Source organism: Aphelocoma coerulescens, chromosome 20, assembly GCF_041296385.1.
Source record: "Aphelocoma coerulescens isolate FSJ_1873_10779 chromosome 20, UR_Acoe_1.0, whole genome shotgun sequence".
NCBI lineage: Eukaryota > Metazoa > Chordata > Aves > Passeriformes > Corvidae > Aphelocoma > Aphelocoma coerulescens.
Window position 1 is genome coordinate 1,510,966 of NC_091033.1, and position 278,834 is coordinate 1,789,799.

Sequence of the window (278,834 nt, forward strand, 5' to 3'; positions counted from 1 at the left end):
CAAGCCCTGTGGCTCACTCAGATTGTGGCCTGCAGGCACCTGGGAGCTGCAAGGACTGAGCCGGCTGCTGACCCATAGCCCCAGGACATGGCTGGGAAATGCTTCTTCAGGTGCTCAGCAGTTACCTGGTAACCTCAGCATCACCAGGAGGAATGGCTGGGGCAGAGCTCCCTGGGCTTGGGGAAAGCTCATGTCAGAGATGCCAGGAGCAGCATCTGCTTGGGATGCAGCAAGGTCACCCTAGGGACCTGCAGGGAAACCAGAGCGGGCAGCTGGGGCTGGAGGAGTGCCCTGGGACCCCCTTCTCAGTCAATGCCAAACGCTGGAGACATGTTCTCGGAGGGCTTTGCAAAGATCCAAACATATGTTATTTCCTGATCTCTTATTTTTCTAGAAGTGTTGGGTAGCTGGACCAAGCATATTTTTTTTAATAAAGGACAGGTAAATGGGGTTTGGAACTAGATGATCTTTAAGGACCCTTACAACTCAAACCATTCTATAATGAGCACCCAGCCTGCTTTGCATGCCATTTGTTGGGTGAAATGAAGCACGTACATTGCGCACTTGTCCTGCACCTTGCCAGAGGCTCTCAGTGCTGCTTCCAAAACCTCCTGCATGTAGCCAGTGTGATCACCTTCCTATTTTCAGCCATCACCCAAATTCACTGAGTGCCTCCAGTTAGGTGCCTGAGCAGCAGAGCCCGAGGCACCTGCTGAGGTGGACTCATGCTGTGACACACCAAGGCCCCAGTTAACTCCCCATTACCTGCGGGCAGGTGAGCTGCAGTCAGCTGCTTGCTCGTCCTCTCCAGGCACAGCCACCTCGGGCCGTGCAGCTCAACTCAGCGTGACTTTCCCAGTGACCGGAGAGCCAGGGCCATCCAGGAGTCAAAGCCAGGTCATGCCCCGTGTCCCCCCCACCTCAGGATGCCACAGGGAAGGCACTGTGGTTTCCTTTCCCTTACTCAGTGTCAGCAGACACTGCTGTCCCTAGGGAATGAGGGGGGTCCCTCCAGGCTCTCCTTGCTATCCCCACACACGGACAGGAGTCACAGTGATGTGGACCCCAGCTCAGCACTGCAGGCTTGCAGGCACATGAGGGCTGGGCTACCACGGCTTCCTGCCCGCTGTGCCCTGTGCCAGCAAGATTAAAGTCATTTCCCGCTGTCACACAGCACAGCTGCCACCCACTGCCAGAGCCCCCGACCACAGCCCCCGGCCGGGCACAGCAGGGCCTGGCAGCCAGCGCTGATGGCCTCAGGCTGCTGAGAAGCTCCTTCCTCTGCTTCACCGTCTGTGCAGCAGCTTTCCCAGCAGTAAATCACTGGGGCAACACGCTGCCCTGGGAGGGGACTGCCACCCCTTTTGGCAGTAGAAGGCCAGGGCAGGGTGCAGCAGAGACTGAAGCATTTCCCATCCCTCTGGGAATGGAGAGAGGGTCATCCCATTTAAACGGCACGAATGGGGCAGTTTACCCTGGAACATGTTTCACATAACAAGATTCATTCTGCTGCTTTTATTTATATCTCCTCCTCTATGGCAGCAGGACTAAAGGTTAATTTCTGCATTCCTGCTGCAGCCAGCAGGAGCCATCTTGTAATCACTCCCTGTGGAACCAAGACTAGTAGAAGCAGCAAAATGAACCTGCTTAGGCAGCAGGAGCTCCTGGCTTCGGGCAGGGACCAGGTTGGGGGTCAAGTGTGGCTATGCTGTAACTCCTGGGTATCTTCTGCAGATTATCCCCCGCTATGCCCAGCAGTGCTGGGCACCTCCAGCTCCTTGGGCGTTAACTGAAACTGCCATGGCCAGCTCAAAATGCCCACTATGGACATCCCAAATAAGTGGATTTTCTTTTCAGGACTGTTCCAAGCTTCATAGGCTTCTGCTCCCCTCCTGGCCAAGTGGTGTGGGAGCTCTACAGGGTGGCAGCTCTCCTCCCGAAATGGTTTACACTCTTCTGCAAGATCCTTCAATTACAGAAGACTAAATGTTATTTAATTTGTGACCTCGTGTTGAATAAGACACAATTAAATTCTACCTCTTGTGAATTTGCAATGGGGAATTCTCACCTGTGATGCCAGATGAGTCCTAACTGTTCCATGCATGACTCAGACACCCAAACTGCTCCATTAATGACTGTTTTAATAAATGTTCTATCTTTATACAGACAATATCCTGCCCTGTGACAAGCCTGGCACGATGTTAAACCAAACCTGGGTCCCATGGTCAGCCCATGCTGAGGAAGGCAAACCTGGTGATGCCAAGGACCCTGAGGGACTGTGACACTCCTGGGATGTTCCTGGTGTCGGTCTGCAGGAGCCCCCTGAACCCCCTCTTGTCTCGCAGGTGGGTAACGGTTGGGTGGCACACCCAGGGGTTTCAGCCCCAGCCCCCTCACTCGTGTCCCACCAAAGTTTCTCTTCGGACGAGGCCTCTGCAGCGCAGCAGTGAGAAGGGAGTGTGTGTCTGGGCAGCCTCCAGCCTCTGTCCCTTCCCTTCGGCAGGGGCCAGCACATCCCCCGCACCCTTCCTGTCCCCCCCGCGTCCTCGGGGCGCTGCGGGCGGGACTCGGCTCTATCGCTTTTTTTCAATGGCTTCAGCTCTTTATTTTCCTCCATCTCGCTCCTCCCGCTCCCGCTGTATCTCTGTGCCGGGGCTCCTTGGCTCCTTTCTCCCCCCGCACCGCTGGGGTCTCAGCCCTTCCCCTCCACCCCAGCACTCCGGGGGTCTCCAGCCTTTCCCTTCTCGCCCCGCGGCCCCGGCGGTCCCCAGCCCCTCGGCGCTCCCTGCCCGGGGCTCTGCCGCCTCCTCGGCCCCGTGGCACGGAGGAACCCGAACCGAACCGAACCGAACCGAACCGAACCGAACCGAACCGAACCGAACCGAACCGAACCGAACCGAACCGAACCGAACCGAACCGGGCCGCCCCGGCCCCCGCGGCCCCCCGAGACCCCGCTCCCCGTCCCCACCCCGGGGCGGGCCCCGCCCTCCCTGCGCCCGCTCCCATTGGCTGCGGCGGCGGGGGGGCGGAGCCGCTTTGTGACGTCACGATCAGCTGTCGGAAGGTCCCGATTTGTGCGGGGGAGCGGCGCGCGCTCGGCAGAACCGCGGGGTCCGCACCGGCACCGCACCGGCACCGCACCGGCACCAGCGTCGCCTCAGCGCCGCCTCAGCGCCTTCCGGGACCCGCAGGGCCGGTGAGTCCCCTCGGGACGCGGTCGGGGCCGCGCCGGGGCCGCAGGCTTGGGGCTTGGGGCTTGGGGCTTGGGGCTTGGGGCTTGGGGCTTGGCGGGCTCGCACCGCCCGTGCGGGGAGGAGGCCCGGGGGGGTGGGCGCGTCCCGGGACCCCTCGGTTCGGCCCCCGCGCCTGTTGTTTGTTTCTTCATCACCGGATTAAGATTCGCGGTCGTTCCCCGCTCCCATTGGTCGCGCTGCGGTGACGTCGTGTCATTTGCATATGACATTGAGACGTCACGGCGCTTCCCCCCTGTCCCGCCGTGACCCCGGGGGCGATGGCGGGGCTGGCCCGGGGACGTGCCCGCGGCGGACACGCCTGGGCGACCCCCGTGTCCCTCCCGCGCCACTCGCTGCTGTGGCTTTTCTGAGCAAGAAACGTGCGTGTGTCTCCCCCCGTGATGTTTAGACGCTCTTCGAGTGCAAAACGTGGCTTATTGGAAAAGGAATGTGAATATATAAATATAAGTATATGTTAATCTATGAAATATGTCATAGAATCACAGAATGAGTCGGGTTGGGAGTGACCTTAAACATCATCTCGTTCCAGCCCTCTGCAGGGGCTGTCCTGGCAGGGACACCTTCCTATACTATATACTGTATACTATATAAAATACAGTATATATAGTATACTATATAAAATACATTTGTGTAAAGAATGTAAATAGATGTAAACCTCTAATGCAGAAAAGTATTACCTATTTAACTTAGTTCCAGCAGATCCTTGGTGCTTTGGAATCCTGCTGTCTTTAGATCTTAGTTGTCTTTGTAAATCCCACCAGTTTGAATGAGACTCAGGCGTATGCTTTGGTATTTTTATTGAGTTTAGTTGTGCTGCCCAGGAAGGGGCCATGCGTGGCAGGGGGAGGGTGCTGGCAGTGCCAGGCTGAGGTTTGTGCCGTGGGGCAACTCCACCACATCCCAGGGTGCTGCACCCAGGAGTCCCTCAGGTACCACACACAGCATCTCCTTCTGTTATTGCTGCTCTAAGGGCACCTCCTTTGGGACAGCTCAAAAAAGTCCTAAGTCCTAAAAGGGCAACTTTCCTCTGGATTTTGTGTCTCTCACCTCAGCTTGGGTGACCCAGGCAGGCCCTGGAAACTAATCCTGCTCCCATCTGGGAGGACTCATTGTGGAAAAACTTGGACTTTGTGGAGTGTAGAAATGGGTTTAAAAAGGACATTATTGCTCTTGTAATTCTTTTATGCACATACGTACACATTTTTGTGTAGGGGAGCTACAGCCCTGTCAGAGCACATGGGCAAAGAGACTGGCACCCTGGGATCCCAAAATAGTGGATGAAACTGTCTCCCTTGAGCCCAGCAATACCCAGTGCTGAAGTGGCACCAACGAGGGCTGAGCTGGGTGGCTGCCAAGTGCTATTGCTTGTTTGGCCAAGGTTTTGCTGGGGTAGGAAACCATCCCAGAAACCCTCCCAGAAACAGGTGTTGGGCTCTGGTACAGGACTGTGCTGGACCTCCTTTCCCACCAGGCCTAATCTATAGAGTGCCAAGAACTGTGCTGTTTTGCTCTAAAATAAATCAATAAATCTTTCCTCTCCTTTTATATTCCCCCCCCAAGAAAAAAACCCAAACAACAAGCCTACAACAAAAAAAGACAAAAGCTGTCTGCTGTAGCTCACTATCGCTGTTGGAACCTGTTGCATCAAACTGCTGCTTATCTGGCTGAACACAAAAGGAAAAATATAAAAGTGTCTCCCCAGATAATAAAATGGTAACAGCTGCTTGTAATAAGACTGGAAACCCTGTGATATAAACTTGTATCTAAGGGGTTTTTTGATGCTGACTGCAGAGTGAGTGGGGCACTGGGTGGGCTTGGGGGGAGCTGCTGGGCAGCTCGGGGTGCTTGTGGTGTCCAAGTCCAGTGTGCCAGGTACTTCTCAGCCTCTGATTTATGGAGGCTGTGAGGTTGGGCTGCTCCCCTCCTGGTGTGCAGCTCCTCGGGATGCTTCTCTCCTTGGGATGCTTCACCCAGCGCATCCCAGAGAAGAAGGTTCTAAAATTTCATAGCACAGCTCATGGCAAATCTAAAATTTCCTGGATCCTGCCAGCCACTGGCAGATTTTCCAGGACTGTGTGTGATGATATCAAACAGCACAAGGTCATATTTGTCCTTGGGGTAAGGAGCTTCCTGCAGCAGTGACACAAGAGCCGGTGTGGATGCAGAGACCAGCTCCGGGAAAAACATTTCCCCCTCATTCTGCAGGGTCCCTCTCCTTCAAGCAGGATCTGGAGGAGCATGTGGGAACTCCAGTCCCTGCTGAGACCCTGGACTGGCTGAGGAAAGCCCTTCCAGGTCCTGTCTTGGTCTGCCATTAATAAGAAGAGTCTCATGATGAAGAGTTCTGTAGTGATTTTTCAAACTGTTCTGTGCCTTCCCTCCCTCTGCTCCCCTGATCTGCCATGGAAGAGGCTCTGGCTGTGAATCAGCCTCTGTTTTGCTGGAATCAGCCTGTCTGTGCCAGCAGCACCTCGGGGTGCAGCTCTGCCCCTGTGCCCAGGGCTCCCCCAAGGGAATCCCATCAATGGGCCTGCTGGCAAAGCAACGGGATCAGCTGGACCTGCGGCACAGTTGTTGTGGGACCAAATGCATTAATTCAGCCCCGCCAAACTGTCCCAGGCAGGTCCCTGCCAGCTCTGGTCCTTCCCTTGATGGGCATGGAGAGAGGACCCCACAGGGATGATTCACTGGTCATTTCTGGGGTGATGAGCAGAGCTCCCCTGAGCTGCCCAGCTGCCGGACCCCCTTCTCCTGTGTTTTGTGTTTCTGTGCCAGGTTTAGGATTTTCGTACATCCAGCACAGCGAGCCTGTGAAATGCTTGTCTGATTTAGGTAAAACGAGTTGAAAATCCCGTTTCCCAAGTGGGTTGGAGGAAGGCACCTGATTTGTACCTCTGCCGCCTGCTGGGATGCCTGCGCGGGGTATTCTTAGCTGTGCCGAGGAAGGAGCGCTCCTGCGCCTGCCAGCAGCATCCCTCCCGCCGCCCAGTATTTATGGAAAGTTTCAGGGAGCCTGTTGCCATTTCCAAGGGGAGTTGCTGTTGTTCTTGCAGACTGTGACTTTTGAGAGCTGCCAGTCCCGCGGCGCTGCAGCTCCTGCCCCGGCGAGCTCCTGGCGCATCCCAGGGCTTTGCTGCCGATGCTGTTCCCTATTCTTAGCTCCTGGGGTTATTTGCAGCCACGGTGACTCAGAAAACTAATTATTGTGTCAAGGTTTCTGAAGGGGAAAAAATAACTTGATTCATTGTGGTTTCCTTACTTCCACTTTAACTTCTAATATTTTTAATACCTTCTGGCTTGTTGTAAAAGGCTGTTGGACTTTGTGGAAGGATTCTGATAAACATAATTCATTTAGAAACTCATCTGTCCCCAAGCGAGCGTCCCTGGTGGGCTGTCCCCTTGTGCTGGCAGTGCCTGGAATGGAGCTGACATGCCGATTAAGAGGTTTCTGGAGGCCTGGTAAGGATGGCAGCTGTCCTGTGGTGGTGGCCCCAGCTCTGGCAGGGGACAGGAGGTCAGTGTGTACTTTCTGGGGCAGCTCAGCCCCAAGGATGTGGTGCACAGGGAGTCCCCTTGAGTCCCAAGAGGGGACACCTGGGACACACCTCCCCCACAGATGTGGGGCACCTGCAGACACAGGACAGCTGGAAGAATGGACCTGAGAGGAAGAGAAGCCCCGTCCTAGTGCAAACTGGCTCCGTGGGCACCACCTCTGCCTGGTGACAAGGCACAGCACTGATTTCAGTCCCCTGTCAGGGACACAGTCAGGTCCCTCCTGCGCTGCAGTTCCCGTGGAGGCTGCCGGCCCTCCATCCCCTGCTGTAAATGGGGCAAATGTTTGCTGCAGGGAAAGCAGAGGCTTTCCAAATACCTGGATAAACTTCAGAGCTTGATCTGCTACTGGCTGTCCCAGCCAGAGAAATGCTTGCTGGAACCTGCAGGGACTGAGGTGGCGCGGGGCCATCTCACTGTCTGGGTAGGAGCCAGCCAAGGAGTCTTTTGCCTCGTGAAGGGCTGAGCAGGTCACCCCGAGCCCTCCATGGTGAGCTGATGGAGGAGCTTGGTGGCTGCCAGGGAGGGTCTGGAGCAGCTCAAGGCCAGGAGCTGCTTCCTTCTAGGGGAGATTGCAGACTCACAGACTGGTTGGGGTTGGAAGAGACCTTACAGAGCATCTTATCCCACCCCCTGCCATGGGCAGGGACACCTTCCACTAGACCAGGGTGCTCCAAGCCCCATCCAGCCTGGCCTTGGACTCTTCCAGGGATCCAGGGGCAGCCACAGCACAGGGCCTCCCCAGCCTCCCAGGGAACAATTCCTTCCCAATATCCCATCCATCCCTGCCCTCTGGCACTGGGAAGCCATTCCCTGTGTCCTGTCCCTCCATCCCTTGTCCCCAGTCCCTCTCCAGCTCTCCTAGAGCCCCTTTAGGCCCTGGAAGGGGCTCTGGAGTCTCCCTGCAGCCTCCTCGTCTCCAGATGACCATCCCCAGCTCTCCCAGCTCAGCTCCAGAGCAGAGGGGCTCCAGCCCTGGAGCATCTCCATGGCCACCTCTGGACTCACTCCAGAAGCTCCGCATCCTTCTGATGTTGTTCCCCAGGGCTGGAGGCAGCTCTGCAGGTGGAGTCTCACCTGAGTGGGGCAGAGGGGCAGAATCCCCCCTGACCCCTGCCCACGCTGTGGGGTCAGCCCAGCGCAGGTTTGGTTTCTGGGCTGCCAGTGCCCATGGCTGGGTCACATCCAATTTGTCACCACCAGCACCCCCAAGTCCTTCTTGAGGGCTGCTCTCCACCCAGCCTGTGCTGGTGTGGGGCTGCCCTGACCCAGGTGCAGGACCCCGCACTTGGCCTGGCTGAACTTCATGAGGTTCACATGAGCCCACTTCCCCAGCCTGCCCAGGACCCTCCAGATGCCCCATCCCTTCCCTCTGCTGAATTGACTGCTCCACGCAGCCCAGTGTCATCCACAAACCTGCTGAGAGTTTTGGAGATCAGAGCTTCATCCTGCTTCTTTAATCTGAAGTTTTCAGAGGAGACAGGATAAAGTGAGGGCAAGGATTAATGCTCACTTTGGCCCTTGCCTGCCTTTTGGCCTCGCTCCTGCTTTCACCCTGCAGGTTTGATCCTGAAGGCTTTGCCAGGAGCCCCCTGCAGCTCCCTGGGCATCACCGTGGGGCTGATCCTGACACTGTAGCCCACCCATGGCACAGATTCCCTTGCACCAGTAAAGGGGTCAGGGCCACCCCATGCTCCATGGCTCGGAGAGGGTGACAGCTGGTGACTTATTTGAATTCCTTCGGGGAATGAGCCTTTCAAATTACCCATTTCAAGTTTTTGTTCTTAGGGGAGCTTCTCTCCCACCTCCTCCAGAGCTATGGCAGCTGCCTGTGAGCCCCTGTGCCTTAACTTAAGAAGTTAAATTTGGGAGAGAGGACAATCGAAAATAATAATGTCTGTTGTGTCTTCAGAAAAGAGAAATACCTCTGGCTTGGGGGTGGTCACCTGGGGAGTCCAGACACCTTACTCCCATTGCCTGCATCCTGTGATTTTGTGGGGACCAGTCCCTAAGCAGAGGGGTGCTCTGAGCTGTTCCTGGGGGATCAGCTTTCCTGCTGTCCTGTGAAAGCTTTTGTCATGTTTTAACAAAAGAAAACTAAAAAGTTTTGGCTGGGTCATTGGGCACTTAACTTTGCGCTTGCTGGAGGACGAGCCCCTTGCAGGGGGCTCCCAAAGCCAAGCCTGCAGAGCATGGGAAGCACTCACTGCTGCAAGACTTTGCTTAGGCAACAGCAAAATCCCTGCCTGGCTCAGCCCCGGTCCTGTGGTAGCTGCTCGGGTGCTTTCTGGGTGACCCTCCCCTGGCAACCAGACTGGGGCCACTGACTTCCCCTGTCCCTGTGTGCTTGCTCTTGTCCCCAGCTCTGCTGTTGGGTGACACCCATGTCTAGCAGGGAAAAACACTGACAATTGCATGAGGTAGGTCAAGAGCATTGACAGTGTCCTCCCAGCATGGCGGGCTTGGGGCACAGCACCGGGGACCCTGCAGTCCCCAGCCCCAGTGTGTCATCCTGAGGACCTGCCTGGGGACACTAGGGTCAGCTTTGGCTCAGCACTTCTGCCAGCCTGGAAACGCAGCAGCTCAATAAGCACATGAGCCCACTCGTGGCCTTGCCCTGAGCCAGGGCCATGGTGGCCTTGGGGGACTGGAGCCTCCTGGGACCCCTGTGCCTGCCACGAGCTGCCCCAGTTCCTCCTGCCCGGGCACCTGGGGAGGAGCAAAGAGTGGGAGACTCTGGGACATCACCAACAGGGACCTGGGAGCTGTGGACTCTCTGTCACAATTAGATATCTAATAAACTTCTTAAATAAATAATATTAATGTCATATTAAAAGCTATTTACTGACTAGGTGAGTGCTCAGGCAGGTGCCCGGCTTCCAGGCAGAGCTGGCGTGGTGAAGCTGTGGCTGTGTGCCACAGCCCTCAGGGCTGGCCAGGGTGGCCTGTGCCAGCCTGGCCCGGTGGGGGATGGATGCACATGGGCATCCTGGGGGAGGGAAATCCCACTGTGCTCGGCGTGGAGCACACCAGAGTCCCTTCAAAGCCCAGCCGGGCATCAGCCCCTCCTCGTGTTTTTTCCCTAACTTATATTATTCTGCTTTACTGATCCAGGTAAAGGGGCTGATTTAACTGGGAGCACTGGAGGGTAACAGAATGGCCAAGGCCTTGCTGTGGTTGTGGGGTCAGAGAAACAACTCTGTCATGTCTCAGTGCCCAAACCCTCCCTGCTCAGTGGCTCCAGGGGAAGCCAGGGGCCCTCTTAGGACACAGAGAGTCTTTCCTGACCTCTGATTCTTCCTGGTGGGAGGCTCCATGAGCCTCAGCCGAGCCATCCCAGAGTGAGTGGGAAGCTGCGCTGGACCCCTGAGCACTGCAGTCTGCAGCGGGGCATGGCTGTGCCTCATGGTCTGCCTCCTGTCTCTGGGGCAACTGGAGTCACCAGGGGCTTGAGACCTGCTCTAGGGGACAGGTAGTGTCACACTGCTGCCCTGGCCGTGCCAGCGAGGGAGAGCTGGCTGTTGCAGGGCTGTTTCATGCTCATTGACTCTCTTCTGCATCTGGGAGTGGTGGAGATCAGAGCCCCTGAGGTCCAGGGGATCCCATCCAGGGGAAGGGCTCCTTTGATTTCTTGTTCTCTACCTTGTAGAGCAGATGTTGTTCCTCCTGAGGCACATGAGAGACTGCAAAAGGTGTTGCCATCCCACAGGGATGAATAAAAGAGTGCCTGAGCCCCAGAACTGCAGTGCCCATGCCAGCCACCTTCCCAGGGTGCTGGGACTGGGGAAGCCACTTCCCTGGGCAGCAGGGCTGAGCTAGAACTTGAGCTGCCGGAGGACTGGGGTGTGTATGCACACATGGTGCCTCCTGTACCCTTCCCATTCCACGCTGCCTGGAGCAGATGGAGTTTCCCCTGGCTGGAGGATCACTCACAAGCTCCATGGCCCCTTGGTCAACAGGGCCATGAACTGGGGCTTTGCCCTTTAAATGCACCCACATCAGTGTGCCAAGCACGGCAGCACCCAGCTGTCCCCTCTCACTGCACTGAGCTCCTGATGGCATTTTATGGCCTTTTAATGCCCTTTTAATGTCTCTGGACCAAAAGGCATACAAATAACACACAAGTAACACTCTGCACCTTTTGGCTGCCATTCCCGTGCCTTGCCAGGAGCTTGGCATTTGTTAATGAAATTAATGAATGCTCACTTCCCCCCACGCTGGGGGGAATCTGCTTCCCCAGGGGTAAAACAGTGATGAGCTGAGCAGACATGAAGCAGAGACCCACAAAGGGCTGGGGTGAGAGGCTGGATGTGAACAACACTGTGAGCCAACAGCATCCTGGGCTTGTCCCCCCAGTGTGGGCAGCATGGGAGGGGAGGTTTCTGCCCCTCTGCCCCACTCAGGTGAGACCCCACCTGCAGAGCTGCCTCCAGCCCTGGGGAACAACATCAGGAGCATGTGGAGCTGCTGGAGTGAGTCCAGAGGTGGCCATGGAGATGCTCCAAGGGCTGGAGTCCCTCTGCTCTGGAGCCAGGCTGGGAGAGCTGAGGATGTTCACCTGGGGAGGAGAAGGCTCCAGCAGAGCTCAGAGCCCCTTCCAGGGCCTAAAGGGGCTCTAGGAGAGCTGGAGAGGGACTGGGGACAAGGGATGGAGGGACAGGACACAGGGAATGGCTTCCCAGTGCCAGAGGGCAGGGATGGATGGGATATTGGGAAGGAATTGTTCCCTGGGAGGGTGGGGAGGCCCTGGCACAGGGTGTTCAGAGAAGCTGTGGCTGCCCCTCGATCCCTGGAAGTGTCCAAGGCCAGGTTGGATGGGGCTTGGAGCACCCTGGTCTAGTGGAAGGTGTCCCTGCCCATGGCAGGGGGTGGGATAAGATGCTCTGTAAGGTCCCTTCCAACCCCAACCAGTCTGGGATTCTTTGACAACACTGTCCTCGCCCTGCCTGCTGCCAGGAACTTTGCATGTTTGTCTGACTTAGGGACAGTGTCTGGCTCTGTCCCTGCCAGCTCCTGGGGATGGGTCTCCTGGGACGCCCCACCCAGGATGGGAACACACTGCGGGGCTTGATGCAGGTGGGGGCTGCAGGACACAGGCACCCAGCCCTTCACTGCTGCTTTCAGATATGACATCAGCTGGGACAGCCCATTGCACAGGTCAGTGGCAGAGCCACCATTTTGCTGTCCCCTTGAGCCCAGCTGAGCCCCTGGGATGCAGGAGGGCCACACTGCCGGCCTGCATTAATGTGCTGTTCCTTTTTCTCTCCCTTTTACAGGCCTTTGCACTGAAGACAAGTGAAGAACCTCACAATTGCACTACACACCACTTAGCTCTGATTTCTCTGGCAGCCAAACATCTCTGTCACCAAGACCTCGAGGGCTGTTTCTCCCCTCCCTGCCCATCTCTCCTGTGTCTGTGCCTGGAAGCTGGTGCCCAGCAGTAGCTCTATCTCCCCGTCCATCCTGCTGGACTGCTCCCCACCATGTTTCAGCGTCTCACCAGCCTCTTCTTCAGTGACAGCAACACACCAGAGGGCCTAGAGGAGCCCAAACCCTTTGTCGAGGAAGAGGAGGAGGAGGATGGCTGGCTCATAATTGATCTTGCAGGTGAGGAAAGCGACAGAACTGGCTTCCTACAGCCTCTGCTGCACCTTGTCTCTCCAGAGCTGGGCAAACCCTTGAGATGTCAGCAGATGAGCTTACACCACACGGGAGCAGCTCTGCCCTTCATTTTTCCTCCCCTGGTCCCCATGCTCTGCCCATGGTGCCCAGCCCTGTGGTCACTGCAGCAGCCCCTGACCTGCTCCTCCTCTTTCCCTTTTCTCTCCCAGTGATGGTTCTCAACTTTCTGCCAGTGTGGGAGCAGCATCAGCATCTCCAGCTGGGGTTGCTGCTGCCCTGAAGCCTCCAGGTGCCTCCATGCACCAGCCAGGGAGGTCCCCCAGAGTTTTGCTGTGATCCTGCCCGCCAGGGGTCAGTGGGGTGGGGGACCCAGCCCTGGCAGGCTCTGCCACCGGCTGTGGCACTGCCATGGCCCGGGCTGAGCTGTGCCCAGGACAGCACTTCTCCAGGAGGAGCCAAGCTCAGCTGCTCCCTGCCCTGCCCCTGCTGAAAGCAAACCAGGAGCCTGTTCCCCTGGGAGACCCCAGTCCTGGGGTGCTGGTGGGGGCATGGGGTTGTGCCCATGTGAGGGCAGGTGGCAGTGGTGCCTGCCTGTCCCAGCTGGGGATGTGCCACCAGTGATCTGGCCATGTTTGGGTCATTTGAGAGGACTAAATCTCAGCTCCATGGGGGTTATCTTCCCAAGTTATTACCACTGCCCATGCCAAGCACAAGGGATGTTTGGCACCAGGTCCCTGTACCTAGAGAGCCCACAGGGCTCCGCATTCCCAGAGCCATCCGGAGCCCTGTTTGACACTAACCAGGCAGATTGAATTCCTCCTGTGCAGATCTTCTCCAGCTGTGTTCAGACCTTGGAGTTTCTGTTGTAGGTTGATGACTCAGCCAATTGCAATGATGTTTTTATGACCTTTTCCTTGCAAATCCAGCAGCAGTCAGAGCTGTGCAGGAGCTCTTGATGGCCGTGCTCTGCTTTGGTAGCCCCTGGTTGGTTGTGACACCCCAGCCTAGGGGACCACAGATGTATCCTGCAGGTTTAGGAGGAGGGTTTTGTCCTCCCTCTTGCAGGCAGCAGGTCACTGAGCAGATGTTCTCTGCCTGTTCCCCATGCTTGTTTTTGTGATTCGAGTTGTTCATTAGGGTTTTTTTCCATATGCAGTGACCTGGAGAGGGGACCAGAGCAGGGACGAGCGTGGGATGGGGCGTGGTGTGGGCAGAGGCAGCTGTGGAGGATTCCCTGTCCTCTGGGCATTCAGGTGACTGTCCAGGGAGGGTCACGGCAGTGCCATGGCAGGGGGATGTTGCAGGGAGGTCCCTGGAGCAGCAGGCACACAGCCACCACGTGTTGGGGCCAGCTGGGAGCAGCTGCAGTGAGCCTAAAGCATGCCAGGAGGAGCCAGCAGCTTCCCCAGCCAGAGAAACAGTACTGTGAGCCCTGATCCCTGGGTCGAGATGTAGATGGCTCAGAGGGGACCAGGGCTTGACTCTGGCACAAAACACTCCCGTGTTTCTCCAGTGAAGTGCCTCAGCTCTCAGTGCAGCGCTGGCTTCTAGTGGTGTCTGCCAATGAGTGCCACCCCACTGCTAATTCAGCTGCAGTCTGTTCCCACAGCAGTCCCTGAGCAGTGGGGAACCCGATTCTTTCAGCCCTGTTTCTGGGGCTGGAGTTATACCAAGCACTCCAAGAACCAAACCCGGAGACTCCAGCCCCATCCTTCCCCTTGGAGCTGTGGTGGCCAGCAGCAGCTCCCAGCCTGGCTCGCTCTCAGCAGCAGTGGCAGCCTAGGGAGCCTCTGGATTTGGCCCCTGTCAGCCTGGTCATTGCCCCCTGTGTTGCAAAATGCACCCAAACTACTCTGACCTTCCTGGAATGTTTCTGATGCCATTCTCGCTCCCTTGCTTAGCCTGGCTCTGCTCAGCACCCAGGGAGAGAGCAAAGAGCATTTCCCAGGATGTGGCTGCATCACTGAGGTACTTGAGGAACCCAAAATATTGCTTGTGACATTAAAACCCACCTTGGCCAAGGATGGGGACAGGGTAGCCCTGTGCTCCTCGGGCCCACACACCACTGCTGTGGGAGTGCTGCTGGCCCAGGGATGCTCCGGCCTGGCTCGGTGGCTGTCTCGAGGCTGACAAACAATCTCCAGCCTGGCATGTCAGCAACTATTAATAGACTGATATCCTCTGACCTGGAGAAAAACATTCTCGTGTTTGCAAGGCCAGCTGTGGCCTGTCCTGAGCCCTGGGCTGGAGCATCAGCTGCAGGAGGAGCTGGGGATGCACCGAGCCAGGAACACCCAGCCCTGTGCTCTGCATTTCTCCATGCAAGAGCAGCTTCATCTGTGCTTCCTCCTGCTCCCTCACCCAGCTGCAGGGTCACTGTGTCCATATAGATACTGCACTGCCTCCCCCCTCACCAGTTCCTTGAAATCCCCCTGATGAGTCTGGGAATGGGTGTGGGCATCTCAGCATTAGGTGCAGGCTCCCCTCCCATTGCAGCGCCAGGAATTCCAAGCACAGGCAGCCTAGAAAAGCACCGGCCCAAGGCAGAGATGAGGAAGGGAAGGCATGGAAGGCTGCGGGGGGTGGGTCAGCTTCTGGATCAGCCGCTCAAAATTTGGCCTCTAACAGGCTGGAGTTGAAGGCACAGTGAAAACCTTTGCTGAAGAATTCATTCCCATGATTTCTTCCAGAGAAAAGGTGTGGACTGTTTTTCTGCTCTGTGTGTGCTTGGTTTCCATGTTTGCGGAGTGCTGGGTGGTGTTTGTGAGCAGGGGCGTGTCGGCGTTCCCCCGGCCCGGCCCGGCCCGGCCCGGCTCAGGTGCCATCAGAACGGGGAAAGCAGTGTTTCTCACAGGCTGAACTTCTGCTGTCATTTTGAGAAGGAAAAAAAAACCAAACAACCAAACCATTGCTGCAGTAAACCCTGCAGGTTTCCCAGCCTCGCGGTTCCCCTTTCCCCGTTTCCACGGGTCCCCGGAGCGGGGGGTTCTGGCCGGGGCGTGGCGCCGGGCCCGCGTGTGGCGGTGTGGTGGCGGTGGGTGTCTCTCGCACTAACGATGCCCCTTTCTCTCCCCCTCCCTCCCCACTGTACATGGTATGTGTGTGTGTCCCCGCTGTGCCCCGCATGGCTCTGCACCCCCGCCCCAGGCAGCCGTGCCCGCCCCGGCCCCGCCCGGCGCCCCGGTGCTGGCGGTACCGGGCGCTCGGCGCGACCCCGCCCGACACCCCCCGGTCCGCCACCGCCACCGGCCGCTTCCCCGGCTCCGGCCGGTCCCTGCTTGATGGACGAGAGTTGGTTTGTCACCCCTCCCCCCTGTTTTACTGCAGAGGAGCCCGGCCCCGACGGCGTGGGGAGCAGCCCCATGGAGGACCTGCTCATCGAGCACCCCAGCATGTCCGTCTACGTCACCAGCACCCTCGAGGTGGATGGGGAGGGCCCCGAGGACGATGCTGCAGCGTGAGTGCACTTTGAGGGTGTTTGTGGGGCCGGCAGCCCCAGCACCCACTGAGGGATCAGGGGTGGATAGTCAGTGCTGCCATCTCAAATCCCCACCTACACCCAGGAATGTTTCACCCATGGATGTAGTGGGGCAGTGGGGGACATCACTGTCCCCACGCCCACCTCAGGGAACACCCTGCATATCTGGCAGGGTGCCCCAGCTGGCACCATGCATGGCTGGCAGCCCCCGTGTCCCAAAATCTCTGCTAAGGGGTCTCAGTAGCATATTCGGCTGGCCATGGGTGCAGGACATGAGCTTGGCACTGGGCTGTGGTGGGAGACGGCTGTGTTCATCTCCCCTGCCCTTAGCAGGGTCTCCTGGCACAGCTGCCCGTGTCAGTGCCACTCCTGCCAATGCCACCCATGCCAATGCCACCTGCCCAGGGGGATTTGCCAGGCAGGGCTTGCACCAGAGTTTTGCATAGGTAGGACCCAAGCAAAGCAAACCCCATGGGACAGGGTGGCCTTTGGGCACAGTGGCCCCCTGAGGACCCCTAGGTCCCCCAGGCAGGAGGGTGCTTCAGCCCCCCTCAATCCCCTACCTGGCCCCAGACTGGCCCAGCACAGGGGTATCCCACAGCTGTGGGGAGTGGGACACCACCAGCTTCTCCTTGCCCCAAACCCCAGTTTAGCAGTGGGGAAATTGAACAGAAAACCCCCCAATGGCCCCTTTCCCCCCAGGCCTGTGGGCTGGAGCCCTCCACACCCATTCCTGGGGCCACATCCTAGAGCTCTGCCCTCCCCCCAGGGCTGCTCTCCACTGCCCAGCAGCCCAGGGAAAACCTGGAGCATGCACACACATGCTCAGCCCGACTGCTGCCGGACAAGCCCTGGCTGCCATGGGGTCGCTGCTGTCCCCTCAGTCCCAGCCCTCCAACACCTCCCCCTAGAGCCCCCCAGTGGGGCCGGGGAGGAGTAAGAATTTGGGGTGAGCTTTGCTCCAGGCCAGGAGACACTGTTCCTGGTTAGGGGACAGCATTCCCAGTAAGGGGTGCTATTGTGGGCTAGAGAACACCATTCCAGGCTAGGTAACACTGGTCCTGGTCTCTGGACAGCATTCCTGTCTAGCTGACACCTAACTGAGACACTTTCCAAAGTCTCCCTGAGGGCCGGAGCTTGATCTCCAGAGCTTCAGGAGCTCCTCGGTGCTGGAGGGGGCAGAGAAGGGCTAAAGGGAGCCCGAGACTAGCCAGGGCTCCAAAGGGGTCACAGTGGGATGGAGACAGACCAGGCTCAAGGGACTTAGACACAGTGGAGTTCCTGGTGGTGTCTGGATTTTTTCTGGTGTCGCAGAGCCTGCCTTGCTGGAGCATCCCTCCCCTCCGCAGGCTGCTGGGGCGGGGGTTGGTGAGCTCTGTCCCCCGCTGCCGGGGCGAGGGCAGCGCTGTCCCGCTGACCCCGCTGTCTCCGCAGGGACGGGCCGGAGCCGCGGCCGGAGCGGCCCGTGGCGCACCACGGCCGGGCGCTGGCGGTGAAGGCGGCGGCGCTGGACAAGGCGGGGCAGGCGCAGCGGCTGCAGCGGGCCAAGCAGCTGGCGGAGCGGCACCGCCTGGGCCAGAAGGCGCTGCAGCGGCAGAACCGGGCCCGGCAGCGCCCGCCCCGCCGCGCCAAGCAGCTCCCCGGGGCCTTCGTGCACCAGCCCTGCCAGCGCCACTGCAACTACTGACCTCGCTCCCCCGCCCAGGGGCTGCCCCCGGCCCCGGGAGTGCGGGCCCCACGGACACCGGGACACGGCGGCTTCGCTCCACTCCCCGCGCCCGCACGCCTCACCCGCACTCCTCATCTTCCTCCTGTCGACCGCACCGCGCCCCTTGCCCTCGATGCCGTCTGGGCCACAACCCCTGGAGCCGCCGGCATGGAGGGCCACGCCACCCCTCCCCAACAGCCTCGACAGCCTTCACGTGGGAAATCAGTATTCCCGGTGACATCACCTCTTCCCGAAATACACCTGTTCCCGGTGAAGCCTGTTTGTCCTGATAAGCCTGTGACATCAGTGCCTTTCCTCACATCATGACTCCATGTACAGCCTGGCTGGGATGTCACACAGACACCGAGCGGGAGTGACAAGAGCAATGAAGCCACAAGATTTGGGATTTTTAGGAAAATCTCATCAATGACACTAAATAATGCTTCCGCCCTGCAAAACCAGCAAGTGCTCCTGTCCCTCCTTGATTTCTTAGCTACATTTTACCATGATAAGATAACCCCCCACTGCCAGTCCCAAAGGGGCTTGTGGTTGAAAGCGCTGGTGGAATCTCTGTGGCCAGGCCAGCCAGGCGGCTCCTGGTGCCTCACGGTGGTCTTTTTAAAAATCAACCTTAAAAGGAATCTCAGGAATCAAAGCACCGTCCCAGCGCCGCGCCAGAGCCCTTGGCTACCATGCCAGGAGGGGTGGCCAGCCTGGGGTGGCATCACTGTGGCTGGTGGTCCCATCTGAGCGAGCCCTGTCCTTTTGGAGCCAGTCACCTGCCCCAGCCACACCTGTATCCCTGTGGGTACGCCTGTATATGTGCGTGTATATATTTCTCTCTGTACCTTCATACTCAGAAGAGGCCCTGTTAAGCCGAGGAGCGTTGTCTACCTGGTATCAGTCCCCGGGAGGGGAGAGGGGGCAGGGATCTGCACAGCTTCCCCAAGGTGGCCAAAGCATGTTGATGGTGGTGGTGAAACGATGCTGAAGAAGAGGCCAGAGGGAAGAGGCTGAAGTAAGGACAAAGATGGATCTGGGAGCCACTGAAATGGGTCAAGATGGGGCAGGCCTGAGTGAGAGGATTGCTGTAAGAGGAGCTGTAACAGGAGCATCTTCTTTCCCCACTAAAAATTGCATCCTTTCCCATGAAGGGCCAAATGCCACTGCTAGGCAATGCTGATTTTTAATGCAAATCCCTCCTCTCTCCATGATGGACTCCTTCTGCCTTTGGAAGAACGTGACTCCAGCACCAGCTGAGATAGCTCCAAATCCAGCAGAAATTTACTGAGCTGCCCCCCAGTTCTCTCCTTTTAGCAACTGGTTTTGCACCCTGTGCCCTGGGAAAGAGTCCTGCTCACGACCAGCTCACAGTCTGGATTCCCTCACTCTCTGAGACGAGAAATACCCCCACAACTCCAGAAAATTCCAATTTCACCAGAGGTTCTTCCACTCACCATGTTGCATCCCTTAATATCAGCCAGGCACCTCAGCTGAAGGAGTCGTGGTGAGCCCAGACTCAGACAGCTGATAGTTATTAATTCTTTTAATGAGATTGAAACCAAAATGAACCTTCTTAGGAGCAACAGCCCCCAGCTCCGGGCCAGGGAGCCTGGACCGCAGTAGCCAGCTGCTGCTGCTCACCTGCAGCATTTCCCCTTCACTCCGCTGCCTCGGCGTTCCCAAAAGCACAGAGCTGGGGAACTCCGTGCCCCCGGCATCGCCCCGCCCTCCTCGGGCCTCACTGCAACCTCTGTCCCTCGCCAAGCCTGAGACCACACTGCAGATCACCCTGTCCCACCCCTGCTGTCTTCTTGGCGAAGAGACTGACATCTCCTGGCTCCAGGGGAGCGTTTACATCCTTTGGCTTCCTGGGCTTCACACTCGATGCCTTTTTTTCACCCTGCAGTGATGCCTGGGATGGATGGTGAGCAGGGCATGTGCAGGGACACTGGCACAGGTGCATGTGACAACAGGCAGGGGCTGAGCCCGAACTCCCAGATGTCTGATGGGGTGCTGCCTTCCCATCCCGCTCTCCCCGTGTCGCTGGATGAGCCCCTGTGTGGCCACTGGGCAGCAGCATTAGAGGAAGCATTTTCTCTCCAGTCCCAACACACATCAAGAAGTGGAGAAGCCAAGCACTGTCCAGCCCCCAGCTTGGTCTCCACTACAAATTCTCCTCCTGTGCATCCAAGTTGCTGCCAGAACCCCTGGAACACTCCAGAAATCAGAGGCTGGCTGTGACCCCATTGCCCCCTTGGCAGCTCCCAGAGGAGCAGGCTGGGGGGAGCACTGGCCCTGAGGCAGATCCTGCTGTGTCTCCCCTGCCAGGCTCTCCTGTGCCTGCCTGACTGCTGGAAATGGTACCCCAGGAGAAATCCCTTCTGGAAACCCTCCCCTGCAGCCCACTCATCTGCTGTGAGCCAGAGGCCCTTGGCCATGTTCTGGGGGGACTTGTCTCAGTCTGGCACTGCCACCAGCACCCAGCCCCCAGTGCCCATTCCAAACAGGTGATCTTCCTCCGTCCTGGTTTTCAGAAGCAAATTCAAACAGTTTTCTTTTCCTTTCTTCTTTCCATGCCAGTCTGAGATGTCTTTCATCACACTGTGCCCAGCCAGCACAGGAGATGAAGCAGAACTGTTGTCACACTTTATAGCCAGAGTATGTTTTTAAAGGATTAATAAATTATTAATAATGTTTTCATGAAGAGGTTAATCCAGACCCTGAGCCTCTGGCAGCTCAGTGGAGTGCACAAACCACAGCAAATGAGCTCCTGCAAGCCCCCTCTGTTGTTTGCACTCTTGCCATGTATTAACACCCAACACTCACCTGCCAGCCCTTTGCCCCCAGTGTGACCCACCCTCCCTGTGCTGTGGCAAAGGTCTGTTCAGCCTGGGCTTTGCAGAAGACCTGCAGTGTTCTGCTCCTGCCTAGCAGCAAGCACAAGGCCTGGCCTGGTCACAGGCCTCCTGCCCAGTGCTGCCAGAGCAAGAAAATCCCTTTTCACTGAGGTTTTTTGTCTCCTTGAATCTTAAAACAAAATGAAAGGTGCTTAAAAACTGAGAACTTCCTGTGTGTGCACCCGTGTGCATGTGTAGATATTTCACAGCCCAGTGTGGGTGTTCAGTAGCTTGTTTTGGGGTGTGGGGTTGAATTTTTTAGGGGTTTGTTGGGAATTTTTTTTTTTTTTTGCACCCAGTATTTGTGATGTGCTGTGTGGAGCTTCCAGTGGGAAGGTTCTGGTTTGCAGGGAGCTCTTGGGCTGGTCCTGCTGGGACAGGTGGGGTGAATTTTGCTTTCTTTTCTGTACTTGTGTAGGGGGAAACTACAGCATGGTCTCAGGGACAAACCAATCTGCTGGGGTCTTTAAAAATGTCTTTTTCCCAGGCTTCTCTGTTAGAATGGGGGGTTTGGTTCTGGGATGCTTGCAGGGATGTGGCCTGTGGCAGCACATGGTGGTGACAGGAGCTGTGGGATGCTCTGACACTCCTGTGTGGAAAAGAATTTGTGGCCATTCATGGTGGGACCATTCCTGGGCTGCAGCCCCTCTTCATTTGTTCATTGCCCTGAAAATTCACCTTTACAGCTGCTAGAATGTGTCTGGTCCCTTTTTAGACTTGCTTGTGAGTAACCACATACGGATTTTCAGCACTGAGCCTCCTAGGGTTTGGGAAGTGCAGCAGAGCTGTGTGTTATGGCCTGACCCACCACATCACTGGAATCAGGAGACAGCCAGGATGGGGCAAGCCATTGGAATGATCACCTGGAGAAATGGTGATGCAGGCAACTGAAAGAAAGTTTTGCATTTCTTGCAGTGAAAGCATAAAAAAGGGGAAGAACTCCCAGTGGAGAGAACTGGGCAAATCCCTGTTCAGTACATGTCAGCTTTGCTGGGCAGTGTGGCAGTGCTGGGCTCAGACACCTGAGCTGGCTCCAGCCCCAGCAGCAGCTTCCCAGCCCCGTACTGGAATCGCAGGCTCGGGGGCAGCAGGGCACTGGGACGGGCTGGGGCAGTGCCCTCAGTGATGGCTGGAGCTTGTCAGACCCCTTATGGAGGGAAGGATCTTTCTACCACTGAAGCCCCCATGGTGCAGGGATCTTCTCCAAGCAGGATTTCCATCTGACTGCCCAGTTCCGCTCTGCCTGCCCGGCCCAGCGCGAGGGATGAACCCCCGAAGTGTGGGCCAGGAGGGACAGCCCTGCTGGAGAAGTGCCACCTCTTGGGATGCACCAGGGCCCCCCATGCCCCCAGGCCCCCAAGGCTGTGCTTGCTGCACTGGCAAGGCCAGGCTGTGGCACGCTCAGGACCCCTCACTGACAGCTGCAGCGAAGTTCTCGCACTGAATTCTGGCTCTTGCTTGGCACTGCGAGGCTGGAGGGCTGCAGAGGGAGTAGGGGCAAAAGTCCTCCTCACCTGTTGCTCTGAAACTTGCACTCACAAATGTGCTTTCTAAGAAGCTCTGCTGCAAAACCTTGGTCTGGAAGAAAAAGGATTCTCTCCATGGGAGGCTGTGTTTCCTTCTCATTGTGGATAACATAAATGCATGGCTCATCCCAAAGATCACTGCTGTGGGAATCTTCTCTCTTTAGGCGTGTTTCTAATCAATAGTTTTACATTTACATCATACTGATAATTCTTCGTCTTCTATCCAGCCCTGCTGTGGAGCAAAGTACCCACTTCGATGTCTTACCACACTAGAAAGGAAAAAAAAGATGAAAAATACTCCAGTGAGGTTCTAGGCTTGAGTCCCACAGCTTTGCAGTTGCCCCTCTGGATCAGTATCAATTCCATTGCCCTGTATAAAGCGGAAATTAAATTTCATGTGAATTTATTGAAAAACAAGTGAGCCCCCAAAGATGAAACATCTAATAATTAGGAAACAGTAAGAACACCTAAGTCACCTTAAGTCAAGAGAAATCGTTCTCAGCATCTCTCAGAAGGCAGCACCGAGCCCCACTGCCTTGGGAATGCTGGTGGCAGTCCTTGAGTCTTCCCTGAGTGTCTGGGTTAAAACAAGAGGCCATCCATGTCCAGCTGGTGCCAGGGGACTCTCGAGCCACCAGGGATTGTCAGCTGCCACTCCTCCCACGGGTGACTCTGATGTGCCTCCAGTTTGCTGCTCCTCCTTTGCTGCATGCACTCAGAAATAGCTGCTGGCAGCAGGAGGGATGCACCAGCATCCCCCCAGCTTCTCAGAGCTTCCCCCCAAGCCCTTCTCTACCACTGGACTGTGGTGGCCTCAGCACAGCTGCTGGCAGGGACTGGAGCTTGAGGAGGGACACCCACAGCACTGACAGCCCTTCCCTCCCAGGGGACTGCCACGGGCAGACCACCAGGGACAGGAATGGGCCTTAAAAGGGGCTGATCCCCTCAGGGCTTGTCTTCTACAAGCTGGAGCTTTCTGTCTCTCAGATCTGCTCCATACAAGTCAGTAACCTCCTGTCCTCACGGGCTTCGTCCTCGTCCCATTCCCATCACTGGAGTGGCTGCCACAGGTTGCCTGAATGTGGCTGTGGGAGCTGGATGCAGCAGTGGGAAAGGCTCAGCCTGCCTCAAGAATCCCTTCTTTGCTGAGAGGTGTCCTCAAACCTATCGGAGATGCCACCTTCTCCTCGCTTGTCTCCAGGATCCCAGAGCACTCCGCAGCCATGGGCTCTGGCCAGCCGGACATGGTTGGGCAGGAGGTCTCCCTGTTCCAGGCTGTCCATCGATGCATCTCCATCAGCTTTTCTTTTTGCTCCTTGAGAACGTTTGTCATTAACTAAACCTGTAACTCTCTCCTTAGAGGAATGAGGATGACAGGGATGAGCAGCTCCTTTTAATAGCAAAGGTGGTTCTTATGTGTGATCATCTTTCCAGTTCTTCTGTGCAGAGTGGTGACACCCAGGTGTGGCCCCTGTCACTCATTCTGAGCTGACACCTCCTGGGCTGGTAAGGGGGTTGCTTTTCCAACCCTATATTTTATACAGGGATGCTGCCCTATGCTTCAGAGCACAAAAAGAGCTGCAAAGCTTTCACTCTGTTGCAGCTTAACGTGAAAATCCTTCTGCCTTCCACTCTGACCCTATTTCATTACATGGTGGGGGGGGGGGGGGGGGAAGATTTTATTCCCTGCAAATGGAGGGGAAAACAGCACAGTAAATTCTAAGTGTAGCTTAAGGGGTTGCACAGGGGAGCCCAAAGTTCCTCTGCTCTTTCGCATTCACCTCATGTATCCTTGCTGGGGAAGCCATGAGCAGCTGTGCCCAAGTCTCACTGAGATCTTATCCTCAGCTTTATGCTTCAGGAAGTCTGGGGATGAGGGAGCAGCACAAGGCATAGCAGTAAAAAAAGTGAAATTTCCTCTTGTATCAGAGCTGTGCTTGTACAGAGCCACCGAGCACTGCAATATTCTATCTGTATGGATCCACCCCTGGTATCTGCTTGTAAAACTCATGCCCACACATTACCCTCCCTCATGCTGCACTGACTGTACATGTGCCTTCACCCGTTTTCATGGTTTGGCATCTTTTTTTAGCACAATTACAGCACTTGAATAATCACTGAACTGCAGTTATAAGTCCTATGCAAGAGGTGACCAGGGAGTCAGTTTTCAATATTTCTGTGTTTCTGTGTTGTTTTCAGAGTCACTGTGGGGTTTTTCAGAGAAGCCCAACAGAATGAATGCCCCAAAAAGCATTAAGATTACTTTTTTTTTTCTAAAAAGCATTTAGCATTTTGGATATACTTAATCTCTTAGGCAGCTTTGAAAAGCTCAGTCTAAACCCCAGTTGCTCACCGGGCCGCGTTTGGAGCAGGAGCAGGAGCAGCAGGATGGACGAGCGCCAGGACAGATGGCCTGTTCCTGGTTGGAAAAGGTTGCCTTAAGCCTTCCCCAAAATGCAGCGGAGAATGTTCCCGTGCCCTCCCGCCCTGCGCCCGCGGGCAGCTCGGGGCAGAGCAGCTCCTGCCCTGGGCTCTGCTGGACGCCTTACACGGGGCACAGCTGCCACTCGGGGATCTTGGAGAAGAGGGAAAACCAGCCCCACGTTTTCTACATCACCTATGCTGTAGGACTGAGACCTCGTCTGAAACTCGAAGCTAACAAAAACCCGTCCTTTTATGTGTTACGTGTTCAGTTGGTGTAAGCAGGGTTCGTAGGGAAAGGGCGTTTCCTCCTCTAGGACATTGTGTAAACATTTGCCGTGTGTCGACAGACTGAAGGACACGACTGCCTGGGATGCATTGTGTAGTGTGCCTGTGTGTGTGTAACCTGGTTTTGGTTGTTAGGTTGTAATGCTGTCTCTTGACTGAAAAAAAAAATCTAATATAAAGAAAAATCACAAGAAATAAAAAAATATATATATTTAAAATCTATTTATGTGTAGTCCTCTAAAGCCTTCAAGTAAATCTGTCTGCAAAATCCTTTGGTTTTTTAAAAAAGCTTCTAAAAGTTGATGGTGTGAGAGACAAGTAACAGAAAAAGTCCCCTTTGAAGACAAGCACACACAGGGAAGGGGATGGCACAGGCTGAGGAGCCAGAGGGGAATTTTTCCCCTCCCCATTACCAAACCCTACAACTCAGCAGATGATGACAGAGCTAAAGCGGATGTCGATTGCCCTGAGAAAATCCCAGAGCAGCCAGTCTCTGCAGCATCAGCTGTTTCTCCAAGCACAGTGTGAGATGTTCTCAGCACTCACAAGAGGCAGAGATGCCTCCAAGGTGATCGAGGGCTGGGAGATGAGGAGAGGCTGAGAGCTGGGACTGCCCAGCCTGAGGAGGTTCAGGGAGATCCCCCCCGTGTGTGTGGATTCCTGATGGGGGGAGTACAGAAAACAGAACTGGAACATTCTGCTTCAGAATGGAATTGCAGGGACAGGGTGAGAGGCACAAATTGAAGTAAAAAAAAGAAATTTCACTTACACATAAGAAAATTCTTTCTCACTGCAAGGGTGGTTTGCCACAGGAGCAGGTTGGGAGATTGAGGAGTCTTCATCCTTGGAGATACCCGAGATGAGAGGAGACACAGCCATGAGCAGCTTTGGGCAGGAGTGGGATGGGGCTTGCCCAGCCCAGTGGCTGTGCCAGCTCCTCTAGTAGAGTCAAGCCAAGGAGACACCCATGACCCCCCAGCTGCTGGGAAAAGCCCTTCAAAGAAATGTTAGATTAGATATTGGGAATGGAAAAAATAGCTGAGAGCTTTCATAGTTTTGATAAACCCTCTCATGGGAAAACCAAATCTGGCAGCTGGACACAAAGCCTAGGGTTGTTTGGGATGGATGGAGCTCAGGAGGTCCAGTCCAACACCCTGCCCACAGCAGGTTAAATACTGAATTCAGACCATGTTGTACAGGGCTTTGTTCAGCCAATGCTTAAAATTCTCCAAAGAGAGAGGTCCTGCCACTGCATCCCGGGGGGAATATTTTCTCCTGTTCAGTCAGAACCTCCTCTTTCTGTTTATTCCAGTGGTGTCCCTTTCTCTCAGCTCACATCTCTAGAAAAGCCTGGCTCCATCTTCTCCAGAGCATGAAAGGGTGAGGAAGCCCATCTCCCTCAGTATCTCCTTTTGGCCAGATGTTCCAGCCCCAGGCCATCCTGGTGGCCCTCTCTTGTGTCTCCTCTACATTATCAACATCTTGTGGGTGGGTGGGAGGTGGAAACCAGATGCCACAGGGAACAGTCACTTCCCTGCCCCACAGACTGCCCTCCCTGCCCACAGCCTGGCTCAGCTCTCCTCCAGGGCTCTGACTGCAGAGCTGCTCCCCAGTCCAGCACTGCTCAGGGGACCAGTACAGGGGCCCTTTGTTCCTTCCAAGGCTCCTCCCAGCTGCAGGATCTTGCAGGACCTCCTTTCCCAAGGTCCGTGTCCCTGTAAATGGTGACCCTGACCTCAAGCTTGTCTGCTTCCCACAGTGTGGTATTTCCCACAAACTGAAGCACATCCCCTCTCTTCCCCTGGTTTATTGGTGTGTGGACCTTTTCTGTGAAGACCTTCCAGTTTAGTGGACTTTGTCCTCATTCTCCAGAACTTCCCACCCAACCTGAGCAGGAGCAGTGAGGCCAAGCACAGAGCAGGGTGAGCCCCAAAGGAAAGCAAAGAGGGGCTGCTGGGGCAGCACTCCCATACCCACATCGACTGTGCCCGTGCAGGGACACGGAGCAGCCACACTCTGGCAGGGAGGATGGAGACACTGAAGAGTGCCTGGAAAGCTGCCTGGTGGGAAAGGTCTCAGGAGTGTTGGTGACAGCAGCTGAACAAGAGCCTGGTGTGGCCAGGTGGGCAAGAGGCCAGTGGCACCTGGCCTGTACCAGCCGTGGTGTGGCAGCAGGACCAGGGCAGTGACTGTCCCCTGTGCCAGGCACTGGTGAGGCACCTCCAGTCCTGGGGTCAGTTTTGGGCCCCTCACGGCAAGAAAGACCTTGAGGGGCTGGAGCATGTCCAGAGAAGGGAACAGGGCTGGGGACGGGGCTGGAGCACCAGGAGCAGCTGAGGGAGCTGGGGAGACTCAGCCTGGAGAAAAGACTTGGGGGGGACATTCCATAGCTCCCTGACAGGACAGTGGAGCTGAGTGGGGTCGGGCTCTCTCCCAGGGAACAAGGATAGGATGACAGGAAATGGCCTCAAGCTGCACCAGGGGAGGTTCAGGTTGGATGTTGGGGAAAATTTCTTCAGGGAAGGGGTTGTCAATTCCTGGCACAGCTGCCCAGGGCAATGGTGGAGTCCCCATCCCTAGAGGGATTTTTTAAAAGTGTGGATGCTGTGCTTGGTGACATGGGTTGTTGGTGGCCTTGGCAGTGCTGGGGGAACAGATGGACTTGATGGTTTTAAAGGGCTTTTCCAACCCCAATGATTCTGTGACATCAGCCTTGCTCAGTGCCTGTTATCTTGTGCACAAATAGGTAATTTCTGTGATTATAAAAGCTGACAACTAATATTTAATAACAATTTATATTTAATCAGCACTTTGAGATACATATTTTCAAAATTCAGCGAGAAAGAGAAGAGGTGCAAGTGTGTGTGCACAGAGCTCAGGCTCCGGGCTCTCCCCAGCAGCTCCCGGGGACACCGAGCCTGACCCACTTTCCGTGGCAGCTCATCCCAGCCGCCACCGCCGACGGCAGCAGAGTTACCCGCATAAAGGACGCCAGGCTGCTGCCTGGCACAAGCCTTTACCCCACGGAACTGGGCCTTTTCCCTGCCTGTTCCCTGCTGAGCAGCCCTTTGTGGGGAGCCAGGCTGCTGGGGCTCCTCTGCTCCCTGCACAGCCCCGGGGGCAGCAGGGTGCCCTTCCCGTTTTCCCCTGCTGTGCAGGAACAGCTGCATCAGTTAATTTGTTTGTGGTTAAACAAATTCCTTGCTAAAGCTACATATAAGGAGCTTGCAGGCCTGGAGCTCTAAATAATCCCTCCAATCCTCCTGTTTGGAATGATGCTGCTGTTGTTGCTAATAATAATTCAACCCAATTTATAGGACAATAACATTTATTTAGAGCATGAGGGATTCCACATTATACAAACCCTTAAATTTATTTTTTGTCTCACTGGTCCATTTCTACAACAAATACATCAGATCTACTATATAATAAAATTATTTACATTTCCAAACAACATGGGGTTTGTTTATAAACCCTCTGACTGCTATTCACATACAGTACTTAAACAACAGCACATTACATTATTTTAATACCTAAAAATGACAACCCTGTATTCTAAATTGTTTATGAAAAGTGGAAACAAATAAATTTACAATTGTCTTCCCCTCCCCTTCCATTTCATACAAACACGTTACCCTAATGTGCTAACCCTGGACTTCACTTTGCGAATCCAGGGGGTTTTAGAAGAACCCAGTTTTTATATCTATTTATCTGTTTTTTAGAAAAAAAAAATCATTTATTGGGAACAGTATAATATTAAAATGACTTACTGTACAGAATTTTATTTAAAAAAGAAAAATCACAGCTCAAAATTGCTATTGGTAAATTCACACTCATTTACAAGTCTCATGTTTCCATGCAGTAATTTACTTGGATTTTCTTCTTTTTGACTGCATTGCACTGGCACTCGTTTCTGAAATCAAGAGAAGAAAAAGAGCATGGATACGGAGTCGGTAAGCCATTCCCCAGAGGGGCACAGATTGCCCTGTCATTTTTCCAAACTCACACCAGAGTGGAAACCTCTGGAGAGCAGGATTTCCCCAGCACCGGGACTGACTCTTCAGCAGCTGTGACACCCCTGGGCCATCAGCCTGACACACTCGGGGCCCCCGCGCCGCTCTCCGGGCACCAGCGGCGTCAGGTGGACATTTATGGAGCCCTAACAGCCTTTAAAAGAAGAGCCAAATATTTTTAACTGTCCCCTACGTCCAGTCCCCCACGTGCCACAGGGGAGCTGTATCCCGGGAGGAAGCACAGCCCCAGGTGCCACGGAGATGGAGCTACACAACACTCGGGGAGGTGTTTTGGAGCCTGCCATGCCAGTTAACAACCCAGCTGTCTGAGTTCTTAGAAAGTGATTAGAAAACAAGTCTGTGCAGTCTACAGAGTCACAGGAACACAGCTGATGCAGAAAGACACAAATATTAACACCTGCAGGGCCACGGCGACAGCAGATGACATGTCCAGTGCACTTACCAAGGCACTAAGTTTCCATTTCAAAACAAAAAAAAGAGTAAGGACCAAGGGCATTTGCATTTTAGATCTTCTAAAAATGTGATTTCAAACATTGGCAATGTCTCTTTGGCTCTTCATAATGTTTTCCAAAAACTATTGCAGCTGTGTGTATTTTAAGAGTCAAAAGGGAAAAAAATTTCCAAGCCCATCTAAAATTAGAACAGCAGCAGTACAACTCCATGGCTGTTACATGTGGAATTAGAAAAAACAATCAGCATTTCAAAATTTAACAAACTCAAAGCTACAGTAAACACTAAAAGCAGCCCTTGCTGGAAAAGTACTCCAAAAAGGGAAAACACCAACACAGCACCAATTTTCAGAAGTGAAACATCTCCACAGGCTCAGCTCCAGCCTCGAGCCCTTCCAAGCAGCAAGGCTGACTTTGAAGTAGCTTCAGCACCAGCTGTTGCCACCCTCATTGGTGCTCAAGGCTCTGTGTTTGGGAGGAGGAGTGGGCCAGCAGCACTCAGTCCCTGGCTCAGTCCCTTGGGAGCATCAGCAGCACCTCCCCAAACCCTGCACCCCGGAGTGTGCCGGACACACGTGGACAGGGCTGACCCTCCGCGTGTGCTCTTCTCTCCTCTCACAGTGACCCTTCTGCCTCCTCTTTCCTGAGGCTTAGCAACCGAGTTCCTACTCCAGCTGGTCCAAGTCTGCTTCTCTCTCCCTGCTGATTTTTTTCCTAATAATGACTTTAAACAGCCTCTATCTCACGAGATAACTCCTCCCAGCCCCACATTCCTTTTACCATGGGTTAGGGGGTTTCTCAGGACACAGATAACATAATGAGGTCAGGAGCAACCAAACCAGAATAATTAAGCTCTGATTCACTAATGAAAATGTACAACAGAGCAGGCACAAGTGGCAAACCAAGTGACACTCCTGCAGCCACCTCACTAACGTGCAGCCTTGTCCTCTGCCACACCTGGTTTGGCTCATTCTTCCACAGCTCGGGAGCAGCTGTGTGCCCACAGGTAAGGCAGCACAGCCAGGTGTCCCCTGGGAGCTGCACCCCAGTGTCCAGCAAAAGCCCTTGGACACGGCGGCAGCTTCAGATGCACGATTTAAAAACAAGGGTTTTATTTACAGAGGTAAGTGAATTACACAGTCAGCACAAACCCCTGTGAGAGTTTTGGTATTATTTAAATTTGATGCACTTTCCTGTTCCCACGTTTTCAGAACTTGACGTGTCACTGGTTGTCATCTTTAGGTTTACCCAGTACAGCGTGTGGGGCAGGTCACACGCTCCAGATCCCCTCAAATGCAGGCAGGGATTTTACACTGGCTTCACATTTTTCAAACTTTTTTTCACAATCATGAAAGAGAATTTATTTTTACAATACAGACTCAGATTCTTCTGCACAGTCCTGCCACAAGTAGTAAATGTAATTAAATTCAGCAGTCACAAAAGTGCAGAACATATAGGTCCCCTGTGTAATCTTTGGGAGTCATTGCAGAATGACGTAAAGCTGGAATGCTTCTCTGAAACTCTGAAAACACAATATTCTTACCATCACACTTTAGTACCTCCAGTATGGAAATGGTGGCTGAATTCAACTTGACTTCCTTTTATAATCATTTTATATTTATACCTCTTTGTTCTGTATATTATCTTTAAAATAGTGGTCGAATGTTGCCTCTTGACGGTCTCTCTCTACTCTCTTGCATAACTTTGGTCCGTCAGCATTTTTCTGACCCTTAAACACAAGAAGCTGATAGAATTAGCTTCAGCCTGGCACTGGGCCGTGCATATCACACAATTGTTAAAGGCTGTAACCTGGGTAGGAGTAAGGTACATCAGCACCTGCTAATGCCATGGCTTAATAACTTCAGGAGTTCAGATGTTGTTGGGAAGCAGAGCTGAGGCTCTGTGCTAGCACACAGCACTCCCTGATACTCCTGGCTGCCACCCCAGCAGCCTCTGGAACATGCCTGAACCATGGCATTTGACTTGGCAAGAGCTGACCATGCACTTGGGAAGACTTAAGTCTTGTGTCTTTCGGGCTTCAGGAAAAGGAAAATGTCACTTTTTGATCTGAGTACAGTCCTTCCAACAGCAACACATTTCTGCCAAGAGAATTCAACTAGGCAAGGTGCTGAACACCACGGTGGTGAGTGCTGCAGAAAACAAGTTCCACAGATGTACCAAAGAGGAATTCATACAGGGTTTACTGCCAGTGCAGATGTCGGGAAACGTTCAACACCAACCTGTGGCTAAATCCTTGAAACTAGAGATAAAGCACCCAAGGTGTACGAGCTGCAAACCAGCGTTACAAGGCAGCTACTGCCAGGGCAAATAGCTGGGGAAGCAGGCTAGGAGCTGCCCTGTCCCCAGGAAGGGTGGCTGTGCATGTTACCTTTTGCCGTGCCGGACGCAGACGCGGGTCGCGAGGATCTCTTGCGCTGCCCGTTCTCTACAGTTTCCTGTGAAGCGGCAGAATCCTCTGTTCTTGAATTTCTTCTACTTGGAGTTTTAGACTTTTCACAATTCTCTTTTGTCTCATTACTAATAAAGTGGGACAAAATATTTCTGATGAAGTGTGAGAAGAATTACGTTTTTCTATGCAAGTCAGACAAGCTGGAGGGAGGATGGCCCGACACAGGTGCCAGTTCCGGACTATTAGCACTGAAGATATGAAACGCTAGAGATACCAGAAGTTCTATCAGATGAAGAATGACCTGAGTAAGTCAGAGTATAGTCCATTTCTATCAAAAATTATCAGAGGGTACAGAATTGAGAAGTCCTCAAAGAGAATATTTTCAACATTAGAAGACCAAGAAATTAGATGCATTATAAATTGTCTGCTCTGTTTTCCACAGGTGCCACCATTACTGAAGTCTAGGAAAAGCAAACAGGTTACATTAGAGACTGCTGCAGTATGGGGGTACAGAGTTGAAATTGCAGATGAACATCAGGAGGAATTAAGAACTCTTCAGGGAGTATGCCAGCTTTTTGGGTTTGCTAAAAAGACTTACTCCATTGATCCAAGTTATTCCTTCACATATTTTAAAAAAAAAGGTTTCTTTAAAATTTTCTTCAAGTTTTAAAGCTTGAAGTCAAAATCCTTTTTTTTTTTTTTTGTGACAGAAAGCTTTTTCTGCTATAAAATACTAATTTTAGGTACTGTGGAAATCTGTTTCTTGCCAACGAGACAATAACGGGAGTGCTACATTTTGTAATTAAGTTCCTCCTTTATTTTATCTCTCAGAGCCCTGTAAAGTCATCCTGAGCTTTGGGTGTTTTCTCCTTAATGCATTATTGCCAGACAATTTCTAGTGACTAAGTCGTTCCAGAAGTTTAAACTAAACTTCTCTCCTGGGAATCCAAAGGTAAGCAATTAACTAAATAAATTATTCTGCTGATAATGGAAAAGAAGAAAGCTCATTTCAGGCCCTTTGGGTGACACTTGCAGGATTTCAAGGAAGGCTGCCTGAATCAGAGACTGGAGTGAACACACAGCGCAGGGTGACCTGTGTGTGACAGGTCTCACTGCAGTGTCACCCTCCAGATGAGTCCTGCTTTGAGGGGAAGGACTCAAACCACTCAAAATGTAAGGTTAAGTAACAGAAACCTGAAATAAAACAGTTTCTCAATGGAAGGAGAGACAAACATTCTCAAGGAAGGACACACAGCAGAGGAGACTATGGATTGTAGATTATCTCAGATACAAAATAAATACTGAAATCTATTTCCCCATAAGGGAGTACTATGGGTAATCTATAAACTGGATCCCCCAAAACAGGTCTCAAACTGGTCTTCTCCTATGGAACTGGGGCAGCTGAATCAGCAGTCACCTACCTCAGAGGATCCCTGGAGGGAAGCAAACAGGCATCAGCACCTGAAGTTCAGTTAGTACAGGTAATTTTTACAGATTCTAGTGACTAAATCCAGAGCTGGGATTGTCTCATAGGAACCAGCACATCACTTCCCTCCTTTTATAGGAGGAAATCAAGTTACTCTGAGTGAAAATATTTCTAGTGCTTTATGGGTTGCAAGGTTCCCCTAAGGTTTTAAAGGTTTTTAATGGCTTTAAACTGAGAGTAGGTTTAGATTAGATATTAGGGCACAGGGTGCCCAGAGAAGCTGTGGCTGCCCCATCCCTGGATGTGTCCAAGGCCAGACTGAACTGGGCTTGGAGCAACCTGGGATAGTGGAAGGTGTGGAATGAGGTAAGTTTTAAGGTCCCTTCCCACCCAAACCATCTGTGATTCTATCAAGATTTGTCCTGTGTGGTTCAACTCCAGGAGCCCAAAGCTGCCCACTGTATCAGCCATCACTAGACCTAGTTTGGCTGCAAACTTCCCTTCTTTTCCAGTCTTGCTGAGAAAAGCATCAACCAGAAAAACCCTGAGAATGCCCATGTGGTAATTTGATGTGCTGGGTGAGTTTGGAGATGGTCACACAAGGACACTTCATTTGGAGAATTGGCTCAGCTGCCAATGTCCCACCTTCAGCTCTTCAGAAAAATTCTACCCTGAAGAAAACTCACTGTGAAATTTCAGCTTGTCTTTGAAAGATGCCAATCCAAATGAAGGTAAATGTGGTTAAACATTCCATTCTGAGCCATTCCTGATCTGAGGAAATGTGCTGCATTCCCTCCCTTACGAAGGAAGGCACTGCCTCATCTCCTGAGGAACCCAATGAGGGGCTGCCCCTCCTGCCCTGGCCTAGGGGTCACTCCACCCATGAGGGCAGTGTCCAAAACCCGGCCGGCTGTGCCAGCACCAGTAGCAAAAACCTCCCTAAGGGCTCTCACTGCCAACTGAGTCAGAGCCTGGGGTGTTTAGAGTCTTCCAAGTAGATCTTGGAAACTGTATTTTCTTCTGACAGAACACAACCATTTGAAATATTATCTTTTAATTCCTGGATGTCTTAACCAGGACAACATGAAGTTTCTACCTGACTTTCCTATCACATTTTGGCAGTGTTAACAAGCAAATAGAGGAAAACTGTTGAGAACAATCCTCAAGGCAGAAGAACAAACTTCAGAGAGACTTCCTTTCAGAAAACAAAAATTCACATGACAGCTAAGCTGCAGGCTTTGGGGGGTTAGTTTTTATTTGTTGTGCAACCATCAAGACCCTTCCAGGACATGAAACACCCAGGCCTGAAAGGATGAGAGGAAACATTGCCCAAAGCACAGACTAAGGAAAAAGTTACCTTATATTCATTGCATTTCAGCAATGGCTTGGAACATTCAACTGGCCTGATTTCCTAGCAGGAAAGAAAGGGTATGGCCAAGAAAATGAAAAGCAGTAGCAGAGGCTGAGCAATTGAAGCAAAGAGAAAGGGACTTCCTCCCACGAAAGCTATATCTACTCTGAATCTACAAACTATCTCCTTACCTTTGACCAGCAACTACTGCAGCATTTGTCTCAAGTTCTACAAAAGAAAAAGATAATTTTAAAGTCTGCTGTAGAAGTAAGTACATACCTGCTGACAAGGCATGACTAGCTCACATTTTTCTATCACATATTAAATCTCAAGGACAAGCTTCTCTCAAAGCAAAGCAAGCCAAAATACCAAATACCACATTGGCCAAGTGCTTGGTCTGATTGCAGCTTTCAGGACACTGCAGTCAGCTAAGACAGGGGACAATTAAAGCCCTGCAGAAGAAAACTGTAGAGAAACTCCCTGACAAGGGCTACACTCTTCTTGCCCTATAAACTTCCATTTTAGACAGCTTATTTCTACTAAACCTTCTAGGTTTTATTAGTTTTTAAACCTTAAAAGTACCCATCTGGCTCTATTGTGCATGTAAAAATTTGCCTTAACCCAACTGCCTTTCACAGCAATATCTTCTAATGACAAATTTCTGAAGCCCAATTGCACCTGTACAGAATTGGAAAATATCTCAGGGGAGATGATGCAAAGAGAAGTCTGACCTGTTTTCTCTCTCTCTCTCAGTGATTTTATACATACAGGTCAGGTTTCCTTTGCAGTCTTCACCTCAGTAAACAGCTTTCCTTTTCAGCATATAAAATGTCAAGTCTTTTTACTGTCTGTCTTTTGATTCTCTCCACATCCACCGTATCCTTTGTTGAGAGGGAAGACCTATGCCTAAACACAGCCCCTCTCATGAGAAACTGCCAGAGATTCAGGGATTACCATTGCAATGTCATGGATGAACTCCCTGTGCTTTGTCTCACTGCCCACAGCGAGATCCAGCTCAATTCCCTCATCAAACCTGGGGCTTTGCCTTTGACAGCAATTTAGCACCCAAAGGTTGCTAGAGTGTGCACAGTGAATAGAGGCATGAAAAAGGTAAGAAAATGGGTAATGTCTGTCTTCCCAGGATGAATTTGCAGTGTTGGAACACCAGCCTCTTCAGTGTAAATGGATATAGCACTGTCTGAGAAAAACAGACGTCTTGGGAACAAAGGAAGAACAGACCAAGCAACGTAAGGAAAGAGTTACCTTTTTTCCCCACCCAAAATTTAAACAGGGAGATTATCCAACAGCAAAAAATGGATAGCACCAGTGCTTCCCCCAGCAGGAACTCCCCAGTATAGTCACAGCAGCACAGGGCAATGAGTCAGATGTGAAAAAACAAGGGTATATGACCACTTTGGCTTAGTGGAAATTCAAAGAAAACAATTTTGTACAATTTCTACTTTCCAAAAACTCTATTTCTAATCAGATGAGAGATGGCAAATGGATGGAGAGTGGCATTTCCCATAAGTAAGCCCACATCTATCAGTTTTCCCTACTCAGCTTGGGAATTACTTTTTTAAAACACCCCAAAACTGACAGTGAAACACCATGATAATAGATGGCAACACCACAAAGTCATCTGCCAGGGCTCCATCCTGAAACACTGCTGAGGGGGCATTAAAAGCTGAACAGAAAAAAAGGATGGCAACTCTAAAACACATTCCCAGCATGGCATGACCATATTTCTATATTCAGAAGTGTGCAATGAAAGAAAGACCCCTCTTACTAGTTCTGAATAGAACTTCAAAATTCAAACACACTGTATCGTTACAAATCCAGTCCCTCCAATTTCTCACTGAATACCTAAAACTTTCCTTCCTCGGTGATTTTTTCATTTTTTACTTCACCCCATCCTGAATCTCCCACAAGGCTTTGGAGACCTCCAAAGCACAATGTAAGTAGCAAAGAAAAACAATCCCAAAGGCACAAATAATAATAAAAAACCCCACCCAACCCCCAAAATACCCAGCGTGTTAGTGACCACTGAATATGCATTCAAACAAATGCATTTTCAGTTCCAAACATAAAGGGTTTAGTTCACCTCTATTCTGCTTTTCCAAAGGAAGATTTACCTGTTCTTTGAACAGTACTTTCTGATGTTGCAACTGAACTTTTTTTCTGTGTTAAATGTTGAGAGGATGCTAGAATAAAAGTGGAGGGAAAAAGCATTATTGTCAAAGGGAGTCAAAGGAGTTCCTGTGGTGTGATCAGGCTGGTACAAAATGCCCTCTCTCCCAGCTGGCTGCACTTCAGCATTTACAGATGCAGTATTTTTAATTTACCCTCCACTTCCCTCCCACCACGTGCCTCCCCCTTTTTAAAACAAACTTTGGCAAAACTATCCCAAGCAAGTTTTCTCAAACTAGAATGAGTGATGAAATAGAAGTATCATAAACCACATTTCAAAAAGTAACAGTTTTTCAGCAGACTGAGATATTAAAGGAGTCCTAAAATTTCAATAGTTTAGTCTCCATTATTTTAATGTTCATTTCAACAGAGGTTCTGGGGGAAAACAGTATATTCCTAACAAATCAGTGCCCTCACTCCTTCACTTAAAGTGCACAATATGCTCCAGAGTTGCCCTTGAAGGCCCTTGGCAATAAGATGACAACTTAACCTTTCTTAGGTTGACAAGTAAAAAAATCAGATGGAAAAATAATTTTTGTTGGGCTAATGCTTTCTAGCCTTCTATGTGATAGTGAACTCACAGAGAACAGGAAGACAAAAAGTTTAACATTCCTGCTTAAATAAAGACTATCACTTCCATTTTTCTCCTAGAAAGCCAGAACTCCTCTGTGAAGCTCAAAGGAAGCATTTCCATTTTCCAGTGGCATACAGCTACAACATCCAGCAGCTATGGGGAAAGTCACACTGAGGCTGAAGTTTTCATTTCCCCTGACTTCTGTGGATTTGATCATCCATGATTTTATTTTCTGTGTCTAATTCATGTCGTAAAGCACAACACTCAGCTCACTTCAAGAGTGATAGGTTTATGTCCACACCAGATTCAATAAATTAAAAATGACATCAAGAAATAGCATCAATGTAATATATTGAATGTAAGAGTCTGTCAGATGCTCAAATTAAAACAGCAAAGCTCAGGTGTAAAGGTATCTTATGTTTTCAAATTGAATGTAGTTAACCTTTTCCTTAATTTCTCTGAAATGAGCATTTAAGTTCTTCCCTAGACAAAAAGGCATGGTATGGGTTGTTTTTTCCTTCTGTTCTGGAGGTTATTCAGCAATTTCCCTAGAGGGTGAAGCTTATTCAAAGAGGGAAATAGTATTATTAGGATTAATTCAAAATATCATAATTAAGTCAATAAATTGAAATAATTTACAAAATCAGAAGTCTATGGCAAGACCAAAGCAGAATCCCAGTGTATCTACCAGTATAAAAGGCACCCTAAGCATTTGTCATTACTGATACATTTGCTTTTCCTCCTTGCTTCCAACAGTTACATGAAGTTACTGAATCATCTGTTCATGACAAATACCCCACTGAAGCAGTAAATGGAAAGCGAAATAAAACATCTGAACTCAAATCTTGGTGAATACAAGCCTGTGTATCACCCAGCTGTTAGAAACAAAAGAGCAGCTGGCAGCCTGGGCAGCAGAGCCTATATTTTCTGGTGTTCGCGGAGAGCAGCCCCCGGGATCTCCCGAAGCCAGCTCGCTCCCCCCGTGCCCCGCGCAGCCCCGCACTCACCTGCGCTCTGCAGCAGCTCCGGGGGTGCTGCGGGCTTCTCCTCGGCCCCGGCGCTCCCGCTCTGCTCCGGGCCCCCGCCGGGGCTGCCGCTGTTGGCGCTGGGGCCCGCGGGCTCCGGGGCTGCCGGGGGGGCTCCGGCCGGAGGGGCTGCGGCCGGGAGCGCGCCGGGGGCGGGAGTGCTCGGGGGCGCGCCCGGGGACGCGCAGGAGGGAGCGGCCGCCGCGGGGCTGAGGCTCGAGCTGCCGGGCGCAGAAGTGCTCTGTTTTGTAACACTGGGTGCTGGAGGTGTCCCGCTTTTGTTATCGAGTTCTGCTGGTGGTTGCTCTGTTCCCAAACTATTTGGGAGCGAGGTTTCTAGTCCCTGACCTTCTGTTTCTCCATCCAAAGCATACTGCTCTTCCCCTTTCTCCAGGGAGCCAGTGACCTTCTTGCATGCTTTAGTCAGCAGGAGTTGGCCAATCTTGTCTACTTTTCCCTTTCCCTTGCTGGATGAAACAGGACTGCGCCTGTTCCCAGATCCCGGGCTGCTTGTAAGCAGAGGGGAAACAACAGGTCCCGACTGGGCTGCTGGCACAGGGCACTGCTCACCCGACCCTGCACCTTGGGAAGTCTCCTCTGGGCTGAAGTCCTTGGCTTGCTGAGCAGGAAGGTGTGAAGGAACACTGGAAGGAGTTGGAGCAGAAGAAGGCAGTTGGACAGGAGATGCCAAGGGATTCAGAACAAGTGATCTGCTGGTGGGAATACTGGACACAGGACTGGTGGATGAAGTGCTGGGAGGAGCGGGCCCAGAGGAGAACTTGATATTCTGTGGGATATGCAAAGGACCAACAACCGCGACCGACTGAGGCATCAGGCTTGAGTTAGAAGTCATGGGGGCTGCTGGAATTGTGCTGGACTGAGAGCCCTTCATCACCTGGATGATTGAGGATGAGTTTATAAACACAGGTGTGATGAACTGCGGCCGGGCGTTGGACTGAACCGCGGACTGTCCTTCCGAAACCATCACTTTGCTCCCCACATTGGGCATGGTGACAACAGTGGACACTAACGCAGATTGCAAATGGGATGGCAACGGAGCTGATGTATTAGCAGCAGATGTAATAGGGTTGGAAGTCACAAAAACTGTTATCTGGTTGGGGGGTAAAGGACCTGAAATAGAAGAAGAGCTGACAGGCCTCTGCATTACTGGAGGAACACTCTGTGCCACGCTTGAGTTCACTTCTCCCAGTTCCTGGTGCCCTGGATTTGGACAGGGCTCATTATTTTGAGGCAGGCTAAGTGAATTAGATGGCTCCTTGCTCAAGGATGAATCCTGCAGTGGAGGAATGACAGCTATCTTCTTTAGCTCCTCACCAGTGGGGACTATCGGTGCCATTTCAAGACCTGTCAGCCCAGGGGGCTTAATGGTCACATTAGGAGCTCCAGAATTGTCAAGAAGTTGACTTAGAGAAGTTGGTGCCTCCCTCATAGCTGGAGATACCATGGTTTTACTTTCCTCCATGACTGGGAGCTTACTGCTGTCTAAGGCTTGCCCATCTTTTTTTGCCTGCTCTTCAGGAACCAGCACTTTCATTTCTGGAGTAGGGACACCTTTCAGTTCCATACTGGGCTGATCTTTGCTACCTTGGACACCTTGTGCACTTTGACTCTCAGTATCTTGAGGCACACTAAGGCTCTCCTTATTGTCTTCAGGAATGCCAGTCACAGCAGGTACAGAAACTGCAGTATTCTGGTTACTCAAAATGGAATTATTTTGAAAACTTGTAGTCACAGGTGTTGGCAAAGAAGAGGGACCAGCCATCATATTTCTTTGTAATTCCATGTTCTGCAAGAGAGATGGATTCTGCTGAGTTGTCAATGATAATTTAGCTGCTTTTGAATTCTGTCTGCCAGGGCTTGGCGTAGTTTTCCTACTGGATCCAGGACTGGACCTTCTACTATTGCTTGGACTTGCTCTCTTTGTTCCTCCAGTGTTGGTTTGTTTGCCCGAATTGATGACCACACCTTCCAATTTGTGTGACTGTGAGGCAGTAAAACTGGACTGATTGTTAATTGTGAGATTTGATGGGGCTTGTCCAATGGCCTTTAAAGTAGTGGGATTCAGACCCTGCTGATCAAATCCTCTGTTGAGGCTAGGCCTGGGAGGTAAAGGAATATTGATCTGGGGAGGGAACAGGCCAGCTATAGAAGCATTGAGCCTCTCTGGAGACAGGCTAATTTCTGAGGGTTCTGTGCTGGGTGGACGGTTATTAGGAGTCTGAGGGTAATATGGCCTTGGGCTTGCTCTGTTTGGGGTTTTAGGCCTTGAAGTTTGTGATGAGGCAGCAACATTGGGAAAATGGTGTGTAAGAGCACTAGGCAGAGAACTAGACTGCTGCTGGGGACTTGCACCTTGGGCAGCTGAAAGTGGGGATGGTCCAGGCTTGGGTCCTGTCATCATTAACTGGTTCTGTGAAACTACTAAATGAGATGTCAAATTATTCTGAGCTCCTGATGTCGGAGGGCCCTCAGCTCCACCTCCTTCTGGAAGAGAGGGTACTGATGACACCTCTCTGAGGGGTGAGCTGGAAGGATTCTGTACGTTATCTGGATAAACCATTTTCCTGGCATTGTTTCCCAGAGGAGGATTGCCCGGCAGGGCCAGTCTCTGTTTGTCAGGAGATGGAGGCACCGGCCCAGGCCCCTGGAGGTTCACCATCACCGGCATGTTCCCGCTCTGCTGCATCGGCATCCGCTGAGCATCTGGGTTCAGGGGCCCCCTGGGGGGGTGAACCCCCTGGGGCACAGGCAGCCTGACTGATTTGGGATCCTGCTGCATCATCAGCATCATCATCATCTGCTGCTGCTGTGGGGTCTGGGGGGGTGCCTGGCCTTGCTGTGGGGCTGTCTGGGGCTGCTGCTGCTGCTGGGGCTGGGGCTGCTGCGTGTGTGGCATGAGCTGAGGTGGCATCTGCTGAAGTGGCCTCTGCTCCACCGGCTGAGATGGATAACCTAAGGCAACAGGACGACACATGCATTAAAACCAACCAAAGATCAGAGGAAGCAGAATTTCTCTAACAAACAGGATTGGATAGAAAGTACAGCCTGGAGCCTGTTTATCTTGGATGGGAGCCACATTAACAAAACAGGCTTTACAAACAAAGCCGAAGATTTTACTTAATTCATAGAAATAGTTTTACTTCATGTATGACTTGCATGAGATTTAACTGGAGATCTCTTAGTGTATTGTATCAGCTACTAACCCAGGTTCACACCAACTGAGAAGTCTCTGCAACAGCCCACGGGCTTCCTTCACTGACAAACACGGAGCTGGACTTCCACTAATTATTACTCCTTAAAACAAACTTCAGTTTGACAGCCCTGCAGCACACCTGCTACAGACCTGACATTTTCTAGAGTACAAAGTAGCATTTGCCATGCATTACTCAGCCAAAAACATGCTAAGGACCCCCCGTGTGGTTTATAATATAAAGCCTATTGCAGACTTTAGATTTAATCCTCTCTACATGCAAAGGATCATTCCAACTACAACCCCTGTTTCTTCTCAAAAATCAGCTATTGGTCAATGCTAAATTTTTAAGACATCAGTCTGTGCTACAGCTAGAAACACAACATTTTTTATCAGTTATGTTACTGCTGAATAACTCTACAGTACTCAGTATGATACCTGCAGGATGATACCTGAGAATGGGGCCACCCCTTCATTTTGAGCTAACCCAAAGAAAACACTTAAACAATGGCACCAGTTACTTACTAGGAGGAAAAAACGTTTGAACTTGAATGTGTGATAGCATAAATAAAATAGAACTGTCACAAAGATCAGTTAAAAGCTCTCCTACAGTTATTACATTCAGATAATCACAGAAAAATCCTTCTACCTGGTGGCCTACTTGCAAAATCTGAGAGTTTAGGGCCTGACTTATCTAAATTCATTCCTTGGTCTCCAGACATCGATGACTGATCACTCTCCTCCAGGCCAGCTGGACGTGATTCTGAAGAACTGAAAGAAAAATAATTGCAATTAAGATCCAGCCCCTACATCAGTGTTTGATTTCTGCTTCTATAACCAAGTACTCCAGTAATTAACTCCTAGCACTCTCCACAGACCTGGAATAACCCACTGAAATGCCTCTGGTGTAACTTGCCAGACTGGAACACACACACCAGGTCTGTGTATAGTCACTGCCTTAAGGACTACTGAAAAGGAAACAAGTTGCCTGGTGCTCTGTTGATCTGAAACATTTATTTCTACTGTGAATCTGAGCTTTATAACTAAGAGATGTTGCAAATGATAGAACTACACATATTTCAACTAAACAGGCTTCCCTATGACATCTCTGTGGATAAGCATGTGCCATGGATAGATGCATTTTTAATTTGTTTTAATGGTAGCACCTTTTCTCCCAGTACTGCACCCAGAAGTGACTCACTCAGGGTATCCAAGACCTCTGATAACATCACAGCACAACTGCACTGACGTGTCAGGCACTGCAGTCACCCTCCAGAGCACAGACCTGTGTGGTACTGGGGCTCTGTAAGTGATCCCATGCTGGTCTGGGTTGGAATGGACCTTAAAGGCTCATCTCATTCCAGCCCCTGCCATGGGCAGGGACACCTTCCACTGTCCCAGGCTGCTCCAAGCTCCGTCCAACCTGGCCTTGGACACTTCCAGGGATCCAGGGGCAGCCACAGCTTCTCTGGGCAACTTGTGCCAGGGCCTCCCCACCCTCACAGGGAACAATTCCTTCCCAATATCCCATCTATCCCTGCCCTCTGGCAGTGGGAAGCCATTGCCCCTTGTTCTGTCCCTCCAGGCCTTGTCCCCAGTCCCTCTCCAGCTCTCCTGGAGCTCCTTTAGGCCCTGCAAGGGGCTCTAAGGTGCCCCCAGAGCCTTCTCTTCCCCAGGTGAGCACCCCCAGCTCTCCCAGCCTGGCTCCAGAGCAGAGAGGCTCCAGCCCTTGGAGCAGCTCCAGGGCCTCCTCTGGACTCTCTCCAGAAGAGTGTCCTTCTAGTCCCTCGGGGCTGGGGCAGCTCTGCAGGGGGGGGGTCTCACCTGAGCGGGGCAGAGGGGCAGAATCCCCCTGGACCTGCTGCTCACACTGTGGGGTCAGCCCAGGACTTGAGGCTGTGAGGGCACATTGCTGGGTCACATTCAGTTTGTCACCCACCAGCTCCCCCAAGTCCTTCTCCTGAGCAATCTGATGCTGCAGGAGACTCTCTAGGACAATTAAAAATTGTTCAGACTCAATGCCCAATACTTCCACTAAATCAAGACAGCTTTTGCAGACTCAGAAAAACCCCAAGTTTCTATAGCTATCAATATATATGGTCAGAGGATGTAAAACAGAGGGATCAAGAGTAGAAGAACTAAACTGCTTATCACCTTCATGAAGGTTATGGGAAGATCTGTGTAAGAAAAGCTCTAAGCTAAAATTAAAGACATCCAAAAAAGTACACTGCCAATAAAAAGAGGCAGAATCATGCAGAAATGCCATGGACAAAAGTAACATTTTTAGCAAAATAAGAATTTGAAATACATAAAGGTGGGGAGATCTGTCCTATTTCAATTTACTTGAGAATAAGTTTCTGGCATCTGTACAGTTGACCCAAAGCTGTAGACACCCATGGAGACACCCTGGCCTGTCCTAATGCTACCTAATCAACGTTCAAAAAGCAGCATGTGACTGGAAATCCCTGAATTTTTGTGGGTCAAAACGGGGGAGAACATACACCAAGAGAGAAGAAAGGTGAAAATAGGGCAAACACAAAACTTCCAGCCACTGCTGCTGAGGGCAAGTACTGCCAAGGAAAGCACCTGGAGTGCAATGCTGTGTCTAACCCAGCACACCACCAATTTTTGTGATGCAGGTGGGGTAGGCTTACCAATGAATGCCTCCACCAATGAATTTGATGAAAACTGGCAAAATGCAGAGATATGCCCCAGAGCATTATATTAACAGCCACAAATGGACAAAAAATTCTGGCAGCAAAATCACCCAGAGGAGCTGCAGCCTTTGGTGCAGGTGCCAGCCATGTGAACTGAAAGAATGCCTAAAACTGTGAATGTAATCTCAGATGTGTCAATTTGCTATTTATTTAAAATGGTGGGAGATTAAAAATGCTACAGTTAAAGTTCAGCTCAAAGCTGATACACAGCATCACTGCACAGACAGGTTTAACGCAGAGAACAAACAGTGGATCCTCAGCAAACATATCCTGCCAGATGGGTCTGTGCAAATCTGGCAGAACAGACCCGAACTTGGTTTGCCAGTGAAGAGCAGCTATGGCAGGAAAGGCTGCTTCCATCACTGCTGGGAAATTTAAACATCAACTGAATCTCAAACGCAGCTGAAATTCACTGGGCATGTTTAGCAACCACCACTGGTGAAAAATAACCAGAATATGAATAACAAGATGTTTGTGTGAGGGACAAAATATTCCATGTTTATTCTTCTTTTCTATTGCTCTAGAGGTAAAAAAATATATAAAAGCAACTGCACCCCAGGTACAGTCTGGATTGTCATCAGCAGGACCTCTGCTCCACCAGCTGTGCTCTGAAGTACAACCTTCAGATACAAATCTCTCATCAGAGCAGAGAGAGAACTCCAGGAAAACCCAAACCAACCAAACCAAAGAGGGTGACAGCTGTGCCATCAGGAGAGCAAACCTAAAATGCCAGGTGTGGCAGAGCCAGCCCGGCCCAGGAGCAGCAGCTCTGGTGGAACAGAGGCTCCTCCCCTGCTGCTGGGTGAGGGCATTTCCCAGCTCTGCCAGGGGACGGGCACCCCCAGACCTGCAGTGAAACCCTCCGAGTCTGTCTGGGAAAAGCCTCTTTGTCCTGCAGTGCTGTCACCACCTGCACTGGACACTGCAAACCTGAATGGCAGCACTGGGAATGACCTTCCACACTGGATTATTTCTGTTCTACCAGTGCACAGGGTGTTCATAGTCTGTGCACAGGGGAATATTAAACAACTGCTTGTTTGTGCATGGATTTAATAGAATTAACCAACCTGTTTTATCCACAATCCCATTTCAGCTAGCATCCTGCTCCTCAGTTTACATCCCATTACCCACAGTCTTCAGGTTCAGCACACAGATGCAAATACTTTTAAACAACCAAAATGACCTGGGTTTCATTCCGATGCAAAGTTGCTCAATTAAGCAAACCCTTGAAATTATTTTAGGCTCAGCTGAATAAACTCTTTCAATAGCTCACTTAGCCTATTTACATTCCAACATGACTCAGTCTGCAATCCATATTACTAATTGTACTTTTGTTACTGTTATTTCTCAGAAATTATTTCTTTTTAGTGTCTTTATCAAATTAGCTGCATTTCCACACAAGGCTTGCTGCTCTGAATTCTAACATTTCTGAGGAAGAATGACAGAGAGGAAGCTGAGATGAAAAGTATCATATTTGCTTCTGATGCAAGAGAAAGTGATCCAAATCAGATTTAATTCCTGCCAGTTCCAAGGCAGGAAAATGCTGAGCTTGCCCAACGATGTGAGGGAAGCTGAGAGTGAGGGAGGCAGGAAGGTGTTACAGCAGCTTGCACTGCACTCTCCCTCTTTTTGCTGGAGAATACTCAGGAACTTTTGTAAGAACAGCTCTCTTCTTAGTGCTTCTGCAAGGGTCAAGTATTGATATAGTCCCTGTAAAACCAAAATGCTCATCCATATCAGAACAACATTTTGGTTCCCTTGTTAATTACACCGAAATCTGATTCAAAGCCTTATTTAGGAGCTGGAATTGAGCTGTCATAGCTCATTAGAAAAGCTGTAATTGAGACTTCTTCTACTGTGAAAACTTTTTAATAAGCAAATAGTCTTGTGAGGCTTTGCAAGCTCAGAGAAAGAGCTTTATAGACTCATTTATAGATATTCCCAGGCCACACTGAGGCCGAGTGCTCATCAGTAAGACCAATGAAAACAAAATCCTAAGAAGAGTTTTCTTTAATGATTAATGGATTTTTTTTTTCAGAAGGTGGTACCAACTCAGCTTCTCCCTCTGAATCCTCTGTCACTTCCACAGCAAGGCACTTGCTACAGCAGTGGTTACCATTGTTTTATTGGAATCTATTTGCACTGGAGGAGCTGGTGTCTGTGTTAGGTTTCTAAGTCACCCCAAAGCTGCAGACTGGCCACACACTTGGTTCTGGCCAAGTTACTTTACCCAGGTTTCCACATCTGGCCACAGACTGGGTCCTCCTCCAGCTGTAATCTGAGATCACACAGCAGCAGTGAGGACCTGACAAACCATACCATGACTGTACACAACTATACAGGAGAGGCTTGAAAAGCTTTTCTCCAAGACCTACTAAATTAGCATGCTTTGCATTGCTACAGCATTTCTGCATTTTATTTTTGTACTAGTTAAGCCAATTAATGATTGTCACAAAAGATCACTTGCTATAGATGATGTGAGTTTTTCAGTCCACAATTAAAAGGTCCATGAGATTATTAATTCCACCTTCACGAAGGAATCTTGACACTGTGCAGAAAATGCAGGCTGGGGCTACACATTGAATAACCATGGGAAAATTAAAATATTGAACAGTTGCTTAGTACTTGATGCCATCTTCTCTTTGCACTGAACTGAACATGTGTCCCTAGGAAAGGCAGCATAAACTTCAGGTTAAAGATATAATGATTCAAAGGGGCCAGACTGGTGGAACCAGAGCCACACCAGGAGCTTAATGTGCTATTGCCACCTTTTTGTTTGGTTTTAAGAATTTAATTTTGATATTTGGATATTTCTGTGTTATAATTTTCTGTGCAAAGTTTTTTCATTTTCCCCATTTTTTTCTTGATTGAAAACTGTCTCCCAAAGTACCATCAGGTGGATTTCTGTTAATGCCCCATGTGCTCATCTGCAGCATCAGGATAATTAGATAAAGCATATCTGCCTTCTCAAATCTACCATTTGAGCTGAATAAAAGCACAGCAGCAGCAGCTACCACCCTGTGCTGGGTGACAGTGGGCTGTCAATGGCAAATGGTTACAGGACAGCTGGCCAAGAAAGAACATGCTGGCCAAAGAAGGAAGAAGAGATTCTGCAATCTTGTCTTTTCACTAAAAAGGCACACTCATTGATTATCTTTCAATCTTTTCCATTGGCCTCCTCCCTCTCAAGAGCTTTGGGGGTTTTTTCCCTTTCTAGTCTCTTCTAGGCCAGGAAGACCAACATTGCTTGGATTTGTTAATCTCATACCCAGAAAGTACCAGATTCCTCCCTCTAAATTCTAGCTGTAGCCTCAACTAAGAGAGAAGTCCAGCTCAATTCCAGGCAGAAATGTGTCAGAATATGCACATAATTCAGGAAACAAGCCCCCAAAATCTGTCCTGCACATGTTATATAGAGGCTTCTAGTTCTTCTGAACATACTTCCCACCCTTTGATCGTGGCTGTCAGGCTGCTTAAAAAAGGCAGCCTCCTCTTCCAAGGGCTGTGGCATCAGGGGCTGCATGCTAAACTTCCTTCACGCAGTGAAGGTAAGGAACAGTGCTGGTAAAATTTGGTTTATAACTGAGTTTGGATACTTGCATGTTATTTTTAATCTTGAACAACATTCCAATGACAGACTCTTGAGAGAAACTGCTACAACATGAATTAAATACAGGTCCTTTCTCACCCATTACTTGCTGATAAAATATTGACAAGGTGCCTGTGGAGTTTCTTCATGCCCCTTATAAAAAACACTGTAATATTAAACCTACGTTGTTTGTTCTAGCTGTTGATTATTTTTCTTCTTCCTTGGAGGCTTCTTCTTCTTTGGCTTGCTGGCATTCTGGTTATTCTGTTTGTTGTTCACACCAAAGTGCCCTGCTGAGATATCGCTCTGGAGAAGGTTAACCAAGAGTGGACTTGTGAGCGTCACATCTTTATTGACAGGAAACACAGGATTCTGCCCACAGGAAACCTGATTCCCATTGGGAGTTCCACTAAACCCTGTACTGAAAGGCAGCCCATGGCCAGAGAAATGACTCCCTGAAGCATTGTTGTTTCCTTGCATTCCTTGCATATGAGAAGGCACCATGTTTGGCTGCTGCACAGGGACCTCAGGTAACATCTGTGTCAAGTTCCCATCATTGTTTGCTGTGGTAGCAGTATCCCCAAGTTGCTGAGAGATGTGAGGACCAGGTCCAGTGGGTCTTAAAACTTGCCCTTGAATTCCCATCACCTGAGAAGGATTCCCATTCACGGGGCCTTGCTGTGCCATCATCTGCCCAGTGAACTGCACCATGTTTCCTTGCATGTTTGGGGTTGGTCCTCTCATCAGTTGAGCTGGCCCCGTCATAACATTGGACTGGTTTTGGGTATTAAAAGGCTGTTTATTTCCTTGCATCTGAGTGGTCATCATCTGTTCCATCATTGAGTTTTGCTGTAGCAAGACCTGGCCCTGAGGTCCCATCATCTGATTGTGTGTGGACATCATCTGCTGTCCCTGCTGGGGAATCATCTGTTTGGGTGGGGTCATCCTTTGGGGAGAGGGACCAAGATTTTGGTTTTGAGGTGTCACCATCATTTGGCCTTGTGGCATGAGCTGAGTTCGAGAAAGTATCATCTGGTTTTGAGGGTTCAGCGATCCCTGAGCCTGAATGTTCACCATCTGTCCTTGAGAGGACACGATTTGCTGATGCATCCCCATAAGTTGGGACTGTGGTCCTTGCTGAGGCTGTCCCTGCATGTTGCCCATGTTAACCTGTGGCACCCCACTAGCACCAGCCTGCTGGTTGTTCATATTTCCATGAAGTCCCATTAGATTGGTCTGCATCATATTTGCTGGGCCATGTGCTGCTTGCATCTGAGTTTGAGGAGGTCCAGATCCTTGGCCACCTTAAGAAAATAAAAAGAAAATACCAATAAGATACTGACTGGATTGGTGTAAGAGTTTTCACACCTTTAACTGTTGAGTAGTCCAAAAGTCCCTTTTCCAATAAACTGGTGTATCTCATATATTTGCAGTCCTGGGATGCAGAGTTTGATGCTATAGATATGTGTTAGTTGTCAAAACAGATCATACACCTCAAAATAAACACTTGGGCTGGTATTTCCCCTGTATCCCACTGCAGAAGACAGAACAAAAACTTAATTTCAGTTGTTATCTGCACCTAGGTTTGAAAACCTTCCATAACGTCACCTAACTCAGCAGAGTAATTCCTAACCAAAATGACCTTCAAACCCTGAGGTTACTTTATTAAAGAATAAATGCACACAGAGTACTGATGAAATGACATCATCAGGGTATCCATTATCCAGCCAAGAGACTAATAATTGAATTGTTAAATTGAGACATTTGTGAATTAAAGATTTCATTTTCACACTTTAAGCAGACTTCCAAAATTTTTGAAGGAAGTAACAAATAATCTTTTCAAAGCAGAACAAGATTATTTTGCTATTCTGCTTCTAAGATAATTACACTTTTTTTTTTTCTGGACAAGAAGTTCCTTTTGTGTTGTATTTTATTACCCCTTGCCTCCAAGTTTCAGTGTTCCTTCCATTCAATTTCTGAACAGCTACTTCTGAAGCCCAGACCCACAGTCCTCACCAATAATAGTTGGGTTTTGAGAAATATGAGCAGCCTTATGCTTTTCTTTTCCTTATCCAGCACTACACCCAGAGCACTGCTGCAGTCCCAGCCAGCAGCTCCCTGTTAATGGCAGGAGTTGAATGGCTTGGGACCCGTGTGACACAGGAAAAGGCACCATGTGCTACAAATGGAAAATGGAAAAGGCTGAGGAACGCCCCAGTGCAGTCAGACCTGTGTGCTGCACGTTCTGGCTGGTTGGCAGCTGCGGTGCTCCGCTGTTCCCTGGTGTTCCTGGAGCTGTGGAAGGCACCTGACCTTGCAGGAAGTTCTGGTTAGCCTGGCCTGCAGGGAACCCCGGGGGGAGCCGCTTGGGCATTCCTGAACACGAGAATTTTCTGATTAGTTAGTATGGAAAAGGGGAAGAAAAAAATCGACAAAATCTGTAATTGGAGAATACCTTTGAGTCTGTTGCCATCATGTGACACGTTTAGGCAGCAATTGTTTTTTGCCAATATACAAAATCCACTGAAGACATTCATAGTTCTTACCTGTGCAATAATTCTGTCTAACAAATTACCATGACTAATTTCAAACTATAATTTCAGTACAAAACTTACTGCCCAGAGAAGGTGAAAAGTCCATGTCTGACCTTTTAGAAACTAGAACTTTAAGTAACGTGGTTTGTTGCTTTCTGCTCTCCCGCATCTCTTAGCACGCCCTTATTTCATGTACACAAACACAAATAACTGGTATTTTTGCTAGTGATGTGCTCCTCTCACCAACTCTGACACACTCCTTATCAGTGCTGCTGTGTGCACACAAACTCAAAGGGTCTTTTCATCCCAGAGTGGGCTGAGGAACCCCATGGTTCAGTACATCCAGACCTGCTGCTCCTTCAAGTAACTCTGCTATTCCTGCTGCAAGAGCAAGGAATTCTGTCAGGCCCTTATGTGGCACAACACCCACACTTTGGCCCATCCAAACATCACTGCTGCTCTGGGACAGAGAGAAAAACCTCCCCTCTACCTGCCAACATGAGCAGCAGCGCAGATGGATTTTAGAGAACTCAGTTCTTTTTAACTCACTGTCCTCACAATGCCTCAGACTTTGAGGCAACCCTGCCCACCGCCCCCTTTATCGTCCTGACCCAGTGCCAGAATGTAACTTCAGTTCCTTCTGCAGTTACAGCTTTCTTGCACACCTAATTGTACTACTTGTGCTAATTATCTGGTCTTAGGTTGTAATTAATATTTCAAGGTAATCAGGTCTATAGGTCAAACACCAAATATATCTACAAATACAGAAACAGACTTCTTGAAACACCACATCACTCCAGTTTTAGTTCTGCGAAACTTTCAGGGAAGTTTTGCACATATGAATGCTTCAACTGAGAAAAAAAGAAAGTGTTAGCTTGGTCTCTTCCAAATCTGATATAAATTCTGATTTGCTAAATTGACTGTGTGAAATGCAAAGTGTTTGAATGCATTCATTTACACCAAACCTTTAAATGCAAGGTGGCTTAAAAATGGAAAGATCTATCATGAAAAATTAACATATAAACTGCAGCAAAGAATGAGCATGCACAGAAGTCAGGCAAAAATCTCAGCAGTGGGAGCAACACAGCTTTGCTGAAACCAAGGAATCCTGTCTTTTAAAATCAGCTGAGGATACAGCTCACAGCAGGATTGTTGATATTAGCAATAAGGTCTGCAATAAGACCAAGTAACATATTTTGATGGTTTATTTGTGGTGTCACATTTAACTTAAAAAAATTGAGGTTTGTTTGTAGTAGGCTTACTCAGGAAGCAGAACATGGGGATTATTCTGGCTAAAGGTCATGGCTAAGATTTCTGATGGGGACATAGGGCTGGTGAGGCAAAACTGTAGGGAAATGTGACTATAATGAATAATGAATAACTGCTTCCAGAGGGAGACAAAACAAGATACACTAAGTGTAGGACACTGGCAGATCCCAAGAGGAGAACACTGAAATAGAGAAAATCCATCTGAATTCAAACGAGACCCATGGTACAAACAGCGAAAACAAGAAGCTTGTCCACACCAGCAGACCAAGAAACAGGAATTCCTTACAGTGTTTTGACAGATTTGGGATGTACAACATGAGAATGCAAGAAACTAGAATGTATTTATGTGTGTAGGTGGACAAAGAATATGGCCCATATTTTATAAGTACATAAAGGAATTATTTCAAAGGCTTAAGCAAGAACTGGTGTATGGGACCTGAGAACAGCCATCCAAGAGGAAGATGAACAAATGAGTGAGCAAAGAGAAGCACGACAAATCTGCATGGAAATACAAAGGGCTCAAGGGGAAAAAAACCCACCAAAGACACAGAAGAGATCCTGGGACTGACAAAAGAAATTCCTTCATTATTAGAGAAGAACTCTAGGAGTAGTAAGGAAAAGAAGTGAGTGCATTGGTCCAAAGAGGAAACTAAAGACAACACAGCCAAATGGGAAATTAAAACATCCCTTAACCTCTTAATTTTAGGATAGGGAGTACAACAGCATGGCAACAATAGCTCTTTCCTCTTTATATGGGAAGAAATTGGTGACAAGGACAGGGTGAAGAAGAAATATCCACAGCTTAGAAATGAAGATGCAAAACAATGCCTTGGTTCTTTAGAAAATGTAAATGGTGACAGAGAAAGCTGAAGAGAGAAAGAAATTTTGTTTGTTTTCATGACATTCTCTTGCAAAAAAATTCTCCCCTTCCCCCCCAAAAAGAACAACTCCCAACCTAAAAAAATCCCCACACCATCTCTGAACATCCTAAGCTTGCCTAAAGGCAACAGAAGAGCTATCAACAGGACAACTGGCAGTAATAACAGTAATGCACACAGCAACTCCTCCCTGACCCTTCAGGCATCTCTGTGACACTGCAGGACAGAGAGAATAGAAACCAAGGGATGCTGATGCTCATTCACCAATACCCACCTCATACTCCATCTATTTGTTGATTCTGTCTCATAAGGGATCTTTTCAGAACTAACAGCAACATCAGTTCTTGCCACTTTATGTTTGGTTTTTTTTAAATAAAAGAAGATCTCAGTACTTCTTACCTCCTAAACCAGGGTGTAAACCTTGTGGACCTTGGTTTTGCTGCTGCATCACCATGAAGTTGGGGGGTACATTCCCCTGTTGCACCATAGGATTACGACTAGGAGAACTGACAGGCTGCTGGAATCCCTGGGGAAGTGTGCTACTCTGGGGAGGCCTTGGTCCCAGCTGCTGCTGTGTCTGGTTAACGGTTGGAGATGAGGCAGGAGAGCCCTGCTGGAAGGAGGAGGGAGAGGAAGCAGGAGACTTGTTGGTCAGGTGGGGTTGTTGTAGTGGTGTAGGAACCCGTGAGGGCCCTCCCTGAAGGCTTTTCATTTGAGGAGCAGTAAACTGGCCAGGATTGCTCATCTGGGGAAAGTTTGAGTGAGCCTGGGAAGCTTGCTGGCTTCCAAAAGGATATGGAGGTGGAGGATGAGTAGGAGTTTGTACTGTTGCTAGAGATGGTCTTGCTTGAAGCTGCTGCTGCATTTGTCCAGGCAACGGGGCCTTTTTCCAACCCTGGTTTACTGTCAGTGTACCCAGTGCTCCCTGGGTTGGAGGAGGCTGAAGTGCTCCAGAAGGAAGGTGGTTCCAGCCAGGGGGAACTGGAACCTGTGCTGGTGAAGTGAATGAAGGTCGAATACCCTGCTGTGGCTGCTGATGTGGCTGGGGAGGCCGATTCTGCAACTGCTGCTGCTGTAGCTGCTGAAAGTTGGCTGAGTTCATCTGCCTGTTTACAGGAACTGACTGCATTGAATGGAGCTGGGGAGCTAAAGATCCAGATGGATGATTTTGCTGCTGTATATTTAGCCCAGATAAGAGTGGGTCCATTGCATCTATTAAAATAGCAAAGAAAAATAATAAAAAAAAGTAACCTACTGTTGACAAAACCCATCACAAAACAAGAAAGGCTAAATTGCTTGCTTGCATTTCCTTATTCTGCATAAAATTTCATGTTCCAGAGAAGCCAGGTCTTATCAATTTATATCCTCTAAAATAAAGCACAACAGCCCCACAATGCTACAGACTGATGTGAGCCCTCTACACACTTAGAACTGCAGAATCACACAGTAGCTCAGCTGGAGGGACCATTGAGTCCAAATCCCTGCTCCTGGCAGGACCACCTAAAACTAAACCACAGGACTAAGAGCATCATCCAGACACTCCCTGAACTCTGTCAGGCTTGGTGCCATGACCACTTCCCTGGGGAGACTGTGAAGAATAAACCCTAAACATTCACACCTACCAGACCCCCGATCCTTAAACTACCAGTCTATCCACCCTTCCTGGAAAGAGGGGAAAAAAGAGCACCAGAAATATTCTTGCCTCGTTGAACTAATCCTTCTCTTACCTCTGGCTAAACATAAAGCTCAGTCACAACAGTTCAACTGCAAAAATACCACTGCCATTGCTCAACACATTTGAACAAAATACCAAGAAAGCTGGTGATTTATTAGGCACCCAAATTATTTGAAAAAATTTAACAGATTAAGGGGGAAGGCAAGTTTTCACAGGAAGAGTAGCTCCCAGAAAGGCAGGGAAAATGTTCCAGAACAATTCTGGAGTACTTTCAGGAATACACACTCAAGCCTGTGTGCTGAAGAATCAACATTTAAGAACATTTTCAGATCAGTACTATGACTAAATTTTACCACCTGGCTGTGAGGAAGGCCGAGGTGTTCGTGGCTGCAGCTCAGCACTAGCACCACTTGCCACCATAGAGGAGGGCACATTTCCACCCTGGGACATCATGACAGCTGCAGCATTGCTCATTCTTATTAAACCTTAAAAAATAAAAATAGAAATTATCACGTCTTGCAGTTACATAGAGAAGAATTTCAGAATTTTTTCCTTTAAAAAGAAAAAATTATATTTGTCAGTAAAACATTTCTTTAGACTTCAAGAATTGTTTGTCCAAAATAACCTGAGGACACACCTCTGTCTGAAAGCTCAGATTCCCTGGTATCAAACAAGTTCAGGTCATGCTGTAGCTCTTTCTTTAACACTAAATTTTTAAAAAGAGTATAAAAGGAAACACTACTGACTCATGAATTAATGTGAGCCTGACTTGCCACTGAAAGCACCAAGTGACAAGATTGTATCAAAGCTGTACATGGAATTCAGGCTTTTGCAAGATCTGAAACTAGAAAGTAACTGAGGTGTTGCAAGAGAGAAAAAAATTCAATGTTTTACTTCCACAGGCTGCTATTTTCTAAAATGATTGCTATTGTTGCCCTGTGGTTATACTGCTGTTATGTTGTTGACCTGCAGACAGGAAATAAAGGCACTGATCAGCACAGTGGAGAGCAGAGCCCTTCTTTAAATGCTTTAAAGGACAAAGATTTCACTAGTGTGTAATTAGGTTTTTACAAAGGTAAAATGTTCTTTCCATTCCTTCTCCTCAACATCCACAAATGCATCTTAGATAAACTGACCAAAAATGCCCCTGGTTTAATTGCTTTAAATCCTATTTACTAAAATATTAGTTATTTAATTTGCCTTATGAGTCAGCTATTTTAATAAATTACATGGTAGCTTTCTTTGTAAAAAGTCTTTGTAAAATCTGAATTTTGTAGTTGAAAATTCCTTATGCACATACAAAGCTCTAAAATATAGTTTAATCAACTACACCTCTCCACAAAAATTCCTTCTTTATGATCAGACCTCAGAAGTTTATCAGAAAATAAAATGAGAGGACAATGACAGTGTCCTGTACTTCCCATAATTCTTATGGATTTAATCAAAGTCAGTTTATTGTACACTGAATAAAGACTTATGCACATTTCCATAAAGGGAACCAAACAGAATACTGTGAAAATCTGTGCATATTTCAAAGTGAATTCACTATACTCAATTCATCTGCTTTAAAAGGCTTTATGTAAAAAAACCCCAAACCAACCAACTAACCAACAAAACCCCAAACCACCACACCCTCAAAATACCTGAAAACAAACAAACTGGCCCCACCAAAATCCCTCCAATGCTTGTGGGACACAATGCAGCCAACAATTTATTTACATAACACCGGACATGGTTTGACAGCACAGAACAAGAATAGACATTAATTTAAATGGCAATTACAATTCTGCAAACAATAGCTGCTGTAACCAGTAGTTTCATTAGTCCAGCAGCAGATTTCTGAGTGTCTGAAGGTGCACAAAGGCAGCTGAGGGATTTACCTTGCCCCCCCTGCATGGGGAACCCCGTGTCCATGCGCATGGCGTTGCTCGCTCCCAGGGGCCCGTTGATCCGCACATCCTGGCTCCTGCTCTGGGCTAAGGCCAAGTTGATAGCACCTTCCCCTAAAGTAATGCACAGGTTGGGTGAACAGAAGAGACAGAAAAGCAGAACACAGACATTTGCAAAAGGACATTTAAGAAATGCCGAGGAAGGAAGAAGAGGCTGCACCTCGACTGTGCACTTTAGAAGGACACTTACACATCACACCATCCTTCTGGATTCAGTTTTAAGAGGAACAAATGTCATGACAAGCATTATCTGCCCTTGGTTTCATCCTGAGGGTGCTCCTGGACAACTGTCCAGAATGGACAGTGTAACTGTGAAATCCACTGAAAACTTGTCTTAAAGACAGCCTCATATGAAACAACAGGGAAAGAAAATGAGCCAACCCTTTCCTAAGTCAACACACAGAAAACATTTTCCAGGAGGGTTCCTGATGCCCGGAGCATTTTCAGCTTTCATTTTTATTATTAGCAAATTTTATTCTTGAAAGAATAAAAGTCTTGGGCTATCTTTTTCACTAAAGCTAAAGTAGTCACTTAGAAGCTTTGCAACATTAACCAAGTACACAAAACTGCTTTTTGAGTCTACTTAAATCTGAGCTTTGGAAGCAGATTTGGTGTGAAATACCTTCAATCTGAACTGAGAGAATGCCCAGGTCTCGGAGCTGTTGGTTGTTGTTCTGAGCCAGGATTCGCAGCCGCTCGGCTGCTTCCCGGGGGATGTTGAAGGTGACACGGACACTGTTCCAAGGCTCTATCTTCTGCACTTTTAACTTGTTGGATTCTTAACAGAAAAACAATCAAAATCAGTGCAAAGGCAGTTTTTAAACATGTCTGATGAAACAACTTGGTTAAAAAGTTGAAAAAAATGAAACAGTTTTTGGCTTTGAAAATTGCCAGTGCTTAGTCTCAGGTACAGGAAATTTTTCCCCACACAGGTGTACAGTGACCAATGCTGCCAAACCACATCAGGGATTTTCCAAAAAATTAGCAGTAAAAAAACTACTCAATGATAACCAATGCAATAGACAACACACTCACTTGATAGTATTACTCAAAATTTGAAATATTCTGTGGACAAACTACTTTGGAAAGATAAGAAAATATCTAATAAAACAGATTTCATACAATTATAGGTATTAGGTTTGGGTTGGAAGGGACCTCAAAGCCCAATCCATTCCACTCCCTGCCATGGGCAGGGACACCTTCCACTGTCCCAGGCTGCTCCAGTCCCTGTCCAACCTGGCCTTGGGCAGTTCCAGGGATCCAGGGGCAGCCACAGCTGCTCTGGACACCCTGTGCCAGGGCCTCCCCAGCCTCCCAGGGGACAATTCCTTCCCAATATCCCATCCATCCCTGCCCTTTGGCACTGGGAAGCCATTCCCTGTGTCCTGTCCCTCCAGCCCTTGAGCCAAGTCCCTCTCCAGTTCTCCTGGAGCCCCTTCAGGCTCTGAGGTCTCCCTGCAGCCTTCTCTTCTTCAGGTGAGCAGCCCCAGCTCTCCCAGCCTGGCCCAGAGCAGAGGGGCCCCAGCCCTGTGATACAGTACATTTGTTTGTGAACCAGATGGATGTGGGAAAAAACTGACACTTGAAACACTTGAAATATTTGCTCTAAAAATGCTTGTGAAACCTTTTTTTTTTTTTTTTTTTACAAGGCCAGTGCCAACAGAGTCCTAGCAGTATTTCATTGATTTCTACCTTATTATTTAGTTTTCTGGGTAAGTATTTCATATCCACTGCCAAAAATGTCTCAAAGTCATGCAAAATATTTCCTTGCACGTTTTCTGAAAGCCTGTTCTACACATGAGTGTTTCTACATAGATCAGTGCTTTTCAAAGTAACAGCAAAAAGGTTGGGCAGTTATGTTGGATACATTATCCAAAGTGATACCTACCTAAATGATTGCTACAAAATGCAGTTAAGGATAGTTAAAAACACAGCTCCCAATATAGCTTTATAAGTTTCCAGTTTGTATCTTCCTGTAAAGAAAGTTCCTCTCAAAACAGAAAGTATTGACCCAAATTTTCATCAGCCAGCTCCTCCACTGTAACCTTAGATTTACTCAACATTTGCTACCTTTTGGAGTCTGAAAAATATGTTAGTTAAGAATGCAAACACTCATTCCTATTTAGGAATCTCTTGTTCACCACTAATTCACCAAGCCCCTTTTGCTGCTACAGTAACAGAATTATTAAATTCATCCTCATTCAACCTATAAACCTGTTTTTGGCTGGGAACATGTCAGGAGGAGTTTTAAAATCTCCTTTTGTGGAGGTTTGAACAGTCCCATTTCTTCTGTTATTAATGTTCCAATATTTAACATAGAAAAATTGTATTATCAGTTTTGGTATTTCTATGTATTTGTATGCAGGTTTCTCATTTTCCAAACACTGCATCTGCCAAGATAACCCCACATTATTTACTAACTCCACATTTGGGATATCCTATTTTGCTCTGAATCAGTTTAGATAACTTCTCACATGGATAATTTTCAAATTAGCTTGACATTGATTTTAAAAATTTGCTTTCTCAGCTGAGGTCTGAATCATGTTTATTAATTCTGGCATTAATATTTATAACAGACTCAGCATGCAGATGCCTCTGTATAACAAAGGTGACTACATGCAGCAACAGACTGAATAGATGTCAAAAACTACACAATTCATCTGTGGAATTACACACATCCCTTCACACCAGTAACCATCTGTTAGTTTACATCTACTGCCAACTGTTTGTAAGATACAGCTCAAAACTGTAGTATTTCTTCATAGTATTTTTGTCTTATCCCAGTTTTTTTATCTCCCTGAGCAAGAACAGCAAGAACCCAACAAACTGATGCCAGCTGACTACATGGACAAAATTGAAAGAAGGGAATAAAGTGACAAAGAAATTCAGTTTGGTTCTTGAAGAGTAATGTGTTATTTTTCTGAAAAGGTGTTTGACACTGTTGAAGAAAACAATCATGGCTACCTAACTGAGCAGCCATCAATAATCAGCCTAAGACCTTTTGCAAGGAAGTTCAGACAGGAGACAAATGTCTTTTTCCAGATCTAAATATGCTGGCAAAAGATGTTCCAAAAAGCCTGCTATCAGTGACGTGCCATGGAGCTGCTCCCAGAGCTGGGTGAGCATTCAGAGGTACATGAGGGCACTCCCCACCCCCAACACAAACCAATCAATCAATCAATCAGGTAGGGTAGGTCAGAAAAGGGCAGTAATATCACAGGTACTGGAGAGTGAACACATTCTCAGATGAACTGCAGTAGTTTAAAATGCATGGTTTGGGCAGTAAAACACATCTCCTGTGTGAACCAGCCTGGTTTCACTTTCATATAACACAGTCGCGTAATAGAGGGACATGAAAGAGAATAAAACCAGGCAAAATGTGGAAACAGAAGAGAAATGAAGGAACTTGCTAAATAAATCAGTTTCAAACAACAAACCAACTGCAGACACTTACTTGTAGTCTACATTTCTGAGAAGAACAGCTCACAAATTCACTAAGAAGAACCCCAACCAATATCATAACAAACTAAGTAGCTCAAACCCAATATAAACTACTTTTTGTGCAAGTACCCTGACTACCTAAATAAGCTTTTTAAGGACAGCTGAAAAGTGACAAGAAGGTGCATTACCCATGTGTAAAAGGCCAGGCACATTCTCCAGTATGGTATCCAGCTTCTGTTCAAAGTCTCTGTCACTTATATTTCCTTTAAAAGCTACAAAGATTGTGGAATCCCCAGGAGCAGCCTCCTGTTTCAGTTCATCTTCCTCCAGTCCTGAATCAAAATCCACCTCTAAGTCTTCCATAGCTGAGGAGTACAAGGAGGCATATGTATCTTTTAAGTTAGGTAGATCATCCAAAACCATTGTTTCCAACAATGGGAGCCTGTCAGACGTCAAGGTGATGCTTGGAAGGGAAAAAAAGAATTATAATACATATAATAATAATTGTGTAAGGACATTAACAGCTGCTTTCAGTGGAACATTTGGTCATTGCCAGAAAAACCTACCTGGTGACCCAATGTTGGGCTCTGTGAGACCAACTGTGTGAGGCTGCAAATGGTGGCCATGGCAGTGTCCAAGCTGTTCCTCCACTAGGACAAACAGAAGGGGCTTCCTGACAGAATCGTGCTGCACGTGACTTGAGAAGTATTCCAGTTGATCTAAAAGACAGACAGGTAGAAAGGAAGGTAGAGGATAAAAAATCAGAGGAAAATGAATTCTATTCATCTCCATATCATAGAGGGGACAAGCAGGTACCTGGTACCAATGCTGCAGTGCCTGATTGTTGGGAGACTGTAAAACTACTCACAGCAATAGCTGAATTATAGAATGATAGGAAGAACCACCAAATTCACTTTTAGAGACTGCAGATACAATAGGTGCAAAGCACTAAGAAAGCCACAGCACATTTTTACCAGGAGAAATGTAGCATTTGACAAATATTTTACTCCCACCCAGGGAAATCTCAGGCATAATGTGCCAACTTTCTTAAAGTTTGTAAAGATTTAGGTGTTTTCAGCTTCTTAGGCACATAACCTGAAATCTGCCCCCCCGTCACAGCCCACAACTCTCACCATGCCCCCACATCGTGCTCAGATAACAATGAATTCAGTAAGTCAAGTCCCACACCTGATGGATTTTGCTTAATAAAAAGTCTAAACTTTGCAATGAATTTTGCCATTATGACATTAATCTACACTGTTACAGAAGTACAATCTATGATAAAATTATCCCAAAACTTCCAGTGGTCACCACCAATGTTAAGATACACATTTTCCCACTCCATCACAAGGGCAATGGCACTACCCTTTCCAGGTGAGACATCTGCTCTAACACTCAGCACTTTGCAAGTATTGCTAAAATATTCAAACCATCTGTAGAAACAGCCAAAAAAGGGACCTGTTCCTGACCACCATTGTCAAAACCAAATCAATTCACCAGCCAGGACTGTCAAGACCTCATAACTCCAAAGCTCTGGGTATTTGGCACAACCCACCCAGAAGGTTTAGCTCAGGACAACAGACCCTTGAAGAGGATACAGATGGGGATTTTGGCAGAGGTTCAAGTTCCCAACACAAATTAAAAACACAACTGAGATTAAAGGTGAACTGCAGATACTGGCCACAAAACAGCCTTTTCTAATAAAACAATCTAACAGTGTTAGACAAGGGCAGATTCAACTCTGCACTGTTTGCACACTCACATAATGCTGCTGAAGGGACAATATTACAAAGGAAAAATCAGGGACTTGGAATCCACAAAATCCCTTCAGCTTTTTGGTCAGATCTCTACACATACACTCACTATATTTCAAAAATACAGGTTTTTTCTTCCTTGCAACCCTACCCCACACCAGGCAATCCAACAGCACTAAGGAATAATCTCCTATTTTACATGCAGTTACCCTCTCATCCTGCAGCACCAGCCTTCATCCTCAAATCTCAGATTAAAAACCAAGCTAATTTTGTCTCACAAGCTCTTCTGCAGCCCTGCATCAGAAAATAAGTTTAATGTTTCACAGGCACTGATCTGTTTCCACAGTGCTTTCATATACTTATTATTCCCATGGAAATTTTCAAGATGGGCAATAGAGAAATAAATTTTAAAAATTCATTACCAGGTGAACACAGAGACAATTAAATCTTCTTTTTTTCCCCAGACTCCTTGCTGCTCAGCTCTGTGTCTAAATTACTGCTCTGAGTGTTTGGCACCTCCATTAAGTCAAACTCCTCAGTGTCATGTCAGGTGCCCAGATAATGAGAATCACAATTGATAGGAGTCTGTGAAAAGATGTTTTAACTGATTTTCACACAGTTTCTTGGACAGATAACTTCCTTACCCAAGCTGGCTTTACACCAACCAGGAGAGCAAGCCTTCTCCTTCCATGTTCCTACATCTCTCATTCCACATCCACCAACTCCAGGGAGGGAGGAGCTGGGAGTCCTACACAAATGGCCTTTTTAATGACCAAGCACAGCCATTCTGTGCGAGGAATGAGGCAAGCATCCTGTGAAATATAAGCACTATATTTTGAGGAAAATGACATAGAACATGATTTGTCAGAAAGTCTTGAGTAAATTTTTTAGGGAGAGAAATCTCAGCTCAAAATATAGGCTCCTACGTGTTGAAAAAGTACAACTACTTGGAGGTGATGGGGTGTTGCACCTGCAGCAAGAAACATGAGTACACCTGACAATCCCTAACACCAAAGAAATAAGAATTTATCTACAAGAACACAAACATTTCAAGTCTTTATTTGAATGGAAGTGTCTGAAGCCTCCATCTTCCCTGTGAAAGAGCAGAACACCCCCAGACTGCTTAAATCATGGTTTTTAAGCAATTCATAAAAATGCTGCAGCTTAGACCAAATTTCATCAACCTCATCTCAATGTGCTAAAATCTGACAGGATTTGTTGAAGTTATGGCCCTTTGTAAATGCTCTAAAAATCGAGTTTTCTAAATCCCAAAGGACCACGGGCCTTGTTTCACTTGACTCAGAGAATCACAGGACCACAGGGATATGGGGAAGGGAACAAACCAAGACCAAGCTTTACATTTTACCTCCCAGATGAGCATATATAGCTACAGTTCCCATTGCATTTTTTCTTTACATCATGCTCCTCAAGGATCTCTGCTACATTCATCTGCACTCTCTCCTTCTCAAACACATGGAATTTAGTCCATTTCTATATTCAGGTATCATTTATCTCAAGTATGACATGAGAAAATGATGATTTGCAAAATTTTCTTTTTCAGGCAGTGCACAGCACACCATCCATGTCAGAGCAAATGAATCCCAGCTGCAGAGCATCCTAACAACTTCTGTAATCTCATGGTTATAGGGTTGGCTTCCATAAACCCTGAGCAAGCACTTGACCGTAATCAGCAGGTACCTTCCCTCAACACTCTTCCACACAAACACAAAATGCCTTCAGCACACCCAGGTAGAACACTGGTCATTCAACAGTCCCTGTAAACCAGAACTCCCAGCAGGTTATGGAGGATCTCTGATGAGTAAGAACCACACCTGAGCTGATATGCACAACTGCAGCACACTTCAGGAACTCAAGCACCCATGCTCACTTGGCAGCACAAAAAGTTCTCTGACCATCATCCTGCCTTCAAAAAGCACCCATGGCCTCCCTCCTGTCCCTGCACCTGCTCCTTTAGAGTTTCCAAATTAGTATTTCCCATTATACAGTTGTTTCTGGGAACTCAGAGCAAGTCCAGTGCTACCACATGGCAACCATTTACCCTCAAACCTGGCCTGGAACTGGCTACAGCAGCAAAACCAGTGTTATGCCTCTTTATTATAAAGTTGGTCTAATTCAGTACAGTCTAATTATTAAAAACACCTAACTGAAGTAAGTGAGGTGGGGATAAACAGCCAAAAAACAGACAGATGGCCAAAATGCACCTGCACTGTTGTATGGGGACAGGGGGTGGAAGAGCACGGCCCATGAAGACCAGAGTGTCCAACCCGAAGGATGCAGGGCACACCCTGGGCTGCTGGAGCCAGGAGATCCCTGGCACACTCACCATATGGATAAAACAACTGACCCACTAAAATGTGCAAAACAGAGACTCTTCAGAGGAAGAATTCCCACAAGATAGAGGATGCCACAGCTGAGACTGGGCTGATGGACAACTGGGGCACACACACACACCACCGGGAGCCCCAAAGCATTTTGCCATGGCCTGTGCTGTCCCCACCAGCAGCCTGACAGCAACAGGCAGCCTGCACAACAAACCCAGCACCACGTGGCTGGGCAAGGCTTGGAAAATCCCATCCAGACCCTGGGAGAGATGGGATTAGAGCAAAATCTGAAAGAGCCAGTTGTCACTAACTGGGGAGCAGCTGAACACGGGAAAGCCAGCAGGCTTTGGAGTACCTGCAAGTGCTGGTCTCTGGGGTGAAAAACAACACAAAGGAAAAAACCCCAACTGATATCTTTCCTGATATCAGGAAATCTTATCCCAAGGTTCACTTAACTGATCCAAACTTATGTCAATTTGTCTCTTAAATCGAACTTGAAATCTCTTGCCTTGCTTTCTCCTATCTATTGCACTACATAGAGCACACAAACCAAACCAAGGCCTTGTCTGGCCACCTGTCCCAGGTTTTCTGCCATAGTCTATTGATTTACAAGCTTCTTAATGTATTCAAAATAAACACTTTCACAACTGATGTCACACCAGAACATGCACTCTCCCAAAACAAATAGTACTAAAATCCTGCTCGACATCTCAGCAAGTACTCTTCCAAATTACACAGATGATTGGAAAGGGTGAGAGCAGAAGGAAGGATGGATTGATGCCCTTCACTAGCAGATGGCACAAGCTGGCACTAAGCAGGGTCCTCATCCTCACACTGACCATTATTTAAAGCTGCAACAGGGAAGGGAAAGAAATGAGGTTACAGTCAGATCCCTTGAGGAAACCAGAATTCAGAGCGAGGAGGGAAAGTCTGGGATACGTGTACCAACATAATTTCTAAAGGATTGAAATTGCTTTTGCTGTCACTGAAAAATGGTTTTCAAGCAACTTAATAGAAAAAAAAATCAGGAAAAAAGGATGTCCTGGATAACACACTTTAATGTTTTCTGCTTCCTTTGTTTCAGGTGCCAATGAGAAAAAGATGTAGAGATTTTCATGATGGGGGCAGAGGAGGTTCAGTGTTGCCAGAATACTGCTGAGAGGATGGCTTTCTTTGAACCTGTAACATGCACTCTTACACAGTCACACAGGCTACATTTAAAGTGTAACACCTGGAAACCCCAGAGACACTGATCACAACACTGTCTCTACTGGAGATTTGTTAACAGTGTATTATCCTCCTACAGCTGTTCCATTTGTTGCCCAGCATAGTGATCTTGGAGCTTGTTAAACCTGAGCAATGAATAAACCTAGACACCCACAACCATTCTACGATACAAAGATTAAAATAACATCATGGTTTTGAGCAAAAAAACAAACCAACAATACTTTTAAACAAATTCTAGGCAAGTGTCATTTAACAGTATAACGCAAGGAGATTAAATAAGGCTAAGAACTACTGTTACAATGTGAAAGAATACCTAAAGATAAACTTAAACATGCACTAAAATTTCCTCTAAAACAACCTAGCCAGGGTTCCAGTAATTTTGAACTTCCAGTGTTGGCGTTAGATGAATGACACCACTAAAGCATCTCAACTGTTCTCTTTGGGAGGAACAGCCAAAAACCTGATGGCAAATACCCCTAACCCTGTCTGGCCGAGTGGGGAGTCAGCTCTGGAGCCAGCCCAGCCCTGCAAACACACACAGCAGTGGGGACAGGCAGGGGGAGAATGTAAAAAAACCCAAGAGATATTCAGATGCATCATATGCTTATTTTACCTACCAAAACAAATTTCACAACTTCAGTATTTTGGGGTGTGCAACAGGATTTCAGGTAATTCCAGACTGGCAAACATGGTTAAACAGCAACTCCCAAATATGGAATCCTGAAAGAAAACCATCACATTTCATCAGACAATGATGCACAATAACAGAAATACTGAACATAATGGCAAATAGCTCCATTTTTAATACACAGTTTTGCACCAAGTCAGATGCTCTCCTCAGCAGTGTAAAAAGCACATGTTACTATATTCAGATTCAAACAGCAAAACCTGAGGAACCTGAAAAAACAACCTTTCATTACAGGCAGAAAATGGAATACTTCCTTTAGCTGGAAATGACATTCTATTCTTCTAAACATGGCAAGTTTTATCTAGAATAATGTATTTATTTAGGTTTAAGGACAAAATCATCTAGATTAAACCAATCTTCAGAGAAACCAGCACAGCCAGGATGTCCCTCAGCTCATCCTAAGCAGGCACCTAAACCGGCTCAGGTTAAGCTCATTCCAGAAACACGTTCCGAGCCCACAGGAACACCTCAGACATTGTTGCTGCAGGTGGCCAACATGGGGAGGTGAATCGATTCCTAGCCCCTGCTGCTGGTCACGGGCTCATCAAGCTGCACTCCAGCTCCTGGGATCATAAAAACACAGCAGTAAAGCTAAATGGCCTCGGAACAACAAAACACCGCCCCTCGAATCAATGGGATTTATAGGCACAGCCCAGGGCTGGTGCTCAAGGAGATTTTCTGCTTATGTGCTTGCGTGCTCCTCAGTGGGGAAGGGGACTGCCCAAAAACAAACAGGGGAAGCAGAAGAGGGAAGAAGACTCAGAAAGAAAAAGCAGAGATTTGTCTTCTGTCTAGACAACAAAGCAAAATTGCTTTAAAAGCCTTATTGTGCTACAGCCCTTGCACTTCTGCCAACCCAGCAAATCAGAGAGAAGGAAAGAGGTTTTACATTAAATCAAATCATGTATGCTTTGCAGCACTTTTAATAGTCATCTAACACTTCAGCCTCTTGTATCTTCTTGTATTTCTAGGTAATCGTAACTCAAGAAGTGTAGCACCAAGTCAAAGGCCTGATGGCTAAATCACAAGCAGTGACCTGTTTCCAGCTATATGCACCTGCCTAAATACCATGACCGGACACCAAGCTGAGGGGCAAAATCAAAATTTGAAATAGGAAATTTTAGTATTGTTTGTTGTGTAAGCCAAAACTAAAAAAGGTTTTCATGTTCTACATCAGATACCACATTAGTTCTACTTTTTCACCCTTTTCATAAAAGGATGTTCCACAGCCTAAAACTGAGTCCTGTAACAAACTGGCTGGTTACCTCCAAAGCTAGGCCAAGACTTCACAGGAAAGGCCAGGCATTGTAAGCTGTTTTTAAGGAAGCCTCCAAGGTGCAGCAGCCAGTCCCTATGCGGAGTGCCCCCGCCTTAGCCCGGCAGGGAGAGGGTTATTTTGGCTAAAGGGTGGGGAAGTAGAGGGAAGAAAAATCTTCTGAAGTCTTTGGTGAAAGGAACCAAAGGGGTTTTTTTCCTCCAGTTCTCCCTTCTGAGTATCTCACACCATGACGCCTAACTGCTCCAAAGGACCGGGAAAGACAGGCTGCCCTAGCAAGATCCAGTGAGAAACTGAGAATGGTCAGCCTGGGCTATGGGAAGAAGAAGAAAAAATAACTGCTGCTGTCTCCATTCCCATTGTGCACATGAGATGAGACCAAATTTGATTAATGAAGATAAGCAATCAACATTGATTCATTAAGTCCCACTTTCACTACAGTAAGTTACCCAACAGACCTGGAGACTGAGCACACACCTTAGCACACCACAAGGCATCACAGAAACAGCCCTGCAAAGTGTTCCAGCTACAGAAAGAGTTTTGTTTAGAGTTTATGCTTTCCCAAACACCAAGAAAACAAACCAAGTTAGTCTCCAGCAAGGCAGGCTTTGTTCACTCACACTGACACAGAACTGGTCACTGTTCCTCACACTGTTCTGCTGCACTCCCATAGGCCTCAAGCATAAAATACTGAAACCCAAATGTTTCCAACAAGGAGAAAATTACAGCTTGTTATAACACACATGACTCTTTGCAGTGATATCCTCATGTAGTCTGACAGCAGCTTTAATGAAACATCAGTTTGTTAAAGTTTCATGAAGTTTGCTGAAAGCCCACGACTCATGCCAAGCTGCAATGGACACACCTCAGCTGAACCATTCGATTTTATTCCAACAGAATTTGACTGCTGAGATGCTCAGGACTGCTCTAAAACACAGGATGATAACTCCAGAATAAGCAGCTAAGCTACGTAGAAATTACCTCTTTCAGCAGCTGAGATACAAACCAAGGCAGCTGCCAGGCACAAGGGTAATGGGAATCAGCAATTCTCTTGGAAGCTGCAATCTACCCAGCACAATATTTGGTCAATCAATTCCCATCAGCTGAGTTACTTATTTCCAATGTTAAGGATATTTCCATCTGAAAGAAGCACACTGTGAATACTGACAGAGCTTTGCAGTACATAACTTTCCACAAAGATCCACCAACGCAATCAGCAAACAAAATGAGATGCTATTTAAAAGCAGGAGCATCTTGACTGTATTTGATCTTGCCTTCAAAAGTTATGAAAAATGCCTTTTTAAGTAGCAATCTGTACTCTGTGTTAAAACAAGATTTTCATTTAAACCTGAATTTAACCAGTACCAGACCTTTCTGGGCTAACACACCCCACAGGTGCTCCTATATCACCAAATTCTCACACCAATAGAACCAGCCCAGAAATTCTTGCAATCATCAGCACTGAACTAAAGTTTGACTGAAAACTGCACCTTCTGCAATATTATTTCTTCTTACATCTAATAAATATCTAGGAAATCTCAGTGAAGCTTTTAAAATTCTGAAATTATATAAAGGATGAAGAAAGGATTGAAGCTAAAACAAGCAGCTTAAAAGAAATTCTTTGATAGGAGACACTCAGTATCAAGGAGATTGTGTTCCCTGACCAAAAAACTAATCTTCATATAACAGAAGCAGGTACAGCTTTGGTAAAAATTTGGATTATGCTGAGAGTTTCCTGACTGTATAAAAACTTGCAGTTTATTTTGTGCTGCTCTGGGCTTTTGGAAAAATCAAATTTCAAGTGTTATTTACTGTCACTACTGCCATTAAGAACCACATAAGCAGCTTAGGACCTTCTGGTGAAATGTGGATGCAACAGAACTGGAGAGCAACGCATTCTTTCAGGGATGGGAAGAGCACTCCCAAAAAACCCTTTGAAGGAACACTTTGCCATGCATGGCAACAGATTGGAATGAGGCAGTCTTTAAGGCCTCCCCCAACCCAAACCATTCTGGGATTCTGTAAATGCAGAACAGAGGCTTAACTCAGTTTCTGTGAGCACCACATGGAAACCACAATGAGAAACACAATCTTACACCGGCTGCATGGTCCTGGCAGGTCATTTGACTTTCAAAACAATAAAAATTATAAAATTAAAATAATTTGCGAAGGACTTGGAGAATTCAATAGCATGCATCTTTTGGTGGAATAACTAGATGATGCCCTTTCACACACCAGACCTAAAGCTTGGGCTTCCATATATGCAACTGAGCATAAGCAACTTCCTGTCCCAAGTTATCGGCTTACACAAATTAATTTAGACAAGGTATCATTCATCTCCTGCACTTTTCTATTTTCATACAAATCCAATCCAAAGCCCTGTGCAGGGCTATGCTTCAGGGCACTCATACCAGCTGGAGAAGCAGGCAACTGGTCTCAGTTCCAAGAAGACGATGGCCCTCACGAACTTTGGAGTCCCACATGTATCTCCATCCCTCACCCCAAACCAACAGCACTGTGACACACACTGGTTGGTTTTATTTTTTTCCCAAATGCATAAAGAAGGGTTATTTACTGAGTTACAGCCTCAGGGCTGTCACATATACATGACAAATCCAGTACTTATTTCTATTTTTGATTACTACAGCAGCAATTTTTGATGTACCATTCAGTGTGCAGGTGGGATGCTGTTCCACTGGATGGAAAATGATGCTCAGTGCCCAATGGACTGAGAAAAATCCCCAGCTCCTGGACCTCTGGAAGACTTCCACTACTGTCCTTCTGCATAATCCAAATCTTAGATTAACTTTAAACTCCAGCAGCATCACTCTAATTATCCAGGACACAAGACAATCTAAGTTATCTTCATCCTCTTGAGCTAAACCTGCAGCTCTCCATGCAGGAACACACTGACCGTGTGGCTGAAACGCTCAGTTATCTGCAATTAATGGGTGGCTCCTGCTGAAGAACATCAGTGACCTGCTCCAGTGGAGACAGCTGAGTCTGTAACAGTGTCAAGACAAAACACGAAATATCCACCTCTCTGGTAAAGCAAAGGTGAGTTGCTTGTCTGGCTGCTGGAAATGGAGACACTCGGCTGGAGACAGAAAACACCTCAACTGGAGCCTGACGAAGCATCTTCCCTGCTGCCTCAGTTCGGTATCCGGGGTTATTTCTCCTTCCACTGCTGGCCCTTACCTTTTCCCAGCCCTACACATTCTTTCTCATTCCATCTGCTCCAGCTGTGCATTAAGGAAAAAGTTCATGCTTGAACTCAGTTTTTGCAGCACCGAGGGTCGAGTCCTGCTGCTCAGTGCCCTATACACCAGCAGGCCTCCTGCTCCCTCACACCATCCTGGCACCACAGCTTTGTATTTCTCAACAGACACCACAGGATTTTGAAACAGACACCCCCCATCATGCCTTCTGCCCTTCAGAGGTTCTCTAGTGACCTATAAAATTTCACCATTCTCAATGCAAATTGTTACAGCCACATTAACTCTTCAATCCCTTCAGCAGCAAGCCCTTTGCCACTGCAGATCTATTAAATTTAGAGACTCTGTGTAATTGGGTTGTAACTCCAGCTTCCACCCGAAAGCAATCACTATGGTACTAGAACATCAAAATGTACTGCCAATCTAAGGTTTAGTTATCACGTTGAAACATTTAACATCTCCCACAAAGGCAGGAACCTTTGTTATGCTCAGACAGCACAAAGAGTGGCATTGCAGCTGTTCAGCAGAAATAACCTCCACAACCTGTGTTTTCATGTATTTAAGCCACTGAAAAATGGAAACACCAACACTTCAAGATGCACAAGGACCTGGAATTCTTTGGCTTCCCTACACACAGTTGTTTCTTATTTTAGAGAAGCACATGCTTTTTTACTAGAAAAATGCAAAATTACTACATCACCTAGAAGCCTGTTGTAAACAACTCCTTCCTCCAATTCCTACAGAAGGACAGGCCTTCCAGAGAGAATGGCTGGAGAGCACCGCTGGGAGATTTTCAGCCAAAATCCAACGCCTAACAGAAGATCCTTCCTTGGGTTTAAAATACTAACAAACGTGATTACTCAACTGAAGGTCAGGTCTGTGTGCAGCCCCCCTTGTTCTGATGCCCCATAGGAGAGTCCGGACACAGTGTTACTGTGAAACATTTCCTCCCAAAGCCGGGTAACTTTCAGAGGAAGCCACAGGGCTCAGTGGATACTTAGAATCTCTAGAAAACGCCTGGATGCTGTGCTGCAGGCTTTGCGTGCAGTCCCCAGGCCCGCATACCTGGCCATTCTGAACACATGCCTTGAAACCTTTGTTTCTCACCCCATAAGATACATAGAAAAGGTGGGACCATTAGCTAGAATTCGAAAAGAGCTGCTAAATCCAAAAGTTGTGGTTATTACACTTGGTAACCTTTACGGAAAATGCCAGATTTGTTCTTTGTGGTTGTTTTCCACATACAGGAAACACTGAAAGGTGCCTTAGCTAAAGAACCAGTCAGAACAACACACACTAATTATAAAAGCAATAAGAGGCATTGCCTTTCTTCTAAGAGAGGTTTTCCTGTAGTAAAACTACTGTAGTAAAACTCTGAGAAAGGTTTTACTGCAGTTCCCAGTGAGGGGAATGAGCACAAATATGTCTACCAGGAGGCTGAAGGGTTATGGAGAGACAAAGCTCATGAAGCTCCAACCTGCTCCCAGGATGCAGACCCACAGAAAAGCTCTGTCCTTCCATCCCCAAAGCAGCGGGAAGGAATCAGAGCCCTGAGCTTTCCGAGATCTTTCAAAAGTAGCTGAAATTTAGAGAAACACAGAAACCACACGGAGGGGACGAGTGAAGGGCCTTTTTCTGACTGGTTTAAGAGTCACCGAGGACTCGAACAAAAGCGAAACGTCAACGCGCCCCGGCTGACACGGCACAAAGCCGTCACCGCCCGCATGAGGTCAGGGCTGAGGGACCGGGCTCACACACAGCGGCCGGACCGCGGGGCAGCTCCCGGCTCTGACAGCGCTGCCGGCCCGGCCGCGCTCCCTCCCGGGCCGGGGGAGCCGGGCCGAGCCGCCGCCGGGAGCGCGGCCGAGAGCCGAGTGCGGGCTGGGCAGGGTCGGCTCCGCGCCGGGTGCTGCGGGGCCGCAGGCCGCGGGCGAGCGGGCTCTGCCGGTGCCGCGGCTCCGCCGCACGCTGACAGGCTCCTGCCGAGCGCCCCGGCACCGCCGGAACGCCCCCGGTCCGGCCGCTCGGCCGCAGGCGGCCCGGGCCCGGCACCGCTCAGCGCTCCGCCAGGCCCCGCCGCCCCTTCCCCCGCGCCGCGGGCTCGGCCTGCGCCCCGCCCGGGCCGGCCCCGCCGCTCCCGCCCCGCCGCCGCCGTCGCCGCCGCCGCCGCGTCCCGACCCCCGCCCCGCCCTCCCCTCACCTGGACCCGCCGCCGCCGCCGCCGGGGGCGCGCGCGGGGCCGCGGGGGCGCGCGGGGCGGGGGTCGCGCGCGGCCCGGGACTCCAGAGCCGCTCCGCCGCCGCCTGCGCCGCGCACGTGACCCGCGCGCGCCTGCGCCCGAGCGCGCGGGGGCGGGGGGGGCACCGCGACCCCCGGGGCTGCCCCGGGACCCCCCCACGACACCGCGGGGACACCTCGGGAACACCGCGGGAACACCCCGGGAACACCGCGGGGACACCGCGGAGACAGCCCGGGAACACCGCGGGGACACCCGGCCCGGGCACCGGGCGCCACACGGCAGCCCCGCCGCGCCCCCCGCCTGCGGAGAGCTGTGCCCCCCGCGAGGGGGGCCGCGGCAGCGGCTGCTTCTAGGAACGGCGACAAAGTATCTGCTGGACGAAGTTGAAGAAAAAATAATAACTGAGGCCTTTATGGGAAATTTCCGGGAAATTAGGTTTTTAATTCGAATTTTAAATCATAACGTTTCATCCGAAGGTTTCAGACTCCTTGAATATCCCTGAATTATACTTTCGTTTTACCAGTGGGGAGACGGGAAAGAAGCCAGGGAGTGACGTGGTATGGACTCAGCAAAGGCCACAACGCTGAGTTTTAATTAAAGGTCTACTAATGTGATTAATGAACAGGTCCCTGGGCCTAAAACCCCCAGTGGGCAATGCTAGATCCCTAAAATGTCCCCTCAGCACATAGGGGTTTTACAGCTGAAGGGACCCTCACAGGACACAGAGCCCATTGGTTTGTCTCTTCCTACATCCTTTATTAATATGAGAAATGGTTGATTAATACAAAAACTGTGAAATGTCTGGTTTTCTGCCCATTGTTGCTGTGGGCACAAAGCTCTTGCCTGGCATTGGGGGAGAAGCGAAACACGTGGCAATTCCTATTTCAGGGTAGGAAAACAATCAAAAGTCCTTTATGGGAAAAATAAAGACTGGTCTTACAAAAGCACATGTGATTCAGTAGCTTGAGTAGGTTCTGAGGAGGGGTTTCAGGAGAGTGTGTGCAGCTGCAGCCAGCCCTTACAGCCTCCCTTGGCTTCATGTGGAATACTGCTGGATAAACAATGTGAAAAAGGGATTTTTTTTTTTTTGCAAAACCTTTTAAATACAACAAACCTACATCTCATCGAGCACTACAGCTTGCAACACAGAGAAAAACCCTTTTTATAAATTCACATATAATTGCATTCCACAAAACCCACCAAAACGAAATAATTAATGTCGTGGTTAGTGTAGGACTTATCTCAAGCATTACATCTGGTTGGTGTGTGCAGAGCTGCGGGCAGATTGCCGCTTTCCTTCGCCTGTGTGGCTCTCCAGCTCCCTGCTGGCAGAGGGTGAGGAATCCCTTCCTCAAGGATTGTTCTGCTCGTGCCTTTTTGTGTCTTCCACAGTCTCTAGGGCAGCAATTCCAGTGTGCTGAGACAAGGGCAGAGCCCCCCTGAGGCCCTCAGGGCTGTCAGGTCAGAAGAGACGGGGATCAATCACAGGGGTGGGAAGGAGGAACATTCGATTCACCTGATCATCTGTTGGAGTTTCCATTTGCCTTCGTGTGGATGATTCCCAGGCTTTGCCTAGCTCTCCTCCTGGATTTTGGGACTGGCTGGAAACACAAGGAAGCTGTGAGAAAATATCTTTGGTACCAAGAATTAACCTTTCTTCCCCACGTGACTTCATGTTTTCCCTGTTTCCTGAGACTCTTCTTAAACCAGCTGCACCGAACTTCCTCCTCCAGCCTCATCTTCCCTAAAAGGCATCCCCCCAGCACAGAGATCAGAGCACTACTTCCAAAAAACCCCAGTGTTTCCCACTGCTGTTGCTGTGCTTGTCATGCCAGATTGTCCCGCAGCATTCTTGGCTTGCTTGCTTTTATGTGTGTTATGCCCATTAATACCAGGCACATCTCAAATCCCTCAGCAAACAAAAACAAGTCAAATGCTATTTTCCAAAACCTGACTTTTCTGGAAGCACAATACTGAGGTGTCCCACCAAGATCTGCTCCAAGTGCTGTGACTTTCTGATCTGGGCTTGAGAGATCCCACACGGACAACTTCCCTGTGCCTAGTCACACAGAGAGTGCAAACAAGCCCTCCTTTCCTTAGCAGCTTGAGGCCTGTACATCCACGTCATTCCTTGGAGCACACTGCTTCCCATGGCTTCTGATGCTTCTGCTCACTGTTGGGAAAGACCAGAACTGGTTCAGTCTCACATAATTAAAATTAACCCAAATTCTCTTAGAAGAGCCTTGTCACAAGTGTAAGGAAGCAAAGGGAAGGTGGAGCTGAAGGGACACCAGAGTGACAGGACACAACCAAAGACCTTTTTGAGGCATTTCTGCTGCAGACCGAGCAGTTGAAGGAACCCCAGGTGGCCTTGCCATCCGCTGGCAGTGGGGAAAAGGGAATAATGTGATGTGGAGGGGTGAGAGGGAAGAAACATGAGGCAGCTCCAGACCTGCCTCACCACATCCCTGCAGCAAAGTGTGCTGCAGGCTGATCTCCAGAGCTCAGCTTAGTACATGGCCTGGATGTTCCTGGGTCTTGCCCAGGCTCTGTACAGCATAACCAACACAAGGAGAAGCTGTGGCTGCCCCATCTCTGGAAGTCCAAGGCCAGGTTGGAGAGGGCTTGGAGCAATCTGGGATGGTGGAAGGTGTCCCTGCCCAAGGCAGAGGGTGGGACTGGATAATCGCTAATGTCCCCTCCAACCCAAACCATTCTGTGATTTTTTGTCATTCTGTTGGTGGAACTCATCCAGGAGCAGAGCCTCAGTTTGTTTGGAATGCTGGAGCTTTGCTGCAAAACAATGACACACGATACCACAGCACCTGCAGGGAAGGAGGGCTACCTGCAGCAGAGACAGCTGTTTGAGCTGCCTCATTGTCCACAACAGAACACAAATGCATTTGATATCATGACAATCAAAACTGTGGGTTTATTTATACACATTTTCATATGGCAGTATTTTCAAAGGACAGGTATTACACAGAAAAAGCAGCTGGACTCATTACCAGCTTTGGATTTTTCTGAATTTAAATATTGTACAATGACTTGAACAAAATAATTTCCCCTCTAACACCAGTACAACACACACTTGGAGAGGAGGAAGGAAGATCTATTGCATTGCAGGCACTATCACTTTTGATCTGGTGTTTTGTTAAACTGTGAGTGTGGGGAGAGAGAGGTGGGCAATTGGCCAAAGATGTGATAGACAAGGCAGGGTTACACGGGAGTTAATCTCTCCTCCTCCACTCTGAGGATATGGAAAGGGGAGTCCCGGCTGCGCCAGGAGCAGCCCTGGTGGGTGAAGGTCCATGGCTGCCCAGGAGCTGTTGTAACACGGGATGCTCCCCACGGGCTGCAGGGTCAGCTCTGCCAGGACAATCTGCCCCTAAAAATGCTGTGACCACTGGAGAGCCCTTCGAGGGCAGCGTGTGTCAGTGCTCTGGTGCTCCTACTCCACCTGCCCTCCACACAAGTGTGCTTCATTTTTAATGGTGCCCTGCCTCTCCGAAACCAGCTCTGCCTGTCAGAGCTTTCCTGTCCTTGACTAGGTGCCGATTTCCATCACTGAGGTATGGAAGAGCTTTCCAAAACCGCTGGAATCACCTGGGTGCTACAGGAGCTCTTCCCGCTCCATCTGATTCTCTGCAAAACTTTACCAACCTCTCAGTGTTTCTGATCTTTATAAAAGAGATGCAGGTTTCCTCTCAGGGTGTTTACCGAGGCCTGACTCCCCTTTCTCTCCCGGATCAGCCCTGTCGAGTTGGGCAGCAGTGGAAGGAGGCTCCAGCAGGCACCCGGAGGCTGACCCGGCCGGCCGACACTCAATGGCACTTTCAGACCTGCTGCCCCAGCCGAGGGACCCCTCCGGGTGATACCGGCAGAGCCGCAGGACGCTGGTCATCACCCCTGAGACGGGGGACCCGAACCTGCTGCCCCAGCTATGGCAGCAGCGGCTGCTCTCTGCCCTGCCCTGCCCCTGGCAGTGCCCGCTTCCCCGGGCATGGGGCAGGACTCGCTGCCGGAGCTGCTGCAGTGCAGCAACAACCGGTGCGCCCAAGGCTGCTCTTCAGCAGGTCCCACAGCCGTGCCCAGGGGTGCCTTGTCCTGTGCCAAGCCCCACCAGCAGTGACTGACCACCCTGACCACCCCAGCACCCCCTGCCCCGCCCGAAGTGCTGGGAGCAAGGCGGGCTCCAGCCCCTCTCCATGTCTGGGCACCCCCGGGACAGCGATGGGAACAGAACGGCGCAGCCCCAAAACCAGAGCATCCTCATCCCCGCGCTGCAGGAGGGCAGCGCTGGCTCCTGCCCCGTCCCCCTCTGGGTGCTCGATGTGCCCGGGGGAGCAGCAGTGCCCCAAGCCCCCAGGCAGGTTGTTACTGCCCTCGAAAGGGGCGCTCAGCCCTAGGGAGAAACACGGATGAAATGCTGATACTCAGTGGCAGAGCCTGGCTCCAGCCTGTTCCCATGTGAAACCAGTGCACACTGACGGGGTGCACTGCAAACCTGGGCTTCAGAAACAAGCTGGCCACATTCCGGATCATAATTTGTCACATTTAGCAAAGGCATCTTTTTAAAAAATGTATTTACTTTGTTTGTGTTACTTTGTTCCTTTTTAAATGGTTATTGTTTTTCTCAGCCCCTTTGTATTTTGTGTTCTCAGCTCCTCACTGACACATCCATGACAAAGTTTCAGGACAAATTCTCATTCAGAGCTGTTGGATGCCTGCAAGGGCCAGGCTGAAATCAGCACAGGTACTCTGCACACACACATCTCTGCAATACAGCCCTTTATTTCACAATGTCCATCTCACCTGTACTGAGGGAAACATCAGGTATTTCTTGGTACCTCACATTAAATTCGTCAGCTCTTAAATTCATTAGATGTTAAATTCATCAGATCACAACAGATGGGCTCAAAATACTACAGGCACTGGACCAGTTAGCAGATTAAAGGTGTCCATGTTGGATACATCTGTGCTATACTGATGCTGCTTTTAAACAGAAAAATATGGGAAATAATTCAGAATATCTTTACTTCTCTTAACCTAGGGGCATAGGTCTCATCTTCCAATCATTTTTGGTTTTCTCTTTTTTTTGCAATACAGGCCATGATCCAGCACAACACCTTGGAACATGCTTTATTTTAAGATTCTGGATAATTGCTGTGCAATTGTACTTTGGGACATATGAGTGCCCTTTTGAATCAAGACCAAAGTCTTTTACTCCCAAACATACACACAGAATCCAGCATCAGAAGTTGGTGAATTCAGTTAGTAAGGAGAAATTTCATCTTTCAAAGTGTTTTGTGACATTTCATGCAAAGTCCTGCACTGCCAGTGACTTCACCACATCTTTTGCAGCTGTTCATAGAGAACCTCCATGCCCAAGGGGCAGATCTGGGCTGGGACAGACCAGAAACCCCCAGATCATGTCCAGAGGGGTTCAACACACAAAACTGCCTTCTTCCCTTCCCGTGGAGCCTGGAGAGGTCTGCTCCAAGAAACATTTATGAACTCTCCATCTTCGGGCAGTGACCAACTCTAGTGCTGATGGCAGAAAAATAAATAAATAGATTTGATGTCCCTGTGGTGAAGAAAGTCTCTTCTTGGTGGCACAGAACATACCTCAGATACAACATTTTGCTTCCCCTGTCCCAGCTGAGGGCATGGATGCACTTGGAACAGGAAATGCTGCTGATGGTCCTGTCAGTGGGAGCTGCTGTGCTCCTCTCATGGGTGGCTGCACTTCAGCAGAGCATGAAAACACCTCTCTTGTCACTCAGCCCAACACGCTTCACTGGGTGTTCTGAGATCTGCAGCTCTTGGGTGGCAGGAACAATTACTCCAATTATCTGCCCTGTGACCCTGACTACCCCAAAACGAGCCACACACTCTCCATGGCATCAAGTGGCACAAACAGGGTGCCACAAGGGTGCCTTGGGAGGAAGGTCGGGGTGAGTGGTGTGATCATCAAATCAAAGAGCAAGACAACCATAAGCAGACATACATATCTAATATGTACAGTGGCCATGGGTGCATTTGCACCATGAAGGAAAACATCACATTTTAGACCATAGAAAATGATCAAACTCCAGAATTTTTTAGTGCCAGGTGTCTCTAACTTGCCAGCAAAAAGAGCAGGAAATGTCCAAATGTGGGCTGAATGATGTAGTGCAGATGTCAACTGGGGTATTCTTCCCTTCTCAATTTTAGACACAAAATGCAGGAGCATTCTTTTATTTTCACTACATGCTGTGGACATAAAATTATCTCAGTAGTGTTTGGTTTGGTTTGTACCTTTTCTCTCACTCTCTTCAGCTTTTCCAATAGATTCACTAGTACTAAAACATGGAGCTAAGTTACAGCCATGAATTCAGTCAGCAGAAATTCCCAAGCTTCTCTGTAGGAATGATGCAGACTTTTGGAACAGACTGAGATAAGGCAGTCGAAGGAAAGCTCTGAACCCACCCAAATGCTCTCCACGTGGTCTTCAAGCTGTGGTCTGTGGTTTTTCACAACTGTGTGGAGTACTGCTAAGATATCTCCAAAAAGTGTCTAAGAAAGTTAAACCTCTTACCTCTGAGCTGAAATTCACCACTGAGGAGGTTGAACTTCTGTAAGAGAACTACTGGGGGGTGCACAAGTTGTTAGAGGAAGAAATTGTTAGAGCTGTTGAAAACCATTGCTCTGGTTACAGAATCAGACTGCCAGTGAGTCTGCGCAGCAACTGGATTCAAAACATTTACTGCCAAAATTCAAGGTAGGTAGTGATGTGAGCACAGGAACTTCCCTGGGATGCTGCACGGTGGTAAAAATCAGCTGGCCCAGATGGAGTATTGGAGGACTCTGCAGTATTCCAGCTGCAGGCACCCACAAACACTACATTGGGCTGCATTAATTACTGCCTTACCCTGGAGGCAAAGAAGGAACTTGGGAAAGACATGAAGATGAGGATAATCATCATCAATAATAACATCAGCAGTAGCAGCTATTTTTTCCCTTGCTCATGTTCCTGCTCCCTAAAAGTAAGATTCAGGCTAGGACTGGGCTTTGGAAAGACTGAACTATTAGCTAGACTGCCAAAAGAAAAGTGTGCTCCTGCCACTCCTGTAACAAGGACTGGGCTGCTTGCAATCCAAATCATTGAAAAATAAAAAGAGAGCTGGATGTTGGTGCTGCCGACTCCTCTGGTGCTGTCAGGGTGGGGAGTGCAGAACATCTTCCCAGCAGTGTGTGGGGCTGGAGAAGGGGCCACTTCAGAACATGCACATCACTAGGGTTGTGTCAGCCTTGGTCACAGAACACGTCCCCTGGGAGGTGCTACAAGATCGTGGCTCCGGCAGCATCTGCACTCCTGGGGTCCTTCAGGCCAATGATGAAACTGTTGGTTCTCCTGGCCCCGTGCACCAGGGACACCACTGGGACTTTATCCACCTGATAGCCCCTGGCCACGAGAAATTCAATATCTTCCTCAGGAAACTCACCTGCAGGGATTTGAAAAGAGGAGTTGGTAACTGAAACCAGTGTTTGATGCAAATGCTGCTGAGGTCTGCAGTGGGGGGAAGCTGCCTGCAGCCCCTGAAGAAGGTTCCAGCTGGGCAAGCCAAGGGCCAGGGGCCACTGCTTTGTGCTGTGGGCTATGGGAGGATCTACACCACCATTTAAAGATGTGGGAGATTCTTGTCTTTGGAAGAAGGGGAAGATATGTGGTTGACACCAATTGTAGTTATTCTCCTTAGAGAACACAAGGCAGTGCCCACTCTTAGTTACAAGTAAGAGTATTAACAATTATTAGTCAAAATAAGATGCAAGACAGCTCAAAACAAACAACAGTGAAGCAAGATGCCAAATGATAAACTTTGTGCTAAGCGTCCCAACTTCCCCTGTGTGTATTTCTTAATCTTCCTGACCTCTACCTCAGGTTGCTGCTCTTCTGCTTTTACTTGGTTCATTTGATGGTTTGCAATTTCTGTATGAGTAGAAGTGCCCAAGGCCCCGGAGCTGGGGGTGCAGCTGGACAAATGGAGCAGGGACACAGAAACCCCACTGGTGTTTAAGCTTTATATGTTGGGTCTTAACATGTATCTTGTTGATGCCAAATGTCCAAACTCACAAATTAGGACCTTGTGAAGTTTTAGATTTAATTCCATTTTAGTTTCCAAGTCTGCAGGGCACACTGCAGGACAGATCCTTTTTAGATTTTCCTCTGTAATGGGAAAGCCCAGGAACTTTGGCTATTTGGTGTGGAATGAGAACCAAATTTCACTTATGGCTCACTCTGGTGAAGTTTGGGGTGGTGTGAAGAACACCAAATAGACCATGACTTACAGTAACCAGGACAGAAGCTGACAGTACAGACTCCAGAGTGCCAGCACTGATGCTGTGTTTTCAGAACTGTCAAGCTACAGGCCTTGCCATAAGCCTTGCCTTCTTCCCAGCTGCTGGAATTAAGGGACATGGACTGAAAAGTGAAGGAATATAATTTATGGCAGTGGGAATAAAGTGCAGGAAGCTTTGAGCACGTGTCTGGGTAAAGTTGAGGCTGCAGTCTTGTTGATTTGGATATCCTCAGTGGTATCTGATCCCCAGAGGGATTTAAGGACAGGACAAGGCCACTAGCAGGAGATGGGACAGAGGGAGGGCTGGGGAGAAGCACCTGAAAGAGCTTGGAGAGGTGGTGCTGGAGGGGTCAGGGAGCATTTCTAAGACAAGCTTTGAAGAAGTTGAATTCTGATTTTTGTCTTCCCCAAAACCCTCCACACCCCTAGGGACCCTAGAACATGGTGACCTGTGGCACTTCCATTGCAGAGTACAAAGAAAAATCCTGCTCTTTTCCTAAACTTGCTGGATTTGTAGGCTGCACCCCACCCAGTGTTCATACTCACTGTCAACCTGCAAGGTGTTGGACTGAAGCTGGGGGTGAAGTCGACCAAGGGACAAACTTTCACTCAGATTCTTGTTAAACGTTAAAACATTTACCAAAACCTGCAAGAGAATAAATTATCCTCAATAACACAAGAAGTGATGAGAACAGGAGAAGCCAACTTCCTGAGCATCCCCTGAACTGGTGGCTTCAGCATCTGCACATGCAGCAGGCAAAGGAGATTTTGAACCATTTACTGAACTGTATGAATTACTGCAGGGGTGTGCACACACTGAGGTCCTTGGAATATGGCCTGTAAGTTGTTGGTTGTAAAGTAGGACATTTTCAGGGTAGTGTGGGCTTTTTGTCACATAGCTCTTGCTAAACTAGCAGAGTTGTGTGTCTGGAACACGATGTGAGCTCTAAATAAGTGTTTGTTACAGCCAAAAGCTCAGCACATGACTTCTCCCAACAAAGCACTAGGAAGCAGTTCTTGGCTTTGGTTTTGCTCTGAATAATGCTTTCCAAAAGGTAAGGAAACTGGGACCCCTTCTCGTGCTTTTCTTTTTAGCAATCCGTTACTGCTGTACATGCAATCAAGCCATTGGCAAGTACTTCTCTTCATTAAAAATCATAAATTAAGAGGAACTGCCCAATTTATATCCAGTGTTGAGCAGGACGAATTCAGTTGGGAATGCCCTAAAAGGAGCTTTTCATACAGAAAAGGGCCAAAGGGCTGCCAGTTTCCTGCAATTTTCTGAATAACAAAACACTCCTTTTTTTCTTAATCATCCTTAAGATGAGTTTTGAACAGGTATTAGAATGACAAAAACCATTGTAGATTTTGCCAAAAGGCTTCTCCTCTACAATTATGAGTGGTGTCACCAGGAAAGGTGCAAGATAAGTAAATTGGTAACCCTTAGAGATTTGAAAACACCAAAGTGTGGAACTGGTGACATCAAAGATTGAACCAGTAACCTGTGGCCACCAGTTCTGACCCAGCCTGGGCCAATTAGGAAGGGAAAGGAGGGGACCCTACTCAGCTTTGAGCTGAGCAGCTGCTCTGGGAGGACACGGCGCTGACCTGGACGATGCTGCTCAGGGCTCTGTCCCCGTTGTTGGCCCCCAGACACAGGTAGGTCCCACACATTCCCTCGGAGGGCCTCACGATGGTGGGCAGCAGGAAGGACCGTGGCCGCTTCCGAGGCTGAAGGAGGTTTTGCTGCAGTTGAAGAAAAGTCACACCAAAAAATGTCAACAAGCCAACTCTCCCACAGAAGGAACATGAAGCTCATCAGCCTCTTTCAAAGAACCACCCCAGCAAAGTGGGGTGGGTTTACAGTGCATAAGGCAGCGCTGAGGCCACCAGGGCAGGTCTGTATTCCTTTCTTTCCAAGACCTGAAGACATTTTTCCTGCTACCTGTTACTTTTTAACCTGCAGAGCAACAATTCATAAAGAGAGTCCTTAATACAAGTCCACACTTACTTAAAGTGCATCTGGGCTGCAGTGTTGTTTGATAGTTCTGCATTGCAGTAATAACTGCTGGACATGGAGCCCTCTGTTTTCTCACTTTCAGTGGCTCATATAATGAAAAATAACAACTTTCTACAGTTATTAACACTCTTATTAATAAGGCATTAAATTGCTTCCCTGTTGTGAAGATGAGAATAAAATTGGGGAAAAAAAGGTAAATAAAGAATTTGTCATGTCATTCATTACCGGCCTGGGAATTGAGTGGTTCATTGTTTTATTTTGCCAGGAGAAGTCCAACATCTGGCTGTTCAAGAGGATTCCAGATGGTGTTATTATTCCACTGCCAAAGGGACGATTCAAAGAACTGAAAAGAAACACAAAGAAATTTCATCAAAATCATCCCAGAGATTTTTGTACACCTTGAGGCTTTCAGGGTTCCAGCTTTCTGTCCCACCTTGTCTTGATAGAGATTCTTTGGTGGTTCTCTAGGGCTGGTGAGATTGAGAAGAGGCAGTTTCCATGCACTAAGGAGCAGGAGCCACATAGGCCACAGCAGCTCTGTCCCTCCCTGTGTTTGAGCATTCCTTTTGCTGTGATGGATCTGCCTCCATCAGTCCAAAATTTGCCATCACCTCTTCCCCAGGGAGCAGATACAGGCCACTCCAGCCGTGTTTCATGGTGAGAGGGCTCCAAGATTGCACAGGGCAGAGCAGCAGCAGCCCACACATCTCAAGCCCATCTCTCCCATTCCTCTGCTGCAGGACTGACTGGGACAGAGCAGCCCGGCTGCTCCAGGTCTGGTGCCATCCTGTCCTGCTGAACCTACTCCCTCCTCCCTGCTCCCACTCTGAGCTCATTATGGAGGGAAGAGGCCAATCCTTTACCTCACCACGGCGACGATGAAGTCGTCGGGGCCCATGACGAGGACCTGGCTGGCGGCGGTCCCACTCCCCAGGGGGAACTGAGGCATGCGGAGATCGGACGGGAAGGACTGGGAGTCATTGATCAGCTGGCGCAGGGAATTGGCTTCTGATTTACTTCAGCAAGGAGGGAGGGAGAGAGGAAGGCAAGCAGTGAGCCTGGGGAGCTGGACATGTCCTGGCATGTCTACACAGCTACGGCCAGGTGTCCCCAAGGGGCTGCACAAGGACAGGGAGCTGGTTTGGTTCACTCCAAGGAAGGAAGGGGTGACAAGGTGGCTCAGTCTGCACAGAGAGGCACTCAGTCTGCCATGGACCTCCAAAGGCTCTGTCTACTCCTGTTTGCCCTCACCAGGAGTAAACCCACCCCCAACAGCCAAGGTGACAACCCCAGCTGAATGCCAGTCTTCAGCAGGAGGACAAGTCCAGCCCAGCCCAGCCCAGCCCAGCCCAGCCACCAGCTGTGGCTAAACGTGGCTCTGAGGTGGGAGGCTGGGCTGAAACCCAGATCTGGGTGTTCTGCAAGGCCCCGAGCCCCACAGTGGGGCAGGGAGAGGCAGAAATGGCACATGTGGCCGTGCCCACAGGGATGGCTGTTTGTCCAACCCACTCAAAGGGAATGTTTAGAGGAGTGGCAAAGTGGGAGGAACCCTCAAGCTCGAGCTGGCTCCAGGAAACCTCTGAGTGAGGACATCCTGTGACCCATCCCCAGAGCCCCGTGGTATCAGCTGTGATCCTTGGGAAAGAATGAGCCCTGGGAGGACACTCAGGGTCTGACCTTTCCTTCACAAAACAGAGGGAGAAAAAGCTCAGGGCAGAGCAAACCCGGGAATGATATCCAACCCACACATCCTGCAACTGCCACCGTGCCTGTCCTCCTCAGACATACCTCACCATGCCTTCTGCTGTGTGAGTGACAGACACGTCACCAGATGGATCTCCCAGGTTGCTCGCCAGACTCAGGGCTATTTTTAATGTCTAAAGAAAGAAGGGAAAGAAAGGAGAAGAGGAAGAGAGGAACAGAGAGGAGGAGTAGAAGGAGAGGAAAAGAGAGGAGAGGAAAGGAGAGGAAAGGAGAGGGGAGGGAGAGGAAAGGAAAAACATTTATGTGGCCCTGGAAATACAATTTCTGATACTCCAAACTGGAAGAGGTATCTGGTGTCCTGGTGTGTTGGCTAAAGCTTATGAAGAAAAATGACCAAAAGTCTGGGTTCTGGGAATACCTCAGTGCAGAGGGCTGCCACATGTGGGTATGGGAACCAAAGAGCCTCAGTCTGGCATGGCAAACTGTGCTGGGGGAGCCAAGCGAATCCAGCAGCATTTGTACAATCACAGAATCACAGAATGGCTGGAGTTGGAAAGGACCTTAAAGCTCATCCCATTCCACCCCCCTGCCATGGGCAGGGACACCTTCCCATGTTGCTCCAAGCTGGTCTTAAACACTTCCAGGGATGCGGCAGCCACAGCTTCTCTGGGCAACCTCTGCCAGCAGCTCACCATTCTCACAGGGAAGAATTTCTTCCCTATATCCCATCTAACCCTGCCCTCTGGCAGTGGGAAGCCACAAGTGCAACATGCCTGGCAGGAGCTGATGCCCAGCTCAGTGGTTCAGCTTCATCACCAGCTGGCAGGATACCATTTACTTTCTATTCCATTCCTGAGTGGTCACCACAAGAGCAGAGCTCAGACTGAATCCCAAGGGGATAGTGGGTGCTGGGCTTGCTGCTGCCTCTAGAACCCAGCTCAGCTGGCCCAGCACCAGTGCTGAGCAGAAATGAGCTGTTCTGCTCCCCAGCTGCTGCCCAGCTCCTGGCTGTAAACCATCTGAAGGGTTTGAACAGAAAGCATCAGTCCCAGCACACGTCAGGGAGTGATGGTGCAAAAGGAGGAAAGCATCTGGTTTCTCAAACATGCAGAATCCTGCCTAAGACAGTCCAAAATAGGAAGGTGCAATTTCAAAGGACTGGGATTACAGCACAGCCAAGGCAGAGCCACAAGGAGAGAGAGAGAGCTGCTCCTCAGCCAAGCCAGCCTGTGCCGAGCAGAAACACACTCAACGTTCAGCTTGCAGGTCGTGCCATGCTCATTCAGGATTCAGAACAGCCCACTCCCCTGCAGGCAGCCAGTGAGATGGCACTGCTGGTCTGGAATGTGCCACACAGCAACAGCTTCTCCTTGGTTATCAACTGTGTGGAGAGTAGAACATGACAAACCTCTGGAGAAGGCAGCATTTCCATGGAGCAGTATCCATTGACCACCACACCATGGTGGGGGACAAGGGCTTGGTGGTCAGGGAAGAGCTCCATGGAAACATGCAGAGCACTTCCACCCCTGAGGTTAAGGACATCTTGGTCCTGGTTGTTCCAGGGCTGGATAGCTGATGCTGCCCTAGCACTGTGATGCCTTTTCCTGGTCTTAAAATCAAGAATCAAACATGGTTAGAAGGGAAAAAGGGGTTTTACCTCTGTATTTGCTTTAAGGATCCTTAGGTGCACACATCCAGGTGGAATGTGCCGAAATGCACCCTGCAATGCCCACCCACGATAGATTGGGTATCACATTATAGGTGTTACTAATTAGCATATCTATCAAAGATTCCCCAATGAGAGGCTTGAATGAGCCCCCTTCCCTGAGGAACCTTCCCCTGGATGGTCCTATCTTAGTTTACAGAATGTGTTCTGGAGAGGACCTTGGTGTCTGGGGCTTCTAAGATGTTTAGTCTCCTAGCTTAACAAAATAAGTCTAAGAATGTAGGCTAAAAACCACTAAGAATACAAAAAGCTATAAAAGGTATATAAAAGGGGTATAAAAGAAAAGTCAAAGAATCATCATGGCATCAACTGAGCCTCAGCAACATGTTCAGCTCTGGGACCCAGGCAATCAGGGTTACACATCTCCTGAAGTGACTGCCTTGGAGCTGGAGGTTGCTGCTCCAGGATAATCAACAGGTGAAACTCTTGGCAGAGCAAATAGACTCACCCAAAGCTTCCTGAAGAGAGCTCAAAAATAACTCAGGTGAGTCAACCTCCTGTGCCTCTGCACAGTGTGTAACTCCTCCAGTTGCTGCATTTTTGCTGAGACACTTCCAAGCACCCATTGTCCTGTCTGCTACAAGGATGTGGTTAAATGCTTGATTAAAATTTCCAACTCATAAACCCCATCTGTGGATCTGTGGAGCATCTGAGAGCATAACTCTGCTTACAGAGCAGGAGACAGAGCACTTGCTCAACCTCCTGGGAAGCTGCAATGTTTTGGTAGGACAGTCTAAATGCTGGAAAAATTCTGGACCACAGAGATCAGGAGGTGGGCAAAAATGTGGTTTTTTTAAATGTGGAGTATTGGTCAGTTTTCCTTGTCATCACCATGCAGAGGCTTTTGCTTGCAGCACATCTTGCAGTGCCCTCGGGTGCTCTGCAATGGCCAAGGCCACTGAAGCTAAGAGGTGGAGGAACTTGATGAGACCACCCTCAAGTGCTGTGGGGTCATTCTGCAGAGATGACTGTATATAAGAAATGGACAAAAGCAACAGTTTTGTTCTCAAAAAGCTCTTCCCAAGCAGGAAAGATCCTTCTGCTCAGCCTCTGAGACAGCAGCACTGCTCAGTTTTACACCTTAGCCATCTATTTGCTCATTCTCCTCTGGGAATAACCTACAAACATTTTTGTAGGACCACAAAATAAATAAATCATTCTCTAGCAGCACAAGCAATTCAACCAAATGTTGAACCTCCTCTTACCTCTGCCATCCAGTGCAAGATATTCCCTCTGGATCCTTGACTTGTGATGTTAAAGCCCTCAAGGATGTTCAGTGCTGTGATCAGTGCAGGACCTGCATGTGGAGGTGGGGGAGTGAAAACAAGGTGACCTGTGGAGGGAAGAGGAGAGGAATGAAGCTGCTTTTGTCAGACACCATCCAGTGAGAACACTTGTCCATGAGTTGTGTCCTTGAGGACAGGGAAACCCCTTCCAGATTTGAGGGGAAATAATAGAAAGAGACACGATTTGAGAAGGGTTTCCCAGAACATCCCTGTTGTATCTTTCTGTTTCTTCATGAAGGAGGAAGGAAGCCCAAACAGGGATGCTTTTTCACCTCTGAAATTCAGTTCTGATTGGTTGGCTGTTGGTTTGTAGACTGCAGTATGGAAGAATGGAGATAGAATCAGAGAAAACCAGAATAGTTTAGGTTGGAAGGGAACTTAGAGGTCATCTAGTCTAGGCCATGGGCAGGGACACCTTCCACTATCCCAGGCTGCTCCAAGCCCCGTCCAACCTGGCCTTGGACACTGCCAGGGATCCAGGGGCAGCCACAGCTTCTCTGGGCACCCTGTGCCAGGGCCTCAGCACCCTCACAGGGAGAAATTGCTTCCTAACACCTAATCTAAATCTCTTCTCTTTTAGTTTAAAATTATCCCCCTTGTCCTGTCACTATCTGCCCATATTAAAAGTCACTTTCCCTCGTTTTTATAAACCCTTTTTACATACTGGAAGGCCACCTAAAAATGAGTTTGCAACATTACAGCTATAAGGAGGGTAAATACAGGGACTGCAAGAAAATGATGACATTTTAGAAACTTCTTGCATAGTTAGCTTTTCTCCCTTTGGGAACTGTCTTCAGCTGTAGGTCCAGCTTCTACTGAGACGTTGCATCAAGATGTGACCGTGTTGCATCTTTAGACTTTCAAGGGAAAAAACATTTCAAACTCCTGAAAATCTTCTGAACCACCCATGACACATCAGTATCAGCAGGGAATAGCAGGAAACTCCCTGGAAAGCCTTTCTGCGGACATCTCAGCACAGCTTTGACTTCAACTCTTGTTCAGTGCTGTTGCCACCCCTTGTGAGGTGAAGAGAACTTTTCCCTGGAGCTGCATTGCAACGGGTGAGGGTGTACCTCGATAGATTGTGTGCACAGGATCCTCCACAGTGACACTGTAATTGCTGAAATCTTCCTCCACCAAGACTCCTCCGTAGTTGTGGACCTGCACGAGAGCAAAGCAGTGCACACTGAACAGGCTGGGCCAAGGCTCTCTGTGCTCTTTGTGCTGGCCCAGGGGAGCATACCCCTCACTGTCAAACACACTCCACTGAGATTCCTGAGCCAAGTGCCAGGTTCCTTCATCTTCCTTTCTGTGCTTTCACAGCCCTGGTGACCTGGCTCACTGTTCAGCATTGCAGGAAGGCTCTGCACTCACCTCCAACAGCTCACCCACCACAGAGGTGCTCCCAGGACATGCTGTCTGCCTGGGAAGGTGGGGATTGGCCCTGCCCTGCAGCCTTCCCTGCCCTGGCTGGCAAGCAGGAGTGTGCTAAGGGGTACTGAACACTGCCAGGATTATGGATCCAGGAGACACGGAGTCCAGGTGTGGCAGGTGGCCATCACTAGAAATTTCAACTAAAAAATCACTGTTCTCACCCTATTTGAAATTATTTCAGCTGACAGTGGGTCTGCTGTAGCCCTGGTCTTCCTGTAAGACTCCTGTCAGAGGTACAATTTACCAGGGTTGGTAATTTTCATGAACACAGGAAAGACGGGTGATTCCCTCCACGCAGGTCTTCTGTGACTGAGTCATGATGGAGATGAGGGAGGACCATCAGAGGGTGGTGGGGCACTGCCCAGGCTCCCCAGGGAATGGGCATGGCCCCAAGGCTGCCAGAGCTCCAGGAGTATTTGGACAACAGTCTCAGGGAGAGGGTGGGATTGTTGGGATGCCTGCATGCTCTGACCTCTAACCCGGCCAGCTTCCTCGGCAGGAAAACTCCTCTGGCAAAACTGAATGAATCACTGGAGCAGGACAGCTAATGGAGGGCATGCTGAGGGGCCAGAATGTCAAACAACCCCAAAGCTGCTGAAGATGTCTCTCCTACCCGGGATCCCTGTTTCCTTCCCAGAGAAAAGGCTGGCTGAACCCAAGGGCTGTGCTGAGCCAGGACCTGGCTCCCCAAACCCAGCCAGTGGGGAATGGGGCAGGAGGAGCAGAGAAAGGGGAGAAGCCCCAGTCAGCCACACACTGCAGACAACATCTCAAATTCCCCAGAAATCACTATTTTGCACCTGTGCCTGAAAGCAAAGAGTGGGTGTTTTGGAGCTGTTCGTGATTTCACCAGATGGATGGATCCCTGTGTTGGACAATAAACACTTTGTGAAGCCAGCACTTTGCTCTGCAACCAAAGCTGGAATTGTTCACTGGATCCCAGAGCTTGTCAGGGCCTTTGATGTGGCAACCCTGGGCCTTGCTCCTCCATAGGGAATTTGTGCTTCCCTGTGGCAGCCCCCCAAGTCAGGGGAAGAGGGTGACAAAGCAGGGTTTAGCTGTGGACATGCTCACAAGCTTGGGACTTTTCCTGCTCCTCATCCTTCACCTCTGCTATAGTTCAGGTAAACTGTAGATTTCCAAACACAGAGCCCACAGATGTCTGAGGCTTGAGTGGAACGAACACATTCCAGATTCTTGATGAACTATTGAAGGAGCATCATTTGAACCACAGTGGCTCAATAAAATGGTGCCCTAACCACCCTGACTGCAGCCACACAGAGAAAAGCTGTTAAGGTTTGTTGGGGGCTTTTTTTTACCAGAATTACTTTGGTTTTGATATTTTTTCCAGAGCACCTGTACCAGGAGTTAAACTAGGGCAACCCCAAGTGGGACCAAGCCTGTCTAATCCTCTGCTTTCAAGACTCGCAGGTTTCTTTTTCTAAACCATCTTCCTGGAGTCTGTATCCTACAGTTCCACTAACCACAACAACTTGTTTCTCAACAGCCTCTCATTCTAGGGAAAAAGGCTTTGTCACCTAAATGAACAGAGCCCAGAGGGGGCTTCAAACTGATTTTTGTTTTCCTTCCAGACTGTCCTGGTTATAGAGGAAATGGAGATTTCACTTCTGTAGACTGTGGGAATGGGCTGTGTGTCACTTACACCACAGGGACAGGAAAGGAAAGGAAAAGGAGGCCTCTGTCCCCATCATTGTGCTGGCACTTGGCTTATCTCCCGTTTGTCACCTTAAGCAGGTGGCAGCCCCAGCCTGGCAGGTGACAGGGACAGTCCTGGCTCACCTCGGAGATCATCTCCTGGGTCAGGTTTCCGCTGTAGAAGGCTGACACCCCTTCTGCCCCCAGCAGCTGCAGCACGGCCGCGAGGTCCAGGCGCCGGACGAACATTCCAGGCAGCAGGGGCTGCCCATCGGGCAGGAAGAGCTCGTGGAATCGGTCAGAGTAGTTCAGGTCCTTCAGCTCACTCAGGGCTTTGGCTGCAGGTGAGAAGGGGAAGGACATCCAGAAAAAGCAGGGGTCAGGAAGGCGCAAAGGACCTAATGGGGATGTTGGAGGCCTGCTGCTGCCTCTGGCCCTACTGCAAAACTAGAGGGGAGCTGGATCATGGGTCCTTTGGAACTGGCAAAGAAACCCAAAGAAACCCCAGCACCCCTCCCTGTCTGGCCCTGGGCACTGCCCAGTGTGGCTGCTCTGCCCTGCCTCTGCCCAGCCATGGCAAAGGGCTCCAGTTTGGCTGCCACCACGCTGTCCCCTGGCAGACTGTGGCTCACGTATTGTTCAGCTCCCAATATCATCCATCTCCAGCTCCACAAAGCCCTGATTTCCCTGACTAACTGTGGATACTAAAAAGCTAGGAGCAGAGGAATTTTCCAGCTGCTACAGCATCTTGTGAAGTTTCTTTCTCATGCAAGCAAGCTGAAAACAGTTTTAGGATTTCTATAAATCAAGACTTTATCTTGCACCTGCAAACTTGTTGCCCAAGTTGTTTTGGTACATTGGAGAAAATATTTTGAATGGGCATTGTGGAACCTCCACCTATCCTTCCAGAGGGTGGGTGGTCAAGTGACCATTGGGGTCATGCCACCCTTGCAAATGAAGCTATATAAGCTGATTTATATCATTAAATATAGCCTTTTTGGCCACTTATCCTGAAATTGGACTCGTTGTTTTTCACTGTTCTCAGTACAACAGCAACAACTAACCACCTACATGCCCAGCTCCTTGCACAGTGAGCTGCCCTGTGCTGGGCAGCTGCCCATCAGGTACTCACCCAGCTCATGTGTGACATTAAAGCCGTTCTGGGCGACACCGGCCGTGAGGCCCAGCAGCTCTGACCACGGGAGTCTGCCAAAGGAGAGAGGACAAGGAGAAATGGGCCTTGGAGGGGTGCAGTGGGGCAGGGTGGTGGGCAGCAAGCACAGGGCTGGGCTCTGCAGTCAGGGGCTCCTGGAAGACCAGGCTGTGGGGCCAGCAGTGGCCAAAAGGAGCACTGAGCTTTCAGCGCTTGTGTTTCTCCTTAACAGGATCATCTCAGTGCTCCAGGATGTGCCCCAGAGAGGAATGGCAGTGCATGGATGGGGGAAGGGGCGTCTCAGGAGCAAAATCTCAAGCCAGGCTTTGGTCCTGAGCAAGTCATTCAGTTCCTTCCCTATCCCAACAGAGCACCAAGGACAGGCCCACCTCTCAGCATGCAGCTAAAGAGAGAATGAAGAAGCACAGACATGAGAGGCAACGTGCTGCACCCCTAACAGAACACTTACTGTACATCTTTTTAGCCAAAACCTCACTTTGCAGAAAACATGACCTGATGCTGAATTTTGTCTTTTGTACATGAAATACCAAAAAATAAACATCTCTTTCAACACAAGCCTCCAAGTACTTAGCTAATGGTTTTGAGTGGTGGCTGAGAACGTGGCCTGATGGCAAGGGCTCGTGGGCTTCCCCACAGGGACCCCAGGGCACAGACTGTGCCTTGTGTCTTACCTGCCATGTAACTGGTGTGCCTGGTGCATTCCTTGGATCATGCCTGGCACCCCCACGAGCAGACCTGGCTGTAAAATAGGAAGGACAAAAAGGAAGAGAGTAGTCTCCTTTCCATGAGGACATGATCCCCAATCGCAAGTCAAGGAGGTGCAAGTCATGTTTACTTTGGAATTATCTGCATAGTTAGGAGAGGGGAGGAGGTCTGTAGCAAGACACTTTACTATGGAATAAAAGGTTTTGGAAGGAGAGAGGCAAATTCAATCTTGTTTTCAGCCCAGTTTGGTCAGGAGAAATAACTCAGCAGAACAACCTGGGATTATGCTCCTTCCTGGGGCTCTTGTTCTCCCAGCACCCTGCTGCCACAGGGACATGCCTCTTTACTCCCTAAAGCTCTGCAGGCATTTTGGGGCTGATAAAGAAGTATTTTCCCTAAATTCTCCATGTCTGTAGGGCCCAGGATCTCCCATGATGAGAGAGACCTCCTGTTACTTTGCTGGGCATCTGCCCCTTGGCCTGAAATTTGGAGGCAGGAGAGCTGGAGACAACAGCTCTGGAGGCAATGGCTGTGGGATACTGGTTCTCACCTTGGTGTCCTGCAGCAGGTCCCCTTCCAGTGGGATGCCCATGGGAGCCACCTCACGGAAGTCGATCACCCAGCTCCTGTTCTTGCGGATGTCGTGGACCAGCATCACCCCGCCCCTGTGGCGAGACAGCGTCAGGGCACGGCCCGGCTGCTCCTGCAACAGCCGCTGCCGGAGAGCTCGGGTGGCACAGGGGCTAGGGCTGGTCCAGGGTGACAAGGGTCACTGTGGCAGGTCACCAGCCCCAGCAGGGCCCCGGGGTGGCCGGAGGAGCAGGGAATGCTGCTGTCCTTCCCTAGAGCACACACCAGGACAGCCAAGGCAGGGTCGGTGTGGGACACAGGCAGCCCTGTGCTGAGCCTGGTGAGGCTGGAGCAGTCCCTGCCTGCCTGACCAGGGAGCCACTGGCTCTGTTCCAATGCCAAGTTGGGACCATCTGGGATTTTCTTTCTAATCTGAGCAGTTTTGCAACAAAAGAGGGTTTTTGCTTACAGCAGCAATGGGTGGTGCAGCTGGAGCAGTGATCAGGTGGCTGCGGTTTATGCAACGCTCCTGAGCCCTCCTGCAGAGCCAGGAGCACCAGGCTCACGTGGATGCCACCCGGGTATGAGGGCTGGGAGAAGGCCACCCCCCCCAGCAGCTGCCTGGAGCTTCAGCCTCAGGAGCAGAGCTTGTGGAAGGCAGGACTCAGGCTCTGGAAGCACTGGGACTGAGCCCGGGGTGTTTGCAGCTCCTGGCACATTCACAGCAGAGCTCACCAGCCCTCTCAAGCCTGGGGCTTGGATGATCCTGGCAGTCACTACAGCAGAAACAAATTTCCCTGCCTGGGGGTCTCTGTCCTGTGCTGGCAGCACGGTTCACAGGAAGGGTCACTATGGCAGACTGTGGACACATCACTGCCTGATGTCAGAGCCCTGGCACCACACCCTGGGCCTGGCACTGTCACGGAGGCATTTCTCAGCTGCAGAGGGACTTTTTACAAGGGCAGACAGTGACAGAACAAGGGGGAATGGCTTTACACTGACAGAGGGCAGGTTTACATCAGGTATTTGGAAGAAATATTCCTCTGTCTGAGGGGGAGGTGGTGGGGGCACCATGCACTGGCGCAGGCTGCCCCATCCCTGGAAGTGTCCAAGGCCAGGCTGGATGGGGCTTGGAGCAACCTGGGATAGTGGAAGGTGTCCCTGCCCATGGAAGGGAGTGGAACCGGATGGGTTTTAAGGTCTCTCCAACCCAAACCATTCTGGGGTTCTGTGAAACCACTCACTTGAGGACACCTGAAGACAAGAGCAGGGGCGAGTGCCCCACACTTACCCTCCCAGCCCCGAGGTGTGGGGGTTGACGATGCCAGCGCAGAGGGCTGAGGCGATGGCCGCATCCACCGAGGAGCCGCGCCTGGCCAGCACCTCGGTGCCCAGCGCGGTGCAGCGCGCGGCGTCCGTCACCACGGCGCCGCGGTGGAACAGCTGCCGGACAGGAGAGGGTTGTGCTGGGCTGTGCTGCTGGTGCTGCCCAGATCTGCACCCACCAATGTGGGACCTGAAGCCTGGGGCCAGTGCCGAGGCCGTGGCTGATCCAACAAATGCCAGTGGGAACCGTATGTCCCCTGGCACATCCCCGCTCCAGCGCAGCTGCAGGTAGCCATGGCCACCATTTCAGACAGCTTTCCACACTCTGTGTGCCACTTTAATCTGGGGGCCACGTCTCTCTCTGCCCCTCACAAGCCCAGAGCTGTCCTTGTGCTGCAGCCAGGCAGCCACTGGGAATGGGGATAGAGCAGCAAAGAATGCAGCATGCCCCCAGAACCACAGCCTGTTCTCATCCTTGTGCCAGTGCTGTGCTAATGCAGTCACACGATGTTTTACAGAGTTGATTTCATCCCTGTGGCACAAATTGCAGCATCTCAACATGAGCCAGGCTGGCCTGGGGACATGCACAGACAGAAGGGCCATGGCAGCACATGGAGATGGTGATGGTGACTCCTGGCTGACTGTTACCCCAGCAGAGGTTCTGCAGGAGGATCCAACCCCGTGACCATGCTGCCTTGGCTCTGCAATCTAGCACTGGGCCGTGGGACAGATTAGCAGGAGATTCACCTCTGTTTTCAGCTACTTCCTTGCTTGGTCCTGGATCAATCTTCCAGAGGTGAATCCGGGCATGTATGCCCATAATCCATAAAACTCTGTCCAGGTGGACAAGATCCTAGTGTTTAACCAAGGATTATTTTCTGAAAGCACTCCCATCTGGCTCAAGCCACAGCTGGAGTCACAGCAGCGGGGCTGTCTGTTCCCCACCAGCAGCACCCCCAAACCCTGGCCATGTCTGGCTTGGCTCTCCAAGCACAACCTCCAGGCACAGGAAAAGGCTTTCAAGCCAGTTTGGGGTGGAGCTGGGGAAGACTGAGCACCCGTGGCCTCGCTGACACCAGCCATGGCTCCCCAGTACTCCCTTGTCGAACTGCTGACCAGGAGGAAAGTTAGGGAGCTCTCCCATCTTTGGAGCCAAAGCCCAACCATAAAGCCACTGTTTTGTCTTACCTGAGGGTCCCCAAAATAGATCTGCATGATGAGGGCCACGGTGACGCCCGTGGCGAAGGTCAGGCAGGCGGTGATGATGACAGTCAGCCCGTCCTGCCGGCAGCTGCAGTCTCCGGAGAAGGGGTCCTTGCTGGTCTCCTGCAGAGGGGACACGTCCTGGCTTCCCATCTCCGAGGAGGACGAGGGCAGGCGCTGCAGGCGCGCAGACTTCAGGAAGGAGTCTGGGTCTTTGTGGGCAGCAGGGAGGAAACAAGTGTGAGTTATTGAGCAACTCGGGGCTCTTATTGCAGTGTTTATCCAGCACTAACATTACACTGAGCCCCTTCCAGCATGGCTATCACCTTCCCTATTGATCCCAGCTCCCAGGAGCCTTTCTGGCTCGGATACTGCTTTGGGTCATTTTACTGATCCCTTCCTTTAGCTCTAGTTATTCCAAATCGACTTCCCTGGAGATTAAGAGAGACAAAAACCCCCTGAATTTTATTCCATTTCAGTCCATTCATCAGTCTTCAGTGATAGGCCCACTCCTGTGCTCCATTAGGAGGGGTTCTTAACACAGCAAACAGGTCTCTGAAATGCAGCGAGACTGAAGAAGAGGAAATTAAGATATAAAAAAAAAATGCAGCAGCTTTACTTGGAGCTGTGATAGAGCTAAAGCACCTGAGCAAAACAGAGGTAAAGCAAAACATTTGGCCTGTGCACAGAAAATACCTCTAGGGAAGCAAGGGCAGAGAGGAGCAAACCTGCAAACCAGAGGCCTCGGAACATCCACTCGCTCCGCTGCAGGAAGGACTCTGCTTTAATTCCTTGCTTCCTCTGGCAGATGAGGCCCACTGGGAAATGAAGCCGCACACTGGACACCTGGCTCCAAGACGGCAAAGCAGTGGGGCAGGGGTTTGCTGGGCCTCAGCAGGATGAAAAAGTCTCTTTTTTGCTCTGAAAGATGCCTTGAATCTCTGTGAGTGTCAGCTGCTGCCCTTGTGCTGGGAGGACACCGACTGAGGATGCCCTGCCCGTCCCGGTGGCTGCCAGGCACATGGAGCTGCTGGGGCAGCTGTGAGGTCGTGCCCATCTCTGCTAGGCTCTGAAGTGGACCAAGTAGCTCAGGGCATCATCCAGGGCTCCTGAAAGAATTTTTTCGGGGGCTGCAGTGCTCTGTGCATCCACAGTAGGAAAAAGAGGAGCACCAAGTGGAAAAGACAAAATGAGAAGCTTGTCCCTCCATACAGGAGATGTTTCCTGGGGTTGGAAAGGGAGAGGGGAGTGAGCAGGAAAGCCCACATCCCCCATCAACTGCCTGTCCCTCTGCTCTGGCAGGTGGTATTGCCCTGGGCACTGTCAGCCCAGTCCTTGCCTTGGCATTCACAAGACCTGGCTGCAGCTCTCCTGAGGCCAGGGAAGGAGGGAGTTTTAATTTGAGTGATGTTGCAACCAGGAGTAAACTCCCACAGCCAGGGAATCCCCTCAGGGTGAATTTAATCTCATTTGTGCTGTGGTGGTTTAGGGAGTGGGACTGGGAAAGGCTCAGCTTTTCCAGACTGAGCCTCTGAGCCCCTCATGGGCTCTTCTGGTCTAAGTGAGCTGGACTGAGTGGGAGGACTGGCTGGCAGCCCCCGTGGGGGCCACAGCTGGCCTGGCAGGGGCTGCCATCGGGGTGGGGTGTCACAACAGCCCCTGGCACACCCGAGTGAGGCCCCAGCCCCACCTGCAGGGAAACAGTGAGCAGTGAGTGGATTCCTCTGCCCAATCCCTCCAGGACACCATCTCTCCCCTCTGGTGACAGGCCAGCCCAGCACAAGGGGACATGAATACCTAGGAAGCAACTGTGGAAGAGGGCAGACCATGGCCCTCCCACCATGAAGTACCTCCATTCTCTGCCACAGACATCCTATTTTCAGTCTCTGTGACCACTGGTGTTGCAATAAGGACAGCAGAGCTGTGGTTTGGGGATGGGAGCAGCTGGAAGGGGTCACTTGGGAGCAGCAGGAGCCAGGAACAGCCTGCACAGCCAATGCCAGCTGCCTATCCCACCATCAATGTGCATGCTTTGAAAGAGAAGCCACCAAACCCCACTTGGCTTCCACGGGGCAGTGAAGGAGACGTGGCTTCATGGGGGAGCCAATGCTTTGGAGAACCAGGGCCACCTCAGCTCTGGAGCTGCAGCAATGAGACAGCAGAGACTGGAGCTGCTGGGGGGCTCTGCAGGTGCTCCTGCAACAAATGCCAGGAAAGCAGCAGCTTCTCCAGCCGCCCCACCTGCAGGCATTGGCACAGCCAAAACTGCATCAGATTCTGGGTGTGTGACAAGAGGCCTCGTGCTTCTAGGAGAGTTGTTCCCACACCCCTGCAGGCAGCAGCTTCACCTCGACGGCCAGGAAAGCACAGCGTGGGAATGGGCAATGGGAGCATCACCCGTGGGCACGGTGGGACAGGGCAGAGGGCAAGGGGTGCCTGGGGCTGTGCAAACATGGGCCTGGGGGCTGGCAGGCACCCGGACTGGGAAGCAGCCCCCGGGGAGGAAGAGCAACACCGCTTGAAGAAACATGACATGGGGGAGGAACAACATTTCTCTCAACTATGGAGGAGGAAGCAATCAGTTAAAAATAGGCAGAGGATTTTCTTAGGGATCAAATGATCACCTGACTTTATTCCAGCTGAGCACCGGAGGGATGGAGCATCCCAGACCGAGGGATGCTCAAAGAGCATCCCGGATGGAGAGATGCTCATGGAGCATCCAAGGAGGCCATGCACAAGTGGTCCCGGCTGGAAGGCCACGCCGGCTGTGGGAGAGCACATTCCAGGCTGCCCTGGGAAGCTCTGTGCCGAACCCCTGGATCTCTGGCTGCCTTCCGTCCCTCGGGGTGAACGCGGGGCCGGGGCACAGGGACGGCGGGAGCCCGGGGAGCCTCGCTCCGGGCGCGGGGCCGAGGGCCGGGGGGTGCCGGGGGCCGCGGGCGGGCTCTGCCGCCGCCCCTCACCCGTGTCCTGCTCGCCCAGGAACGCGTCCTCCTCCTTGCGGGCACGGAGGCCGCTCTCGGCCGCGCCGCTCGGCTCCTCCTCGGGCAGCCGCGGGAAGCTGGTGATGCTCATGTAGTCCACGGGCGAGCCGGCGGCCAGGGCCCGCTGCCGGCCCGGCACCGCCTCCGCCGCCGCGGGCACCGCCATCGCCGGGTCACCCCGAGCCGAGTCACGCCGAGCCGGACACCCCGAGCCGAGGCGGGTCCCACAGCCGGGTCGGGCCGGGCCCACCGCTCCCGGTCAAACGCAGCCGCCCCGCGCCGGGCCGGGCGGGGCCGCCGGAAGGGGCCGGGCCGGCAGCGGCGGCTCCTCCCCGGGGCTGGCGGGCGCTCCGGGTCGGGCTGCTGGTGGGCTCCAGCTTCGTTTTGTCCTGGGTGCTGCCGGGGGCAGCCAGGACCGGGACCCGGGACCCGGGACCCGAGGCGGAGGGGAAGGGCCGGGCCCGGCTCCAGTCGGGGCTGCTGCATGGCCCGAGCTCCCCTTCGCCGCTGACCCGCACCACGCGGGTTCGCGTTCCGGGCCGAGCCTCCAGGGAGCTGCATCCGAGGCTTCTCAGTCCTGCCTCCCGAAGGTTGAAAGAGTTTTCCAGGGGATGTGCATGGATATTATGTCACCGCCACAGCCAGCCCGTAGCAGGGGGCTCACATGTCACCCCTTGTCGCTGGGCACGGGGGCACCCGGTGGGACCCTCAGCGAGAGGTGCCGTGACACTGCCCCAGAGCAGCCGGGTGTCTGCTCTGCCACAGCCGTCCATCGCTGGCTGCTCGTGTGTGTGGCCCTTTGGGATGAGAGCCGCAGATCGTGGTCCCCTCCGCAGCACAGCGGGTTTGGGTTGGTGTTTGCAGGTGCAGCTGGCCAGGCTCACCTGGCACCGGTGGCTCCCTGCTCCTGGCTCCAGCAGCACCGGCACAGGTGTCAGGAGGGGCTGAGGCTGCTGGGCAGCACAGGGAACCAGCACAGAGCCGGGGGGAGCCCAGATGGGGGCACAGGACCAGCCATGCCTGGGGAAGGCCTGAGCTGTGGTTACCAACAGCTCCCTTTTGGCAAAGAGTTGTGGTGGACATACATGCGGGAGTGATATGCAGTGGCAGGGGGGCTGGTTTACATGGATATTTCTGAGATCAAACTGGCTAAAACGTTTATTTTTTCCCCCTACACTTCTTTCAGAGATTGACCTAAAAACCACCAGTAAAATAACTGGAAGATGGAAGATGTTTCTTATCATGGTCCAAAAAAATTGTGAAAATTCCTTATCCCTGCAACAACACTGGGCTCTCTCTCGACTTCGCACATACACTTGGTCCTTTGGCTGCCAGATCTGAAGAATCCATCTACTGCCCCTACGTATCCTGGACATCTGTTGTTTTGGGAGGCAGAGCATGCGGAGTGCTGGGCTGTTTGGCTCTGGGGAGGTCACCTGACAGGTATGTGTCCTACTTTCTCATCCTCCAATGAGCCAGCTAATCCCCTGCCTGAGCAGCTCCACTGGCTCGGTGTTCCTCAACGCAGGGATTTGTAAATCTTCCTTTGCTGTGGCACTGGCAAGGTTTTGGTTGTGCCTTCAGCAGCCCGAGGGCGTCATGGCCATTGCCAGCTATAGTAAATAAATAAATAGGAATAGGAGTAGAATAGTTTGGCTTTTGCAAGCCAGTCTCAGCTTGCTCCACTTTTAGGCATCTCTCCAGTCTCCCCATCCCCAGCAGCTGGAGGGGTCTCTTCCCCACCACTGCATCTTCTCCAGGGCCAGGAGCTATGTACACACTGCATCCTCTTCCACCCACTGCCTGGCAGAGGATCAACCCACCAACCCAGCCTCTGCCTCTGTGGCGTTTATGACAAACCCAAACCAATTGGCTGTGGCAGGAGCAGCCACCTCAGCCACTGTGACCTGCCACCCACCTTGGTCATGTCACAGCTGGCTCCAGCCTGACCAGCCCCTGTGGCTGTGGTGGGGCAGAAGGTCAGAGCCCTGGTCAGGGAGGGTTAATGTGACTCTGTCCCATTAGATCAGATCCCACGAGGCTCTAGAAGGAGCCACGCTGGAGGCAGTGGAGTCGCTCCTGAGAGCTGCGGGTCAGCAGCTGGGGACTCTCCCCAGGGGTCAGCAGGAAACTCCTTGAGGCTGAGAGCCCTCAGCTCATTGCGTAGGGATTGTGCATTCCAGGGTACCCTTCTAAAATCTTGAGAATTCTCACAGTCAGGTAGTTCCAATTCTGTTTCACAGCACGAATCTGTATTCAAATGTTGGCTGAGGTTTAATTGGTTTATCTAGTTTAATTGGTTTATAAAAGAAGTTTATTTGAATGTTACAACCTTTGGGACAACTGTGGGCAGCTGAAAGCTTGGAAATCGAGCTGGGGAACTGCAGAGATAGTGACACCCCGTGAAGGGGACAGAGACTCCTTAGGGGGTGCTGCCACCCCAACAGGCACTGCTCGGTGCCAGTGGCAGGTCTGGTGGGCTCTGACAGCTGGGACTGGCAGGACTAGAGATGCCTGGGGGCACAGCCACCCTCCAACAGTCCTTGGCACCCACCCCAGTTTTCTCCCTTTAACACCCACAGTAACTTGCATTAGTTGTAGCACATCCTGTGCCTGGAGCCCAGGGACCACCAGAAACTCCTTTACCATTTCCACCCCACAAAACACTTGCCGCTCGCCTCTCAGCAAGGCTAGGCCAGGGGATATCTCTCTCCTTCCTGCCACGGATTGGCTGCTCTTTGCTGAAAGCCAAGGTGATGTTCTGCAGGTCTGCAGCTTAGCAGGGAGCTCCACTGTGGGCAGTGCAGCCTCCTCTCTGCACCCTCGTGTGAGCTCCGTAAGGATACAGCTCCTGCTGGAACTGTATCCTGACAGCTGGGGCTCCCACAGCCCAGCTCTCCAATGCAGGAAGGACCTTTTTCTCCCCCAGCTGAGGCGCTATGGTAGCACTGACCCCCTCTAGCCATTGGCTCTTTCCCACCAAGGAGTGGAGAGGGCAGAGCAAGCTTGTTGCACCAGGGCAGAACTGTGAGGGCAGGGGTGCTGCCCAAGCCCTGCCCTCCCACAGCGTTCCCTGCTCCTGTCAGCCACTGCTCTCCTGTCCTCCCAGCACCAAACCATGCTCTCTGCTAGACCATTCCTGTGTGAGCCTCTCAAATCTCTGCAACCCCCCCCCCACCGTATTTACAGTTCTCATCGTTTGCAACATGCTTGGCTCCCGTCTCCTGGCTGCCACATTCCCTTGAGCTTCTTAAAATTAACTCCTTCCTTTGTGAGCAGACACCAAAGCCTTAGTTCTGTTGCTGACCAGCACAGGGGATACCAGCTCCTAGCCCCTGAGGCACCCCTTAAAACAAGAACCCGAAGAGATAAAAACCTGCAGCTGAGCAACAGCAATCAGTAAATTCTTTACAAGGAGTCTTGAAGAGATCGAGAGGCCAATGTCTGTTCATGGTCATGATCGTCCTCAACAGAGAATCCCCCTTGGCTCAGGTTCAGCTTCCAGCCACTAGAACTGCACCGAACTGTCCAAGGAACTGAGCTGGTGGGAGCACAGGGAAGCAAGGAGCAGAGCAAAGGGGCAGGGAAGCAGCTCTGCACTCTCTCTGCACGTGGTACAGCAGTGCTCCAAGTCCTGCTCCAGGCCACACCTGAGCATTCTACAATGAGCAGTGGCACAGGGCAGGGACAGTCACTAAAGGAGCAGAACAGCTTGACCAGGCAACACTCGGCTTAGCCTGCTTAGCTGAAGCATGGATCTAAGCATTAGCTACCACTGCAACTGCTTCTGGCCTCTTCTCCAAGTGCAGCACAAGAGACCTGAGAATCCCAAAAACTTTACCAAAATATCCAACTCTGAAAGGAATCCCACACTCCTACCATTTTACAAAACATCAAAGACCAGAGGACACAGAAGTTGCACAGTGGATTATTCAGGCAACATTTATTGGAGCATTTCAAGTATACAATGGCTTTACTGATGGCTGTGAGCAGCTAAGATGCAGACAGATGCCAGCAGGAAAGGGTGACCTAGAACTAGCAGGCTATGCAATTTTCATGGGAAGTTAATGATTTCAGCTGATAGGAGAGGAAAAGAAAGTAGCAGACTAAAAGTTTGAGCAAGTTTGGGGATAGGGAAGAGAAAATAAAGTTTTTATTTGAGATCATTTACTTAAATTGGCCGCTCACAAGTAGCAGAAGCTGTCTGCTATTGCACTCGTCCCTTGGCATCCCAAGGACCTAAAATAACCAGGGCTGTTTCTTCCACCAAGAGCAGACAGATTTTCCCTGGTAAAAATGGAGGCTCGCCCTGGCTCAGCCCTTGGAGATTGAGATCCCTGGCTTTGCACTCCCAGTGAGAGCCAGGCTGTGGCACTTCCACCAGCGAGGAGGCAATGCAGGCTTGCAGCAAGAGCACACTAAACTATCAACCCCTCACTATAAGGCAGCATTAGGTCAGGACTCTTTCTGGGTGCCTGAGCTGTTTAGAGAAGCAAGGGCCACATGGCAACAAGACTACAAGGTCCTCTGACAATAACAAGGACTGTGCGTGTTTCCCAAGAACTATTTCTGAAAGACACGTTCTTAAAAAATATCTTAAAGCAGAGACTCCCCACTGATGCACCAAAAGGGCATGACTAAGGAGGGACTGAGCTATGAAGTGATCAAGCCCCTCCCAGACCAGAGGCTGTGTACTCTGCCCAATTTGCAAATCGGTACTTCTGCATTTAAGATAATAGCTGCCTCGATTGTGTTTTAGTCTCCTGCATTTATGAACAAGGAGCAGTTGAATTCAAGAGCTTAAAACCAAATTGAAATGCTAACATTTAACAGGGTATATCCAGAATGACTCCTTCGAGACTACGAAGCTCTGAGGTATGTGATGGCAACTTCATAGTCAGGCTGGCAGAGTGCAGTGGAGCTTCTAAGCCTCCTGAATACATCTTGGTTCACCAAATGGAGCAATTCTTCCTAGCAAAATCACTTAAAAATTTGTCTTCAGCAAAAAGCATTTAAAAATCCTGATCAACAACTGATTTGCAAGTAAACCAAAAAAATATTAGAAATGGTAACAACACGGTCTGTTTAATCAAATCAGATCTGGTTACTACAAAAACATGCTAAGGACGGCCACCAGCTCATGTCCTGGGTGCTGCTGTGCCTTCTGCCCATGTATCTACAACTGCTTTTGAAACACTGTTTGTCTAAAGGACAACCATGGAAGACAAGTCAGGGTTTAATGACAGATTTCGAACAGAAGGGCATACATACATTAAATTAACAGAATTCAACCTTCAGCACACAGGAGTTTGATAGAGTTACTGGCTAGAGTCACAGGAAGTTCCAAATTTGAACAGTCTTGAACCACTTCCAAAAATTCCAATGGCTTTTTAATAGTTCCAATAATTCACAGGTGTATAAAACGGAGACAGGCTTCTCCAGCAGAAGAGTTGGGGCTCCTCCAGGCTACCCAGACCACTGGTACAGAGGAGAGCTGGTTTGACTTCCCCACTTTCCCACCAGTCCACTAAAGACTAGGATTTATTAGAACCTTCTCTATTTATTGACGACTGATTTGACAAGCAAATGCTGCATACTGTGTCAATCATAGTGGATGGCAGTATAGAAGATTATCCAAACAACCTGTGGGGAGGAAAGGAAGGGAAGGTTATTTGGATGCCTCTGGAGAGGGCTCAGACACAGCAAATGAGCCTCAGGCCTTGTTCTCACGAGGGGACTGGGGACTGAATTCCAGCTTTGAGGTGGTCCTGGAGAGATCTTAGGATCACCACGTGCCACAAATGGTGGCATTCGACTTATCTGCTGCCTGGGGCGCCCAGCCTTTCCACATTAAAATCCCACCACAGCTCCTCCAGGGATTTAGAAGCACCAGCAAATCAAGTGCTGTGATCAGAGACTTGTGGGAGGGGAGTAAGGGAAAAACAAAGACACCCAAAACACCAGTCCAGGTGTAACTAGTTCGAGATAGGATGGAATTCCACCAGGATATCTGGGGCAGAGGATGGGAGTGGTTGATGCATCCTTTCCTACAGAGAAACCCCAGGTATCAGCACTGTATTTCACAGGCAGCAGCCATCAGATTTTGGGATTTTCTTTCCCAATCACTGCAACTTATTCAATGGTGTTAACACAATCTGTCTTCTCTCACCACTTCACCTGCTCTCCTTCTAGGTCTTCAGAAAGTGCACCAACACAACTCACAAATCAACTTAAAGAAAGCAAGAGGCATTACCAGAAACAGTGCAAAAGATGTCATGAATCCCTCCTTTGTCAGCTCCCATGTCCCACCATACTCCTCCTCATCTATCTGCTGGAAGCTGCTGAAGTAGAGGTACAGAACACCAGCATTGATCAAGCAGAATCTGCAGGGAAGAGGTTAGGAACCATTATTCCAGTGGCACAGGCTGCAGGTACCCCACATACCATACAGTGAAATATCCTTCATCAGCAGAGAGGAAGCAAAGAGAAATTATTTTCCTGCAATGCTTCCCAGGCAGCTGCATCACTTCCTTGAAAGAGCCCCTGCAGGCTATTGACACCTTGGCTAGGCAGAGACATTTGCAAACAGAGACTCCCAGAGCAGATCCAGCACCTTCCCAGAGCTGGTGTCCAGAGAGCAGGGCTGTGTCCCCACCTCTGCTGTCCCTGTTCCAGGCACATGTCAGGACCAAACAGATTTTCAGTTCATAACTCACTGCAGCCTTGAGACACCCCTGGGGAGGTGACCTGGCTCGCAGGTCTTGTGGGGATTCAACACACACACCCCCTTCCAGGCACTGCCTTCCCCACCCCATGGCTGAAAGAGCCACATCAGGAAGCCGGGAGTGCTGCCGGAGCTCTGCGGGTGCCACTCTGCCTGCTTGGGACCTGCAGCCTCTCATGTTCTGAGCAAACCTTTTCTTTTAACGGAGCAGCTGCCCCTCTTGTTTGCTGATAGAACCTCCTGTCTGAGCAGGGCTCCTGGCTCAAAGCCCAGGAGGTGCACACCTTCTCCCCCATGGACCCTTCCTGGGTGATCACACCAGGAACCCCACTCCCAGCCCTTCCCACACAAGCAGGACACACATACCAGGTAACTGAAACTCTAGTTCCCTTCTTCTGCCATTGCCCTTTTTAACAACAAAACAAATAATAATTTTAAAAAGTATTAATCAGACTGAGGAGAAAGAAACTGATGGACATGTTAGGATTTGGATGAATTTCATGGCAACCAACAGTCTGGAATGCATCGCTGGCTGTGAGACCCAGAGCAGGCAGAGCCTGCCTCTAGCCAGCCCACTGTTCACAGCACAGCCTCAAACAGGCTCCCAGGCCAGGCCAAATGTGGGAAAGTACACGAGACAGAAAAGGAAATAAACCTTACACTGCTATTCCCACGAATCCCTTCAGTGGAACTACTCCCCAGATGATTCCCAAAATAACCGCAATGATCTGCCGGAACCAGTAGATCACATCTAAAAACTCGTCCTGAGGAGATAAAGCACAAGAAAAATGTTAGCATTTATTAAAGCACCACACAATTAACAGGTGAAAATTCAGCATACTTGGAGTATAAAATACTGCACTCAGAACAGATAAAGCAGCTTAGGGCATCACGCACCCTGGACTTCTCAGCTTCCACATTAAACACACAGCTTTGTCCTCAGACGGGCCAACTGCATTGGCAAACAAGTCTCTAGTCCCCTTATTTACTAAAGGTGCAATAATAATCCCCTGGAATAAAAGTTTAAAGAACTGTTTATGCTTTAAGACTGTTCCACCCACTCTGCCCCAGGCCCTCCTGCACCCAAGAGCACCAAAGCACAGCCATACCTCACTCACACCACGAGAACTGCTGTGCTTCCCGAGCAGCAGGGGTGTGCTCATTCCTTTTAGTCCAAGGCCCCACACTCCTGCAGCTGCTGCAGCCCAGCAGTGCTGGCTCACACTTTAGTAAGATTCACTTCAGCTCACGTCTCTTTCCTCAGCCTCCCCAGGACTGGGATTGTCCCAGCATTCCCCCAAACACCAAGGCCCTTGTGATCCCACCTAAGCCTGTGGGACGTGCCAGCTGCTCAGCTCCGTGTGCAAGATGTGGATCTGTGTCAGATACAGACATTTCTGCTGGTCACTGCGCTTGTCAGGCAGCTCAGCCTTCAGTTCACATCCTACTGTGTCAAAACACTGGCACAGCTGTCCCTGCTCCCCTGCTGACTGAAGTTCCAGCTCCATCTGCCAGAGGCGAGGGGGCAAGGCCACACGAGCCCCACCAGTCCGGGGAGCAACAGGTAAGGAAAAAGTGACACAGATTCCTGCCTGTCCCCCAAGGAAACAGAGGGTGCGCCTTCCCCACGCCAAAAGGCACAGCCAAAGCCAGGGAGCAGAGGCCCTGGAACACGCGCTGTGTGCCCAGGCCGTGCCAGGGAGCCGGCAGGAGCCGCGCTCCAGCGGGAGCTCCGGGCAGCTCGCGGCTGTGCTGCTGGGAGGCAGCAGCAGGGAGAAGCACCGAGCAGGAGCACTGCAGCACACGGGAGCCGTGCACGGGAAAACTTCGGCAACTGGATTCTATTTCCCCTTGAACTATACAAGGGCAATTTTTATTTGCTCCAAAAAGGGTTTTAAACCACAAGCCACAAGTAACTGAGGTGTCTTAACACTGTATTTGCCTTGGCTCCATGCCCGAAGAGCTGGGCGTGCTGCGGTACCCGGGGCACCGGCCGGGCCACGCGCGGGCACGGGGGACGCGGAAACACGGCCCCGGTTCTCGGTGCGGCGGCGGAATGCTCGGAACAGGAGCATTCACCCCCCCCCAGACACCCCCGCCGCTCACGGCGCTGCGGGCACGGGGCGCCGCCGAGCTCCGCCACAGCCGCGGCACGGCCCGGGCGCGGCACCGGCTCAGCCCGCCGGGTCCCCGCAGGGGCCTCACCCGCGCTCAGAGACGACGGCTCCTCCGGTACCCCCGCGGGACGGAGCCGCCGCGCCGGGTGGGTCCCGGCCCCCTCCCCCGAGCCCGCAACTCAGGGCCCCCTCCGGTGCCGCCGCCCCGGTCCCACCTTGTCGTGCCAGGCGGAGTCGCTACGCAGCGCTTTGCCCCACACGGAGCCGCGCCCGGCCGCGCCGCCGTTGGCCACCGCGTGGTGCTGCGGGTGCGGCGGCTCGTCCCGGCGCCGCCCGCCGCTCATCCCGCCCCGCCGGGATCCCGCACCGCGATCTTGCGCCGGGATCCGCCCGCCCGGCCGGAACCGGCCCCGCCCGCGCGCCGCCAATCGCCGCGCGCCTCCGGGACACGTGACTGGCGCGGGGCCGCCGCCCTACGGCGGGCGAGAGGGGTCAAGGCGGGTGAAAGGGGAGGAGGGGAGGAGAGGGGAGAGGAGAGGAGAGGAGAGGAGAGGAGAGGAGAGGAGAGGAGAGGAGAGGAGAGGAGAGGAGAGGAGAGGAGAGGAGAGGAGAGGAGAGGAGAGGAGAGGAGAGGAGAGGAGAGGAGAGGAGAGGAGAGGAGAGGAGAGGAGAGGAGAGGAGAGGAGAGGCGAGGCGAAAAGGTCGGACAGCGGCAGCAGTGTTGCTGGGTGGGAGAGGGGAGAGGGGAGAGGGGAGAGGGGAGAGGTCTTCGCGCCCCTGCGGTGTCACTGAGCCTGCAAACATGGCCGCCACGTGGGGATCCCGGTTCACAGCCAGGCTCTGGAGGCTCCACAGTTGCTTCCTGAGACCATAGGGCCGGAGGGTTGGGAGTCCTTAGGATACTCGCGGTTGTGCAGCTTCTTACCTGGTTATTCATCCCCCCTTAGAGCAGCTGAACATATGGGGGCTGTGGATAGAGTTATCACATGTGCACTGCTAAAGATTTGACTCGTTTTTATATTCTTGCCTTCCAGCAGCAGTGGTACTCAAACCAGTTGCCCTCCTCGTGCGAACGACTCCTGCATGGTGCGGTTGGGTCTCACTCTCTGTTACCCTCCTCAGCGTGTGATTATGTGTGCAGAGAGGGGCCTTACTGACAATATTCCAGGTGGCCCTTGGGCAGCTGAGCTTGGCAGTACTGGGGCCACTCCAGGCACTGCTGGGAGCTGTGGATCCTGTGGGGATCCTTGCTGGTGCCAGTGGAGCTGAGTCCTGCCCAGGTGCCCTGTGTGAAGAAGCCCTCCCTCCCTCCCCTGCTGTGCACATCCCACTGGCACTGGCACACCGTGAGCTTCACTGTTCCTTTTTCCCAGTAATAAACCCCAGGCCCGAGGTCCTGCACTTCTTTTTGTCTCACAGATCTGTAAGCATGACATCTCCAGAGCCTGACTGCAGCTCCAAATGCTCCAGCAGCAGCTGCTTTGCTGCCAGCAGGACCCGGAGCCTGTGGGTGCAGGCTGACCCTGTGTGGGCTGTGTGGGGTCAGCACAGAGGAAACAGGCAGAGGACTCCTTGTCCCAGACCTCTGATCACTTCTAGCCAGGGCCATGTAATTTAAATACAGATTATGCAAGATACTTATGGACTTAACAAGTATCTTGCCCTGCTCCTGCAAGGCCATCAGACCCCTGATCGCCTCCAGCCCCTTGGGCATTTGCCAGAAGCCAGAGGCTGGTCCAAGCCAAAGGCCCCACGTGGCATGACCAGGAAGGGGACATGCAGTGTGGGGTCATCGCTGTGTCTCTGGCAGATCCTTTGCCTCTGACCCCCACACCACGGCAGGGCCAGGCCAGACATGTCCTGGCTCCAGCCCTGATCCCAGGACACTCCCCTGGTGCTTGGGGAGAGTGGAAACAGTCACAGGGGTGGAAAGGCTTGCATGGTGATGAAGACACTTGGTCAGGGAACTGACCTCAAATTCACACTCTCAAAAAAAAGGCTTGTTTTACTCCATTTCCATTGCCTGATCCACAGAGAGAGAGAAGCAAATTAAAATTTGGCGTGAAAGAGGGAGGCAGGAGAGGTGCCAGAGGGTACAAACAGGCTGCTGGTAAGGGATGTGTGTTGGCAGACACAAGGATAACGTGGGCAGCCCTGGGCACAGGCAGGGGAAGGCAGGCAGGGCTGGATGGGGCTCAAGGGACAGCTGTGAGGAGCTGCCACGTGCCTACAGCCCCTCTTCACCAGCTCCCCTTGCAGGGCTCAGGCTGGACACTTGCCCAGCGGCGAGAAACCAGGGCGCAGTGACGGACAGCAGCCACCCCGGAGAGGCTGGAGGTGGCTCCTGGCTCCTGCTGGGCTCCTGGGAGCACCTGGACCCTGCTGAGGCTGGGCTTCTCCAGCACAGAAAACTCTGGGACCAGCCACGGGGTGGCAGCTCTGGCTGGCTGACTCCTGGTGGATTTTGGTTTTGTTTTGTGGTTTGGTTTTTTTTTTGTTTGTTTGGTTGTTTTTTTTTTTTTGTCTTTTTTTCTCTCTTTTCTTATATTTTTTATTAAAAAGACAAACCTTCTGGGGTCCCCCTGTCCAGTTCACGGGCATGACAAAGGTTCTGTGCTTTCCCTGACTTGCCTCTGCCCTGGCATAGCATCCAGCAGCATTTTCAACTCTATTCCTGCATTTTGCTGGCTTCTGATCCCACAGCCTGGCCTTTGGAGGGGCTGCAGGCAGGACGCCTGCTTCCAGTGAAGGGTCAGGAACCTCTGTGGCTCCCCAGAGGAGGCAATGCCCCTGCACAATTCATCCAAGCAGCACGGGGACATGGGTAAGATGTCCCCAAGTTGGGCAGGCTCTTGGCAGAGCAGGTCACTGGTCTTCTGAGCCAGTGGGAACAAACTCTGTGCCCTGGGCAGGGTCTGGCCAGGCTGCCAGAGGGCACGGCCACTGCTTCCATGTCAGGGTTGAAACAGGAATTTTTTTGGCTTTTTAGCTGTTGTTTGCAGTGATGCCCTGCAGGAGAATGGCAGCTAAGATTAGTTTGTGTCACTGCTCATTTCTGTTTTTCATCTGTGTTGCTGCAAGTGCAGCCTGTGTGCTCCATGCTGTCCCCTCAGCACCTCTGATCGGGGTCTGGTCCTCACCCTCAAGTTCCATCTCCATGGGCAGCAAGGGAGCTCCTGGGAATGCTTAAGCAGAGCAGTCCTGCTCTGGCTGCCCACTCAGGGTTGGGTCCCCAGAACACTCCCTCTCAGAAGTGTGCCTGGTGTCTCCCTCTCCCACCCTTCTGCTCCTCTGCAGGCTGAATTCAGCCCCCAGTGTCGTGGGACCCCACAAAACAAAGACAAATCTCCTCTGGGATGATGTCTGGAGGGGCATCACCCTCCCAAGGGGGATCCCACAGGACCAGGAGCTCCTCTTGGTGCCTGCAGGACTGTGATGAGGCTCAGGACTGCTGATGGGAAAGAAATGTGAGCAAGACCTTCTGCCCTGGAGAGGTGTCCTAGGACCAGCATGTGTGCTGCCTCAGGTGAAGGGTAGGAGCTCCCCAGCCCTGTTTCTCCAGGCTTTGGATCCCTGCTTGGGAATGGGGCAGTTCCCCAGCTGTTCTCTGCACCAGGCCACTTTTTAAAGGCCTTTTGAGGGGCTGCTTGACCCTTCCGGCCACTGTTCCCTTTGCGTGGCCACAGGGACCATTGACAGAGGCCACCCGTGGTGCAGCCTGTGGACACTCTCTGGCCTCTCCACAGAACCCCAGGGGCCCTGGTCCTCCAGCAGCCCCATGCCTGCCAGCAGGGACCTGCCGCGCCGCAGGCAGAGCTGCTCGGGGGAGCTCAGGGTGAACCACGGCCCGCAGGTCCCCGGCAGCGTCACCCGCGGGTGCCCGCGGCTCCGCAGGACGTGCCATCCCCGGTGCCGCCGGGCGCTGCGCATCCCCCGCGGGACGGGGGGCACGCGTGGGCCGCTCCTTACGTCTATATAAGGCCGTCCTACCGCCCCGGCCCCGCGGCCCCGGCCCCGCCGCATTCTTCTGCCTTGTATGGGCCGGGCCGGGCCGGGCCGGGCCGGGCCGGGGCGGGCCGGGACCCTGAGCCCGCCCGCCCCGCGGAGCCGCGTCCCGCAGAGCCGGCCCGCAGCTCCCGCAGCTCCCGCAGCTCCCGCAGCTCCCCGCTCCGGGACAGGTGAGGCGGCGCCGCCGGGACCCGCCCCGGGACGGGAACGAGAGGCCGCGGGGGGACAGGGGCGGCCCAGGCGGGATGGAGCGGGAGGGATGGAGCGGGAGGGATGGAGCCGAGGGGAGCAGGGGGAACAGCCCCGACCGTCCCGGGAGAGCAGGGGGAGCTGGCCCGTCTGCCTTGGGGAGCAGAGGGAGGCAGCCCCGCCGTCCCTCCACCTCTGCGGTGCTGGTGCTGGTGCCGGTGCCGGGGTCAGCCCTGGGGACGGGGCGAGGTGGCAGGCGGATCCCCGGTGTGCCCTGCCGGGCATCCTGTACGCGGGCAGCCTCTTGCCAGGCCCAGCAGGAATGTCCCGGTAAGGGCAGGCGAGGATTGGTCCTGAGCCAAGCTGTGGGTAACTGTCTGTAGTGCCTTGGAGCTGGGACATCCTGGCTTCCCCGGGAGCGCAGAGCTGCAGGAGCGGATCCTGCTGCCCGTAGCTTCACCCACCTACTGATCTCTCAGACTGTTCCAGTCTGGAACATCTGCTTTGCTCCATGTCCTTTTGCTGATGACCACAGCCAAGATCCAGATGCATGCATGATACTTCAGATATCTCCCCGGTGACCTGGGAGCAACTTCAGGCAATGAACTTCTGTAAGGCAGAAAAACTTTATTTAGCTCATTTCCTTCAGCCTTAAGCACAGAGGGATGTTGTGTTTTGTTTAGTCTTTCCCATGAAAACTTGAGGTCCTCTTGGCTTCCCTCCCAGCGTGCCCTTTTGGTACAAAATGTTTCGACTGTGATAAAAGCCAGGGAAGCTCTAAAACATGGATGTGTAGGAGAAGGCGGTGGCCGGAGCTGAATTCTTTGGAGTGGAACATCCGCAAGTGTCAACAACCACCGCTGCTGACCAAAGATGGTCGGGTTCCTTCAGTCGCTGGAATTTTTTTCCTCTCTCCCTGGCAGGCTCTGTGCGTTTGTAGGAGGAGTTTGCGGTCACCTCCCCCCTCCGAGGCGCTGCGGCCACATTCTCCCGCCGAGGTGAGCCCCTTAATTCCCCTGGGAAAACAGCAAACTCCGGCCAGGGCACGTTATGCTGATTGTTGCCTGTGGTCCATGTCCCAGCCTCCCCGGGCATCGGAAGGTGCTGGGTGCTTGGCACACCGAGGGTGTCTGTGCCAGGGCTCCTCGTGGAAGGCTGCAGAACTTGTGCTTTGGAAGGGTTTGTGTGGGTCACATGGTGAGGTCCTTGTCTCCTAAACTTGGTGGGAAGCATCTAGTCCAGAAACCATCTGCTGAGCTTGCAGCCGAGCCCCGCAGCTGTGCGTGGGCCTGGCCAGGTCCCCAGTGTCCGGTGGAAGCTGGGGGAGGGCTGGGATGAACTCTGCATCCCCGGGGTTGCTGCACACTTTGCTCTGGCTGCCTGATGCTGCCCTGCTCCTTCCTGCCTGGCATCTGTGCTGGTGGCTGTCGCTCGACTGGAGACACAGCCCAGGGCTCGGGTTCTGCTTTCCTCTCACCTCCAGGCTCCCTTTCCCATCTCCAATAAGGCCATAAAAGGAGCAGAAGGGCAGCCGCCTCCATTCCTGCAGTGCCGAGTGGGCTGCTCCTCCCGCAGCTCCCGGTGCCTCTGGCTGGCAGTGGGGCTCCCCTGGCACCAGAAACCCTCGCTGGTGAAGCGGAGCAGTGCCACATCCCAAGGGCATCCTGAGCAGGGCTGTGCTGGAGGAAAGGGATGGTTTAACAACAGATGAAGCAGGGAAGATGAGCTGCTCCCTGCTCCCTGCTCCAGCGTGACACCCCGCCCTGGGGCTGGGAGAGGAGCCTGCAGATGGCAGAGCTTTACGGGTGGAACGATGTCCTGGCTGCTGCACTGCCCTGCAGCCTCCTGTACCACCTCACCCCGCTGGCCCTGGTGCCACCCTGGAGGAGGGGTGGGACCTGCTGCCTGTGCGGGGCTGCCGGGTGGCTGCGTGTGGTGGGGGGCCAGTGCTTGCCCACCAGTGAACGTGGCTGCTTCATGCTCGCTGGTACTCACAGCTCACTCTGGGAAGTGGCTCTGGGCAGAGGTTTAACCACAGTCCCCATGAGGAGCCAATGTTTGCCCTGCAGGAGTGTCCCTCGGGACAGCCCAGGCTGTTGGAATCGCTCTTTCCCTCCCTGGCCCAAAGCATCCAGCAGAGGCACATCGTGCCCCTCGCTGCCAGGGTCTGGTGGAGGAGCTGCTGGAGCAGATGTCCCTGCCCAGCTGTGCCAGGGATGGCAGGGCAGCCCCACTGCAGCCTCGTCAGCACTTCCAGAGGTGGTTCCTGCTGGAGCAGGAACCCTTGGGAAACCCTTGGTAGCATATCCCGGGAGATCATATCTGCTGGATATGTGTGAACACCTCAGGGACGGGGATAGGCTGCTGCCTGTGCCAGAGGAGCTGCCCTGTCCCCTGCCTGCCACTCCTCCTTCGTGCCACCCAGCCTGTCACAGCCCCCTCAGCCCAGCAGTGAGCTCCCGCTGGGAGAGTGAGCTGGAGCAGCACAGGAGGAGCTGCAGGGGAGCGTGGAAGCAAGCAGGAGGGAGAAGGACGGGGCTGGGTCTGTCCTGGCAGCACTGCCATGTCCCTTTGACTTGTCCCACCCTTCCCAGCACAGCCAGGAAGCAGCACCAGGATGGAGTTGCTTGCTTGGTTTTTACCAAGGAGGAAATACATGGCAGTTTATATTTCTGATAACAGTGGGTCCTTTCCTCTTTCAAACTAAACTATTTACTAATTTATGAACTCTTTAGGTCAGCCCCATGGTCCCTTAAGTCTGGCTCTCAGGTGGGGGAGGCACAAGCCCAGTGGGAGATCATTTTGTCTCCACTGCAGGAGGCTGGGAGATTGTTTTGGCAGGAGCAGTGGCAGGAGGACAAGGGAACGAGGGCAGCTGGAAAGCTGGGGACCAGATCAGTGTGTGACTGTCACGGTGTCACCCAGCACTGACCTCCTTGGCTCTGCTGCCCAAGATCCACAGTTCCTGGGCTGGAGCAGTGCTGGGATGAGCCTTTCAGCAGGCGGTGCCAGCAGCAGGACCCGTGTCCGTGAGTCTCCCTCTTGCTGAGGAGGAAGCTGGAGGTTTGGTGGCTGCACCACTTGTCTGAGCCGAGTCCACCCCAGCATGCAGGGCAGGATGGCCAGGCATTCCCTGCAATGCTCTGGGAGCTGGGTTTCTGGGAATCCCAGAAAGCATGGCTTCGAGGACTGGGGCAGCGTGGCCATCAAGCCCTTGTGCAGAGCAGGGACTGCTTGAGCTGAATCAGGTCTTGCTGCAGATCCCTGCACAGAATCCATGCACAGAATCCATGCACAGAATCCATGCACAGGAACCTTTCCTCACACTGACCCAAAAATCTCTTCCCAAGTCCCAGGCAGCCCAAGGCAGCTGTCAAACAGCAGAGGTGGAATGACTGAGCTGGACCTTGGGACTGAGCATCTTTCCAGGGCACATTCTGGATCAAACTGCAGATCCATGTGCTGTCAAAATCGTACTTAATCATGCTAAGGAGCACTGTCTCTGTGGAGAGGCTGCCAAGCCATGCTGCTGCTGGTCACAGTCAGGGCAGGGTAAATATTTGGATAATATTAATTCATGCGGTGAGAGCAAAACTCCTGCTTATTTCTATAGTCTTCTGCTAATAATTCTGCTAATAATTTGATGTGCTTTGAAAGCTGAGCCCAGTGCCATGGGCCAGCAGCAGAGCTTTTATTTCTGGCTCTGACTCGGCCTGGTGGAGTTGTGGTGTTGAACTGAGCTTCCCCTACTGCTGCTGCCGTGGGATGTCAGCAGCACACGCTGCCTGGGGTGTCACTGCTGCTTGGCAGGGCACACAGAGAGGGGCTGGCCTGCTGCAAAGAGCTCTGTGGTGCTGGAAGAAGCAGCAGGCAGAGATGGACTGGGGGGATGAGGTCTCCTGCTCACCCGGTGTGGGCACAGCTGGGCTCCCCAGTCCTGCTGCTTCCCCTTGGCTGGCTGGTGACAAACATTTCTTTCCTGGGGACTGGGAAAGGATGGAGGGTTCGGGGGATGTGGGCGGATTTGGTGGCTGCTGTCAGGTGCTGGGCTTGGCACAAAGGAGGGAGCTGAGGGAGGTGTGGATTCCATCCTGGAATGGGGGGCATATGGGGGATGAGGGAGGACTCCTGAGGACATGGGGGATGTCCCCTGCAGATGAAGGGCCTTGCTTTGACTTGGTGGGTGCTCCCACAGTGGGATGAGAGTGTTCTCAAGGCGTGGGAAGAGTGCCCAGCCCCCGTCTGAGCTTGGCTGGTCACCATGGTGTTGGGCTGTGATTTGGCACTGCCCGATGCCCCTGGAATGTCCTTCCAGCACAGCCCAGCTATGGGAACCTGGAGATGACAGCAGGCTGAGGACCAGGCTGGTGGTCCCCTACCCCAGCCCCTGCCTGTGCTACCCCTTGAGAGAGTGATAGCAGGAGGGGAAGGAGAGACCTGGAGAGGGGTTCTGGTGTGGGGAGGGCAGGGGAAGGCTCTTTGAAGGCTGTTTGCTCTGCTCTGGTCCATGCCAGCAGCTGAGGATGTTCCCCAAGACCCTGTGGTCCCCCTGGGATCAGCACTAAGGACCCAGCTGGGAAGGAGATCCCAGAGCAACCCAGTCAGGGTGTCCAGCCCAGCAGGGACAGTCCTGTCCTGCAGCTCATTGGGGTGTGTCTCCATGAGATAGGCTGTGGCTCCTGGATTGCTCTGTCCCAGGGCACTGATGAGGAGCCAAGGTCCTGCTGCCCACCAGGCACGGGGCACACAGAGCACAGGACTGACACCTGGACGAGGCCCAGGGCTGTGTGTGAGGGAGGAATGGCTGCGGCACAAACACGAGGGCTCGGAGCAGTGTCCCTTCCCTGAGCTGACCTCAGGCCAGCCTGTCCCACAGGCCAAGCTGGGCTTTGCTGCCATCCTGCTGGGCTGAGCCGGCAGGATTCCCCTGGGAGAAACCTGAGCATCCTCCTGTCAGGCGGCGTGGTGGGCATGCTGAGCTCCCATGGAGCAGGGTGTCCCAAACCCTGGCTGCACCCCCACTCTGGCAGCGTGGGGATGCCACCAGCCCCCTGCTCGGAGACTGAGGGGGCCTGGATGCCATCCCGGGGTGGGAGTGGGCTCTCTGCTCCAGCCCTGTTCCTGCTGGGGGCCCCAGTTCTGGCTGGGCACAGGAACCCCCACCTTGGAAGGACCAGGTTTTCCTGCTGTCGTCCTGCCTCGGTGGTGCTTGGGGTCCGTGTGGTCCCTGTGCCATTCCCCATGGGACACACACTGCCCCAGCCGTGTCCCCAAAGGTGGGGCTGTCCCCCTGCTGCCCCCCTTCTCCTGGCATTCGTCAGCACCATCCTCAGTGCCTTGCAGCCCTGGAGCTGCTTGGCTTCTCTCCCGGCTCTGCAGCCTGCCGAGGCCAGTGGTCCCCTCTCTCCTCTGCCTCCGGGCCCTTCCCATGGGCTCCCCAGGCAGGGTGGGGGGCACCTGGACAGGGAGGGCAGTGGCAAGAGGTCTTTGACCCACTGGGAGGTGGGATGGATGGATGGATGGATGGATGGATGGATGGATGGATGGATGGATGGATGGATGGAGGGGCATGGGAAGCAGTGGTATGTGAGGAATGTGCCTGGAGCAGATAACCCCTCCCTGCTGGCTGATAGGTGCTGGGGCTGCTTCTGTGCCTCAGCATGGAGGGTGCGAGGGTGACCCACCAACCTGGCAGCTGGGCTGGGCCTGGGAGAGCCTGCCAGAGCAAGGGGAGGCTGGAGGGGCATGGCCACAGTGCCTGAAGTGTTGAGACATCCATCCCCATGTCCCCGGGACTGGCACCCAGCCAGGTGCTGGGCTGAGCATCTCTCCCTGTGCCCAGACATGCAGAGAGGATGGGCAGTGAGTGGGTTTGGAGGCTGCCTGCAGCCCCTGGGGGACAGTCCTGGAGAAGGGGAGCACTGCCTGCTCCGTGACTGCCCACGGAACTTGTCAGAGCTCAAGTCCTGCCCGTCCCCATGTCAGACCCTGTGACCACCTCATCTCCCTGTGTTGCCGAAGTGTGTGACAGCTGGGGAAACTGAGGCACAAGACTGGAGGTGCCAGGGGCAGTGTGTCCCTGCCCTGGCCCCCCAGCTCAGCCTCCTGATGCTCCTGCCCCCAGGTACCCCCCCAGCCACCAAGATGTCCAGCAAACGTGCCAAAGCCAAGACCACCAAAAAGCGCCCCCAGCGCGCCACCTCCAATGTCTTCGCCATGTTTGACCAGTCACAGATCCAGGAGTTCAAGGAGGCCTTCAACATGATCGACCAGAACCGTGATGGCTTCATCGACAAGGAGGATCTGCATGACATGCTGGCTTCCCTCGGTGAGGACACTCCGCCCTCGTGCCCCGTGGGCCCCTCTGCCCCCAGGAACACCTCGGCAGCGAGGACAGCTGCAGGGTGACCTCTTGCCCACGCCCAGTGCTGGACGGTGGCTGTGCTGGGATACCTCAAAGCCTGGGGGAGGATTTCTCTGCTCCGCCAGCTGAGCACAGAAGGGGTGTTTGTGAGGCATCCAAGGGCAGGCAGCAGCTCTGTGTGCTGCTCACAGGCGAACTCACCAGAAGGGAAGAGACCCTCAGGGCTGGAGAAGCTCTGCCCTGGGAGCAGCCACGAGCTGCAGCTGTGTGAGTAGTCTCACCCCAGAGTGTCACTGGGGCTGTCCCCTGTGGAACAAAGCCCTCCCGTTGCTCTCAGCTGGGGTGACAAAGGCTGGTCCCTGTGCTGGTGAGATACCTGGACTGGTTGAGACTTGCAGGTCTGTGCCCACTCCCTCCCAAGCCATTCTCCTTTGCTGCAGACCATGGCTCCCTCCTCCCACTCCCGGCGGTACCTCCACTGCGCTTTGGGAGGTCTGTCAATGATTGACCTGGCAGCCAAACCTGTTCTGGAGGTCCTGCCCGACCATGGGAGGGATCTTGCTCCTCCTGGTGAGCCGGAGCTCTGGGAGCAGAGAGGGGCCGGCGCTGGGGGCACGGACCTCAGCAGAGCAGCTAAACCATCCCCGGTGCACCCGTGGTGGGAGCAGTGCCAGGGACATCAGCAGCATGAGGCTTGTGTGAGGAGATTGCTGCCCCTCTCCTCAGAGCTGCCAGGGGAAGGAAAAGCCATGGGTTTCTTTCCAGTAACCCCCAAATTAATTACTGCACCTCCCCCGAGGCAGAGCTTGTTCCCAGGTGTGGATGAAAGCATCGGGAGAGGTACTGAGGAGAGAGCACTGGGCACTGCAGAAACTCCCTTTCCATGTTCATGGGGTGGGTGAATGAGAACCAGCAGATCAATTTGCAATGGAAAAAGCCCTTCCAGGTGTTTGCATGGGCTGAGCCCAGGGATGGCAGCCGGGGGAGCAGGGCCCTGCATCCACCCCCTGCCTGTGTCCTGCAGGGAAGAACCCCACTGACGAGTACCTGGAGGGGATGATGAGCGAGGCGCCGGGGCCCATCAACTTCACCATGTTCCTCACCATGTTCGGGGAGAAGCTGAACGGCACCGACCCCGAGGACGTGATCCGCAACGCCTTCGCCTGCTTCGACGAGGAGGCGTCAGGTAGAGCCCAGCCCCTCCGCCATGCAGCCAGTCCGAGGGCTGGCCAAACCCTCGGGAATGGTCCCCGAACAGCTCCAGAGCGGGGTGTCTTTGGGACAGGTGGGGAAGGGGCCGTGCTCAGCCCTCCTCCTGCCCCCTGCCAACGCCGTCCCCTGCCCTCCTTGCAGGCTTCATCCATGAGGACCACCTGCGTGAGCTGCTGACCACCATGGGGGACAGGTTCACCGACGAGGAGGTGGATGAGATGTACCGGGAGGCGCCCATCGACAAAAAGGGCAACTTCAACTACGTGGAGTTCACCCGCATCCTGAAACACGGGGCCAAGGACAAGGATGATTAGAGCCCAGGGCCACTCACCCCTTCTGCCTCATCCTGTGCACACCCCCTGCCCCTTGTCCCCCCTTGCTGCCCCAGATTCCTCCCAGGAAACACCTCCCAGGACCATCACTCTCCATCAGGACACGCTTGGAGGGGACACACTCCCATCACTGTGTGCCCATCCAGCCCTTCCCTCCCATCACGTCTCCCACCCACAGGCTCACCCACTGGGCCCCCCAGCCTGGCTGTGACCCCCCCCCAGCAGCCATTGAACCCCTCAAAGCCACCGTGCCACTGGTCCCAGGGCTGGGGTGAGCATCCCCCACTGGCCTGCTGGGATTTGGACTGGCTCGAGCCTGAGCGAGCCCAATTCAGGGCCATAGCACAGAGGAAAAGCATCTCTTCCTCTCCTCCCACACTCCCCTTTCAGGAAAGAACCCCCACTTTGTTCCTCCTCCCTGGCTGTTTTATGGCTTTAGAGCCTGAGATCTGAGGGATTCGGGAAGCTGAAGGGGTGTATAAAGCCTGAGGGGTGTGACAGACGTGTGCTGTGTGTGCCTCCCTTGTGACCAGTGCTGTGCTGTGTCCAGGGCTTTGGGAAGGTGGGTTTGGGCACTGCACCTCCTCACCTTGCTGCCCTTGTCAGTCAGGGCCCCTTCCAGTGGGGCAGCCTGTTTTTGAAGCCAAATTGCTCTCAAATGATGTAAAGTCAGCTTGAGCATCATTTTCTGCCTTAGCTGGTGGGCTGAAGGTCGTTCTGCTCGGCCCCCGTGTCGGGATGGGCTGAGACACTTGGCAAGGTGCTGACCCATGCTCCCCACATCAGCTGATCCAGGGTCCCAGGGGCTTGGCTGCCCTTCTGTATCACCCTGGGTGGGTGGGAGGGCAAGAGACAGAGAGGGTAAGAAATGGGGAGGGGGTTTGTCCCCTTGGTTTGGTTATTTGTCACCACCCTGACAAGGGTGTGGGAGCAGGGGGCGCTCCCACCTTGTGAAGCTATGTTTGTAAAATGCTGCTTGAAGCCAGCCCATCTCCCTGCCCTGGAGGGAGGGATGAGATTCCAGCAATTCTTTATCCAAAAGGGGGGACAAAACTACAAACCCTGGTGAGGGCATAGTGCATGGCAGAGATGCTCCCAGTGCTGGGAAGGCTTGGGTAGGGTCTGTGGGAGCTCCATGGGCATATGCTGGGGTCAGAGGCATCAGAGGCTTGCCAGGCCCCAGGTGATGCTCTCTCACCTGGGAGATGATCCATGAATGAAAAGCTTCTCCTTGGTCCCAGTGCTTCTATTTTGTAGGCACTACCAACACAGGAAAAAGGAACTAAATTGTCAGATGTGAAGGGCTGAACCTGTGATCTCCAGGGAGATCCCCAGGGTCAGGGCTTGTGCTCTGCAGCAGCAGCCCCAAACCAGCCCACCTCCAGCCTTGTGGGTACCAAGCTTCTTCCCTAATTCCCTGCTGTGCTAGGGAAAACCTACAGTTCTCCCACTTCCAGAGAGAATTCCCAGGCCTGAAGGCTGCTGGAGGGTGGGATGCTTTATGAAACCTCCTTCACTGGGACACCCAGCAAAGTGAACATCCCACAGACATCACTTTGGGGCAGAGGAACTGATGCTGGAGCTGTGGAGAGATCGTCTCCTGGGGCAGCTGCATCCAGGAGTGATTTCAACCCCCCTGACCCCAAGGGATCACCTTGTGTGACCAGCTCAGATCCTCACAGCACCAGGAGTGGGATGGACTTACTGCTGGTCCCAGCTGGGAGCTGCCACAGGCTCCAGCCTGCAGCTGTCAGAGGTGCTGCCTCAAGCAGCTCCCAAAACTCCTTGGTCTGAGCTGCCCCTTCCCTGGCATGGCTGTGGTGGCACTGTGGGACTTTCAACCCTGAGGCAGCAAAGCAGAACAAATTTGTTATTGGACACTGGGGTACATGTGGGAAGAGTAAATAAACTTATTCCACTGGCTCAGGTTTCCCAGGCTGCCCCACCCCTGGAAGTGTCCAAGGCCACGTTAGACGGGACTTGGAGCGAGCTGGGATAGTGGAAGGTGTCCCTGCCCATGGCAGGGGGAGGAATGAGATGAGCTTTAGGGTCCTGTCCAACCCAAACCATTCTGGGATTTGATGGATCTCTGAAACCCCGGAACTATCTGGGCTCATGTGAACCTCATGTTGCACTGTTCAGCCAGGCCAAGTGCAGGGTCCTGCACCTGGGTCAGGGCAGCCCCACACCAGCACAGGCTGGGTGGAGAGCAGCCCTCGAGAAGGACTTGGGGGTGCTGGTGGTGACAAATTGGATGTGACCCGGCCATGGGCACTGGCAGCCCAGAAAGTCACCTGTATTTGGGCTGCATGAGAAGCAGCAGAGGCAGCAGGTGGACCAGACCTGACTAATTTCAAAGGTATTAAATAGCAGCAAAATAAAGACACTCATTTCAGATGTGTTCGCTTGGGGCAGGGGGACACCAAGGTAGGCAAATAACCCCCTTTTGGTCAGTCTAGAAGAGCTGCTCCCAGTGCAGAAATGTGTCCTGAGCTCGGAGGGCCCCTCCTGTGTGTCAGTTTGTGCCCGTGGCCCCTGGGGCTGTCCCTGGCCCCATCCCCTCTGCAGCCTCCCCCCGGGTGTTTGTCCACAGGGAGGAGATGCCCTGAGCCTGCTCTGCTCCAGGCTGGGCAGTCGCAGCTCTCTCAGCCTCTCCTCATGGCAGAGATGCTCCAGTCCCTCCATCACCTTGATGGCCCTGTGCTGGACTCTCTCCAGTCTGTCCCTGTCTCCTGTACTGGGCAGCCCAGCTCTGGGCCCAGCACTCCAGGGCTGGCCTCACTGGTGTGGAGCAGAGCGGAAGGATCTCCTCCCTCTGCCGGCTGTGACACAGCTCCCAGTGCAGGCCGGGACCCCCTGACCCCAGAGTGTTTGCTGTTCTCCAGTGCTGTGAGCTCCATCCTGGTGTCCCCACAGCTCCACTAGCCATGTCCAGAGATGTAGGTTGGAGGAAAAGGGCACAGCAGTGCCTGCTGAGAGACGGTCTTTCCTGCCCTACAGCCTCCAGAAAGGAAACAGAGCAGAGCTTTCCCAAGGGAAGGGGCAGGAGGAGATGGAGGAGCTGCAGTGCCCAGCTCCCAGGACCAGTCCTACTGGGGGAATCCACGTCCAGTGGCCCTGAGCAGGGAGCAGGACCTGCTGCTGCCAGGGGCAGGGTGGCAGCAAACAGCCAGCACAGCCAACCACAAATCCAATTTTCCTTGCTAAAAATGCAGATTAAACATCAGAGGGTGGGCAAAGGATGGAGAGAGTCCTGTCTGGGAAGGGTCAGTACCCTGGGAGGCTGTCTGGGGATTCCATCATCCCCCTGGGGTTCCAAGCACCCCCCTGGGAGTTCCAGCTTCCCCTGGATTTCCAGCATCCCTCTGGGGTTCCCAGAATCCCCCTGGGTTTCCAGCATTCCCCCTCAGGCTCTTGTTGGCTGATTGTTGTTCAAATTGCTGAAGTTTAATAGTATTATCATGTCAATGGGCCTGGGCAGGGCCCAGCCTGGACGAGCTCGCAGGGAGATGCACCACAGCCCCTTCCCTGGCCCCTCACCCCGAGGCTCCTCACTCCCCATCAGCTGGGCGCTCCCCGGCTCCTGTGCCAGGCTGGGCTTGCCCGGGGATTTGGGCTCCTCCCGCACTCCGCTCTGGCACCCAATGGGATTTTTCCGAAGCTGCTTCCACACTACCAGCCCGGGGAGCAAAGGCGGGTGGAGGGATGCGGGGGGGGGGGAGGACGACGACGACGACTCGTGGCCCCGTGGGCGGGTGTTTGAGCCCCGGGACCATTTCCCGGTTGTATCAATTCGGTGGAAGACTAAAACAGCGTTTGCCAAAAGGTGGGAGCAAAAGTAGCCTGCTCAGGAGGACAGTCCTGCTTGGGCACTGTGGCTGACACAGACCCTGGGCAGCGTCCACGGGGGTGTCCGGGGGGGTCTGGGGTGTCACACACCAGGAACGGGCTGCAGAGGGAGCAGAGTGGGCAGGATGAGCCCACCCTGCCCGCTGATGGCCCTGGTCCGGAGCGGGCAGGAGCCAGCCTGGCGTGAGAGGGCTGGAGGGCCAGGGGATGCTCCCTGCCCCAGGGTGGCCCTGCAGAGGGTGAGATGTGCTGCCAGGGCCCCCACACCCCACCTGTGCTTCACCAGCCCCTGCTGCCTTGGCATTAATGCAGCAGTAGCAGGTTGGGGCACAGTTCCACTCAGGTCATGGAAGATTTAGAACCAACAAAACAAATGCTTTAAGGAATTCTCCTTTTTCTTTTGCTATTTAATCCCTTATTGCACGACACAATCTGCTTTTCCCAGATGAAAAATCAACCATAAAAGAAGGTTTTTTGTAGCTTTTTTCAATACATGAAGGGATTTCCATCTTTTACCCTGCGAGCAGCAAAAAGGGGAGGGAGGAAGGGAGGGAGGAAGGGAGGGGAGCTGCAGCACAGCCTGCAGAGGTGGTGGAGCCTGGGAGGGGGAAGCTGCCTCTGAGGCAGGGTGACATCAAGCCAGGTCTTCGTGGGGAGAGGTGGAGCAGGACCCGGTGGCCCTCGGGGTGCTGTGCCCCAGCAGCACACAGGTCGCTGGGGGATGCACACGCATGTGCTCGGCTTGGCAAGCATGAGTGTGGATGTGCCCAAGACGGGGGATGGACATCCCGGGAAAGGACATCTCCAAGAGATCCCCCCCAGACAGGGGTCTCTGTGGGCAGGGTTCTGGGCTGGCTCCAGGACAGGGCTGTCTTGGCTTCCCATGGTGGCACCTTTTCCATCACAGGCGCTGGGATGTGGCACCACTGCTCTGAGCAGCTCTTCTCTCTTCTTCCCACTGATGAAGACATCGCTCCAGGGGACCCATGATGGACACATCCCCTTGGGCTCCACTGAGCACCTGGCAGAGGGTGACAGTGCAACCCAGCCCCAAATCACAGAAGGGCACAGAGCTGTGCTGGGGAAATTCCATGCTCACCACACCTTGGACCAGCACCACATAAATGGAGCAATTTGGTCTCCAAAACTCCAAAGGTGACCTTGGGCTCTGCTGGGATGGTGGAGAGGCACAGGGAGAGCAGAAGGACTTTCAGAGACCTTGGCCAGCCTGATGGGTTCCACCTGGTTCCTTGTCAGTCACCACCATTGCTTGGAAACACCTTCCTCTGTCATAGAGCAGTGATGTGCTGGGCTTCTGATTTCCCATCTGGCAAGGACCAAATGAAGCACTGGTGGAACTTCAGGGTGCTCTGAGGTCCCCAGGGTTGTCACCCACACCTGCCCCTGCAGCTCCTGTCCGAAGGTCTGTCCCTGTCCCCTGCCCACAGACACCAGTAACCCCCGGGGCTCAGCTACTGGATTCAACCAGGGGGAAGGAACTTGTACAGTGCCCTGTGGGGCACCCCGGCGTGGATGTCCCCGGGTGGGTGTTCCCAGGTGAGCATCCCCGGGTGGGTGTCCCTGGGCGGGTGTCTCCAGTGGGTGTCCCTGGTGGGTGTCCCTGGGGAAAATGTGCCCAGGTGGGTGTCCCCAGGACTGGTTGCCCCCATGTGGGTGCCCTTGGCTGGGTGTCCCCGAGGGTGCCCCTGTGCGGGTGCAGCTCCGCGGGGGGTGTTCCGCGGGGCCAGGCGGGTGCGGGGGCTCCGGGGCTCCCCCTGTCCCTGTTCCCTCCCGCCGGGGGCCGTGTCCGGGAGCGGGGCCGAGCCCGGGGGTGCGCCGGCGCCAGGTACCGGCCGGGACTCCGCGGGGCGGGGGGGCCCCGGTGCCCGGTGACAGCCGGGGGCGGGCGGGCCGGGGCCGGGGGCGGGGGGCCCGGCGAGTTCCTGCCTCCTCGGGAACAAAGGGAACTCTGTCTCGGCATCTGTCACCGCCGCCCACCCAAAACTTTCCGCCGCGCCCGGCTGCCCGCCCGCCGCCGCGGGACGGCCCCGCACCGGCCCCGGCACCGAGACCCCGGCGCGGCCCATGCGAGCGCCCAGGCGGCGGCGGCGGCCCGGGGGTGAGCGCAAAGATGGATCCCGGGGGGCGCGGGGGGAGCCTTTGTGCGGGACGGAGCGGCCGGGCCGCGCCAGCGCCGCCCGAAGTTTGCGGGAGCCGCGGGCGGGGGTCCCGCCCGCCCCCGCTGCAGCTCGGAGTTACGGCGGAGTTTTCCCGGCCGGGGATAACTCGGGGCCGGCGGCGGAGTGCGGGGCCGGGGCCGCTCTCCGGCCCCTCTCTCCCCCCGCCGCCCGGGGCCCGCGGCTGCCGCTGCCCCGCTTTGTGTCGGCGGCCCCGGCCCCTCGCTGCCTGTTGCGGCCGGAGGGGCCACGGGCCCGGCCCGCACCGCCCCGCACCTCCGGGCCCCGGCCCGCACCGCCCCGCACCTCCGGGCCCCGGCCCGCACCGCCGAGCCGAGCCCCTGGCCCGTGACAGCCGCCCCCGCCTCCATCCGCGCCGCACAATGACCCCGCGTGGTTCCTCTCCCACTCTCCAGCTCCGGCCTCTTTCTCCTGCTGAGATTGTTTTTGTTTTTAACTTCCCCTCCTCCCAACCCACCCCATGCTTGATTTTTTTTTTTTTTCCCTTTCCCGCTGCGGTGCCCCCCGAGCCCCGAGTGCCCCCGAGCCCCGAGTGCCCCCGAGCCCCGTGCCGTGCGCTGGGCTCCTCCGCACCCCCGGGGCTCCGTTTGCTGCCCCTGTTGTCCCGCCGGTGCCGGTCGTTTGTGTCTCCCCGGGGGTCTCTGCTTCTGGATTCCCCCCCGGCCGGGCCCAGAGGGGGTGAGACCCCCTCTGGAGGCGGGGGGAGGTCGGTGGGAGGCCCCTTCCCCTCCCCCGACCGGACACCGCCTGATGCTCCCTTCGGTTCCCCCTCTCCAGGATTCGGCCAGGAGGGTCCCGCGGGCAGCTCCACCATGTCGGACAGTGAGCCGGGGGACGAGGACGGCGCCACATCCCCCGACCCCTCGCAGTGCAAGAGGAAGAGAAGGGGCAACCTCCCCAAGGAGTCGGTGAAGATCCTGCGGGACTGGCTGTACGAGCACCGCTTCAACGCCTACCCCTCGGAGCAGGAGAAGCTCAGCCTCTCGGGGCAGACCAGCCTCTCCGTGCTGCAGGTAGGAGACAGCCCCCAGCTGCTGGGGACACCGCTGGGGACACTGCCACGCTGTGTGGGACAGGAGAAACCCCACTGAGGATCCCAAAGAACTGGGCAGGCTGGGATCATTTGCCACTGAAGGGTAGTGAGGAGGCGAGGGAAGGGATGTTGGGGGAGGAAAGGCACCTGTGTGAAGGGGGGTCTCTCTGGGGAGCCGTCTGAGCCCTGGGGACCAGCTCTGCTAGAACAGAGCATTTTGGCCAGCCAGAAGGTGGAGGGACTGGAGTGGGAACAGGCTGAATACCCTGCTGTCAGTAAAAGCTGCACAGGTGGGAGGGTTTTGGGGGATACTACTTTATCCTGTTCCCCTGAACACCCTCAGCAGAGGCCAGGATGACCACCCCCTGCACACAGAGCTGGGCAGAGGACAGCCCTGGGGCTGGGCAGGGCTAGGAGTTAGACTTGATGATCTTTGTGGATCCCTTCCAGCTCAGGATATTCTGTGATTTTAACCAGAAGGGAGAGGCCGGGCTGGGCTTTGAGCCCCGTGGGTTGATAAGTGCTGGCTGGCCCCTGGTCCCAGTTACACCAGCTGCATTAAGGGGAGCCCAGCTGGACTGCTGTCCAGGAGTCTCCCTGTCCTGCTGCTGGCTGTGGGCTGATGTTCTCCATGTGGCACCATGGCACAGGAGCCCTGGGCAGCAGGGGGGATGAGCAGCGCTCGTCCTTCCCGCCCTGGCGCGCTCCCTGCCTGTGCTCAGGGTGTCTGGGAGGGCCTGCCTGTTGCTGCTGTCCCTGTGCTCCCTGCACAGGCCTGGTGCCCCGGGCCCCCTCCCCCTCTCCCAGCCTGACAGGGCGTGGGCTTCACTCTGTTCTCTGGTTCTGGGGTACAGTGGGGTGCAGGGCAGCAGGTGAGAGCCAGTGGGTTTGCTCCTCTCCTGGAGCTTCCTCTGTACCTCTCACTCCTGTCCCTGTGGCTCAGCACAGTCCTGGCCAGCTGTCCCAGCCCAGACACCGAGTGTGGACAGGGGCTGTCTGCTTTCCCTCTTCCTGGCCAGCAAGGCAAACCTGCTCTTCCATTTTAATGTGTTTCTGGAAGTGGTGGCTGTGCCACAGGTGTGTGTCCGGCAGCTGCTCCGGAGACCGGCTGGAGCTCCTGGACAGGCTTGAGGCTGAGTGTCGGGGTAGCAGCGACGGGCTTGGGGCTGTGGGAACTGGGCTTGTCCTGGCCCGGGTTGGCATGACAGTGCCTCGCACATGGGGTTTGCCCAAGGGCTCTGGTGGGACTGGCAGGTGCCCGGCTGTCAGTGCCCTGAGCCCCATGGGACCCAGGAGGAGGTTGGCACATGGGTGGGCTTGTGTTGAGGTGTGGCCTTGCTGTGTGCCAGCTGTTGTTTGCTCCAGGTGACCCCCACAGCCAGTGTGTGCCCCCTGTTCCCCCCGGCCAGGGGGTCCCAGCCCAATGGGTGGCATTTCCCAGTGCCAGCCGAGACTGGGATTTCTGCCAGTCTGAAGGGATGCTGCAGGAATCCATGGGGATGCTCCCTCTGCCTGTTGCGGTGGAGGAGTGGGACACCCCATGGTGTGGCTGTGGGTTTCAGTCTGTGGTGCTGATCTGACCCCTCCAAGAAGCCTCTGGAATGCAGGGCTCTGCCACAGCCACTGGCCACCCCCCCCCAGTTGTTTCTTTGTGCACCCCCCTGCCCACTCCAGTGGCCTGGGGAACTGGAGCCGGGCACTGGCAGCCAGGGAGCAGGGAGAGCGGGAAGCCATGTGCCTCCCTTGCAGAAATTCCAGAGCTAAGGAAGCGGCACCTGCTCCCACTGAGGCCTCCTGGACAGCAGCAGCTCTCCAAGCCAGTGCCCTGCTGCGGGATGGATGGGCTTTCCCTCCCTGCGGAGGGGATGCTGCTCTCGCAGTGCTGGGGGGACAGATGTTGCCCAAAGGGACAGAGTGGGGTGTGCTGGTGGGGGGGAAGGGATGGCCGTGATTAAAAATCAATAAACTGCTTCAGAGGCAGAGCATGTCCCAGCTCTGTGACAGTGCCTGCTGTCACAGGGGCTGTGTGTGCCCATCTCCATGCTGTGTTCTCCAGTGGGAAGTGAATGCTGGAAGGAGCATGGTGGTGGGGACAGGCAGGATTTTGGGGGGTTCTCAGCACTGAGGAGTTGGGCTTTTTGTTGGGAGTCCATCTCTCTTGTTGGGGATCACAGTGGTGGATGGCTGTGGGATCACAGGATCATGTCAAGGGGGCCCAGCTGAAGTTTGCAAAGGATGGGGGTTTGGAACAGAAAAGGGAGTAAGACTGGTGTATTTGAGGGTTTTAATGCCAAATATTGTCTTAAAGACAAAAAAAGGACAACTGACATCTTGCTGTGATTGAAGTTGTGGCAAGTTCTCTCTCCCTGGGGGAAATATTTTCCATAGCTGTTGATTTAGGAAAGATCAGGCATTTTTTCCCCCTGATTTATTCTCTTCTAATTGTTTTCTAGGAAGACGGGACTTATTTTAATGTAGCATTTTATATAAAGATGCTGAAACAATCCATGGCCAATAATGGCAAAGGGCTGCCAGACGTGCAGCCTCTGTGCTGTGCAGATGTTTCGGGGAGCCTTTAGCATCAGCTGTGACCCAGCTCATGGGCAGAGGAACGGGGAGGTGTCTGTGCTACCCTGTTCCCAGCCCTGTTAGGAGCTGAGGGGCTGCAGCTCCATCACCTGATGGTTTCTAAGGTTTTCCATCCGTGCTGCTCTCCTGCCATCCATCTGCTCTGGCAGCCTCGGTCCTCCCATTCGGGTTGGCAGCGCATTGGCACTGGCAGCAGCGTGGAAACAGGGTTGAGCCCTAGGATGGGTCACCTGGAGAAGGAAAAACTGTCCCGAGCCTGGGGACCTGCAGGATGGGCTCCAAGCTGGCTGTATGCAATGCCACGGCCTCTGGCTGGGGAATGGCAGGAGCTGTGCTGTACCCGCCTGCAGCTGGGACCTTGGGGCTGCACTGGGGGACAGCACTGAGCCCCTCCTTCCCTGGGGGCAGCTCTGCTCAGGAGCCACCACAGCTCCCGGGGCTCCGGGAAGTGGTGCTCTGGCTCGGGGGCGGCTTGGCCCCAGCAGCCCAGGCTGTGCCCGTTCCTGTGCTGCGATGGAGAGCGGGAGCCGTGGGGCACAGTCCCGCAGCGGGGCTGGCAGGGCCGGGGGTAGCCGGGACAGCGCGCAGGGAGGAAGGGGCTGCCCCGGGCAGGCGGTGCCAGGCAGGAAGCAGCCGGTGTTGGGGTTTCCGTGGGTGCCAGCACTAGTTGTGCCTCTCTGGAGCCCCACGGGAAGGAGGTGCAGGGCTGAGGGGGGGACCTGTGGTAGTCGGGGTGTGTGGGAGCTGCTGCCGGTTCGCTCTGGGGCTGCAGCCCCCACTGACCCTCTCTCCTCGCAGATCTGCAACTGGTTCATCAACGCGCGGCGGCGGCTGCTCCCCGACATGCTGCGCAAGGACGGCAAGGACCCCAACCAGTTCACCATCTCCCGCCGCGGGGGCAAGGCCGGCGACGTGGCCGTGCCGCGGGGCGCCGCCGCCGGCTCCGGGGTGCTCGTGGTGCCGCCCGTGGCGGCCGCGGGCTCCTCCAAGGTGCTGTCGGTGCCGGTGTGCCCGCAGGTACTGTGCCACCCGGCGCTGGCCGTGGTGAGCGCCCACAGCCCCGAGTGGGAGAAGCCCCCCGGGCCCGAGGCCGTGCCCAGGGCGGGCGCGGGGCCCGGCGGCAGCACCCTGACCCTGCTGGCGCGGGCCGAGGCGGGCAGCCCCACGCCCGGACTCTTCAACACGCCTCCCCCGACGCCCCCCGAGCTCTTCGGGGACGACTTCAGCAGCTTCCAGCTGCTGGTGGAGGTGGCCCTGCAGAAGGCGGCCGAGCTGGAGCGGCAGCGGCAGGGGGGGCAGCTGCCCCTGGCGCCCCACACCGAGCCCCCCGGAGCCTCCAAATAACGCCGGGCCGGGTCCCGCAGTGCCCTTCCCCGGGGGGGCCTGACCCTCCCGGCCTCTGCCTCACCCCCACAGCCCATCCCAAGAGCGGCCTCCTGCCTCCCGGCAGCTCCGGTCTCTCTCGGCAGCCAAGGCGGCAGAGGAAGGGCCAGCCCGGCCCGCCACCCTCCTGCCGGGAGATGCCCTGGCTGCCGAGGACGCTGCCCCGGCTGTGCCCGGGACCGTCGTGACCGGAGCTCGGCGCTGGCAGTGCCCCGTGCCCGCCGCACGGCCGGAACGGGCACTGGAGCTCCCCTGGAAAACCTGCTGATCTCTTCCTCTCCTTCGAACAAGGCTCCAGCCAGCGCCGTTTCCTCAGGGAGACAGAGAGAACCTGTTTTTTTAACGCTGGCGTCTATTTTAAGGACTGTGGATGACGAGCTTTGTCTCCCAAATGTCTGATCTCTTCTCCCTTTCCCCCCCGCCCCCCCTTTTGTTTTTGGGGGGCCTTTCTGTTTCCCGGTGCTGGCCAGGGGCCCTACCTTGCCCAGGGAAGGGCAAAGGACAGATGAACTGGAAACATGGAGTCTGTGGCATTTTATCACGGAAAAAATAGAACCCTCCTCTTCCTTTTTAGGTTGTTCTGGATGCTGCCAGTAGAAATCTCTATGGTGCTGTTTAGCAAGTTTTTTTGTTGAAACATTTTCCCTTTAATTGTGATTTGTTACATGATTATTACATTTTTTTCTGTTTTCTTTCTTTCTTTTTTTTTTTTTTAATCTATAAGCATTTCCACAGCTTCCCCACGTTCCCCTCGAGTTCATGCTGAATGTTTGCATGCTGTGCCTGGAGCAATGAGTGCGTGGCCAAGCCTGGGCAGAGCTGAGACTGTGAATTTTGTACCCAACTTCCTTTCTTTTTTTTTTTTTTCTTTTTTTTTTTTTTTTTCTTTTTTTTTTTCCATAAAACCTTTGGAAAGAGGCGTGGTGCAGGCACGGCCATGTGCGTTCTGCAAGTGCAGCCGGGGGTTCCTGGGAAGCAGCGCTGGGAAGGCACAGGATGGAGGTGTTGCTCCCGGTCCCGTCCCTCCCCGCCGCTCGCCAGTGCAGTGCTGGGGACCTCTAGTGACAAACTGGTGTGTGCTGGGAGCCGGGCCCGGGCGGGTGGGGGGCTCTGCGGCATTTTTTGGGCTCCTGGCTGGGCGTCGCTTGCTGTCTCTGAGTGCGGTGCCGGGGTCAGGCACTGCTGTGCCCTGGGGGTGTCAGGTAATGCCTGTGCCCTGCCCGAGGAACACCAATCCCGTGGGTAATTAGCCAGATGAGTTGATGACTTGAGGGGGTAAAGCTGCAGGACCGGGAGCTCTGCGGGGCTGGGGGAGAGCACTGGAGGCAATGGGGCTGGAAGGGAAAAGCACTGATTTGGGGGACTGGTGTGCTCCCACCCCCCATTTCTTCAGAGGGAAGGTGCAGGGGAGAGGGTGCTGTGGGAAGGCTTCCCAATAGTGTCACCTTGGCAGGTGCCCTGTGCAGCACTGGGGTGGCACCAGGGCGAGTGGGTGCTCATCGTGTGCCTGTGACCAGCCCCTCTCTCACGCCCACCTCCATTTCTGTGTCCAGCCTTCGCCCTTTGACACCTTTCCAGGGAAAGTCCTGAATTTTGGGACTCCCTCTTTCACCTTGTCACCCCTTGCAGCTCTGTCCCTTGCCCTGGGGGAGGGAGAGGCTTTTTGGTCTCTTGCTCTGGTCTTGCCCCAGTCAAACCAAAGTGGTTTCCTTCCCCCAGAGCTGTGCCTGTGCCAGGGGCTGGTGCTCCTGCCCTGGGATGGACCAGAGAGTGGGGAGGGCAGGAGTTATTGGAATTAAATTTATGGAGAAATAACAAACTACTGTAAATATCTTTTTGTTTGTTTTTTCTATTGTCAAATAAAAGTTTTTTTTAGTTTTGGTTGGTTTTTAAAAAATATGAGCTGTGTGCCAGAGTGAACTGTGTCATTTGTGGGTGCCTCACTTGATTCTCCACCACCAGGAGAAACTCCTGGGCCACCCCAGAATAACACCTGGGTGTCCCCCACTCTCCATAGGCTGCTGGGGCTTTGTGCTTGTGGTGAGAGATGTGGGATGGGGCACTTTCCCAAGGGAGTGGGGGGCTGGAGCCAGGGCAGGTTCTGCCAGTCCAGCTCGGGGGTCTGCTCTGTGCCAGGGGGTCGCAACTGGGGACACCACAGCTCTGCTGCCCCTCCTGCAGCCCCAGACAGCACCTCAGGGCTCCCGAGCTGCACAGAGGGGCCAATGCCCCTGGGGACCCCCAGGCAGGTCCAGCAGAACCTCAGGGACCTGCTCCCCCCACCAGAGACCCGCGGCTCCCGGGGGCTCAGGACACGGTGCCGATGGGCAGTGTGAGGGCACAGGGGTCACGCGGGGGAGGCACCGCTCTGACCCCCCCCCACCCACCTCCATCGCCTCCCAGGGCACCAGCGGGGACTGGTGGTGCTGGGAGGGGTCCTCCAGTGGGACCCCCAGCCCTGTCCCAGCCCTGCAGCCCCCCAGGCCCTGGGCTCTGGCTTGGGCACACGGAACAGCCTCATTAATGTGACACTCTCCTATGTCCCAGAGCGGTTTGGGCTGGAAGCACTTGGGCCCAGCCCCCTGCCAGGGGCAGGAGGGACACCTCCCACTGTGCCAGGCTGCTCCAAGCCCCAGTGTCCAGCCTGGCCTTGGGCACTGCCAGGGATCCAGGGGCAGCCACAGCTGCTCTGGGCACCTGCTCCCCACCCTCCCAGGGAGGAATTTCTTCCCAATATCCCATGTGTGTCCTTGATCCCCGTTAATGTGAAGCCATTCCCCCTTGTTGTGTCACTCCAGTCCCTTGTCCAAAGTCCCTCTCCAGCTCTCCTGGAGCCCTTGAGGCCCCGGAAGGGGCTCTGAGGTCTCTCGGGAGCGTTTCCCTCCCCACGTTAAACACTCCCAGCTCTCCCAGCCTTTCATGCTTCCCACGCCACTGCCGACCCTGCCCCCAAAATCCGCACGAGTGGGGGGTGGGTGAGGCTCCGGGCCGCCTCCGGGGCAGCTGCCGCCCATCGCTGGGGCGGGTCCGGGCTGTGCCCAGAACAGGGCAAGGAGCGGGGAGCGCTGCGCATCCCGAGGGACCCCGAGCCCCCGGACCCCACCCCCGCCGGGTCCTGCCGGGAGCTGTGTCCGGACCGGCCCTGGGGCCAGCAAGTGGGGGGATGCCCGGGCAGAGGGAGCCGGGCCGGGGCCGCGGGGATTCCCGTGCATTGCCGGGGAAGCCCCGGAAAGAGCCGGGAGCGGCTCCTGGCGCTGGGAGAGCGCGGGGCTGCAGCGCCCGGCCGAGACTAGGACACCTGGACCCCGGCAACGGACACAGGACGGGGCCAGGGACCGGGATCCGGGATCCGGGATACAGGACCCGGACCCGGGACAGGGACACCGCGCACGGCCGCGGGCACCAACCCGCCGGGAGCCGGGGGTGGGGCGAGCGGAGGCCACGCCCACCACCGCCATTAAGCCCCGCCTCCTCCCCGCAGCCTCACGCCCATTCGCCGCAGCGGCACGTACTGTGCTGTGATTGGCTGACAGGGCCACCACCCTGCCCACGCGCCATCCCGGAAGTGCTTTGATACACGGCCTCACCCCCTGTATCCACTGGGGGCGGCCATTTTGTTTCACCCGCCATCTTATGGTAGGGCGCAGCCATTTTGTTAACGTCATGCCGCTCTATGATTGGCTAACAGCCATCTCGTGACACCACCATCCCCACGTGATCTCAGGCAGCCCCGTGATTGGCTGCCCGTGTCCTTGGGGCTCAGAATGAACAGGTGGCTACAAGGTACGGATACGAAATTATTCATAAATGTGTTTATGTGTTAAATATCTGTAACAAGTACTTCTCGGATTTATAAAAGGTGTGTTTAAATATTTCTAACAAATTTTTCTATGTGTGTTACACGTATTTATATGTATATGCATGTAGAATATATAACTCTACTTCTATGTGTGTATGTATTTTAATGTATGTAGGAGAATTTGAAATACTGTATTAATTATAAGATATAAACAATATTAAAATTAATTAATCTTTACAGCTTTGTAAATTCACTTACATGTTAAAATATATGCACATATATGTACAGAGAACATAAACATTACGGGCAGGCCCAGCCCAGGGCAGCAAGGATCGTTCCACAGCTCCGTGAGCAGCAGCTGGGAGGAGTAAATAATAAAAACAGTAAATTAACCCCCTCCTTTCCTTGGTGTTCCCCCTTTCTCTGCCAGAGATCCCTAAAGCTGCATCTTTACAATCCGCCCCAAAACCTGACAGTGCAGCCCAGCAATGTCTGCCCCCACGGAGTCTTGAGGTTTGGGAAAGGCCTCCAAGGTGAGTCCTGGCTGCTGCCAAACCCCAACAGGCCCATGCACCCCCCTCCCCAGCTGCCACCTGCACAGAGCTTGCCAAAGCCTCCAGGGCCAGGGACTCCACCCCTGCCCTGGGGAGCCCTGACCCCCTTTTCCATGCAGGACTTTCCCCCAGCATCGAACCTGAGGCTGTTTCTCCTTGGCCCCTGGGAGCAGAGCCTGACCCCCACCTCCAGCCCCGTTTGAATCCCAGCACAGCCAAGCTTTGGGAATTCTATGGCTAGGGGCAGAGACCTCTGAGAGCGGCTTCATGGACAGCCCCAGACAGCACACAATGGGCAGCAGGCATCATTCAGGATTTCACTTTTATTTATTTTTTGCCTTCTGGATCACCAACACTCTCACTGAAACCTCTGGGATTCCACCTCCACCCCCATGACAGTAGCACACAATCTCCCAACTTGTTCGAACATGTGAAGAGAAAAAAAAAAAAAATCCCCAGCGAGATCCCTCAGGATGGGACAAAAACCTTCAGTGTGAGAGGGTGGCAAAGAATCAGGGGGGTGGCAGCTCTGACTCCAAGGAGCCAGACCGGAAAGGAGACCTACAAAGGGGAAAAAAAAATGGGCTAAAAAATATTTAGCAATCCTTCCTCTACCCAGAGAGCAGGGAGATAAGGAAAAAATAGTCATCTGCTTACACACAGGGTATATATTTTTACACACACTTGGACACACATCTAGATATAGTACATGTAAAAATATATGCTATACATCTGCCCACCCCCGCGGCGGCGTGGGCAGGATCCGTGTGTAGGAATTACTATACAGGTACTACTAAGTGTATATGTGCATATGTACACCCCCTCCTCCTGGACACGCTGAGCCCACAGCCGGGATGCTCCCGCAGCCCCCCGCTGCAGCAGCTCCTCTCTCCAGCAGCCATCCAAGGAAAATAGTGTCGGAAGGGGAAGAGGAGGGAAATCAAAGGGATGTGGCTCGTGCTCTGTGGTCCTTCAGCTCCGCTCCTGTGCCCGGAGCAGGGTCCGGCTCTCAGGATCCCCTGCGCCAGATTTATTGCACATTTTGCTTCTGGGCTGCATTTCAACCCCACATTCCACAGCCCCGGCGTCCTCTCCCTCCAACAAACTGAGGATACGACCCCCTGTGCCCGTCCTCCCCCACCCCAACATCCCCATCCCAAGAACACAAAGCCCAGGAAGGCTGCTGGCTGGAGAGGGCAGCAGGAATAACACACCACAGGTGTTCTCTGCGGGGACAGCGGGGTCCGGACACGGGAACCGAAGCCATGCAAAGAGTGGGAGAACGGGAGCTGGAGGAGGGAAAAATAAAGGATGAGAAGGGCAGAACAGATCTGAGGAGGAGGGAGAACACAGCATGGCAAGTGCTCAAGGCTTCGTGTTTTCTTGTCCTCTTCTTGTAAACAAGCTAATAATTCTCATGAGATAGAACAAGTAAAAAGACTGAAGTTCCAAGTCGAGGGGCTGGAGTTCCCAGGAGACTGTCCAGTCCATTCAGCAACACCACAGCCGGGGAGAAAACGAGGGGTATTTTTTCTTTTTCTTTTTTTTTTTTTTTTTTTTAATTTTTTTTGTTTGTATTTTTTTGTTTTTTTTTGTTAAAATCTTCATTACTTAAAGCTGAGAGAGAAAAAAGCCAACTCAGGAGCCCTTTTCAAGGATGGCTCATTGTCTCTAGACTGAATAAATCACACTAGTTTCGAGAGAACCTTTTTTTTTTCCATTTAATGACTTATAAAAGCCGCGGGCTGGCCGTGGCCGGGCTCAGAGGCGGGTCTGGGCCTCGGGGACGTAGATCTCGATGCTGTCAGCGCTCTCGGTGGCCGAGTTCTGCCGCACGGACGCCGCGCGCTTGGCCGCCATCAGCCGCTTCCGCGCCTCCTGCCGCTGCTTGTCCGAGTCGGAGCCTTTGTCCCGGCTCAGCTGCGATTTGGACTTGGCCGGCTTCTTTGGCACTGGAGGGGGTGGTTTCTTCTCTTCCTTTAGGGAGACAGTAAGGAAAAACCCAGACCTGATATAAACGTGTGCAGCTGGGCGCCAGCTCGGCCCCGGTGGGGCCCTGCCGGGAGGGACTGGGATCATGTCGGGGAGAGCAGCTCTGGAGCAAGACACCCCTCAGAATCAGCTGCCCTGGTTTCTACAGTGAGCTGTTTGGCATTTCATGGAATCACAGAATGTCCTCAATGGGAAGAGACCCACCAAAAGCATGGAATCACAGAATGGTCTGGGTTGGAAGATCATCCAGTTCCACCCCCTGCCATGGCAGGGACGCCTTCCACTAGACCCTGTCCAACCTGGCCTTGGACATTTCCTGGGATGGGCTGTGCACAATCTGGAGGTTGATGATCCACAGCCAGGATCATCAAGTCCGACCCCTGCACGGACACACCTGCAGGACGCCCTGTGCCTGGCAGCACTGTCCAAACGCTCCTGGAGCTCTGGCAGCCTCGGGGCTGGGACCATTCCCTGGGGAGCCTGGGCAGTGCCCAGGACCCTCTGGGGGAAAACCTTTTCCTCATACCCAGCTAACCCTCCCCCTCCATGCAGCTTCCATGGTACAGGGCTCTTGTGGAGTGGCCTGGAGTTCACAGACTGTCTGGTTCAGCTGCAGCTCAGAGCACAGCACAGGGAGTATGAAGACACAACTTAATGTGGAACTGCAAAATTTTAATCAGCCACCTTGCCCTGAGCCACAGTCCTCCCTTACCCTTACCTGCAGAGCCAGGACACCACCTCTCCTGCGTTTCCCAAAGGTTCCAGTTGTTTTTTACATTACTTAGGCACCAGGGATAGTTAAACCCATCCACACAGTGCTGGGAACACTTGAGGCCCCTGCACCACTGCTCAGCACCTCAGGCTTCCTCCATCCAACACCTTTTCCCCTCATACAAAACTGTTCCCACTATTACTCAAGAGGAACGGCCTTGGTGCCTTGCAAGGCTGTGAGGTGACAAGTTCAGGATGGCCAAAGCCCTTGAGAGCATCTGTTTGCAGACAAAACCAGACCTCAGATACCCCAAATGTGTGCACGGTACTCAGGCCACTGCCCAGTGCTCCTCACTCACCTTTCTCTCCGGTGTCTCTGCCAATTGCCAGCTATTAGCTTTGAGGTGGTACAGCTCGTCAAACTTCATGCTGATGTCTTCAATGGACAGCTGGAGGAGATCCCAAAATCCAGCCAAGTCCTGGGCTGTGGGTCTGGGATTGGCGTTAGGGTTCTAGAAGGGGAAGCATTAAGAACACCCTTTCAGAAGGAACACACCCAGCAGAGCAGCGTGCACAGCACATTCACCCCTTTTATGTCTGCCTGCAAACAAACCCCGTGAGAACCCACAGGAGACACCAGCCCTGAACATGGACACACAAAGCCATCATTTACAGCCCACATTATTTCTGCCCACCTCAGGAAGCAGGTCCTGACTGCACTTCTCTTACAGCAGAGTAATCCTGAACCAGACATTCAGTGCTGGCACTAACCCCACAGCAGGATCCAACAGCAGTGCCCAGCATGGGAATCAGAGCCACAGCACTGGTTTCTGACACAGAGACCCTGATTTCAGGGTGGGAAATAATGGGAGTGGACACCCAGCTCTGATGCCTGGATGTGCAGCACTCCAAGGAGCCAAACTGAGCTTTCATGAGCAAAATTATTTTGCTACATTTCCCCCCAAAACAACCTGAAAGCATCCGTACTTCTTGGGCTGGGTTGAAAAATTTTAAGTAGCTTAAGTTTCTTCCAAGAACAGGATTTTCCCAGTTCCCAGACAGCTGAACCACCACTGCAGGCCCTGGAAAGCATGGGATCAGATCTGAGCAGCTCACACAAAGCTCTGCTGGTGCTGCTGCTCAGCTGGGATCAGCACTTTATCTCCTCCTGCTCCTCAAGTCTCTCCAAGATTATTTTGCATGTAAGGAACTCTAAGGAAGTTTGCAAAATCCATATTACCATGAAGCCTGAGGGAAAAACCAAACCACAGATTCCATCAATCCCCATTAGCCCAGGTCAGCTCCAAGCAAGGGCAAACCCCTGCACTCCCTTTCAGAGATCAATTCCCAGTGACCTGGGGACAGTGTCACCAGCCACACACACAAAGGGAGCACGTTTGGTGAAGAGCAGACTGTTCAAACAGTCCCCCCTATTTGGCCCAACCTCAGGGGTTTGCATCAAAAAGCCCTTCAGAAGCAGGAGGCAGCTCTGTGCTAACCCAGCCCTCCCCCAGCCTGGCACTGCAGGCTGTGGCTGCACTGGCTTTGTTTTCACAGGGACAGCAGCCTGTTAACACCTGACCAAGTCCCTGGAGTGCTGTTGAGAGGCTCCCTCTCAGAAACCAGGAAAAAGAGATCCAGACTCACCAAGTTTTGTTCACAGAGGCCGTGGAATTGCTGGAACTTCTGTGACATTAGTAACTGTGCACTGCCCACTGCACTCAGAACTTTTCCTAAGACTGGGGGGGACAAAAAAACAAAAAAAGAAAATAAAAAAACCTGAGTTGAACAGACCATTAAATGGCAATGAGCTCCAGCATTCCTGGAGCAGAGAAACACTCGAGTCATCAGAAAAGCAGTTTCAGAGATCCTCAAGGCGCTAACTGCTCTCAGGAACAAGATGTTTTGAAACCACATTTGTCTGCCATTGCTCCTTCTGGCAGGCCAAACGCAGACCTGTCTGAGGACATTACAACATCCAAGCTGGCAGAGAGCTCCTTTAACTGCCCTCAGCCCCTCAGAGGAGCCACCAGCACCACCTCAGGAAGGTCTGCTGGCACTTGCTTAGAGATCGCAGCCTGCTCTCCCAGCCCTGCACAAGGGCAAGGTGACACAGGGACCACTCTCCAACCTCCCTGTACCAGCAGGGATGAACACACAGGCCAGGCCTTTTAACACCCAGGACTTCATGGTGCTCTTAACAGTTTTTCCAAGCAGCCTCCGGGCATGAACATGTTCCTCTGCTCACTAGAGGAAATACAGTCTGGGCTTTTCCCTTCCAGAGGCAGGCTCAGCACCCCACAGCCCACAGTGCCTGCAGCTGCATCACCAACAGGGACCACCTGAGTCCCATCCCTGCTCTGCTGCTGCCCCTGAGCCTGCTTGGAGCATTGGGAGCTCTTGGTGGGACAAGTGCACCCTGGGCTCTCTCACCCACCAAGGCTGTGGTTCCACAAGCAAGCAGCTTGCTGCTGGCAGTCACAGCAACAATGCCATGCAGGTCTTGCTGTCTTTCCTTGCCACAGGTCAAGCCAGGCCAGCCCCGAGGCAGGGAGATCCCTGGCACGGCCTGTCCCCCTGGCAGCCAGGGCAGCACCTCAGGGAATCGGATTAGGGATTAGCTCCTGGAGCCCCAGCAGTGACAGTGAGCTAAAACTGAGCCTCACCTTTGTTTCACCTTTCTCAGGTTTTAAAAACATCAAGACCAGGCTCTGCACAAAGATCCTGCCCCCTGCAGCCTCGTCACCCACTCCTGTCACTCTGTATGCACCAGAGGCATGACTCCCACTGCAAAAAGCCCAGGTTTTGCCAAGGCATTTGAAAACAAAAGAACAAGCCCAGCTGTTCCATAAAATCAACTGGCCTCATGTTCCCTGTTCCAGGCTTTTGGTGTATCCAGCACAAATTCAGTGAGGCTTTCCCATGTGAAGAAACCTCCTCTTTGCTATAAAGACAAGTTCATCAACTGAACTGAGCAAACAAACTCCGAAGTCATGTTCCTTCTGCCCCACTGCCAGCTAAGCTTTCCCTTGCCTGTTTGAGAGTAATGGGTGAGGCAGGGAGAGATCCCACAGCCTCCCTGAAAGCTTTTTCCATTTAACCTTTTTTTAAGATTAAATCCATTTAAGCTTTCAGCAGTTTTGAGTGGTCAGAAGCTGCACCATCCCCTGCACATCTTTTATGGTGCATCACAGCATTATTTCTTACTCCATTTGCTATAGGAAGTTTCATTACCCTTTCCAAGGAAAAATCATTCCTTGGCCCATCCTTGTCTCCATGCTCTGGCTCTGTGGGCTGTCAGCAATTTCATAGAACCCCAGAATGGTTTGGGAGGGAAGGGACCTTAAAGCTCATCTCATCCCATGGGCAGGGACACCTTCCACTATCCCAGGCTGCTCCAAGCCCCGTCCAGCCTGGCCTTGGACACTGCCAGGGATATGGCAGCCACAATTTAACTGACCCAACTGCTTCTTGAGGGAGAAGCTGCCGGGCTGTTGCCCACACCCACCTTCCTCAGAGAGATTGTTCTCTTTGGTCTCCTGGTCCATCTGGCGGCACCAGCCCTCCAGGCGCTCGGTCTCTGCCTGCAGCAGCTTCAGGAACCAGAAGCCGTCCCGCCGGCAGGGCCCCGGCTGCGCCGGCTCCGACGGCGATGTGGAGGAGCTCTCGAGCCAGGGGTCAGGAGGAGGGAGAGAAGAAGGCTCCAGGGCCGGGTCGTTGTTTTCTCCATAGGAGAGGTTTCTCTTAATCTGTGAGGGCTTGGCTGGTTGCCTGGTGGAGGCATCAACACCAACAGAGTTGTTGTGCTGGGGGCATTCAGCGAGGCTTCTCTCAGATGATTTACAGCTGGAGTTATTGGGCTCCTGTGTGTCAGAGTCTGTGTCCTGTTTGGAGGACATGCTGCGAGAGTGGCTGTTTCTGCAGGGATCAAAAGCCATGGTTCAATAGCAGAGCTTGGCCTGGCTGGCCTCCCACACCAACAGCAAAATCCATGGCCACAGCAGAGCCTCTCCCTGCCCCTCCTCACACACAGACACACCACACACTCAGACAGACAGAATTATAAGGTTGCCTGCTTACTGCAGTCGGCCGTTCAGACGAGAGGGCTGACGCATGTCTATAATTACAGCTTGGAATTTTTTTATTTTTTATTTAATTTCAAGCTCCGATTGATTTGGCTGTTAGAGAACAAGTGCTTTTTGCAGTGGGTGTGTGCTGTGGAGGAAGAGCTCTCCGTGGGCCCCATTCAACACCACTCACTGGCACAAAGCAGGGAAGAAGGTCTAAGCACAAGTGGGGGAGGCACAATTTAAAATAAAAGGAAACTGCACAAGCTTGCGTCTCACTTACCGCCACTCGTCCTCTACCTGTACCCCGATGGACTGGAATTTGGTGGCTGGTGGAGGAGGCTCCTCTTTTGCCACTGGCTGAAGGCAGTCAACCTTATTGAACAAAAAAAAATACAGACAAAAACAGACACGAGAACTTGCGGCTGGAATCCACATTAGTCGACCAGGAGTGTGCACACACACAGAGCATGCTGACACCACATGGGAGGGCTGGCTAAGGACAGGCACGAGGCTACTGCTCAGCTCTGCTCCCACCTCAGGATCAGGGCTGTGTCCTGCCAGGCTGCTGCTGCCACCACCTGTGCCAAGAGCCCTGGGCTCTGCATGGCTGGGGCTGTGTCCCTGCGCCTGTGGCATCCCACACAGTCAAGGACCACGGCATCCAAGGGAGGACAGCGAGGTGATTGAGACTGACAGCAAAGCCTCTCTCCCAGGGATTGACACCCTGGATAAGAGGGTTAGAAGGTTTTAGGAAAGAAATCCAGGTGACTTAGGAACCAGCTCAGAAAAGGAAAAGGAGACGAAGGCAGTCAGCCTCTCCAGTGTTTCTCTACCCTTGCTGCCCTTTCAGGTGTTCTGTCCCACCAGCCATGCAGAGAGGCCTTCAGTGTCACCTGTCTGAACTGGCCTTGCTGTAAAGCTGATGGAGAACTCGTTCAGCACACACAGAGCAGCTCAAAGCTCCTGTCCTTGGAGCTGCCCAAGCTCTCCTCTGCTGGTAACCAGCACCTGGGACAGAACCAGAGCTCACAGCTACCTGTAACTGAGAAACCTGCCCCAGAGGAGAGCACAGCCCCCGAGGATGCAGTTTTGCTGACTGAAGTATGGATTTACACTAGTCACTGGTTCTTGTTTGACTGTGTAATCAACAGCTCATTTCCATCTATTCCCACAGAGTTAAATGCTTCCAGCAAGGGAAGCACCAACCTGCTGGGAACACTGAGCAGCAAGGAATTGCTCCCTCCTGCCTGCAGCCCTGGGACCATTTGGCACTGCAGCAGCCCATCCCACATGGACATCAAGCAGAAGGGCCCACCTCTCAGGCGAGGCTTGTCCCAAGAACCATGGTGGGCAAGGAGCAGACTGCTGGGAAGCAATACAGAGTACAGGGCACAGGCAGACTGGCAGCAAGAGGCCTCTTCAGAGGGACTCATCCAGTTAACATGGCCCCTCTGCTCTAGAAAACATTTAAAATTTGCACTAGAAGAACTCAGTCCTTTCTGGGCTGTTAAGGGAAAGTGCTGCTGTCTCTCACCCCGAGAACACTGGCAGTTATTCTGACAAGGCAGTGAGTGTCTCTTGCTATTCTAAGTGAGCTCAGATGCACACCCGGTCACAGAAAAGGCACACGCTAAATGGATAGGGTAAGGACATTCCTTGGGACGAAGGAGAACAAACTATTCCATACTTGTATTCCTATAGACGATAGCTTTCTTTTGGGGATATTCTCCACTTTAGGCTCTTCGTTAGTCAGAGTCCCTTTGTCACTTTTCAAAGTTGCATTTTTCTGAGGTAACTCTGGGGTGTCTCTGGCCGGAGTCACGACGCTGCCCCTGGTCACGCTGGGTGTCCTGGTGCTGTCCAAGCTGTCTGAGGAATTGCTGAGCCCCGACTGGCTGGTGACCTCACTCTTGTGGTCCTGGCTGTCCAGGTAGGTGTCCTGCGCCGACTCAGTGCTGCTCTGCACAGTGACAGAGATGAACGGCTTGGAGGTGGTCCGAGGTGGGACGGGAGGTGGAGTCTTTTTATATGCCACTAGGCATGATGAACCTGCAGGGACGGAGGGGGGAGAACGGAGAACGCAGGAGACAGGTTGGAGGGAAAGAGATACAGTGAAAGAGAGAGAAAAAGCAGGTCAGTCACGACATCCAAGAGGAGCCTCCAAGCAGCAGCTGGAGGCAGAGGTGCAGAACCAGCCCACAGGCAGCAGCTCACGCTGGGGACCCACACCAAAGCATAGGGAAAGCGAAGGCAGAGCCAGAGCTAGCTTGCAAAAGAAGTCAAAAGGAATACCATGATGCGTGGAAATCTGGAAATGGAGAAGAGGGATAGAAAAGCCTCCCAAGAATGCTACAGGGTTTGGCAGGTGTAAGCCTCCACAGTGGGGAAATATTCTTTGGCTAAACCCTATGTTTTAGTGTCCTAGTACGGCCAAGTGTCTCAGCTCTTTGTCCCATCAGTTGACAAGTTTCAGTGTCTGGATCAGGGTGATGGTTTTTCCTACAAAAATGGAAAGAAGCCATAAAATGTGTTAGATGTTGATGGCAGGAACACACATTTGAAACCCCTGACACGCCCAGCTGCTTCACACCAGGGCAAAAGACCCAGGAGTGGTGAGGCTGCTATTCCGTGGCCCCAGATTCAAGTGGCAGCAAGGCTGGAGATGTGTGCCCAGCAGACACAGAACACACGTATTCCACACCAACCAGGGCAGCAGCCACAGCCCCAACCTGCTCCTGTCTCTGGCTGGACAGGATGGAAACCCCCCAGCAAAAATACATGGAAAATACAAGTAAAATCCATGTGGATCCTGCAGCAGCCGTGTTTAGGCTCTCGGATTTCCCAGGATATACAAGCCCCTGAGGCCACAGTCCTTCTCCAGCTGCTGTCCAGCCAGGACAGGCTGCACTGGGCAGGGTGTGGCCAAACACACTGACCTTCCTATACACAACTGACCCCCTTTATCGCCCTACCCCTGTGCTCTTGGTCCTCCTCAAGTCACCAGACTCCCTTTCTTATCCTACCTTTGGTTCCTCCCATTAAGTCCTGTGCAATCCCAAACTGCTTTTCCCCTGCACATCCCAGCCCTTGCCAGCAGCCTCCTTAGTCCCAGAGATCTGCAGTTACTCCCCATGTCACACCTGCCTCACCATTTCCAGTGGAGCCAGAGCCAGTCCCGAGCATCCCTGGGAGCCACATTCCCTGTGGGGCAATCAGAGAGCTGCCCCACGAGCCTTATTGACAGTATGTGGACATGCCTGCATTTACACATCCTACTATTTACCATATTAAGAGCTAAAGCTCCACTTCAAAGGAGGAACTAAAAGGGAGGAATTACAGACGAGGAGATCTGTGTTTCCAGCAGCATTTTTGTGCCCACAGATGCTGAGCAGCACCTGGCAGAGGAGAAGTGAGAGGCCTGTGCAGGGCTGCCAACCCAGCTGCCTCCAGCCTGGATGGGAGCTCAGAAAGCACTGAATGCATCCCAGTTCCCTCAGGCCACTACACCAAGCCCAGCACAAACTGAGCAGTGTCCTGACGGCAGGAGAGCAGGACCCATCCCACCACCCGTCACTCTCTGACTCACATGGGTGAGGGGTGACCACAGTCCCCCTGCCAGAGCTGCCTGATGTGGAGCATCATTTCCAACAGCAATTCCTTGGCCCAGTCTCATGGCCTGACTCACACAGCCCATCCCAATGGGGCAGTGTAGGAGCAGCCTGACCAGAGCCATGGCAAAGGCAGCCCTGGATCAGCTGTGTCTACACCCCAAAACAACAGGATACTCCTGTTCCTGCACCAGGGCTACAGCAGCCACTGGCCAGGGCGAGCCAGAGCCACCCCAGGTGGCAGAGGTGAAAGCATGTCACATTTCCCTTCATGGACAGTTAAATACCTCCCCATGGCCCCTGCTCTTCTCCAGGGACAGTGCCCAGGGTGTCCTGCTACCCACAGCCCCTGTGACACAGTTCTCCTTGGAGCTGGACTGGCCACAGCCCTTGGTGGCTCGGCTGGCATGGTCACCAGGAGCTCAGCCCAGCTCCCCAGCTGCTGTGGCCACCACCAGGGCTGGGACTGGAAGGGAAATCGATGGCTATTTGACATTGAACAGCCCAGCCACGCAAAACAAGGAGAGGGCACAGCAGCACAGAGATTTTCTGGGGCAGATCAGTGGTGTCCAGCATCAGTAAGCCAGACCCAAAGCCATTCTCCACTTACCAACAGACAGCACGAACACTGTGCTGCTCTGTTAAAGGGGGAAACCACAGTATCCCCCTGGCTTGTCCCTGGGAACCCTTTGTGCCACCTGGCTGGGCTGAAGGGCAGCACAGGCTTTGCTGGAAGGGAAACACCCGGGACCGACAGAACACACCCCTGCTCATGTGTCTGTGCTCAAAGGGCTGACCACCCAAAAGTAAGTCTGAGGCTCTAAGAAACATTGCAAATGACAAACGCAAAGGGATCAGGAGCTTTGAAGAACTGGGGATGCATAATTAGTGCAACTGGAAATTAACCTCACTGAAGCCCTCTGCAAACATGAAACAGGACTTCTGACTGCCCAGCAAACTCAGAAACCACACCTTGCAAGGACAGGCTTCAAAAGCCAAAGTCAGAGCAAGCCCACCCAGAACAGCCTGTCCTTGGCCCTCAACACAACACTGAACTAAGCTTCAGTGCTTCCTGCACCTGTGGGAAACAAGAACATCCCAGTGTTTCCGTAGGAGAAGCAGGCAGCATTCTCTCCTGGCTCTGAGGCCAATCCCACCAGTCAGGAGCGTTCCAGTAGCTGACTTACCCCTCCAAAGGGCTACAGCTCAGCAGGCATGGCTCTGCTCAGGACTTGCTGAGGTCACACGTGTTTTAAAATCAGCTTGTGCTGCAATGTGGAATTACAGTTCCTGTGGACACTGGAGCAGGACCTCACTCTGCAGGACCAGCAGCTCAGTTTGCTTGGGAACAGCATCCCTGCTCCAAAAAGATGTGGAACAACAGGAGAACATGGAAGTCATGCTTAAGCTTCCAGTTTTGCAGCACTAGGCTCTTCTTGCTCACACGATCTTCCACGGCTAATTTCAGCAAGCAGCTGGAATTCACAGCATGCTGTGGATGATTGATTTTGGGGAGAAGGATGTTTGTTTATAGTCTTTCTTCTGTAATTATTTTTAGAAAGCAGCATGTTTCCAAACTAGCACCTTGCACCTGCCCTCAGGGGCTTGGGCAATCCCTGGGCAGAGGAGCTGGTTGCAGAGCCTTACACTGGAGAGTCCTCTAGGCCCTCAAAAACCAGCTGGGCATGCTGGAATCCTCTCTCTCTCCTTACAGAGGCGTTTGCTTCTTGGAAGACTAAAAGTAGAGTCGTAAGGGAATGTGAAATCCAGTCCCTGTTCCCATCCCACCAGGGTGGTACCTGCTCAGTACCTGGCAGCAGCACCAGGAGCACAGCCAAGGTATTTGAGCCCCACAATTGCCCTCAAGTGTGTCTGGCCTGAAGTGCCAGTGCTCTGCTGCTATTGCTGATTCAATACAGCCTGGTGACATTTCCAATCATTCCAGGAACTTCAAAGACCTACTCAAACCACCCTTATTTTTGTTAAATCACCTCAAAGGCCCCCAGCCTTGGTCAGCTGTGGAGGCAGGTTCCCCTGCTCTCAAACATCAGCAGGGCTGGCTGCTATCCCTGTCCTGCTCCATGCATCCCCCTTTCCCTATGGGAAGGGCTGGAGGAACGACCTCATTTCCTCACACATGAAGCAGAACGCTCTGAAATAATCTCTCCTACAAGACAAGCTCATTTGCCTTTTAAATAAAACAACCATAGAATCATCTTGCAGCAAATGGCATCAGTGGCATTATCCCCTCGGAGATTCCAGCTGCAGGGCTTTGGGCTGGCCTTTGCCACACGGTCTCCTGGCTGGAAGGAGCTGCTTTGGGAGGCAGTTTCCAATAGCAAAGGGAACTGGAACAGCCACATTCCAAGCGACCTGACCTCTGATTTTCATCAGCTCGAGGAACACTTCAAGGTTGGAGCTGTAGTGAACTGCAGGATGTTTTATTTGTAGAGAGTCCAAGTGAAAGTGAGCCCCAGTGACAATTTGCACTGAAGACAATCTGGACACACAGATTTTATGGTTCACAACTATTACTGTCCCTGTCTGGCTCTGTGGGGTCACATGCATGCACACACACACAGATGCACTTCAGTATAAAGCCACTGACAAAGAGGCAGGAAGGGTCCTTGCATGCATTCCAACAGGAGCATTTATTGCTTCCACACTGTTGAAGGTTGCAGAGGCAAATACCAACACGATCCCAAACCCCACAGTTTTATCCAGGGGCAGGGAAAAGGCAGGACCAGGGAACGGGGACCAATGGAGAACTCTGGGGGAGTGATGAGGGGAAGAGGCTGACAGCCAACCAGGGAATCCAAACTGGGGTAGATTAACATAACAGAACAATGCATCCCGGGAGAAGCCTTTTTGGTCACCCTAACATAAAGTGGTTCTCGTGGTAGTAGGGACTTGTCTTACTGAAGACTCTGTCCCTTGTAATGTGTGTTCACCGGCCACCACACACAACAATCACTTCAGACCTGATTTCTCTGCACAGTGAAGGTCAAGATACCTGCACCAGTTAGAGGCACTGCTGAGAAACCTACTCAAATTTTGTTAGTCAACAGGAAAATCATACAAGTCAGAAATCATAAAGGCTTGGGTTGGAGGGACCTTAAAGATCATCTTTTTCCATCTCCTGCCCTGGGCAGGGACATCTTCCACTATCTCAGGGTACTCCAAGCCCCATCCAACCTGACCTTGGACACTTCTAGGGATCCAGGGGCAGCCACAGCTTCTCTGGGCACCCTGTGCCAGGGCCTGCCCACCTTCACAGGGGTGATTTTTTTCCTAATCTAAATCTCTCCTCTTTAAAACAATTTCTGCTTGTCCTATCACTATCTGCCCATGTGAAAAATCACATGGCTCCCATATATTTCCATCTAGACATGATGGGAAATGCCTGTGAAGATGCCACCTCTTGCTCTGACAGAATGACTGTCTTTAGAGTGCTGGAAGAGATTTAAAAGATGTTTTATAGTGGTTAAGCAAAACTCCTGGAAAGCAAAGTCAAGTGACTGCATTTGTTCAGAGAGGCAGTTTATGGAAATGCTATAAATACCTCCTGCCTCAGTGCCTTGCCTTTGTAAATCTCAGGAGCACTGATCATTGAAAAACTAAAAATCTCACCTTGGTACTACACAGAGGTAACAGACACCTGATGGTAACCACGAGTGGGCTGTGGGAGCCAGGGAAGGGCCATGGGCTCTCCTGCCAGTCCTCACTCCAAGCTGCAGGGTGACCCCAGGAGCAGCAGCATCCTGGCACAAGCAGCTCCCCACAGCACAGCCCAAACCATGTGCCACCTCTCTGGTGGTGCCCACAGAGCCCTGCAGAGTGCCCAGCCCAGCAGAGCCCTTTAACTCTCAGATGATCCCAAGAACACCATGAACACTTCACCAGCTGTTTCTGCTTGTCACAGAGCCCATATACAAGCCAGGCTGTGCTTGTGAGTCAGAGGACAGAGAATTCCCCAGCAGCTCCTCCCAGGCAGCAGCACCAGGGAAGAGCCCTCTCACCTCTTGTGACAGTCCTGCATAAACCCAGACTGGACACACAAAGCACCTTGAGTACTTCTCGAGGAGGTCAGAGGAGAAATTCAACATTCCCCTTCTTATTGCCCTACCCATCCTCAGCTTTCAGCCCCAGCATGGCTCAGGCAGAGCAGCAGTGCTTGGGCATGGCTGGAGGGGCAGCTGGGACAAGGGGACCACTGCAGGCTTGTCACTTGTCCCACCACATAACGCTCTTGTTCCCAGGACAGAGAGCCAGGCCTTGGGCTCTGTGCCACGGGACACCCTCAGCCCAGCCCCGGGACTCCAGGCAGAGGCAGGAGCACCCCAGCAGTGTTAGGGAGCACAGCACAGGGCGGGTGGGCCTGCAGCAAGGACCGAGGAGAGGGACAGCGGGCTGGGGTCACACCCTGACACTGCAAGGCAGAAGTGTCCCTCTGACCACTGCAGCTGTTCCCACCAGCAGCTACAGAAGGTGAGCAGCCCTCACTCAGAATTACACCCCAGCCACTTTTCCTGACCCACGGGAAGCGGCCATTTCCCCCTGAACAGCATCAACTCACTTGTGAGGTAAGCACAGAGAGGGGAGATGCCCTTCCTGAGCACCACAGCTCCCACACAGGCTCCTCTAGGAGCAGCCTCCCCCCAGCCCCACACGTGCCTGACCCACGCTGCAGCTCCCCCTTGGCATAGCCTGGACCGGCTGTGCAGACTGCCTTTCACCTCTCTGGCATTTTGTTACACAAAGAAATGACTTCTTAGCTTTAAGCAAACGCCTTCCTCAAAGCCCTCCCTGAGCAGCCAGAGAGGCTGGCACAGCACTGAACAGACCTGTGCCAACAGGTCTTTGCTGCCCAGCTGGGAGACACTTCCAGCTGCTGCTCCAAGCGAGCGCACAGCTGTCAGAGATTTGTTACCCCCTGCTCCTGTTCAGGTCCAGCACACCCTGCTCACAGCACTCCTGTACACCCCAAAGGCTCTGCTGGCAGGACAGTATTTTATCACCCCATCTGGTACCTGGTGTTAGGAAAAAAGGGGCTGCCCTGCACTTGTCTGACCACTGCCAAGTACAGCAAGTTCCTGCATATCACTGATATGAAAGGACTGGACAGATCTGCAGAAAAAGGACCTCAAACTCAAGGCAGCATCTCTCAAACGTTGCAGTCAGAAGCAAACACAGAAGCAAAGGGCTCTCTCTGAACATCAGCTCTGTGTGGGTAGACTAACAGTAGAGCTCTCATCCAGAAATGCACCACAAAATGCTCTGCACAACCATTTGTATTCTCTGGTCAACTATGACTGAGATGCCCTTAGGGAGAGCTGCCGCCCTGGTCACCTCAGAGCTGCCCTCAGAGTGACCAGGGACGCCTGGGGCAGGCACAGGGGCATTCAGGGCTGCATGAGCCCCAGCAGCCAGTTCTAACCAGAGACCCAGTACTTTGGGAGGGAACATTTAACCAGAGCAGGAAAGGCTGACGGCTGTGAACTCTTTACATGAGGGACTTTGGATTTTTCAATGTACCAGAAGTTTAAGCGTCATGGAGATGCTCCAGTTTCGAATTCCTGAGCACAGAAATGATAACAAGCACTGATACACTGAGAAATGTTATACTGGGAAGGCAAGGCAGGTTGCTTTGTAAAAAAAAAAAAAGCTTCTTGTGGAAGGTCACAAATTTAAAAGAGCCATGAAGCAACAGAAGACACCTTCCAAGAGTGCTGGGGTTAAAAACAGGGTACCTCACACTGCTGGCTCCTGGCAGATCTGGCCATCCCTCTTTCAGCACAGCCTGCTGCAGAGTCAGCAGGGACACAGCAGATGCTGCAGGGGACGCCAGCCACAGGCACTCCCAAACCCAGCTGCAGCAGCAGCTGACACTGGGGCTGCTGAGTGGGCTAGAGGAGACACTGGGATTTCTCCCCACCCTCCCAAAAGCGATTGACAGGGGTTTTAAAGCGAGTTGAAGCCATGGTGAGCAGCTCCACCCTGCTCCAGCCACACATCCAGCCAGTGTCCTTCTGTCCTGGGGGCTCAGACAGATCTCCAACCCAGCCAGCACAGGGCAGCAGCCAAAAGGAGCATTCGCTGCCTCTCCCTGCCCCAGGGGTTAATTCACTAACAACCACCAAGGTCCCCAAACCCAACCATTCTGCCTCAAGAAGTCATCGAGTAGGAAGAGAAAAGCCATGAGCACGGTGCCAGGAGGAGCAGAACTGCATCTCTGATGGGTGGGGGTGCCTGATCCCCAGGGACGGGGTCCCTTGCCAGCTCACTGCCCATTTAGTGCTGGCACACACTTTTTCTACAGAGTGCTGGACTGAAGGGATGGTCCATCAGTTCAGTGCTCCTCAGGGTGTGCTTATCCCCCCGAAAACCCTCACTTGTGAGGGCTGGTGCTTTTCACACCAAAGAGGTGAAGCAGCAGAGTTAGTGGGAGCCCAAGCTCCCAGAGCCCTGGGAACTCTGATCAGCAGCCACACTCCTGGTGTCCACCCAGCCCAGGACCCTGCACCAGGAATGCAGCACCAGAGTGCCCAGCAGCACCTGGACTGTCCTGCCAGGTGGGTACAACAGAGTGACCAGCGATTCCTCCTGTTGCCAGATCCTGCCTGGCTCCTCCAGCAGAGCCAGGGCTGCCGGAGCAGCTGAGAGCCCACCCAGGCAGGCCTGGAGCTCCATCCCCGTGGCCACGCACAGCCCTTTCTCAGCCAGGCCCCTGGACACGGGCACCCTGCAGCACAGGGTGGTGAGCAGAGGTCATGGCAGAAGGGCCAGTGGAATTCCAATCCCATGGCAGGTTTCATAGGAGTGCAAGGCTCTGGGCAACAGGAGCCCAGCTGGGCTTTAAGGACACACCATTTCTCCTTGCTGGCCTGTGTGCAGAGGATGCAGAAATGCATCCCACAGTGCTAAGGAGCCACCAAGCCATGAGGCCCAGGGCTTGCTGCATCACCCAGCAGCCTGTTTGCTACAGACACCTCATCCTCACTTCAGGACCTCCCCACTCACAGCTCCAGAGGGCTCTGACCCCGGCCTGAGCCATGGCAGGCACAGGGGGAGGGAGCAGCTCCCCAGCTGCAGCAGAGTGGGGATGCCAGGATAGGGGCTGAAACCTTTCTGTACACACAGGAACCAGGAACAGGGGAATAGGGAACACAGAGAACCCACACTGCCACTTGTCCTGCCTCTGCAGAAGGCAAGGAAGCGCTGCAGATACCCTGCCCACACATCTGCACAGAGCAGCCTGTCCTCTTCAGCGGGCCATCAGGAAGGGGCTCAGCTCTGAACTGTGCCACAGAGGACTGCTAGAGAGAGCAGGCACTTCCATCAGCTCCTGGCACTGGAACAGGTCACATGGACTTTCCTGCAGCCAGGGGCAGGTAAGAGAATGCAAGACTGGACAGACTGGAGCACACAGCACCTCACAGAGCCTGCCCAGCAGCTCAGCATGCCACCACTCCACTCCCAGGGCTCCAGGGGATACCAGGATTACTTCAGAACTGTATGGACCACAGCTTAGTGAGCACGTATCAGCCAAAAGCTCCTCAGACAGGGAGACAAGCTGTGCTGAAAGGTGCTACCACAACAAGAGCAGCAATCCTTTCTGCTGATGCACTGAAGCATCATCCACTTCACCCTCCTGATGCAGAGACCTGTGCCTGCAGCATCTCACCCAGATGTGGCAAAAAAAGCTCAGCAGCAGCACAAGGAAATGTCCACTGGACTTGACCACACACACAGGTGGTCAGTGCAGCAGCACAACCACACAGTGCCCAGGGCAGCTCTAACACCATCAGCCAGCAGGTCAGAGACAAGAGGGGCCTGCTAGCAGAACAGGAGAGGGAAAACACAACTGCAGATATCTACAGATTTGCATTCCAGAGAGTATTGCTCAGGAATAGCACTTACTGCAGGCAGGCCCCATCCCTCCTTGCTTTTAAACACTCACTGAGGCAGCCCCAAAATGCCGATTCCGCCGCCCTAGGACTGCAGGGTCTGTTCTGCCAACTGCACTCTGCAGCTTTGTGTCTGGGCTGGTTTGGGCTCTGCAGCCCTGAGTGTCTCTAGGAGAGAGGCATGGGACATCCCAGACCATGGGTAGCAGGCAGAGAAGGGAAGGGAACCGGGCTGAACCAGGTGCCACAGAATTCCCACCCCACAGCAGTGACCAGTCCCTGCACCCCTCTCCCTGTTGAATGCTGCCCTTTCTGCAAGGTTTGCTTAGGGTTATCCAGCACAGACATGGAATTAGGGCACAGATGTAAACCAGACAGGAATTAGCCAGTGCCACCAGGTCACAGGCTGCTCCCCTATCCCTCCTCCACATGGGATGTCATCCTGCTGCTCTGCAAAGCAGCAAACTGCGGGGAGTAGGGGATGCCTTTGGAGGACACACGTAAGGAAGGATGGCAAACCCTCCATGCACCCACTGCTGTAGCCACTTCTAAGTGCACCGAGGGTATTAGCATTAATCATCAAGGTGTTTAGCATAATTAGGGAGGCCGATTTAGTTTTTCTCCAAGCTAGCAGTTTCTAGAATCTCCTGCAGAAGTAAGTTCCACCAGCCAATGATGCACTGCATGAAATATCCTCTCCCTTCACCATCACTTCATGCACTGCCACATCACTTGGAGGATGGCATATGTGGATGCTTTTAACTCGCTTCCCTGCCACTGTAGAAGTCCAGGGAATCTCAACACACCTCCTCAAAGTCACAGCCAGTCAAAATCCATATGGCCAGAAATGGCTGGAAACCATGGCAAACTGAATCTCTTCTTGTCTGTGTCAGAGCTCAGCAGCTCAAATGGGCTATTTTAGGTTATGCTGATTGCTTGAAGCCCCAAATCCAGTCATTCCCAAGCATTTGCTCACGTGTCACAGGAGACACATCTCAAGTTCTCCCTGTACAGGCAGCAAGCTGCACCTTGAGCACAAAAATAAGTGCAATAACCCAAGTCTTGCCCTCTCAGAAAGGCGAGCGTGTCAGTCCAGCACGGCACACACAGCACTGTGACCCTGTGGGACTCCCCACGTGCCTCCCTCTCAGCCCAGGGACCTCCCCCCAGCCCACCAGGAACCACTTTGTCCAGGACTTCTTGAAGGCTCCAGGAACAGGAGTTGCTCCCCTACAGCAGAATCACACCTAAAGCTTTGAGGAACCAAGCCCACAGTGTGGTCCACGGAAGGTTTTGCAAACACTGCCCAGTTGCTGAGGCATTATTGGCACATTCCCACTGGTGGACAGTCCTGGAAGCTGGGTGGAGGGGTTACCATCATTTTAAGTGTGCCACTAAACACTGTTCACAGAAGAGCTGGCCAAGAGGGTGCTGAAAACACTGATGGCAGCCAGCAGCTTGTCAGCACAGAGTGTGATAACAGTAACAGGCCTGTGCTGATAGCAGCAATCACCGAGTTCCCCAGCACAAATGGGGCTCCCAGGGAATTGCTCCATCCCCAAGAACAGAAGCAGCCAACAATTCTGTAGCCTACCTAAAATTTTGAGAAATTGCCACCATTGCTGCCAACAAAACCCCCCTCAAGGTAAGAATTAATTCCTCCATCACTTTGTTTAACATCAGGATTTTTATCACAATTCTCAGATACTGTATCCTGAATTTTACCTGATGCAGGATATCTGCTACTCTCCCTTGCTCACAGGAAGTCATTCCGCTGTTTTAGGCAAGGGTGAGCACTCGGTGATGCCACCAGGAGCAGCAGAGGTGGTTTTCCCAGGACATTATGAAAAACCCTCCCCACACCCAGATGACGAGGGATTCTTTGTAAGCTGAAAACAAACCCCACCCTGTAGCCATAGGGCCAGGGAAAGCACATGTGTCAGCAGCTGAGGAGACAGCACTGAACAGGGAGATGGGAAGGCATCAGGCTGGACTCATCTCCCAGCGAAAAATTCCAGCCTTTAGCCAACACTTTCCACTTGGACAGTGGCTGTCAGACAGCCAGCATCGAGATTTACATCTTCAAAGCTACAATCATCAAGAGGTTTTAATAGCCAGATTCAATTGAAGCTATTTCCTCCCTTAAGTATGTACAAACCAAGATGTGGAAACACTATGCTAATACTGAAGAATCAAAGTCAGAATTGCTGGGAAACTTGTGTTGGCTGAGGCACAGGACAAGCTTTGCATGTTAGAGAAAGATCCTCCATATTCTATTTCACTGTTTAACATGGCATTATCCATAAGATTAAAAAAAAAAATCACATGAACAGACACAGAAAAGGCTGTAGCAGGCTGCTCCCTCTCCATTAGCATTAAATTTGACAGTGGTTCAGCTGTTGCAGCACAGTCTGGTCTGTTCTGGAGAGGAAGGGAGTCCTCAGACTCAGAGCAGGCAATTAAGCAAATATTCCAACCTTTTATTCCCTTTGGGTAGGGTGCCAGGAAGCTTTGGAAAGCCGTGCTCATTGCTTGCATTGCCGAGGGCTCCCACCTGAACTAACCACAGACCCTGCAGAGCACAGAGCTTTCCTCCCTGGTGACAGAGGCACACAGAGGAGCAGTGCCATGTGTCCCCAGTACCACTGCTCACATTGATCTCCCAGAGGCCAAGAGTCCCCAGCTCTGATTCCCTGAGAATTTCAAATATCACAAGCACTCCCAGAACAATGGATACCCCAAGGGAGGGGGTATCCGGAGCAAACCCAGCACTTTTGGAATCCTTCATTTCAGGAATCGAGCAGGCATCTGACAAAAGAGCCACTGTGCAGCCCCAGCTCTGAAATCAAAGAGCACAGCAGATCCCAGGCGTGCGCCCAGAGCTTTCTCCAAGCACATCTGAGGCTCCAGTATCTGTGACCTACATAGCTTCCAGCCACCACCAAGTCTGCATCTTCACAGCTCGGTCTGCTTTTCCTGCAGGCTCCAAAACACCACGTTCCTGGTTCACAGGCCTGAAGAGTCCCCATAAGCTTTCAAGTTCAGAGTCCAGACCACCACTTAGCCACAAGTGTGGGTAGCAGGTCTGGCTTCAGGGGTGCAGGACCTGTCTGCCCACACAGCCGGCCCCTCCAGCCTGCAGAACCTGCCATGAAGATATTCCAAGGATCTGAGACTATAAACTAGGAAAGGGACACAAGAGAGGCCAGAGCACAGCTCTATTCACCACATCTAGTGAACTGATTCAGTTTTAGGCCACAGAGCTGAAGGCACTGGCTTAGTCATGCTGTTCCCATGGCACTGGGACCTACTCCCTTCTGTCCTGCTGTCTGGAATTCAGAATGTGACAATGACTCCCTGGCCTTCCAAGGAGGGTTATCAGCGAACCCCAGCCTCCAGCAAAAGCATTAAACATCACTGGAGCATCCCCTGCTGCTTCCAGGAACCTGCTCACTGTGGAACAGACCATTTTCCTGCCTTGGAAGCTATGTGCCAAAAGCCTTCTTGGCTTCAGTTCCCACCTAGCTTATCTTTATTCCTGTTTCCAAATGAGTGATCTCCTCTCCCTCCACTCCTTCCACCTTAGCAGTTGTATAACTCCAGCTACAAAATAAACACCATCCACACCAAATCCTGAAATCTTAGGGTGTTCTGCAGGATATTCCAAAATGCTTCCTCCCAGGACTTCACCTGCAAACACCAAGTACCAACCAGCAGGTGAAGCACATGCATTTTGGCTTTTCCTCATCTGTGGCTCGGCACTGGATGGTAGAGGGTGAAGGTGGGGTAGGGAGCAGGTAACAAGTGATTTAGAGTGGCTTAAGAAAGGTGATGAGAATGATCCAGCCAGACTGTTTTGAAGGTATTCCCATAAGAGACAGTTTACCAGAGGTGTCTTTGGAAGAAGCCACTCCTTGCTCAAGCACAGCAATGGGACCTTTCCACAAAACGGTGTTCACTTGTCTCCCAGAGCCTGAAGAGCCTCCAGAGCCTCCTGGAAAACACACCAGCCCAGCAATTCCATAGTCCAAGGAGCTCTAAACACATCATGAGCAGCCATGAAAGGCACCTATCCACAATGCTCTGCTTTCCTGCTCCTCTTCAGTTCTCCCTGCCAGCACGTTCTGCAGGGCCCTCAGGCACCTGCACCCACAGCAGGCACCACAAGGAGCACCGGGGCTCAGGAATGCAAAGCCCCTGCTCCAAACAAGCACCTTTGTCAGTTCTAAAGTGACCTAACCAGCAAGTGCAGTGGGGCCACAGCAAAAACGCAGGATCTGCTGGACTCGATCTAACAGAAAACATCAGTCCAAGTGATGTTCCTGACAGGAATTTATGGGGCTTTTGCTACAGGTCTTCAGAGTTACAACCCTGCCCAGGAGCTGTGCGCCAGCCTTTGAACACACCCAGAGGCTCAGCAGGCTGGTGATGTTCTAGCCATGTCCGTACCCATCCCTTCCCCTTGCTCCCAGCCCAGGTCCCAGTGCTCTGGCCGCAGCTCCAGCTCCAAGGCACACAGGGCGAGTTCCTCCTGCAAGGGCAGATGGAGGGAACAAATCAAACTGCTCCCTGCAGACACCTCCTCACCCAACCAAGGCCAAAATGGTTTTGGAGAACCAGCTCAAGATTTCTAAAACCTGACTACCAAGAGTTGACACACCAAGGAAATGATGCTGCCTTCAGTTCTCTGGAAAAAATCCCACCTCTACACTTCTCTGAAAATCCCAGCCAAACTGCGAAGACTGCCCAGGGCTGGAGTTATTCCTCCACTTGGCCATCTCCCCACACTTGGCCTGGGAACAATTTTAGACTTGGAATGCATTACTGCATTCAAGCAGCCACTCCTTGTCATGCCAGTTGTCCAACCCCCAGACCAGCTGGAGGATGAAATTCCTAGGAATAGCGAAATGCCAATCTTTGGATGCAGGGCTTTCCAGGGCAGTCACCAGCACGGCCTCTGCTGTGTTCAGCTCAAAGGCATTGCTGAGAACAGCTACTGTGGCCTCCCAGGACAGAGTGACTGTGTCAGCTACTTGGCATTAGTCCAGCAAGTGCTTTCACCTGAAGTGGCCTCGTGAAACAAGAACCACCAGCCAAAAATAACCCAACAGTGAGCACGGACACAGCCCCAGAGCAGCAGTGAGCTTGTGGGATACAAGGGTGGGATCAAGGAGCAGGTCTCCAACTATCTGCTCAAGGGGTTTGTTTGCCAGAAGGAATCCTCCATCAGCCTGTGGCAAAATACACCAGAACACGGTGCCACCAAGGGGGACACGGCTGGGAAGGACAGAAGGACACTGCTCTGCCCTTGTCACTCCAGGGTGAAACACAGAGCACACCCAGGCACTGACCCTCAGCACACACAGTGGTCCCAGTGTCACCTGTACAGGTACTGTGCACTTGGGGTCACTTCTGATGTCGGTGACACCACAGTGGGAACAAGCCCACCCAACCCCTGCTGCTACATTTTCCTGGAAAGCACTTTCAAGAGAACACTGGGGGTGTTTACGTAGCAGAGGCCCTGTTTCAGAGGAAGCGCTGCCCAGTCAGGTTTCTTGGATCTGGGCCGTGTCAGAAGCCTCAAGACAGACACAGTGGATACTGACTGAAGATGAAGGTCAGTGGAACAGGATGACTCCACCAGACATCTCCTCTGTAGGGCTCTGGCAGCCAGGCAAGATGAACACTGTGAACTTGCTGTCAGCAAGAGACCGATCCAGCGGGGAGAAGTCCTGCCCAGTGCTGGAAATAGGGAGTGCTTTAACTCCCACTGCAGCCCAGGTTACTGGGGACCTGGAGCTCATACTGCAGGAATAATTGTCCTCCTCAATGCACCTAAAAAAACCACTGCTCTCAGCTCTGTCACTGTATGATAGCAAGACAAAAAATGTCCTTTATCCCCCAACATCCTTTCCAAGGCCAAAAGCAACCACAAACACTTTTGAAGATAAATAAATGGTAAACTGCAGCAAGCAAAGAGGTGGGACAACAACGAGTAAGTGCCTTTAATTTTCACGTCTGACTTCTCGTGTTTCCAATGGCACAGAGCTGGTGAAGAGCTGGCAGCTCCTGCCTGCTCCAGCCTGTGGCTGGCCCCCAGTCCAAGGGGGGCTGGTGCACCCCAGAAACACATGGGGCCCAAAGCGCTGCTGCCCTGCAGCCACTGCCCCACAGGGCCCCCACGCTGCTGCAGGGTGGGGCTCCACCTGCTCCAGGAGCATCCCAAACACACTGCAGGTACCAGCTGCTCTGGGATTAGCCTCTTGTGCCCTTTCAGGGAGGCAGGGCAGCTTGGCCAGCCCTTCCCACAGTGCCCATTCCCCACATGCTGTGGCTGGTGCCTCCAGCACCACCATCACACCAACAACAAATCCTGTTCTCAGGGGTATTTCTATTCCTGTCCCAGACATGCAGCAGACACAGGATGCCTATGAGATGACAGCAGACAAGCTTCATACCTACAAGCCCAAGGCTTGAGATGGGGAAGACAACTTTGCATTAAAGCAGCCATAGAAAAAAAGAAGAACAACAACCCCCTTTTAGCAAGAGATTCAGTTCTATTCTTCAGCTGTAACCATGACACACAGCCCAGCTGAGGAAACAAAACAGCAACACGTTATTTTGGATACTGCTTTGTAAACAGATGTGTGGCCAGTTATCTAATTGTGGGAACATGGATACGAGTAGGCTTGGAGGGAGCAGCAGAGCACTTGCAGGGTTATTGCACTCGCAGCAGTTTGCACCATCCATCTCCACCAGGAAATTTCCATGGACTGCAATGTCAGCAGCTTGTGCTGCAACACACCTGGGAGAATCTGTGAGGCGCCACCTCCCTTGGGTACCACAGCACTGTCCCCTCCTACTCTGACCACTAACAGACACAACCACGAAGACAGATACAGGAGGTATTTCCTCAGCTAATTGCTAATTACATTAATTGACAAGACATCTGACTCAGCTGCTCTAGAGCCTGGTGGAAGCTGGGCCTCCTTCTGCCTGTAGCAGGAATGCCTTATCCATGGCAAGAGGGTGTAACAGCAGTGAGTCACCTTACAGACACACAGGCCAGCCCTGGGACAGAGCTAGCACAGCCTCCTGACTGCAGGGGGATGTGCCTGCCCTGGCAGCTCACACCAGGCAGCCAGCACTGGCAGTGCTCCAGCACCACGGAGCCCAGTGAAAGAACACGGAGCAACGCTGAACACAGGTGTTCTGCACAGGGTAACACAGCCAGAGCTCGTGTGATGGGATCCACCGACAGGGGACCGCAGTCACAGCTGCTGAGCTCAAAGGGAAAATGAAAGAGTAGCCCAGGACTAGGGTGGCACAGTACAGAACACTGAAGTGTGCTTGCTCTCTGCACTGGCACACGAGTGTCACCGCCACAGAGCCGAGGGACAGCAGCAGAGCTCAGGGCTGGGAACAGCAGAGCCAGGGCCCTTTGCCTCCCACCTTCACCTGATCCCCTTGGTGCTGAGCAGCCACTGCCCATGCCCAGGTGCCAGATGGGCACCCACAGCCCCCACCCCAATGCAGGGAGCTGGGGGGCTCAGGTCTGAGCTCTGTTAACATTCCACTCATGAAGGACAGAACATCCAGGTAACTTTCGGTTTCTCTAGGTCCGGAACCCATGCATGTTCCAATTTGCAATACAAATATTAGTATTGTGTTAGATTAAGTACCAGCTGTCCTGAGAGCCAGGATGACATCCCAAATCCAGCACACCCTCCCAGGCTGCTGTCTGGCAGGACAGGCGTCTGGCATGACATCACCCCCCAGGACTATTCTGTTTGAGTGTTTCAGAAGTGCTCCCTGTTCAGAATTCAGGGACAGAGTTCAATGCTATGGCAGTGCTGAAGGAAACATCTTGATACAACTATATTGGGAGTTTTGGCTAAGCTGGTGAATTTTCCACAGGAGCACCAGTGCACCCCAGTTCTGCAGGCACAGATGTGCACACAGCATTTCAGTGAGTGGTCAAGAATGGACTGGGAAGCCCAGTACCCCCTTCTGAACTAAAAGCACCCTGGAATTCGTCTTAAGGACTTCAGTCTGAGCTTTCTCTTTGCTTACTTCTGCAGTGATCTTATAGTATGAACGTGATTTAGAGGAGATTTTAACAGGGTATGAATTCACATGATCCCTGGAAGCCTCGCCTTACCCGGCTGCCTTTTCTTCCATCAGTTCCATCCCAGGATGCCTGTCCTTTGCCTATCCAGGCAGCTGAGAAGTACTCCACCTCCTCAATACACATAGCACTTCCTAAAGCTAGAGATGGGCTCCCTTGAGCAAATGATCCTGCAGTTCCTTATCCAGTCAGTTATCAGAGGAATAATGCTCTCAGGAAACTAAGGAGAGAACTGCACCATGTTTAATTCAGCAGCCCCTGCCAGAATGAACCACTGTGCTTTAGGCTTTGGTTCTTGCACACCAGATGTCAGGAGTTTCAAAACACTCAAGTTATTTGACACTTTGATTTCCCATATACAATGTATATTCTCTGTAAGGATCAGAACAGCCCTTGGTTACTGTTAGGCGTAAGAGCAATAAAGTGCAAAGAGCAATGCCATGGAAAAATAATTGCTTCTGCAGTTGGAAAGCCCTCAGGCTGGCTGTGGCAGGTTTAAGTCAGACTTTGTCCTGCCATGTCCCACCGGCATTCGGAGTGTGCAGCCCCTGGACAGAGAGGATTGTTGACCTGTTGGCTCCCTGAAGGTACCAGGGAACAAGACGACAAACTGAGCAAACCAGAAGGCACAACCTGAAACTCTGGAAAGAGACCACATGTCAAAAATCCCCAAACCACTACTAAGTGTAGGTTTCCCTACATTAAGATGACCTATCTGTCCCCCACTTTCCCATCCCTGTCCCCCTTCCTGCCAGTGAGCACTGTGGGGATCCCTGTGCAGCCCACCAAGGTGAGCAACAAGCACCTGCTGCCCCTCAAGACCAGAAACACAACCACAACTCCAGCACACACCACGAAGCAGCTGCAGTCTGAGGAGCAGGTGCAGAGCTGGAATCACATCACTTGAGGAATCATTTCCCATATGTTTGAGAACATGGGCCCAGATTTTCATGCCCTGGTGCCTAACAGGATACCAGGTAGCAGTTCAGGTGTATTAAGCACTCTGCTTTATCAATACTAGAAAAATCAGACCTCCCAATCAGAAACTTCTTACTAAGGAAATTCACTTGCTTGTCTTATCAGTTAGAGTTCATCATAAAGCCAGCTAAGGAATTTATTCATACATCTCACCTGCAAGAGGAAAAATGAGTTCTACCTTCAATTCTTAGTTTGTGGAATATGCAGAAACTGTGGAGAGACCAGAGTTCCCATATGCACAGGTTCCATTGCAGAACATGCAGAGTTCCCCTTTCAGCAACTCCCTGCTGGACTATTTCCTTCCTACATTTCTGACTGTAGCTGCTTGAAAACCCCAACTCTGACCTTTACCACTTAGAGATGGAGGAAAACAGCAACCAAGAGCTCAGAACTGCAGTCAGTGCTTCCCAGCAAGAGAACTCCACTGGCAGCCTTCTGAGCCTGTGCACTGGACCTCGACGTGTTACACATGGCCAGCTCCAAATCTAGGCAGCCATCAGCACCATGCTCCAAGAGCAGGGCCAGGTCTGGCAGGAATCAGCTGTGGTACAGATGGATGGCTCAGAAAACCTCAGTACAAGAGGCCAGTTGAACAGCAGCCACTGCCCCTTCAAATAAAGAAGTCTGTTGGTAACCTGAAGCCAAGTGCAAGAGAGAACACGTGGAAGAGGTGAGCTTAGGGGTGCCCACAGTGCAGCACAGCACACACAGGCATTCCCAAACCAGCACAGGCCAGCCTCCTCCTGAATGCATTCCCTCTCCAGGAAAAGCTCAAAGGACTTGGAAAACCTGGGCATGGGCTTAAGCACAGGTTATGGCTTCTGGAGGTTACTTGCAATCCCAGAAAGATTTGGGTTGGAAGGGACCTTAAAGACCATCCAGTTCCACCCCCTGCCACAGGCAGGGACACTTCCCACTGGCCCAGGCTGCCCTGCCTCTGTGGCCAGGTGTGCAGGCTTTCCAGTTTGCCAGCCATTCCCAAGTTCCTGGCAATCCTGCCAATAGGATTAAGCATCAGCCAGCCTGAGCAGAGTTAAACTGCCAGCTCAGCTTTCAGCAGCAGGAGCACAGAGGTGTCTGACAGCACTGCCAGCTGTGCTTCCCTCCGAGCTTCAAAGTTTCTCACAGCATTGCACAACACACAGTGCAGCAAGGCTGCCTAAAATATGCAAATACTACTGACACACAAGTGATTCACAGCCCTGAGGTTTGTCCCTGGCTGGACAAGGAGATCTTTAAGACTGAAAGCAGCCAAGTGCCACCCTTGCCCAATCTGTGCTTGCCCCACATCAGCACACAGAGTTCACTGAGTGTAAAGAGCTCAGGCACCTTGGCTCACTGAGGTATCCTTCTCCTACTGAGGGCTTAGAAAAGCACAGACAATACAAAGAGCAAATGCATTTCTCTCCAAAGCAGCAGGAAGGACTCTCTTGCCTTTTGCCACTCACTGACCAGTTACCAAGAGGTAAAGACACACCAAGGGAAAAGTGCTGCTCTGTGTGGCAGCTGGCCCACATGGGAACCTGAGGCTTCCACACACTGAGTAACTTCACTTTTCTATTCATTTGCTTAAGAGCATCTGCCAGCTCTGCAGCCTCTTCTTCTGTTTGCTTTGAGCACAAATCCACATTCGTTAACCTCCATCTCTGGGTGATGCTTGCAGGAGCTGTCACCTGCATAGGAGTACACCAGGCCATGGCTGCAACAGGATGAGGCAGCTCTGGTTTCACAGCCTTTATCAGAGATCACACACAACAATTTGATGCCTGCTGCAAGCCAGGACCTGGAAACAAGCAATCTGTTGACTTGCAGTCTGAACAAGCACTCAGTGTCACAACCCTGAACCAGCTCCTGCTGCAAGAATGCCCGAAACCAGCACTGGGAAGATGCCCAGAGAGACTTCTAGCAATTTTCACTACTTTATCTTTCAGGCAGGAATGCCTTTTCCCTGAATCTCGTATATTTTTGCAGTTACTCTGCAAAATTGTCAGTGTCCACTCATTCTTCCCTTTTAAGTCTGGACACTGCTTACCACCCTGTAGGTGACCATCTTCTGTAAAGACAGCTTTTAAAACTTTTTTTAAATGACAGGTCTGAATTCCAGAGAACTCAGCAGGACACCACATTAATTTGCAGAATATTAGGTTTTATGTTTCTGTTCCCATCCTCAAGCACTCAGCCTGCCTTGGTTGGCACCTCAGCTTTTCCTTCTTTTCCTTTTTCAGAGGCCAACTGAGCTCACCTGAGGGCTTCAAGGAACCTGTAGGTTCCCAGGGAAGGGGTTTGGCACAGGGGAAAGGACATCACCCAATGCATTTGCACGGTTAAAACACTTGCACTGTAGCCCAGGGGGTCTGTGCAGCCCTGCAAGGGGAAGCAGCTATCACTTAATCCTCTAAGGCCCAAATCTGGGGGATAAGGAACTCCACAGAGTCTTATTCTGAGAGAATAAACCATTTCACAGTGACTTGCTCATGTAATAAAGGAATTTGATGAGGTTAACTGTTTAGACAAGCCCACGAGTAAGGACAGAAGGACTAGTTTCCTTCCAGGAAGCAACCTATTCATAGCCTTTAATGGAAATCTCCAAATACTTGGGAATTACTTGTTTTGCTGTATTAAGGGAAACTTCATCTCACCCTTCCCATAGATGTAGTTCTCTACACACACTGAAAATGGAAAATGTGCTACAACACAGCTAAACCTCCACACCACGCAGAGTTTGTAGGTGAGCTTTTAACTCCTTTCCTGAGCAGCCTCTGTCTGCCCACTGCAGCCATGAACAGCATCAATCTCAGACCTCCATGCAGTTATTTTCTCTACAGTAGCTGGAGTGCTGGAAGTCAGAGCCAAGTAGCCTTGGAATGGCCTTGCAGCCACCAGGACAGATGTGACCAGTGTCAGGAGAGAATGAAAACACGTCCCACCCTCTGCTTTTTTAAGCAATGCTGGTTAAAAAGCAGATCTTGGCATCTTTAGCCAGACAGCAGCTACTTTAAAAACAGCAGCACTGTAAATTAACATGATTCAAAAGCAACTGGCCTTTCAGTCACATTTTTCTCCTAAACAGGACTCGTATCAAATGTTTCAAGGAACAGACAAGGTGAAAAAAACATTTGTCTTCATGCTATAAGCTGTTGTAGCCTTTCATCCTGAAGACCTAGCAATCCAGAAGAAAAAAAAAAAAAAAAAAAAAGATGAGTCCATCAGCAGAACTGCTGGAAAACAGTTTTGATCTTTTCAGGAAAACAGCCAAAAATTTCTCTCACACTGAAAAAGTCAACTTGTTTCAGCTTCCACGTTACATAAAGTTCTGTCCTTTTTGCCTGAATACAAGGTTGCTTAAAGCGAGCAAAGCTCAAGGGAGTTGATGTACTTGCCAAGGAAGTGTCAGCCCTGAGAGATGGTAACTTGGAGCAGCCCCAGCCAAAATGTGCAGGTGCCATGCAGGAGGTCCCTGCTCAGCAGTGGGACCAGCATGCAGCACCAGGAGAGCACCCCAATCTCACCCAGAGACACCCCACAAACAGGGCAAACCTGCATGTCCATGCCATAAAATCAAGCATTGCTGGCAGAACAGTCACAGGTCACAAGCTTCTGTGACAGGTATGACAAAGCCCCCTATCCAACCAAGAAATAACTGCAAAGCATCAGCTCCCTGCTTGCCAGGCCAGGCACTGCCACCACCCTGCCTCCCATTAATCAGGAGGAAGTTAATTAATATTTGAGTAGGCTATTACAGCTCAAGGCAGAGGATCGAGTACACTCTGCCATGCTCCCAACTAGACTCCTTACAAAAAAAATTTAAAAACAATAAAGCTGAAGACAAATGCACAGCAAAAACAGTACAGAGCAGAACACATCCTCACAGTGTTTCGGTGACAAATCATGGTACTTCAGGAAATAGGAAGTCCCCATCGTTTTGGCAAAAAGTAGAACTAAGCCACGAACTAAGCCCAATTCTCTGCTACATCCCCACCTCTGCTGAGCTCACACAGACTGTGTTGGCTCTCCTGGTCTCATCACCCACTGGCTGCTCTCCACAGAGGAAACAGCTCTCTCAGAAGTGCTGCAAAGGCAGGAGACCCCAAAAAAGCTCTTCCAAGTCACACCCTGGTGAAACATCAGCTTTTCTGACTGATGTCAGGGCTGACAAAGCTCAGTGTACCTGTCCCCCAGCCCAGCAGCACCAAGCCCGGTGCTGTGCCCAGGATGTGACCCAGTGGGTGCCTGGGTTTTTAGCACCACAAGCATTTGCCAACAGGGCCCAAGCACAGCAACTGCTGGACATCTGGGGCTTCCTGGCATTTATTTAAGTGAGCTCAGCAACACATGAGGAGATGGAGACAGTTTTGAGAAGGAGGGTATATGAGATCTTTTATGCCACCACCACTCCGGCAACAGCCTTCAAATCACAGCTGTAATTCAGGCTCATTTCAAATCTCTGTATCTTCCCTGAAGTCTATTGAGCTGTTCTGCTTTCTACTCCAGCTATTGATTACCGGGGTGGATGGGGTGAGGGGGAACGTGAGCAACTGCCTCCCAGCCACTTTTCAGTGATGCCACATCTCGTGACATCACAACTGTCTCCATGGTGACACAGCAACACAACTCAATTGAAACAGGAGGAGGCCAATTAGAACAAGAAAGCTCTTTTGTGGCTGGAACCATAGTAATTAGCAGAAATAAGAGAAGCCGTTATAAAAAAGACAACGTTGTAACAATAAAACCCTTGCTTTTAGCTTGCTAGGTGGACCCCGAACTATATCTATATACACATATAATCCCTTGCAGACTGGAAAACCCATGATATCACTAGCTGCATTCCCAGCTTCACAGAATGCTGAGCACAGCCTGGATCTGAGATCACTTTTCTCCTCTCCACTGGAGCCTGCTCACAGGCTTAGGAGGCTGCTCAGCCCTTCAGCTCAAGCAGAGCCCCCAAGCTGAGGTGCTTTTCAGCCTGCCACAATTAGCACACACACGTGTGCGGGGGCACACACAAAAGAAACCAACCCCAGGCCGCCAATCCACAGTGACTCACACCAGCTAAGGCTCCACCTTCAGGGATGAAGCACACTCAGGGCCTGGAATGGATGACATCAACAAGATCTGGACCCTCTAAATATCTAAGTTGTTTTGTTCTCAACCTCTAAATGAGAGACACACAGGAGCAATCTCAGCTAGTGCCAGTGCCAAATCTGCCTCCAGCTGATCTGCACTCCCCATCCTGTGGTGCACGCTGATCAGGAAGCACTTGCTGCAGTCCCAGAGACGAGGCAACTCTCTATTGCTCCAGAGTGGCCAGAAGCAACACACAGCTCTAGGAATTCCCCAGGGAGAGCAGCTGCTTGGAGTGTTCCAGAGTCAGGCTCTCCGCCTCAGGCACCTCCACTTTGGCCATACATTCAGCCCATTAAACACCAGTGACATGCCGCAAACTCACTGTATTTTTCTTTTCTCAATCAAGCCTAAAAGCTGCAGCAGGCCAGGAACAAGCTGAGCATAAACTTCCCAAGAAAGGAAGCCTGAAGGTGTGAGGCACAGCACAAAGTCAGGGCACCTGGAGCGAGGAGAGCAGCACCCAACAGAGCCACTGGAGCACAGCAACTCTGCACACACTGGAGGTTAAACCTCCACGGGGAATGCTGCTTCCCACAGCTCCTGGGAGCGGCCCTGTTGTGCTCCTCTCCTGCAATTCCACGGGAAAGTGAGGCATTCACTGCTGGCACGGCAGGCAGAGCACACAGGTCCCTAGTACTGGCACACTCATGGCATGTGGAGGCAGGGCAGCACTCTGCTTGGCAGCTGCTCTCTGATAAGAGGCACAGCTGCCTAAAACTGAGTCACCTTAGGAAAAAAAAAAAAAAAGATGCTGGAAAGCATCACACCATAAGAATTAGGATTAATTAGCTTTAACAGGTATCCCTCAACCACAGCAGAAGCATTTTTCAGTCATAATCCATGCAAGTGAGAGTCTTTGTACACAACCCTTGTACCAGCCCCTGCATCTGTCAGGGGAGGTTATTTCACACACAGCAGCAGAACGTGAGGTAAGGCCCTAACAGTGGCTGGGGTTCACCATTAAAAATGAGCCATCCTCTGGCACACACCTGAGGAACAGGACAACGGGACTTCCTCGAGCCACTGTCACCTCTGAGCACAGCTGGTTCAAAGAGCAGACACCTTCTGGCACATGGCTTCTGCAGAGCTGCACCCAAGTGGCTCCAACTTCCAAGTGGTAGAGATTGACCCTTCAAAAGGCTTGTGTTCATTTTTTAGTACATTCTGGACTCAGTGTTCCTGCTCCACCAGCTCGTTCACCCAGAACTGCAATCACATGCACCTGCTGCCTGCACACACACCATCACCCACACCCAGAGCATGTTTGCTAACAGAGCGAGAACTAGCACAGAGCAGAAAACATGATTTTCTGTGTGAACCAGGCCTTGCAGCAGCAGGAAAAGCCATTAGCTACAGAAGGGAAAGAACCAGGCAGAGGCAGAAATAACAGCTTTGGAAATAACCAGCCTCTAAAGTTATTTTTAGAGCTGCCTCCCTCAACACCCAAGATATTCAGAGATGTTGAAAAAAGAATATAAATCAAAGGTAAGCACACAAATAGCACTGCCAGGAGAAAGCAGACAGTGCTTCAAAGTTACTGCTGCCACCAGCAGCGATGGCTGGCCTGGTTCTGTTCCATTCAGAGCAGTCTCCTTAGCTTGGACTCTGCTTTGCTGTGCCACAGAGAGCTCAGGGGACCCAACCCATGGGTGCTGGGCACTGCAGGATGGTGCCGGCTGGGCATTGCTACCTCTGGGACTGAGCACAGCCTGGATAGGGAAAAGGACAGGCAGTGCTTCCATTCCCTGTGGACAGCACACTGCTATCAATGAATCAATTAGGTTGGAAAAGACCTCTGAGACCGAGTTCAACCTGTGACCGAACACCACCTTGTCCACTAAACCACGGCTGAGTGCCATGTCCAATCTTTCTTTAAACATCTCCAGATGACCCCACCACTGCCCTGGGCAGCCCATTCCAGTGCATGACCACCCTTAATGGGAAGAAATTCCTCCTGATGTCCAACTCAAACTTCCCCTGGGGCAGATGTGTGCCCTCTCCTCCTGTTCCCTGGGAGCAAAGCCCGAGCCCGGCTGCCCCCTCCCCTTCAGGGAGCAGTGCAGAGCCACAAGGTGCCCCCCGAGCCTCCTTCTCTCCAGGCTGAGCCCTCCCCCGCTGCTCCTGGTGCTCCGTTCCCTTTCCTGGACAGCCTGGGGCTGTGTCCCTGCGCACTGACAGAGCCCAGAGCGCTCTCGCAGCGCGACTCGGAGCTCTCCCAGCACAGCCCGGCCCCGGCCGCTCCCCGGGGCGGCGGCCCCGCTCCGGCCCGGCTCTCGCAGTGCCCCGGGGGGGGCTCGCCGGGGGCCCCGCACAGGAGCGGCCCGGCTCGGCCCGGCCCGGCCGGCGCTCACCTCGCCCTACGGCCTTGCTGCAAAGCGCGGCGGCCGCAAAGCGCGCCCGGCGCCGGGCAGGGAGCGCCCGGGCCCGAGCGGGGCCGGGCCGGAGCCGCCCCCAAAACCGGGACCCGTCCGGGGCCACCCCGCCGGCTCCTGCTGCGACCCCCGGAGCGGCACACTCCCCGTCCCGTTTTGTGCACCCGTGGGAAATCCACTCTGAACGCGTCCTGCAAGCACTGGGCATCTCTCAGCTCCAGCCCGAGGCTCCCGGGGCCCAGCCCGCTCCTGCTGTCACAGAATCACTGAATCACTTCGGCTGGTAAACACTTCTGAGACCACTGAGTCCAACCCGTGACCCATCCCTGCCTTATCATCAGCCCAGAGCACTGAATGCCACGTTCAGTCCTTCCTTGGACACCTCCAGGGAAGGGAACTCCACCATCTCGCTGGGCAGCCCTTTCAATGCCTGATCACCCTTTCCATGAATAAATTCCTCCTAATGTCCAACCTAAACAGCTTAAGGACAATATCCTGCCATCCTGTTGCTGGTTGCCTGGGAGCAGAGGCTGGTCTTTGGTCCCTGCCCTGCTGCCCTGAGAATGGCACTCAAGGTGTTCTCCCTTCTATCTTTTAACCTTCTATCTTTTAATTTCATCAGTTCTGACACGCTACAAACAGGAATTAAAGCTTCACACAGATGAACACCCAAAGCAGGGATCCCTTCTGGCCGGGGACGGCTGACAGCGAGCAGCAGGCACACGGGCACGGTGACAGCAGCCACAGCTCCATCCAGGCCTTTGTCTGCCTTCCCCAAAGCCCTGATTCCCCCAGTCAGCCTGGTTCAGTGTTTGACTCGTGCAAGAACAACTCCTGGGAGGGAGCAGGGCTTGGAGGGCTGCTCTGGCAGCCTCCCCTCAGCACCCAGCTACTCTGCAGCACTCATCTCCAGCAGGGCCCTCAAAAGAGCAGTGATAAAAGTTAATGTGTGGCACCACACCGCTGGTAGTGCAGCGGAGAGGAGATTGCAGGGCGACAGCTGACACTGAACCTGTGCCAAGCACAAAGGCCAACACCAGCAGCACCGTGGCCAAGGCAACAGGCTGCTGGTGAGCAGCGCTCTGCCTCCCAGCATCCAGGATTCCCCACTCAAGGCCTGGCTCTTGGCACGCTGTGAACCTCAGCACCACTGAAACCCAATACTTTGGAAATAAAGTAGCTGCTTTGTCCAGAACCAGGAGCTCAGGAGGTGCAACACCCCTGTACTTCCAAGGGATCAGATTGAACACCGGTTCAGGCACTGGGAGAAGTTCTCCAGCTCCATTCCACCAGTACCCATCTCCCCAAAGCCACCTTCTCTCCTGGGAAGTTCCAGCCCAGGCGGTACAAGGCTGGGCATCACAGCAGTCCTGCACTGCCAGGGAGCTTGCTGTGCTCAGAGGCCAGAATTCCCAGCCTGGGCCTGCTGCTGGAGTGGCAGCTCAGACTGGCAGCTGCCCAGCAGAGCGCACCGAAGCCCGGAAGAGCTCCCGCACAGGAACGGTGTAACTCGGGTCCCCATGTCTGGGGCATGCTGAGGGACTGGAAAGCCTCAGGGTTCAAACAAGGGGAAGGAAGGTTCCCAACACAACAGCCACTCCAGTGACCTGAGAGCCCAGGCATAGCGTGCTGGCCCATGACCTGTCCTGCACATGCTGCTCTCCCCAGAGCAGCACTGACCAGGCTGGCAGCCAAGCACGGACACGGCTCCTCACGAGGGCCTTCAGGAGGGTCCGGGGACTCCCTCAGGGAAAATTCCACAGCAGCCTTTGGGATACTTTCTCTGGCTTCAGACACAGGTAGATGGCTTACGTGTAAGGCCTAAGAGGGATGCAGCATCCATGCTTTAACTTCCTAATTTTAACTTCCAATTCAGTGCAGCTGTAGATATGCCCACTCTGGGTAGGAAGTTTAGGCTTGGAAATCCCTCCTGCACACAGCAAATGCCTGGCTGGGCTCTGTTCAAGTAGATCTAAACCACTCCCAGAATAGAAACAAAACCAGACAAATAATACTTAGAAGTTTGACTAATCTTATGAAAACAACTCACAATAAAAATTTCCTTTTATCAACTCTTAAATAGCTTTCAGCTTTCATCAAACATCACTTTGCACTATGACAGTGCATCAGTAGAAAGGCATAAGCAACTTCTGATCTCCACTTTAATTCCAGCTCTGACAGACCTGCACCACAGGTAAGAATTTACCTTTGAAACATTCACCACTCAAGTTTCTTGGTCAAACTTCAAACTGGAGAGACAAAACAGCAGCTTAAGCTTTGATCTCTTGGAACTAGGTTCAGAAAAGATCGCTGCAGTGAAACCTTGATGTCTTAATGAAGAGCACTAAATAGGATACACAAGATTGATTGTCAACACATCCTTGATGCAAATACTAGTGCTAAGATTTAAAACTTAAGCACATTCACTGTTTCCTTTTCGAGCACTGCTGTCTGATGCACCAAGCTACAGCCTGGCTCGGGCGAGTTCCCTTAGAGACTGGTTTCATGTTCTTGGTGTTCCCAGAGGAGCTGACAAGCTTCATGCTCTGAGACCCTGCAGAGCAGTGGGGATAACCCAGTTCCTGCATGCCCTGTCTGCTCAGGTGATGCTGCAGCACCTGTATGGGCATCAAGCACCCTGCCCATGTCCCAGTAGGTGCACGTGCCCCTCTGCCTTCACCAGCAATTCACACTGTGAGTCTAAGCTCAGCACCAAGGAGGGAAGGAGGAGAGAATCAGAACTCAGCTGTCTTCCTAGATGTATAGAAATTTGGGAAGAAGCCTGGCAGTGCATAACCCACAGCCCTGTCCTCTATGGAAATCAAAGTGTCCAGTCCTGGGGGACCAGCAATGCTTGTCACCTTCTGTGACAACAGACCAGCAGCCCATGCTGAGCTATGCAGACACTGGGACTGCCCTGCCTTAAGCTGCCCATTAATTAGAGACCAGACTCATGTGGGCAGATGGATCTGAGCACTTACCTCACTGTTTTCAGTGAAAATCACAAATGCTTTTGCAATGGTGCCTTTTGCATTCACCAGCCAGACCCTGGCAGAGCAGAAGGGAAGCTCAGGGCTGAGGCCCAGCTCAGGACTTCAGCCGTGGGGCTGTTGTTCCTCTTGCTTCTCCAGGGGACAGAAGGTTGGTACTTAATGCACCCATCTGCACCAAAGGGCCAGCAATTAATTAATTCTGCAAGATAAATTGAAGTGGACAGAATTTCTAAATATTTTCTCCTCTCCTTAACTGGCCCATCTGCAAACAGTTTAACTTTTGATGGTTTAAAGGCAGCTTATGTCAAACCCTGGTGTCATTCTGCACCCCATTTCTTCCTCCAGGTGGGAGGCCAGAAGAGAAGGGAAAGAAACTCATTTTTCCATGAGCTCTTCTGGAGAGACCCAAATTCACTATCCCCAACTCCAGCCCCCACAGAACTTTATCCGACAGCCTGAACTCTAATCGCCTTTCACAGCAAACAGCAATCATACTTAGCACTGCTCCCCTCCCTTTTAAATCTGCTCTGATAGGAAACACACTGACAACTTTTCACTGCAGAAATTAAAGTGGATTTTTCTTGAACAAGGCCACCAGCCTGCACAGCCTTAATCCTTCCAACTCACATATGTCCTTGTAACTTGCACTGCTCTGAATCCAATTATGCCTCCTCGATCCATTAAAAAATATTTGAGGCTGTTGTGCAGGTTGCACAGAGCAGGAGTATCAGCTGAAGAGGCACAAGCAAACCCTGCTGCACTGAAGCTCTGCAGGCTTCCCTCTGCAGGTGTGCGTGAAGTGGGTTACGAGAAAAATTAAAGTGGCACAAAGTGACTTTCACAGAGTCCAGTGACTAGTTCACTCCAAACGATCCCAGTCTGGGCTCAAACAACAAGAAAATCCATACAGGAGACAAGAACTGACACACAGCTATTCGCAAACGCCTGACAGTCATTAGTTATCCATTAAAAGCTTTTAAAGTTCTCTTGCTCTGGCAGCATGCACAGCTAGGAACGCAGCCATGGAGCAGCAGAATAACCTGGAGCTGAGCAGTCAGAAGTGTCCACAAATCCAAACTGCACACACAGACTAAGCACCCGACTACCCAATGACTGACAGAGCTGTGAGCAAACAAGCTGACAGCGTGTGCTGGGACACTGGCTACACTTCCACACAGGGACCTGTGGGGCTCCCAGCACATCGTGCTTTGCCAAATCCCATTGGATTTGACAGACAACCCACATTTCAGAGAAACCAAGCTCTTCCATTATCACCTTTGCTGCCCAGGGTCTCCTTGTCCTTTCCAGGCTGGCACAGTGCACAGCAGTTACACTCCAGCACTTCCAGGGCCACACTACAGATCCCGGGACCCCCAGCTGCACCCCAAACTTACACTGCCACGACAGAAGTGGGATGGAAGCAACAAGCTAGATGCAAAAATAGCATGTGGCAGTTCGGCATTTGCCCCTTAAAGATGAGTTTTTAGGTTTTCCACGCCTGCCAACAACAGAAAAATTCTGCAGATAACCCTCCTCTGAATATCTGGGTATGGACACACATCAATACTTTATCTGAAAGCCAAGCAGACAGAATTTGATCAATAGCTACACTTTTCTCCACCCCTTCAAGAACATGTAACTTCATAGCACCAAACGCCTATTGGAAGAGCAATTACCAGCAAAGTAATTTGGACCCTCTGGAGTCAAGTCTGCCAACTTACACGACTTGGCAATCTGGCTTGTTATCATCCCACATGATCGGAATTTATTTTAGAATTCAATGCCACATGCTGTGGGGTTTTTTATTCTCCCTTTTCTTCTTTTCCTCCCGCAAGTGACAAGCTACAGCCTAGGATTCAGAGGTCCTAATTCCAGTCACATCTCAAAGACATTTCCTGCACACCCTGGGGTCAAGGTCTTTGCAGAATAACTACTATTAGTCCTACCAACAGCATCCTGCAAACAATCCTCCTTTTTGAGCCTCTCAATCAAGACTGGAGTGGAAATAAAGAGCTACATTTACTCACTGCTCACAACCAACCTTAACATCCCCACCCTCTTGCAAGGCACACCAACGCCGAGCTGCACCTGCGGTTAAATCCCGAGGGATTCAGCCTCAACTCCTGCACAGGGCGGGCGGCTCCAGGCTGGGCTGCCACACCAGGTACCTTCAGCCAGGACCTGTTCTCCCAGGCTAAAAAAAGAGACTTTTCAGAGCCAGCTCTGGCCGGGAGGTGCCAGCTCGCTGCGCTGCGAAATGTCAGCCTTCAGCTCCGTGCCTCGCCCAGACAATTCCCTTTTCTTCTCCAGGGGAGGGAGAATCCGAACGCCTCTCCAAAGAAAGGGCCCGTGTCCCCCAGCGGGGAACGCATTTAGCGAGGCGCCGCTTCCTTCCCTGCGGCACCCAGGGACTCCTTAAGGGCCTGAAGCACCGGGCCGGGCACCGGCCTGACCCCGCACGGCCCCCGGGGGACGGGCACAGCGGGGCTGGCACCGGGGCAGCACCCACCCCCGCCCGGGCCCGGCTCCCCGCGGCGCAGGCGGCATGCGGGGGAGGAGGAGGAGGATGGAGCGGCCCCCACACCCCAGCCCAGCCCGGAGCCGAGCGGGGCGGCCCCGCCGCTCCCACGGAGGCCCGGGACGCGCGTGGGAAGCGGAAGGGGCGGCGGGCCCGGCAAGCGGCGGAGCAGCGGCAGCAGCGAGGGAGGAGGGGGCGGCACCCCCGCCCGCAGCCATGCAGGGCCCGGCTCGGCCCCCCGCTCGCGCGGTCACTCACATTGCCTCAGGAGCTCCAGACACAAAGCCATGGGAGACACAAAGAGGGGCGGAGGGGACCGGAGAGACGGGGGGGGCGCGGGGCGAGGGCGCTCGGCCCGGCCTGGGTCCCGCGAAGGGGAGGAAGAGGAGGACGAGCCGCCGGCGGGGCCGCTCGCGGTCCGGGGCCGCTCCGGCTGCTCGTGCGGCCGCCGCTGGAGAAGGGAGGAGACGCGCGGATCCGCCGCCGCACTCACCGCGCCCGCCCGCCGCTCCGGCCGCGCGCCCGGGCGGGGCCGCGCATTAAACAGCCGCCCCGCCCCGGGACCGCCCCGCGCCCGCCCCGCGCCCGGCACCGGCACCGCCCCGAGCCCCGCCCCGCCGCGCTCCCACGGCCGCGCGGGTCCCTCCGCCCCGCCGGACACGCGGCGGCCGCGCTCGGCTCGGCCGGGACCCTCGGGACGCCCGGCACTGCCGAGAGGGGACACGGGCGGCGGCCGCCGCTGCCGCACCGCCGCTGCCGCGGGGGAAGCCGAGCGCTGCTGAACAAAGCGGGAGCCGCTCCCACCCCACGCGGGAGCTTTGTCTCGTTGTCGCGGTAGCCGCGGTGACATCTTCCCCATCGCGGCCGCGGTCCCACCCACGCGCGAACGTGCGTTTGGCTGAAACATCCCTCCCGTATCCCTCCCGCTCCAGCCCCCGGAGCGGGCGCGGTGGGACCCCCGTGGGCGGCGGGTGCAGGACCTCCTGCAGCATCGCCGAGAGGAACCCTCCGGTGCAGAGGGAAATACATGGGAAAGAAACAAGTGAGACGAAGAGGTTTCCCTTGTGGGTGTTTTCCCCTGGTCCCAGATTTGCTAGTGGAGTTCTGCCCCGCTGGGCACGGGGAGAGGGAGGGGAGCCTCAGCGGGTGCGGGCGCTGTGTTGGGGCTGTGCTTTGTGCCTCCCCTGGGGCTGCCAGAGCAGGGCTGATAGAGAATGGAGGTGCGGAGGGGAGCAGGGCTGGCACAGCGTGCGGGCTGAGGGAAGAACCTGCCGGTGCCTGCACCCTGGGCACAGCCACGCAGGGTGCTGGAGGAGCATCCAGCTCTCTCCCTGAGATCCTGCGCCGGCACACGGAGCTGAGCACAAGGCTCCCGTGGACCGGGGCTGGGAACAGCTCTGCGAGGGCAGAGCCACTCTGTGTGGCGGCCGGCCGAGACGAGCAGAGGGTGCCCGCCAGCCCCTCTGCGTGGCGTGGGCACTGGTGGTGCCCGGCCCTCAGCAGGGCTCGTGGCTGTGCGAGCAGCGGCGCTGCCGCGTGGCTCCTGCCAGCAGCACGTGTGCTGCCCCGGCCCCTCGCTGCTCCCATCACTCCTTGATGCTGTGATTTATTGATGGCTCGCTGGGCTCCCAGCACTCGGAGAAGGGGTGGTCTGCAGCAAGGAGCGATCAAAGCGCCGTGGGAAACAGCGCACTGAGCTCAAGCGCTGCCGGCTCCGCTAGCAGGGCTGAGCCGCCGCCGCCGCCCTCGGCATTCAGCGACCGAATCGCTGCGGATTTGCTGCTTCTGCTCTTGGAAGCAGCAGCACAATGGGGCTGAAGGGCGATTTGGTCACAGAGTCAGCCCTGAGCCTTGGGACCCTCAGCCTAGGGCCTCCCCACTCCGCTGCCTACCAAGGAAAAACGGAAACTTGTTTTCAGTTCAGGGTCTCCCAGGTAGCTCTGAACTGCCAATCTCTTCCAGAACCCTCAGAAATACCCACGTCATGGCTCAGTAGATGGAAAAGATAATGAGAGAACGTGAAGGAGAAGAAAAGCAACCAAACCAAGACATACACAAAGAAACCCTCATTTGCCTGCACTGTCTGACATCCTGAAAAAGCTCCAGGCTGTTTGCAGCCTCGATCAACCCCACCCAGCCCTGCTCTCCTGGCACACGTGTGTGTCTGTCTCAGCTAAGGCTATCGCTGGTTGCTGCTGGGCTGCCCCAGCGATGGCACGAGCCCTGTGGCCATGGGAGCTGCAGAGGGGCTGAGCATCACCGACAGCGGGGACACAAAGGGGCACCCGTGACTGCCTGGTGTCAGGGCAGGTCTGTGCTCACCTGGGTCACAAGGATGGCCAGCATGTGGGGAGGCCACCAGGCCTTTTGGCCTGAGGAGAGACCTCAGGTGTCTGTGTGCCTGGCACACTGCCCTCCAGCCAGCTCTCCTCACGGGCAGAGCACAGCACCATGCACGGACTCCTGGTGCTGCCCTCACAGAGGCTCTGAGTGAGCTGAGGCACCCCTTGGTGCTTTGGATTCTCCTCTCCCACGAGGACAGCACCAACTCCCTTTCCTGCTATCAAAACTGATAAAAGCAAGCAACAAGGACTTGTCTTTCTGACCATATCAGCAAAGGGAAATGCTGACAGCTGCCTTTGTTTCTACTCCTTTGTAGATGGTCCCTGCTGGGAGCAGGCAGGCTTGGCCAGGACCTTGGAGCCGTGCTCACCTCCCCTGTGTCTGTGCCAGCACAGCATCACACAGTGTGGCTGCAGCTCCCCCCTTCCCAGGGACCTGGGCAAGTGGCATTGCTCAAACCCGTTGCAGCTGCTTTTGGGTGCCAGACACGTGCCTGCAGCAGGCAGTGAGCTCACAGCCTGGGTGCTGCCCGTGGGAGCGCTGAGATCTGGCAGCAAAGAGCACCAGGCACATAAAGACAGAGATGGTTTGGGTTTGGGGGTGGAGCTGAGAGCAGGGCTGTGCCCATGGCACAGCTTCCTGGGGAGAAGGGAGTGCTGGCTGGGCACAGGGCGGTGGTGGAGTTTCCATAATAACAAGGGAAAGATCAGAGGTGAAAAATGAACTGGCAAATGTGGACAGAAACAGCTGTCATGAATTTCTCTTTGTCCCACAGACACATGAATGCATCACAGAACATGTGTACGTGCCCTTTTTTCCTCTGCAAACACTGATGGAGCATGCAACAGAAATCTTTCCCTGGCACACACATACACACACACACACACTCTCTCCCTCTAATCCCTTTCCTGCTTGTATGTCAGAGAAACCTATTTCTGGAACGTGAAATCTAGGTCAAAAAGAAGGAGAAAATCTGAAGGGAATGATAACAGTCCCTCCCAAAGGCCATGTGGGGTCAGCTCAGGCCGATGGGATTAGTGAGGGGCCGTGGTGGTGCTTCACCCCCGGCTGGCAATGCCTCCTGGCCTGGTGTGAGCTCCCTGTGCCTTCCCATCGCTGCTGCTTCCCCACACGGGAGAGGAGGCCATGACAGCAGAGAGGAGTGCAACAGAAACTGCCTGCCTACACAGAGCCCAGGATCACGGCACACAGAGGAGGAGAAGGAGGAGGAAGATACACGACTTTCCCAGAAGCCGTGGAAACGTCCCACAGTGAGCCAGCCCCTGGGGATTGGGCCAGCACAATCAGGGGTGCAGGCACTTTGTCCATCCTCATAAGCACAGCCCTGCTGCCCCTGCAAGAGCATCGGTGCCAGGGGACTGGGCTGGCACCTGCCTTCTCCTGGGGCAGGGCAGGATCCCCAGCACAGCCATGGGCCCGGAAGCCAGCTCTCTAATTTAGTCATAAACAGGGAAACAAAAGCAATACAAAGAAGACAGGAAGCAGGTGAGAGGCAGAGGGCAGCTGTTCTGTCCTGAGCTTTGGGAGTATCTCTCCCAGGTGGTGCTCTCCTGCCCAGTCTGGGCTTGGCAAGTTCTGGTATATGGATGGGCACAAGGTGTGTGCAGCCCTGGCCTCCCTGCAGGAGATCTGGACACAGGATAAGGAGCTGGACACCTGAGCTTTTTGGGAGCAGGATGCTCTGAGCAAGGGTGGTGTAACCAGATGGCACAAGGAGGACCGGGAAGAGCTCAGGTAGAAGTGGCTTGGTGGGAGCTTTCCTGATGTATTTGCTTGCTCACCTCTGCTTTCCTGTTTCCCCTGGACATCAAATATTCCGCTCTGCATTGCAAGCAGTCTATTAAACAAGCAATTCCCAGAGCTGCCTCTAATAAGCAGGAGCCGGGGCTGGGGAGCCCTTTGTGGTGCTCGGGAGCCGGCGCGGCTGTCACCGCACGCCTGGCAATTAGAGGAATAGGTTCCACTGGGGCTTTTGAGTCTCCGGCTGCGCAAGGCACAAAGCTTTGTTTAAGGCTGATCGAGGGCAGCTCATCATCTGTCTCGCTGGCTGTCAAATGGGAGCTAATTGCCTTGTAATGTGCCGGTGACACAGGCATCAGTGGGAGGAACTGGCGTGGCAGGGGTGTGACAGCTGTCAGGGCTCTCCCCCGTGCTCCCCACACAGCCGGCGTGGAGCTCGCTGCCCCTCCTCCTGCCCTCTGACAGTGCCTGGATCCCTCTGCTTTAGCATCCAACCCCCACATGGCCCTCAAGAAACAAGAAGCCTGTGCTGGCCCCAGCACTGCTGCTGCTGGTGCCTCTTTAGGATGTGTCCCTACAGAGACAAAACCATTCCTCTGGGCTGGTCCCCATTCCTCTGGGCTGGTGCACGGATGCTGGAGGAAGAGAGGCGTCCCTGGGATGTGTTTGGGTGAGGGCTCTTAATTGTGTCATCCCAGAGCCCTGCATGGAGCAGAGGCCATCAGCGACCATTGCAGGTGACAGTGCACCCACTTCTCCCTGTTGGTCCAGGCTGATGCCACCAAGCTGCCACCAAGCTTGGGAGGCCCTTCTCCTACACCACCAGCCACTCAGAGCCTCAGGGATGCACAGAAAAGGCCCTGGGGGTGCTGGATGACAGCAGCTGAACACGCACAGGTGGGCAAGAGGCCAAGGGTGCCTGGCCTGTACCAGCCATGGTGTGGCAGCAGCACCAGGGCAGCGACTGCTCCCTGCGCTGGGCATGGCTGAGGCACCTCAAATGCTGTGTCCAGTTCTGGGCCCCTTGTGACAAGAAAGACCTTGAGGGGCTGGAGTGTGTCCAGGGAAGGAAATGGAGCTCGGGAAGGGGCTGGAGCACCAGGAGCAGCTGAGGGGCTCAGCCTGGAGAAAAGGAGCTCGGGGGGGACCTCACTGTCTACAACTCCCTGACAGGAGGGGGCAGCCAGGTGGGGATCTGGCTCTGCTCCCAGGTAACAAGTGGCAGGATGAGAGGAAAGGGCCTCAAGCTGCACCAGGGGAGGTTTAGATTGGATATTTGGGAAAACCTCTTCACGGAAAGGGTGGTCAGGCACTGGCACAGCAGTGGTGGAGTCACCATCCCTGGGAAGTGTTCAAAACACTTGTGGATATGGCACTTGGGGACATGGGTTAGTGGTGGGCTTTGCAGTGCTGGGTTAGCAGTTGGACTCAGTGATGCCAGAGGGCTTTTCCAACCAAAATAATTCCATGATTTGCAGGGGAACTGAGCCCAGATGGCTGATTAGGGGTGTGAGTGCTGTCCAGATGTGTCTCCTGCCTCCCACATCCTGTGCATGCACAACCACAGATGCTCCTCCCTGTTCCCCAACCCTCTGCCAAAACTCTTTCCCTCCCCAAGCCCCAGCAGCCAACGTGGAGGGCTGGGGGATGCTCTGGGAGCCAGCAGAACTGTGCAGGGTCATGTCAGAGAGAGGTGGCACCCATTTTGGAAGCCCCCCCTGTGCTGTGCCTGCTGCTGCTGTCCGGTGTCAGCCTGGAACTGGCAGCACCGAGCTCAGCAGTGCTGAGCCAGCAAGGAGAGGGCTGTGGGACAGGGGCAGCCAGGTGGGAAGAGTGTGGGACAGAAGCAGAGTGGAGAGGGTGGCAGGAAGGAGGGACAGGGCTGAGCAAACAGCCCATTCATCCCAGGGGATCTCTTCCAATTCTTGCCTCATCCTGTGGACCTTGACTGGGACGCCTCTGCAGCTCAGACCACTGCAGGGAGATGTTAGGTCATGCCCATATCTCGGGGGGGAAGGCCTGGAGCCAGGCAGGAAGGCTGCCAGTGCCCCCTCCCCACTGCCCACTCTGCCCAGAGCTGGGATGCGCCTGTCTCCCACTGAGCCCACCCCGGTGCTCTGGCAGCTTTGCCCACAGCAGATGAGCTGAGGCTGCTCTGAACTCCCCTTGGTGCCAGAGCTGGTGCTGAAAGGCACCGTCCCATTGGGCCTGACCCTGGCTTTCCCATGGGGACAGGACGTGCTGCCTGCACAGACAGCCCTGGGCAGGTGCTGCATTCCTCCTGCCTGCTCTGGCATCTGCCTTGCTCCATGTACAGGTACCACCATGTCTAGGAACACCAAGGTATCACCTTTTCTAACCAGTTCCCAAAATTACCCCCAGGATGGCACCTCTCAGCTCCTCACACCTTGTGTTACACCTGAGCCTCGCCTGGGACTGGCCAGAGCCGGGAAGGGCACAGGCTGCCTTGGAGAAAATGATGCAAAGTGATGCAGATCAAGTGACTTGGAGCATCATGGAAATGCTGCCACGGCTCAGCACAGGCATGCTGGGGGCTCTGGGGCTTGGGAAGGCTCGTTAGTGCCTTAAAACTCAGTGCAAGACCTGTTTGTACCCCAAAGCTAGGGATGTTGGGGCCTCTCTATGTGTCATCACAGAGTCCCAGACCATTTTGGGTTGAAAGGACCTTAAAGCCCATCCAGTCCCACCCCCGGCCATGGGCAGGGACACCTTCCACTAGACCAGGCTGCTCCAAACCCCGTCCAGCCTGGCCTTGGACACTTCCAGGGATCCAGGGGCAGCCACAGCTGCTCTGGGCATCCTGTGCAAGCGCCTCACTAACCTCTAAGATCTTCCTGGAGCCTTCTCTTTTCCAGGTTGAACATTCCCACCTCTCTCAGCCTGTCTCCAGAGCAGTGGGCCTTCAGCCCTTAGAGCATCTCCGTGGCATCCTCTGGACTTGCTCCAGCAGCTCCATGTCTTTTTGTGCTGAGGGCCCCGGAGCCAGAGGCAGCTCTGCAGGAGCAGCCTCACGAGAGCAGAGCAGAGCAGGGGGAATTTGCTCCCTTAACCTGCTGGTCACACCTCCTTTGATGCAGCGCCCAGAGCCCGTCTGCCATTCCAGCACCCACATCAGCTGCTGCCCATCCTCTCGGGCACAAGGCCCCAAAAGTCATGGACGACCACGGCTGGGATGCAGGTACCCGAGCCCAGCGCCCGACATGCTCGACAGCCCCCAGGCAGTGCCAGCAGTGTCCCCTGTCCCCCGCTGGCTCGCGCCCCGTGCCCCCCACGCCGCTGCACTCACTGCTGTTGGTGGGCAGGGTCCTGCTGCCGCTGAGGCTGCCCGTGGGCGGCGGGGAGATGGAGCGGACGGAGCCCGTGTCGTCTTCCTGGGAGCAGCCCGCCTGGATGGCGCGGAGGTAGCTGTGGCTCCGGGATCGGAAGTAGCTGGGCAGAGGCAGGTCCAGCACCTCCGCAGCCGCCGACTCGGCCTCGCTGTAGGTGGAGTCGCAGACGGGCTCGTACTGCTCCCCCAGCTCCGGCTCGGGTGCCTGCACGGGGACAGGGGCAGCCCCAGTCAGCCCCCGCCTGCGGCCACCCTTCCCTTCCCTCCCCTCCTGCTCCTCGCCCTCCGGCCACTCCTGCGTGGTCCCGCTCACGGCAGCGGGACGGGAGGTGCAGTGGTCAGTGGTCAGCGGTCAGTAGTCAGTGGTCAGTGCTGCTGGAGCACAGGGTGCCCGGGGCTCTCTGCTGAGGGAGGGAAGAGGGGCCCCTCCTTGGAGGTGAGACACCGCCACAGTGCCTGTGAAACACCCCCAGTCCTGCTGCTGAGAGCACATGTGGCCAAAATCCCCGTCCAGCCTCTGCCAGGGCCCCTGTCCCAGCACAGCTGGGACACCCCAGCCTCAGGTGTGAGACCCACCACGGCAGCTTGCTCCTCGGGGGGCAACACTGGGAGACAGCAGGGGAGAGGTGTGGGCTTGGGGACAGCCCCCACGCTTGCCTAGGCTGGGTCTCGGAATCCATGCCAGCCCCATTCCTGGTGAGGGCCAGGAGAGAGCTTGGCTGTGGCCAGGGGTGAGCTCTGCCACTGCCCCCACCTCCCTGCCCCCTGCTCACAGCTCTGCCTCGCTCTCCCGTGGCAGCTGCTGGGCAAACTTGGTCTTGGGAGAGGCTCAGCCAGGTCAAATCAGACCCAGCCCAGAGCAGACTGTTCTGAAATACAGGTGAGATGCTGAGACTGGCCCTGCTGCCCACATCCATCTCTCCTGGCCCTTTCTTTCTCCTGGCACTCAAGGACATTGCTTCTGCCCAGCATCTGAGTCCATGAGGTTTAGCTCAAGAAGTTCATCTGCCTTCCCTCTAAAACTGACGGTCCCTAAGGCCCTGCTGGGCTCAGGACTCAAGCTCTCCAGCTGCCCTGCAGTGCCCAGGGCAGGAGTGCTGTCTCCTCCTCCTCTTTTCCTTCTCCTGATGCTGGCCTGGGCATGGGCTGACCCCAGAGCCTGCCTCACACCCTGCTGTGGGTGTCCAGGCTGGCCCCAGAAAGCTCCGTGAGGAAGGATGAGAGAAATGCCAGTGGGACAATACCTGCTCTCCATGGGTAAATATCTGAGGGATAAGTGAGGGGGGTCCAAAGATCTGGAAGAAAGAGTTGGAGAAGGTTAAAGGCTAAGAACAGGGGAGCCCCTCACACAGACAGTCACTGCACAGGAACCGAGGACAAGGGGAGCGGGGCACCCGTCCCCTGGGGCCACCGCTGCTGACACTTCAGTACAAACTGCAGAGCTCGTAAGATGCCAAGCGAGGCCACACAGGCCCCTCAGACAGTGGCACGGACACGGCAAAGCTCCACAGGACACCTCAACCACGGGAGAAGCTGCCGAGCATTCGGCCTGCTGTGTGCACCATATATCCATGTATGCCCACAGGGGACACTGGGAACACACTGTTCTGGGACACCCCTCGGCACACAGGGGCAGCTGGACGAGGTGCCCGTGGCTCCCACGGAGCACCTCTGGGTAGCCCCCAGCGCTGGCCAGCACCTCACAGCCCACAGAGTCAGGGGCGTGGGCAGTCCGAGTGCTCCACGTGGGGGAACTGTCCTTCAGCCTGCAGGGCTGGGCTGGCCACCTCGCTGCTGTGTCCCTGCGCCAGAAGAAGCCACACAGAAGCTGTTCTGCCTCCCCAGCAGAGCAAAGCCACGGCAGACACTCGGCAGACGGACAGACCCCGACAGACACTGCCCTGCTGTGGGAGCACGGCCGCCGCCTCCTCCTCCTCTCCGCCCTCAGGGCTCTGCCTGGCACCACCTGCCCAGGATGACCCCCCTCAGGAAGTTCCAAGTGTACCTGAGGAAAGAGGCTTGGCTCTGGGGATGGGCCTGGCCCTCTTGCACAGGGCACAGCTCACAGTGGGGCTTGGCACTGTTGGGGTCACCAGCTCTGTCCCCCTTGATGTGACAGGGGGTGCTGACACACACACCTGCTGATCCCCGGACTGCCAGAGGGCTGCAAGGTGGAGCTGGAGGATTTGTCTGTCACAGTTGGGGTGCTTCCATGTGGGAAGACACTGGGGTCTGGCTGGACACACAAGGAAGCTGTTGGAGGTCACACAAAAGTGGGGGCAGGGCAGGAACTACCTCTGGCATTGAGATGGATGATGCCAGAGTGCCAGCATGCACTGGCAGATGAACCAGCTCCATCCTGGATCAACAGACATGCAGTTGGCCTCTGCAGTGGGAGGCCTCTCAATCCCAACCAGCTGCAGCTGAACTCTCTGGTTTTCAGGGCAGTGGCAGAGTGCACGTGATGGCAGCAGCCTCACATGTGAGCGGGTGCTGTGGCAGTCGGTGTGCCCCCAGCATCCCATTGCCACCAGTCTGGCTCCGGGCTGGCTGCCTGGGCAGCTCCTGGCGCATGATGGGCTGCTCAGACCCTTCAGCTCCAAGTCCCTCCTGATGTCTCCATGGGGGTGCTGCACTCAGCTCCTGGAAGCAGCTCTAGACATGGATAGAGCACAGACCCAGTCTCCAGCAGCGACCTGGCTTCAGCACGGACTGACACGCAAAGGACAAGGCCACAACAGTCCTGACCCCGCTGTGCACTGACACACCCAGCACGTTGCTGCTGCACGAGGGACAGGACTGACCACAGGGAACAGCAATGCCCAGCAATGCCCCTGCTCCCCCCTGGCTCCTCTCCAAGGGCTCCGACCGCTTTGGGGCACCAGGAGACTCCAGCCAAGGGGCTCAGAGCCCCCCACACCTGGATGGGAACATGGGCAGGACATGCCCTTTTACCCCCCTCACCCTGGGGCTCCTGATGCCCACTCCGCTGCTGTGCCCCCCTGCACACACAGAGCAGCTGTGTGGGCACATGTCCCCATGCAGACACACAGGGACAGACGGGACAGAGGCCCAGGGTGACCGGGCTCGCTGGGAAAAGCTGTGGAGCCATCGCTGCCCTGCGGTGAAAGGGCTGAGATGAGCACACGGGACCTCTGCAAAGGCTCATCCCTGCACCAGTTATCTCCGGCCTGTGAGGCAGCTCCAGAGCAATCCCAGCCCTGAGGAGCTCCAGAGTAACCCACAACCACAGCATGGGGAGTTAAACCCATTTTGCATCGACTGCATCCCAAATGTTGGTCAGTGCCTGAGCCCACCCTGTGGCAAGGGGTTTGCCACCCTCTGCTAGCACCTCACAGGCATCCTTGGCTTTGCCATGGGGCCCAGGAATATCCAAGAGAGACGTCTCCAGCTGGCTGGCAGGACAGCCTCCCGAACTACGGGCACCTTGTTCCTGGGTCCAGTCTGCTGCATGAGGGGTGAGGTCCTGAGCTGAGCAGGGTGGCTGTTCCTGGTGACCCTGCAGGGTTCCAGGCTGGACACCACCAGGAGAGGTTGGCCCTGGCTCTGGACCCACCCAGTGGGCATGACGGGCTTGCAGGAAGGTTGAACAGCCTTGTAGATGGTTCTGGGGGGTGACACAGTGAGACCCTGCACCCAGAGCAGCCCTGAGCTTCTCCCAGCACTGTGGGGCCCCCTCTGGGCTACCATACCTGTGGCAGAGGGATTTTGGCTGCACCAGCAGTGTGAGAGGAGGCAAAGCTCCAGGAAGGAGGTCTAATAGGAATCCTGATTAAAGAGCTGGCCATGACACTTTGGTAAAGCTGCCAGGAACAGCCTGTGCAGTTCCTGGAGCACAGCCAGTGCCTTGTTTTGAAGAGGGAAGAAGATGCTCCTTCTCCCCTGAGCTGGCCTCCTCCCTCGCTGGCCGTGCCAGCACAGTGGGTCAGCACTTCAGCACCTCACCTGGTTGATGCAGCTGGACTCGTTGACACTGTCAGAGATCTGGTTGTATTCTTCCTCCCAGGTCGGGAACTTCGGAGGTAGGAGTATCTCGACAGAGTCCAGGCGGTCCAAGCTCCTGCCAGCAGAGAGAGGGTGTGAGGGTGTGCCCACAGCAGGGGCAGTGCTGGGGCAGTGCTGGAGCAGAGCCAGACCACCCTTGCCCATGGCCAGACCACCCCTGCCCACAGCCCCTCTGCCAGGCACAGGCACAGGCAGCACGGAGACGATGCTGGGCACTGCATCCACTGCCGGGCTCCTGGAGAAGGCAGCGCTTCCCCACCCTGCCGGCCCCTGGCTCGGGTGTGGCACACAGGGACAGGGCTGCGGGGTGCAGTGGAAGGAGAGGGGACAAGGTTTTGGGTTCTGCTGCCCCCAGGAATGCACTGCAGGTGCCAAGTCAGTCCAGCTGAGCCCCAGGGAGCATGTGGGATCTGTGCTGGCCTCCAGCCACAGCACTGCCTGGACTGCCGCAAAAGCAGGGAGAGGCAGGGTGAGAAATGACTTTTAATTTGTATTTTGTGGACTTTGCAACTGGAAACAGCTGCAAGATACATATATTTACAGTTGTATAGAGGAACCCAAAAGATTATCCGGAAGAAATCCAGTGGGAACCCAGCTGGAATGACACCGCTGCACGAGCAGGGGATCAGTATTTCCAGTGCAGCTTTGCTGGGAGAAACTCTGCCACGAGGTCCTGGGCACAGCAGCAGGCTCTGCACAGGGGGAGAGCAGGGCTCTCACTGAACCTGACCCAGCCCAGCCCTCAGCTGAGACCAGGCACACGGGGCTGGGAGGGATGGGGAAGGATGGGGCTCCCCTGGGGCTCTGTCCCACCATGAGACCGTGTATGAAGGAGTGCTGGTCACAGGTTGGGTGCACATGGTGAGGGACATCGTCAGCCACAGAAGCCTAGGACAGCTGTGGGGCCTCTCCCTCTGGAATTGCCTGTGACCCCAACAGAGGCCCTCATGGTGCCGCTTCCCCCACACCTGCCAGGGCCGTGGGTACAGAGGTCTGATCATCACCTGCCTGGGGACAGCAGAGCTGAGGGCGCTGCACACCCTGTGCAGTGTGTGGGCATCCCACAGGGACTCTGAAGTGTCCATCCCGGGATGGGATGGGATGGGAGTGGGGAATTGTCCCCCTTCTGCCAGGGGAGATGGAGGGGACACCCAGGCCACGCGGGGACCAAGGGCCATGGGACACCCCTAGCCCTGTGCTCTCTGCTGACCGCCGGCTTTCCCTCGTGCTGAGGGCTTTGTCTGTGAGCTCGCACCATGAGCCAGCCACGTCCTGGGGTGGGCAGCGTCCCTATGCCACCCACCGGCCTTCACCCCGCCTGCCCACGGGGAAACCGAGTCACAGAGCGGCCGACAGGGGCAGCGACCCTCGCAGAAGGACGGCTCGTGGCTTGCTCTGTGCCTTGCCCCGGCTCGGTCTGTCCCTGCGGCCGCCCCGTCCCAGCCACAGCCCGGGGTCCCTCGGCTGCTGGAGCCCGGGGCTGCGGTGGGCGGCCAGGGCCGGTCAGCAGGTGGCGGCCGCGCTCCGCGCTATCCCGGCTCCATCCCGGCTCCATTCCGGGTCTATCCCGGCTCCATCCCGGGTCTATCCCGGCTCCATCCGGGCGCTATCCCGGCTCCATCCCGGCGCTATCCCGGCACTCTCCCGGGTCTATCCCGGCTCCATCCCGGCGCTATCTCGGCTCCATCTTGGCACTATCCCGGCTCCATCCCGGCTCCATCCCAGCACTCTCCCGGGTCTATCCTGGCTCCATCCCGGGTCTATCCCGGCTCCATTCCGGCACTCTCCCGGGTCTATCCCGGCTCCATCCCGGGTCTATCCCGGCTCCATCCCGGCACTCTCCCGGGTCTATCCCGGCTCCATCCCGGCGCTATCCCGGCTCCATCCCGGGTCTATCCCGGCGCTATCCCGGCTCCATCCCGGCGCTATCTCCGCCTCCGGCTTCAGCCCTGCTTTTATTCTCCGCTCCGTCCCGGCGGTGTCCTCGACTTCGGCTTCAGCCCTGCTTTTATTCCCAGTTCCGGCTTTATCCCCGCTTTTATTCCCGGCTCCATCCCCGGCTCCGGCTCCGCTCCCGGCTCCATCCTCGGCCCCGGCTTCAGCCTCGCTTTTATTCCCGGCTCCATCCCCAGCTCCATTCCTGGCTCCAGCCCCAGTCCCGGCTCCATTCTCGACTCTATCCCTGGTTTCAGCCCCGGCTCCAGCCCCGGCTCTATCCCCGGATCCGGCTCTAGTCCCGGTTCTATCCCCAGCTCCAGTTCCGGCTGCAGCCCTGGCTCCATTCCCGGTTCTGGCTCCGGTTCTGTCCCTGGCAGGGTGCCGCTGCGGAGCCCCCTCCGCCCCGCAGGGTTCTGCCCCGCAGAGCTCCTGTAGGGACGGGTCCTGCCCAGAGCCCCCCGCGGCCGCATCCTTGCGGTCCCGCTGCTTCCCAGACCTTTCCCAGCATTGTCCCGGCTCTGGCTGCGCCCAGGGCTCAGGGCAGGCCACATCCCGATGGACGTGGTCTGGATGGACAATGCCCAGGGCAGAAGGAGCCCCAGACTCTCTATGTGGTATTTTTCACCAGAGACCCCATGGCCCCACTCTGCTCCCCTGAGGTGGATGTGAAGGCTTGGAACAGGGATGGATCCAGAGCAGGCATTTCCAGGGCTCCCCAGAGCTGATTTTGTCACCATCTCCCAGCAGAAAGCAGCACCTGATGTCAGTGTGAAGGCTCTGTGAGGGGTCCCCACACTGCCTGCATCCCACTTCCCTCTGTGTGCTGAGCCTCAGCAATTCACCCCCAGTGGCTCCTGCTCCTTCCTGTCCCTCCGAACCACTCACAGCCGCCCGAGCTGCAGCATTCGGAGCACTGACAGCCCCCAGGTGCCTTGTCCTGGGATGTGCAGCAGCTGCTGAGGACACAGCATCACTGCCCGGGTCACACAGAGCCCGTCCTGCAGGAGCCGCCTCTGGCCCAGTAAAGCTCCTGCTCTGCTCCCCCGGCTTGGTCTGGTTCAAACCACTGTGAGTCTTCCCCCGCTCAATACCTGGTGCCAAACCTCTCTGCTCCTCAGGATATCATCCAGCCCAGTGTGCCAACCTTCTGGCTGGTCACAGGGTCCCTGGAAACCTCTGGAGCAGAGCGGCTCCAGGCACAGCCCCAGCGGGCCGAGTGTCCTCAGCCATGCCGGGTGAGCAGCTTCCAGGTCCAAGTGGCATCTTGGCGTTGGGATCTCTGCATTCCCCCAGAGCAGAAGATGCTCAGAGAGGAAATCCCCACAGCTCCATCAGACAAGTGCTCTCCCCATGGCTGAGGGGAGCAGCTCCTAACACCAGGGCTACTGGGAATCACCAGGATGGGGAGCTCTCTCCGTTCCTCTGCCACATCTTCTCCTGTCCCGCTTGTCTCCTCATCTCTCTGTTAGAGCTGGGGTGCAGGAGCCCTGCTTGGCTCTGATCCCATACGGGGCCTCTGTGGGATGCTGCTGCTGGCCAGACCCCAAGGGCTGCTCCAGGGTGGCCCTGAGGACCCGCGCAGAGCTCCCAGAGGAGCTCCAGCGTTACCTTTGTGTGGTGCTCTGCTCACTCAGGGACTGTTGGGTGGCCTTGAGGTAACTCTGCCTCCGAGCTGCAGTTTTCGGGGATGGTTTGGGGCTGGTTTCTGAGTCTTCACTGTCATCATCCCCCATGGCTTTGATGTAACTCCCGCTCCGCATGCGCCGGCACGGGATCTCGCTGTCCTTGTCCCGGGACAGCGTGTTGTTCCACTCCCCCTGAGGCACCTGAAGGAGGAAGAGGAGTGTGAGCAGATATGAGGGATGGCACACGCCCATGATCCTGGGACCTGTAGGATCGTGGGGAACTGGGGAGATTGTTGGACCTTCCCCTGGAGTGTAGTGGGAATAAGCAACACAATTCCTTCACAGCCCTCCCTTACCAGTTCATGCCAGGCAGCCCTTGACTTGGTGGCCTCTGTTTTAGCACATCACAGCCATTCCCCACCACTGGACACCTCCATCCCAGACATGCTCCCATAGCCAGGACAAGCTGCACAACGCCAGGCATAACAGGGGGAGAGGGACAGTCTCACTGGGCCTGTGTGGGGCACTGGGAGAGGGCTGGACGCGGCTGTTCATCGCACAGACCACGCCACTGAACATAAAGTGCTGTTGTGGAGCAGGGCTTGGGGGGTCAGAGCCCAGGCCTTCATGGGCTCTTTAAGGTTTCTGAGTTGAATGTGACTCTGAATGGCTGAAATTACTTTCTGGAACCAAGTCAGGCTCTCACAAGTCCCTCTAGAGCAGCTTGGGCACACAAACCTTTTGCTGGCCTCTCTGCAGAGAGATGAACAGCACCTTGGGCATAAAAAGCACTTCTAACCCCACCAAGATGACAGCTCCACAGTTAATTTAAAGCAGACATGGCCTCTTGTTCCCTCACTAGAGCTGATGGTCCCATGGGAGGCTTAAAGCACTGAGCAGCCACAGTAGCCACCACCCCGCCTGCCCATCCTGCGAAGAGTTTGTGGTTTGGGGATTGAGGCAGAGCCAAAGTGCCCAGGACTGACCAGGACAAGGCACATGTGGTGTGGGACAGGTCAGGAGAAAGATGGGGAAGCCCGAGTTTCCAGGAGCAAGCCTTGGCTTTGTGGCTCACTTGGATTGCAGCTGGCCTTTGTCCGGCCCTCGAGGACACGGCCGAGAAGCAGCCAGGCCAGACGTGAGGACGCAGCAGTGTCCATGCCACGCCAGTGCCAGGGCAGCCCAGACTGCTCCAGCAGCAGCTGGGGATGCTGCGGGGAGCAGTGAGAGGTCTTGTGCTGAGCACAGCTTGTGCTGAGGACAGCGTCCACGCTGGCTGTGCTAAATGGAGCTGCTGGAGCTGCCCAGGGAGCCGTGGGACTGAGCAGCCACAGCTCACACAGGGCTCTGGGGACACAGGGCTGTGCTGCAGCTGCCATGAGCCAGAGCCATGTGGTGCCTGTTCCATCCCTGCTCCCAGCAGGGCTCTCCTGGGAGCCAGAGCCAGTCTGGGGCTGTGTGTGGTGCTGCTGGGGTGCAGCACCTTCAGGTGAGGCTCAGCTCTGCAGGCTGTGTCCAGGTCAGGCTCAATCCACACACCACAGCCGAGGGCTTTCTCCTGCCCGAAGGAGCTGAGGCTCAACCCATGTCCCGCCAGCCTGCTCCGTGTGTCCACTCTGGAACAGACCCCAAACCACCCTTGGGGCTTTGGTGACAGACCCCTGCTCGGAGTGCGCCCATGACCCAGCACCCACATTCCTGGGGGATGTGGATCAGAGCCAGGGCTGATCCAGGTGTGTGAGATCAAGCTGGGGACCGAAGTGGAGTGAGTCTTCCACATGAGGCACACACACTGGCCAGGCCTCCCTGGCCCCACTTGCTGCTGGCGTGGATCTTGCCAGCCCTTTCCACTCTGCTCCTGCCATCTCCGTGCCTGGCCATGGCTCCCAGGCTGGCTGCTCACACAGCTGTACAGCTCAGGGGCTGTGGGTGTCATCTGCCAGGTCCTTGTAAATAAATGCAAGAGCTGAGAACCCTTTCCCTGCCGGGTGTGAGTGCTGCCTCTGCCCCAGCCTCTGTCTGTACTGGTGGCCTTGAGGCCAGGAGGGGCCCTGCTGGCTCCAGCTGAGTCCTGCCACAGGAAGGATCCCACAGGTCACTGGGATGCCTGGCTCTGACCCTTTCTAAAGGGTCAGACAATCACTTTTATATCTGTCACCTTGGTGTCACGGCTGGCTAGAGACTGCATTTTACTGCCTGCCTTCTCCTCAAGGTGAGCTGCAGCTCCTGCCTGTGGGGTCTGGGCCAGCATGGGGCTGGTGAAGGGCCAGGCAGGGCTGGTGAAGGGCAGGCAGGGCTGGTGAGGGCAGGCAGGGCTGGTGAAGGGCAGGCAGGGCTGGTGAGGGCTGGCAGGGCTGGCTGCAGCCCCTGGCTGAGGAGGACAGGGCCAGCCACCAGCCAAGTGGGCCATGCAGGACAGGGACTGCAGGACAGGGACTGCCCAGCTGTGCAGGGCCAGCGCTGGATGGTGTGGGGCAGTGAGGGTGCTGGGCTCAGCCAAGGACAGAGAGGGCTTTAAGACCTCAGGATCCTGCAGCTGCTCTGGGGCAGCTCAGGGGCACGGGCTGGGGGCTGCTCAGTTCTGCCGTGGCTGCTGCATTTGCCCCCTGGCCTTGGGCTCTCTGGGCACGGCAGCACAAAGACAGTCCCAGTGTGTCTCTCCCTGCTGGTGCAGCCCCAGCACTGCCTGCCCCACACGGACCTGTCCCTCTCCCAGGAACAGCCTCCCTGTGGCATCACGACAGCTCTTGGTCCTGGCCAAGCTGCCTTAATCCTCCTTTCCCTGCCTCTCCTCTGCTTTGCGCCTTGGCAAGGCAGCAGGATACAGAGCTGCTCTCAAGGTGCTCCACATTCCAGTTCAGCAGTCAAGGGGAAGGAATTCACCCTCTGAATCGGCTGCCCCACTTTGGAGCGTGTCCCACCTGCAAAGACAAGCAGGTGCCCTCGGGGACCTGCAAAAGCAGTACAGGTCCTTTGGGTGCTGTTCAGAGCCCTCTGGGGTGCTTCTCTGCAGCAGGATGTGAGGAGCCTGTCCCATAGTCTGAAGCTCTGCGATGGGGATGGCGAGCCCAGAGCAGCATTTGTGATCAAGGACAGACTGGACAGTGGCCAGTGCAGCCCGTCGGTGGCAGCAGAGTTCCTAGCAGGTGACACCCGGGGCTCTGAGCACAGCCTGTGTGTCACGCCCAAGGGGGCATGAGGGCACCCAGAGCAGCTCCAGAGGCTCCTCACAGGCAGTGGGGCTCTGCTGCTGCCCTTCCTGCTGCTCTCCCAGGTGCGGCCTTGGCTCTGCCCATGGTGCTTTGGGTGGTGTGGAAGGGGGGGGGCAGTAAGAGGATGCCCAGGTCTGGAGACTTCATGGGGACTTGGGGATGCACCTGCCCTGAGGCTGCACGGAGGTGAGGAGGGGGCAGCAGGGGGCAGGGGGCAGAGGGGGCAGGGATGGTCTGCCAGGCTGCAGGACGTGGGTCCTTCCTTGTGCCCAGTCATGGTCCATGCGGTGCCAAGCGGCGCAGGGATGTGGGATCCAGGCATGTGTCCATCCCTGGAGCTGGGCTCCACTCACCCCTGCATTGTCCCCTAGGGCTGCCCAGTCACCGGCCAGCAGTGCTGCCCGGGACAAAGAGGGGAAAGGGAAAGGGCAGAGGGAGGCTTCCCTCGGGCATCCCCCATCCCTGGAGCACTAACAGAGCGGGGACTGGGGAAAGAGGAAAGCTCCACTCCCGGGCTCTGGCAGGAGCTGCGGCGCTCCCTCTGCTCGGGGCACGTCAGGGGGAAGAGACTCGAGGAGCAAACGGGGGTTCACCACACAAGTGCCAGCTCTGCCATGCAGCCAGCCCCGCACACACGGACATGCAGCACAGGAAGGCCCTGCTGAGCGCTCCAGGGGTGCATGGGCCATGCACAGGCTCCACTGCTGCGGGCACACCACCATGTCCTCGAGAAAGCTGGAGCCAGGCTGTCCCTCTGGCAGGGCACCCTCTGGGGGACCTGGGCTGTATTCCTGCCCCATAGCAGCTCGGTGGGGCTGGCGTGAGGCGCTCAGCATCGTGGAGTGGCTGGCACTGAACAGGCCACCCACTCTGGATTATGAATTATTTTCAGGGCTCCTGGGGGTTAAGGATGCCCTGGTGTGGTCTGACTGTAGGTGGGGTTGGGGAGGCTGATCTGGATGATGCATCAGGTTAATGGTGACTGTTCCCTGGGAGCCCCCACGCTGCCCATCCCTTCGGTGCTGTCTGCAGATCCACAGCTCCTGCTCACTCCTGCCTGGGGCATCTCCCACCCCAAAGAGCTTCCCAGCCTCTTTCCTTGTGCTCTCAGCTGCATATGGGGCCCATGGGGACAGGGGGACAGGGGATGGGGAGCATGGCCTCCCTCCTTGGGGACTGTGCTCTAAGGGTGGAGCTGTGTCACCCTAGGGACTGATCCTGAGAGACCCCTACCCTGATGGGACAGGGCTGGGCCTGGAGCTGGGTGATCACCAGCTCCAACATCTGGGTATGGATGTTTCCAGGGCCTGGAAACATCACATGGATCCCCAATAGTTCCAGATGAATCCCCAAAATACCCAGACCCTTCAAATGGGGCAGGAGAGGTGAATAGCCTTGGGGGCTTACCCAGCCTGCAGGTTGCGGTGTCCTGTTTCTCCCCATCTCACTCCTCCTCCCCTCCCTCATGTCCCCTCACCTCTGGGACCCACTGGGCATTTCTGCGTGGCAGCTGCCCCCTCTGCAGCAGGGCAGGCCCCCTGTGCCCCCCCCAGGCACTGGGAAAGCAGATCCTTGCTGTTCCTCCCCACGGCACATGGAGGGAGTGGGCTCGCCCTGTCCCCAGGTGTGACTGGGGACATGTGGCCTTGCAAAAGGACGTTTCCCACTCACAAGCTCCAGAGGTGACTTCTCCATCACCCTTCCTGTGCCCAGGAGAGGTTGGGATACAATGACCGCATCCTCCTGTGAGGTGCCTGAGCCCTGTGCCCCGATTTTGGGGCTGGCACCGGACACCTGGGACAGGGTGAGCCCAAGCACCTGTGACCTGTTGGCTTATGGGGGCACTGGGCACTGTGTTTTCGGGGCTGGGTGCCTGGGGTCTTGCTTCTGGTGGTGAGCTGCTGGTGAACCGAGCCCAGGGGCTGCCCAGGCACTGGGGATGTTGTTCACACCCCGGTGTCCCCCAGTGCCCCTCCAGCTGTGCCAGTCGTGGCTGTTGGCTGCTCCCTACCTGCTCCAAGTCCGGTGGCGCAGGCTGCTGCCCCTGGCCAGTGGTCCCAGGAGGATCAGAGTGGGAGGGAGCTGGGCAAAAGCTTCTCCTCAAAACAAGATCCCTACCTGGGCGCTGCCTGCGTCGGTCGGCCCGGGGCTGAGGGGCTGGTCCCACCTCCGCGGGGACTCGCTCGGCTGCCGCGGGGCACCCGTGTCCTCCCAGCCGAGCGGTGGGGCTGCCCAGCTGCTGGCCAGGCCCGTGCCACCCAGCTGTGCCCACAGCCCTGCGTCAGGCTGTCGAGAAACGGAGGCTCATTACATGGGGGGAATGAGCAGGGCAGCTGTGCACCCCAGAGCCCAGGGGCTGTCGGGGCTGCCTGCCGGGCTCTGCGTTGCAGCCTGAGGGAAGCAGGACCCTTGGAGAGCTTGGCTGCAGCTCTTTAACCTCAAATGCTTAAGTGGAAGGAGCAGGGGAAAAGAAAAAGAAACCAGGCCAAGACCATTTTCCCTGCTGGTGTTCCTGATGCAGTCAGTTCAGTCCCTTGGAAATTTGATTTGCAGCCCTGGCCAGCAAGGTATTGGAAGCCGAGTGTGCTTCAATAATTCATTGCTTTTCAAAGCCTCTAAGCCCGCTGGGCACAGCCAGGGAAGCCCCTGGCACCTCTGCATTAAAAGGATGCTGGAGATCTACATACACAGACCAATCCCCTCCTCCCCCCACCCAGGCCTGGCTTATTTGTCTCCATTCCTCTCTCCAGGGCACAACCAGGTTCATGCCGTTCCAGCACTGCCTTTGGAACCTGCCACAGCCCTGGAGCTGTCGGTGCCAGGGTTTCAAACCAGCATCAGCCATGCAGGCCATGCAAGCGGGGCTGGCAGTGCCCTGCTGCCCCAGCCCTGCCCCGTGGGGAGCAGCGAGGCGCTGCCGGTCCTACCAGTGCTCCGGGGAAGCTGGGCAGAGCGGGGCTGACTGGGCACGCCGGCACATCCTTGCGATGCGTGGAGATAAGGGCTGAGTGTTAGTTAGTGCTGCTGACCTTCAGCCCCTGGGTTGGTGGCACAGGGGTCTCCATGGGGGCCTGGCGAGCTGTGTCTGGTGTGAGATGTGGCCCCTCAGCATTCCCAGCTGTGTGGGCACTTGGGAAACAGCCACATGTGGCATCTACACCCCTGCCTGCCCAGGAGTGTCCCCCAGTGCCTGCAGGGCCCAGGCAGGCAGTGGGGACACGTGGGGGGCAGGAGATGGGATCACACCCAGCACAGGGGGTGGGGTGGCATGGCATGTCCCCTCCACCCCACACTGCCATGGTCCAGCACAGGGACAGAGCTGCAGCTGTGGGAGATGGACCCCATCAGCACCTGTGTCCCTGCAGGAGGAGTAGGGGTCTGTGCCCAGGGCCCTCCCCAGCCCTCTCCTGGCAGTGTGACCTGAGGCGGCAGCTGAACCATCTGGAGATGTTTGATAAGGTCACACGGGCGCCCACTGAGAGGATGTCCCTGAACTCCTGTGCTCTCCCTGCACAGAGCACCCCGTGTTCCCCCACGGCACCCACCTGCAGGTAGTGGTAGGCCAAGTCCTGGTGGCAGGACTTGGATTTGAGCAAGGCTTTGTCGATGGTGGCGGAGGCCTTCTGGCACACCTCCCGGGCATGGCTGAGCGTCAGCGTGGACCAGGAGCCCCGCTTGATGTAGTTGGAGTCGTTGTTGATGGGGATATTGGTGCAAGGGGTGACCTTGAGGTCGTTATTGCTCTTGGAGGATTTCAGCATGTGCTCGCTGATGGTGTTGTAGGCGTGCATGAAGTACTTTGGCTGGCTGTGGTCGGGCTGCCGGCCCAGCGTCATCAGCCCCATGGGGTTGCGGTAGCTGCAGGTGTCGCTGTCCAGGTTGTCATCAGAGCTCCACCAGCCGGAGATGTTGGACCGGGTCCTGCGCTTGGGCTCGGAGGTCTTCGCCCGGTCCTTGCTCTTGCTCCTCCGGTTTTGCTTGGTGTCATCCGCCCCCTTCTTCCCGTTCACGTTGCCCTTGGTGGGGCCCTCCAGAGACTGGGACTTGGCAAAGAGCTTCTGCACGGAGTGCACGAGGTGCCGGATGCGCCCTGGGCTCTCGCTCCGGTGCTTCGCATCGCTCCGCTGGAACTGGAGGGTGCTGAAGCCGTCCCTGTGGATGGGCAGCTGCTTCTCAAACTGGTCGAGGAGGTTGGCAGGCAGGCGGTTGATCTTTGTGGCTTGGGCATGGCTCGGAAAAGGGTTGTCATCCGGGACCTCGAAGTGGGAGTTGTAATGGATGCGGGGGAAAGTGCTGCTGTTGGAGATCTGGTTGTTGAGCGGAAGGAGACAGTCCCCATGGACGGTGTTCTGGGCCGGGAATCGGGGGTCCATGGCAAAGGAGTCGGTGGGGCTGAGGAGATAAGGGTTCCTGTCCTGGGGGGCATAAAGAGAGTCTTGAGGGGAGTCCAGGTTTTCGGAGAGATGGCGGCTTCTGTTGTCTCCTAAGCCCTTCATGGTCCCAGGGCTTCCTAGACCATGGCTCAGGGACGGTGTGGCAGAGCCCTCGCAGACCTCCCTGCAGCTGGAGGAAGAGGACAGATGCTGAGAGCCCACAGGGAACCCCTCTGGCAGCCCACTCCTCAGCGGGAGCACATCCCCGTCCCCCTCTGAAAGCAAATGCCACCACGGGTAAGGGACAAAGGAGAGAAGCAGGATGGAAGAGGCAGGATGGGAGGGGAAGGGGTGTGAGACCAGGGACTGGAGAGAGCAGGGCCCAGCAGAGGAGGAGGGGCAGGATTCCCTTCCCACTGCAGCTGCAGCGCTCGTGTGCCTCGGTGCCCGGCCACGGGCTGCTTCAACGCTGCTGCTGCTGCTCTGCTGCTGCACGGGGTTATTTAACAGCATCCCCTCCCCAGCAGCGTGACAGAGGCACTGCCAGCAGAGCCCTGCTCTGTCCCATTGGCTCAGGGGGCTGCAGGAAAGCCCGCTGTCAGAGTCCAGCAGCTCCTGGCTGAGCCCAGGCAGCCTGGAGCCGAGCACCCCAGCGCTGCAGGGTGCCCGGTGCTCCCGTGGTGGCAGATCCCGGGGCTGGCACCGCTCCCGCAGCTGTGCTAATGTGACACGATGGCAAACACCTCCTCTCCAGCCAGTGCTGCCTTCCTGGCAGGTTCTGCCCTGGAGCACGGCGTGTCAGTAGCTCTGTAAGAGCTGAGGTGTTTCTGAGCACTCAGAGCCTGACCTGAGAAGCTGTTGGCTGCTCGGCTGATGATTCCTGCTGTGCTGCACCACTCCTGGGGAGCTGTGCCACCTGTGCCACCCTCCAAGCCAGCCCATCTGTCCCCTCTGCCACAGTGATGGGCTGGCGTTGGTCACCTCCTTTCAGCAGGTACAGATCCCTGTGGGGTGGTGGGAGGGCAGCTGGACAGAGGGATCCCCCGAGGGATCCTCACTGAACATCTCCCCAGTGGCCTTGACCCATCCTGCTCGGTTCAGAGGGATCCTCATCTTCACTGTGTTATACAGGGGAAAATGACAAACCTTTTGGGTTTGATTAAAAGAAAAATCAGTGAACATTTGTATGAGTTGAGCTGTCAATCAATAAGTTGACTTTCCATACTTGAAACCTACTTGAAATCACAGAGTGTATAAATGAACTCTTATTTCGTGTTACCTGTTAGTTTAGTTTCTTAGTTCCTTTTTGGTTTACTGTGAGTGTCACTTCAAAAAGAGAGAGTGACTTTTAACACATGCAGATGGCATGTCCCTGTGAGGAGCAGAGCTGGCAGTCTGTGCTCCTGGCCTCTCCCTTTCAGCCATGAATTGGTCTCCAGTCTTCTCGAGGAGCTTCTCAAGGAGCTTGTCCCCCAACGTGCAACATGGCCAGCAAGGTGGTGTGGGAGTGGAGGCAGTGACCACTGCAGGGTGGCAGGAATCGATGGGCTTGTCCTCCTTCCTCACTCAGGGAAAAACGTATTAATAATGAAAAGCAGACGGAGCTTTAAATAATTGTTTGGAAGCACAAAAAAAAAAAAAAAAAGAAGTGGAATTTATTCCACAGCTTGATGGGCTTTACAGTCTCCATTTAACTCTGTCGCTCCCAGGGGGTTGGCAGAGCCAAGCTGGGCTTTCTAAAGCTGCAGTGGGCACAGCCTGGGCTTCCCACCCTGCTCCAATGGGGACCCCACTGCCCCTCCCTGAGCCCTGCTCCTGAGGGTCCTGCCCACGCTGACCTCAGCCCACCTGCCCCGAGACACTGCCCACTGCCCTCTGCACTCATGGGAACTGCCCAGCACTGCTCCCTGGGCATCCCGGGGGCCCCACACCAGGCTTGCCCAGTCCTGACCCAAGCCCTGGAGTGGCCCCATGGGGTGGCTCCTCCTCTCCTGCTGCTGAGCTGCTCCAGCTGAGCTTCACCTCCAAGCTGTGCCCTGCCCTATGGTCTGGGCTGTGGTGCCCTGGGGGCTAAGATTTGCCCCTCTCCACCACACAGACAGGGCCCAGGCATTTTGGGGATGGGGACATGGCCTGAGCTGGGAAATGTTGATACCAAAGCTGAACTTTGTGCCCGAAAACCAAATGCAGCCTTAGCCTTGACTGGTGCCCAGCTGCTTCTGGTGGCTGCGGGCACCATCCTAATTCCTGCTGTGCTCTGCAGCAGCATCAGCCCCCTTGGAGCCCCCTGCCCATGGGACCCTCTGGGCTGGTGGAGCCGGGGTGGTGCTGGCAGGGAGGTGCCAGCAGGGAGGCTCAGGATGTGCCAGCTGGCACCCACAGCGCTCACGGAGCGGTGACAGAGAGCCGCAGGCGATGTTCCCAAAGGAAGCCCTCTGGGCAGAAGGGAAGGTCGGCGTGTAGGACAGGCTCCAGGCTGAGCTACTGATCTGAATTCCAGGTGGCTTTGGATGGCCAAGCTCCACCTGCAAGCCTTGGAGGGGAAGCCCTGCAGGAGGCAGCAGCTCAAATCCTCCCTGAATACCACCCTGAAGTACCCAGACTCAGCTCTGCCTGCCATGGTCACTCTCCCTTCCTTCTTTCCTTCCCCCAGCCCTGGAATCCCAGTAAAATCCTTCCCTTGGCGCAAGGCCATCCTAGCTCCAACAGCCCGACTCCCATCACAGGAGTCAGGCTCCCTAAGGAGACACCACACCCTGACTGGATCACAAAGGGATGTCTCTGGATATGGATCGTAAATCCATCCTTGCCTTCTGAGAGCAGTGGGTATTTGAAGCAGAAATCTCCTCCTAAGGCAGCCCATGACTGCCTCGTGACAAAGCACCACTGCCTTGTGCTCACGGGGCTCCAGGTACACTCAAACTGCCTTAGAAATCAAAAGAAAGAGGGAAATGAGATGAAATTGAAGAAAGGTAAATCAATGCCATGCAGTGAAGGTCTAGTGTGCACAGGAGGAGGAGAAGGGCCAGGGTCAGGCTGGCTCTGGGTGCTGGAGAGGCAGAGGGGCAGAGAGGAAACACTGAGGGGCTGGGGGATGAGTGGGAAAGGAGAGAAAGAGAAGGTTTTGGTGGGGCAGAGGCAGAAATGATGGGAAGGTGGGAGCAGGGGAGGACAGGGAGCTCTCTCCCAGACTGGTTTCCCCCTGCCAACGGGGGACATTCTGTATGGCAGAGTTCACTGCTCCCTTCTCCTGTGGGGCTGCCACAGGTCCTGATCCTCCTGCCTGTCCTGCGTGCTCCAGGATCCCTTCCCTTGCTGGCCAGGGAGGTGTGAGGTGCATCCCTGCTGCTGGGCATGTGCTGGTGCCCACCACGCTGTGTTTGCTGCCTCCTCTGTCAGCTGGCTTGCCTCTAAGAGGGATTAAACTGTTTTCTTACATTTCAATTACTCTCTGCAATCCTTGGCACTTTTTTGAGACATGGGGTCAGGGAAGGGAAAAGTCCAACAAGATCTTCCCCACCATCTCTTAGATTTGGAAGGATGAAAAAAGCTTGAAACTAAATCTCCCAAATCCATGATCCTGCAGCTGACAGACTGGGCAAGGGCTGTCCCCTGGGACAGCTGCCCAGTGTCCCCGCTGTGTCACCCAGCCCCGAGCCAGGCACCCCAGCAGGGGTGGTCGGCCCTGCCCCACAGGGGAGCACCAGGGTCATGACAGGAGAAGACCTGTCGAGCAGAGGGTCACAGCAGGGGCTGCCAGGGCCAGGACAGGACCCCGGAGCCCATGGAAAGGGACTGCTTTAACCCCATTACCTGTCTTCCCCTCAGTCAGTTTTCTCAGACTGCCCTTCCTCTTCCCAGTGGCTTTGCTGATGCTCAGACGTCTTGGAAGCAAAGGGGATGAACTGACCTGACCTGACCTGACCTGACCTGATTTATGGCACTTTTGTGTCCCAGACCCCAGTCAGAGGCAGCTTCCTCTTGGGTCTGGCTCATAGCCTGCAGGTTTGGATGGCCTGCACCCAGCCCACCTCCAGCAGCCCCTCCGGCAGCTCCAGACACCGGGCAGGGGTTGGGACACAGAACAGAATTCCTGTGTAGTTTGGGTTGGAGGGACCTTAAAGCCTATCCAGTTCCACCCCCTGCCATGGGCAGGGACCCTTCCCACTGCACCTGGAAGGTTGCTCCAAGCCCCAACCAACCTGGCCTTGGACACCTCCAGGGATGGGTCTCCAGCCATGGCAGGGACCACTGGCTGTGATCACCTTCTGTGCTGGGGCTCTGCACCACAGGGGAATTGGGCAAACTGATGCCACTGCCCACCCTGCCCCCTCCTCTTTAACTTCTGGGGTAGATGTGGGTTTCAGGAGATGTTGCCCTATTTCTATTGTCCTAAATGTTGCAAATCCACCTTAGATCAGCTTATCCCGAGGGCACAGATAACAGGGCAGACTCGATGCCCCCTCTCAGCAAGGAGGGGACAGCAGGAGGAGCCTCACAGCCACACCCCACTGCTCTCTGCTTCCATCTGTTCCAGGAGCCCTCTTTGCAGCTGGCTGGCATTTGCCAGCCCAATCCACGGCAGAGGCCCTGGGCAGGGCTCAGTCCTTCTCACCAAGCCTGGCAGATCCCAGGGAGCTCCGAGAGCACCCCACACTCATCCAGATTTCTGCTCCTTGTACGTGCACATTGGGACTGTAGCCAGAAGTGTTCCACAGGTGTGTGGATGTGACACCTGGGGACATGGTTTAGGGGTGAATGTGGCAGTGCTGGGTCAATGGCTGGACTCCATGGAGCCTTTTCCAACCTCACCGAGCCCATGGGGGCAAACACAGCTCTGTGTGGCTGTGGGGGTGTGTGTGACACAGTGCTGTGTGTGACACATGGTGCATGCCCAGCTGTGTGGGCTGTGGGGGTGCACCTGTCACTGGGGTGCCCTGGGTGTTACAGGGCTCCTGCAGGACTGGGGAGTGCTGGGCTGGTGGCTCATTCCACTCTCCACAGGCAGCTCTGTGCTGCCTCCCTCCCTGCCTTTTCCCCTGCCCTTGGCACACATGTGCCATGCAAGGGCTCCCTGTCCCCTCCCCGGCCACCCGGCTCTGCTGATGCAGCTGCTGCGGCTGAGCAATGCCTTGACCCAGAAAAGGGCACTTGAAGAGCTCTCCAAGTGGTGCTGAGGCCCTGGCACAGGATGCCCAGAGAAGCTGTGGCTGCCCCATCCCTGGCAGTGTCCAAGGCCAGGCTGGACATTGGGGCTTGGAGCAGCCTGGGATAGTGGAAGGTGTCCCTGCCTATGGCAGGGGGTGGGATTGGATGAGCATTAAGGTCCCTTCCAGCCCAAACCATTCCAGAATTCTCTGGATCCCTGATTCCATGTCCTGCTGAGGCAGGGCTGGCCAGAAAGGGCCAGGAGCCACTTGGGTGATGCTCGGGAGAGGCTGGCAGCACACCAGGAGAAGCAGCAGCCTGTGAAATGGGACTGCTCAGAGCACACAACCTCCAGGAGGAAGCCACCCCTGGACTGACGGGGCTGAGGGCACCCTTTGGGGTCAGCTGGTCCTGCCCTCTGCCCATCAACTCTTCCAGGGCTCCACGTCCCCCAGGCTCCCACGCAAACCCCGGCCCAGCCACCCAGGCTGGCTGCAAACACAGAGGTGGCTTTTATATCTGGAACCAGCAGCACGATAATAACGGGCTGGAATCGGGAGAGATGATTGGCAACCTGCAGGGGGAAAATGCCTCCCCTCTCCCTGCTGCAAGGAGCTGAAAGGATTTGTGTGCTGTGGTGTAGGTGACGTGGGCCTGCCCACACGCTCGGAGTCAAACGTTCCCTGAATTAGCAGGAGCTCTGGATGTGGCGCTGGCGAGGGGGCCGCCGGCTGCCAGAGCCCTGCATTAATGATGATTCAGAGTTCACAATCTGATCGTGGCCGATAAAAATAGCTGGCTCCTGCTCGGAACAGTTCATTACACAACAGAACCTCCTCCCGCCACGCTGCTGCCGCTGCTGGCCTGGCAGCTCCGTCCCGGGGCAGAGCCCATCCCCAGGGATGAGCAGGAGCAAGGTGCCCATCCTGGGATGGAGGCAGGGGCTCCTGAGCAGGAGTTAATGCCACCCACCGTGACAGTGTCACCAGGGGAACCCAGCACTCGCTGCACAGCAGTGCAGGGGACAGTGGCTTCCAGCACGCCAGGTGTGCCACCTATTTGGGATCCCTCCTTAGGAGATGGGGAATCCTCTAGAGCCTGCCCATTGCCTAGGGGTGTCCCAGGGCTCACTCAGCCCATCCTCACTGCCCTGCCAGGCGTCCATCACCAGGTGAAGCACAGCCCCGTTGGTGGCTGAGCTGGGCAGAGTCCGATCCCTCGGCCGTGTCCCTGGGGAAGGATTTCCCCAGATCCCTCCTCAGGTGGGAATAAATGGCTGGTGCCCTTCGAGTGTGGGATCTGCACAGGAGTGAACACCAGGGGTCTCCTGCTTGTTCTTCAGGCCAAGGGGTGTCTCTGCCCACTGGTGCACACTGGGGTGATGAGAGGGACAGGATCTGACTGGCACCATCCCAAAATGACAAGGAATAATTTATCTTACCTTAAGAGCTCTACATACTACTTTTTTTTTTTTTTTTTTTAAATCTACCAGCAAAACCAAACTCTGTGAAAGTCAAGGGCTGTGATATGACAGAGATTTTTGACTTCAGGTGTTGTCTAAGCTGGAGGAGCAGATGAACTCCTGAGAGAGACAGAGAACTTATTTCCACGCAGATGTCATGGGTAATATAATCAACTCTCCAGGGAGCAAAACCCCAGAAATTCTGCAACCTATTTGTCTGTCCCTAAATAGAAGTTTCTCAAAGTTCTCCATGAGATGGGATTTGCTGTGAAGCAGGAAATGCAAAGCATTAAGTAGGTCAAATGAGGCAAATGAGACAGGTAAGAAAGGGAATTTTCAGGAAGAGAGCAGGACAGTTGATGAGGTGGCTGGAGTGGAAGGAGCAGGGCAGGGAGCTGGACTGTTGTCTTTGAAACCCACCTGCAGCCCCTGCTGCCTTGCAGAGCACTCGGGGCACAGGCTGGTGACCACATGGGCCATGTTCCAGCTTGGCTGGAAAAGCAGCTGATGAGAACATTCTGGCCCAAAGCTGACCTGCTCTGGCCAGTGCTGTTCAAGGGGTCTGGCAGGGGTAAGGCAGTGTCTGCACAGCCCCCATGGAGCGAGCATGGGGTGCAAAGCCCTGGATGCAAAGCCCGGAACACGGCTGCCCTTGGCCTGCCTCTGCCCTGACTCGCAGGGAGGGAGGTGTTCCCCCCTGCACTGAACACTTGTGACCCAGGCAGCGGCAGAGACTCTGCCTGGCCTCCTGTGCTGCCACCCTGCCCAAAGCCCATCACAGAGGGCCCTCCTGCCTCTCTGTGCTGCCAGAGCCATCAGCAGCCCCAGCACCACAGCCTCAGTGCCCCCCCCAGGGCACAAAGACCACGCTGAGGAGGAGGAGGAAGTTCAGCCTGGAGAGGAGGAGACTGAGGTCAAACTTCACTGGAGTCTTCACGAGTGGAAGGCGCTGAGCTCTGCTCTGTGTGAGCAGTGACAGGAGCCAGGGAACGGCTGGAGCTGTGTCAGGGGAGGGTCAGGCTGGACATCAGGGAAAGGCTCCTCATCCAGAGGGTGCTGGGCACTGCCCAGGCTCTCCAGGGAATGGGCACGGCCCTGAGGCTGCCAGAGCTCCAGGAGCGTTTGGACACCGCTCCCAGGCCCAGGCCGGGACTGTCGGGCTGTCTGTGCAGGGCCAGAGTTGGATCCATGATCCTTGTGGGTCCCTTCCAACTGAGCACTCTCCATGATTCCCTGTCTCCTTGCCCTTACTGTTTGTGGCAGAGCAGTTCCAGGATGCTCTGAACGGCCGTGGCTGTCACTGCTGCACCACCAGCTCTCTGCAGCCGAGCAAGGACGCTGCTTTGCTCCAGGGCGGATGCTCCCGTTGCCTAAATGTCCGCAGGGAGCCAGGCAGGGCCCTGCCTGCACTCGGGATGCGGGATGGAGATGCTCTTTGGCACTGGGTTTGCTCAGGGCCTCAGATGAAGCAGCTCCTCTTGCCTGAGGGTCCCGGGGCAAAGAGGAGCAGGTGGGCAAAGCCAGCAGCTCCCTCTGCCATCCCTTCGGAGCCCAGGCTGGGCCTGTGCGCAGCTCCCGCGTGCTCGGAGCTCGGGAACACTTCCTTTGTCTCAAAGTGGGTCAGGCGGAGGCGTGACGTTACTATAGCAATGGGCATGAGATTTCATAACTTTATTTTGCGAGGGGTGTGTTGCAGGATTCGCCAGGAGATGGAGGGAGGGCTGTCATTGCATCACCCTCGCAGCGTCCCTCCCCCAGCCCGCTCCTGCAGGAGCCCCCCTGGGCCGGGTCTGTCCCCCCAGCCCCCTCGGGAGTCCCAAAGCCCCACTGGGCCACCCCGTACCTCTCACAGCTTGCTGGGCTTGGGGTCTAGGCCAGACTCAGCATCCTGTGCACCATGTGTCCCTCTGGGCTCCAGGGCTGTCCCTCATGAAGACCTGTGGGGCAGAGACAGAAGGGGACATGTCCTCAGGTCACAGGGGTCAGAGAGGGATCCTCCCGACCAACACCCCAGGCCACCACCCCGACGCTGCAAAGCCTCGCCAGCTCTGCCCAACACCCAGGCTGTGCCCAGCAAGGGGCAGACGGCAGACAGAGAGGCAGAGGCAGTGCCACAGGACAGGGAGAGATGTGGGAGTGGGTCCTGTGTCCCTCTGGGTGGCACATGGACTTAGAGGATGAGCTGGAGATCAGCCAGGCAGGGAGGAGAACATCCCAAATGCTCCTTGCTGGGGGCTCAGGGCTGGGCAGAGCCCCTTTGAGGCAAAGGGCTCTTGTCATTCCTTGTTTCTTTATCATGGAATAGCCCCCTGCAGCCAGGAGCCGCTGACCTGGGCAGGGGGGACCCTGTCACCCTCTGTGCCTCACCCTGTGGGCTGTCCCCTTTGGGCTGAGCCCACGGAGGCAGGAAGGACAATCCTGGGGACAACCTGGCAGCCTCTGGCGTTCCCCTTGCTGTGTCCCAACCACGCATCTGCCAGAGCCCGCTCGGACTCTGCCCTGCCAGCGCTGCTCACGGCAGCTCCCCCCAAACCCCTCCCATCTGGGCACTGGGTGCAGCTGAAGCTCCTTCCCAACCACTGGAAAAATGCTCCCTCTTGGAAAGCCAGGTAAATAAATACAGGAAAAAACTCCAGTGTTTCTTAGCGTCCCCAAAACCCTACTGACCACACAGTGAGCACAGCCTGGGTTATCTAATCAGTGGCCTTAAATACTGCTCGGGGTTTGCATCGATGAACATGCCAGGCTGGTTTGTGTGCACACACAGCCTGTCTGCCCTGTACTGGGAGCTGCTGGGGCAAGCTGGGCAACTCCTGCTGCAGGGAAGCAAGGGGTGGGAATGGCACGGGAACCAGACGAGGAAACAGCCTTCCTAAGACAGCTTTTTCATTCCTAGTTGAATGGAGGAGGCCATCTGGGTTTGAGAAGGTCTGTGAGAGCTCAAAGAGGGGTGAAAATAGGTGAACCCCAGTTTCTTGGCTCGGATGGAAGGCTGGGACAAGGATACAAACCAATTTTCTAGGAAAGCCAGATCTGGGTGCTGGGCTTGATTCCCACCCTGGTGATGCAGAAGATTATCAAACTGGTGCCCAGAGATGAGGCAGCAGCTCTTTGTCCCCAGCATGGAGAGATGGGCACTGCAGTGCCCCTGAGACCCCGCTCTGCCACCTGCTACCACCCAGCAAGAGGGGCTTTATCCCCATGTAGCTCCTGCCTGGGGGGTCACACACATCCCGGGTGCCTGGTTACGGCACAGGCACTGTGTTCTCTCAGACACGCCCCGCAGCCCTCCGAGAACCTGTCCCAAGGAAGCAAAGACTGGACAGGAGGAGAGGCACAGTGCAGGCAGAGAGCAAGAGGTCAGTGTTCCCTGCAAGGCCCTCACGAGGGATATGCCAACAGTCAGGAGAATGGAAAGCCTGGGCAGCTCAGCCGACTGGCCTCCTAAATTGGGTACAAACCCTCCTCACTGTCCCACCAGCCCTGTCCCCAGCGCTGCAGAGGGGATTGTTAAAACAAAGGCACGTGTCCTGGGACAGCCAGGCAAGGCAGTCACACCTGTCCCCAGAGCTCCCCTGTCCCCACACCAGAACACCCCTGTGGTGAGGGAGCACCCCTGCTGCTGGGAGCTGGGCTGTGGAGCCGGAGCCCGAGGCTGAGACAGAGGTGACGCACATGTGGCTTCACCCAGCCCGGGAGGCCTCTGCTGTGGCCCAAGGGACACCTCCCCACCCCAAGCCCTGACACTGCTGGGCTCAGGGGTATCCCTGCAGTGGCAGGCACTGCTCTGTGTGACTGTGCCAGGATGAGCTGTGGCAGGGCCAGGTGCCACTGACTGCACTGCACTGGCACTGCACTGCCACCACCCTGCCCTCTCGCAGCCCTCTCCATGGGAAAGGGAATTCCAGCTCCTGTGGGCTGTGTCAGGTTTGGGCCCACGATCCAGACAGCAGAGCCACCAGCACAGCCAGGATCCACGGCCAGTGCTGCCTCCAGTGCCAGCACCCACTTGTCTCTGTCACCCGCTGTCGCTGCCCTGCTCTACTGCCAGCAGTGCTGGCATGGAGGGCAGCACCCTGGAGCCACTGATGGCCACCATGGAAGCCACCAGCATCTTCTAGGAATGCCCCCAGCACCCTCCTGGGTGCGCAGGTACCACCACAAGCACCCAGCACCCTGTAGCTACTGGGATGGAAGTGCCTGTCCAGTGCTGCTGTCACCCACCGTGCCTGTGCCTGTCACCAGCACTCCGAAGGTGCCCCAGGCCCCCAGGAACAGCCCAATCCTGGCACCCCTTGGCACATCCAATGGGTGGGAGGAGCAGTGCCCAGGTGCCTCCCGTCACCCAGCAGGTTCCTCCAACTAAGCAAGGCCATTGAAGCTCTGGAGGAAGAAGCGTTTTGGTGTGGAACACTGTTTTTCTCTTTGCATGCTGCTCTTGCTATGAGAAAATGGCACCGTAATTGCTTTTAATTAATATCAGCATCAACGCCCAAGGAAATGCAAATGAACAACTGTGTCACCAGCACAGGCACCTGATGTTACCCACCAGCCAGACACCTCCATCGTCCCTCCCTTCCTGCCTCCATCATCCCCCTCTCCCTGCCTCCATCATCCCTCTCTCCCTGCCTCCATCATCCCTCTCTCCCTGCCTCCATCATCCCCCTCTCCCTGCCTCCATCCTCCCTCTCTCCCTGCCACCCTCAGGAGCAGGATGCTCACGGCTGTGCTGGGAGGGGGTGGGATGGAGCTGCTGCAGGGAAGGACAGGACAGGGGCTGTAAGCTCAGGGAAGGGGACTGCAGACCAAGGGAAGGGAGCCAGGGCCAAGCTGGGGCCCTGATTTTCCAGGCAATGAGGGCACAGGATGCCAGAGGAAGCAGCCAAGGGTCCATCCAGGACCTCCTGCTCCCTGCTCAGGAGTTTCTTGCTGATGAACTGAAGTCCCTTCAAGACAATTTTGGTGAACAGGGTCTCAGATTCTCTGCAGCCAAACCTCACTGGAGAATCAGCTGGTGATTACTGTCCTCTTGGCCTAGGGGAGGAGGCCACAGCCTGCCCTGCTGCAGCCTGGGTGGTTCTGTGGGGCTGGAGAAGGCCTTGAAGGGATGGATCTGGTGCTCCTGATCCCACCTCAGAGGTGGCTGCAGGTCAGGGATGAAATATGAATTATCCAGTGTCTGCTGGGACCTCCCGAGGAAGGTGATGAGGTTTCAGCTGAGTGAGCAGATGAGGAGGGCAGGGAGGTCCTTCCCCTCCTGCCACTCCAAGGCCACACTGGTGTGGTCAGAGCCGGAGCAGAGCAAGGCCAGCAGAGCTGGGTGGGTGCAGGTGGTGTCGGGATCTAATTCTGGGGGAAATCCTGTGAAATGTTCCAGGCTCCACCAGCAGCAGTTTGGGCTGGTGTCTGTGAGAAGAGAGGTCCCTCCCAGGCTGGGCCCTCACCTCCTGCTCCTTCCTGCTTCTCCTCCAGACTTGGAAGAGCCTCAGCAAACCACCCACAGCTGCTTTTGGTAAACCTGAGAGGAGATGAAGCCCTCATTGCAGGGAACGAGCACAGTGACCTGGCAACCAGCCCGGTGCTGGATCCTGAGCTCTGGGAGAAGGCTGTGAGTCCCTGTGAGATCCCACGAGCATGGCAGGGATGCTGCAGGGATGGGGGATGAGAAGGTCTGGCACAGGGGCAGAGAGGAGAGGGTGAGGAGCAGAGCACAGCCCCACAGGCAGGTGCCCAGCCATAGCAAGGGCTACTGAACACAGGGCTCCTTCTTCTGCTGTCACCCCTCCTGCTGTCACCCCTCCTGCTCTCATGCCTGAACTCCTTCTAGCACCTGGATGTACAGACTCTAAGATCAGGTACAGACACTGCCACCCCTTCTGAAACAGGCCATAACATCACTGTGTGCAAATCCAGCAAGAGAACTAAGGGAAATAAATAAATGTGGGCTCTGGTACCTCTAATCTCTACACCGTTTCTCTGGGTAAAACAAACGCATTCAGCTCATTTGGGAGTCCCAGAATCACCTGTTACACAGAGGATGTCTGGGGGCTGAGCTGGCAGCAGCACCTCCAGGGAAGGACAAGAGGCTGCTGTGGAGAGAGGGGAGAGAACAGATGAGATATGGCTGAGCACGAGGGGAGACATTTGTAGCCAGGATTAAGATCCTTCTGAGGAGGCATGAAAGGAAAACTACGTGTGTGAAAACAGCAGAGGGAACAATTGAGCAAAGGTGGGAAGAGTGGGAAGTCCTGCTGAGCTGTGAGGAAGGTGGTCCCTCCCCAAGCCCAGAAGGCTCCCACGCAGATGCTTTGTCAGCAGGGTCCTGTTGGGGCATGGGAGCAGGAAACGAGGTTATGGCACATGGAATGGGCTGCTCCTCTCCCTGCTCCCCTGACAGGAGCGTGTCCTGAACACAAGGACAACACCCACTGATCCTGCCTGAGATGGAAGGTGAAGTCAGCAAGAAGCTGAGGCAAAAGATCCACCCTCATGACTCCCAGAGGACAAACCCCACATCACTGTTAACTGAGAGGAACCTTGGGGACAGAGTGGGGCTCTGACAGTGGCATTCCTTTATACACAGGGAGACCTGCCAGACCTTGGAGGCATCTCCTGAAGCAGAAAGACTTTGCAGAGAGTAACTCTGAGTGCCTGAAATCTGTTTCATTTGAAAGGAACATCACCCTCCCTTCTGCTAAGATCTTATATTAAATTTGCTGCCACCGATTTACTACATAAAGACAGAGATAACCTCTGCTCGACTCGACTGGTTCAGATCAGATATTAGACAAAGTTGTTTCACTGGAAGAGTGGTCAGGCACAGGAACCAGTTGCCCAGGGATGTGGTGGGGAAGTGTTGAAGAGCCACCCGGGTGTGGCACTTGGGGACACGATTTAGGAGTGTCTATGGTGGGACTAGGTTGATGGTTGGACTTTGTGATCTTGAGGATTCTGTGACCTGAGATGGGAGCGTGGCCAGGCCAGCAGCTCTGGAGGGCAGGGGAGGGCACTGTGGGGGGGGGGTTACCCGTTCTCAGCATGGGAAGAGCAGCAAACAGCCCCAAGATTCCTGGTGCAGGGATGGGGGAAGGAGCTGGGGGGAGCAGAACTGAACTGAGCCTCTCCCTGCAGGCAGCGGGGGAACCGAGCCCTGGCAGGGAGGAGAGAAGCTCCTACTGGGGGACTCCAGCGGGGCAGCACATCCCCTCCTCAGGGCCCATCGTGAGGTGTGTGTAAAGCTGGGCAGCCTGGACTGTGAGGAGGGACTGTGCACTGACACCACACCCCGTGGACAGGAGCAACCAGTGACAGGGCAGGGCACAGCTGGGGCACAGCTGGCAGGGGCTGCGGGGACCTGTGAGAAGCTTCCTGTGGTGGAAGCTTTTCCTCTGAGGCCATGGAGGTGTGGGACAGACCCGACAGGACCTGAAATAGTGAGGGAGAAGGGCAAGCAGGAGGGACTGGGAGCTTTCATCTTCGTGACATCATGATGTAGAGAACAAAACTGCCCCAGACAAGGCACTTGGAGAGAAAAAATTCTCAAAGTGCCTCCACGCTGATACCAGGGAGCCTGGATGACACGCTCTGCTCACATATGGACATGGATTTGACCTAGTTGTGCTCCCGAAATCTGGCTGGGAGCGTCACATAATTGGAGTGTTACAACCAGCAAATGTTAAAATCAACAACTTCAGGGAGGAATGAGGGCGCAAAGGGACATCAGATGTCACGGCAGGCAAGGTCAGCAATTTGAGTCATACCCACCTGTAAAGCTCTCAGATCTGTCCCAGCAGAAGGTGCAGAATGCACAGGGCCCTCCCCAGCCTGGCAGCTGCTCTGCTGTGATCTGTGATCCGCAGGGAAAACGGGTTCCCTTGCTATGGGAGAGAGCTGTGCCGAGCACTGCATCCCAGCGTGAGCCCAGGATGGAGGGGCAGGACACGGTGGCTCAACAGCTGGACACATCTGTACAGAATGATGGCTAAAGCGAGACCCTGCCTCAGTCAGGGAAGGCAGCAGGAGCAGGGCCTCTGTGGCACCCACAGTGTCTTACCAGAAAAGAGTTCGTTTATGGCAGCTCGGTGTCTGGGAAGGTGTTCATAGAATCAGGAAGTCATTAAAATTGGAACAGCCCTCTGAGATCATCAAGTCCAACCCTTCACCCAGCACTGCCAGGTCCACCACTAGGCCACGTCCTCAGGTGCCACATCCACATGTTTTTTGAACATTTCCAGGGATGGTGACTCCACCACTGCCCTGAGCAGCTGTGCCAGTGCCTCACTCCCCTTGCTGTGAAGAAATTTCCCCTAATATCCAGCCTGAGTGACTGTGGAAAAGAATGGAGGCACATTGACCCAAAGCCAGAGAAAGGCTGATTTCCAGTCCTAGAGCTGCACTCACACCCAGCCACCGATGGTCACTGGCTCTGCTGGCTCTTACTCCAGCCCTGGGCTGATCAGCAAAGCCAGGGCACACAGGGCTGGGACAGCCAGCCTGAGCTGGAACGTGGCTGCAGAGTGAGAAGGCCAGAGGTGCTGGCTCAGAGCCACCTCCTGTGCCCCCAGCCTGTCCCCAGCCTGTCCCCAGCCTGCAGCCTGGCACAATCTGTCCTCACCAGGGAACCCTGGATCCTGCCTGGGGTCGGGAGGGGGACAGGCTGCAAAGTGCCCATGTCCTGACTGTGCTGGGAACCCAGCTGCTCTCCTCTGGCAGGGACACCTGAAGGCTCTGTCCTTGCTCCCTGTCCCTGACACTGTCTGTCTGCTGACAAGGGCCAAAGGGCAGATCTCTCACTGAGGCTGGGCACAGCCTGACATGGCCACACCAAATTCAGCAAAAAATCCCTAAACCAGGTCAGCCACACCACCACGGCCGTCAGAAAGCCTGACACCCGCCACCACCCGGTGGTGTAGTCCTGCTGAGAAGCCCTTAGCCTTGACAGAAAGGCTCCTGGTGTAACAGAGCCCGCATCACCCAGGGGTGCCACGGCGCTGGGGCAGGTCCCTGCTCTGCGCTGACGGCCCGAGCCCTGCGCTGGCCTGGCCACAGGGGACGGAGCCCGGGGAGAAGCGTCTGAGGCACAGCGGGGAAGGGCAGCGCTGCCGGCTCAGCTGTCGGGGCTGCTCTGCTCTGGCCGCTGTCACAGCGATGTCCCCGCCTGCCGTGCATCGACTCGTGGCAGCCCTCGGCATGCGCGGGGCTGGTGGCCACGGCGTTGGGCTGGTGGCCACAGGGATAGTGCTGGTGGCCGCGGGGTTGTGCCGGAGGAGGGGACACGCCGCGCCCGCCGGGGCTGCCCCTCGCCGCCGTCACCGCGGAGCTGCCGTGGCCCCTCAGCAGTGCAGTGCGGAGGATGCTCGTGCTCTGAGAGCAAGGAGAGCTCTGCAGGTGCTGCCTTGAACGCTTACGATGAGTAATTCCCTTTCAGTCCTTTAATCAGTCACTTTTAATTAGCGTGCCAGTTGTTTTTTCCTTAGCAAACAGCTCTTTCAATGAGGGTTTTCGCTGCATCTGCTGGGTTGGGAAAACACTGCTCCCTGATGGGGCTGTGCGTTCATTCTTCGGCAGGAGCTTCCTCCTGTGCAGGCTGTGGGACTGGGCTCACATGCAGAGCATGGCACAGGTCCTGCTGGTCCTTGGGAAGGCCCTTGCTGCTGAGATGGAGGCATCCCTGAAGGTGCTCTGTGCTGGTGGCATCCTGGACATTGCTTTTTCCAGAGGCCCTCCTGTAGGCAAGGACATCCTCCTCATGCTCACCCCTTTCAGCCTTTTCAATTTCCCCTTTGAAACTTCCTTAGCTCTGTGATTCTGGTATCTCAGGGCAGCAAGTTCCACAGGGGAATTCTGCCTGTGGAAAAGGATCCCACCTTGATTCCCACGGGATGCTCTGTCCCCTGTTTGGGAACAGAGTCCCCAGAGCAGCTGCTTTCCCAGCTCCAGCCCCTCTGACAGACCCAGAGGTGCCCTCACCTGCAGAGGTTTGTTCATGGTGCAGGTGTTTCCCTGCTGCTCTGGACACCTGGACACTGCTGGCTGTGGGTCACCCAGCCCCAGCTTCAGAGCAAATACCCAGGTGCTGCTTCCCCTCCTCATCTCCACGTCACTGAACTCCTCTTGAGCTCATCCTATATCCATGTCAACATCCAGCTCTTGGGCCAAAAGCTCTGCTTTCATTTTCCCTTGAATAATAGCCTACTTTTAGGTGGGTTTTCCCTCTCCCAAGGGGGCCCTTGCCCTCTGCCCTCAGAGGACCCTGTCCCTTGCTCCTTTTCCCTCTGGAGCGAGGGAAGCTCTGTCTCTCTGAGGGGCTCCAGCCTGTTCCCTTTTCCTGCCCAGGGCGGGATGTCCAGGCTGGCCCAGCTTCCCATGAGTCACCAGCAAATCCCAGCTTCCTTCTCAGGGCTCTGGCACCAGAGCCCTAATTACAGGGCAAGACTAGCGGAAACAAGCTTATTATTTACCAGGCTAATGAAAATTAATCATGCCTCCCCCTCCCTTTCCTGGGAGAACAGTCACGGCCAAGAAAGCAGATTATAAAAGCATTATGGGCGACTGCTGTGCTGGGCTTTGGCACTGCCTGAGGGCTGTGGGCTGTGTTTGCAGGTCACCTGGAACCCAAGGGTTAAAGCTGCCCCCCGGTGCTGCCTGTTCTCCCCGCAGCCTGCTGCTGGGCACAGATGGAGCCCCGAGCCACAGCCAGCCAGGCTGGAGAGCCCTTCCCTGCTTTTCCAGGCAGCTGCTGCTTCTCCTGGAGCCTGGACCCCTCTGGCATCATGTGTCCTTGCAGAGAGCAGTGTGGGGTGCTGAACTCTGCACAGGGGTCCCAGCCCAGGGACTCCCAGCCCAGGGCAGTTCCCCAGCACAGCCCAGTTTGCTCCACACAGGCAGCCAGTGGCTCCAGGCTGCTACACAGGGCAGATGGAGGAAGACACAACAAGGACTGGTTCACATTGCACAGATGTGGAAAACCAGAGCATCCTACACCCACTGGAGCCACTGGTTCTGGAGAGAGTGCTGCAGCAGAGGGATGAACCCTGGCAAGTGCAAAACCCACCACCCTCGCTCAAACTATCACCCTCACTGAGGGGAAACCGAGGCACGGGATGGGGCAGGTCAGCCTGGAGGCAGGGAGAGTGCTCCAGCCTGCTGAACTCTGCCAGTGCCTGCCCCCGTGGTGCCAGCTGGGGAAGGAGGTCCCAGGGATTCAGCACTGCACACCCAGCATCCGGAGCTGAGCCCAGAGCTGCCCTGCCTGCCTGCCAGGCTGACCATAGCCCTCCTTTTCCAGGCTTGAAGGTCTCCACATCCATGATCAGCCTCCCTCTCCCTGAGGCTGCACAGGCTGGGAGTGGGAAAAAGACAAGGAAGGGGCAGATTGCCTGGACCAGGATCTGGGATGGAGGGAGGGAGGTGAGGACCAGGTTCCAGGGCCAGGCTGGAGAGCTGCTCCCTGCCAGGCCTGTCCAGGGCAGTGCTGCTGGAGCAGCCCAACCCTCCTGCTGCCCACCACAATAGTTAACTGTTGCTGTGGAGAAGGCAGGAAAATGAGCAGGAGGTCAATTTTCCATTTCCCAGTTGTGCACAACCAGTTCCAAGCACACAGCCTGAAAATAAATCTCCATCAGGCTCGTTACCTCTTAATTAACATCACCAGCTACAACACGTACTCCCCAGCCCAGGCACAGCCACTACTGATGTACAGCGAGATGGAGCCAGGGCTGGGCACAGCTGGTGGGAATTCTCCAGCTGGAAGTTCCAGCCCTGCTGTCCAACACACTGGACTTGCCCTGCTTGGGCAGGAAAGCTCTGCTCCAGGATGGGGAGAGCCCCTGGATCTCCCCAGAACCGGCTGCGTTGGGGGCAGCTGGCACAGACAACTGAAAGTTGGTGAAACAACTGGAGTTTGTTCTCCTTTTGCATGGATTGGTATAAAGAAGAAAGGAAGGTCCTGTGGGTGAAACATTAGATTAGAGAGATGGAACCTCACCCGTGAGGAAAGGCTGGGAGAGCTGGAGGTGTTTGCCTGGAGGGGAGAAGGATCCAGGGAGACTCCAGAGCCCCCTCCAGGGCCTAAAGGGGCTCCAGGAGAGCTGGAGAGGGACTGGGGACAAGGGATAGAGGGACAGGATACAGGGAATGGCTTCCTGCTGCCAGAGGGCAGGGATGGATGGGATATTGGGAAGGAATTGCTCCCTATGAGGGTGGGCAGGCCCTGGCACAGGGTGCACAGAGAAGCTGTGGCTGCCCCTGGATCCCTGGCAGTGCCCAAGGCCAGGCTGGATGGGGCTTGGAGCAGCCTGGGACAGTGGAAGGTGTCCCTGCCCATGGCAGGGGTGGCACTGGATGGGCTTTAAGGTCCCTCTCAATCCAAACTTTCCATGATTCTCTGGTTCTCTGCTTTTCGATCTCCTCCCCATCAGTGATTTCTCTCACAGGCTGTCCCCTCCCCTGGCCTGCACCTGGAGCAGCCCTGTCCCCACCAGGTGACCTGGCATAGGAAGGGCACAGGGGCTGCCACCATCAGTGAGGGGAGGAAGGAGTCAGGATGAAGGAATCCAGTTCTGCTCATACCACCCTCCCACTTGGCACTTCTCTTCAAAGCACTGTGCAAACATTAACTAATTAATCCTCCCAACACTCCTGGGAGGAAGAGACATCGACAGGGCTCTGTTCTAGACACCTGATAAACACAAAGGGTGGTTGGAGGAGAAGCCAGACAGGCAAAACCTGCAGGTCACGGTGGTTCCTCTGCTCTTCCTGCTGCTCATGGCAGGGCTGGGCAGGCAGGGGCTGTGCCAGGAATCATCCTGTGCTCCAGCATGAAGGAGGGGGCTGCAGGGCAGAGCAGGGAGGAAGAAGATGAGCCCTGTTGTCCTCACAGACAGACAGATTCTGTTTCCAACTGCAGCTTTGATGGAATTTTGTAAGTATCATTGAATTAGCTTAAATGGAAGGAAACCCTGACACGGCTGCTGAGGCATCCTGGAGGGAAGTACTGAGAGAAAGCACTTTAACTTTAAAAAAAATGGATTTTGACTTGCTCAGTTCGGCAGGTGAGCTCCCCAGAGGATCTGAAAACTCAAACCGTGGGTTTCCAGCCCGAACATCCCCAAACACTGCAGCAGTTCTCGTGTCCTTTAGCTGAGCTCTTTCTTCTCCACCCTCGTGTTTACCCAGGAACGCATCAATAGGCAGCTGCTGCAGCCCCTCCCTTTCCAACAAGCCAGGCATCCCCGGGGTTTGCAGCCTGGCTGGGATCCCTCAGGACTGGCCCCATTGGGATCCTGCATTTAATGCTTCCTTGCCCCATCCCTAAACCCTCGTGGAGCTCCCTGTGTGCCAGCATCCCACTCCCCGGTCCGCGGGGTGTGCCCTGCGTTCAGCACTCCCGGCAGTCACCTCTTGGGAAGGACCCTGGCTGCAGGAAAATCCCGGTGCCAAGGGATGCAGATCCATCCAGGAAACCCCAGCAGTGCCCCTGGGGCCGGCTGGGGGCCTGCCCACAGCCCTCTGGCCTCCTGGGCTTCTCCAGCCTGCCTATTCCAGGGGATCCCCAGGGGGCTGAGATCTGCAGGGCCCAGCCAAGGTCCTGCTGTTTCCCTGGGAGTTGAGTTCAGCTGGTCCAGTCCAGCTGTTTCAAGGAGAGGCTTGCCTGCTGTGCCCCAAATCAGAGCTGCTGAATGTTCAAACACAGCAGTGTGTGAAGGCTGAAACCAGAGTCCAGGGGCTCTTCCCAGTCGCTGCCCACAGGTCTGGAGAGACACAGCCCGTCTGCCTTGGGTCTCAGTCCCCTTGTGGGGTTTTCTGGAGGTGCAGAACCCTGGCAAAAATCTGCCATGGCACTGGCTGGATTTTGGGCTGGGCCTGGACCCACCTCACACAGCCAGAGGCACTTGGCAGAAGGGGATGTATTTTGTTCTGGTTCCCCTGCACACAGCGGCAGATTCCAGGATAATTCCTCCTGGGGGCCCTGCACCAAGCAGGCACAGCAGAAAAGCTCCTTGAAGGTTTCTGCTCAGCTGCCCCTGCCCAGGGACACCTCACTGCTCCCCAGAACCACAGAGGGGTTTGCTTTGCTGGTGTTTTCCCCACAGGGCTGCTGATCTGGTGCAGCACAGGAGAACCCCAGTGGGTACCAGAGGGGAAAGGGGAGGTGACATGTGCAGGGGTGGCAGGACAGCCCGCTGCCCAGAGTGGTAATGCTGAACCTCCAACTTCCTCACCAGAGGGATGGAATCCCAAATCCTGGTGTTTCCAAAAAAAACCCAGCCAGGAAGGACATCTGCCCCTGGCTGCCAGCTCACAAGCTCCAGGCACCTGAGGCCCTTCCGAGGGAGCTGTGGGCTCTCCTCTCTCTCTCTCTCACAGGACATTTTTTAGCAGCTTGATCCCATTCTTGCCATTTCCTGACCCGAAGCACACCCGAAGCACACCCTGACCCGAAGCACCCCAGCATCATCACCACCCCAGCACCACCATCATCCCAGCACCACCATCACCCCAGCATCATCACCACCACCCCAACATCACCATCACCCCAGCACCACCACAGCCCCAGCACCATCATCACCCCAGCACCATCACCACCATCACCCCAGCACCACGACAGCCCCAGCCCAGCCCCAGGTCCCCGGGCTCAGACCCTGCCAGAGCCCAGCAGCCTGGAACTGTCAACAGCCAGGGCAGGCTGGTGGCAGTCACTGGTGGGCACTCAGCAGCCTGGAACAGTCACAAGGACTCTCCTGCAGCACTGGGCGAGGAGGGAGACGTGGCTGAGCTGCAGGTGGGAGGACAGGCTGTGGGATGCAGGAGGGATGCAGCTGTCTCAGCAGGCACACAGCTCCGTACATCACAGGGAATTCATGTGACCCCCCATCCCCAGCCTGTCCCAGCAGCTGGGGGAGGTTCTCCTCTCGGCACAGTCCCGCAGAGCGACTCGGAATCCCGGGATGCAGCTGAGGTGGCAGAAGGGCTCCCTGGCTCTGCTGCTGCCCCAGGTGTCTGTGGGCACTCTGCACCCGTCCCCAGCTCCCAGGGCCTCAGGAGCTCCCTGTGCATCCTCCTCTACTCAGGCAAGTCCTCCCCGGGTCTGGAGGTCAGAGCACTGCTGGGGTCCCTCCTTGGACACTGGACAGCTGCTCCCGAGGTTCTGCTGGCATGAAATACCCGCCTGCAGACCTGGCACTGCTCTTCCCGAACCAGGACATGAGGCAAGTGTTGGGCCAGCCCTACAAGCACAGTGAATGACAATGGAGAGCCACAGGCCCACTTGGGTCCAGGGACAGCACAGGACGGGGTGGTCAGAAATAGCCCTGGACTCACCCCAACAGGGCAGGGACAGCTCCCACAGGCTGAGACACACCCGAGACACAGACTGCTCACAGGACAGGCAGGTTAGAAACAACCAAAGCCCTTTCACCCCAAATTTATAACAGATGTGCCTCAAATCCCTCCAGCAGTGCCTCAGAACTGGGATTCACAGCCCCAACCTACACTGCCACACCTGCTCCCAGCAACTCCCCCGCGCCTCCTGTCCCCACTGTTGCTGCAGCACCTTCCACCTGGCCTTCAGAAAAAAGGAAAGGGATAAAAGCAGCAGCAGAATTATCTTTTTTTGGGTTGCAAATTCTGGTTTGCAAAGCTGAGCCGGCTGCTGCTCCACAGGTGAGGGGGTACCTGGCCCATGGCCTGGACCTGTTGGGCTTTGAGACCCCTCTGGATTCCCCAGCCTGGGTGGGGGGTGAAGCAGAGGGGCTGTTCCGTCACACAGCAACTCAGACCCAGAGGTCCAGAAGCCCGTCTGGAGGGGGCAGAGCATCCCCCACACACCCTGAGTCCATCCAGAAGCCTTTCTGGAGAGGCAGAGCATCTTCCACACTCCCCAAGCCCAGCCAAGAGCCTCTCTCCAGCCAAGCTCCACACGCTGCAGGGCCACTTTGCACTTCCACAGGAAATTACCAAACCTTTTCCCCAGCTCAGAGCTCAGTTTATTCCCCCCCATAGCACTTTCTGGTGCATGAACACTCAGCGTGGGGTCCCCATGCCCAGCTCCCGCATCACCCCAGCCTGCTGTCCTGTATTTAATCAGCAAAGCTCTGGCCTCCTGATCCCAGCATTCCCGCAGGGTGCCGAACAGCTTGGAAAATCAGAAGGCAGCAAATAAACCTCGACATGAGGTGTTTACAAATCCCTCAGTCTCTGGCTCTCCAGAAAGCCAAACGTGGCACCTGAACACCCAGCACTGATTGTCCTGCTCCCAAAACCACCTCAGTGCCCCTCTGCAGAACAGCTCCTGGCCTCCCAGGAGGGGAGCTGGGCCACCGGGCAGGACAGAACCAGGGCCACCCGCACGACTGGGGACACAGTAGTGCCGGGGGTGGCTCAGCCCCGCCCTGGATGTCCGCAGGGACGGATCCCTGGGGAGCACCGCCTGTTCCCTGTTCCAGCTGGGAGCCATCGCACCCTGCTCCAGGCCAGCCCCTCGCCCACCCCAGCCTTGGCCCGCAGGCACTGTGCCCTCTCCCGGAGCCCGGCACTCCCGGGGCAGTGCTGGCAAGGGATGATGCCGGGGATCCGGGTTCCAGGACTGTCCCCCGCCCCCGTGTGCTGATGCCCGCACACCCCTGCCCTCACTCACACACCCACAGTTGGGCTGACACAATTCCCCGGGCTGTGACAACGAGCCAGAGCCACCGCAGTGCCCAGGGGAACGGGCAGCAAAGGAGAGGGAGACAAACCCCTTGGGAAGTCGCCAGGAGTGCTCAGGTGCCAGCAGCAGGCTGGGGGCACGCAGCGTGACAGAGCCCCTGGCAGACTGGCTCCCTGGGATTGCTTGGGTGCCACCGATGGCAGCAGGACAGTGCCTTTCCTAACCTTGGCACCGCTGCTGCCCCGTGGGCCAGTCCCTGTGTGTCCCTGCACAGGGCAAGGGACAGATGAGCAGAGCAGGAGGAGACACAGATTCCTGCCTGGCCACTGTCCCAGGGGCTGCCTGCACCCCACCAGCCTCGTGGCACAGAGGAGCTGGGGGCACACAGAGGAGTTGGGGACACCTGGAGGAGTTGGGGGTACACAGAGGAGCTGGGGGCACACAGAGGAGTTGGGGACACACAGAGGAGTTGGGGACACCTGGAGGAGCTGGGGAGTCATGGAGGAATTGCGGGCTCATGGAGGAATTGGGGGCACGCACAGCAGGGCTGGCAGCAGCAATTCTGAGGCTGCTGCCACCTCCTGCTTGTGCCACCTGATGTTTTTAATGAGGTGGACACTGAAAGGTCATGCCTTCTTCCAGGGATGCTTCTGCACCTGGGCTCTGGAGATGTTCTTCTCCAAATCCCTTTTAAGTCACTTAAACCGTTTGGTGCCTCAATTCCCCATCGGTAAAGTGAGGCTTATCCCATTTCCTCTGCCTGGCTTACCGGGAGAGCTCATAAGCCCTGCAGGAGAAGAGAAGTCTGTGAATATGGATTTCTGTCTGCCTGGCACAGTGGGGCCCAGGCTCATTAGGGACTGACATGCTCACTGTGCTGTGTCTGGCAAGCAGAGGCCGATGCTGTGTGTTGCTGTGCATGGAGCTGGGAGGGAAGCAGGGGTGACACAACACACACTTCCCAGGCCCCCTTGTCAATTTGATCCATTCCCATGTCACAAGGGTGGTGGGTTTAGCTCAGGCACCCACAGACACCAATTCACCTCGTGCCATTATCTGACAACAGACCTTTGCTAAGGGGTCAGGATGGGTGAAAAACACCCTTCCAAGGCAGGTGGCTGCAGTGCTCGTGTATTCACACATACTTACACTGTGCAGAAGCACAACACCTCAAATGAGAGGGATGGTCACCTAAAAACACCCTCCTCTCGCACTTCCCCTGCTGCATCCCTGTGTCTGTCCTCCAGGGATAGCTGTGTGAGGATGGGAATAACCAGGGAGTGCCCTGAGGAAACGAGGTGGTGCTGCCCTCAGTTGCCCCTCAGACACCCCTAAATCACCCTAAACCACCACCCTCAGACGCTAAAAACTCTAAACAATCACAGCTGAACCCTTTGCTCCTTCCACCATGGGGGAGCAGCAGAAACTCTCCAAAAAGATGTGCAGGGTAATGGGGCTGCTGTGCCAAGGGCTCCTGGGGAAATCTGGGGATTGTGCAAAATTTTAAAGGTGTGGAAAGTGAGGGATGCTGGCAGGAGGGGAGGAACAAGCACTCAGTCTGTCCTGCCTTCTTGTTTTCCTGTCTGGTGCCTCCCATGTGGTGATCCAGAGCTGGTCATGAACTGCAGGGCAGCCTGTGAGTGCAGCAGGCAGTACTGGAGTCAGATCCTGGAGACACTGAGGGTCTAGGAACAGATTCCAAGGAGACTCAGGTAGGGATTTTATCCTGAGCTGTGAGCCTCAGGAGTAGGATGAGCCTGTTCCTGCTGCCTCTGTCTCCCTCCTGCCCCGGCTGTGGGTGTGTGCCCAGCAGGGGCCTGGCCACAGTGCTGGGAAGAGATTCCTTACCCCAACCACATCCCTGGGACCTGCAGCCCACAGCACTGAACTACCCAGAACAGTCCTGGCCAAGAACACGCTCAGAAATGACCCCTGGGGCAGGAGAGGCTGAGAACCCCATCAGTGCTGGGCTGGTGGGTGCTGTGGGAGTCCTGCAGCTCCGGGATGTCACTGTCCCCTGGCAGCCCTGTGAGCGGCCCAGGGAAGCTGCTGCTCGAAGCGATGAGTGAATGTAAGATGAGGATTTATTGAGCTCTCCCTAGTCCTGCCTTTGGGACCATTTGTCATCAGGGCAGCTCGTGCCGCTGGCTGGAGTGCAGTGGCTGCCAGGCAGGGCAAGCTGACCTCGCCAGGAACCGCTCCAGAGCCAGGACAGCATCGGGATGCCACAGAAGAAATGGCTTCTGACCTTGTCCTCCTTGCCCCTGCGCACACATGGAGGTGGTCAGGGACACCAGGTCCCTGTGGGAGCTGACGTGGCAGCTCATCACACGCCACTATCGAGGATCTTCCTTTCCCAGCTCTCCCACGGGGCAGGATACTCCACCCTGCTTTGCCCAGGTTTAGCAGCAAGTGTCTCATTCAGGATTCTGTAGGAAGCACCCAGTGGACTTGGGGGAGCAAATTCATGTCCCCATAGCCGGGTCCAGCCCCTCCTCCAGCCTGTGGAGCTGTGCCAGGGCTGATGTCCTTCTGGGAGCTGGAGGGGCTGGGACGGGGGAAGCTGCAGCTCTCTGCACTGATCTGTGTGCTCCTGGCAGTCCTGGGTGTCTGTGCCTGCATCTGCCAGAGAGCAGGACTGACAGCCAGCTCAGAAGAGCTCCTGGAGCGTGGGCACAGCAGCCACAGTGTCACCTGCACGGCGAGACGAGGAGGTGACGCTGCTGGCTCCCACAGCCAGGAAAGCTGGGAGCAGGGCCCTGGGCCAGAGTGGGCATGGTGGGCCAGCATCCTGCTCAGAGGGTTGGGAAAGGGGTCTGTGCCAAGTATGGAGCCAGCATCCCCCTCAGAGGGCCAGGAGAGGGGCCTGTGCTGAGCACAGAGCAACACAGCAAAGGTGAGAGGGAGGTCACGCTCAGGGCAGGGGACATTTCAGCCCTCGCCCACTCAGCAGCAGCTGTCCTGTCCTCCTTTTCCTGTTTCCTCTTGTGACCCACACATACCAAAGTGCCTCTTTGCAGACCTGCTACAGCCTGGGCTCCTGCTGAATGCTCTCACAGCCCACTGGGGACACAGGCAGAGGCTGTGGCACTTGTTAATGCAGCTCCTCTGCGGAAACACACAGCCAGGAATGACTGATCAGCAAAAAGCCAGAACAAACCCTCTGCAGGATGAGCGAGACAGAGCCACCCCCTCCCTCCACAGGGGACGCGTGTGCTCCATCCCCAGAACACGGGACAGGCTGTGCCCCCACTCGCCCACCCCACTGCTGCATCCCACTCCCTAAACACTGCCTGACTCTTGGACGGCCTGTTTGGAAGAATTATTTTTCCACCAAGAGGAGGAAGTACTTTTTTGGCAGTGGGGCCATGCACTCATCAGGACTGCCTGGTCTCCTCCAGCTCGGGTGGGATGGAGAGCAGGACCAGGGCTGGGCAGAGCTGGGATGTCTGTGCTGGCAGCTGCCTCAGCTTCCTGGCCATCTGGGGTTATCCAGGAACAGCTGTCAGTGCCAGGCATGGCCCAAGGCACTTGGAAGCACCAGAAGGAGTGTGGAAAAGTGCAAGGGGCAAGGACATGCAGTCATTCCCCCCCCCGCCTCCTTCTGCCTCCCCAGCAGCAGCATCCAGTCCCCAGCTCCAAGGGCTTTGGCCAGGGGCCTGTGTGACCCGCTAAGCTGTGAGGTTTTTGAAGAAGCTGATGTTGGAAGTGGAGGCAGAGAAGTGACAGGGCTGAACTCAGTGGAAGGCCGAAAGCATCATTTCTGGAGAGGCAGCACTGCCTTCCTCCGAGTCCAGCTGCACACAGCCCCCACTCAGAGTCCCCCACCCCAGAGAGACACCGGTGCCACATCTGACACAGCTGGGGCCTGGGCGAACACAGCTGGCCCTGGGCTTGGTGTCCCCACGACTCAGGAGCTTCTGGAAGCCCAGTTCATACACTGACATTCGCTCTGCTCTGAGGTCTCTGCAGGGCACAGTAGCAGGGCAGCAGCCACCCCCTGCTCAGAGCTCCAGTGCCTGCCAAGCCTCTGCCTTCACGGGGAGCTGAAGGGGATCAGCATCCCTTGGGAACTGCCTTGAGGCTCAGGATCCCTCGGGAACTGCCTTGAGGCCTCTCCTGCAGTTGCCCAACTGCCCGGACTGGGAGCAGGGTTTGAATGTGTGATTCGGGTCCCCTGAAGGCAGAGCCATCCCTGCCCCTGCAGCAGCATCTCCTCAGGGCAGGACATTGGGGGTTACTGTGCCTCCTGTGCCTGAGCTGCATCAGAAGAGGCAGGAGGAAAGTGAACACCTCCCCCTCTCTCCAAATAACAAAAGAGCCCCAATTTTGGAAGATATTCCCTCCGAGGAACCTCAGCCCAAACAGGGTTTAATTTCCTGCTGACAACCCTGGCAGTGACGGCATCACCTGGCACCTGCAGGAGCCTGGTTTGTCATTAGGGCCCCTGCACATGGTCCTGTTCTGGAGCTGACGCTGAGGTGCTCATCTGCCCCAATCCATGCAGCACACGCTCCCGGGCTCCTCCCCAGGATGGCACCGTGCTGGGACCCTCTGGGACACCATGGTTGCTGCCACCTGTGAGGTCCCTTACTGTCCCAGAGGGCACACGGACCCAGGAAAGAGTCACTGGGGTCACTGCTATCAGTCTGCCACCCACACTGCCACCAGCCCTGTCCCTGCCACCAGCCCCAGCACTGCCACCAGCCCTGTCCCTGCTGTCAGACCCAGTCCCTCCATCAGCCCCAGCTCTGCCTCCAGCCTCTACAGCACACGGCCCAGGCAGGCCCTTTTTCTCCTGCAGACAAAATCTGGCACCTCCAGGCTCTCAGTGGCTGAGTCCCACCAGCCTCACATGGCCCACCCACGCCCTCCTCCCTGCCAGGGCTGGGGACATGGCCCAGCTCAGGCTGTCCCTGTCACTGCAGACTGAGTGAGCAGAACAGAGCTGTGTGGGGAAAGGCTGAGGCTGGTCCTGTTCCTGGGGTCCCACGGCTGTTGTGGCACAGGCTGGGCTCCAGCCACAGCAGCAGAACACACCTGGCTGGCAGGGAGATGAGTGATGCAGGGCAGCCCTTGGCCTCAGCTGAGAAACAAGGGACCAGCGTCCCGAAGAGCACAGGAAGGGATGGCTCCAGGGTCCGCTTCTTCCTCTGTGGGATCCCTGCCTGGGCCTGCTGTGATCCAGGAGGAGGAGAGGGTTGGGAGAGGGTCAAGTGGCAGCAGGGCTGGGGAGGGTGGGCAGCCCCAGCTGCAGCACGGAGCTCTCTGTGCCCTGTCCATGCAGGAATGCACAGAGCAGGTTTGTGGCATTGCCAGGGCTCAACAACCCTCACTCTTAAAGTGCTATTACAGGTCCCTTCTTGTAGAAAATACTTCTCTCTTACCAAATGTCCCTGATCCCTGTTAAGATGCCCAGTGCAGATGGGAGGGTGGTGTCCCACAGGAAGCTCCAGCAGCCCTCCAGACTGGGAGGCCAGCTCGGAATTCCAGAGGATGGTCAGGGGCTGTGTGACAGCTCTCTGGCTGAGATGCATCACCTCTGTGGGGGGGGCAGGGGAGGGGGATTTGTCGGGGATGGCTTGGCACAGAGCCTCCTCTGCTGCCTGGCACAGGAGAGAGAGGGGCAGAGCTCCCTGGGCTTCCCCCAGTCCCTCAGCAGCTGCTCATGAGCCCACAGATGTGACAAAGCTCTCTGGCACCCGCTGCATCCTGTGAGGTCCTGCTCCCTCCTCACCCCACCCTGCCAAGGCTGGACCTTGTCCCAGAGCTGCCAACACCGCCTGGACCTGCAGGACCTGCCGTGGGGAGGGTGCAGGGGATGGATGCTCTCCCCGTGCTCCTGGCACTGCCCTGATCCTGCACCCCGGCACTGATCCTGCACCCCTGCCCTTATCTGCACCCCTGCCCCAATCTGCACCCCTGTCCTGATCCTGAATCCCTGCCCTGATCCTGCACCCCTGCTCTCCCTTGGAGCAGCGCTCAGCCCCACTCCTGCCCCGGGTTCTCTGGCATCCTGCTGTGCCATGGGCTCAGCACTGGTGCCATGGGCACTGCTCTGTGCCACCAGAGCCTGCCAGGAATCCCATCCTGACCCCAGCACCGCTGTTCCCACCTGCATGGCACGGAGGGACCACAGGAATGGGAACAGCCCCTGCAGCCCCCTCAGACCCAGTGCCCTGCTGAGGGGGTGGCTTTGAGCTGCTGAGGCTTTGGCCACTAATTCTCCCACAGCTGATGATTCCTTTCCAGTCCCACTCAGCTGCTCCTGAGGACAGGCCTCTCCTCACAAGCCCTGCTTTTCTCATCCCCAGGAGTAACAGCCCCAAAAGAACAGTGCTGAGCTCCCTGTGGAGCTCGCTGGGCCCTGATGTTCGTGGGGCAGAAACAAGGGCTCCCTTCCACATGTGCACCACCCAGTTCTCCCTCACCCTCTCCATGTGTTCTCATGGCTCTTCCTGCTCACCTCTGGCTACTTTACCCTCAGTCCCCAGCCTCCCCAGCTGGTGTGGGCTGCATTCCTGAGCCCCAGCCCTCGGCAGAGCCAGCTGAAGCCAGGACTGCCCAGGCAGAAGGTGCCACGTGCCAGGAGCAGTCAGAGGGGAGGGCACCGCTGGGAACTCACTCCACATGGAGAGGGCGGCCCTGGGCTGCCCACAGCTCTCTGGATGGCCGAGGGGCTCCTTGCCGAGGCTCCCGGCCCCCGCACACCCTGGCAGCTCCAGCTCCCTGCTTGGCTGCGTTTGGGAGCGTGGCCAGCTGCCTGCCCGCGGGTCCTGCCTGCCGAGTCCCCTGGATGCCACCGTGCTCCTGCCAGCTGCGTGGGTCACAGCGCGCTCAATGTCACCTTCCCTGCGCTGGAGCGGGCGGAGCTGGGGAGGCAGGGACGGCGCATCCGGGGGCGAGAGGTGCCGGAGGCTCTCGAACCTCTGATCCTGCACCAGCAGCAGCTCCAGGGACAGCTGCTGACATTCAGCGCCACAGGCGGGGATGCACGAGGCAGGCTGGGATGCACGAGGTCTATATTTGCACAGTTTGCAGCAGGGAGCTCGGGGACTTCTGTTTATTTTCACAAATGGGAAGAAAACCCCACATTTAGCTGCAGTCTAGCTCCTCATTCCCAGAGCTGACCGACCAGGGAACGGCTCCTTGGCTGTTCCCCGTGACCCACCCTGCTGGCACAGCTGTACCCTGGTTGTAGCGATGGTGGTTCCATCGGGAATGCCTCTCCCTGTCCGTCCCAGCCTGAGCAGGAGGGGCTGTGGCAGTGGGAGCCAGCTGTGCTGTGTGACACAGAGCCCTGAAAGCCAGGACTGGGCTCCAGCTCAGCCCCTGCCCAGCCTGGAGTGGGGCCTCCCTTCCCCTGCCAGCCGGGGGCCACAGGGGTGTGACATTTTTATTATTATTATTTTATTATTATTTTTAGCTCCAGAGAGCTAAAAATAACCACTCTGGTCCCCCAGCTCACACCACAACACCTTCACCGGGCGCCAGCCCTGCCGAGGGCTCAAAGCACAGCAGGAGCCAGCAGCAGACACAAGCAAACACCCAGGGATGGAGCTGGGGCGGCTCTGGCAGAGCCCTGCACTGTCCTGTTTGTGGGAGAGCTCTCAGAGCTCCCCTGCAAGACTCAATCCCCACGAGATGCTGCTGATCAGGACTTGGCAGTGCTCCTAAAAACAGCCAGCAAGACACCCAGGTGTCCCCAGAGCAGCCTGTGAGTGCCATCAGTGTCCCTGCCCACCATGGCCACCCTCCCTGCACGGAGGATGGAGGTGCTGGAGTGTTGCTCAGGCTCTGCCTTCATCTCCCTCTTAGGAGCCCCAGCTGATGGCAAAGGGCTCCCTGCAGCCTCTTGGGCTCTCTGCCATAACCCCCTGATGAGCCACAGAAGGTCCCCCCAGTAAGGAGAGCCCTTTGCCTTGTGCTCACAGCTGGCCAGGGCCCAGGTGTCCCCAGGAGCCAGCCCACCCCATGGCACCGTGTCCCACGCTCCGTCCCAGCCCTCTGGGGGGCTGCAGGCAGGCACAGAGCCCGGCTGTGGGTCCCAGGTTGGGTTCTCAGCCCACACACCTCACTGAAGGATTTAGTGTTTTTGTATCTGGCCAACACTGTGGGATCAGTGGGATCAATGGGATCAGTGGGATCAATGGCAGGGCCATCACTGCTGATTGCTGAATAACATTACCTTACACAATTCCTCCAAAAATGCAGTTCTGCCTTGCTGTCTATGGGCAGGAATTTCACTCCAGCTGATTTCTCCCAGGGACTTTGCTTTCTTAGGTCTCCTCCACAAATCCACCAAGCAATCACGTCAGCAAGGCCCAGAGATGGCTGTGGCCATAGATCCTGCAGCAAATGGCCAGTAAACCTCTGCCCGGGGCTGTGTGTGCCCCAGTTACAGCAGGGAAAAGTTTAGTGAGAGCAAGGAGATGCTGGAGCTTGTGATTTCTCACAGTGTTCCACCAAAGAAGAGATGAAGGACAAGAACATCATCTTGAAGCTCTGGGGGAAATAAACAGCTGGTAAACAGCAAAGGAAATGATCACCTATGGCCTTCACAGCCCTCGTCTCAGCACTTTCCTGGCAGACTTCGCCTCATTTTTCCCTTCTGGTTGCTGTAAAATATAAGTATGAACCAAGCAGTGAGGGGAAGAGCCCTGGCACCACAGGCAAATGAGCCCTGGCACCACCACTGCCCTGGGCAGCGCCTTCCAATGCCTGACCACCCTTTCCATGGAGAAATTTTCCATAATATCCAACTTAAACCTCCCCTGGCACACTTGGGGCCGCTTCCTCTTGTCCTGTCCCTTGTTCCCTGGGAGCAAAGACCAACCCTCACCTGGCTGCACCTTCCTGTCACAGGGAGTTGGAGAGAGCGAGAAGGTGCCCCCTGAGCCTCCTTTTCTCCAGGCTCAGCCCCCCCAGCTCCCTCAGCCTCTGCTGATCAGATCTGTGCTCCTCAGGAGGGCCCTGATGGCTCGTGCTGGACAGAACTCCCTCCCTCTGTGGGAGTCCTGGCAGCATTTGGAACCTCCAGAGCTGCCAGATGTGACCGACCCCTCTCCTGAACAGGTCCCACTCCTCTGTGTGCTTCTGGAGGAGCACAGACTGAATCACAAAATCACAGAACATCCTGAGTTGGACCCCCAGGATCATCCAGCCCAGCCCCTATCCCTGCACTGACACCCCAACAACCCCACCCTGGGCATCCCTGGTAGCGCTGTCCAAACGCTCCTGGAGCTCTGGCAGCCTCGGGGCCGTGCCCATTCCCTGGGGAGCCTGGGCAGTGCCCAGCAGCCTCTGGGGGAAGATTTCCTGATATCCAGCCCATGCCCCTCTGAGCTCCCCAAACTCCTGCGATCCATTGGGTCAGCAGTGGCTCAGAGCTGGCCCAGGTGGAGATCTCCAAATTGGCTGGTGGTCAGACAGTCTCCTCCCTGCCCTCCTGTGCTCCCAGAGCACTGCCGTGGCTCAGATGGCAGTGATAGATATTTGTAGATATAAATTTGGAATCAAAGACCCATGAGGTCATTAAAACCCCGCTTTCCTCGCCCGGCTCTGGGCCTGCCAGTGCTCCTGCCACTCTCACCCGGGCAGGGGCAGCAGACGAGTTCCCCAGCCCTGCTCTGCCAGCATGGGAAGAGGAAAACCTTGATTTGCAAGGCGAATGATGGATTTGTGAGGACCTCTGATAGCCTGGGGGACAGCGTGGCAGCCAGGGCCCTGCCAGGGGCGGGTGACAGGGATGGGATGGAAGGAGCAGAGCAAGGGAGGGAATGGCTCCCAAAGCTGTGCTTGGGGGCTGTATCTGGGGCTTTCAGAGCCAGCTGAACCTCTCCTGCCTTGAGGAGCAGCCTGCAGGCACACAGCCTTGTCCCTTGGGGCCAGACCTGGCTTTTGCCACTCTCTCTTCTACTCTGGTCACCACTCAACCTGCCAAGCCCATCCCAGGAGGTCCTGAGGCCCCCCCACCTTCAGAAAGCACAGGGATCCAGAGTGCCTCCTTCAGAGGGGACATTTGACTCCTTTGCCTTTACTACAATTTACTCATAGAATCTCCCCACCTTTTCCCTCCTAGCTGGGGGTCCCAGTGCAGCTCCACAAGTACCAGCAGCCTTTGAGTTCCCACAAGATCTCAGAGGGACTTGTTAAGGTGACAGGTGAACTGTACCTAAAATGACCTCAGGACCAGGTGAAACAGTCTCTGAGGGTCAGAAACGTCCTCCCAACATAAAAGAAGTGCTGAGCACCCATTCTTCTTCCCGTGGGGCTCATATCCTGAGCATGTCTGTCATCTGTGCCCACTGAAAGGAGCAATACATTGTTTTCTCATCCTCTGTGGAAGTTGAAACCCTTTGGCCAGGTTTCCTTTATTTCACTCGTATTCATTTCTTGGACAATTTTTCAATGACAGCCCTGCGTGTGCTTTGGCTCTTTGTGGGAAATGAGGATTTGGGGTTGGATGAACACTGAAAAGGAGGAAAAGAAAGAGAAAGAAACAAGAAGAAAGAAGAAATCTCTCACCATAGGGACCCTGTGCTCAAGTTGTGTGTCATAAATTGTTGTGCCACATGGATTTATCTCTGATACAGGCAGTGTACAGCTTATGGATACACAGGGAAATGTGGAATTAGGGGAAGGCTGAGCTCCTGCAGATCACCACTGCTGCCAGGGCTGCTCCTGCTCCTGGACCTACTGTAGGGCCTTGCAAAGACTCTTCCCTCTCCCACATCCTGCAGACAGGTCCCGCAGCCACTCCTGCTCCACATGCTGCCCTCTGGGAAGCAGCCCTTCCACAGGCCACTGTGTGTGGGGAGTGCTCCAAGCAGGTGTTGTTGTTTCAGGGTTTCAGCAGAGACCTGAGATCCTGCAGCTCTGTCAGAGCTTTGCTGAAGGTGACCCGCAGGAGGAAGGGACTAAACATGGAACAGTGGGTGGAGGAGACAGGGGAGAGATGTGGGACATGCTGGGGTCATGGTGACAGTGATGGAGCTGTCAGCAGTCTCCAGGCTGAAATCCCAACTAAATCACAGAACCACAGACCTTAAAGTTCATCTCGTTCCAAACCCCCTGCCACGGGCAGGACACCAGGTCACCAAGTGCTGTCAAACCTGTCCTTGAACACTTTCAGGGAAAAGCTCCAAGAATCAAACCTCAGTAACCCTCTGTGAACCTCCTTCCCAGCCAGATAAATGAGCTCCCTGTGACCCTTGTGCCTGGCAGGCTGTGTCCCTGTGCCCACCCTGGGGATGGGAGAGGGCTGGGTCTTCCTGGGATGGGGCTGCACAGATCCCACAGCCCTCCTCACCGTCCTCACGCACTCCTCACAGGCAGTGCTGGAATGGATGTCCGACCCCACACAGGCAGTGCCAGGATGTCCGACCCCACATAGGCGGTGCTGGGATGTCTGACCCCACATAGGCGGTGCTGGGATGTCTGACCCCACAGGCAGTGCTGGGATGTCCAACACCCCACACAGGCAGTGCTGGGATGTCTGACCCCACAGGCAGTGCTGGGATGTCCAACACCCCACACAGGCAGTGCTGGGATGTCTGACCCCACAGGCAGTGCTGGGATCTCGTACTGTTGGCTGCCACGGAATGAAGGTGCAGGGGCTGCCTGCCAGGCTCTGTGGGCCGATCACAGGCAGCCCGGGGTGAGATGGTCACAGAGGGACCCTGGCTCCTCTCCAGGAAGCTCTTCCATGAGTTCCTGGGGAGCAGTGTTCCCAGAGCCGTGGTTGGCGTCACCAGGGCTGTTTGTTTCCCAGCGTGTTATTCACTGACTCCATTCTCCAGCCAAAAGAGCTTTGCAAGTAACAATAAAAAAAGATGAATGGGATGGCGTGGCACGATTAACCAGGACCGTGAAAGATGGGCAGCACCTGGGCAGCACAAGCACCTGGCAAACAGGGCTCTGTCCCACATCCCATCCTCTGCTGGAGGGGCTGCCCTGAATCACAGAGTCATGGAATGGTTGGGGTTGGAAATGACCTTAAAGCCCATCCTATGCCACCCCTTCCATGGGCAGGGACACCTTCCAGTATCCCAGGGTGCTCCAAGCCCCGTCCAGCCTGGCCTGAGACACTGCCAGGGATGGGGCTTCCAGGGATGCCCACGGCTTCTCTGGGCAGCCTGTGGCAGTGTCCCGCCACCCTGAGGAGAGCATTTGGCACCGACCATCCCCAGCACCCAACAGCCCAGCAAAGCTGGGCTCTCACAGTCCCTCTTGTGTTGTTGTGTTCAGGTTTTTGATCTCCTTCCAGCAGAACCTCCCGGATTTATCCCTGCTCTCCCCACACCTTGCCACGACAGTTGGGATTTGATGCAGTTCTAATCGTTCTGGACTATAAAAAACAAGCCCTGTCTTTCACTAGCATATGGTTCTCCCCGTACAACAACAGACACCAGAACTTTCAATTAAGTTTCTGGAAGCGGTGCTGAAGCACACATGACTCATTTCACAAGTGCACTAACGAGTGAAACGATCCTGCTTTTTGCCAGATCTCCACTCATCAGGAAACAAACAGTATCTGATGTCTTTCTTTCTTTATACACTGACGAAAACAACACTCTTCTCCGTTGCCGCCGAGCCCGGGTAGAGATTGCCCAGCTAAATATTCTAATATTTGATAACAGCCCTGCCAGCATGGAGCTGACTCATTCCATGGCATGTGCTGCTCCCCGAGGATTGCTCTCAGCACAGCGAACAATTAGCTGCTTCATTCATCCCAGCTTGAGAATGGCAGATAGTTACAGGACCACGGGCACGCTCCTGATGGGAGGGATTTATCAACACTCGGAGTTGTTGCTCCTGTAATTAATCTCACGCTACTTCCACACACACACTCACTCACCCTCTGCTCCCACTCTGCTCCTGGCTCCCAAACACTTCTTTATGCTCAGAATGCCATAGAAATCATTTTGGTTTCTGGTCAGTGACATGGAAATGATCAGGCAAAATCAAGATGTAATTCAGGGGCTCTGCTCCCCAGCATTCCTTAAACCCTTCGGGGCAGAGCAGAGGGGTCCAGGCCCAGCCCCAGCCCCAGCCTGCACTGCCCGTGGGCCAACAGAGCCCTGTGACACAGATGTCACACCCCCCTCCACGTGCCTGGCCCCGCAGCAGCCCAGGAACACACGGCTGCTCCATCCCAAGGGAGCTGCTGGCTCTTGGTGTCTCAGGGCTGCTGCCTCCTGCCTCTGGGGAGGAGCTCAGCATCCCTCTGGGATGTGCTTCCTGGCTGGCTTGGCAATGGAACCCCTGGCAATCCAAACCCTACCGTGCCCCTCCTGCCCGACACTGCTCAGCAATCAGACACCTGCATCCTCCAGGTCACAGCGAGATGGCAGACACCAGGCAAAGCATCTCTGTACCCCACATCCTTGCAGAACAGACAGCTCCCGGGATCTTCTGCCTCTGATTTTCTCCCTGCCAAGTCCCCAGACTCGGGCTCCAACTGGAGATTTATTTTATTGGCTGTTCATTGCTACAGTTATGGCCCGTGTGAGGACGGTGTCCTCAGCACAGACGAACACAGCAGAGTTCAGCATCCTCCTCCTTATAATTACTGCCCAAAAGCTCGCCATGGAAACCAGGAGAAAGAGGGGATGCTCAGGAAGGGATGGGGAGGGCCATCCCCAGTGTCCCCAGGAATCACCCCAGTGGCTCTGAGGGTGGGACCCCAGGGTCTGTCAGGCTGTGAGGAGCCATCCCGTGGCTGCAGAGAGCTGGAACTGCCACCCCACTGCCAGGCTGGGCTGGCCATCCCCCTGGGACAGGGCAAACGTGTCTCCACAGCTGCCATTGCTGCTTTGGGGTCACACCCCAACCCCATGGAGGTGCTGCCGCCAGGGATGGAGCAGAGACACCTCTCACATGTCCATGGACACCATGAGGCCACCACAGAGCACATCGATGTGTCATAGAACCTCAGCATGGTTTGGGTTAAAAGGGACATTAAGGCTCAGCTCATTCCAACACCGTGCCATGGGCAGGGACATCTTCCCTCAGGTGTCCAGCGCTGCCCCTGAGGGCACAGCCTGAGCCTGGCCTGGGCTGTCATAGCTCTGCTGTGCTCTCATCCCTTCACTAATGGCTCTGCTTGTGGCCCACCCTGCCCTGCTCTCCCTGCAGCAGATCCCCCAGCCCCTGGTTGCACAGGCAGATATCCCTGATATCCACACTCCTCATCAACCACGCCAGCCAGGAGAGACAGGTGTCCCAGCAAGCTCCCAGCTGTGGCTCATCCATCCCAGCTTCCAGCACATCCTGATGTGTGCCAGAAACAGGGGCCTGGACAGGCACCAACCATTTGTGCTTCCCCATTTCCCAGGTGCCACAGCCCTGGGGGCTGGCACTGATGTGCTGTGGCCTTGGTGCCAGGTGCCATTGGTGCCAGGTGCCATCACTCCCTAGCTCTTGCAGTTTCTCTCCACTGGCTGGACATGGACATGGGGCAGGGGACACCTCAGGACAGGACGGCTGGGGCACTTCTCTGGTTATTACTGTCACCCTCACCTTTGTTGTTCCAGTGACAACTAAGTCAAGACAGCTCATGGATTCTTTGCAGGAGCTGGGGAGATTCTCCATGGAAAGTGGGGCCAGGCATTGGAATGGGCTGCCCAGGGCAGGGCTGGAGTCACCGTCCCTGGGGGGTTTAACACGTGTGGATGTGGCACTTGGGGATATGGCTCACTGGTGGGCTTGGCAGTGCTGGGTGATGGTTGGACTCGATGATCTTAGAGGGCTTTTCCAATCCTAATGATTCCATGATTCTGTGAGATGTTTTTGTAAGAGCTGCCCAGTCACGTCCCCACCACGTTCAGCCTTCAGCCCCCTCCTCCCAGAGCCACCACCACTCTCCTGGAGCTCAGGAGTTGGGACAAGGACCTTCTGCCTGCCCCACCGGCTGCCAAACCAAACCAGCTCCCTCTGCCCCTCTCAGCACTGCCCCAGGGAATCTGCTCCAACTCAGGAGGGAAGAATCACAGAACCACAAACTCACAGAAACTCCTGAGCTGGAAAGGACCCATAATGGTCACCGAGTCCAGCTCCTGGCCCTGCAGAGGACGCCCTCAGGACTCACATGAAATGATTCAGCTGCTGAGAGCTCTCCTGGGCCAGGGTGAGGAGCTGAGGTTTGGTGCTTGACTGGAGCAGAGCAGAGCCCAGACAGTGCCCCTGCTCAGACCCCGAGTGCCAAGCCCGCTGCCAGCTCCCGCTCTCCTCCCCTGCACAGCAGAACCAGGGACCATTAGCACTGGATGAATGGGAAAGAATTGAAATCAGCTTGGAGACAATCCCCAGGCCGGAGCAGAGGCAGAATTAACCAGCTTATTATTTTTATTTAATGCCTGCATTGTGCCCCCAGATGAATAATTGGTGAGTGGGGCTCTGCGTGCAGGGCTGTTATGAAGTTTAATTCATTAGCGCTTGTAAAGTGCCTCGAACTCGGGAGATGAAAGGTGTCCTCAGAGCGCCAGGAGCTGTTCCAGCTCCAGCACTGCGGATCTTTAATAAGGATATTGAACGACTCCTCTGAGCCAGCACATTGCGTTTTAACTTCTTTATGGCTGTTTTTACAAGCAGGATCCTAGAGAGCCAAAAAAAAAGTTGAAAGAAAAAGCCCCATCACAGTGCACAGAGCTGGCTCTGCACAGCCACGGACTGGCATGTGCCACCCTCAGCCCTGCCCTGGGGGACAGTCCCAGGGCTCTGTTCCCATCACCAGCCCCTCCACAGGGACTGGGAGCTGTGACACCTCTGGGGATGTCACTGGATGGGTGTTGAGAGAGGAAGGTCTGAGGGAAGCTGGGGGATGCTTGCCTGGTTTGCCTGCAGGGTCACAGCCCAGGGCCCTGGCCTGTGCTCCATGTCCTGAGTTTGGTGATGCAGGGGGAGGGGACAGTGGGGGCCACCCGGCCATCCCTGCATCCATCCATCCATCCCTGCATCCATCCATCCCTGCATCCATCCCTGCATCCATCCCTGCATCCATCCCTGCATCCATCCATCCATCCATCCATCCATCCATCCCTGCATCCATCCCTGCATCCATCCCTGCATCCATCCCTGCATCCATCCCTGCATCCATCCATCCATCCATCCATCCATCCATCCATCCATCCATCCATCCATCCATCCATCCATCCATCCATCCATCCCTGCATCCATCCATCCCTGCATCCATCCATCCATCCATCCATCCATCCATCCATCCATCCATCCATCCATCCATCCATCCATCCATCCATCCATCCATCCCTGCATCCATCCATCCATCCATCCATCCATCCATCCATCCATCCATCCATCCATCCATCCATCCATCCATCCATCCATCCATCCATCCATCCATCCATCCCTCCCTCCCTCCATCCATCCCTCCCTGCATCCATCCCTCCATCCATCCATCCCTCCATCCATCCATCCCTGCCATCCTGCTCTCACCTCCTCGGGCACAGCCTGACACCTGGGGGAGTGGAAGATGCCTGATTTTCATAGAATCACGGAGTCATGGAATGATTCAGGGAAGGGACCTCAAAGCCCATCCAATGTCACCCCTTGCCATGGGCAGGGACATCTTCCACCATCCCCAGGCTGCTCCAAGCCCCATCCAGCCTGGCCTTGGGCACTGCCAGGGATCCAGGGACAGCCACAGCTTCTCTGGGCACCCTGTGCCAGGGCCTCAGCACCCTCACAGGGGAGAATTCCCTCCCAATATCCCATCCATCCTTGCCCTCTGGCAGCAGGAAGCCATTCCCTGTGTCCTGTCCCTCCATCCCTTGTCCCCAGTCCCTCTCCAGCTCTCCTGGAGCCCCTTTAGGCTCTGCAAGGGGCTCTGGGATGTCCTGGATCCTTCTCCCCTCCAGGCAAACACCTCCAGCTCTCCCAGCCCAGCTCCTGACGGTGTTTCCTGACAGCCCCATTTTTCTGCTCACTGCAGCCACTCGCTCTGTGGCAAAAGCACTGCACTCAGCCAGGCTCTGCCAAGGCCAGGAACACAGATCCTTTGGAACACGGATCCTTTGGAACACCTGCTTCTTCCACATCCATCTTCCTGCAGCTACTGCTGCTCAGTTATCTGGCAAGGAACCCCAGCTGTGAGTGCACAGAAACCCTTCCCTGCCTTAGCCAGGCAGGAGAGCTTTCCTTGTCTGAGTGCCACCTATGGCATCTCCAGTTGCTGCTGCATTTCCCACCAGCTGCAATGAGCTTGGGAAAGAATCCTTTTAAAATGTCCCCCGGGGAGGAGAGTGAAAAGCACCAAGGAAGGATGCAGGACACGGCCGGGAAGGCAGTGACTTCTTCCCTTGAAGGAAAGATGGACCTGCAGAAGTGAAGGCCGTGACCTCCTCAGCTGCCTTGCACTCCTCCTTTTCCTAAGGCTGCTGCAGCCAGCAGAACTCTCCTGTTTCCCCGGGAGCCTGCGCTCCCAGACGGCTCCGTACAGCACACGGAGTGCAGGGAGCACCTCCTGCCTCGGAACACCGGGAACAAGCCATGGTCCTGCCCCTGCTCAGAGGAGAGCAGGACTCATTGTTTGCTTTAATTATCCCAAAGCCTCTTTACTTGGAGGAAAATAAAATATTTATCAGGGACTTGTGGCTCTGGCAAAGGAGATTATACTCAAATTAAATTTTTAGATGCCTGTAAAATTTAATTGGCCTTAGTGCAGGGCAGCTCCTGTCTCTGAGAACGAGAAGGGTTTCTCTGACCAGCCTTGGCCTTTGGAGAGCTGTCCCTTCCAGCATTCCCAGTGCTGCCCAGGAGTCAGCTCAGGCTGCTGTGCCTGTGCCACCAGCTCCAGCCATGGCACAGCCCCTTCCCCATGTCCTGGGAGCACTTGGCAGCTGTGGCACAGAGAGGTTGATGTGTGTGGGAGAAGATGGAGCTGCCCAGCGCAGCTGCCCAGCCCATGCCCAGCTCCTCTCCCATCACCTGATGGATGTGGCAGGTTCTCACGTGCCTCTGGAGGAGTTGCCCTGGGAGATGTCCCTGGCTACTCTGAGGTTTTTCCATGGACAGCCTTTGGCCCCATTCCCTACTGAAATCCATCCTGTCCCCAAGCCTGAGCCCAGCTTGGCCCTGCCCTGGCAGTGTCCTTCCTGCCCAGGGTGACGTCCCTTCTGGGCAGAGGAGCCTTCTCCAGACATCTGGAGAAGCACATAGCCCATGATGGGACGCTGTGGGGCCACCATGGTGAGGGGACAGGCACAGGACCCCAGGGACACTGTCCCTGCTGGGAAGGGGCCCAGGGGCACGGGTCGGATTACAACGACTGAACCGCCTGTTACCCCACAGCAGCCTTGCAGGAAATCCCTTTTCCCATGTGTGTGGAGTGATGTGCTCCAGCTCTTCACTCCTGGGAGTGATGCTTTATGTGCAAAAAAAGCCAAGGATGGTGAAACTGTGCTGCCAAAGGACAGAGAGCCACTGTCCCACTGGGGATGCTCCCGACAGGCAGTGGATCTGCCCCTGTGCTGGGAACCCAGCTCTCCAGCCCTTGCTCCTTGCCCTCACACTGTGCTTTTCCCATTGTTGCTGACAGCTTTGCCAGAGCATGGGAAACAGGATTTCATTTTGCTCTTATCCCCGGAGCAGAAACACACAAACGCCAGGGAAAGAAACCTGAACCACAACCTGGAAATCCAGAGGGAGTCAGGTCTGGCACGGCAGGGATCTCCCAGGAGCCTCACTGCCAGGTGAAATCCTACACTGAGATCAGAACCAGAGAGTTTGAAAACACATCCTACCCCCTTCATGCTGTCCTTGGGCTCCCAGCCCCACATGTGCTCCCCCAGCTCCGCTGCCTTCCCAGTAGTTCAATGGTTTCCTTTTCCAGCCAGCTCTGTCCATGCAGGTTTTTCATTTCAGGATTAATGTCCCCAGCTCCAAAGGCTTCCCAAAGGCTTACACGGCCATCAAGGGGGTAACCCTTCCCTCTCTGGCAGGCAGGGACCTCCCCAGCATCACTGAGGGAATTAAACAGAGACATCAAAGGCCCCGTCAGAGCCAGGGGAAGGCACAGACAATCCAAGTGCCAGCAGAGTGTCTCTCTGACTTAAAGAGGATAAATCCTGCAGAGATTTCTCCTTAAGGAAAACGAGGATGGAAGCATGAGGGTTGCAGAGGTCTGAACAGGCAAAGTGCAGCAGGAGTGAGGTGGGGCTGGGGGCACAAAGGGCAGCACAAAGTCTGTCCCCACAGACACCCCAGAGCCACATCCAGCATGGGGGGTCCCTGCCGGCCCCGGGATCAGGCTGAGGCATCCATGGGGGACAGGCTGTGCCTGGTGTCCCTGAGGAGAGCCAGCTCCTGCCCTGGCATCCCACCAGTGCCCTCCTGCATTCAACCCAAGCCTCCAATGCCAAACACACTCCATCCCCTTCCCAAACCCACACGTTCCATTGGATTCATCAGCCCACGGGCTGAATACACAACACGAGGCTGTGGATCCATGGAGCTGGTGCATTTAGGGTACACAAGCCAGGCAGGCTCTGGGACACGAGGCTGCTGTGACAGGGACACTTTGGAGCATCTCACATAATTAGCACTTAATTGGCTCCAACACCCTGACAAACTGTCCAAGCCCTCGAGCTGCTCGGTGTGTGTCCCTCGTGTCCCCACCAGCTTGGGCAGCTCAGCCCAGCTGGGGCTGGCCTCAAGGGAGCTGCACAGGGAGCTGCATGGCTAACCTGGCCTCTGCAATCCTCTTCTCGTCCTCAGGGCAGGCTCTTGTCTCCATCCTTCCCAGGAGGAACACGTGGATGTGCCAGGGATGAGAGACAGTGACATGGTGGCATTTCAGGGGACTGAACACCAGAGACCCCTGACAGCTGCAGGGAGTGAAGGGGGTGGGGAGGGACGATGTGGGAGCTCAGGGCTCTGTGGAGTGAGATGGGGGAATGGGAATGGTGTGGGAGCCCAGGGTGAGGTGGGACAGGGGTGTTGGGAATGGTGTGGGAGCCCAGGGTGAGGTGGGACAGGGGTGCTGGGAATGGTGTGGGAGCCCAGGGTGAGGTGGGACAGGGGTGTTGGGAATGGTGTGGGAGCCCAGGGTGAGGTGGGACAGGGGTGTTGGGAATGGCTGTGGGAGCCCAGGGTGAGGTGGGACAGGGGTGTTGGGAATGGCTGTGGGAGCCCAGGGCACTCAGTGCTGGGGTGGGGGGTACAAAGCCCTTCCTCCAGGCTGGTGGTGAGTCCACGGCTGCCCCTGCCAGGCTGGGCAGTGCTGGCAGGACCATGAGTGCTGGGCATGGGCACCCTGAGCCTTGCCAGAGCCCTGGGACCCGGGGCTGTGACAGGGGCTGAGTGTTGGTGAGCCCTCCCTGCCTGCTGGGAGCTGGGGCACCCTCGGAACAAGGGGTGCTCCCAGCCTGCGACTGGGGCTCCCCAGGCCCCACAGCACTGGCTGGACCACACATCCTCCCCTGGCCCGTGGCTGTCCTGTCCGTGTGATCCACGTCCAGCCCCACACGGCCGGGGGCTGATGCTGCTCATGGAGGGGGGATGGGCCTGGTGGGCTGAGGGGATGAAGGGAGCATGAAGGGATCCCGAAAGATGGGGGGATCGTCCCCAGTCCTGACCCCAGCAAGGGAAGGACGAAGGGTGCTAAAGGATGGAGCCATCCCCCAGAACCCTCTGCAGACCCTGGACATCCTGCAGGCAGCAACCAAGGGATGCCTGAGCTCGCACAGAGGGAAAGGCCACGAAGGAACAAGGAGACATCACGGGAGAAGAACAGAATCCTGAGGAGGAGGGACAGGGACACAGTGGGTGCAAAGCCCCAGCTCATCCCCTTCTCCAGAGCACCAGCCAAGCTCCCAGACAGCTCCCTGCTCCCCAGGAGCAGATCTGGAGGAACGCACAGCCCGGCAGAATACACGGACAAACCCCAGCAATTATGGATGCAGGAACTGCAGAAACCTTTTTGGTTGATGGGAACCCCCAAATTTCTCCCAAGAGGTCACTCTGGTCACCACAGCAGTGGTGGCAGCCGGGATCTGTGCCAGGCAGGGAACTCTGCCAGCTCTGCTGCGGGCACCCCACGAGCACAGGGCACTCAGCTCCGCATCCAGCAGAACACAGCAGCAGCAGCTGGAGACGGAATCCAATTTTCTGGGGAAAACAGGAACCAAATGGAACGTGGCTGCTGTGAGAACGGGCTCACCCCCCGCTGAGCACTCGCTGGGCTCTGTGAGCTCTGTCACACCCCGGAGCTGGATGATGCCGCTGTGCTTGCCCTCCTGCCACAGCCCCAAGCCGGCAGCGTGTGGCAGGGGCCAGAGCAGGAGTGCAGGGATCGGATCCCTGGGAGAGATCACGGACAGGGTGAGGCGGAAGGACACAGCAAAGCACAGCTGGCCTCTCGCAGTCCTGTCTCCTACAAGATCTTCCCCAAGCGCTTCCAAGCAAACTGTCCAGAATTGTGGCTCCAGGATGCCCCAAATCCCCCCTGGGTCACCTGGCCCGGGTTGTCCGGCACGAGGGAGGAGCCTCTGCTGGTGTCTGCACCGGCCCCTGGTGCCAGACACTGCCCGGGGGGCATCCCGGGAGATTCAGGCAGGAATTCCCGATGGGTGCACACCAACACTGGCATTCAGGGTCCACACCAAGACACCCCAGCCAGGGAGGAGGACAGACCCCACACCCAGGCCCCACATTTCCCTCCCTGTGTCCCTTAACTCTGTCCCAGAGAAGTGGCAGGACATCAACAAGGAGGTGAAGTCCTGGCAGCAGCTGTGACACCCCAACACCATCGAGTGTCACCTGCAGGACCACACAGCCTGGGTGACCATGACATGGCATGGATGGGGGGGTCAGGACCCATACGTGGGGATTTAGGGGGTGTTTAGACACATAAATGAGTGTTTGGGCCCCATAAATGGGGTTTGGGGGAGCTGGTTGTGTTCATACATGGGGGTCAGGGAGTGTTAGCATCCGTAAGTAGGGAGTTGAGGAGTGGTTGGATCCTTAGATGGGGGTTTGAACCTCACAGATGGGGGTCAGGGGTGTGTTGGGCCCCACAGATTGGGTCTGGGGGGTGTTTGGACCCATAGATGTGAGGTTAAGGGGGAGCAGGGACAAATAAATTGGGGTCAGGGGGGCACTGGGCTCCATAGGTGTGGGTTTTAGGGGTGCAGGTGAGGGTTTAAGGGACACCAGATGTGGGGCAGAGGGGTTTTGTGACTCATTTCTAGGGGTTATGGTGCACTTGGAGGGCACGAGGGCCATAGCCAGGCTCGGGGGCAGTTCTGGGGTGGGGCCTGGTGTGGGGCAGGGGCCACCCCAGGAATGGTGTGGGGCACTTGGGGCACATGTGGAGCAGGGAGTGATATCTCCCCGTCCAGCTGGTCATGGAGCACTGTCCGGGCCTGGCACCCTGTGGGGTGCCCTAGGATGCCCAAGCAGCTGCTGCAGGAGGTGGACACTGAGCCGTGCATGGCCGGCTCCGGAGCAGCCGCCGAGAGCTGGAAGCATCCGTGTGGGAAGGCGGCACAGAAAGGATTGCAGGTGGGAGCCCGGAACAATCCTTCACTGGACAAAACAGCTCCTAATCCTATTTTTATGCCGTGGTAGGAGTGTGCCCTACAATTCCCAGGGAGGCTCTTACAGGAGAGAGACATCAGGCACGGAGAAGGAAAAAGCCGTCCCGAGCCCCGCAGCTGGAGGGAGGCAGGGCTGGAGGATGAGTTACGGGCAGAGACTGAGGGAATTTAATTTGTGTGGCCTAGAAAGCCAGTGCTGGAGGGGGAACAGGATCACACTGTATAAATATCTAAAGGGCAGTTGTGTGAGGAAGGGGAAAAAAGTGACGCATGCGGCAGCCGTGGGAGGGACATGATGGCCGAGCCGGGAACACTTCCCGAGGGAGCAGCGCTGGTGCAGCCTGGTGGGCAGCGAGCAGGGAGGGTGCCAGAGCCTGCCTGGGCTTCCAGGGCAGCCAGCAGTGGGATGAGCAAGAAGCAGCCTGGCACAAGCAGCCGGTGGCCCTGACATGGCTGGGAGGCTGTGGTGGCACTGTGCCCACAGCCCCAGCAGTGACCGGTGGTGACCAGACCTGCGAGGTGCTGCTCTGGCTGGCTCAAGCACAGACCTCCAGGTGCCCTGGCATAGCCTGGCCTCTCCATTCCCTCTGCCACCCCAGCTTCCCAAAGGATGGAATCATTAAGGTTGGAGAAACCCTCTGAGATCATTGAATCCAACCCTTACCCCAGCACTGCCAGTGCCACCACTAACCCCTGTCCCCAAGCGCCACATCCACGCAGTTTCTGAACACTTCCAGGGATATGGTGACTCCATCCCTGCCCTGCACAGCTGTGCCACTGCCTTTCCATGAAGAATTTTTCCCTATTATCCAATTTAAACCTTCCTCACAGCCTGAGGACCGAGGCATCAAAAACCCGAATCCTGTCTAGCACAGAAATTCCCTGCAGAATTCCAGCCTGAGGCTGACCTGCTTCGCCTTGGCCATGAGGAACCTGCCCAGGCTGGTTTTGGGTGTCCTTGGAGCACACCCCCCAGGCTGGGCTGTGTGGGACGAGCAGAAACCACGGCAGTGCCAGAACGGAACGCGCTCCATCCCTGTCTGTGTTCCTGCCCCTCTCCCCGCTCTTCCCTGCAAACTCGAGCTGCTTTTTACAATCACATTTGCTTTTTCTTCTTCAAAATAAAAAAAAAAAAAAAAAAGGTTTTTCTCTCTGCCGTTGCCATGTGCAAACCCACACAAACACCAGGAAAAGCCGGCTCCGGCTCCGCAGAGCCCGCGCCCGCAGAGCCCCTGTCACACAGGCAGAGCCGGAAAACAGGAGAAAAATAGATTTTCCCTTCAGCCCTTCCAGACACATGACTGAGACTTATTATAGCAATAACAGGCACAGGGGGTTTGCAGAGGCCGTCCCTGCATGTTCTTCCCCTCACTGATGAGCCCCTTCCTCCCCAGGGAAAGTGGGGCAGGTTCTGTGCCAGCTGCCCCCAGAACCCAGCAGTGCTCGGGAAGGATTCCCAGGGGAAGGAATCCCTCAGACTGGGGCTCCAGCGGGAAGGGAGCCATGGAGCAGAGCGTGGGGAGATGGTGCTCCTGATGAGGATGGTGGGGGTTGTTCAGCTTGGAGAAGAGAAGGATCCAGGGAGACCTCAGAGCCACTTCCAGGGCCTAAAAGGGCTCCAGGAGAGCTGGAGAGGGATTTTAGACAAGGGATGGAGGGACAGGACACAGGGAATGGCTTCCAGTGCCAGAGGGCAGGGATAGGTGGGATATTGGGAATTGTTCCCTGGGAGGGTGGGCAGGCCCTGGCACAGGGTGCCCAGAGCAGCTGGGGCTGCCCCTGGATCCCTGACAGTGCCCAAGGCCAGGCTGGACGGGGCTTGGAGGAACCTGGTCTAGTGGAAGGTGTCCCTGCCCATGGCAGGGAGTGGAACTGGATGGTCTGTAATGTCCCTTCCAACCCAAAGTGTTTTAGAATTTACTGAGGATTCCCAGCTGGCTCTGAGCCTGGTGCACGTTCCTGAACCCCCAGTTTGCAACAACACAGCACAAACCACAGAATCTGTGTGTGCTGGCACTGGCAGCTCTTCCTCCTCCTCCCCCTCTTTCTCCTTCTCCTCCTCCTCCTCCTCCCCCTCCTTCTCCTCCTCCTCCTCCTCCTCCTCCTCCTCCTCCTCCCCCTCCTTCTCCTTCTCCTTCTCCTTCTCCTTCTCCTTCTCCTTCTCCTTCTCCTTCTCCTTCTCCTTCTCCTTCTCCTTCTCCTCCTTCCCCTCTTCCTCCTCCATCCCCATCCCCCACCCCAGCCCGGGGGACCATGGCCACACTCTGTCAGAGGCAGGAGCTCCAGCAGATCAGCCTTTGGGATGATTATCCCTGTATCCACTTATCTCCAAAGGTTTTGAAACACGAGCATGTCTGGATGTGCACGTTTCTGAGTGCATCCATAATTACCCAGGTTCCCGGGAGGAGGGGACACTGGAACTGCTGCCCAGCCAGCTGTGGGTCACCATGGACACCACATCTGTCACTCACTTCTTCCCAGGCCTGGGAAATAACCCAGCTCACCCAGCCCTTCCCCAGCGGGGTGTGTGTGCCCACCCTGAATTTTGCTCTGCCCTCTGCTCTGATGCCAGTGTACCCCCAAAGAGCGGCCGGGGCTGGCTCCTTTTCCAGCAGCCAGGGAAGGGGAGCACCCCCGTGCCTGGGCACGGCAGACAGCTCACAGCCCGCTGCTAAAGAGAACAGCAGTGACAGCAAAAAGACACAGGGCAGGTGTCAGTCCTCATTTAATCCCGACAGATCCGTTCCAGCAGAGCGGTGGAGAATGCAGCTGGGAATGTCTGTCTGAGTGCCCGGGCTCCCACCAGCCCCATGGCCCCAGGACTCAGAGCTGTGCCCCACACTGCCCTCGCTGCCCTGCCCTTGCTGGGAACAGAGCCAGGGCAGCACCCGCGGGGCACCACAGAACCATGGGATCCCAGAATTGTTTGGGTGGGAAGGGATCTTAAAAATCATCTCATTCCACCCCTGGCCTTGGACACTTCCAGGGATGGGGCAGCCACAGCTTCCCTGGGCACCCAGCCCTGCTCAGCACATCCCTGCAGGGCTGGTGGGAGGCACAGGCCTGACTGGGGGACTGGAGGCTGTTGCAAGGTCACTGCAGAGGGTGTAAGGGTGTGGGAAAACGAGGTCCCAGAGTCTGATCCACCCACGGGGATCAGCTGGACCCACAAAGTTTTTCTTGGTTGCACAGGAAGGGCTTCAGCACCTCATTCCCAGAGCCAGGTTACTCTGAGTCCCTCACTATGGAGCCAGGCTGGGAGAGCTCAGGGTGCTCAGCCTGGGGAACAGAAGGACCCAGGGAGACCTCAGAGCCCCTTCCAGGGCCTAAAGGGGCTCCAGGAGAGCTGGAGAGGGACTCGGGACAAAGGGTCTGCAAGGACAGGACACAGGGAATGGCTTCCCGCTGCCAGAGGGCAGGGATGGATGGGATATTGGGAGGGAATTGTTCCCTGTGAGGGTGGGCAGGCCCTGGCATAGGGTGCACAGAGCAGCTGTGGCTGCCCCTGGATCTCGGGAAGTGTCCAAGGCCAGGCTGGATGGGGCTTGGAGCAGCCTGGGGACAGTGGAAGGTGTCCCTGCCCAGGGCAGGGATGGAACAAGATGGTCTGTAATGTCCCTTCCAACCCCAACCATTCGGGGATTCCATAACTCCATGATTCTCCACTTCCCTTTATCACTTCTCTGCAACTTTAACTCTTTCAGCCAACCTGAAAAAAGGGGAGCGAGAGACTTCGAGGTGCCTGCAGCCCCCTGTGCTGTGCTGGAGCTGTGGGGAGCAGGTCCCAGGGGCTGTGGGTGTGTCTGCTGCTCACTCAGGGCAGCTGTGGGAGATGGGACGGCACCTGGTGGGACTGGGACATGCCCAGGGGTCAGGAGCTGGCCATGCAGGGCAGAGGGCAGGGGCCAGGCAGGGCCACCCTGGGGGGTGAAGGGTCCCGGAGGTGTGTGGAAGCTCAGGGGTGTCCCACCGTACAGGGGAGGTGCAGGACAAAGGGATCAGCCCCAGGAGCCCTTCCAGGGGGTTTTCTCCAGGGCAGCTGCCCAGGCTTCCCCAGCAGACATCAGCCCAGAGGAGCAGCCTTGGCTCCTCCAGGGCTGGGGCTGCAGCTGAATCCCTGCTCAGGTGCCTCCTGGATCACGAATGATTTCTCCTGGCCTCAAGCCTGTCCTGAGGCACAAGCAAAGCCCTTTGGCATGCCTGGCAGAGGTTCCTCAGCCAAGGATGTGCAAAACTGGCCAAGATCAGAATCCTCCCCTTCCAGCCCAGCCTGGCTTTGGTTCCTGGCAGGGATTCAGCTGCAGCCCCAACCCTGGAAGAGCCTTCCCAGCACGCCCCAGGATCCTGTGCACAGAGCACCCCAGGGTGCTGGTGGGGCGTGCTGGGCCCTGCTGAGCTGCTCCCAGGCCATGGGAGGCGGTCAGGGCAGTGCTGGGCGTGGGATTGCTCCTGGCCAGCACATCCCACCCGCATGTCACCGCAGAGCAGTGGGAAAGAGAGGAGCTCCAGGAGACATCCAGGCACAGAACTCCGTGCCAGCCTGCCCTGGCCCATGGGAGCAAGCCCTGAGGAGCTGTGGGGCTGGGCTGGGCTGGGCCAGGATGGCCCCGAAGGCCTGCACCAGGCACTGGGTCTGGATCAAGACCATGCAAGAAGCTCCAGCTCTTCCCTGCAATGAAGGATGCAGCCTTTGGCACCCTCGGGTGACAAGGAGGAGCCCTTCCAGGCAGGTCTTTCTCCAGGGCAGGACTGCCCCACCCACAGCTCCTGCCAAGAGCAGGAAGTGCTGCTCCCAGGGGCTGCCAGGCACTGAACAGGGCGAGCAGCCTGGCCCCAGCCGGTCCCCAGCACATCCCTGCACCCCAGCGCTCCCCTGGGTGGGCAGGGGAGACATGAGCTCCCACCTCCTACCTGGGGCCAGAGGGATCTGTTCTTTTCCCACCTTAATTTCTTTCCCTGGCTGTGTCCACAGCCCCAGGACCCTCTGCCACTCCGTGTCCCCTGTTCTCAAGGCCAGGCCCCGCTGCTCCAGAGCCGGAGGTGAGCGGCCAGGATGGTGCAGAGCCCTGGCCAGGAAGGGCTGTTTGAGCTGTTAATTAGATCCCACGAAATCTCCTGGACGGCGAAGCTCCAGCCCTGCCACCCCCTCAAGACATTGTCCATGCCTGGATTGCTGCCTGATTCCCATCTACATAATTCACCCTCATCCTTCGGAGTGGCTCTGGCGGGGCTCAGCTCACGGCTCACTGGGTCTGATCCCCACTGCAGCGGCGCTAACGAGGCCGATGGCACAGAGCAGGGCCACAGGGATGGCTCCCGGGCACGGAGTCCCCATTAATCCCAGCATATGTTTCCAAGCTGCTCTCCTCTTCCACCCTCACCCCAGTGCAGCACTGGGGGACACCGAAACCCATGGAAGGAAGAGGAGGGGAGGAAGGCTGTCCCCTGGGCTGGGAGGGCTCACAGCCCTGTGTCCCCTCAGGTGCCAGCTGTGGCCAGGGCAGGGCTTAGCCGTGCTGGGGGGTCTGAGGGGAGCTGGGATTTTGGATGAGGGGAGGGGACAGCTCCTGCTCAGAGACGTGGCACCTGGTGTCATCTCCAGGGACAGCCCATCTACCCCGACCCAACCCATGGGCACGACAGCAGACACCCCCTCCAAGCATCCCGAAGCCTGGAGCCACCCCATCTGCAGGATGGGGACAGGAGCCGCCCCTCGCTGCCACACCTGCAGGATGGGGACAGTCCTGCCCAGGTCCCCACACGTGGAGCAGCCCCCCTCTCCTGCCCCTTTTCCCCGGTGGGCAGCTGGAGCTGAGCACAGAGCACCCAGCACAGCGTGGGGCAGCGCTGCCATCCCGACACTGCTGCCACTCCCTTGGGCATCCCCCGGCCTTCCAGCTGTGTGATGGGGCAGGAGAGGTGGGGGGACCCATAATGACCCCCAAGTGCCCCTGCACAGCCTGCCAGCCCTGGGTGTTGGGCAGGAGGAGGCCGGAGAGGTTTCAGAGGGGTTTCTGGAGAGCCCAGAGCCCGGAGGAGGACAGAACCCTGTCTCAGGATGAGCCCAAGCAGCCACAGCCCCCTGTGCCTCCACGCTGGGAAGAGAGGGGCTCAGGAGAGCCAGGCACAGCCACCACCCTGAAGCCTGCTCAGCTTTAGGGGCTGCGGGAAAGGGCTTGAGCCACGAGCCAGGCCCCCAATCTCTCGTGCCCCCCAAAGGCTGGCGGTGCCCGTGGGAAGCAGCCCCTGCCGTGGCTCCTCGGGGATCTGCGAGCAGGGAAAGGTGCTCTGCAGAGGCACTCAGAGCCCAAATTAGCCACACTGGTCTCAATCTGAGATTCTGACAGCGGATGCCAAATTTATTTCCAAACGCACTGTGGAAATGTCAGCGTGCTGGTCGGAAGGAATCGGGTACATGCTCCCTTTTAAATAGCACCAAGCATATGGGAGGAGGATGATTAGATTGCTTCCAAGCTGCCAAATTTCTTTGCTGCAGCTAAAAATCTTCTCCAAAATGTCCCAGCCCACAGTGTTTCTCAGCACTGAAGTCTGTGCCGAGACTTTGCCATTGACAGTTGTGCTCTGAGCAAGAAAACACAGCCCTGCCGTGCAGTCCCAGGGGTCCCAGCTCTCCAAGGCTGGGGGGATGTTTCTGCCTCCTCTTGGAAGCTGGAAAAATTCCTCCCCTCCTGCCACCCTGCCCTTGGGGAGGGGGCAGAGTTCCCTGTGTAGAATCAGAATATTTTGGGTTGGGAGGGACCTTAAAGCTTATCCCATTCCAGCCCCTGCCACATCCACCCAGTACAGAGGGACAAAAGCAGCCCAGAAGCTGCTGGCAAACTGGGAGAGCAGGGAAAGCTCCTTTATCTCCCTGGGCTTCCATGGACAGGCATCCTGCAGTGTTCCCAGCAGCTGGGACCCCAGTGCTCCCAGCATGGGTCCCTACAGGTCCCACTCTGATTCGGCCAGCAGTGCACCCTCCACTGCCCAGGACGGGGTCAGGCCTCGTGCTCAGCTGGGTGTGGGGGGAATGAGGGTGGCAGGAGATGGGGATGTGCTCTGGGCTCCTTGCTCAACGCTGCAGAAGGGGTGAATGTCCCGTGTGGCCAGGACACCCAGAGCCCAGCAGTGCCATGGCATTCCCTACAGATCAGCCCCAGTCCACCCTCAGCTTGGGGGGCACACCCAGAGACCAGCAGTGCCATGGCATTCCCTACAGACCACCCTCAGCCCACCCTCAGCCTGGGGGGCAGCAATGGAAGCCACCACAGCTCACTTTCCCCAGGATGACGCCCGAAGCACTGTGATGTCCCTCATCCCAGCCTCAGCAAAGGGGTGACCTTGGGATCACCTGAACCTTCCCTGCCCCATGGAGGGACTGAGGAGGGCACAAACAGCTGCTCTGGGCCTGGCAGAGGGGGGTGACACTGAAGCTTCTGCAGGGAGCAGAACATGGTGGCCTTCCCAGGAAAGGATGTGACCAGCACTGGCTTCCAAATGTGGGGATGGTGCCCGCTCCCACCCAGCCTGTGGGAATTCCTGCCAGTCCTGAGTGGAATTCCTGGTCCAGTGAGGACCAGACACACACTGTCCCTCCAAAACCAACCTCCACGAGCCACCCTCACCCTCCCAGCAAGACCTGAGGGGACCAGGAGCCATGTCCTGCCTTTGGATGTGGGACTGACCTGCGACACCTCGGGGTCCTTCCCCCTGCCCAACACCCACCCACTGGATCACAGACCCCAAACTCTCCCTGTCCTTCACCTGAGCTACCTCCCCATAGTGCTCTCCATGCCTGGGCCTCCAGGACAGGCTCACCGTGATGCCAGCCATGCCAGTTGTGCCAGCCAGCCTGTCCCTGCTCCGGGCTGAGGGAATCCAGTGTGGGAAGGAGGCAGAAGCCCCAGAGCAGTGGGGAGCAGAGCATCACCTCCACGGTCCCTGGGCAGAGCTCTATCCTCGGGGCACAGTACCCAGAGGGTCCCCACGATCCCACCTGGAGGGTGAGGGTGCCAGAGCTGGGAACGGCCCAGGACGTGCCATGGGGCAGGGGCAGGAGCGTGGAGCCCAGGCAGTGGGAGCACAGCTGCTCCCAGCTCCGCTCCCAGCTCCGCTCCCTGCCCACACGCTGCCGCGTGGCGGGTGGGAGGTTTTTCTCTGCATTGCAAATCCCGTCTTGTGTGAGTGCTGCAGTGCTGCTTGGAAGGAAAACAACCCCTCTGGAGCCAGCCCAGGGGTCTGGAGCAGCCCCAGGCCCTTCTCCTGCCCCAGGCAGGCCCTGGTACCGTTCCCAGGGTGCCTGGCTCGGGAGATAAAGCCAAAGCTTCCCTGGCAGGCAGCCGGGCTGGGAGCAGCACCAGCCATTCCCATTTCCCTGTGCTTGTCTCTGGCACAGACAGCCCCAGCTGAGCTCTCCCTCCAGACCTGGGAAGTGGGAGGAGGAGGAGGAAGCAGAGGGAAGAAGGCTCCCTGGTCTGCAGTGGCTGGCTGGAAGCAGGACAAGGGCTTGGGAAATGGGGGGAGCATCCCTGGGAGCGTGGGCCCGGTGCTGTGGGGGTGTCAGGGCCACGGGGATGTGGATCCAGGACTGGGGGAAGCCAGATGGGGGTGGGGTGATCTGTTCCATTTTGGCATCTGCTGTCGGGCAAGCTGCTCACCTGTGCCTGGGCAGGGGCTGTGCCGAGCCCCAGGAACAGGGCTGCCCTTTCCCAGAGCTGTGATTCCATGCTGGAAGCCGTTCACTGCCAATCCCAGCCTATTGATGCATCCCCACACTGCCAGCCCCTGGCAGCTCATTCTCCTCCCAGACACGTGGCATGACTGGGCTGGGGAGATCTTCCCAGAATCCACAGAAGAACAACCTCCACATCTGCTGGTGCACAAGATCCCCCATTGCCAGGGTTTGGGAGCCACCTGAACGTTTGGCACAACTCTCCAGGGAGACAGAGACTGGATTTGTGCTCCTCAGGGACTGGTGGATGGAGGAACCCGGGGACAGTGTCCCAGGGTCCTTTCAGGGGACAAGTCTTCAGTGGGTCAGCCTGGGGCAGGAGCAGTGTGGAGCCCAGATTCAGTAACTGTGCAGGGAGCCCCTCAGGAGGAGGACGTCTGCCCCTAAAATCCATGGCTCTCCCTGTTCTGGGCACTGGGACACTGAGCAAAGGGGATGCAGGGCAGGAGGGGGTGGCTCTCACAAGGGACAGAAAATTCCTGTAGGCTTGGCCCAGCCCACCCATTCCTAGTGCGAATGTTCATGCTGATGAGAGCTGAGGAGGAGGAAGAATAAAACATCAAACCCTAAAAACAAGGGACAGCAACCCGTGGCAGCAGAGCCATGTCCGGGGCAGGGTCCTGGGGAGGATTCCAGGCACCAAAGCTTCTGGGAATAAGCACTGAGGGATGTGTGGGGTTGGGATCCACCTGCCCTCAGTGCACCCTGTGGGTCTGGCTCTGCCCCATCCTCCTCACCACAGCATCCACCACCTCACCTCTCTGGATTGAGGCAGCTCTTTGGAACAAATCCATCCATCCATCCATCCATCCATCCATCCATCCATCCATCCATCCATCCATCCATCCATCCCTGCCTGCCCTCTGTCCACCAGCCATCCCTCTGCCCACAGTTTCCTCTTTTATCTCCACACAGCCCAAACCCATCGCCTGTCCGGCTTGCTGTTATCCCAGTGAATCTCCATGCATCCATTCCAGTGTGCCTGGGGGTTCTCCCCAGGGAAGAAGAGGTGTGAGTCCTGCTTTGGGTTCAGCCAGAGGACAGATCTGCAGAGCTCTGCTTGGACAGACAGTGCTTTGAAAATGTGGCCCAGGGCAGCAGACACCAACCCTTAACATCCATCCTTGGCCTTACCCAGTCTCCAAACCAGGAAATGCCACCATTCCCATGCAGGGGGTGCCACAGGCAGGGCAGGGGCACGTTGCCATGCACACAGCCTTGGCCTGACCCTTGAGCAACCCAAGCAGTGACATCTCAGGGCTCTCATACTCTCACATCCCAGTGGAGAGGGATCACCACTTTCCTGGCCAGGAGCAACAGGAGAGGCTGAAAGGCATTGTGGAGAGAGCTTGGGGGGCACAGAGGAGACAGGCTGGGGGGCAGAGAGGAGAGAGGCTGAGCACACACATGCTGGAGGCATATGTGGAATTTTTTTCCTCACCCTTTCCTTACAGGATAGAGAAGGGGGGAAAAAAGAAGGAAAAAAATAGCAAAATAAAGCAAACCCAACAACTCCAATTTCTCTCTTAATGAATAAATGAAACGCATCCCAAGAGGCAATTAAGCGCTTCGAACCAAACACGTGTCACATACATTAAAAAAAACAACCCAGAGAGAAATCCAGCAGCTGCAGTAAGGGAAGGAGGCAGCTGATGGTTGCTGGGGGCAGGGAACTGGGGCTGCTGCTCCCACGGTGGCATTTGGGTCCTCTGGGAGAGAGGAGTCCCACCAAGGGGGTGTGGAGACCCCCAATGCCCAGGGACATTCCCAGAGCTTTCTCCCACCCTAAGGACATCACTGCCCTGTGAACCATTCACCTTTGTGCCACACAGGGACCGGGACCATTTGCTTCCAGGTCTCCCTTCCCAAATCCAAAAGCAAGTTTTGTCTCACCCTCTCTCCTGACGTAACCTCCAGGGAACACCCAAACCCACCTGACCTCCTGTCCCTTGTCCCTGTCCCCGGTGCTGCCTGGAGTGTGGCCGTGTCTCAGCCTTCACCAGGCACTGCCCAGCTGACACTGGTGGCCTTTGCTGCTGGGAGGAGGAGGAGGGCTGAGGAAGGGCTTCCCTGCAGTACAGAGGGGCTGTGACTGGGTTGGGCAGGATCTGAATCCTCACCCCAGCACAGCAGCCACCCCAGGGGCACAGTCCACCATCCATGGGTGGATGCCTGACCTCCATCCTCATCCCCGAATCTCCTTCACATCCCTGCACTACTGCCAGAGCCTCGATGTTGGGGAGAGCCCTCCAGAATCCAGCCTGCAGAGATCCAGGGGCCCAGGGGCCCCTTCTTCCACAAGGGCCCCAGAAGGCTACAAAGACCCCCTTTTATTGGCCCAAAGTGGGGCAAAAAGATCAGCTTGGCTAAAACCCCCCATGGATTTTCCTGTGACACAACTCACAGCAGCAGCTGCACTGAGGAAGCCCCGTGCTTGAGGACCCTGAGCTCCCAACACTCTGAGCTCTTTGGAGAAGCTGTGTTTTACTCCTGGGTGGTGGCACAGCAGGGCAGGGCATCCACAGCAGCCCCTGCACCCCTCCCACTCCTCAGGGTCCCATAGCTGCTGACAGGCTGTGAAGGAAAAACCCCAGACAAGCTTTGGATGCTCACTGGGTTTTCTGACCATCTCCCTTTGGGAGGCCAGACCCAGACCCTTTGAGTGTTTGGGTCTGGCTGGGCTGAGGGAGACAGTGTCACATTCTGGAACACACCGGGAAATCTCTCCTGATGTGGGAAATCCATGGGATTTATTCCCCTGTAGGTCTGCCCTGCCTGCTCACCCTGCCTGCTGCTTCCAGGATGCGTTCCTTGCCCACAGACCAGCAGCTGCAGCAACACTGCCCAGATGCAGAGCCCTGCCCTTGGCACAGCTCGTGCCTCTCCCTGAGGGAGCAATACAGGCTGCCCATGGGCTGCCACGTTCCCTGCAGGAGCCTCCTTCTCTAGCTTGTCAGAGTGCTCCAGCTGCTGCATCCCGCTCGTGCCCACCCTGCCCACAGCGAGCCCAGACCTTGGGGGGCACATCCCAAGCTGAGGGTGGAGAGCAGAGAGCAAACCAAGGCAAGGGGCAGCCCCACGGCTCCCAGGGAGCCCACGCTTGGGGGTGTGGGTCTGCTCCCCCCCGGCTCCTGGCTGGTGCTCCCTGTGGGCTTTGCCCCCAGTGCTGCTGGGCTCTGGCATTGCCCACAGCCCTCCCTGCCCCAGGGACACATATAACAGTGTCCTCCCGTGTCCACAACAGTGTCCTGCAGTGTCCATAGCAGTGTCCTCCAGCCACCCTCTGTCCCCACGCTGGGGCGTTGCCAGCACCTCACACCAGCTCAGCCCTGCCCCCCGAAGAGCCCTGTGTCCCTGGCCTGGCAGCAGTGCCTCTGCTGCCACACGGAGCTCAGCCTCTTCCCACTGGGCAGAGAACAGCACCCCAAGAGAGGACGCCATCCCCAGCACCCACAGCCTCCTCACCCAGGGAACCCCCGGAGCCACACCGTGTCCCCGCCAAAGTCCTGCCCCGAGCACTCACAGTCTGGATGTGGCTCTCCCAGGTGGCACAGCTCTCCCAGGTGGCACAGCTCTCCCAGGTGGCACAGCTGCTGCAGGACGCTGCCGTCATCCGCGGGCTGGGGGCCGCTGGCTGTGGCAGAGCCGGGTGGCAGCTTGGTGACCGCGCTCACCGGGGGCCTCGGGCTGAGGAGGGACAACACACACGTGAGCCCAGGGAGCTGTGGATTCACCCCCGTGCCTTCCCTGGCTCAGAGCAGAGAACTGTTAAGGGCAGAAAAGACCCTTCAGATCACCAAGTCAAACTAGCACCCCCACCATGCTCACCATGAGCCCGTCTCCAAGTGCCACACCCACACAGCTTTTGAACACTTCCAGGGATGGTGACTCCACCCCTGCCCTGGGCAGCTGTGCCGATGCCTGGCCACCCTTTCCGTTAAGAAACTTGCCCTAATACCCAAACCTCCCCTGGCCCAGCCTGAGGCCATTCCCTCTCCTCCTGTCCCTGTTCCCTCGGAGCAGAGCCCGACCCCCCCGGCTGCCCCCTCCTGTCAGGGACTTGTGCAGAGCCACAAGATGCCCCCTGAGCCTCCTTTGCTCCAGGTTGAGCCCCCTTCCCAGCTCTGTTCCCTTCCTGCTCCCCTTCAGCCCCTCAAGGTCTTTCTTGTCGTGAGGGGCCCAAACCAACCTGGGACCCCACCGAGCTGCTCTCAGCAGTTTGAGCAGAAATGTGGTTCAAGGCTTGAGAAGAGGCAGATGTGCCACCAAGAAGGGCAGGGCACGTCCCTGCTGCTCCCTGCCAGCCTGACTGCTGCAGCAGTGACGGGCACATCTGTCCTCCCCATGCACTTCCCAAGGAGCAGCTTACACCCGGATCAGATTAGGGGAAGAAAACTGCATTGCAATAAATCCAGGGAGGGAACTGGCTGCCGGGGCTTTAATCGGAGAGGAGCCTTCAAGATAAGAGCATTAAGTGGGGATGAAGCAGCCTTGGTGCAAGGATGGCCCGAGCTGGTCCCTGTCTGGGATTTGGCAGAGCGAGCCGGCTGTGCCGTGCCTGGCACCTGGGAGCAGCTCCACACGTCCTGCACACCCGAGCAGGCTCTCCATGGCTGCAGGACAGGGCACAGCACACACAGCATTGCTCCAGAAGTTCTCATCTCATAACAGGAGCCTGGAATTCCAAGCGGGAAGGACAGCACAGTGCTCAGTGGGAGACCTTGCAGTAGGGTGCGTTCTGTCCCACAGCTCCCGCTCCGTCCAGTGAGGGGACACGGCCCCCCCCAGCTCCAACAGCACCTCAGCCCCAGGCAGCCACTGGGTTCCCTTCTCTGGGAAGTCCCTCTCCTGCCTCTGGAATGTGGGCCGAGAGGCACAGAGCACTCTGCAGGGCTCTGCTCCCCCTTCAGAGCCGCAGATTCCCTGAGCAATCCCCACCTGGGTGACCTCCAGCCCCGGGGGTGGGACAGGAGCTGCTGCAGCAAGGCAGGAAGAAGCCGCCTGCTCTCCAGCTTGCTCCTCTGGGAAGGGCAGGCACCTTTCCTGCCTCGTGTCCCTGTACAGAGAATCCCACAGCAGCACTGGGGGAGAGGGGAGATGGAGAAGTGTCCACCTGCAGCCCCAGGGAAAGCTGAGGGAGCTGCCTGCTCCCACACACCTGGAGCAGCCTTGTGTGGGACGGGCAGAGCCACCCAGGATGGGGTCAGCAATGAGAGCTCAGCGGGAAGGCCCCTCCTGCAGGGCGACCAGTTTGGCACCAGTGGGGGCTGGTGACAAGGGGACAGTGGCTGGGGTAGCCCCTCCTGTGCTCCTCTGGCTCAGGCAGAGATGGATGGAGCCAGCCCTGCAGCCTGGTGTAAGTAATTGAGGGAAGAACATTTGTAAGGCAGGAGACAGCTGGATTAAAAAGGTGAAGCCCAAAAAGCAAATGAAAAGAGAATCACTGATGATGGATGGGAAAGCAGTGCCTGAGTCCAGCTTTTCCCTGGATGCGCTGGTGAGCAGCAGAGGGGTGAGGAGAGCTGAGATCAAACCATGGAAAGAACCTGGGCAGCTGTGGGGGCTGGGAACCACAGGTAAATAAAGGTTGGAAAAGCCCTCTAAGATCATTGAGTCCAACCCTTCCCCCAGCACTGCCAAGCCCACCACTAACCCCTGTCCCCAAGTGCCACATCCACACATCTTTTGAACACTTCCAGGGATGGTGACTCCACCCCTGCCCTGGGCAGCTGTGCCAGTGCCTGACCACCCTTTCCATGAAGAAATTTTCCCTAATATCCAATCTATGGCACAATTTGAGGCCGTTCCCTCTCCTCCTGTCCGTGTTCCCTGGGAGCAGAGCCCGACCCCCCCGGCTGTCCCCTCCTGTCAGGGACTTGTGCAGAGCCACAAGGTCCCCCCTGAGCCTCCTTTGCTCCAGGCTGAGCCCCTTTCCCAGCTCCCTCAGCTGCTCCTGGGGCTCCAGCCCCTTCCCAGGCTCTGTCCCCTCCCCTGGACACAGAGCCTGTGCTCGTGGAGAGGTGCCCAGGTGACACTGCTGCCCCCCCACACGGCCCCAGCGGTGCCCCTTCCCCTGCACTGCCAGGCCCTGGCGCTGTCCCTGCAGAGCTCCCCAAACATCTGGTGAGTGTTCCTTGAGGGCACCCAGAGACTGCCCAGACACGCCAGAAAGGTCATTACTGCAGTTTGCTTTGCTAATTGCTGCTGATCAGATGCTTCCTTGGCAAGGTGGGAAAGACATTTGGGTTGGAAAGAAGTCAATTGAGTTTGTAAGGCAGAAGAATTCCCAAATCCTCCCTCTACACGAGGGGCTGAGCAGACCCAGCCCTCCCCAAAGCAGGGGCTGCTCCTCCAGGCAGCCTGGGCAGAGCCTTGGGATGGGTCCCTCTATGGTGGGGGACAGCGGGGGAGCCAAGGTGAGCCCACCTGAGGAGGGCCAGACCTGTCACCCCAGAGTGGCAGAGCAGGACATCACAGTCCCACCACCCCAACGTCCCCTCTGTGACTTTGCCCCTCCCAGCCTCACCCCGACTGTCACTGGAGCCCATCACCAGACACAAAGTGCTGTGCCACCCTCTCTGCCCGGATGAGGCCACCACCAGGACACCTCCACACCCTCCTGGCACAGCCCAGGGACCATCTCCCCACACCCTGCTGCTTCTTCCTTCAGGATCCAGGCATCTCCAACAGGCTCCAGCTCCTGTTCCCTCATCCCCGAACACCAGCCAGAGCCTCCCATTCCAGCTGCCTCCCAAACCATTCCCTGCCAGCTCTGAAACTCAGCTGGCCCCAGCAGGTCACTGCTACTTGGACTGCACTGTCCTACTTGGTTGCCTTAAAAAACCAGTTTGCCCCAGTGCCCTGAACACCCCACATGCCCATAAGACCCCAAAGCATTTTCCAGGAGGTTTCCCAGTCTGAGAACTGCAAGCAGATTGATCCCAGTGGGCACTCTGGGGACAGTGGCACGAGGCTGGCCCGGGGCTGTCCCCACACACACTTTAAGTGTCCCCACATGCTGCAGATCCCAGTGCTGCACAACACCAGCAGGAACACCTTCTCCAGTATGCCCAGTGAGCCCTACATCCGCCTGCACCTGGATATCATGGGGCACAGAGGGGCAAGGCCTTGCCAAAGGGATCCCAGAGAGCAAAGAGAAGAGCCAGGGATGGTGCTTGGCTCTCCCAAAGCCCTGACTCATGGCCCCTTGATCCCACACATGAGGACAAGGGGATGGAGCAGCCCAGAAGCCTCCATCTCACAGGGATGGTGACAACAGCTATGGCAGTGCCAGGCTTGCAGCATTGTTGCCCGGAGGAACACCCTGGATCATCCCCAGCACGATCTGGGCAGCGAGATGCACGCCGCAAGAAGCACCAGCCCCCAGCCAGCCGTGGAGGAGAGCTGCCAGGATCACCATGTCCAGGATCTCTGAAACACCCCCGGAGGACTGCAAATCCATGCTGGGATATTGGTGCAGGAGTCCAGTCACCCAGCGCACCAGGACAGCAGGACCAGCTGTCCCCAGCTTGGGGACACTGCTGCTGCTGTCCAAGTCACCAGCTCCCCCCTCCAGGGCGGACACAGCCCCTACCCCTCATCCCAGTAGGAGCCCCCCCAGGCCAGACTCCCCCTCAGAACCCCTTAGGAATTTAACCAGGAGAAGGCTCAGGGCACAACCGGCCCTGGGGGAGCCCTGGGGGCCAGGCAGCCCCAACCCCAAGGGGCAGGAGAGCTCCAGAGCTGGAGCAGCAGCAACGCAGGGAACCACCAGGCAGAGACAGACCCGAGGTGGCTCCATGTGAAGGAGCAGCTCCACTTCTGCCACTGCTGAGGGCACCGCCATGGGTGAGGGCACTGCCATCATTGTGGGACACTGCCACCGCTGAAGGACACTGCCACTGCTGAGGGCACTGCCATGGCTGAGGGCACTGCCATCACTGTGGGACACTGCCACTGCTGAAGGCACTGCCATCACTAAGGGACACTGCCACTGCCGAGGGCACTGCCATGGCTGCCTGACTCGCCAGGCTGTTCCCTCCATCTGCTGCCGGCCCCAGTGCGGTTGTTTCGTGTTTCCCAGCTGGATCAGATCGACTCTTCCCCTTTAGAGCAACGAGGGTGCTGAGCTGGAACGAGCCCCGCCTGTCCAGGGAGGCCGGGCAGCGTGAGGGGCCAGTGGGGACGCACAGCCGGCACAGCCCCAGCACCCGCCCACAGCTCACGCGTGCCCACACATCCCCCGCCGCTCCAGGGGTGAAGGCCTGGCATGGAGAGGTACCTCTGGGCTGGAGAGTCCCCGATCCAGGCACGGCTCCGCCGTTTCCCTCCTTTCCTTGCCCATTTCCCATGCCGCTTGACCGTCTTTCCAGCTAATTACCCCGCGCTCCTGCGGGCACGGGCCACGTGGCAGCTGGCATCTGCACCGGCTCCCAGGAACGACCTTGGCTGCTCAGAGGACAGCCGAGCCTCTCTGCCTCCCGGGCTTCCCCCGAGGCACACGAGGATCCTCCAGCGGGAGGGACAGCAGCACCGCCAGCCCCGCCGCTCCCCAGCTCAGCTCTGCCAGCTCCGAGGGCACCGACCTGCGGCTCCCGAGCTGGGACTCGCCGTCACCCCCGCCAGACCCCCGGCACTGCCTCCCTGCAGAAACTCCCACTTTGAGCCCTGGAAGTCTTTGTCCCGCAGTTTTCCACCCCGGTTTCATGGCAGCACAGCCCTGAGCCAGGTCTGGCTGCATCCCCGTGCCAGCTGTGCCATGGAGAGAGGACTCACGCGCTGCTCCGGCGTGGAGAGCTTCGGGAGCAGCCTGGGGGGGGGGGGGGGAGCAGCACTCCCACTGTCACACCCTGTCTTTCCTGGTGTGGGGAGAGGTGGAGCAGAGAGGAGGGACATACTGAAGCTCTCTGGGGTGGCAGCCCCTGGGAGCACCCGATGGAACAGCCCCCGGGACGGGAGGGAGCTGTCAGCTGGCACACGGCTGCCAGGCAGCAGCCTGGGGCTGGAGGCAGGGCTGGCTGGCCCCAGAGAGGGACAGGGTGCAGCTGAGGTCATGGGCAGTGACGGGACATGCGTGGGGACGAGCTGGGCATCCCCTCCTGTGCTAGAGGAGGGGACGTGGGGACGCCTCTGGCGCCTTGCAGCCTGCCCTGCTGGGAGGGAGGGCAGGCAGTACAGGCAGCAGGCAGGGCTGAGGGCTGGACACGCTGAAGGACTCCAGGGAGTGCGGGTTCCAGGGCCTGCCCATCCTCAGGAGCTGGGGCAGAGCCAGGTCAGTGCCTGGCCAGGTCTGTTTTACACCTTCCTGTCCAGACCTGGGTGCCAAAGGCTCACCAGATTCCCAAGCTCCTGTGAGACTGAAATGTCCCTTCCAAATGCTTGGGCTGCTCGGTGGGGAGGTGCTGAACTGCCCAGGAGCTCCGGCAGTGACACGTCCCCACAGCGAGGAGCTCAGCACCCTTCTGGCTGGGTGCTGGTTTCACCGTGAGCCCTGCCGTGGTACAGCTCTGTGTGTGTCCTTCAGCCTCCTCCCCAAACCCCCACCTCCCTCCACCTATCACATTTGCAGATTCCTTTGCCTTAAAATAATAAGCAAGCCCCTGCTGTGAGGGGCTCGCTCCTGCCCTGCTGTAATAAAGAGGGAAGATGAAAAGACCGGGAGAAAATTTGCTTCTGTAGCACCTCTCTGTGCTCGCCATCCTTATTCCTCATTCTCCTTTCCAGGAGCTGTCTGTAACCCTTTGATAACACTCTCCTCTCTCCCAAAAGTCGGTGTCCCCTCCTGCCTGTGCCACCAGACGCATCACACTCCCCTTTGATGTCAGGATAATGCACAGACGCAGCCTCGGTGCATGTGTGACAAACACAAACAGCCAGCTCTGTCCCAGATCTGCTAATTCAGGGAGAAAAGGGGGAAAAAGACATCTTAAAATGAATTCTTGCTGGCCAACAGACACACAGAGCTGGTCTGGGCAGGCTGGGCCCCCAAATGGCCAGTGCCAGGGATGTCCTGCTGACCCCCACTACTGAGCCCTGGGGACAGCCCTGGCAGGTCTGTGCCCAGAGGTGACACCCTGCAGCCTGGGCAGAGTGTGGAGCTGCTGCCAAGGACCCCCTTAGAGCAAACCAAGCAGCTCCAGCCCCGGGTTTGGCCTAAGGCACTTTGAGGATGGATTTGCAGGGAGCCCTCTCCCACTGGCAGGGCAGGTCCCAGGGCTGCCCTGCTGAGCCTGGCACCCCCCACACCCCATGTCCCTGCCCGCAGCAGCCCCTGCTCCAGGCTCACAGTGCCTGTAGAGCCCCCAGAAACCTCCCACTGTTCCCTCTGTCCAGCCCCTCTGACTGAGGAGGGGTTTCTCTGATCCAAGTGAGCCGACACGTTCCTGGTTAGGATGGAGGATGAGCCCCTGCCCTGCCCTGCCAGCATGGGGGCAGTCCCTGACCCCTCCAATCCCACACGGCTTGGAATGAGCACAGGCAGGAACCATCCCAGGAATGGTTTGGATGTATCCAGCATCCAAAATGGATGGGCAGACAAAGGATTCTGTTCTCAGACCCTCGGGTATTCCCCTGGCTCTTGGCCCCGGTGCCAGCAGGGATACATCCCACTGCAGTCATCAGGGCATGGTGTGACCATGGAGGACGGACAGAGCAACCCAGATGGCCGAGGAGCCCCTCCAGCCCCCCGATCCCGTGGGAAGCAGCACAGCCCGGAAAGCAGGCAGAGCTCAGTGTCCTTCCCCACAGGGCCTCTCCCCACCTCTCACAGCACAGCATCATTTCCATTTCCATCCTCACATCCTGCTCCTGCAGCAGCTTCACGACCAGCCCGGCACATTCCTGACTCCTCACATCCGCCAGGTCCCTCTGCAGGAGCCAGAGCTGAGTGTGCTGCCAGCACATGGAGGGAGCAGGGTTTGATCCCATCAAACCCAGTGCTAATGCTGGTGCCAACATTCCCAGTGCACGTGGAGCGGCTGGAGAGGAGGGCCTGTGGTGGGTCCGCCCCTGTTTGCCTAAAGCAGCCAGTGATGCCTGGGGCCACCAACTCGTCCCTGGGGAGCGTGACAAGCGTGGCAGGCAAGCCCACGGCAGCGATGACAGCTCCGTGTGACTGCCTCAGGCTCTTGCTCATCCCGGCTCCGTGACTCACAGCACACAGAGGGGCCGGGGGGTGTGGGGGACACTCACCCCAACACGGGGGTCAGGCTGGGACCTTCTGCCATCAGCAGGAACAGCAGGTCCCACCGGGGGCACTGGGGGCAAGAGCAGGGCAGTGAGCTGGGCACGCTGTTGGGACAGGCTCTTCCAGAGAGCTGGAGGTTGTTCCGCTCTGGATCCAGGCTCTGACATGCACAGAGGTCCTGCTCCATGGTCACACAGTGACCCTGCTCCACATGAAGACTCGGATCTGCTCGGTGATCCTGTCCCACAGGGTGACCCTGTTCCGCACAGTGACCCTGCTCCAGGGTGACCATGCTCCACGTGAGACACCCTGCTCCGTGATGGCCCTGCTCTGGACAGTGACCTAGCTCCACGGTGACCCTGTTCCACACAGTGACCCTGCTCCTGTGCTTTGTCCCCTGCAAGCCACCCATAGCCAGGCCTGGCTTGAGGCTTGTACCCCCAAAGGAGCTCTCCCCTCCTGACCCAGAACTTTCTGTAAGAGCAGGGACTGCAGTGAGAGCAGCTCCTGGGGCTCCTCACTCCCTGCTCCAGCCATGCTGCCCCTCCACCCCACAGACACCTCCTGCTGCTCCTCCGGGAGCTGGGGGCTCTCACCACCCCCACCACTGTCTCGGGGTGCAGCTGTGGGGGGCTTACAAGAACGAGCTCCAAACCTGGAGCATGTGGCTCCTGAAGCCTCCAGCGACTCTGCAGCCTTCCCTCAAAATCGCTTCCCTTCTCTTTTTCCCTCTGCTCTGCTGCAGACCCTCAGCATCGGGGGAGCCGGGGGGACTGGAACTGGGGGGAGCATGGACTAGATGGTGTTCTCCTCGTCCGTGCTGCTCACCTGCCCTCTCGGAACGCCCCAGACCGCTCTGCCCTGTTCACGGGAATCTGGGAGAGGCTGGGTTTGTCTAAGCCGGAGTCACCCGGAGCAGCGCTCGTCATTAGCGGTGAGTAAAGCGCGGTGAGTCACTGCTGCCATTACCCACACTCCGCGGAGGGCCGGGGAATGCAGCAAGCAGGGAACTGCTGCTCCCTGTAGCTCTTGCCTTCCCCCGGCATCTCTGCGCTGCCACCTGGGACGGCTGTGTCCCCCCGCCTGCCCCACGGGTGGCTGCCCCCAGGGCCGTGTCCCCGGGCCAGGCTCTTCGCTCGGGGCTGTCACCCTGAGCCGCGCCTGCCCCACTCCCCTGAGCTTCCCGGCTGCTCCTCGTACTCCGACGTTTCTAAAGGTTAATGCATGCAGGACACTTGTGCTTTTCCCCAGCTAATTGATGCTAAAGACACCACCAGCAAGGAGCTGCTCGGTGCCACCGTGGTGAGGGCAGTGTGACCCTGTCCCATCTGCTGCTGCCCCTGGGTCTGCCACAGCCCGATCCTGCCTGTCACCCCTGTCCACGGACCGGAGCTATTTGTGAGCCCAACACCCGAGGCCACCCCACTGCCTGTCACCTTCCCCTGGCTCAGCCCCACCTCACCCCACGGCCACTGTCCCGTCTGCTGCTCCTGCAGTGCAGGGGAAGCTGCTGGGACCCCCTGGGACCCCCACCTCCATCCCCACTGCCCTGCTCCTGTGCTCTGTCCGAGGGTCACACAGAGGCACTGGCACTTGGGATAAGCTGTGGCTGTCACACCAAACTCCTGCTCCCCATGCTGCCCTGGATGGCCCCGGTTCAGCCTCTCTCCCTGCCCATCACACCCGGGGCTGCTCCTGCTCTCTGCCTTGTCCTCTGCTCACCTCACACCCTCATCCCCTCTTCCCTCACTTCTTGTTTTTCAGCTTTTTGGCTTTTTTTCCATCCTCCTGCTCCAGGTCTCCTTTTATCCCTCAGCACTGAAAACACAAACACCAGCATACCTAAGGCCCGACCCCTGCTGGGATGGGTTTGCCCTGGGGGTCACCTTGGTCCCAGCCCATCCCAGCTCCGGTGTGGCCATGCCCAGCTGGTTTGCCAGTGCTGCAAAAGGGCCCTGGTGACCAGGTACTGCCACTGCCACCACCGCAGGGACAGCAGGAGGTGACCTGTGGCCCTGCTGCTGGGGTGCTGTGCTGGGTACCACAGAGAGAAATGAAAATGCCAAAACTCAGAAGAAAGCAGAGGGCTCATGGAACCTGAGAGGGGAGAGCAGTTCCTGCCGGCACCAAGAGGAGCCCTCATCCCTGCCCCAAGAGCTCTGCTCCACGCTGCCACCCCCATGTCCTGCCCAGGCTCCAGGGCGAGACACTCAGATCTTCCTATTCAAACGGATTACAAATTACTGTCTGATCCACTAATTAGGACTGGAAAACGAGTGTGCTTCTGACAGTGCTGTTTAGCAGCCATTTAGAAATTGCTCTGAAGGCACCACACGGTGAGGGGCCACATCTGCTCCAGAAGCCAGCCTGGGACCATCCCCGGGGCCACCCTGCCAGCCCTGCTGCCAGCAGCTCTGCCCGACCCCATCCCTGCTCCCAGCGCTGGTCCTGCCCCGCTGCAGAGCCCGCCCGGCTCCAAGGATGTCCCCAGGCTGTTTGGCTCCCAGCCCTGCTGCCATTACTTCGTATTTATTTAACAAAATTAAAACCTGCTTAGTGGGGCCAGCGAAGGCAGGGCAGACAAATCGGATCTGCTGCTGCTGCTGCTGCCGGGGAAGGGCAGCCTGGCGCCGGGCTGGGGCCACCTGGGCGGCCTTAGGGGCACACAGACCCTCCTTCCCGTAACTGGGAAGTCCCACCAGGGGCTGGGCAGCAGCACGAGCACCCCAGCTCCCCCTGACCACTGGTGACAGAGGGCTGGGTCCGGCTGGGGAAGGACTCCAAGAGGAAAGCCCTGGGCTGGGCCGGAGTCCCCAAGAGCCATGGGGTGCAACCAGGCATGGCTGTAAATCTGAGAGGAACCCCCTACCCTGTGCCCACCTGCCGGGCATGGGGGCAGCAGCCTGTAGGGTTTGGGTGATGCCAAGTGTGTGGAGGCTGCTCTGGACTCCTCTTTCAGGCAGTGTCCAGGCACAGGACACTGCCCCAGCCCAGGAGGGGCCTCAGCCCCCTCTGAGCCCTTGCTGCCCTGGCAGGGCCTCTGTGCCCCTGTGGCCTGTAGCTCCTTACAGGACCAAGCCCCTCTCTCCCAGGTGAGAAACCTGCTCCGGGTCAGGCAGGAGCCCAGGTGGGCCCAGGAGCACCTCAGGAACAGCTCTACAGCCTTGGCCTTCCCAAAAGCCATCCTGGTGTTGGTCCCCATTACCCAGCCTCACACCCCTTCCAAACCCACCCCAGTGATGGGCACAGAGCCAGGAGGCCCAGCTCCCTCCTGACGTGCTCCAAGACTTTCCACGGGAGAGAGCACAGAGCCAGAAGAACAAACCACATCCCCAGGGCACCAGGGCAGGGATCCCCCTGCCCTCCAGCTGGGTGGGACCCACCGTGGGGTCTCCCACTTGGGCACTGAGCCAGCCCTGGCACAGCCCTGGTCCAGCATCACCCAACACAGGATTGCAAAGCCACTGGGAGGGCAGAGGGAGGGGTGGGAAGCTTCAGCTACAGGTACAGGCACCCAGAGGAGCAGCTTCACCACAGAGCCTGGCCCAGCCATTACCGGAGGAGTTACAGTGCCATTAATGAGTGCTTTCAATTTTAATGAAGTTAATCTACCTCTAAAAGCTCTTTATGCCCACAAACATATGATCTGAGAGAGAACAGGACCTGCAGCCACATTTTTACAGCACTTGAGCATGGTTTTTGCAGCCACCTATTTCCCAGCAGAGCAGCTGGGGGAAAAACACCCACTGACCAAACTGCAGCCCCTCCACTGTGCCAGTCACATGAGAAGATCCATGGCCTTCCAGGAAAAGCAAGATTCCATGTTCCCATTATGACAAAACTTGGAAAACCAGTGAATTTCAGTGAAAAAACAGACATTGCCTTTTCTCAGCTGGGGAAGAGATGGTGCTGGCAGAACGAGGTGCTCAGGGAGCTGATGAGAAGCCCCTGCCCAGCACAGCCCCCAGGCCCCTGGGCTCTCCCTGTCCCCCTGCTCCCATCCCGAGTGGAGAGCCCATCCTGCCAGCCAGGCTCTCAGCAGGAGCTGTGCTGGGTCCCTGCCTGCTTTTCCAGCTGAGGATCATTTTTCTGACACCTGTTACTCCTGGAATAGGGTGCAGGTGCCCTGGGTTTGATTCTCTGGCTCCTTTCCAGTTTCCCCTTTCCCTTCACTGGGGAAAACAGGAGAGTTGGAGCATGATGTAAACCTGGGATGAACTCCTCAAATCCAAGGTCTGGATTTGTTGCTCCCTCGTCCCTGTGACTCCTGTGAGACTGCCCTTCCCCAGTGTGCCAGCAGCCCTGCAGGGGAGGACAAACAGAGCCACCCTCCCCAAAAACGTCCAGCTGAGCAGAAACCATCCCATGCCACCGGCAGAGCGAGGGCGGAGCAGGAATGGCACTGGAGGTTAGAACCGGTCAAGGGACAGGAATGTTTTCCCCTAGGAGAGGCAGGCGGGGCTCTGAGGGCTCCGAGGGCTCTGAGGGCACCGTGCTGGGCAGCAGCTGCTCTGATCCTCGGGGAGAGGCACAGGAGGGGTGGCCTGGATGAGGGATGGCCTGGGGCTCTCTCTGGCCACAAAGCCCACACCAGGACCCCCTCTGAGGGGTGCCTGGGCTTGGCCCAGGGCAGAGCTGAGTCCTCTCCAGCCGCAGTGGTGGTTTGCTCTCCACATTCTGCCTTTCCAACCAAAAATACCTCTCCCTCCAGCCTGCCCCAGCCCCTGGCAGCATTGCCAATGGCAGGAGATGCCCTGTGCCATGGGAGCCCCCAGCAGCACCCAGTCCTGCTGCCACCCCTGCTCCTCTTGCCCTGTTCCCACAGCTCTGTCACAGCCTGGTGGGTCTCAGGAAAACCTGGGAAGTTCCCCTCCTACACTGGGACCTCACCACAGGCTGCTACAGGGACCCTCCTGTGCCAGCACCGAGGCAGGACAGCCCCACCTGCACCCCCTGGCACCCCCAGCTCAGGGCACTGCCCAGGGCCAGCACCCGGGGTGAGCCAGGGCTCCTCCTGCCACCAACTTCTCCAAAGGCCACAATGTGCTGTGACTTCTCCTCATGGAAATCCTCATGGAAAAGGTCCCATGTGCCCCCCAGTCCCAGGCAACCCCTCGGGGGTGACTCCCTGCCCACGGTGGGGGATGTCAAAGCAGCTGCCCCTCTCCCTCTTGCCCCTCTCCCTCCTGCCCCTCTCCCTCCTGCCCCTCTCCCTGCCAGGAGAACAGCTCCGAGACCCCAGCCCTGAGCCCCAGGCACACGGAATATCCCTTCACACCGCTCTGAGACAGGGAGGTTCCAGCAGCTTCCCAGCTCCAGTGGAAACCAGTAGCTCAGTGTAAACAGACGTTTGTGGAAATAAAACTCCTTTTATCTTTCTCTGAAATTTGCCTCTGTCCACAGAACCTTGGCTGCTCCTGCCATGGGCTCTGGGATGCTCCTGGAGCACCCACAGATCCACCTCAGACCCAGATGGGAGCCTGCAGAGGGATCCTGATGGACCTGGCTTGGGCTGAGCCCATCCCTGTGGAAGTGGCTGGAGGAATGGGGATGCCAAACACATTCCTGGCTTCTTGGCAGGGGCAAAAATGGCTGGATTTGATGGTTATGAGGTCAGAACCACAAAGCAGGAGTTCCTACAGAACCACAGAATATCCTGAGAATATCCTATAAGGATCATTGAGTCCAACCCCTGGCCCTGCCCAAGACACCCCAACAGTCCCTGGCAGCGCTGTCCAAACACTCCTGGAGCTCTGGCAGCCTCGGGGCCGTGCCCATTCCCTGGGGAGCCTGGGCAGTGCCCAGCACCCTCGGGGGGGAAGAACCTTTCCCTGATACCCAACCTAACCCCGCCCCGACAGCTCCAGCTGGAAATTCCCAAATAGCTACAACTCATCTTCTTGGGGATGACCAGTCCTGGAGGGTCCAGTGGATCAGCCCGGGATGTGTGCAATGCTCTGGGGGGCATTCCCAGGGGCAGAGATGCACAGCCATGCTGAGTGCCTCAGGCATGGGCATCGCTGAACCTCAGGACGGGTGTTCAGAAGGACAGGGCTCTCCAGAGGCAGAGCAGATGCAGTTTGGGGTGTTCTCTAACAAGGTAAAGCCTGACTCAGAGGGACCCCTCCAATCCCTGGTTTGCCTGTGGGACTTTGGCTCCAATGCCAGTCCCATGTCCTGCAGCTGTGTCAGGCACTGCATTTGGTCACTCTGTCCCACAGGGAAGTGAGATGAGGGGCTGGCCTGGCTCCTGCCACCATCACCTCCCTGACCCTCTCCTGCAGGTCAGCAAGGTCCCCCAAAGCCACCAAAGCCCCAGCAGAGGAGAGGACACGTGGTCATCCAGCCTGGAGACAGCGAGGGAGGAGCCCAGCAGGCAGGGCTCCCTGCTGGAAGTGGCTCACCTTCGCTGGGACAAGCAGTGCCACCAAAGTAGGGCTGCGGGGCTCCCGGGGCCGCAGGGCACAGCGGCTCCCTCGGCACGGAACAGGGCGTTTCATCTAATTATATCAGCTGTGTCCCACAAAGAGCAGCTGGCAGCTGGGCTGCCCTATTTCCTGAGCCCTCCTTTGGGCCCGGCAGCGCCGCGCTGGCACCAGCCCGGCCCCGGCCTGGCATTGGGATGGCCCTGCAGCCTCTGGCCGCAGCGACTGCGGGAGGGCCAGCAGCCACATCTCCGCACCCAGGATGGCCCAGCACAGCCCAGATGGAAGCTTCCTTCTGGGCAGGAGATGCTTGCATGGGTCTGGGGCAGTTCTGATGGGCTGGTGGTTTCCATCCCCACTCCAGACCATGGCCTGGCTCATACTGGGTTCCTGACGGGCTGTGAGCGATCCCACCCTGCCACAAGGTCCAAACACCAGAGTGGCATGCTGGGGACAGGAGCCAGCCCAGCAGTGCTCTCCCACAGGACTCTGGAGTTTGTGGCCAGGGCAGGTGTGTCCCCACTGTCCCACCTCCCACCGGCGCCGCTGCTGGAGCCGTGGAGGGCTCTGCAGCACAGAGACTCCCCCAGCTCCGAATGGGTGACAGTGTCCTCACACTTCCTCCTGCCCCACTCCCTGCCCAGCACTCACTTTCCAGCTCAGCTCAGCCCCTGCCCCGGGAGATCCCATCCCCCTCAGGGCTGTGGTAGGATCACAGAATCCCAGAAAGGTTTGGGTTGGAAGGGATATTAAAACCCATCCCATTCCAGCCCTGCCATGGGCAGGGACACCTTCCACTGTCCCAGGCTGCTCCAAGCCCCATCCAGCCCGGCCTTGGATGCTTCCAGGGATGGGGCATGGATAGCAGCCCTGTGCCAAGATCCTCTGGAGGTGGCTGGAGCCATCAGGAGCTAAATGCCACCTCAGGCAGCACCAGGGCTCCGCCAGGAGCAAATTCCTCCTGTTCATGATGGAACAACTGGAATGAACACATTATGCTGGGGTTATTCTCTGGCTTGGACAGTGCCAGGCAAGGGACTGGGCCCGAGCCAAGGACACTCAGAGCTGGTGGTGGAGGGGGTGACAAGGGGTGAGTGGATCCCATCCAAAATTCTCTGTGTTCACCTCCCAGAAACTTCCCTCTGGAGGTCCTGGCACAAGCCTCTCTCTCCTCATCTGGGATCTCTGGATGCTCCAGATAGCAGCCTGGGGTGCCAGAGACCTGGCCCCTCTGTGCATGCTTGGAGATGCCCCTTGGACCTCCCTGGGAGCCGGTCCTGGAGGACCCCCCCCCCCTCCTTGCACCCAGCTCAGCCCTGGAGCTGCTGCCGCTGGGGTGCCGGTGGCAGGCGCAGTCCCGCTCCAGAGGGCTGGCAGGAGAGGGCTCCCCCAGCCCCATCCCAGGGAAGCCCAGGGGCTGGGGAGTGGCTGGGGGCTGCCTGGCCCCTGCCACCCAGGGGGATGATGGTTTAATCCCCGGCTTATTTCGGTTGCTAGGTGATCAAATCATCCATCTGCTTGTGACGGGAGAGCGCCGGGAGAGCGCCGTGAGTCAGCCCCTGCCACAGGCAGCAGAGGGGTGCACTCCAGCCCACCCCCAGCCTGGCCCAGGGCCCTGCGTGCCCACAGGGTGCTCTGGCAGCAGAGCCTGCCATGGACAGGGGAAACAGGTCCTTCCTGGGGACCGGACCCCCATGGCATCATGGAGAGCACCTCTGAGCTGTGTCCTCACTGCACCACCTTGCGCGAGGGGTTTGCCCTATTGCACTGGATTTTTGGAAAAAATTCTTCCCTGTGAGGGTGGGCACAGGGTGCCCAGAGCAGCTGTGGCTGCCCCTGGATCCCTGGAAGTGTCCAAGGGCAGGTTGGACAGGGCTTGGAGCAGCCTGGGATAGTGGAAGGCGTCCCTGTCATGGCAGGCATGGCACTGGATGGTCTGTAATGTCCTTTCAACAATCCCACTCTGGGATTCAGTGATTCAATCCAGAGCAACTCTGAAGAATCAGATGAGCCCCACTTGAAGTATGGGCAGGTTTTGTGTCCTCCCCCAGCACAGCTCAGCCTCCCCAGCACCTTCCCCCTTCTGCAGGGACATCCCTACCCCAGCACACTGGGAGCTCAGGGAAAGCCAACAGGCTGCTCAGGAGAGCAAGGCAGAAAGGCAACAGTTTGGGAGAAAATAACATTTTCATAAAGTGTTTGAAGTCATTTGGAGGAGGAAAGTGGGAAGGGAGAGGAATCAGAGTCTCTGTGTGTGTGATGCGTGCGTATGTGAGAGAGCGACAACAGGAGCCTCCCTCTCCGCAGAGCAGAAACCATCTCAGTTTCTCAGGTTTGGGAGAGTGTTGAGACACTGGGAAATTAAAGCAGTGCCCACAGAATGTGTTTGCAAAGTCCAGCTTCTGTGGTGAGGCACCACGTGTAGGTGTCACACTCGTGCTGCCAGTGGGCACGTGCTGGGGACAGGCGCTGGGTGCGGGGCTGGGGGCTGCCCGGGACCCCCGCCCTCTGCCACGTGCAGCCCTTGGGATCGGAAGGCCACCAGGGCCAGTGGACATCTCCTGTGAGATCCATGGGCCTCTGTGGGAGCATCAGTGGCCACCTCCTGCCCAAGGCAGCCCCGAAGGAGGAGCTCTGCAGCCGGGTGAGGAACACCATGGGTGGCAGATATGGGGCAAAACCATGGCAGAGCAGCTGGGAGCTGCCCAAGGCTGCTTTCTCTGCCTCCTGCCACTGCATGTGGGCAAAAGACCCCCTGACTGTCCCCTCCCTCTTCCCCCACACCCCTCGTGCTGTGCCGGGGGCTCAACCAGCACCGAGGCAGCCCTGCAGCATCCCAGCCCCAGTGCCCAGCATCCTAAATACCAGGAGCTGGGCTGGTGGCCTCCCCCCTGCTCTCCACAGACCTCCCAGGTCCCCTGGCAGCTATCACGACTTCTTAGTGCAAAGAGACTCATTAATGAAGCAGAAAAGGAGGAGGAGGAGCAGGCTGAACGGTCTGTCCTAAGGGACAGTGCAGCAAGCAGGAGGAGGAGAGCGCTCAGCATTGATCTCAGGATAAGCAGCCACCCGAGAGGGGAACGACTGCCTGGAAAACAGCGGGCTGGAAGGGCCGAGGGCAGGCAGAGGCAGCCTGGGGGGTGGCAGCCGTGCAGGTGTGGGCAGGCATGCAGCCCCCAGCGTCACGGTGCCACCCGCAGCACCCTCTCCCGAGGCAGGAGGCACGGGGAGCCTGCAGCGCTGGGGGCAGCAGGGCTGGGCCCTGGGGACACCCGTGGCACCCACTGCCTGCTCTGGAGCTCAGGTGTGCCTGTCCCACAGGGCACCAGCCCTTCGCTGTGAGCTGCAGCTCCCGCAGCAGCACCAGGAGGGCAGGACGGAGGGAGGAGGACACGCTGCGATGGGTGGGAAGGGCGTTTTCTGCAGCTCAGCGGTTCCCGGTTTCCAAGCTGGCTCTGCAAGGCCTGGCTGCCTGTGGGAAGCGCTGCCAGGGGGCTGGAGGCAGCCACTGACCCCCGGTCACCAGCCCTGGCCGGCCAGCAGCCCCAGGAGCGGGGCTGTCCGCACCTCGGGTGGGCAGTGCCAGAGGCTGCCAGGGAGCCACAGCAGGGGAAGGTTTCCATCCCCAGCTCACAGCTCCAAGCAGAGGACAGGAGGCATGAGGGCGACAGGGGCACGTGGGCAGCAGCTCCTTGCTCTTCCCAAACCTAGGGAGCCCCAGAGTGCAGCAGCCTCATGTCCCCAGGTCACACAGGGGGCTCTGAGCCCACCTGGGCTCCTGTGTGGACAGGGGAGGCCTGCTGTCCCCTGCTCAGGGCTGGGGACAGGACTCCTGAGCCTGGCCTGTCCCAGGAAAGGATTGAGGAGCTCATGGGGAGCTTGGGTGTCCCACACCTGCCCATCCCTTCTGCCTCATCGTGCAGGGCACACAACTTCTGGGAGCATTATCCCTTCCATGAGCATCACCCCTCCATGAACATCACCGCCTCAGGGTGTGTCACCCCCTCAGGGAGTGTCACTGTCCGTGCTGAGCAGGGGCAGGACACACTTCTGTGCTGTGAAGGGCTTGTCTGTCCATGTCCCTCCATATATCCAGTATCCTGCTTGGAAAGCACAATCCAAACCTTGGCCTGCCATGAAATTGGTTTTCCCATCCCAGAGGCTTCTCCCCACAGCAGGCAGGAGAGGCAGGGAATGGTACCAGTGGCTGTGAGCTGAGAGCTGCTCCGTGCTCCAGCCAGCTGAAACACCTCTGAACACATCACTGTCACTGGCCTTTGGGCTCTTCCCAAACCAGCAGCAGTGCTCAGCTGAGACGGAGGGAGGGTGGGCTGTTTAGAAAATGCCAAACCAGCCCTTTCTGATCATTCAGAAAATCACCTCAAACTGTTCAGAGTGAGAAAATCACTGGACAAAGGACCTCGTCCATCAGCTGGATCTGCTCAGTCCCAACCCAGCCCCGAGCCCCGGCTGCCCCAGCAGCTCTGCCCAGGCGGGAGGTGGTCCCCGGGGCAGGGCAGCAGGTCCCTGCCCCACCTCTGGTGCCCATGTCCAGGGCTTGCCCAAGCCCACGGCATCCCAGCTGAAGCCCCGGAGCAGCCATCCCATCTCCACCATCGGTCAAGGAAAACAGCGAGGGAGCATCACCTTCATTCCCGCAGTGAAAACTGTGCCATTAAAATCCTCTCTCCTATGACACACACCGAGCCTATTTCCGTAATAGTTTGGCAGGGGAATAACATTACGGAGCCTATAAATACCTCGTGGGGTGCTGCTCTGCTGACGGAGCAGCAGGACGGGCCCCTGCCCACCCCACCCCACCACCACGGCACCACGAGGGAGATGGACAGGAGAGCACGGCAGGGCTGTCCCAGCCCCGGGGGACAGCGGGTGCCTGGGAGAGGACCGTGGTCAGCGGGGACAGAGCAGGAGCTGGGCAGGACAGTGGAGGGGACGGAGCTGAGCCGAGGGAGCACGGAGGTAAGAAAATGGTGGAAAGCACTGGCACCCTGAGCATGTTCCCAAAGCAAACTGTGAGGGTCCCTGCGGCTGCAGCCGAGGACTCTGCTCTGACCCAAAGCAGGCTGGCACACAACCGGCTCCTCTCTGTCCTCCCCATGGGGACCCCAGGCACAGAGGGGGTCTCACACCAGAGCAGGCACCAACGGAGGCTCCTCAGGGCGCAACGGGATGCCCTGGAACACTCCAGGGATGCTCGCTGTGGGTGCGCCCCAGCTCACCCAGCGGAAGGAAGCTGCTCCCTGCGGAGTCATGGCCATCAGCTGGGCCACCCCAGGACCCAACGTGAGGAATCAGTGACCACCTCCAGCACCTGCTCCTCTACCAAGGCCCGGAGGCACTGTGGGTGAAGAATATACCTCAGCCCAGCTGAGAGGGAAGCAGTGGGGAGGGGATCCAAGCCTCCCAGCCCCCAGCCAGGCTGTCCAGACCCCTCTGGAATGGCTGGAGCCTGGTGCTGTCACCCGTCTGCCACCTGCCAGGGGAAATGGTGTGGGTGGTTCCTGCCCTGCAGAGACACATGGAGACAAACGGCTCAGGGATTGGGATATTAAATACTTGACGTAAGGGGACTCTCACGATGCTCATCACAGGCCTTACCACTCCTCCTGAGCACAAGTGTCACCTCAAAGCTCCTGCAGAGAGATCAGCTCCTCTGAGTCCTCAGCAACAGCCCTATGGACAGCACGGGACATCCAGGGGACACCAAACCCAAAGGCAGCTGTTGGAGGCCTGAGGGAATGGGGTCCTCCCCTGTGGGAGTCAATCAAGGGATGTACAGAAGGGCCCACACATCCCAGGGACTGCAGAAGCCAGGCCCAGGAACATCTAAACCATCCCACAGCCAGCAGAGTGTAGGTTTGGGGCTGCCTGTCTCTCTGACGCCCCATCCCATTCTCCCCCAGAGGGCATAAACGCACCAAGACCATAGAATCTTGGGATCAGAGAGTAGTTTGGGTTGGAGGGGACCTTAAATGTCACCTAGCTCCAACCCTCTGCCAAGAGATCTCCGTAACAGCTGTGGAAGTTGTGCTGTGCCTCCTTGCAGCAGCTCTGCTCTCTTGGCAAAGAGCTGCAGTCAGGCCTCAATTGGGCAAAGCTCTCAGGAAAGACAATTTTCCTGACAGCCCATGGTCCAGACGCACCAGGCAACCACAGGAAAGGCTGACATCCACGGGAGCCTTCCTGAGCAGAGCCAGAGCAGGCACGAGAGAGCTCAGCATGGTGGGAACCTTCCCTCTACAACGTCTCTGCAGCAAGAAGGGGCTCAGCACCTTCTCTTGCACACCCAAAACATGGGGTCACACCCAGATACCACAGCAGTGTCCCCTGGGAGCTGCATGGTTGGCGTAGCCACAGTCTGTGCCCACAGAGGGACCCAGGTGGCAAGCCCAGGTGCTTCCAGAGCAGAGCTGTGAGCAGGTATGAGGTGAGGAACAGGCATCCACAATCCCTGCCACGGCGCTGCGAGGGAGAGCAGCACGTGCCGAGCCCGGGCTGCAGGAGAATGGTGCCAACCCCTGGAGTGGGGCTTCAGCTAAACTCTGCTGCGGGCACCCAGCTTTCAGTGCCTCAAACTTTGAGCCAAGGGCTTCCCCCCACACCTGAGCACAACCTTCACCTCTATTCTGCACAGAGCCAAACACACCCCCAAAACGAGAGTAACAAGGCAGCCTCACTGCTCAAACTGACTGCCCCTGACCATCCCAGGGACAGCCTGACAACACCTGCAGCCCCTTTGCCTCAGTGAGTCTGACCAGAGCCCCCCTCCAACAGGCTCCGGGTGGGAGGTGGGCGATGCTCAGCCCACCGTGGGTGCCCAGCACAGCCCACCCCGCTCCCAAAGGGGCTGTCCCGGGCTGTGGCGCTGCTGTGAGGTCCAAGCACAGCCAGCTGCGATTCCAGGCTGGAAACAGGGCAAGAAAAACCCCACTGAGCTCCGAGTCAGCTCCCTGAACCCATTCCAAGAGCAAACGGGAGCCAGCCCAGCTCCTGGCAGCCCGGCTCTGCCTCGCCTGGGGCTGGCAGCGCTCGGCACGAGCTGCCGGCCCCGGCCTGAGCTGGGCAGCAGAACGGGGGACGCAGGTGGCTGTCGGGGACAGGGCCCTCCCAGGGCCAGTCCTGGCGGGCTGCTGCCCTGCTCCGCTGCCCTGCGCTGCGGATGGCAAGGGGAGGATGCGGGCAGCGAGGAAGGCAGCTGCCATCTGGATCCAGGGCTCTCCATCTCTGCAGCGGTGGCAGCAGCGGCTCGGTGCTGATTGTGGGCAGATTAGAGGGGACACAGCGTGCTCATCCCGATCCTGCTGCGCTGCCACTAGCCAGGCTGGAAATAAAGCCTCGTTTTTCATGCAAAGATGCACAATGGTTAACAGGGAAAAGCTTGCCTGGGAGGCATGCAGGTAGCAAACCAATTTCCAAACGGGTCTCCAATTACTCCTGATGGTTATTGGATTTACATTTTTTTCTGGCTCACCAGATGTTGATGCTCCGAGGGTGAAATTGGGCCCAGCACGAGGGTGTGGGAAGGTGCAGGAGTCTCCTGCTGCAGAGTGGCACGTTTCCCTGGAGCTGCTCTGTTCCTCGCCGCTCGCAGCCGTGCTTCCAACCACACCGTGCGTCATGGACATGGAGAGGAGCGAGGGAGCCAGGCTGCTGCAGGCACCGGAGCCACATCTGCCAAGCCCACAGCTGGAAAAGCCCCATTTTCCTGCCGGCACAAGCAGCAGCCCCATGTCCCAGAGCAGGAGTGGCAGCTCCTAGCAGGCGACAGCTTCCTGTGAGAAGCCCTGAGCTGGATCTGTGCTCTGCTTCCTCGGAGGAGAAGCAGCCGGAGGTGGATTCACGAGGCTCCGAGAGTCCATTTTGCAGAAGTGCTCCAAGATGCCCAGGTCCTGCGGAGCACCAGCCCCGCGCCTCTGCACAGACATGGCTGCTCCTGGCGCTGCAGGTGCTGGCCCCACACCAGGCACGGGGTCAGGAAGGTCACCAAGGCTCTGCTCCTCAAAGGCATGTTGGTGCCAAACTCCAATGGAAACGATGGCAACAAGGCTCTAAATCCTGTTCCTGCCCGGGCCTCATCCTGGACTGGAGCTTCCAGAGTACGTCATGGCAAAGGCCCACAGCAGAGTTTGTTATGTGGCACCTCTCTCCTGGAGGGGACTGGCATGTGGAGGGCATTCGTCTGCCCCTCCAAAAGTCTAATGATAGTGCAATGACCCAACCACCACCCTGGGACTGATCCAGGCCCTTGCTGCAGCTGGAGGGGCACCGGGGGTGGCACACAGGGACAGGGACAGCAGGCACTGACCTGCCAGGCGCTGCCACTCGCTGCCAGCCAGCTCCATTCCCTGCGGGCTCCATTCCCCCCAGTCCCGCTGGCTCTGGACAACCTGGAACACCTTTACACGGGAAAACCCGCAGGAAGAGAGGTGAGGGTTGGGCAGAGGGGTGAGGGTCGGGCAGCTCTGCCCGCAGCCACTGCCCGCACACTGCAAACCATCCCGGCTGAGGGGAAGGACGGGGCACATCCCAGGCACAGCAAGCACACACCAGGGCCATGCGGTGGCCACTCGTGGGACGGGGCCAGGTGCCCAGAGACAGCCGGGGCTGCAGCCAGCTCACACAGCTCCCCACACGTGCCCGCTCCCTCCATCACCCCTGTGCGTTCCCTGGCACACACCTCCAGCCCCACGCCCTGCACACCGCAGAGACATCACCACCGACCCCTGCACACGCGTGTATGTGACACGCACCCCCGGCGGGGCACACGCACGTCCAAGCAAGAGCACACACGCATCCAAAGGGAGCACAACCACATCCAAGGGGAAGCACACGCACGTCCAAGGGGAAGCACACGCACCCCGAGCGGAGCACACGCAGGCGCGGGCCGCGCACACCCGCACGCCCGGGCTGGGGCCGCTCCCCCGCCCCGGCTCGCTGCGG

General features: G+C 55.2%; 7 protein-coding genes and 2 long non-coding RNA genes across 18 annotated transcripts; 4 read left to right on the top strand and 5 right to left on the bottom strand.

Moving 5' to 3' along the window:
- Positions 1 to 3,053: 3,053 nt before the first annotated feature.
- Positions 3,054 to 23,705, top strand: TP53INP2 (tumor protein p53 inducible nuclear protein 2). Of its 2 annotated transcripts, none has more exons than XM_069033924.1 (4): positions 3,054 to 3,196; positions 12,083 to 12,413; positions 15,576 to 15,885; positions 17,341 to 23,705. In XM_069033924.1, exons 2-4 carry the CDS (start codon positions 12,290 to 12,292, stop codon positions 17,591 to 17,593), a joined length of 687 nt encoding a protein of 228 aa, XP_068890025.1. In that variant the 5' UTR covers positions 3,054 to 3,196; positions 12,083 to 12,289; the 3' UTR covers positions 17,594 to 23,705. The 2 variants fall into 2 exon arrangements, with proteins under 2 accessions (XP_068890025.1, XP_068890026.1); XM_069033925.1 differs by having other exon boundaries at positions 15,756 to 15,885.
- A 4,354-nt stretch (positions 23,706 to 28,059) lies between these two features.
- NCOA6 (nuclear receptor coactivator 6) lies at positions 28,060 to 72,226 on the bottom strand. 3 transcript variants are annotated; one of them, XM_069034476.1, is made up of 16 exons: positions 72,171 to 72,226; positions 65,409 to 65,511; positions 60,035 to 60,187; positions 59,657 to 59,931; positions 56,650 to 56,805; positions 55,959 to 56,081; positions 54,435 to 54,563; positions 52,803 to 53,615; positions 49,952 to 50,098; positions 47,907 to 49,026; positions 42,066 to 42,187; positions 38,188 to 41,178; positions 36,552 to 36,620; positions 34,611 to 34,647; positions 31,622 to 31,770; positions 28,060 to 28,662 (listed from the first exon to the last, which is right to left on the bottom strand). In XM_069034476.1, the coding sequence occupies exons 4-16, from the start codon at positions 59,889 to 59,891 to the stop codon at positions 28,616 to 28,618; spliced, it is 6,138 nt and encodes a 2,045-aa protein (XP_068890577.1). In that variant the 5' UTR covers positions 59,892 to 59,931; positions 60,035 to 60,187; positions 65,409 to 65,511; positions 72,171 to 72,226; the 3' UTR covers positions 28,060 to 28,615. The 3 variants fall into 3 exon arrangements, with proteins under 3 accessions (XP_068890577.1, XP_068890579.1, XP_068890580.1); XM_069034478.1 differs by lacking the exon at positions 28,060 to 28,662 and having other exon boundaries at positions 31,687 to 31,906; XM_069034479.1 differs by lacking the exon at positions 28,060 to 28,662 and having other exon boundaries at positions 31,687 to 32,103.
- A 4,774-nt stretch (positions 72,227 to 77,000) lies between these two features.
- Positions 77,001 to 98,626, bottom strand: GGT7 (gamma-glutamyltransferase 7). 2 transcript variants are annotated; one of them, XM_069034330.1, is made up of 16 exons: positions 98,319 to 98,361; positions 96,084 to 96,464; positions 95,341 to 95,567; positions 94,118 to 94,269; positions 92,807 to 92,921; positions 92,223 to 92,290; positions 91,510 to 91,583; positions 90,522 to 90,715; positions 88,361 to 88,448; positions 87,207 to 87,334; positions 84,360 to 84,448; positions 83,435 to 83,587; positions 82,797 to 82,914; positions 82,160 to 82,297; positions 81,098 to 81,197; positions 77,001 to 79,696 (listed from the first exon to the last, which is right to left on the bottom strand). In XM_069034330.1, exons 2-16 carry the CDS (start codon positions 96,106 to 96,108, stop codon positions 79,533 to 79,535), a joined length of 1,833 nt encoding a protein of 610 aa, XP_068890431.1. In that variant the 5' UTR covers positions 96,109 to 96,464; positions 98,319 to 98,361; the 3' UTR covers positions 77,001 to 79,532. The 2 variants fall into 2 exon arrangements, with proteins under 2 accessions (XP_068890431.1, XP_068890430.1); XM_069034329.1 differs by lacking the exon at positions 96,084 to 96,464 and having other exon boundaries at positions 98,319 to 98,626.
- A 62-nt stretch (positions 98,627 to 98,688) lies between these two features.
- Positions 98,689 to 104,617, top strand: LOC138121031 (uncharacterized). The gene is made up of 3 exons (XR_011156045.1): positions 98,689 to 98,929; positions 99,526 to 99,782; positions 104,532 to 104,617. It is a non-coding gene; the product is annotated as an uncharacterized lncRNA (long non-coding RNA).
- RAB5IF (RAB5 interacting factor) lies at positions 102,256 to 107,594 on the bottom strand. The gene is made up of 4 exons (XM_069034199.1): positions 107,396 to 107,594; positions 105,724 to 105,827; positions 104,593 to 104,722; positions 102,256 to 103,982 (listed from the first exon to the last, which is right to left on the bottom strand). The coding sequence occupies exons 1-4, from the start codon at positions 107,522 to 107,524 to the stop codon at positions 103,941 to 103,943; spliced, it is 405 nt and encodes a 134-aa protein (XP_068890300.1). The 5' UTR covers positions 107,525 to 107,594; the 3' UTR covers positions 102,256 to 103,940.
- Positions 107,595 to 111,238: 3,644 nt separating this feature from the next.
- On the top strand, positions 111,239 to 119,787 carry MYL9 (myosin light chain 9). Its single transcript, XM_069034292.1, has 5 exons — positions 111,239 to 111,358; positions 112,301 to 112,375; positions 117,502 to 117,705; positions 118,766 to 118,927; positions 119,095 to 119,787. Exons 3-5 carry the CDS (start codon positions 117,522 to 117,524, stop codon positions 119,265 to 119,267), a joined length of 519 nt encoding a protein of 172 aa, XP_068890393.1. The 5' UTR covers positions 111,239 to 111,358; positions 112,301 to 112,375; positions 117,502 to 117,521; the 3' UTR covers positions 119,268 to 119,787.
- A 5,393-nt stretch (positions 119,788 to 125,180) lies between these two features.
- TGIF2 (TGFB induced factor homeobox 2) lies at positions 125,181 to 132,216 on the top strand. The gene is made up of 3 exons (XM_069034456.1): positions 125,181 to 125,253; positions 126,110 to 126,345; positions 129,753 to 132,216. Exons 1-3 carry the CDS (start codon positions 125,220 to 125,222, stop codon positions 130,296 to 130,298), a joined length of 816 nt encoding a protein of 271 aa, XP_068890557.1. The 5' UTR covers positions 125,181 to 125,219; the 3' UTR covers positions 130,299 to 132,216.
- A 2,779-nt stretch (positions 132,217 to 134,995) lies between these two features.
- DLGAP4 (DLG associated protein 4) lies at positions 134,996 to 197,856 on the bottom strand. 6 transcript variants are annotated; one of them, XM_069034493.1, is made up of 12 exons: positions 196,891 to 197,856; positions 195,464 to 195,631; positions 190,117 to 190,334; positions 186,511 to 186,625; positions 183,789 to 183,839; positions 182,503 to 182,749; positions 143,151 to 143,512; positions 141,744 to 141,835; positions 140,902 to 141,311; positions 139,041 to 139,132; positions 137,753 to 137,905; positions 134,996 to 136,667 (listed from the first exon to the last, which is right to left on the bottom strand). In XM_069034493.1, the coding sequence occupies exons 1-12, from the start codon at positions 197,839 to 197,841 to the stop codon at positions 136,452 to 136,454; spliced, it is 3,075 nt and encodes a 1,024-aa protein (XP_068890594.1). In that variant the 5' UTR covers positions 197,842 to 197,856; the 3' UTR covers positions 134,996 to 136,451. The 6 variants fall into 6 exon arrangements, with proteins under 6 accessions (XP_068890594.1, XP_068890589.1, XP_068890590.1 ...); XM_069034488.1 differs by having other exon boundaries at positions 182,506 to 182,749; positions 196,891 to 197,841; XM_069034489.1 differs by lacking the exon at positions 195,464 to 195,631 and adding an exon at positions 196,273 to 196,326 and having other exon boundaries at positions 182,506 to 182,749; positions 196,891 to 197,841.
- Positions 171,398 to 172,762, bottom strand: LOC138121221 (uncharacterized). Its single transcript, XR_011156136.1, has 3 exons — positions 172,562 to 172,762; positions 171,787 to 171,924; positions 171,398 to 171,560 (listed from the first exon to the last, which is right to left on the bottom strand). It is a non-coding gene; the product is annotated as an uncharacterized lncRNA (long non-coding RNA).
- Positions 197,857 to 278,834: the final 80,978 nt, after the last annotated feature.

Excerpts from the sequence above, each read along its gene's own strand:
- TP53INP2 (XM_069033924.1), top strand. The coding sequence starts at position 12,290 with ATGTTTCAGCGTCTCACCAGCCTCTTCTTCAGTGACAGCAACACACCA. Across the intron at positions 12,414-15,575 it reads GCTCATAATTGATCTTGCAG|GCAGCCGTGCCCGCCCCGGC; the intron begins GTGAGGAAAGCG and ends CCCCCGCCCCAG. Across the intron at positions 15,886-17,340 it reads CCCGAGGACGATGCTGCAGC|GGACGGGCCGGAGCCGCGGC; the intron begins GTGAGTGCACTT and ends CTGTCTCCGCAG.
- NCOA6 (XM_069034476.1), bottom strand. The coding sequence starts at position 59,891 with ATGGTTTTGGATGATCTACCTAACTTAAAAGATACATATGCCTCCTTG. Across the intron at positions 42,188-47,906 it reads CAACAGCTAGAACAAACAAC|TTCTTCAGAATCACGTCCAG; the intron begins GTAGGTTTAATA and ends TTTTTCTTTCAG. Across the intron at positions 28,663-31,621 it reads TGCGTCCGGCACGGCAAAAG|AAACGAGTGCCAGTGCAATG; the intron begins GTAACATGCACA and ends TCTTGATTTCAG.
- GGT7 (XM_069034329.1), bottom strand. The coding sequence starts at position 98,505 with ATGGCGGTGCCCGCGGCGGCGGAGGCGGTGCCGGGCCGGCAGCGGGCC. Across the intron at positions 92,922-94,117 it reads CACACCTCGGGGCTGGGAGG|GGGCGGGGTGATGCTGGTCC; the intron begins GTAAGTGTGGGG and ends GTCTCGCCACAG. Across the intron at positions 82,298-82,796 it reads ACCACTCAATTCCCAGGCCG|CAAAACCTCCTTCAGCCTCG; the intron begins GTAATGAATGAC and ends CTTCAACTGCAG.
- RAB5IF (XM_069034199.1), bottom strand. The coding sequence starts at position 107,524 with ATGAGCGGCGGGCGGCGCCGGGACGAGCCGCCGCACCCGCAGCACCAC. Across the intron at positions 105,828-107,395 it reads ACTCCGCCTGGCACGACAAG|GACGAGTTTTTAGATGTGAT; the intron begins GTGGGACCGGGG and ends TTATCTCCTCAG. Across the intron at positions 104,723-105,723 it reads GGATTCGTGGGAATAGCAGT|ATTCTGCTTGATCAATGCTG; the intron begins GTAAGGTTTATT and ends TCTTCCCTGCAG.
- MYL9 (XM_069034292.1), top strand. The coding sequence starts at position 117,522 with ATGTCCAGCAAACGTGCCAAAGCCAAGACCACCAAAAAGCGCCCCCAG. Across the intron at positions 117,706-118,765 it reads TGACATGCTGGCTTCCCTCG|GGAAGAACCCCACTGACGAG; the intron begins GTGAGGACACTC and ends TGTGTCCTGCAG. Across the intron at positions 118,928-119,094 it reads CTTCGACGAGGAGGCGTCAG|GCTTCATCCATGAGGACCAC; the intron begins GTAGAGCCCAGC and ends CCCTCCTTGCAG.
- TGIF2 (XM_069034456.1), top strand. The coding sequence starts at position 125,220 with ATGCGAGCGCCCAGGCGGCGGCGGCGGCCCGGGG. Across the intron at positions 125,254-126,109 it reads GCGGCGGCGGCGGCCCGGGG|GATTCGGCCAGGAGGGTCCC; the intron begins GTGAGCGCAAAG and ends CCCCCTCTCCAG. Across the intron at positions 126,346-129,752 it reads CCAGCCTCTCCGTGCTGCAG|ATCTGCAACTGGTTCATCAA; the intron begins GTAGGAGACAGC and ends CTCTCCTCGCAG.
- DLGAP4 (XM_069034493.1), bottom strand. The coding sequence starts at position 197,841 with ATGAAGGGCTTAGGAGACAACAGAAGCCGCCATCTCTCCGAAAACCTG. Across the intron at positions 182,750-183,788 it reads TATTTACCCATGGAGAGCAG|GCACCCGAGCCGGAGCTGGG; the intron begins GTATTGTCCCAC and ends GTCCCCGTGCAG. Across the intron at positions 136,668-137,752 it reads CAGAGACACCGGAGAGAAAG|GAAGAGAAGAAACCACCCCC; the intron begins GTGAGTGAGGAG and ends GTCTCCCTAAAG.